Source organism: Plutella xylostella, chromosome 7 (genome assembly GCF_932276165.1).
Source record: "Plutella xylostella chromosome 7, ilPluXylo3.1, whole genome shotgun sequence".
Taxonomy (NCBI): Eukaryota; Metazoa; Arthropoda; class Insecta; order Lepidoptera; family Plutellidae; genus Plutella; species Plutella xylostella.
Genome location: NC_063987.1, coordinates 8832813 through 9037778, shown reverse-complemented (window position 1 = coordinate 9037778; position 204966 = coordinate 8832813). Strand labels below are relative to the sequence as shown.

Below are 204966 nucleotides of genomic sequence, written 5' to 3'. Positions count from 1 at the left end.
AATATTGGAAGGCTAAAAGGAGACATTCCTTAGTTCCTTATTAAACTACATCCTACTGAAAGATTAGATATATTTTCATATTATATTTCGCAAGGATATTGAAAGATCAGTCAGGACAACACAGACAAAAGGACTTATTTACATAAAACACCTAACCCGAGTTCGATTGTACTCAAACGAACCGGGAACATTTGGGCCGCAGTCAGGAATCAACATTTATATGCATAGAGTCTGGGTATATAACCGTGGTAGGTTTGCTTTATGAAAATCTAGCTTTGGTACACGAGCTTGAAAAGTCGATTCGGTCAATTCTATATACACTCACGAGCAATGAAAAAGTTTCACTTACAAAATGTCGACACCAAATACCTAGTCCATTAAAAAAAAACTATAGTCAGATAGATGATAGATGACGAATAAAATTGTAACTGTCACTGTCTCATGCAAACTTTCAGACGCGACAGCATCAGAATTATTCCCCAGATAACCTTTATGTGGCTTTTGAAAAAACAGGTCTTTAAATTTTAATAAAATAGGTACAGTGCCACAAACTTATCTGTTCCGGTGACAACTCACGTATTTGTCTAATATTTCTTCATTCTATAACTCTATAACAATTTAAGTTTACCTAAGTTGTTTAAATAAACCCATCTAATCCATTTCAATATATAATTTATTAGTAAATAATGAGATATGGATCAATTTAGTTCGCTCTCACCGGAACAGATAAGTTTGTCGCCCTGTAAGTGGGTATTAACGCTTTTAGTTCTTAAGGGAGTAATTAAGCTAGACTTTTCCGTTTAGGAGTAATTTGGAGCAATTTTCACTGAAACTTTTTCATTGATCGCCAGTATAATATTACCTAATTAAAAGTAAATCAAATTATATCCAACAAAATTACGCTTTTACTCATTTTTTTATTGAAAACGTCGTCCTCATCCGTCTTTCCGTTCGATGGTCCACTGAAAGCCTGGGAGGTCACTCTCCGAACGAACAAGAATAGTCACGTAATCACACACAATTGACGGCCGACTGGTGTAGTGGTTAGTGACCCTGACTGCTATGCCGAAGGTCCCGGGTTCGATTCCCGGCTGGGGCAGATATTTGTTAAAAGACAGGTATTTGTACTCGGGTCTTGGGTGTTGATATTTGTATTTAATATGTATCTATCTATGTATTTGTGTAGATATATCAGCTATCCGATACCCATATCACAGGCTCTGCCTAGCTTGGGGTCGGATGGCCGTGTGTGAGATGTCCCCACATATTATTATATTATTATTATTATAATACAACGAGATAGGGCCGTGGTTGGCAGCGCTCCGGAAAAACAAAACTGCGTGGATTTAGAGAGTGACCCCACTGAAGTGCCTCAAGTGTAAACGAATGAACAACTTCAGATCTGAAAAGATTCATAATTTAATGATCATTGTCCTTTTACAGCAATCTTGAGCTTTCTCTTAAGTATTTTATAACTTTTCAAGGTTATTTTTTGTATAAAATCTTTTAATTATACTTACCTACGTTATTTATCGACTTACCTACACATTCTTATAATTATGTACAGACAAGAAAACAGCACATATTATGTAAGTAAGTGCACCACAGCTACGAGTACGAAGGGTGAATCTTAAAAAATTTAACACCCAAAGTCTGTTTTATATTTGTTTGTAAATTTTTGTATTTGTTTCTTTTTTTTTCTAAATAATAAGGATTGTAATTTTATTGTAAGTGCAATATGTGCATTTTTTAGACCACTCAAAGCCCGAACCAAGACTAAAATCTTCAAACAAAGGCATAAGGTGCAGTTCTTTCATGCATGTATGCCTGATGATAAAGTACGCAGTTTCGTAAACCCTGAATCCTCCCGTAACTTGCACCAATTCGGTTGTGGTCCCGCGTCCTACATACACCCCCCCCTCCCCTACATACAGGGTGCTGCCACAACCACACACCCTCATGCCACGCTGAGTCTGTATACACAGGGTGGACTTTTGTCAAGTTTTCAGAAAATTTTCAGTCAGATTCATAAGTAGTTGAATACTTTTGTGAACCGCCTTTTATTCAGACTTGAAACATTGAGGGATGTTAAAAAGCTATTATACAAAAATTGATAATAGCTTTTTTAAGAAGATATTACCTAAATACTGGTTTGTAAAAAAATACGTTTAACAGAAACTTTAATATTTATACTAGCAATAGAAGCATTAGACTTTCATTACTACTTAAATACGGCTCGAAGGACCATGAAAAGGCTTGGTAGCCTTATGATCGGATCGCTAGTAGTAGAAGCAATATTTATTTGTACAGATTCCGGCATAGTGACATCTATTGATACCTATTTGACAACTGAAGACGAGTGAAAATCTACGGGTTTTCTTCACTCCACTGATCGGAGGGTAATGTTTTTTCCACGTAACAACCTGTATATGCACACATCACTCTAAAACTAGTCCAAACTTGCCTCGATGAAAATAGACGGGAAGCGAAGCCGAAGCCATTTCGAAGAAACATACAATATTTCTGCAGACTGGCTGCTTTAGACGGAACATCGAGAACGATTTACCTAGTTACTAGGAAAAAAATCGGCCAAGTGCACAAGGACCTGGATTTGTATGTAAGTTGTTGTTAAGTAGTATTTAGTTTTTTAAGCATAATTTATATTTAATGTAGTTTTTCAAAGAATATGTATGAAAAACTAAGTTACATGGAAGTTACTAAGAATTTAATTACAAAATATGTATACAATAAGTGCTTACAGATTTTTCTTTGAATAAGTGCCTACTTAATTAAGTAGTATGAGACCCAAACAACTGAACAGATTTTCGTTCAGTTTTTTTTCGAATCATGCGGTCTGATTCTCAACTGGATTGATTTTCAGGTGAGTGTTTGTTTTGTTTGTTTGTTTTTTCTGAACTTAAGTTTCATGATATCAAATAAGCAACTGAGAATTAGTCTCACAGATAGATAGTACGAGGTCTTCCATTTAACGATACACGGGCGTTCCTCACTTTCCTTATTTAAAGTTAGTCCTTGTTCCGAGTTTTACATAAAGAGTATACACGTGTGCCCGTCTGAATATGAAGGGTTTGACCTTTACTTTGTTGGAAGTATGTAACAATCATTACAAGTTTGTCAAATGCCAACCTGGTGGAACTGAGACCTATAGTTCTCGGTCAAAAGCTGTTAGAATTACAATTTACGTAACAACAAGTTAAACAACAAAGTAACGAATTTAGCAGTCCACCTGTACCTGCGTATTCCTAAACAGTACCTACAATCTATTATGCATATTTATACGTTTGATAGATCACGACTCATCAATTAGTAAAACTATCTAAGAGTAAAACCAGTAAAGTGATTAATTTAATATAAAATTAGGGTTTTGAATAAAATACCTCTAAAAATTTGCGAAAAGTAACGTAGATGCCAATTACCCAATTAGTTTTTAGTCTATATGAATGTGTAGGAGTGTATGTAGTACACTTATATACCAAGTAATACTTAAATATTTAACTAAGTACTTATGAGCACAATAGCTATCGTATATAGATTATTTGGGAAAACCCAGCGGCATACATGCAACTGTTAAATTTTTTATTCAAGTGGCTCAGATTGAGTATTGATTCAGAGACCTCTGTCCGAATGACACGCAACGCAACGCTTTTAAACTTAAGTGTTTCCAGTTACTATATAGTACATTATACCGTTTCAAATAAGGTAAATAATAACTAGTAGGTACCCTTACCCATCACTAACATCTAGACGTGAATTCCTTCAGTGAAAATCATTGATTATTTTGCCCACTTATGTTTATTTCAGCTTGTTACCAATAAGTATTTATGGAATAAAGACGACCGAATGGCGTAGTGGTTAGCGACCCTGACTACTGAGCCGATGGTCCCGGGTTCGATTCCCGGCTGGGGCAGATATTTGTTTAAACACAGATATTTGTTCTCAGGTCTTGGATGTGCCCGTAAAATGGCAATAGGCCCGCCCCCTATTACATTGGGACTAACATAACACTCTGGCGAAAAGTGGGTGCAGCAATGCACCTCTGCCTACCCCGCAAGGGAGTACATTAGTACAAGGCGTGAGTGCGTGTGTGTGTGTTTTTTTTTTATGGAAGATTCAAAATTTGTGACCTAACGTAGTGGTGGATGCCCACTGGCTAGTAGTTAGTGCTACGGACTATAAAAGTATGTTGTTTAATACACTCAAGTGCAAAGAAACAGTTCCACTAACCCCAATTATTTAAACATTTAATTACTTTGATCAAATTATAGTATATAATATCCCTTTATAGTAGGTAATATTGTCATGCGTTAAATATTGCAAAAGGCCTCATTAACTTAATTTAATCCGCTTAAAATTACTTCTTCTTTGGTGATTTTCTGAATGGAACTTTTTCATTGCCCGTGAGTGTATTTCAGATCATGTAATTTTAAGTGAATCTTGTCTGTGACCAGCACGCAAAGAATCATGGCCTGAAGCATACATGTTTTGCTTATTAAATTATAATCATATAATTTATTAAATAATAATCTAAATAAACTAATAAATAAACCGTAGACCCGACGATGACTAAGTAAAAAAAAAATACTTTAGCTAGCCGTTAAACTGACACTAACAATCGATAAAAAACACATAACACACCGACAATCTATTTCTGTCTCATTTGCGTACGTTCGGGTTTGTTTGTCGAACAGTTCAGAGCATGTTCAGAGGGATTTTGGCGGGAATCGTGCGTAATTACACAGAGCAATATGTTGACAGCGTGCTGCCAGCCAGAGTAAAATATCAGGCACCGCCATGCAAACATTTTTTAAAGAGTATTTTTACTTTTGTAAAATAAGCCGTTGTTTTTTAGCTCCAATTTCACAATAGTCGGTTAAATCGATTGAACCAGGGAAAGGTTGATCAATTATACGTCATCTCCATATAAAATTCTTGACTGATGTGTCAAAAGTCAACCACTATAATACCTGGTTATGCTCTAACCGACTATGGAGAAATTGGCACATAGGGTTTGCCAGCGACTCAGTTAACGTCGTATTGGTTTAGTGTGCAGAGTTTTCACAATTTACTACTTTTACGCTCAACTACGCGTTACGCGCGCCTTGTAACGAACAGTTTGCCTACTGGGAATGCAGTCGTAAGCTCACTCAAGCCCATGGAAGTAATCTCAAGCCCGTCAATTATAATAGGAAGGTAGGTTAGGCACTTACAGTCCAACAAAAGTAGGAAAATAATAGTTTCAGTAAATGTAAGTAGCTACGCAAGTCGAGTAGGTAGTAAAATGTTATGGAGGCAAACGGCAGCGCAACTAGGTGTGCAGCTCAGAATATACGATTATTTTTATGAAATGGAGAATTAAATTTTCCTCTACGGGTACGGAATAAAACTTGGCCCATATTGCCTGAAATTTATTTTTAAATTAAATTCTAAGTGCGCGCTTGTGTTTTATATCACGCGCGCATTTTATTTCAAGAGGCAATTAGTAAACGTGACATGAAAAATAATTTGTGCTTAAATATTTATTTTACAATATGGAATGCAGTTCAGCCACAAGCCAATGTTAACAAAATACATTATAATCGAATCGAAAAGCATTAAAAATATTAAAATGTGAATCCTGTATTCACAAATATTTTAAATTCAGAACGTTGACATAGAGATTCAGAACGAACCTCAATACTTTTTAATATCCCGCGAAAATTTCCTTCACTCGCCGGAAGCGGCAATAGGCTGTTTCCCGCGCATTGTCCAGGCTTTTCACCTCATGAAAGGACTGGGGTGGAGTGCCATTGTGCCACCGCACGCCATATTGGCTCACTCATATTGTGCTACCGTTTTTGAAAATTATGAAATATTTGCCTCGTTCTTACGTGCATTGAAATAGATGTAGGTAGGTATCTCTGAATGTGTGTTAACTAACTATCTATAGGTACTTTTCCAAAACTTTACTTGTCACTACCGGTAATTTCTATCTGTTACCCTAGAACAGAACGAAATCACCATAACCCTATGATGATTTCGGGGTAGCATTTTACTATGACTTCATGTCAAAAGTGCAGAGTTTGAAGAGTATGAGTGGAAGGAGAATTTCAATGAGCGATCTAAAGAAAAGGGTATATGGTACAAAGCCATTCAGTCCGAACCTCCTCGCATCCCCTGGTTTGTTGATAATAGGATAAGTAGATAAGTAAGTAAGTCACATTATGTTTTATAAGCGCTGTTTAAGTCACATATGTTTTATAAGTGCTGTTAGTTTCCTGAATAAACATAAACAAAAAAAAATAGATCTGAAGTTTTACTAGCTCACAGACTTCGGTCGGGACACATTCCGCTTAATCGCTTCGCCTATCTCATGAAAAAAGTCGACTCACCTAACTGTGACTTATGTGGAGTTCTTGAAGATGCCCAACACCTTTTGGCGGAGTGTGTCCGAAGTGAAGCTCATAGGGAGTCTTTTCTAAGTTACATTGGCCATTCAAGTACTGATGTAGGTGTGTACAATAGCATCCTAGCGATGCCATGGTCGGAGAGAGCTAGGAGATTTTATAAAATTGTTAATATTTATCTAGACCTAAGGAATAATTTACCTAATACTAGTATTTAAAATATGTTTATTTAGTGTGTAAAATTTAAATTTAGGTTACGATGAGGCTGACATATTCTCATATGAGAATAAAGCCTCTATAAATAAATAAGATTAAAAAAAGCGTCGCTTCGTCATAAATCGCCATAAAATAATCATTATCATCAGCCTGTAAACGTCTAACTGCTAGAGTATTTTAACTGACTTCGAAAAAAGAAGGGATTCTCAATTCTTCTGTATAAATGTATGTTCTTATTCTGTTAAAACTGTAACTACTGAATAACAAAAAACCACTGTATGAAAAAATATGAGGAAAAATATATTATATTTCATATTGAATTCATTACACTTGATTCATAAAGCTCTCGTAAAAACCCTTGCACAATATGCTGTGGTCATTCAGTTCGCAGGATGTTTCAAAACCATTTCTTCTTAAAGTGAACTAACGTACCTACTTACTTTTTAATATTGTGTACAGAACACGTATACAGAAGATCTCTATATAGAGAGTCTAGAGAGAAGATATCTACAATCATTATAATTACTTACTTATATATAAATAAAAAACTAGAATCTGCTCACATTTACTAAAAAGTAGGGTACCTACCTATTGAGTATTCTGTTTTCCCAACTTCTCGTATTGCGCTGCTTGTCATACTTATTCTGCATCCTGAAGTTACAAAATAGCAATAATGGCTAGGTAATTCACTATTGTGATTAATTATAAGTAATACATACGCATTATTCAAAAGCATAATAAGACAGCTCCTATATTGTGGCTTAGAAGACTCCGACAGTTTTTACATGCAAGAATGAGAAAATGTTGCAGAAACATTCTAAACCTCATATTGCCGCCATGCCAGCCGCCTCACAATGGTGAAATTTCCGCTGGCACATACATGGCATCTACCCATCTTGGGTTACGATCTCAATTTTGAATAGGATTCCCCAAAACTTTGTCCAGGGACAATAGCCCCCCCTCGCATCCGTGGAGTGAGAAAGTAAAAGCCCGGCGTACGCGCCGCGCGACGCATTGCCGCTGCCGAAAGTGAACGCAGCGGTCGATTTTTTTCCCAAACTTCCCTCCAAAAGTTTTCGACCGCCATCTTTGGCTGCGTTCCGAAATTTTCGTTTCTTTTTCTTATATTTTTTTTCTTAATTAAAAAAGTGCATCGAACTCGAAAATGCAGCCATAAGTGTAATTTCATGAGTGATTACAGCGTATTATCGTATCGCTCGGCGTGCAGTGAAAGTGTTTGCGTAACTCGTCGCTTCATACGAGCCATTACATTAGACGTGACGGAAATGGACCTCCTCCGAAAGACATGTCTTGCTCTTGGTATGTTTTGATTTTTTTCTAGGCCGCTTGAGGAAAATATTTGAATATTTATGAGGTAGACAGTGGGTAGATGCACACGTCTCTCTACATCTGATCGAAACATTGTAGCGTGAAAACTCACATTTAATAATCGAGACATTACAGTTGAATGAACGTTTGACAAGGTGTAAACATAATCTTATGAATTTTATGAATATTTTATGTGATTTGCTTTTTGTTCTTAGAATGTGTTAAACCAATAAATAAATTATAGAGAATGTGGTAATTAGGTTCACACAAAAATACTCTCACACGATTAATGGTACCGTACCATTTTAAAAAGTAGGTTCACCACTCATATCTGAGTTTCTCTGATCTCTCATAATATTAGGTAAGTAATTAATTTTAATTTACTTCTGTGATCACCATAACATAAGTAATATAATGTTATATTTATTTATTTAAACACTTTATTGTATACAAAATATATAGGTATACCAATAAAAGATAGAGATAATTAAACTAGACTATTATACCTAATGTAATCACCAAATTACCTAAGTACATACGTTATTATTATATTTATAAAAAAACATAAAACTACCATAGACAGCCGAGCGAGCATTATAGTAATTAACCACGGTATCCATGTGTGCTACGGAACCCTATAACGCTTCTTACGCTAACAATTAAAACTTTAAAAAAGCTCTAAGTTTTCTTTATTATTCGTCGACTATAACAATCCATAGAAAGATAAACCCCCTTATTCATAGAGAAGTTACAAAACGTTTTAACTAATAAACTGTTTTGTCCCTCTCCAACAAAGAACAATTTGTTCTTTGACAGAGAGGGACAAAACAGTTTATTAGTTAAAACGTATTGTAACTTTTCTATGAATAAGGGGGAAAATCTCTACCAGCATTTCTTAACTAAGTAAGTACTTATATCTCGTTACAACGATCGTTTTTTTTTCGCCAAAACAATAAAACTTTAGTAGTGAAAGTAAAGGTGATTTCCCGTACTCTTACCGTTTAACAAGCGGCCACCGCGCGGCATGGCTAATCTTTAATCACTTGAACTCTAAGTATCAATGATTCGCGAAACGTACAAGAAATTAGCTTAGGTACAGTCATGTATAGTATAAGGTTCGTTCAAACTTTAACTCTACACAAATGTTTAGGAGAATAAGAACCTTATCATAACGCAATGTTATTATAGGGAGAATCTGAAGTGATACTTATTTATTTATTTTATTTAAGAAACCAACAGCTTTTTACATTGTTTACGTAACATAACATATCTCCTCCAATATAGGATAGTGAAGTTATTAGGTATTAATGGTGATGATGAGTATATTGAGTATAGGATGATTGTATAATCTGATGCTATTATTTGATATTAATGCTATCTTCCCTACCAACTATTTATTTTTATTTATTATCACATGAAGAATATATACCTATCCTTACCTTTCATTGGTCATCAATTTAAGTAAAATAAATAGGTAAATCGTTACTTTTTTCTGCAACTGGAGTTGTCTGTAAGATATCGCTCTTAGTGATAAGGCTGCCTATTGTTAATCGTTTTAGTATATATATAAGCCTTTTTCTTCTGTTATTTTGGAAACTAATACATATTAACATATTATTTTCTATTCTTTACATTAAACTCGTATGAAGATTTTTGAGCTGCTCGCAGCGTAGCGTAGTTTTTACCGATTTAAGTAATTCAAGTAATTATAACTTTTCCCACCAACTTCGCGTTGCTTTGTCAAATCGATCAAGCTCCCATCTGTTAAGTAATTTGATCCTTGGTTAATAGGTACATTTATTTACTGCCAGTTTCAATAACTCTATCTACCGATGACTTGTAGTTACTTTGATACGATTTTGACAGGTTGTAACCACGTTGTAACTATTATGGTCTTCGCACAGTATAACAACTCAACGGCGACTCGACTCTATGCTAGACATTGATATTTAAGCCCTGTGTCATATGTTCAAGGTTTAATTTCAAAAATGATTAAAAAGTAGTGTACAACGAGTGGCCTACGCATCGTACACTGAGGGCCAGTTTTTTGATCCCTAGTTAACTCAACCATTGGTCAAAAATGGCTACCATTGGTTAAAAACCAACGAAATTCGTATGCAGATGTCATGCTTGACACGTGATTTGACTAATGGTAAAGTTGACCACGGATCAAAAAACTGGGCCTAAGGGTGGGTTGCACCATTTAACTTTAACTATTACAAACGTCAAATCTTTTGGCGAGACAGATCAATCTTCAAGAGATTTGACGTCTACGTCTGTAATAGTTAAAGTTAAATGGTGCAACCCACCCTAAATGTCATTTTTTGAAATTAAACCTTGAAGATATGACACAGGGCTTAAATATCAATGTCTAGCATAGAGTCGCCGTTGAGTTGTTATAATGTGCGAAGACCATTAATGTGGCAAAATAGTATGAAAGTAACTACCAGTCATCGGTAGATAGAGTTATTGAAACTGGCAGTTAATAGCTATAATATGTAAAGTTGTGTAAAAATTCTCAGCTGAAATATTCCCGCAGAGCATTATAAACAAATTGGGCAACAAACCTCCTTGGCTGAACCTCAGTAAATATGTAAAGCGCTTGTCGCATTCTGTATGTAAAGCGGTACTTCCCCTGTATTTCCCGGGGGGGGTGGGGGGGTGATAAATACACTAAACGCAGAGCACGACCTTTAGAATGCCAATTGGCCGATGACGACATTAGTTTCTAGCAGATAAGGGGTCGCAATGTCACTACGGGTTTTTAACCCCGACGGAAAGAGAGGTGTTATAAAATTAACGTGTCTGTGTTGCTGTGTATCTGTATGTGGTAGTGTAGCTCCCAAACGGCAGAACCAATTTGCGTTTAGTTTTTTTCGGATCGTACATCCGCGAGTGTTCTTAGCTATATTTGATCAAAATCGGCAGAGGCGTTCAAAAGTTAAGCGACTTTTAGTGTTAAATGACGGACGTTTTTAACGTAAGTTATCAAGTTATCATGTTATTCTATGGACGTGAGGTCGAGCGTTATGTCGCCAAATAAATTAGTGAAGTTGCGACACGTCTTTATCAGCAACTACAAGCCTTCCACGGCCAATTGCTACCTTTAAAATTCCTGTTAGGCCGAAACAAAGAAGGAACGGTTACATATTTCGTTTTGGCGGCAATGGCTGCGGGGTTCGGCAAGTTATTGCTGTTTTACGAGTTCTCAAAGTGAAGTGCTGTTACTGTTGCTTATTTTAGGACCGACTTTTTAAATAATTCAGGGCGTTGAATTTGTAATTAATATGTAGACTGTCATTTATCTGGTGTCGCTTACTGAAAAAAAAACCCATCCTGCATCCTGCATGTCTTCTACAGCTACAGCGTAGTGAAATAACGGTTATGTTACGTAATATACTTCATTTAGTTTTAATATCCTAATACTAACTATCCTAACTAATATTATAAATGGGAAAGTAACTGAGTCGGTCTGTCTATCTGTCTGTCTGTATGTTACTCTTTCACGCCAAAACTACTGAACGGATTTGAATGAAATTTGGTATAAACATGGTCTAGACCCTGGGTAAGAACATAGCCTACTTTTATCAAGGAATTTCCACGGGAAAACTTTTAAAGGCGAATCAGCTAGTTAGTACTTTATAAATATAAATTCTTATTATAAAGCCCAGTCAATAAATTGTAATCTCTAATTACAAAATCAAAGTATTCGCTCCAAACCTGTATCATGCATCATGCCATGGTGTAAAGATATCCCAAATGTTTAAAAAAGCTAAGCACATCCATAAAATTTTGTTTCGAAGGCATTAAGTTTAAGACCTTGATAAGAAAATTACAGCTTTTGTAACCCAAACTTACATCGCTGAGGTCAAAGAACCCAAGATCTGGCTGCATCTGCATATTACATATTCAAACATTCGTAGGTTTACAATTTATTATGAATACAATTTGTCGCTTACAAATGTTACAATACTTGCACGATGCACGTCAACTAAAAACGTAAACACAAAATCTGTATTACCACAAAAAAAAGTTTAGACAACGTTTTATATATTATGTTGTTTAGAATGGTATTTGAATGATTCATATAGGGCATTATATACCACTCTAAACATCACTTGAACAAGAAGTTTATTTTTTATAGGCCCTGTATTTTAAACAAAAAATTGTTTTGCAAGTTTAAAACAGCGGAAAAGTCCTGTTCGTAAAAATGAATTTGGTGATTATAACTTTATAATCGCACATCACACACTCATAACTTGTCCGAAGATTAATGATCGACATGTTGCGTGAAACATTATGCGTGCGAGATAATGTCTGATGTAAGTAATTTTATAATTTTTGTTTCGGCCCGTGATTAAGTGTTTTGTGATGTTATTAGTTGACGGCATTTTAAACGGGACTCGTTTGAGAAACTTTGTTTAATATGAAACTGATTATCTTAACCATATAGTAAAGGTATTATGTACCTACTTATTATAACAAACAATAACGTACAATCTCACAAACTTAGGTGTATCAATCGAGTAGTATCACTTACATCTATGTGTACTAAACTCAAGTGTAGATTCTAGGTACCTACCTCATCATCACGATCCATCACTGCTGGGGCACGGGTCTCCTTCCAATGAAGGAAGGGTTTTAGGCCTAGTCCACCTCTCACCAGTCTCTCACCACATGCAAGCTTGTGCTGAGAGAGTTGTCGGGTAAGTGGGCAACCCGACTGTCAGATGTTTTCAAGCCGCCCGAAGGCCTCTGACTAGGCTTAACGACTGCTGCCGAAACAGCAACCGGGACCCACGGCTTAACGTGCCGTCCGAAGCACGGAAGCGTCCAGAAAAGAACCACTTGAAATCGGTCACCCATCCAATGGCTGACCGTGTCAGTTGTTGCTTCAGTAATCAGTTACGATCACTGAAGCCCGCTCGACTACGGACGCTTCTTGGTACCTACCTATTACCTTATAGGTAATTGGCACGTGCTCTTTAGAAAAATAAGCTGCACTAAGTAGTTGCTCATAGACAATGATGCCTCGGTATCCATGTCTCCCGGCACGTGTGTTCCGGGCTGACCCAGTGCCGGCTGTTTAACTTTCAGCGCCATAGCCGACGCGCGCCATGTGTCGACACCGCCATTAGCTGACTAGACTGTTGTAGAGTAAGCTTGATGGGCTTACAGTGGGGTTTTTCTCTTCTTTATTAATTAAGGGCTGATTTTTTAATAGTTTGATAAAAGTTATCTGAGGAATAATTATTCTGATGCTGTCGCGTTTGGATGTTTATATTAGACAGAGACAGCAATTATTTTTGTCTGACGATTGAAAAATTTGCCCAAAGTACCTATATTATTTATTTTAATAACCTTACTTTATGTGTGAATCCTTATACACTCATGTGCAATGACAATGTTCTACCTACCATTGACGTTCCATATGTTGCAGGAACAGTTTTAATTGCTCGTGAGTGTAATAGTAAGATGGGGTTTGTTTGCTTTGCCCAGTCTGTTTTGACCCATTTGGTAGAGATTTCTACGTTTTCTGAAATACTATATTTTTTTATCGATTAATGCTTTTCAATATGTGACATCAAGTCTCTATGCAGTGCTTGTCAAGCAGCAAGAGTGTCTACTCGTCTAATGTAGTCTGCTATTTAGTTCAAACGAATCAATTTGATAAAATAGAGACGCAGCTCAGATCTGTAGTATTTTGTAGACTTATCATGATGACATACACGCACACAACTTAAAGATAATAACAACAAAGCTCCCACTACATCCCAGCTAGTCTCTCCCCAAGTGACTTGTTATTAAAGGTAAGTGCGTTTATGACGCATTGTCTAAATACCGCGATGGCCGCCCACCGCGACTCTCTACACGGTGAAAGATATAATTATTATTGCACATCGTTGCTGTTTCTCCTTAATACAGTGTATAAAAATGTGATGCCTTATTAGCAGATTTTATATAGGTACCTACTATTCCCACTTGAGAGATAGTGATATTACAAAAGACGGAAAGGCCTGCGGCTCTATTGTGAAATCACAAAGAAATAATATTTACGAAGTAATTAGTGTCAAATTCAATTTGAATCCGAAAATAGTTGTCAAAACAAGTTCGCAATAGAGGGGGCCGGTCGCACAGTGGATGTGGCGGTTCACAAATTAACTATGTCAGTTATTAAAAAAATTATGGATATAATATAGGTATTTGCAGTAAATTCACATAAATTGATATAACCTATTGCATTGTACTATATCACAAGCCAGCTCACGTACTCTAATGAAAACTACTTGGAATTAGAATGCTTGTTGAACTACACACAAAATTCATGGAATAAGTTCTGAAATAGAAAATACGAGGCTGAATATTTCCGATCGATCTTGTACGTTCGGAAACACAAAACTCGTGTTTGTTGGACGAATAGAACAAACAAACCATTTGCTAAATAAACAAAACATATAGGTACTAGCGACCGAATTTTTTCGTGCAGCTTTTAAAAACCTACGCTGGTAAAAGTTTTGTTGTTGACATGTATATGGTATTATACGAGTATCTGTATGCACCCATCATCACGACCCATTACGTCCCCACTGCTGGGGCACGGGTCTCCTTCCAATGAAGGAAGGGTTTAGGCCTAGTCCACCACGCTGGCCAAGTGCGGGTTGGTGGACTGGACGAATGCACCCAAGTAGCTTCCAAATGGATGATGGGAAAGAAAATAGGGAATAAACAACTGGATAGCCACAGTCACGTTTATTTTCGTTATCATAATCAGATCGCTATCATTCTCGGCTGGACAAGTGGACAATCTGGAGATAGGCCTCTCACAACTATCGCTATAACGCTTTGCCCTGTCATTTGTAGTGGAAAATGGACATGTGTATAATTAATTAAATATGCTAACACAGAAATGGTAAAAAATATTATTTAATAACAATCAAGATCAATCACTTTTGTACGAATCGATACGTTCTTATATTCAATGTTATAAACAAAAAAAACGGTGAAACAATTCACTATAATCCACTTACACTACCTCTTAACTCGACTGAAACAAAAAAAACAATAACAGACACCAAACCCAACTACACACTACAGTCAAAACTCACTCTTAACACTTTGCAATACGAGTCGAAAGATTCGCCGAACAGCTGATTGGCGGATAGTGAAAGCCGGTGGTGACGTCACCTGCGCAGGCGCATTACATAACGCGGATCTATACCGAGCGATCATGACGTTATCGAGGTAACGCGAGTATTGTAGAGGCTTTCTTCTCAACAATAAGCCTGATTTGCATTATTATCTGGCAGTTTTTTATTTATTTGATAGAGTATTTTTAGATCTGGTTAGGTAACCTACATTGCTGAATAAACGATTGGTTTGTAGGCGGCTGTTGTAAATTGTTACGTTCTAAACTTAGTAGTATTAGTAATAAATACATAAGCATGTATAAACAAACTATACATTGCACATAATATATTATGTATTAAAGTAATGTCCTCAACGGCTCGACTATTTTTCATTCGCTCACTAACCTGTTGTTTGTATTTTAATAGATAGGATGCCAAGATTTCTGTATTTTGAGTGGCATACTTAATATAAAATACTACGAAAGTGCTACGAGCCTATTTCTTCTGTCAATACAAAAGAGTTCAACGCGGAGCCAGAACTTATTTTCTTGCGCAAGCGCATTAAGCTGTCCCTCTTCATAATGATCATGCCCGTGATTATTAGAACTATTCTTGGGTGATCATTGACTGATGATGGCGGGTATAAAACTCGAAATAAGATTAATAATTTACAGCCACATAAAATAAACCCATCTGTGTAGTCACAACGAAAAAACGTGGAAAGGTTTTTAGGGTATAATGAGGTGGATGACTATGGGGTTGATGGTTAATTTTGTATCAGTATTGAAATGTAATTTTGCGATTTCTGTTTTGTTTGATATTGTATGTTTCAAGTTTAAAGCTCCGTAAGAGAGGCTTTTGTAACATAGGTAGGTATTACGTATTGTAGCGACACATGTTATAGTCACGTTTTGCAATGTCAGCTTTCTAGTAACTTCCAGTAGCGAACAATGCGCAGACGCTAGTCGTCTCGCGCCCGTCACTTAGAACACACTTAAGAAAATGTAATTTGGTTCAGTAAATAGTTTGGCCTCAAGAAATCCTGCATTCGTCATTTATCATGGATCCCATAGTCACCCTCTTAATACCCTAAACTGGTGACCTCCGACAATCTGAACACGCAACCTTCGGAAGAAATTATGGAGTCAGCACGGCGATGACGCGGCATGTAACGGCGCAGCATGGAACGGCGTGGACGAGACGGCTCCCCCAGCAAGGCCATGGGGTAACAACGACAACATCAGGAACATCATCTACTGGAAGTGCACCACCCCTTCACAAATTTTGGTAACGCATCAAAGAAGAAATTAGCGTATCGAAGCATCTCAAGTCAGGACCTGGACGAGCGGAACACATAGAAGGTGCGATTGCGCGTTCACGACGGAAGGTCAACGGGCGGTAATCGGCGCTTCTGAAGTTAGCGAGTTTGGGCGGTTTCCTCGCTGCGAGGCTGCCGAGCTGGAGCATAGTGGACTGGTCACCCACGCGGAGGCTCACTCGAGGGTCCTCATGGAAGTTCCCGCCAGGGTGGACGAGAGGTGCAACGAGAGAAGCTATTTAGATCGGAAATTCACATGGTTCAATCACACACGAGGTCGGATTCGCAGAACCGAGGTAGCCGCGTTCATCTTGCACGGTCAGCGGAATGTGATAAGCGCGTCGCGAGTGAACAGAGTGCTACGTAGTTTTACCAAGTGGTTTATTGTGTGAGATTTATAAGTTTGATTTGTTAATTTTGTATCAGTATTGAAATGTAATTTTGCGATTTCTGTTTTGTTTGATATTGTATGTTTCAAGTTTAAAGCTCCGTAAGAGAGGCTTTTGTAACATAGGTAGGTATTACGTATTGTACTTGAAAATTTTTGAGAAAAATTTTGAAAAACGGGGGAAGTGATGTAGCGACACATGTTATAGTCACGTTTTGCAATGTCAGCTTTCTAGTAACTTCCAGTAGCGAACAATGCGCAGACGCTAGTCGTCTCGCGCCCGTCACTTAGAACACACTTAAGAAAATGTAATTTGGTTCAGTAAATAGTTTGGCCTCAAGAAATCCTGCATTCGTCATTTATCATGGATCCCATAGTCACCCTCTTAATACCCTAAAGGTTATTTTCCACTCTATCTATGTTGCATTTACTTTATTATCACATAAGTATGCGTTTATTATTTTTGTTTCACATTGTTTCAATATTAGAATTTAAAATGAATACAGAGTTGGCCAGATCCCACGTTCATGAAATTCTCAACTATTTGTGTCGCTTTATTGTTTCTAATTTCCAAATAAAGTGAAACAGGATATTTAACAACTCCACTAATATTGCGCAAACATTAGTTTGAACTCAGCATTTGTTGCGAAACAGAAATTTCCCGACACAAACATATTTGCACGTAAATTTTGCAATAATACGCACGAGTATGTAGGAGGAAAACAATAAACAAAATCGTCATAATATGTACGATTATTTCCATCGGTTATTGGTTCTTTGAAATACATGGCCCATTGCTTCAGCTTGCTTTTGAATTGATTGAATCCGGACTTCACAATATTCCCTAGGTATCATTGATATAATTGCCACTCAATAGTTTAAGAGCTTGGTAAAGTTTGTTTTCTTACTAATTATCCTATTTCTAATGCTATGTTTTAGCGATAATGACGACTATTAGGTAAAGTTTTTCCATAGCTCGCTTTGCTTATGAATGTAATGTGGCGTTGTGCCGTTCAACACAAAATTACGAGTAGAGCCCAAAAATAGTTAAATATAGATTGGGACGCCCTCCAGGCCGCTCTTACCAACGAGGTAAATTAGTAGTGGTTTGATGAGCTTAGACGACCAACATCACCAATCAAGTTATAAAACCGGTAAAAAACGGAAGAACCTCATATATTTTAAACTCATTTCTTTCACAATGGCATCACTAACCCGGATTAGTCACTTTGGGACATCGAGTCAGTAATGATGTAACATTTTTGCGTAAACACCCACTTTCTCTATCCTTGACCGCTTATGGTGCATCCTATTATACAAGGTTTGTTTTGAATTCATTCATGATTCATTTGTTACTCTATTTACGTGTCATGGTCATACAATCGTCTTCTTCAGCTCACTGGTCCTCAGGTATCCTCAGCCTTCCTCATCCACCCTGGTCTAACCTCTACAACTCTCCATACCTGGTACATAAAACATTGTACGATGAAACAAAAGTATTAAAGCATTAAAGTATTAAAAAGTATATGCTTAATATATTTAAAAACAATGGCCATTCCAAATGGGTTAAGAAATCCAAAATACCGTAAATGTATTTGCAAAAACTCTCAAACATAAGTTTCACTTTTAGACATGAATACTGTAGGTAGTTTACGGGACTAATGACTGCCCACTGAGGACCAACATGGACTGGGAAATTTCACTGGACATTTTATATTTGGTGATATTTGTTTTCATTTTCTGTTAATACATTCATTTCAAATTTGGTTCAGAATGGATTATTATGAGTGTAAAAACTTGTTGTATCTACCGTTTGTGTAACCCATAGCCATTTAAATCAATTCATGGGGAATATAATATTGCTATTGAATAAGTTTACAGTGGTATTGAATCGAAGTCGAAGGTTGACTTTTTTTTGTGATGGATAGTAGTGAGAGTGACGGAAATTTTAGTTGCTTTAGCTAAAAACTTATAAAATGTATCTATTGTTCCAGGTATCCTCCAAGTGTTGCCACAAGTGAGAGGTCAAATGCTCACTGCCAACCGACCGGGTAGGTACGCATCACTCAACTTTACTACTTACCATTTAGTACTTAAATGATCTAATATCGTTTATTAGTTAAGAAAACGAAGCTACCTATTCTATTCTGAGAGGAGGTAAAGTTCCTGTACGTGGCTCTCTCGAGTGGAACCTTTGTACATAATCTCCTTGATTTCTCAGTCAGCCTAGCTCCCGAGTAAACTGGAGTAGCAAGCCTGGGTGTTGCAATAACTGAGATAACGAAGCTACCATTTAAGTTTAGAATATACATCTTGAGTACACGTGAATCGACAAACATAGCGTTGGTGACCCTCCAGCCCACTTTACCGACAACGTTATGCAGGTAACGTCAAGTATTTGGATGAGGAAAGCCGAGGCCTGAAGGTCTTGGCCCTGCTTAGGAGAGGCCTATTTCCAGCAGTGGACGAATACGAGCTGACGATAACAGCTTTTCAAGTGGATTCTCTCTTTCCAGCAAACTTATTATTCCATTAACAAATAAATTATATTATTAGCAAATAAAAATTCCATTCCTTCCAGCCCACTTTCAGACCACGGGTGAGTGGCAGAACCAGCAGCGCCACCCGGGACACCCGCCCTGGCACCGGTTCACCTCGCCCCGGAAGAGATCCCCCGCCCCGGACGCCTACTTCAGCGGAGGACCCCACCAGCCCTACATGCAGGACCAGGGGGGTCCCGGACCACAGTATGGACCTGATCAAATGTCTTCGCTGTCCAATCAGCAATTCGCCTTCCAAAATCAAAATCAAGAGTTCTTCAGTCAAAAGCCAGATCCTCAGTACTCACAGAACTTTGGCAGTCAAGGACAGTTTGGAGCCAACCAAAATCCGGCTTCGTCAAATCAACAGTTCGCGTTCCAAAATTCAAACCCTCAATTCTCGTTCAATCAACAGTCCGATCCTAATCAGCAGTTATATAACCAAAGCCCAGTAGACCCGTCACAGTATCAAGCCAGTGAGAACCAATATGCGTTCCAAAACCCAGAGAATCCATCCAACCAGCAGTTCTCATTGAAGCAAAGTCCCTTCGGTCCTCAGCACATGCAGAACTCACAATACCTAAACCAGAATTATGACGGTAGATCTACTGGCAATCAGATTAGATCCGATTCATACAATCCAAATGATGGGCGGTTGTTATCTGACTCAGCTTTCACGAGAATATCGGAAACCCTCGGAGCCATCAACACTGTAGGCCATTATCTAGTGGACGTGGTCAATGACAACGAGAGAAACGAATCGAACCCCAATCTACAACAGCTACCGCAAGCCATCTACACTCTGACCAAAAACGTCTTGGGCAGAAATGTCACTGACACAATCGCCCCAATTGTCAAGAAGGCATTACCGAGAGTCTTACCTGATGCACCAATCACGAAGATTGCAACTGGTGATAAAGAGAACGATGGCAAATACTGTACAACTCCTGAAGGGAAGAAAGGAGTTTGCGAGGATTTGAGCAACTGCCCTCAGTTGCTTCTAAACCTAGTGAATCTTCGAGAATCCTTGTGCTTCAAAGACCTCTTCGTGCCGGGCGTCTGCTGTCCAGCCGACGCCGTAGTCACGACACCAGCTTACGAGAAACCCGTAGTGACTACCACCAGCAAACCCACTTTCCTGGTGCCGGTGACGACATCTAAACCGCTGATTAAGACGACGACCACTAAGAAGCCCTCGGCGGTGCTCACGTTGACTACCAAACGTCCGAAGCCGGTGACGACGACGACTCGGCCGACGACGACACGGCCCGCTACGGCGGCGACCGTGACCACGCTGCGGCCCGTGTCGTCCACGTACTACACCGTGCCGCCGCCCGTCATCGCTAACTTCTCCAACATCGTCGATGTCAGTGGTAAGTTCTGGCACAGATTACTAAATACATAGTTACAATGTAGTATGTCAAGTTCTGCTCCTTCTAAGTCCGACTCTCCAGACTTCAGATCTAAAAGAGAGCAGAGCAAACTAAAAGCTACGTATTATACCTATAAGTCTAATTAGTGTAATCATAGCTACTCTGCTTTTCAACAGTTTTTCTACTTAGGCATAGTACTCAAAGCATGCTTTATGAAAATCATCTCATTGCGTAAAATCATTAAATTTACGTAAATATAGACCAATTAAGTCTGCATTAATATAATTAATTGGGCAATTCAGATACTTATAAATCGACTGTAGCAATTAACAATGTCGTAACTGACTTTTGGCCATTTTTCAGTTTATTGCACTAGAAGGTCATAATATCAATAAGGAAGGTGTTAGGAAAGTTTCAGCTCTTAATTATGAATATTTCCCGATTTTTCTTGTGGAAAAAAGTCGGATCTGTTCATGGCGACCGCTTAACACTGTCGGCAAGTATGTTGCGACACTGTTCCCGGGGCGGGCGAGCGGGGCGGCCGGTCGTATCTACCACTTCCCGCCATGTTAGCGGGAGGAGCCCAAGTTGCGTTATACAATTTTATTATGTGGTCTTTAAGATCAATTAATTTATAAAAATAATGAAACTATAATGTCTTGCTCTAAATAATGGTAGACTTAGTGTATCAAGGAACGGGTAAAGATCTCAAGACAATGTATGACAGAAATTGAAGATTTGTGTACAAACATGTTCCATTAAAACGGATACAATTAAACAAATATATATTTTTATAGCATCTCACATTAATATGCTTGCTTAATACAATGTATTTTTTTTAACAATTAATATTTTATTAAATTTTCGTATGGAAGTTGTATAAACAGTACTGAACAGGTAACATTGTAGCAAACGGCACATCCAACAGTATTAACTGCGGATCATTTTAATTTTGAGTCGGATGTACCACATCCCACATTATTACTTGCTTGCGTTTCAAGTACTACTGTTGTATATGGTATTACCGACTTTATTATTTGTTCTTCTTTCCCTTGTGATTGTCGGATATGGAAGAACCAACCTTGTTATTTGTACATAATGTTAAACTATTGAGTTGGATGTGGTACAATGTTCCATTATTTTCTGTTAACGTTGTAAAATCTCGACCGGCTCTCTATAAAAGTTAGAGCCCAGCCTCACTAAAACCTCATTGACCGCGTTACCAGCAACGTGTCCAAGCTGTAAGTATTGAAATGTATGGTACCTAACTCACTTGGCGACGGTGTGGCATCGTCGCTAATACCATATATTATATATTATATATCAATATACCTACTGCTTGGATACGTAGTTGCTGATGTGACCATGGCCTAGTAAGGAAGGCCTCTTACTGTAAATTTATTAAGGGCAGATTTTTCAAAAACAGTTAAAAGCTCTGGTATCTGCAAAAATAGTTTACTTTAATTTAACACTCACATCTTTAGAAATCCCATACATACTCGTAATATTCCAGAGTAGGTAATTCTGTATGGTAAACTGAAAAAAATTATAATTTGCGTAGGTATGTCCCTTAGACTTTTTTAGTTGGACTGAAGGAGCACGTGGTTCATGATTTCAGGAGCATTGCTTTTACATTCTGTATGTTTATAGGTACCGATATTTTATTATTTATTTGTTGTTTTTTGGATAATAACCGTCAGTAAAATTCCTATTGGATTTGAAGATGAACTAGTGCAGTCACGTGCACTGTAACCTGCAGGTTTCTCGGCCTCTTACTGTACAGCTGCAAGGATACGAGTATGCTAGATCTTTAGTGATAACAATAATAAATGGCATCAGCGTAGGGAACACCACTCTCATGAACATCCAAACGAGCTTTTTGAGACAATTTCTGACTCCTCATTACAGAGTTCCAGGCTCCAATAAATTTATCTGATTTCCCACTTTCACTTTCAATAACCCCCTCTCGTTAACAGGATACCCAAACAATACAAACTCATTCTCTTGCTGTAATCTTTAATTCTCTATCGTGATCTTACACTCAGTCACTGTTTCATCTCTTTGAAACATCATTACTTTCGCCTTTCATTCCCTTCATTTTTAAACATCATACCGGAAAGTTACTTATTTTTGCAGCTGTTCTACCGACGATGATAGTAACACTTCATTGTCAGCGTACAACATGTACTTAAGAAGTAACTTTTCGATTCGCAATCCTCTTAATCATCTTTTATATCCCTAACATAACTTTCTTTAAATAAATGAAACACCCAAGGCGAAGCACACATTAAACAGGGCTTAACACCCCTGTGGATGCTAAACCAGTCAGTGTAGGCTCTATTTATCCTAACGCAAACCAAAGTCCCTAAATGGATCCCAGTGGTCGCGTCAATTGGCTGTCCACTCCATAAACGGACATTGTGTCCCACAAATCATTCCTCCTTACTATAAAAGCATTTCCTAAATCTAAGAAGGCACAGAACTCTGTTAAGCCAGGACCTATCTGTGACATTTTACGTAGTGATAAGATCGTAATCCACAAATCCCATTCCCTTTCTTCAAATACCATGCCCACACATCCAAGATTTTTTATTCTCTGTCTCCCTATCTACCCTTTCAATCAATATTTTTGCATACAGAATCAACGATACTTAAGAGGCTGATGCCACGGTGAATGTTGCGGACCTGGAGAGAGCCTTTGTCTTTATGCAAAGGAACTATGACCGCTCCGTTCCAGTTACCTGGCACTGTACCGCAACACCAGCACTCATTGAGGAGTTGGTAAATCTCAGTTGCAGCCTCTCCCAATGAGCGCCACAACACTCGGTTCTCGGACTTCCTCCTCCAACCGGCTACCCGCCTACGGTCCAGCGGGCAGGAGGGCGTCCCACCCTGCGTCTGTCTGTTCGTGGTCTCCACTCGAGAACACGCCTACCCCAACTGTTATCGATTCTTCGGCAGATATGACCAGCCCACTGCCACTTCAGCTTGCATATTTTGACAGCTATGTCGGTAACCGTAATCCTCTGACGGATAACCTAATTTCTGATACGATCTATCAAAGAAACCTCAAGCATAGCTCTCTCCATAGCACGCTGAGCGTTTTGAAATCGGTGGACCAGTCCTACCGTCAGTGTCCAGGTCTCTGCAACATACGTCCTCACTGGCAGGACTCACTGGCTGAAGACTTTTGTCTTCAGGCTCTGAGGAATGGCCGAGGAGAATATGTGACGAAGTTTCCCCAATTTCCCGTTCTTAGCATGCCTTAAGAAACTGCGACATTCAGTTTTGTGTCTAGAACTATAAGCAGATTATCGTTGCATTATTATAATTGATAACTAAAATTTATCTTAGAAAATAGAAACAAAATAATGGAAAACTACAATTTTCATGGAAAAATTTATTCAGGAAAGCATAAATCCGACATCGTAAAGAATATAAAGTCCACTTAAAATAGCAGGATTTCCCACTTCCGACAAAATTTTGAGTACTAAGTTCAGTGAACATTGTTGAATCTCCCACTACCAACAAAATTTATAATACCAAGTCCAGTTAACATTGTTGGATCTAACTCTTCCGACAAAGTTAATCTGGGATTTGACGGTTAATAATGTCACATGTGCCTTTTTTCACCTTTCCTATCAAAAATACTAACTTTTTATCTTACTACCTTGTAGCACATTTAAAACTTAGTCACCATGCCGAATTTGGTTAAGATAGATAGAGTAATGTAAATTTTAGAACTATTTTAGTCATATTTAAAACTTAAAACGGCTCTACTGAAAAGTAGCGGTTTTTCACTTACGACATTGTTAATTGCTACAGTCGAAATATTCTCTTTAAAATAATAAACATCACAGATATAATTAATTGTCTGTTTAATGTTCCACTGGGCAGGCAGTTAGCTTTTCACACGGCTATTCATGCGACACATTAAAAATTATTTGGTAAATTCATTTGGAAATTTATAATTTAACCTACTTTGCCAAAAATGTCTGTAATAAATGCGAATTGTTGTAATAAAAATAATAATAAAGATACCTAGAGAGAATACAAGACTTGTTTTTATTAATTCAGATTGCACCCAACATAGAGAGAGTTACATACATATACTAGGTACATCTAATATTTATAAACGTGAATATGCGTCTATGGATGTTTCGCACTGGACGGATTTACTAGTCTTTCAAACTCAAATAAACTATTTAAACATACACACTACCCTACTCCACTCTTCACCATAATCATAACCTAAAACCACTCCCCCCAAATCCTCAGAATGCGGACAACGCGAGGACGAAGGCGGTCGCATAGTGGGCGGCACGGAGGCGGCGGCGGGCGCCTGGCCGTGGATGGCGGCCATCTACCTGCACGGCACCAAGCGCAAGGAGTTCTGGTGTGGAGGCACGCTGGTGGGGCCCCGCCAGGTGTTGACGGCCGCGCATTGCACCCGGGACTCGAAGCAGAGGCCGTATGTTTTGGATTTATTGGCTTTGGCTTTTGTTTTTCCGTTTTATAAAGTCTGTTTTTTCATCTCAGATACTAAATTGACCGGCAATTAAGTGATGTATTGTTCTATTGGCGCGACAATCGACTGTTGATCAACCGTTCAGCATCTATCAATTTATTATCTGAGATTACAAAACTGACTTTAGTAAGTAGTATGTAAGTGGTAACTTACAATATTGAGTAAGGAGTATTATGACCATCACGAAAAGAGCCTCCTGACGTGTCGCCGGATACGTACGGTACACCCTGAGGCAGTCAGCAACTGACGCCAAAATCTGACTGAAAATGAAAAATTTCTTTATTATACAATTGTTACAAATTTTATGATGCACTGCTTCTACATTAGGTTGCCCTGTGTCGTAGAAGACAGGCTCCTCATTAATGTGACAACTATTAAGTATAACAAAGAGAAGAAAAAAAAACTTAATATGAACTTAAGTTAGTTTACAACTATTCATGCATGTGTAGTGAGTAGTGAGTGAGAAGTGTGTATGTATGTGTGTGTTTGTGAGAGAGAATGTATGTGTGTGTGTGTGTGTGTGTATATGGGCGAAGGTTGAATGTGGCGTCTATAAATAGAAAAAAATCAAAAAAATAATAAAAAAATAATAAATGAAATACTTAGTATACAATATGTAACTTAAACTTGGATATAAAATAAGTCCTCAGTTGATTCGTAATCAAATTGTCTCAGCCAGTTTATAATGAAATTTTTGAAATTGAAGTTCTTGAAATTGACAAGTTGATTGTCCTCAAGCAAGACCATGTTATATAGTTTAGGGGCAATGTAATTAAAATGTCGTTGGCCTATGGCTGATTTTACAGAAGGAATATAAAATCTAGGCACTCTTCTAAGCATAAGTGGACTGGTCAATAATTTCACCATGATGACACTATTGTCTAGATTTAGTAAATTAGTGTTTCTATGGGAATCTACGACTCGGTCGCGCGCCCCGCACTGCTTTACGTAGAACACAGATTTTAGTACATTATTCTTCAATGGCGCATTACCACTCTCCTCTTTATCTACCCCCAGGTTCCCCGCCCGTCAGTTCAGCGTCCGCCTAGGCGACGTGGACCTGGCTCGAGACGACGAGCCCTCGCGCCCCGTCACTGTGCGAGTCACCGCTGTGCGCGCTCACGAACAGTTCTCGAGGGTCGGGTATTACAATGATATCGCTGTGCTGGTGTTGGCTGGTGAGTTGAATTTTACCACATCGTTTTATCATCAGCCCGTAATAATATATAACACTACTAGACCTAGGGCTCCAAAGACTGCCATCGTCGTCGGTCCAGTGAGCTGGAGGGCATCCCACAATACTAGCTAGCAAATATTAAGAACTATGACGGTTACTTTAGTTCCCTCATTGCTGATGTGATCCTACCCTGAAACCCAGAGCCTAACTCTGTCTATTCCCCACTGGGTGAACTGGGCAGTGTTTACATTTCTTAACCATACATCATCACCGACAGGGCGCACTGATTGAAGACCATTGCCTTCATCCTTTGTCCTTATATTACCAGTACTAAACCCAAATCATGTTCATTCATTCCAGAGGACGTCCAAAAGTCCAAGTACGTGATCCCGATCTGCCTGCCGGCTGCGGACCTGAGCAACGAGCTGTTTGAGGGGGCCGTAGCCACCGTCGTGGGCTGGGGGACCACCAGGTAATATAGGGATCATGATCATCATCATCATCAGCCTTCTATCGCCCACTGTTGGGTATAGGCCTCCTTATTTGTACGCCAATTCATCCGGTCCTGTGCCGCTCTGCTTCCCTGCAACCTTGCAGATGTCATCGGACCATCTAGCAGATGGTCTGCCAACCGCTCTTCGAAGGATAAAAGGCTTTATTGCTATTGTACCTAATAAAAAGCAGCATACTCCTGGTGTGCTATCAGAGGGATTGATCATCTTAAGATGGTTAGCGACGGTTATGAGAGCCCCAGCCAAGTCTCGAGCAAAACGGGCATGACCGGTACGGTCATATTAATTATCATATTAATTATTACTATACTGTAATAAGGTGCACTGATTGGACGAGCCACGCGCTAGGAAAAGCTCAAAAAGGGAGTAGGTTGATTGCTGTAATTTCGAATGCATCGTCATTTAGAAACAAACTCAAGTCGTTCGTCAAGTCACTCGCCTTAGACTCGCGCGACACGCGCGAGTTGCCCCTCCCGTATTTCCTACTTTTTTTGTCGTCAACTCGCTCGACTGTGAAAATATGTAGAGTCAGCCACAAAAGTCATAATTTATTATGCTTAAGGTAACTATTTTTGTATTTTGTAACTACTTAAAATGTATAGGTTATTTTATAGGACTTTACTTTAAAATAAAATCAGTAATTAATCTCGCTTGGCAAACTGTTCTCATCGAACACCTCCAAACACAGGAACGATTTTTATTTGTTCGGTCTTTGTTATATTTATAACGTGCACGAAGCAGTACCGACTTTCCTCGCTGGGATGTTATGATTTCATGTGCAGTTTTATTACTAGATGGACTTGCTTGCGATGAACTTCCTGAAAGTGATTGTTACAGTTAGGTATCTGTCTCTTTGACCAATGAAATAAACGAAATTTGTTTTAAATTTTAGTGTTAATTCGATATTTAAAATAACGGTAACACAACGAAAACGTAACGTAACGTTTGTATATTGTGCAATGAAGAATAAATAAATAAATAGTAAAGTTAATTTATTATAGGCTTACTGGGGGTAAGCCTATAATAAATTAACTTTACTATTATACAATACAATACATCATAATCAGTAAAAACTGACACATTTTAATATTTTTGCACTGTACCGTAGACTGTAAATAATGCACCGTACATCTCTGCTTAGCATTAGGAGTATCCACAAAGCAAATACAAACATGTTTTTGCTTTGTGGGAGTATCACTAAAACGACGTCACTAAAACAATGACGTTTTAACCCTTGAAACCGGTTTTTGCAACAAAAATATGTAAAATTTGCGCATGGGATGAGAGAGATAGCAAACTTGGGTATCATGCGTCATAGGTCACATCCCCTTTTGCCTCATTCCGCACTTCCAACATAGGTTTTATTGTATCTTTATCCTGACATCAAAGCATCTACTTTAATGGCGACTGTCTAGTCTGTACCTTCTTATGCTAATCAGCCAGGGAGACAATATTTAATTATTTTTTTTAGTTTCAATTCGTTTGCATCTGACTGTACTTTACATGGGCACGCGAGTTGACGATGTAAAAAAACAGAAGATGCCAACTGGCGTGGCGCGCGAGTCTAAGGCGCGCGACTTGACGAACGACTCAACTTTTCTGCATAAGTATATTTTCATAAGTACCTACAATGTTTACGACCACACTCTCACTCTGGTGAAGGGAATCGTGGTCGAACAATGTAACAGATTTCCAAGAAATGGCCTTTCCTAATTAACTTCAGGCCATATGGGAAGTTTAAACATTGAAGGGATAGAATCATCTGAATCATCATCATTGTTAGCACTACAGTACTTGCTATCTTCCGTCTTCCTCATCCAACCACTATCGGCTACTGGTCTTCGTTGAGGATATCTTCATATCAAAGGTTTTTCAACACAATCGTAATCAGCAGCCCCTAAATCTGGCTATAAGTAACTCTATAATGTACCTAATCCAGCACTCCTTGTTGTTAGAATGTCGCTTTTATTTCATTTAATTATTTATTTATTAGTAGATACCTACATACGCTGTGTGGTACCCATTGCATTGCTTGCAGCTTGGTACCGACTGTACAGCCCCACTTGCTTGTCTTTAACCATTCTATCCTATCCCTAGCCCTTCAGATGCGGCGGCTCGCGGCAGCTCGAGACTCGGCCTAGTTTGAGGTTGGATGGCCGTGTGTAAGATATGCCCACATCATCGAAGTCGATGGCCCACATATAAGTATTATATTTATTTTATTAATGTATCCCTGCCCCCCAGATACGGCGGCTCCGAGAGCTCCCGGCAGCTGGAGGCGCGGCTGCCGGTGTGGCGCAACGAGGAGTGCGATCGCGCGTACTTCCAGCCCATCACGGACGCCTTCCTGTGCGCCGGGTACGCAAGAGGGGGGGTCGACGCTTGTCAGGTAACTATACCTCTAGAATTATCTCTATAGATAGAGTTATCTCAAGAAGGACCTGGGGAACAGTGGAACTCGGAGCTTCCATGTACTGAGGCAGTAGAGGTGTATTCGTTAAGGGCATACCCCGAAATGTATATCTACTAAATTCGTATAATCACTCGCACTAAACAATGTGTGCCTTTACATAGCTTTTTGAATAATTTATCTATCTACCTACATACAGTCAGTAAATATGGAGAACATCAGAAATGCAACTTGTGTAGTTCTAATTTTAAATAAGATACAAAATATACTGTCAAAAAGTAAAGTCTATTCTATTCTATTCTTGTTTTGTGTGGTACTTCTTGTTTTGTATGGCACTTGTACTGTGCTGTGCAAGTATAGTCTAGATGGTGCTATCATTTAGGTATCTATGTCACTTACTTTAAATCTTTATCCAGCCAACATGGCACTTGGTTGGTTTTGACTCAAAATATGCACTGACTGAATGTGTACTGAACCCTCTAAATCGTTTCCACCAGTCAAGAAAAGCTACAAGACCTAGGCCAGAGGTTCTCAACTGTTTCCCAACCTATATACCATTCTTCCACACCTACTCATCCACCCCTCCCCTCACCTCTTCCAGGGCGACAGCGGCGGGCCGCTCATGCTGCAGCACAGCGGGCGCTGGACGCAGATCGGGGTGGTCTCCTTCGGGAACAAGTGCGGGGAGCCCGGCTACCCCGGGGTTTATACTAGACTGACGCACTATGCACGGTGGCTGCGGCAGCATCTGGTTTAGGAGAACTGTGGGGAGAACATCATCGTACATTAGCAATCCAAGTCGCTCGCCTGTTAAATCTGACGTAACCTGACCTGAAATGTGATGGTCTGACCATGGAAGTAATAGGTAGGTACTTATTACTTCCATGGGTCTGACTGATGTTTGACAGGCGAGCGACAATGTTTGTGGATTTGGAATAATTTGCTAATATGTAGGTGATGGTACGATAGCTGAAGAGCAAAAATGAAACATTAAGCAACCTTAACCTTAATAAGTTGGTGATTCGTTTATAAGAAGGTTGGCCATAGTCGTTTGGATCTTTTTTCTCATATCAGATGTTGTCCACCTATACAGCTATAATAATATCTTATATATAATAATAAAGACTAACTAATTATCTTCTCTAGAAATAGCTTGGTTACCAAATAAATAGTAAGTATATACTTATTCCTCCGCAATAAATGTCGGTAAAACTCATTATATGGATTGGAAACATAATTTATTCATATTTTTATATACTTGACAAGATAATGATATAAAATGAAGAAAGCCATAATTTATCTTAAATAAAACTTATGAAATTATATAAGGGATATAACTATGGCTCACATTAACTTAATTTTGCTTCTATATATGTTGCTCTCATTCGTAGGTACATTTGTAAGTTAAATTAAATAGTTTTAGATATGTGATAATTTTATAAAATGACTGTCTTTTAAGATAATATTGTATAGTATTTAAAATATTGTGGAAATAAAATATTTGGAAAAAATATAATTTCTCTTTAAGTTACAAATATTAACTAATGCCATCTATTATCAAGTAGCAGTTTAGTAGTAGCAGTACTAAACGAGGAACCATTTTAACGGAAACGGTTCTAGATAACCGGAAGTCTGTACTGTGACCATAAACAAATGAGAGCATAACGGGAGGAGAAGAGGCGGGAAGAAACATAGGAGTAAGGCTGCCTACGCACTGGCGACCATAGACGCGGCCAGGCCGCCGCGTCTATGGTCGCCAGTACATGTCCGCTGGCCGCTAAGTGCGTAGGGGCTATAGCGATTGCCATATAAAGTCCAGAATTCACTGGCCGCCGCGGCCAGGTCGCGGCGACCATGGTCGCCAGTGCGTAGGAGCTCTAAGGATGAAGCTAGAGCTGATGCCTGAAATAAGGGTTTATTATTATTATTATTATATTATAGACTAGTAGTAATAAAAAACGCTGAATCACACATCCAGTGAGCGGTAGTATTTTAAACTGTTCTACTCGACTCAAGTAACACACACATAATAGTAAAAAAACAAGATAAGATAAGTTAAAAAAAGTAACACACTTGCTCTAACACTTCGCTAGTGTATAGGACTTTAATACTCTGTGTGTATCTGCTACTGTCAGTGACAGTCTGACAATCAAAATTCAAAACTGTCAAATGTCAGTCAAGCTGTGCGTGACGTGATACTGGACGTGATGAAATTGTTATGAATTTTCAATCCTCGAAAATATCTGCTAAAACACAAAATAACGTTAAATTCAGAATCAAACCGCATCCAAATGAAATAGTCCCCCAACCGAGACACCCCACGTGAACTCAGCATCCCTGTTACGCCGCAAACAAGGCAGTAACCATGAAATACTCCACATCACCGACACCGAGTGTCTCCAACTATGCCAGGACCTCCTCCCCGCTGCCTGGGCCTGCCAACTACCAGCCCAGCGCCGTCAGCGCCTCCGTGAAGAGATACAAGTACTTGCGGAGACTGTTCCAGTTCAATCAGATGGACTTCGAGTTCGCCGCCTGGCAGATGTTGTATTTGTTTATTGCGCCACAGAAAGTGTTTAGGAATTTTAATTATAGGAAGCGTAAGTATGATTATACTTTGGAATATCCAGATAGACTGTCTGTAGATGGTTCTGTAAGGATAAATAATTATAAACACCAAAGAAAGTTAGTAACTATTGAATGAAAATTGTTTAATATAATATAAAGATAAAAGTTATGCTTTCTTAGATGATGACAGCCAGTGGCTGGCCTGTCATAGGAAAAAATATTCTTTAGAGGCCCTAAACTGACAACCTCAGATGGCTAGACTGTGCGGGTAAACATTTTATGAAGTGAGGACACAGTGTTAACAGCTCTGAACGTGTTGATTGTTGAAGATTATGTTAAGAAGAAAATCAGACACACAACTTTAATTAGCTATCAGTTTTATTATACTACATATTTGTTCTATAATTCCAGATACAAAGTCACAGTTTGCTAGAGATGATCCAGCATTCCTTGTATTGTTGATGCTATGGCTATTTGGTGAGTCTTCTGCATTTAACTATATTATTTCATTAAATTTATAGCAAATATGTTCATTATTAATCAAACCCACAAATATGTACCTTTCTTATAACATTATTTAAGCTTTTTTAAGGTCTGAAATAATTTAAGCACTTTTTAAAAGTATCAATTATTTCTGTGTTCCAGTGTCATCGTTCTGCTTCGCGTACAGCCTGGGGCTTGGCTGGACCAAGATGCTGCTCTTCATCATATTTGTGGTGTTTGTGGACCTCATTGGGTGCGGCGTCATAGTCTCAACTATATTCTGGTAATTTGTTTTAATTCTTTTTTGCTAAATTGGCACTTTAAACTAAGTTTCACCTTAGCTTATTCATATTTTTTCTGTCAAATACTGTAAAAACTAGTCAGTATTAGATTTCAGGCTGATGTTAGGTTAAAGTTAATTTATGTAACTCAGAGTGCATTTAAATTCTTAAGATGAAGGTAAAACCCCTATTGTAGGTATATTAATGTACTTACTTCTGTTTCTGCTAAGTTTCAGTTACCTTCATAAATATTTAAGTTTTTTAACTAATCCGTTTTTTGACAATCCTTCCAGGCACGTGAGCAACCGCTACCTGCGGCGCGACCCGGGGGCCGGGGACGTGGAGTGGGCGTACTGCTTCGACGTGCACCTCAACGCGTTCTTCCCGCCGCTGCTGCTGCTGCACTGCTTTCAGATTGTGCTGTTTAACAGTACGTATTGTTTATTGTACCACAGATAATATAATAGTTGTACTATGTACAGTCAACGGAAGAGATAAGTACCTAAACTACTTTAACTACTTTTATAATCTGAAACACAGGAAAAACTCTGTTATTTCCTAGTTCAGAGCAGTATTTCACCTACCTTTAGATTTAAGAGTTGACCTATTTTTAAAATATGTATTACCTATAGTTATCTGAATAAATTTATTCTTATTCTAAAGAAATTGCCTCGCTTATGTCTTTGTAAGTATCCATCTTCAGCAAAATGTAAAGATGAATTAGATTGATAGAGCGCACTGGGAGTCAATGTGTAGCTCTCTTGTGAACCGTACATTGTGAGCTCTACACTGATTAGATAATCCTTTCACCATATGGTGACAAACCCTAATATACACGAAAACACTCATTCTAACCATTCCTCTTTCAAAGATTTGCACCTAGCTTTAATTCTATGATTAACAACATTGAAATCTCTTAAGATTCTTGTCAATTAGTAGGTATTAGATAGGTCAGCCTTGTAGCTTCCCACATTTCATTTTACCTCAAACTCCACAAATCTATACCAGCACATTTCACACCCTTCCAGACCTGCTGATCCACGGCGGCTTCCTGTCGTGCGTGGTCGCCAACACGTTCTGGCTCGCCTCCGTCGCCTACTACCTGTACATCACCTTCCTGGGATACAGCAGTGAGTGCCCATTTATAATATAATTATGTATGGTGCTGATAGACTTAGTGCCATTTTCGCCATAGAGTGGGTTAGAGCATAAACAGGGATTTGTAGACTTCTGACACATCTGCCAAGAATGTAATATAGATATGACGTATAATTGATGAACTCCCTGGTTACGTTCTACCCGACTATAGCGAAATTAGAGCTTAGCAATTCTATTGAATCAAATTCACAAAAGATTGAAGATTCTATTGTTTACAAGGCTGATCTAATATGGATTCTGTAAAGGTGCTGATATACTTGGCAGTCACTTGTAATAAAATAGAATATCATTTTGTTTCAGTATTAAATATAATTATATTCATGTGAATGTTACATTACAGAAAAATACAGCAGTGTTTGAGAGCATTCTAACTCTCATTCACATAAATAAAATTATTTTACATTCTGAAATAAAAATGTATTCTATTCTATTACAAATGAATGCTCAAGACTGTCAGCACCTTTACAGAATCGATATAACATCAGCCTTGTAATCAATGCTATGGTCTTATATGAATTGGATTCTAAAATGTAATAAGTACCTACTAACATAATAATATTGTACAGTTGTTCAATGAATATAAACTTTCAGATTACGGTAAAATTCTTAACAGTGGTGAGTCAATAAGTAACGTACTGTCTGCGACTTCTTGAGTCTACCTACTTCGACTATGGATATTTAAGCACCCCTTTTTATATTTATTTGAACTTCGCTTCTTTGATATACTTATTGCTGAAGGCATGATCTAAGATTCTTGGTAGAAGTATTACTTATATGTATTTTTATTGTCGGTAGTTTTCTTGGTATATTTAAAGCTCTGTAAATTAAATATTTTTTAGGTGTAACTTTATACTTATCATATTTACTCCGACATACATAAAGCTAAAGCATGCTTTTCTTTAAATAGATGTAGAGTAGGTAGATGCGTAAATAGCATTACCTTAGTATGCTTATGACATTCCATAGTCCCTATTTTTATATACCCTATTCTAATCTATACACCTATCATACTATAATACCTACCTATATTTTCATCGTTTTACATTTCTTATCCTGATAGCTGTATTACCATACATACCTTCTTATACACCCATATGCACGTTGTTTATTACACTTCATCCTCGCAAGATACATAATCAATAGACCATATTATGTAGTACATGGCTACCCATGAAGCATTGCCATAGGCGTGAGTGCTTGACCCAAAAATATTAGTTACATTTTTACACTAACTTGCCAGTACTTAAATCTTAATACAAACCTTTCCTTATTTCCAGATTTGCCGACGCTCCATAATACGAGGCTGTTCCTGTTACCTCTCCCTGCCACCTTCCTAGGTTACATAGTCACGATAGTACTAGGCTGGAACCTAAGTCTAATGCTCATGGACTTTTATCACTATAGAGTACTATAGCCTCTACGGAACCCTAGCCTAGATACATAGTAAGATACTTATCGAAAAATAACTTTATAGGGTAACATTGTTAATCCTGAGCAATATAATATTATTTAATTAATATTGTAAATAATATTATTATCATTAACTGTAGTTATAAACAATAAAATTGTAATGATTAAAAATGTCTCGTTTGAATTAAAAAACGAAGTATTCATCAAATTATTTTTAATTGAGAATTAAAATCTATTATACAAATCATTCACAGTCTTATTAAAATCATACAATACAAAAATGTTACAAGAGCCAGCTCTAACATATACCTACTTATTATAAATGGGAAATACATAATAATATAATATGATAAGATTTAGGCACTTTCAGCCTTCAATCATCATCATCAAGAACAATCACCTCGTCTGATGTTATGAGCGGTTTTGGCCTTTCACTTTCAAAGTTCAGAGATTTTTTAGTTTCAGATTTCTTTCCTTGGACCATCGGCGGTTTCGATAAGCCAGATTTAGTTATAGTTAAAGATGACGGCAGACGTCCAATAGAGGCGCTTAAATCATGGGAGTTCTTTTGACGCTCCGCTAGTTTTTCTTGAAGGGTCTTTCCTGGACTGACTTGTTGGTGTGGTAAGGGAGGTTTGGTATGTATAGCAGCGTTTACTGTAGATGAGCTGGTTATATGCGCTGGCATTGAGATGTGAGCACTGGAGTGGGGGATCGATGAAGTGGCCATGGCTGATTGCATCGCGGCTGTCAAAGATGCAGGTAGGTTTTGGAGAACTGTACCCATACTTGGGGCTAGTGTCGACGAATTGGGCTTGTGAGTGCTAGTGAGCACTGAGGGTTTACTGTGTCCAGTTAATGATGACTTTGAGCCGTAGCTTGACTTCGCCATCGAGGGCACTGCCATGGAATGTGTCACCGCCGTTTTAGTTGACCCATACGCTCCTGTGGAAACTGACTTCGTTATCGTAGGTAACGCCATGGATGAAACTGCCATGGTAATCGCAGGCAAAGCCATGGAAGTTGGTTTGTTGACTGAGTTTGAAGACATTGATTTTGGCACAGAGGTTATGGTCGTTGAAGACGGCTTGCTCTTGGAGCTTACACCGGTAGAAGCTGATTTGGTGATAGTAGCGACACTGGTAGGAGTTTTGTTATAAGAGCTGTGTCCGGAAGTGTATGACTTCGAGGTTCCTTTCATTTGCGGGTTCAGAGGAGTCACTGTGGTAGCACCGTGCGTCACTGTCTTTGGCATTTCTGTGCGCGGTTTGGGGCCCCGTTTCTGTTGCTTCTTCGGCGGGGGCAGGAACGAAGAGAAGTTTTGTCCAAGAAACTGGCGATAGAATTCCGCTTGGAAGGAATTCTGTAGCGAGGTTTGTAAAGACGATTGCAATGTGTTCTGCAGGGCTGAGTAGCCGGCGTACGCACTCATATTGCTCAAGTATGACAGCGAAAGCGCCGCTGCCGCTTGCTGAGACAACACTGGGTCCGACAACATCGGGAGACAACTTTGGAATGCTTTGGTCATGTCCTGAGTAGACATTTTCGGTAGAGCACTAGCCGATGAAGTAGCCTTAGCGTAATCTACCTTGGGGATTTGTGGTTGCGCTACAGACGCCGTCGAAACTTTCGCACTTTCTACGGACTTTGTTGCTTGTTTCTTCTGCGCGTTTTGTGTCTTATCCAGACTAGCCAGGGTCGCTTGCTGCTTCAACGCCTGAATCAACGACTGGCAGTACTTCATACTCAGGTCCACCAAGTTCGTGGTTTCCGTAATCGTTATTGTCGTGATCAATTTATAGCCATCAACTAGCAAGTTTACAAATTGTTTCGAGTTCGGCTGCTTTTGGGCTTTTTGGTAGGCTCTATAGATGTCCAGCATGAGGCTGTTGAAAGCCTTCTTTTCGATTTCATTGCTCTTCAAGTCTGTTTGCTGACTGAATTTCTGGAGTTGTCCTTTCAGAGACTGCACGCATAAGGAGAAGGCTTGTTGAGCGAGTTCCTCTCTGTCGGAATCTCTTAAATACTTCTTGTCCGGTTCTGGGATCCTCTGCAGTTGCATACTCATCTCTTGCAACGTCTTGTGGTCATCTATCTCTTTCAGTATCTCCATAGTGAGCAGGACGCAGCGGTTCATGTGATTGGCGAATCCCCCCGGCCTGTCTATTTCACTCAGCGGTATTCTCCAGATGTTGTTGAAGAAGTTGGTGGTTTTGCGTTCTCCGAACAGTCCCGTCACTTTGTTGCCGAGTTTTGACGTGAAACTGGTCAACATGATGTCTCTGCATCTCTCAATGTCTTTCCCTTTTTTGTAGTAAAAATGGTAGTGAGCTATTCTGTAGAGAGCTTTGTAGTGGAGCGGGAAGCGACTGACGCAGTCTTCGAGGGCGTCTAGACAGGCTGAAATGATATTCATGATTTCGTCGTCTGTCAGTGGTCGGTTGTCATTGGAAGACTTGCTGGAAGTGTCACTGTCTCTGCTCGAGTCACTGGTGCTGTCGGAGCTGGAGTCACTGGAGCTACTTGACGAGGAAGAAGAGGAGGTGCTGCTAGAACTTTCTCCCTTTTTCTCAGTTTCAGCGGGTTGCACCTTTGCCTCGGTTTCAGCGATTAGTTCAAGTGGTTTAGAGTTAACTTCAGTAGTAGTTGGTGCCGCGTGGCCGTTTGTGTATGGTTCTGTGGGTGTCGTCTGATCTTTGATACCATCTGTCGTTTGCTCTTGTTTTTTCTCCTCTGTTGGTGTTGTTGCCGCATCTTTTTCAGGAGGGTTTTCAGTTTCTATGGTTTGTTCTTTGATTGTTTCAATAGTTTGACCTTTGTCCTGTGCCATAGGTTCTTTAGCTGCTAATCTTTCAGTATCGTACGATGCCGATCGCCGTATTTTGGCCGCGGCCGAGTCTAGTTTCAGTCTCTTTGCTTCAGCTGTATCTTCTTCGCCCACATCACTGATGGATCTCTTCAATATGTTAGCTGCCTGAGGCGCTGGCGTCTCAAAAGATTTCATTTCAACATCTGTTGAATTTGTGGTTGTTTCTGTTGAATTTACTTTCTTGGGCTTTTTAGTAAACGGCCCACTTTTCCACTCTTCTATCCGACTGAGGAATACTTTCCCGATAGAAGCAGGGATAGGCTTGTTCTCATGTTGCTCTATGTACTTCAGGATGGAAGCGTGGATGCGGTAGTGTAACTCCAGAACTTCAATCGCATAATTCTGTGGTGAGTTGTAGTTAATTTTGGACGGGTAAGTGGCTTCAGCCTCGTGCAAACATTTGACGGACTTTAGGTATAATTCCGTATAAACGGCGGGCGGTTTGTTGCGTTTTTCCGCTACTTTACCCAGTAAATAGTATGACAGCCACATTCCTTCGTGAACTTTGTCAGGGTCTGGATTGTGCGGGAGATCATTAGAGACTGTGCCAAAGCATTTCTGTGTTGTTTCTAACATCTCATCTTTCTGATTTTCAAGAGATTCGAAATCCTCCATGCTCAGGGACTCGCTGGCTTGCTTCAACAATCTCGAGCAGAACGAGTGGACAGCGTAAGAGAACACGCCATATTCAACCCACACGTCACAGTTTGACTCCAAGTCTAGGGTTCGTTTGAAACATCGAATGATTGTCTTTGCGGGTCTCATGAAATCCTTCTCGTTATTGATATTATTACATGAGTTAAGCATCCTCTCCAGATTTATAGCTTTCGCCAATGTGATTTCAGCCCACGATTCGAATCTGCTGTTGTTGATAATGACATCGAACATGTTGTATTTTATGGACATTTTGCCCTCCTCCTTCTTGAAATAGTAGTCTCCTAATAAGAAGTAAATGTCTCTCATTTTGTAGGGTAAAAGAGGAGGCACGCTTGGCATCTTACTTTCTTTTCCTGTCATGAACTTTTCCAAGTCCGGTACGTATTTCTGTAGCTCGTATTCCGGCGGCAGAAGACCCAATATGCGATGGAACAGATGTTCGGTATCAGCGGTTAGAGCAGTGACTTTGCCATGTAGTTCTGGTAATGCTATAGGTCGGAATATTTCATAGATTTGTTGCGCTCTCGGCCAATCGAGCGAGTGTGGCGTGGCGTTATGATCTTCGAGGTATTTCACTTTATTCTTCTTGCCAGGATGACCGAAGAGGCAATAGACACATTGCTCCAAGTATTGGAGGATTTGCTCCAGGGATCTTGCCAACAATGGCGAGCGGAGACGCGGCACAAGAGTATCTAATATGAAATAGAGTAATTTAGCGTCACTTTTACAGCACCATCCGCGACTACCGAGTTTTTCGTGTCCTAAGAACAGTACCATCAAAGGATTCGGCACATCATCACTGGCATCCATATCTTTATCAACCAGAGTTCTCCCCCTTCCCTGGTCTTCTTCCCTTTGTAATATATAATACATAATGATCCATGGCACAACAGTACCAAATGGCATCTCAGTCGTACTTGTTTCCACTTGGTGGCCAATAATTCTTATTAGATTGTCGAGGCCTTGACTCAGATCTTTGCGGGAGACGTTATCTAATACATAAAGACCTTCAGTGCTTAAAACATGCTCCATGCAACACAGTATTTTAACGACAGCCAGAGCCCATTTCTCGTAATCCTGACAGCCAGATGTATAATGGAAGAAATGCTTTAGTGCCTCGTGAAGGCATATAAGGGACCACTTAAAACAGTCATCCACTTTATCCAAAGCCCAATAAGCATCCAGTATGATTGACAGCTGAACAGCAAAATCAAGGGACATTTCCTCTTCCTGCTTTCTAGCTATATCTTTGCAGTGCTCAAATGAGTCTATCACAATGGATAGAACCTCGTCATACTTTCCACATTCATACAGCTCCATAACAGTTGACAGTCTTTTGTTTCTCTCTAGGAACTTTATGTAAGCAGCTATTTCGTTTTCATTTATATTGGGCTTGAATGAGAAATTTTCCAGTTTCAAAGTGAAAGTCTCATGGTGCTCTCCCATTGCTTCGAATTCATGAGACAGTTGGTACAAGCAGTCTAATGCAAACTCATCGTTTTTGTTTATCAAATGGGAATGTAACTTTACCCACAGATATCTAAGCATAGTTTCTAAGCAATCTGAACCAAATATGTGAGGTTTGAAAGCCAATGTCAGTCCTAAAGTCTCTATCACATTTAGTTCATGGAGCTGTTTGTCTTCAGGTATTGCATTCAGTTTTCTATTCACTGTAAACTCTTCAGTTAAGATATTGACATGGACATAGTGTAGCAACTCTTCTATATTATCATCTGTACAAGTTGGCACATCTATGTGGTTTCCATAGCATTTATTAGCTTCAACAAAAATATTAGGAAGTCTTTCAGGCCATTTCACTTTCCACTTGCTGCTTAGAATCTGAAGGAATTCTTTCAGAATCTCTATTATATCTCTTTTGTTTTCTGTATATTTGTTTATAAAACTTTCCACATCTTTTTGCTCATTGTCTGTACCAAAATATTCTTCACTATTCATATCCTTCTTTTCTTTATCTTGACTATCATCACTCTTTACCACTTTAGGATCTTTCTCTTCAAAAAGCTTTTCAATGTCTGTGACATCTGGGGATGATTCTCTTTCCTTCTGGCTTTCTTTTTTGGCCACAATCTCTGGGACTAGACTTGTAGGAACCATTTTCCTGAGTGTATCATAAATATTATCATTAGTATCCTTCACAACTTGCTTCTTACGGCCAGACTTTCTTTTGTTACACCACTCCCACTGTTGAAGGAAACTCAAATCACTTCCTCTTCTTCTAACTGGTGGTTTCTTCAGTTCTTTACTATCCCCAGACTGGGGCTGGGGGTCAGCTGAAGTGGCCTCTGTTGGTGATGCATCATTATCTCCATCTTCTTTTTCAGTATCAGTTGTTACTTTTTCTTTATCAGATAAATCATTATTATCATTCTCAGACCCATTTTCCCCATTCTTTTCTAAGTCTATAATCATTTCTTCAGACTTGCTTTCGGAAGACTCAATTTTCTTTGGTTCCTCACACACTTCCATAATTTCCTCTTTTTCTTCCTTTTTGAATGCCATTTCTATGAAGCAAGCGTGGCTGAAGTATTTCTCTGTCATGTAATTGTGCATGTGGACAATGGACTCTCCAACTGCGGACCAGGTGAGGCTTGTGATTGGTTTCTGTAGCTTCAAGTCGGGAAGAACACATTTGATTGCCTCCTCAGCTCTCTGTTGCTCTTGAAATTTATCAAATATGACTTGTGCCTCTTTCAACAACTGTGCAGCTTTTATCTCATCTATTTCATCATCTTCTTTTTCATTCCACTTATATTTTTTATTAGTATATTCCATGAAGTCATGTATGTAAGGATAACTGGTATAAATATGTTTCCTGTAAGCTAGCCCTCGCAGGTAGCCTGGATCTAGCTGGAGTGCATCATATATAGCCACAATGCAGTCTTCATAGTAGCCAAGACCTAGTAATAGTGTTACAATTTTGTCTAGGCACGGCCAGTGGCGAGGGTTACAAGTGGCTCCGCGTTGGAAAGCATTTAGGGCCATGTCGTAGCGCTCAGTCCGCAGGCAGAGCTGTCCGAAGCGGTGCCACAGCGTCACGTCGGTGTCGTCCAGTTCAGCGGCCGCGCAGTAGCTCTCCACAGCGGCATCAGTCTCTTCCAGTGAGCTTTGAATAGCAGCGACATTTTTATAACACAAGTACTTCAAATTGAATAATGGCTCAGTTGCCTGCTCACCGGGCGCTGGCTTCTTAACTTCGTACAAAAGCTCCGTGTCCAGTAAGTCCTTGAGTAATTGTAGTGCATCCTTAACGTTGCCTTTCCTTTGCAAATCCAAAGCTTTAGCGTACTGTTGTAATGCGATTTGTTCTAGGGCCTCTCGGGTCACTTCCTCCTCAGAATCACTTTCTTCATCAGATTCTTCATTTAAAGCGGCAATTTTAATCATTTTGGAGGATAATTTTGTGTTTTTGTTGGAAAATAAACAAAAAATTGCCGGGGTTCACGGCCTCTAGACAGACACAGACTATCGAAAAGTGACAGGCGGACAGCCATAGTCACAGACACAAATTACCTTACCACAGAACAGATGCGCAATGAAGGAAACATTATTCTGAGTTTTGCTTTGTTAGATTCATCACAGAGTAGGTACACTAAATACATATACAAATGTGAAAATTTGACATTTTGTGATTGAAATTGAATATTGTGAGGTTATAATTATATTTTGGTAATTTGGTTTGGTTGTAAAATGAACATTTTGTAGATCTAAACCGATCTTTATTCCTCAGCTATGATTTCCCAGAACCAGCTCCTTAAACGGGCTCTGCCATTAATCGTTCAAAGCGCCTCCGCCCACCGCAAGCCGCGATGGCTGCCCGTAGCCAAAAGTCGAATGTTCCGCATCCCCAAACGCCCGGAAATACCTGAAGAAGAGAAGAAAGAGTTGCTGCGACTGCACAACAACTACAAGACGCAGATGCGGGCTATAAAAAGGTTCTACTTCGAGGAGAAGATAAAGGAGAACTCTTCGCTTCAAAGTGCCAGTTCGGAAATGAGTCAGAAACTGGAGGCTGAGGATTGGGAGCGCTGCGTGGCGCTGAACGAGCAGTGGAACGCGCAGGTGGCGACCGAGCGTGAGGAGCGGCGCCGCGCCGAGCTGGAGAAGATGGAGGCGCATGCGCTGCAGCGGATGGAGGCCAAAGACCGGGAGCTAGAGAAACGGATAGAAAGGGCTTCTGAAGAGATTAGGAAGCAGAAGGTGAGTTAAACATTATGCAGTGGCTTTAACTTTAGAAGAAGGAAGAGAAGATAGCTTCAAAAATGTAAATATGTGAAGTAGAGAACTTAAATTAACCAATTTATTTAATTTTTCAGGAGCTCAGTGCAACATTCATCACACCGGAGACACTGGACGCAGCCATTGACAAAGCCCTAGACAACCCCATAGACTACAACTTTGCTATAGACCTGAGAGGCAACAAAATTGAAGGGAGGGACACACCACCATACAAGAACACTGAGGACAAACGAGAGGCAGCCAGTAACTGATCAATGAAATATTCAGATTAGCCTCATGGTAGGCATAAGAATAATGTATGATAAATATTAGGGTTCCTTACTGCAGATTTTAGGATTACAACCAGCTGTTTGTTAATTTAGTTGAATATAAAACTGAAAACCTATCTCCTCTTTTCTTGCTATAATACTTCAAAATTAATCATCACCACTGACCAGAGATCTTGCATTAAACTGCCTTCTGCTTTAGCTCAACTAACATAAAATTACAAAGCTAGGGTGTGCATCAGACTCTTGCAAGATGCAAAAAAACAACAAAGCAACATTTCAGTCGGTTACATTTATTGCTTACAAACTAGACAACGATCCTAGTACAATGCCATGTCTGCCAGCAGAGCCTCCCAGTTAGGCAGTATGTTGAGCTTGTGAGGCAGCGCCCCAAGGGACACCAGGTTGGCGGATCTGGAGTCCTCGTCCACGGCCACGGAGACTGCTTCTTGTCTGAACGAGCATGGAGTGCCTGCTGCCACCTGGAAATGAATTGTTATGGGTTATTATACAATGGGTAGGTACTCACAATTATACAGAAGAGGCCATAGGCAGGCGTTAGTGGCGCACTCTGATTGGATTATGTTCATAATCCTACTATATTATACATGCAAAAGTTTACAAGTGTGGACTGATGTTAGTTACTTTTACACGCAAATAGTAACAAGTTTAAAAAAATTTGGAGGTACAGCTGAACACAAAAGAGTAGAGATTAATGTTTTTGGAACTAAACAGATTTAAACCTGGCAATAAAAAAAACTTGTGATTTGTGGTCTGTTTCTATGGTTTGAATGTCAAACTCGCCCTGTTCCTGTATAAACAAATCGAATTTTGCTTAATTTTGGAGTTTTGTGGATTGTTGAGTTTGTTCACGAAGTGAAAATGAATAAAACCATTCGCAGCGAAGCTAGACAGATGATTTACAGCGTTTACCTACGATGTTTGGCGGAGAATGAGGCTGGAGAAGTATTAGTCAATATATACGATGTTTATGAAAGAGCAGCGTTTTATACTGGTGAGTAGGTACTTAATTTCTAACCATTAACATACATTGCTTATATTTCTTGTAAAAAAGTACTATTTTGATGTAATAGAATGCCTTTCAATGTGTATTTGTTATTCTTATAGAGGTTAGAAAATACTAGTGTCAAACGTTACATGACATCAGGGTCTGGATGCTAATGTTGTCAAAACATCAGGTCTAGATACTTTTTTACTAACCCCCGACTCAAAAAGGGTATCGATAAGTTTTACAGCTGTAGGTGTCTATGTGTGTCGGTCTCTCCGTGTAGAGTACCTATTGTAAAAATATGTGTAAGAATATGTAATGCCGAGTTGCAGCAAGGGACTTTAAGCTAATGTGGACATTAAATCTATGTCTGTCTCTTTCTGTCCGTATACTGTCAAAGCAAGGCAACAATACATTTAATGCCGACATTAACTTAAAGATCCTTTCTGCAACTCAGTGTAAGAGTCGGTATAAATTCTCCAGACATAATAATTTGCAAGTCACTGCTTTTCTGACCAATTAAATAATTTGTTGCAGGAAAATCGGTAAACACAGTTTTAGAAGAATTGCCGGGGCACATTTGAACTTTTTCCTGAGCAAGAAAAAACTGTAATAAAATATCGATGTGTGATACTATCACTTTTCTCCTATAGTAATTACATAATGGGATAACCAACACATGTTTCAGTGCAAAAAAACATTATGAAATACACAATGAAATAAAAGTTACAGTTGATTTGATTTAATGAAATTCATTCAAGACTGCCCCCCTCTCCCCTACTAATTTCTTCTCTTAACATAAACCTCCCCAAAAAGTCGCATTTTATAATTAGTAAATATTTGAAACATTTCTCGTTTTGATTTTTTCTGCTAAAGTATCGTGATACTTTTGTCCGTTTTCTATACTATAATAGTGTGGCCACTTTCTTAGATTGCAACGCCCTCAATTATTCTCTACTCTTTTATGTTCCATTGTAACCTGACAAACTGCTGCCTTTTTCAAAGCACAAAAATTAGCTCGTTTTGGTATTGTTACGATCTAACTAAGATATAGCGATTGGTGACACTTGTCGGTTATCTTACGAAGGTATTTTTAAATTTTTTGAGATATCGAGTGAAATAGTGGAATGTAACATGTACGCCACTTTTTACCCCGGAATTTCCACCAGAACCTTTTTAAAACCAACAGCTAAATACAAAGTCATAAGTTTATACACAAGAAAGCTAGGAGCACACTAACATCAAACATGGTGTCCCCGAGCTGTATCTCAACCCTGCCGGAGCGGTGGATCAGCAGCTTGCCCATGCGGCCCTCCTGCAGGTCCGCCAGCCGACACCGGTCCGGGTCCTGAGGAATAACATATTGTTTATTAGTATAAAAAACATGGACACCTTACAGAACACATATAGTAAGGTGGGGTTAAGTCACCGGGGGAAGACCATTCATGTGTAAAAACAAGTTAGAAGCAGCTTGATTCTCTAGTTTGACACCATGGTAAAGTGGTCCACTGGTGGTGGTTAGGTGGTTACCACTTTACCAGCGTGACAAACTAGACTAACTACTACCTACTAATTAGCCATGTCCCTCCAAGAGCACTAGGAGACTATAAACTCACAGGTTTCTCCTCACTATCCTCAGTGGCGGGCTCCGTGCTGCTGCTCGGCTGCGAATTGTCTCTCCGCTTGGGCGCGTCATCTTCTGGGGCGGCCGCGCGCCCGGGGAGCGTGTCTGGGAACTGTGGAGGAAAAATATTTATATTATAGAAGAGAAAGTTTGTGCGTGTGTCTGTTTATTAGTTAACTCTTGCACGGGAAAACTGCCCCATTTTATATCAAATCTGACATGTAGTAAACCTTGAATTCCTACTGGAAAACCTTTTCAGGCAAAGCGAAGCTGTCGGTTTTTTGTTGTAAAATAATAGTGTAATCAAATCAAACTTATTGTAATCGTTCTTGTAACTCACTAAAGACTAGGTAAGTCATAAAATTAAAATACGTTTCACGTAAAGGTGTTTAAACTTACCTGTAACATAATAAGTGTGGGTTTATCACTGCGCAGCAAGCTCACGATGTCTGTTTCTTCACTGACGTCCTTCTTCACATCGGGAATGGCTTTCTTCTCCTCAACAGATGGCACTGTTAGATAAGAACAATAGTTATTCAATGTTTAAGTATATGAGAAAAGATTACCAGGCAATCCAGTTCCTGAAATGAGTTGTTATGATGTAAGTATTAAACCCAAAGCATAGACTTTTTGGCTTGGGAGGCAAGTCGCCCACAAAATATTTAGTGTATCCCAAAAGGTAATTGCATATACCAAGGTAATTCATGCTGAACAATATTGGATACCTTCGTGGCCATCTAAGAACAAACTAAGTACATCGCTTACACCAAGTTTTCATAAGCATTGAGGCTGATTACATTTAAAGCTGAATTATAATTATGTAGTGCAAAATAATCCCAAGCTATAAAATGCCTAAGTTTGAATCCAGATACACAATTAATGCACTGGAGCTCAGCAATCCTCTACTTAAGATACAAGAAAGTCAAAGGAACTCTCTTTTATCTGTGATCAGAGATTGCTACATAATAATCTGTGGTTAAATATGGCCGCCCCTACAGCCAATATAAAATTATTTATTCAGCTGTTTGGGGCTGCGTTTCAAAGTGAAACTTGCAAGGTCTTACTGCTGCAATCTTCTGTTGGTTCTTCCTTGATAATAACTTCTTGTTTAACCTTGATTGACGCCTTAGGTTTGCTGTGCAACCAGCCTAGAAGTAAATTTTTAGGTTAGGGTAGGGTAGGGACGAAAATGTATACTTTCTGAATAAGGAACTGTTGGGTAAATATAATTATAATGTATCCAGATCAAAACAGTTTTTTAGTTCTGTTCGATGAAAAGTAAACTTGTATACTTATTTTAAATAGCAGTAACTAAATACCTACAACGTACAAGTTATAGAAAGAGTATTTCTACATACATGATTGATTGATGAAAGTATATTTAAAAGACATAAGATATTCCAGTCCCGGAAAAGTCAAAAAGGATAAACCTGCAGTGGATTACTACTGACTGAGTTTCATCTTGTTTCTTTGTACACAGTAAACAGCCTATTTCGAGTAAGTATAATCAATTTGGTGACCCCCTTGCTACATACATACTATTTCGTCGAAATACGAACGAATGGCTGTCGTGCAATCGGCACGTTTAATACACCTAAACGGAGTTGTGGCTCGCGCAGCTTCGTATTATAGAGTGAGCCCCCTGTATTCGAACCCGGTACCTCCATCACTCAGTGGCAGGCGCACGGGCGCGTCGCTGTCGGCCAGCGCTGTCCTGAGTGCTTTTTGTCTATCTGAGTGGAGATTCTCGCAATAACCCCAGTAACCTCTGAGTCGTGTCACTCTAATCAATTTGGTGACCCCCACCCTAGACTATACAGTAAATTGGCCCAAGGTGTCTGTCCCGCTGGTAATGGGATTCGATTCCAGTCGCTGAGCCTGTCACCCGATAGTCAATCTATGAGTCTTATCACGCAGGGGTCACCACTATTCTAAAATGGTGACCCCCACCCTACACAGTATTCGAACCCGGTACCTCCGTCGCTGAGCCTGTCACCCGATAGTCAATCTAGAGTCATATCACGCAGGGGTCACCACTATTCTAGTCCATATTGGAACCCGGTACCTCCGTCACTGAGCGGCAGGCGCACGGGCGCGTCGCTGTCGGCGAGCGCGTCGGGCGCCTCCTCGTCGCTCGCCTCCTCCGCCGCCGCGCCCAGCGCAGACCTGATCTTCTGCTCTTCCAGCTCTTTGTCTATCTGAGGGTTTAGAGGACATCAGCTATAGTAGTAGTGCAATCATTCAATAGGGTTCAAATACCAGCATGTAATTAATTTATTATTATCCTAGCACCCTACTTGGTTATTGGTAATTGCTATTTTCCAAAAGAGCCATGTGTGGTCAGTATATTTGCCAAACTTATTGCTGTTTTTGCCTACTGTTTTGGTATTTGACAAATACAGGAAACATCTGACTACAATTTCACAAATACAAGTAGCTAAGTGTGGTATCATTAAATAACAAAGTTACTTAAAGTATATCAGATGGTCTTTAGGTGAAAGAACATATTGTTATGAAATGTGCACATCTAAATGTGTGAACCCACCAACCCATCTAAATGTGGGAAGTGGTCCAAGCTTAGGAATGAAATTAAGACCTTAAGCACCAAGGTTCTATTTGAGAGAAACAGGTGCAGGCCCTAACACCCAAATAAAAGAGCAGGTGGACTAAACACTAAAATAATTCTCAACCAGCAAGCATTACCTTGTAGACATCTTTGACTCTGATGAATGGTTTCTGTAGAACAGGAGCAGCATCACTGTCTCTGCTCCCACCAACATAGGCTCGGGAAGACCTGATCTCTGACGCTGCCACACCTGAAATCATGAAAGAAATATATTGCATATGGTGTGTGTGTGAAGTTACATAATTCATAACAATAGTCAAATAAGCTGTAATAATGTTCAGTGTATACTAATATAAAATTTGACTGTGTCTCTTGATAAAATTAGAAAGTTGTAAAATATATTTTTTTTGTGGCAGCCAGACAGGACTTTACAGTATGTCCATCAGTTATCAGCAACAAAGGAAAGCCTAGCGCAGCTCACTCAATAGTACAGTGCCACAAACGGTTCTACCTTTTTTGGCATAAGATTTTTTTGCCTAATCTCGTATTAATAATAATAATAATAATAAACCTTTATTTCAGGCATCAGTGGCCCAACTAAACACATACATTCTAAATCATACAAAATAATAAATAAAATAACATAATCATAAAATTTAACTGACTTAAACTCTAGCACTATTAATAGCAGGGGATTTAATAGTCTTTTTCGCCTCCCTGTAGCGACGGAAAACGATTCCCGCAGGCCAGAAGTCCTTGTTCAATAGAACCTTCTGCTGGTCGGCGGGAACCCGAAGACGGAAGGACTTGAAGTCCGTCTGCTTGGCGGACTGCAGTCTTTCAATCGCCAGCACCTGGACTGGCTGTTCGGTGCGGCCGACACTCCTCTCCTTGATATAGCGCATGATGTTATCATGCGCCATATTCGCATGGATGCGGGAGACGTAGATGTCGACCGTGGGCGTGGCGGCCTTCAGCGAGCAGGCGGCCGGGGCGGTGCCGCGCTTGTTGCGGTTGCGGCGACGGGGGCTCCTCTTCTCCACCAAGATGAAGCCATCCTTGTCGACGACCGCGTTGCGCGGGGCGCGGGGGGGCGCCGCCGGAGCTCCTGCAGCCGCTAGCGTCACCTGGGGTGCAGCTTGCGTGTAGTTGATCTTGCTGCGCTTGCAGTTGACGCGCCGGTGAAGGCGGTGTCGCGTGGATCGCAGCGTCAGCATTCCGCAGCGATAACAACTCACGTTGCATCGCCGCGCTGGCGACTTCCGAGGCTTCCAACTTGCCTCGAATTTCGGTGATCTCGGACTTCAACAGGACGATGTCCTTAAGCAGCCGGGTCACATCGACGTGGTCAAATGTAACCGGCGGCAGCTTGTAGAGGTCCCGAGCCACGTACGTCGGGACATTATCCGGATCGGTCTCCTGGAACACCCGGATGATGTCCTGCAGGTCTCTCTTCATGGAGCCATCACCGCGGCGCGGCACGAGGCGCACGGCGGTGGTGGCGGTGTCGGCGAGCAGCTTCTTGGCGGCGGCAAGCTCAGCCTCCTTGAAGCTGGTCAGACAGATCTGCTCGAGGCTGATCACGTCCATTGTATCCAGCTTGTTCTGTATGAAGGCGAGCACCTCGCTCACCATGAGGGTGTCCGAGCGTTTAGTGACGGTGGCCATGTTGCGGTCGTACTCAGTAGTGAGTCACACGTATTGGCTACAGACGGCGCCGCTAGAAAGCGACCGTCCGCGCCGATGACAGAATTGCAACTCATTACTCGTATTGCATAGTAACGTTTGGTCAAAGTCTCGTTACGCCGAAAATCGTATGGCATAAATCTCGTTTAGTAAAAAGTTATTTCGCATAACATTGTTTAGCCTAATAATGGTTTGGCCAAAACTTGAATAGCCTAATAATGCTATGGCATAGGTTTATACAAAGTAATAATATTCGTTTGGCTTTAACTTTGACGGAGCGTCTCCCTACATACCGCATACTATTGCCTTGTATTGTTTCCGCTGTTTGGAAAACGCTCCGCTCCGCTTCGCTGCGCTCCTCTTTGGTTTTGATGAACATGTGCACCTAACACGCTCCTCCTCGCTTTGCTCGTCGTCGCACCTATTTTTAGGTTTCGATCTCATGGGGTTTGTAATAATTATATTGGTCGTTAACTTTCGATTTTTTGATCATACAATATCGTGATTTTCGGGATGTAGGAGAAAAATACCACAATTTGTACATTTACTACATACTTAATATATTATTTATTGATTATACATAGGTATAGACGAACATAAATTTGAGCAAACGAAACTTAGGTGTTTAAAGATTGTGCCTAAAGAGTTTTAGACGAAACGAGCCTTATGCCACATAAGTCTTGGCAAAGTGATGGTTCGGCCAAAAAAGTTTAGACCATACGAGTTATGCGAAATGAGTTTTGGTCAATAAAGATTATGCCAGATGAGCGGAACCCGCCACAAACTTATCTGTTCCGGTGAGAGCTTACATAAATGTCTAATATTTCTTCACTCTATACGATTTTAAATTTGTCCCTAGTGGTAATTCACTCTTGCTTAGCTTGTTTTAACTAACCCATCATATTTATATCAATATAGAATTCATTAGTTAGTAATGATATATGAATCAATTTAGTTCACTCTCACCGGAACAGATAAGTTAGTTGCACTGTACTTGTTTAGTTCTGAAAGTTTCAGACTATTCATTATGTCATTTACATGACTAGAAGACTTTGTAGCGACACATGTTATAGTCACGTTTTGCAATGTCAGCTTTCTAGTAACTTCCAGTAGCGAACAATGCGCAGACGCTAGTCGTCTCGCGCCCGTCACTTAGAACACACTTAAGAAAATGTAATTTGGTTCAGTAAATAGTTTGGCCTCAAGAATCCTGCATTCGTCATTTACCATCAACCCCATAGACTCCTTTCTCAAACCCTACATTGGTGACCTCCGACAAACTGGTCATGCAACCTTCGGAAGAAATTATGGAGTCAGCACGGCGATGACGCGGCGCAGCATGGAACGGCGTGGACGAGACGGCTCCCCCAGCAAGGCCATGGGGTAACAACGACAACATCAGGAACATCATCTACTGGAAGTGCACCACCCCTTCACAAATTTTGGTAACGCATCAAAGAAGAAATTAGCGTATCGAAGCATCTCAAGTCAGGACCTGGACGAGCGGAACACATAGAAGGTGCGATTGCGCGTCCACGACGGCAGGTCAACGGGCGGTAATCGGCGCTTCTGAAGTTAGCGAGTTTGGGCGGTTTCCTCGCTGCGAGGCTGCCGAGATGGAGCATAGTGGACTGGTCACCCACGCGGAGGCTCACTCGAGGGTCCTCATGGAAGTTCCCGCCAGGGTGGACGAGAGGTGCAACGAGAGAAGCTATTTAGATCGGAAATTCACATGGTTCAATCACACACGAGGTCGTATTCGCGGAACCGAGGTAGCAGCGTTCATCTTGCACGGTCAGCGGAATGTGATAAGCGCGTCGCGAGTGAACAGAGTGCTACGTAGTTTTACCAAGTGGTTTATTGTGTGAGATTTATAAGTTTGATTTCTTAATGTGGTAAATTGAAATGTAATTTTGTAATTTCTGTTTTGTTTGATATTGTATGTTTCAAGTTTAAAGCTCCGTAAGAGAGGCTTTTGTAACATAGGTATTACGTATTGTACTTGAAAATTTTTGACAAAAATTTTGAAAAACGGGGGAAGTGATGTAGCGACACATGTTATAGTCACGTTTTGCAATGTCAGCTTTCTAGTAACTTCCAGTAGCGAACAATGCGCAGACGCTAGTCGTCTCGCGCCCGTCACTTAGAACACACTTAAGAAAATGTAATTTGGTTCAGTAAATAGTTTGGCCTCAAGAATCCTGCATTCGTCATTTACCGCAACCCCATAGTCACCCACTTGTATCCCAACAACTTAATGAAATAACAATATTTTAGTTTGTTATCCTGTTATGTATGTTATCTACATGTATTAGTCAAATATAGGGATCAGTTAAAAAAAAAAAAAATATACTTAATATCTATACATAATTTAAGTATTAAAAAGTGTACATACCCTCAGAGAAGACTCCACTAGATTTGATAATGTTAGGGCCATTTTTAATGTTTCTATTTCGGTCACTCTTTCTATCTTTTTTGCCTTTATCATGACTTTTATCCCTGGTGACTGTTGGTAGATTAGGTCTGAAATGAAATATTTAAGTTAGAATTGAATAGTTTTTGTGTGTAAAACACATGTTTTTTCCAAAAATATCTTGATAATGAAGTTAATGGGAAACATAAGAAAAAGTTTAATGTAAATAAATTTATGTAGAAATGCAACTGGACCAATAGAAGCACAAAGAGTCAATTTACAGCAGAAAAAAAGGTGGAGTTTGGAAGCTTCCAATGAAGTATACTGCACCAATTTGTGTACACTAACACCTATTCGTAAATTGAATAAAGTATAAGTGGCTTAAGCTTGTTCAGATCTTACCCTTTCTTGTTCCTAGAAATATTTAAATTAGGAGTGAACACTTTTTTACTTGGTTTAGCTCCACCCAAAGATAAATCCCTGGGTGTTTTGAATGAAGACAGCCTCTGTAAAGGGTCTGTTACAGAGCTGCTGGTGCCATTTGTGGCAGATTGTTTTTCCCTTGAATCTGACATGGCTTTTCCAGCCGTTCCAGTAAGGAAAACTACTTTTAGTTTGAAAATAAACACACACAACACGTTTTTCTAATTTTCATCCACTGAATTTTGACATATTATGACATTACAAGAGTGTAATTTTGACAGCAGTTGAGTAACTATTTGCTTTGATCTGTGATTGTTTCCAATGCTCAGAATTAAGGTGCCGACACACTAGCGGACGCGACTTACGGAATTAGGAGGTTTTCTTTTGACGTTTAAAAGTTCCAAAATCGACCAATAGATGGCATCCAGCCTGTCGTTTTTATGAGCTGCATTCTTCTGAGGGGACGGAAGATGTCATAAATGGTACAAAGATGCGGTGCGGCGGCAGCGACGGGCCGGATGCAAAACGTATATACAAGGAAATTGTGACACGGCTCATCGACGCCTCCGGCGACCAAAGGGCTGGCACATACCTTGGACAAAGGATAAGCCTCGCCATCTCGCCATTCAGCGGGGCAATGCGGCCAGCCTCTTGGGAACCTTGCCAAACGACGGCGGTGACCTAGAAAATATTTTTTACCTATTAAGGTAAGTAGTTACGTAGTTTTATAATATTTTAATATTTATAGGTACTATTTTAGTTTAGGTTTATTAGTCATATCACATTTTATTCTTTTTTATTTAATAAATACTGTACGTTGTAAAAAAAACTGTCTTAAACTAGTTAACACTTAATATTATGCATAATATAACAGCTAGTTATTGCATATAGTTGAATTCACATCCATTGGTTTTTTGTATTGGCTGAAAGGACTGGAATGCATGCCGGCTAAAAAAATATATGCAGTGCTGTTGAGTAAGAAGTTTTACTAGCGCCATCTATAATCGGTCTTTGTCCATGGTTGTTGTCTATGGTTGAAAATCTCCCATTAACCCCCTTATTCATAATTACTATACGTTTTAACCATGTTTTAACTAATAAACTGTTTTGTCCCTTTCTGTCAAAGAACAAATAGTTCTGGGGTAATAAAGGGTAAGAATTTTGTTACCGCGTCCGCTAATGTGTCGGCGCCTTCAGCCGCGTCCGCTAGTGTGTCGGCTCCTTAAGCCACGTCCGCTAGTGTGGGGCGCCCTGACTGTGGCTGATAGCTGAAAGTTACTCTGTGATTTCAAATACTTCTCAATTTTTCAACGATCTTTTTCTATTTCATTGTTTAATTTATTTGCTTTCAATAACTACTAAGGTTTAATTCAATTAATTACTATGGGAGACTCGCTGTTTGATATCTTCGGTGACCATATCACGAGGCAAACTGTGAAAAATGTCTCGCGCCAACCGTTATCGAACGTCGGTATGTATTCAACACCAAAAATATTATCTCAGACATTCTACCTCTATGTTATTTACCTGTAAATAGTTATGAATAATACTTATTTCTTGCAGAGAACATGGGCAAAACGAGTTCGAGCGGTCCCTACAAGCCTAACGAGCCAGCGAAACCGTCACAAAAGAAAGGAGAAGTGAAAAAGTCGTTTCTTTCAAACACTGGCAAAGCCTTTCAGAGCACCCCTCTGCGCCAGGCGTTCACCCCGCGCGCGGTCAACGTCGGGTCCATGATCTACAGCGACGCCGGCGAACAGGAAACCCAAGATATCAACCTTGAGGAGCTGGAGTTCACAAAACCTTCATATAAATTAGGTATTCTACATCTACCCTCTTTTTGTTTAGATTAGTGATTGAACTTGATATTTTCATTCTGCCTGCAACTTCTAGTTATATCTACAAATTATCTTTATTGCTAATATTTAGCAACACATCCACTTTCTAAGACTATAGCAATTGTTTGTTTTCTAGATAACTACCACACTGATATATTTGACTACTGGGCGGCCCCACTGCCCCCACAGCTGGAGTCTCCGGCACCGAGGACCCCGAGCCCAGCGGGCAGGAGACACAGCCTGGAGTTCAACTGCTCATACCAGGATGAGTTCTTCACAGGTTTGTCTCATTCTGGCCTTCAGATAATCTAAAGTTCTTTTCTAAACTGAAAAGTATAATTAGATAGGAATCAATTTCCAAAGACTAAATCTATCTATTAGTGCTATAAATACATATTTTATCTGAAAATTCCCATTGGCTGCTCGTAGAATACAATCTGAACCTTATGTTTGCATTATGGTACCTGATTTTACCCTGATAATGTAAATTCTAATGTAAATCAGAAAAGGAGCCGAGAGCAAAGCGAGCATTGCCTTCGAATGGAAACCGCCTGGCGGCCACCGCAGACGCGGTCGCCCCGTGCACACATGGCGGCGCACAGTGGACGGCGAGCTGCGAGCGCAAGGCCTGAGCTGGACGGAAGCCAGAGCGGTTGCTGAGGACAGAACGGCGTGGCGCACGCTTGTAAAGGCCCTCTGTACCACCGGGGTACCATAGGACAGCAACAATGTAAATTATGTTCTCTGCATCATAGCATCCCTTTGATTTGTTTCAGATGAGTTTTCCAATGATGCTTTTCCTGATTCTGAAGATGACCTGCCACCATTGTACTGAAGTCATAGGACGCGATTTCTGACTGACATAGTTTGTAAGAGTTGTGTGAAAGTTGGTTCATACAATGTTATGTGATAAACCCATAATCTTTCATGCTGTATATATGGAGGGTCGGCAGACTAAAGTACATAAGTCATAATTCATTTTCACTTTAGTTTTTACAGGAACAACAAAAAACATACTTAAAAATCAATGTATTTGGAATTTAATAATTTATTTATTACACTTTCATTGTTAAACATGAAATACATTAGATGAACATAAAAAACTATAAAAAATAAGTCAAAAGCGGACTTTGAGTGACTTATGTGATACGTATTATTTACTAAGTACACCTTAGATATGACTTAAGTGATTAGGCCTAGTGAAGTGTTGCTTTTATTTCAGATAATATTAATCATACACTCACAGAAGAGATGTGTGTGTGTATGATTAATATGTAATTATCTAATTATTGAACTCTTATTCACTACTGAAAACATCTGGGAGTGTGTTCCGAGCTGTTTCAGAAGAAGGCAAATTATTGTAAAACTAAGAAATATCATCTTTTTTCTCTTTGAATATAGGTTTGTTGGACATCAATGGTATAGCATCGGGCACTATCATCCTTCAGATTCATAGTCTGGAAATCACTATTTCGGTCTAAGGTATTCTAGAACAAAATAATCATCATCAGCCTATAGCAGTCCACTGCTGGACGTAGGCCTCTCCCAAAGCACGCCACTGGATGCGAAGTTGTCACCCCATCTAGCCGGTAGACTTCCCACACTACGTCCAGAACACGTTTACCCCATCAGTCATCGGTTCTTCGACAGATGCGACTAGCCCACTGCCAGTTAAGCTTACTAACTCGGTGTGCTAAGTCGGTGACTTTAGTTCTCTGTCGGATTACTTACGTTCCGGATGCAATCTTTCAGAGAGACTTCAAGCATCTCTCTCTCTCGCATTAGCTCTTTCCATAGCTCGCTGAGTGACCTTCAGTTTGTGAACCAGTTCCACTGTAAGTGTCCACGTATCAGCCCCATAGGTCATAACCGGTAGGACACACTAATCAAAGACGTTTTCGTCTTGAGACTTTGTGGTATGGGCGACGAGAAGACTTGACGAAGTTTGCCAAATGCTGCCCAGCCCAACTGTATTCTTCTATTGACCTCTGATTGGAAGTTGTTTCTACCCAGCTGCATATTGTTGAACAACTTCTAGGGTCATGCCATCAACGATTATTGGACACGGTAAAACGTGGTTATTATACATCCTTAGTTTTATCCAGGTTCATCTCGAGGCCAACCGGGCGTGGAGCTTTGAATAGGCTGTTCAGCATTTGTTGAAGTTCCTGCAGATTCGGCTATAATGACGATGACGTCGGCAAATCGAAGGTGCAAGATTTTTTCGCCGTTGATGTTTATGCCTTGTCCTTTCAAGTCCAGCGTTTTAAAGACATCGACCAAAGCATTGCTGAACAGCTTCGGGGAAATTTCGTCTTGTCTGCTGTTTTATTTTCTTTTCTTACATTGCATTCTACATGCTCAGAAGCCTGCAACCTTCTTTCAGGAATCTCTTTGCATTTTAATGTTTTTTAACTTTGGCCTGTACTACGCATTTTTTTTCTGTTGTTTCAACACACGCAAGCCTAATCCAGCAACGGCAGGTGGTTCATTTGTAATTTCTAAGTCTGAAGTCGTTGAAGAAGTATCATTTGTAACATTTTCAGTTCTATGTGTTCCTGTTTTCTACGACTAGACCGGTTTGTTGACAAATAAAAAGTCGGGGTCAGCTATAGAATCAACTGAATCTTGTTGTGTATGGTACTGGCTCCATGTATGGGTCATTGGTTGATCCCATTGCTTGAGAAGTCATCACCACACTTATGGTGCCTTCGTTTTCCTTTTGATTTTTACCGTGTATAAAGTATAAGACAAACTAAGCATAATGAATTTCAATTAATAAGTATTTATGAAAATATGCATGAGTTTATACTTTATACATATTGCAGTTAAACACTTACTTGCTGTGGGACTTTAATCCTAGCTGAGCTAGCTGAGCTGCGCAAGTTCCACTAGCTTTTTTCTTCTTCATAAATTAATTTTTAACAATAATTCACTTCACACAATATGAACGATTAAACGTACTGTTTAAAATGGAATCAAAGTTAAGACTGAAGCAAAATAACACTTATATCCCACAGGATTGTAATAAAAAGTATCGTGTAGGTACCTAACCACTTGTAGACCACCCGTAGTTGACTGTTGTTCAACAAAATTCTTTGAAGATATATTTTTTATTTAGTGGGTAGTAAGACACTTGAGAAATGGTGTTAAAATTATTAGGTACCTTATAACATAAGTCGTTCCTTATCGGCACAACGTGACTGTGGAGTGTTTGTTCCTTTTCACATAAGTTCACTTATGTTGTTTAGCCTGATTACAAATTGGTAGCTTTCAAAATGTTCATAAGGAACAATTTGAGACTTAGCTACTTATAATAGTGATTTGACATGTGTGTTTTAGTCCAGCTATGAGTCGAGCCAAAATAATGCCCCTGGCGATTAACAAAAAATATAGGGAAAAATGACTTATGTGCTTTAGTCTGCGGGCCCTTCATATGTATGAAATGTTTTAAATTTTATGATATTTAGATTTGTGCATTCTCTTTAAAATGATTATGATAAATAAATAACTTGATTTTTAATATGCATGTTTGTTCTGATTTGAATATACAAACAAATATTATAAATAGGCTTTATTATTTACTTACATAATACAATTATTTACACATTCCAAACCACTCCCCATCCATACTATCAAACTATTACAATAACACCACTTATGTTAGATATTTCTTTCCATAGAACTGTACTTTTTTCTCAAACGCCGGAGATGTTATTTGGGTATCCTCCTTGTAGAATGGATTTAGCATGAGTTTGATGTAGGCTTCATAGACATCCGTGAAGAATCCCTTGATGCCGTCCTCATTCCTTGAGTCGTGGACCATTATGAACCTCATCTGGAAAAAGCAGATAATAATTTGAACACTAAAGATACTCAGACCAACAAGATGAATAGAATTACATTTGATGTGGTTCAAATAACTGAAACTTTTGATTGATTTGATGGTATAGTTTGGCAAACTGTTAATCAGCAGAAATGCTCTCAATATTTACATAACTAACATGGAACTAAACAGTAGACAGGCCTCCACAGATATTGCTCTCAACATGATTGTTAAAAATTATGATGTCTCAGCTTAAAACTACAACATACTTAAAATATCACACTATTCCATGTCATCTATCATTCTATTCCATGCCAATTTTTTTAAACTTTCCATTCAATTAGCTCTTTTAAATGTAAGATACTCATGGATTTTACCTAAGCTTGTGTACTCTGTTGGAGTCTAGGGCTACAGCTACCTATGAGAGCAAAGGCCAACAAGGAGACTTAGCAGACTCAAGAATGCTTACCTGGCTGGCAGTGACGAAGGCGGACACAAACCACTGGTTGAACTTGTCCACAGACTTGAGGTACATGTTGGTGACCTTCCACATGTGCTCGTCCACCAGGTCCAGTGCAGCATGAGCGATAAACTGATTCAGGTGTCTGTTGTCCTCTTTCTGTAAGGAAAAGGTGGTAAGACAAAAATGGGTGGAGTAGTGGATTTAGAATTAAGTTTTGAGTTAATATATCTACAGGTGAAGGTCCCGATCCATAATGACGGTATTAACGATAGATTAGGAAGATTCACGATAGAATTTGGCAGTAACTAGGGCGGTTTACCTTTACTTCTTTGGTAACTGGAATAAAATCGAGTTCGAATATGGGATTATCGGAGTGGCCCACAATGACGAAGTAGTATGTCCCGGCCATCTTCACGGGTTGTTTTTAAGTATAGTCTAGATTCTGGGCCAAATGCTTTGTGATTTTAATATTTAATTAAAAGTTTTATTTCACTAAAATAAACCACCATCACCATCATCAAAACACGAGCTGTTCAGAAAAAAATATCAAAATGTTTGTATTATTATTGGTATGGACATAAATATATATATTTTTTCATGAAAAAAAATAAAATCACGGTAAAGTTTAATATTTTTTTCTTTGGAAGTGGTTGATGTTAAGTTAAAATGTGAAAATGGTTATTAACATTAATAAAATTTGAATATCTGCTCATTATTTGGTTTCCGAATGCACCAATCTAGGACGATATTGACAGAATGACAGATTAAACGACATAAGAATGCACGTTTACAAATTTTGCTTAATAAATTTTATGATTAACCAGTAAAGTTTAAACTTATTATTATATACTTGTTAAATCAATTTAAAACAGCCTTTTATGTTTTCTTTCTGTGATGTATAAAATCGTAAATAGTGGTGATGGAAAAGCACTTAATCAACGAACTCTGCACACGCTCTCTAGAAATGTAGACAAAGCAAAATTGGCGGGAAAGGGAAATTGGAAGTGGAAGGAAAGGAAGGAAAAGAAAAGCTATACTGTGGCAAGTTACTTGGCGACCCTCCTTGCGGGGTGAAAGAAGTGGCGGGGGCGAGGTAGCACGACATGCAGTGCACGCGTTGCCCTTCACCGCTGCCCCTCCCGCTACCCGCTGTCGTCTTGGGTACCTCGTCCGCTGAAACTTGCCAATCTATAGTACCAAATAGGTATCGCTTCCCTGTAAAAAATAAATTAATTGATATGGCCAATTCGTGTAAAGAAGGTAGGTTGTAAGGCATAATGTTATTATTGTTTTTAAGTATATTTAGATAACTTTCATAGAAATATGTAACATTTGTACATAAGTGTTAAGTATTATTTATGATTAATTTCCAGATTTTCTATCGATACCAATTGATAAACTAATGCAATGGAGAGGAGGAAGCTGGGTAAAATACAGTGGCAATGGCAATGAAATACATGTGACGGTACATTTTGATCAATTACTAATAAGAAGCAATGACAAAGTATTAGAATCCATTAATTTGACGGAAAAAGCTAAGGGTTTTTTTAAAAGAGGTGTTTTAATACTTGTTGTTAACAGTCCGTCCCAAGGGGTAAGCATGACCTTAACTATCATAATTATTAAAAGTCTTATTACCTACTTAAGTATACATCTTCCTACGAGGCATCTATCTACTCTTACTCTAAATTATTATACACAATATAACTAGTTACTTAAATATAAAATACGAAAGCGTTAGTAACAAGGTATATCTACCTATATGTTTATATTAACTAGCTCATTTAACTACTGTTTATATTCAAATTTTAACCAACGTTTCAGATACGGAAAATCAAATTTAATATAAAGAATAATGCAAAACTTTATCTGGATAAACTGGGTAAATATTTACCTGTTTGGAGTCACAATCTAAATGATCCAAGTACTTTACGGTTTGTTAAGATTGAAGAAGTCATGAAACGAGCGCTCAGTGAACAAGGCAGGTACTTACAACATACTCTAAGGTCTAGAGCTTAGTTCAGCTTAATATAAGTAATGTCCTAAAATAGGGACAAAAGTGGTAAGTAGTTAGAATATAGAAAGGCGAAAGAGACCCCCTCGTCAGCTCTATAAAGTCACGTCATGAATAACTGAATAGGTACTTTATAGCCCTATATTAATTATATACAGGGTTATTGGTAAGTAAACCGGATCCAAAAAATTTTCATATGACATTCTTTTTTAATTTAACTTAGGTAGTTATTTGTTTTTAAGTTTTGAATTTTTTTTTTAATGTTTAACTATTTTGAGGTATTATGTCTAATTTAAGTCGAATAATGCACATTTGATTATTTTAATTAGTTTATTAAGGTGTTACTTAGGCAAAACAATAACAAAAGTTATTGAAATATGTCATTTTTTTTTCGGTTTCAAGCATAAAATTTTGGCAAAAAATTAGAAAAACCTTAAATCTTAAATATCTTAGAAATCGTTAAGTTTCGGATAATGCATTATATTATAGGGTTCAATCGACTGGAAATGCCTTCTTCTATCACCTCCTGAAAGGATCCGGTCTACTTACCAATAACCCTGTATTTTATTTGTTGCAGATCATAAAAACACGTCTACGATGCCAACAGATTTTACCAACTTTGTGAAATTGTGTCTTTTGGATCCCAAATTTCCTCAAATAGTAATGGACACTGAAAAAGTTCTCGATTCTCTGAAATAGTTTGAATAGCTCAATACCAAGCTCAATACATTTTTTTTTTAAATAATTACTTATAAGGTTTATTGTTAAATAAAACAGAATAAAATGTGATCTTCGACTAATAAACCTAAACTAAAATAGTACCTATAAATATTAAGATATTATAAAACTACCTACCTTAATACATAAAAAATATTTTCTAGGTCACCGCCGTCGTGGCTATATGGAATGCGGCAATATAGGTACAATGCGGGTTAGCAAATGGCTGTAAGTATAGTATATGGTAAGTATACAGAAAGAAAGCTGGAAACTTATAAGCGCTTACTTTGCTATGGATATTTTGTCCGCGCTTATTTAGAGCTGTTTCGGCAAAGTATGAAAAAGAAAACGCTTATTAGTTTCCAGCTTTATTTCTCTATACGGTTTAGTTATGTTCAGCGCTGTAGCGGCGCACAATGAATGGACTGTGGCAGTAGTGCAATGCGGGTTAGCGAAAGGCTGTATACAGAAAAATAACTGGAAACTTATAAGCGCTTTCTTAACTATAGATTGGCCGCGCTTATCAGCGCTGGTTCGGCTAATTATGAAAAACCAAGCGGCAAAGTTTCCAGTTATCTTTCTATATACGGCTTAGTAACATATATGCAGCGCTGCAGCAGCCCACAGCTTGTGGCGTGGCGGCTGCACGCGCTGGCGGCGGCGGCGAGGAGTGCGGGGAGTGGGGGGCCGAGCTGCAGGCGGCACCGGGAGGAACTGGGAGTGGGACATGTGTCCATGTGAATTGTCTTTCCATGGATAGTTACATTCAGCGCTGCAACGGGTGGAGACTGAGCTAGAGTGGAAAATGCAGGATCAGGTGCGTAATGTGTCCATTAATATTGACGTTCTATGCATTGAATGCGGCAATATACGATGCGGGTTAGTAAAATGCCGTATACGGAAAGAAAGTTGCCAACATGTAATGTAAACGCCTTCTTTAGTATGGATATTTATCAGCGCTGTGCGGAAACGCATGAAAAAGTAAGCGGTGATAAGTTTCCAGCTTTGTTTCTGTATACGGCTAAGTTATATTGAGCGCTGCAGAGGCTCACAGTTAGCGTGAAATGGATGGCCGCAGTCCACTATAAAATACGGGTTTGTGAAATACCGTATACAGAAAGAAAGCTGTCTACTTGTAAAAATAATAATAATAATAATAACTGCTGCTGACATAATTCAGAAACCAAAATAATAATAATAAAGCCTTTATTCAATAGAAATTTTTAACATGCAATTGACATTATTAAATTAAATTCACTTTATAATTATTCATGCATTTTTTAAGAATTATATAAATTTATATTTTTTGCTGACATTAAATTACAATAAAATTAAACAAAAATCAATAAAATTCCTACAATTCATTTAGTTATACAATAACATAAAATTTACATTATAAGTACTTATAGAATTGATGTCAGAAATAATAATTTAATTTTCAAAATAAATAAAAAATAATAATAATGTCAGACCAAGCAACACAAAGCAAAAAAATGATGTTTAATTTATATTCCAAATGTCATCTTATTAAAAGTCCTTATAAGGACAGGTGAGGCCTCTCACTTACTCAAAAATTTCAGTGAGGTCTACTTGTAAGCGCTTTCTTAACTATGGACATTTATCAGCGCTGTGCGGCAAAGGCTGGAATGTAAACTAGCGTTCTATGTTTACATGTTCTCAAATCAAAAACATGTTTGACCAAATCGTAATCGTTAACTGAGGGACTTACCTTACATAATAAATACAATATCCATTTATTAACCCTCCTCTTTCTCAAATCCCCAGATGGACCACAAAACTATCCTCCCTCTATTTATTTTAGAATGTTACCGATTTTGATTTATTATCTATATCTTTAAGCATGTCTACGTTTGTCTATGTACTTTCGATATTGTAATGCACGGTTTTAAAAGATGCAAGTATAGTAGTAGTACCTATAATACTGATTTTAATATTTATAGGCTAAGTTATTAAGTATGATAGGTACATCATTTAAACTACAAATAGCTATAATCTAAAATTAACCATGAAAAGAGTACAAAATAAAACCCACACAAATAACTTGTCAACGTTTTATTCTTATCCAAACCCTAACTACACCCAACATCACCGCATCTTTCTCTTCTTAGCTGGAGCTTCTTTGAACTCGATTGTATTCGGGACAGCTTCTTCAACCGCTAGACAATGTTCTTTGAAGGAGGGTTGCGTCCAGGTGTGTGTGTAGGCCAGTCTCTTCGGAGCGACCTTCTTGGGAGGTGGAACGGCAGGTTTGAACGTCATTTGGGAACCGTCGTACTGGTTGTACACTTGGATTGGTGTTCTGGAATGGAAGAATGGAGATTTTTAGTGATATTTACGCATTAACTGTAACAGAAAAGTTTAAATATCTCATAGGGTTTGGACCTTATCTAACTATGGCGACCATATTTCGACCACTGTTTGAAAAGGGTTAAAATATTAAAGGGGCGTATATCTGCTTGGCCATGCAGGACCCTAACCCTGGATTGTTATACGCTACCCTATAGTATTATTGAAAGGAGTTCGTTTGTTAAATATTTAGTGTCATCATCATCATTATCAGCCCGTATCTGCCCACTGCTGGGTATAAGCCTCTTCCCTATCACGCCACCTCTTCCGGTCCTGTGCGAGTCTAGTCCAGTGTCTACCGGCCACCTTAACAATGTCATCAGACCATCGGGCCGGCGGTCTGCCTATTCCTCGTTTGCCAGTTCTTGGCCACCACTCTGTGACTGCCCTAGTCCACCTGCCGTCGTCCCTCCTAACCAAGTGTCCTGCCCATCTCCACTTTAATCTTGTGATTCGGCTACCCACGTCATCCACACGAGTTTTACGTCGGATTTCGACATTGGGCACACGATCCACAAGAGAGATGCCGAGCATGGCGCGCTCCATAGCCCTTTGTGCGACTTTTATTTTGTGCATGTTGGCTTTAGTGAGCGTCCATGTTTCTTCGGGAGAGCCTCACTCCTAGGAGACGCGTCCCCAGGTGGCGGATAGGGGCACGCCCGTCTACTTCTGTAGCAGGGTAGGAATGAAATAAAATAGTTCCCGCGGACCAACAGGCCGGAGAGGGACACTCCGTATGAAACCACTCAGGCTGCCAGAAGCCTTGGGGTACCCCCTAAACATACTGGCTCTGCGGGCACGGACGCACAGATGGCAGCCCCATCGTCGTGATCGGGGTGCTGTGGGCTAATCACCTGCACACCTTTAAACATGAATTGATTATGAAACCTGAAACGAGAAGTGAAGATAACCGGACTCCCTTAACGACGACTTTTGGCATGAAACAACGGACACGGATTGGATGTTGGAATGTCAGAACCATGACACGCCCTGAAGCACTACCACAAGTGGTCAAAGTTATGAGGGACTACAACATCCAAATCTTAGGTTTAAGCGAAACGAGATGGAACGGCTTCGGAGAAGAGTCTGCAGACAATGGAACTACACTTCTCTACAGCGGCAAGGAAGACGAGGGCGCGAGCAAGGAGTATGGAGTTGGTCTACTCCTGAGCCGCAGTGCGAGGAACAGTCTACTTGATTGGAAACCCGTTTCTGAAAGGATAATACTGGCAAGATTTGCCTCACGGGTGCGCAAGGTAACTGTAGTCCAGTGTTATGCTCCGACGAACGCAGCGTCAAGCGAAACCAAATTAGAGTTCTATGACCTACTGGAAGCAATTCTGAAATGTGTGCGTAAGCAGGACATCGTCGTTGTCATGGGCGACCTCAACGCGAAAATGGGCTCAAACTGTGTTGATCGCACACACTATATGGGCCCTTTCGGAGCCATCGGAGAAATAAACGAAAACGGAGAACTCTTCGGTGAGCTATGTTCAAACCACGGTCTTGTTATCGGCGGAACGCTGTTCCAACACAAGGAGTGTCACAAAGTCACCTGGATATCCCCAGACGGTGTAACACGCAATCAGATTGATCACATTGCGATCAGCCGCACCTGGAGATCATCTCTGTTGGATGTTCGTAACCGCCGAGGAGCTGACATCGACAGCGACCACCATCTTGTTCTGGGCGAGGTGCGACTCAAGCTGGCTACTCCGTGTCGCAAGTCTGAAAAAGCCTCCAGACGTTTCGAAGTAGAAAAACTGAGAAATCCTGTACACAGAGAGCAGTTTCGGATATCTCTTCGAAACCAATTTGAGCTACTGGAAGAACTCGAAGACGAACAGATGGAGGAGTCCTGGAGTCGTATCCGCACGGCGTTCACAAAAGCTGGCGAGGAAGTGCTTGGGTACTCAAATCGGAGGAGAGAAGAGTGGATGTCTGCAGAACTGTGGCAAGCCATCGAAAGCAGACAGCTCACAAAAGCCGAGATGTTGTCCCGTCCTGGAGCATGTTCTACAGAGCTGCAGGAACGTTACCGAACACTCCGTTCGACCATACGGAAGCTGGCACGACGCGACCGTAGAAGAGCAGTCGATGAACTAGCCGACCGTGCGAACTCTGCTGCAAATCGGAAGGACATGCGAGAACTGTACGAAATTACAAAACGCATCAACGGACAAGGCACCCGTAAGTCAAAAAGGCCGCTTAAGGACAGTAATGGCAGACTCCTATGCACATCTGAAGAGCAATTGGGGCGATGGACGGAGCACTTCAAAGCAGTGTTGGACCGCACCCAAGCAGAACCTACACCTACTGGAGATGTCAGTGGAAGCGACAAACTGCTGGATATTGAGACGACTCCGCCTAGCTTTGCTGAAATAGTCACTGCAGTTAAACAGCTGAAGAACGGTAAAGCTCCTGGTATAGATAATATCCATGTGGACATGCTAAAAGCTGACGCCCCAACAACTGCCACCTTACTTTATCCCCTTCTTACCCGAATTTGGGAAACTGGACTGGTGCCTGCCGAGTGGAAGCAAGGCCTTCTAGTGAAAGTCCCTAAAAAAGGGGATCTATCTCAGTGCGATAACTGGCGCGGCATAACTCTACTCCCGTCTGCCGCCAAAGTTTTAGCAAAGCTATTGCTCAACCGCATACTGAATAAAGTAGCACCCACTCTTCGAGAAGAGCAAGCCGGATTCCGACCCGGCCGCTCCTGCGCCGACCACACCAACACCCTGCGCATCCTGATAGAACAGTGTGTCGAATGGCAATCCGAACTTTATCTCGCGTTCGTAGATTTTGAGAAAGCCTTCGACACCGTGAAGTGGAGCGCGCTGTGGTCCAGCCTGTACCGCAGAGGAATACCGAGCGCCATAGTCAGGATAATCCAGTCGCTATACGAGGGTAGCACTTGTAGGGTTATCCACGATAAAGAGCTTGGCGCACCTATAAATATTACCGCTGGCGTAAAACAGGGTTGCCTTCTTTCTCCACTACTGTTTATAATTGTGCTGGATGATGTTATGCGGGATGTGACCACCAATGTCCAAGGAATCAGTTGGGGAGCAAGTGTTCTGGAGGACCTCGATTACGCGGATGACATAGTGTTGATATCGCCAACACTAGCCCAGTTGGAAGGAAAGCTAGAGAAACTACAAACTGCTGCTGGCCAGATGGGCTTGCGAATCAACCGACAAAAAACTGTGGACATGCGCGTAAACCCGACCGAGACCGATCCACTTGTACTGGATAACGAGAGCCTGCAGTCTGTCCCTCGCTTTGTGTACCTTGGCAGCACGATCACAAGCCAGGGTGGGGCAGACGAAGATGTCGCAGCTAGAATAAATAAGGCGAAAGCTGCCTTCGCACAATTAAGATCGGTGTGGGACTCCAACGTACTCAAGCGTCGCGTGAAAATCTCCCTCTTCAACTCCGTGGTGAAGTCGGTTCTGCTGTTCGGTTGTGAAACGTGGAGAGTGACTAAGGGATTGATGAACCAAATACAAGTGTTCGTCAACAAATCCCTGAGGTCGATCCTCCGCATCTTCTGGCCGAACACAATCCGCAACGCTGACCTGTGGAAAGTGTGCAAACAGTCGCCCATAGAGCAAGAAATCGCATTGCGAAAATGGAGATGGATCGGTCACACTATAAGAAGGGGAGCCGATAACATGGCAAGCATCGCTTTCGAGTGGAAACCGCTAGGAGGCCATCGGAGACGCGGTCGCCCCGTGCACACATGGCGGCGCACAGTGGACGGCGAGCTGCGAGCGCAAGGCCTGAGCTGGACGGAGGCCAGAGCGGTTGCTGAGGACAGGACGGCGTGGCGCACTCTCGTGAAGGCCCTCTGTACCACTGGGGTACCTTAGGACGACAACAACATGTTTCGGCTCCGTAAGTGAGGATAGGCAGAACACACTGATTGAACACCTTAGTCTTCAGGCATTGAGGGATTTGGGACTTAAGGACGTCTTCAAGTTTACTGAAGGCAGCCCATCCCAGCTGAATTCGTCTAGCGATCTCCTTTACCTGAGAACTTTGTCCAAAGGATAAACTATGTCCAAGATAGACGTACTCATCCACTGCCTCGATGTGGCAGTTACCTACAATTATGTTAGGCTGCACGTTTGCAGGAAGATTGGTCATGATCTTAGTCTTGGACATGTTCATCCTTAGTCCAACCTTCAGGGATGCTTCGTGCAGTTCTACGAGCATGCATTGGAGATCTGTGACGTTCTCAGCTAGGATGATCAGATCATCAGCAAAACGCAGGTGTGACATGCGAGCACCGTTTATATTGAGACCTCTGTCACTCCAGTCTATGGTCTTCATGATGTCCTCCAAGAGTAGTTGTATGTAATAATCTGTAAATATCGGACGACTCCTATCACGCTATTTTATATTGTTTTTTTCCCGGATGGCTTATACTTATAACCGTCGAGCATACATTGTGACAAAACATCGACATGACACAAGACCACGTCTACCAATCGCCATTTCCCTACTGTTTCTTTATATTCACCCTTACAACATTAACCAAAACCACCCATAAACTACTCACAGTTTATCCAATCCACTTTTCGCCTCCCCCTTCAGCACGCCCGCCGCCACCTCCCTGACGGTGGGGTGGAAGTGTCTGCTTAAAGCTGTAAGCTCGTACAAGATGGCGGCGTGCGCGTTGCAGTGTTCTGGCGACGGTATGTACGGGTCGTAGCGGCCGGACCCGGTGGATTCTGATGTGTCGAGCAGCGAGGAGACCGCTTTGTTTTGCTGTGGATTGGAGGAGTCATTGTTAGTTTATTGCTACAACTGATATTTATTTTGGCCTGAACATGAATCTCAAGGACGTCAAAGACTCAGGGGGTCATCGGTAAAAAATAATAATTTAGTTCTCCATAGAAGCTTTGTTGGTCACAAGACCACCTTTCACTTCAGTCAACCCCTTTCGGCTTAGTATACCACTTTTACAACCCCTGTATAGTACGTCTGTCTGACGAGTGGACCCATAACCACGTCTATGGTTAAACATGCCTTGTGGGCTTGTACCCAAAACTGCTGCGGTGCAAAAATCTGCGGCAGTAATTAAGCATTTGTATGAGAAAACTTCTAAAATAGTCGCAGATTTTTGCGTTTTCTGTAGACACTTACCATAAGCACGTGTAGCTGCAGTAGCCCGGCCACGCGGGCGCGGAGCCCCACTAGCGAGAGCGACGAGAGGAGCAAGCCAAGGAGGACTTTAGTGCCGTTGTTATTGCGCTTCGTGCTTCTGGATTAACCTATAGATAACCTGGACAATAAGCCTCAAAAAAATTGTGGGATAGACTAGTTTGACCTCCAAGGAGACGATAGAATCCCGTAATGCCCACGGCAATATACTTGACTCACCATAAGCGCATGCAGCTGCACCATCCCCGCCAGCGTCTGATGCGGCGGCGAGTGCAGGGCGGCGGCGGCGGCGCGCTTGCTCAGAGCCGCCAGCGCGGGCGCCGACACGGAGCGCGCGCGAGCGGTCACGAGGGAGAGGGATTCCAGGAGAGCGCGGGAGGTGTCCGGGTCGGAGGTGCCTGGGGGGGGGGGGAAATGTAGAGTAAGTATGGAGCGACAAAGGTTAGACATAAAAACACACGAATATAAGACAATATTAAAATAGCAGCTGTTACATAAGTCTGTCCGACATTTTCATACAGTTTCTTCAACTGAGGGCGTTGAGTGTGCGATAGTAAGTTACAATGCAATTTGCAATTCGGCTATAACGTCAATACCTTGATGTGCGCACTTCCGGCTAAAATTGCTCATGCATATCGTCAATTTGTGTTGTTTATGTGTGCGTGAAATAAAATGACAATTCGTTAAGAACAAGAGGCGTGATGAGACTTGTGAAAGGACCGCAAAATTTAATCCGTATTATCAATCTGAAGGGCTCATCATAATATTAGCTTATCGTCCACACTATCCCATATGCCATATCTCACCGGCAGCCTCCATTATCTGCTGGTACAGAGCGGCGCACAGGCCGGCGGGGTCCACACTGACAGCGCGCGCCGCCCGCCCAGCAGCGCGAGGGCGCAGTCACACGAGTGTAGTGTAGTTACAGTGAGTGAAACTAGATGGCGCTGGCACAGGTTTCTACATCGCGGTATTAAGAGTTTTTACATGTTTTATATGTAGGTACACGTGATTATTAAGAATGAAGCGTTTTAGAACGTAAGCGGTCATTTGTGAATATGAAGCGATGATGAAATGTTTCGAATGTTGGCCTAAATATCGCTGATAGGGTCTCATAGGTAGTGTTGCCCAAATTCAGTCTTGGTCTTGCAGTCTTGGTCTTGTTCTTGCGTTTTTGCAAGACCAAGATCAAGAACAAGACCGCGTATTTTTAGCAAGACCAAGACCAAGACTGACCGTGCAAGACTTGAGCAAGAACAAGACATAGCCTGCAAGACTCTTGCGTCTTGCAGCTAGGACTTAGCGCTATTTCACTGAGTAGTTAGGTGTAACAGTTCGGTGTATAGGTAAGTACGCTTAGGAATTCTATGAGATGCAAAAAACTGTATCAAAGAAAATGAAAAACTGGACCTATGCGCATTACGACTAATACCATAAACATAGCGAATAAAAAAATATCTATTAAAATCAAAAAGTAAACTTTAATAAATAGTAATAGACTAATAGGTAATTGCAAGACTTGCAAGACTCTTGCTGCAAGACCAAGACCAAGACCAAGACTGGGAGCGCAAGACCAAGACCAAGACCAAGACCAGGTGTATTGGCGCAAGACCAAGACCAAGACCAAGACCAGGTGTATTGGCGCAAGACCAAGACCAAGACTGGCTAAGTCTCGTCTTGTTCTTGCATTTGGGCAACACTACTCATAGGTCGTGTTAGTTACTTATCGACTCGCTATAAGGTCCTACTGGCTAGCTGGCTACTAGTTACCTGCAGCCTCCATCATCTGCTGATAAAGAGCAGCACACAACCCGGCGGGGTCCACACTGACAGCGCGCGCCGCCCCGCCCAGCAGCGCGAGGGCGCAGCGCACGCATTGAACACGCATGCGCAGCGTCAGCAGCTCTGACGACATGAGCCGGGTCAGGATAGAGACGAGTTCGGAGTAGAAGTCCAGGTTTATGACGTGGGTGAATCTGGGGGAGGGAAAAATGGTTGGTTTGGTAAATAATTATGATGCGAGGGGGTTCGCCGCAAAGATAGGCTATATAAGTCATCTTAGGGCGCACGCGCGCCAACAGAACTAGGGGTCGAAGTGGTCGCCATGGCCGAAATCGGTCGGACCAATCATCATCATCATCATCAATTATGATAGAAATTTGGTCTGCGTTTGGGTTTCTCTCTTTCTTTGGGGCTTCAGAAATTAGGAAATAAACAGTTAGCTAAGGTTACCAACACAGAACTTAAAAGCTGCTAGCTAGATTGGTAGTAAGCCTTTATAAGTTGAATTATCAGTGGAACGGCCATGTCTGCTATAAAACCAATAGGCTAACCGATTTTATGATTTAATGAGTAGATTTTATAATTCTCATGTCTTGTGCATCGCAACAGATGTAGTGTAATTTTACATTAACATTTTGTATCACCCCTTTTCACTTTATAATAATTTTTGCATCGTTATTTATTAATCACAGAATTTGACTAACCTGGCCAGCCCAGTCAGCACGGCAGACAACAGCTTGGAATTGGGAGAGTTCTTCAGAATACGGAAGTAGATGTGGAATACTATTTGCGTCACTTCCGTCATCTGTTTCTTGCGCGCGAGGTCATTCTCCTGAGCTTCAGTCTCGAGCAACTCTTGCTCCACTTCCTTTAGCTTCTTGGCTCGCTGTGGATAAGTAAATGGAGTAAATGAAGTTAGTTTTAAATTTTAAGCTAACACATTGAGTTTTGAATATCTTAAAGGCTAGCACGGGGCACAATTTAGACGTGACAAAAGTTTTGCATCGCGCTCACTTACATCGCGCAGCCTCAATAACGAGCACGACGGAGAACTTTAGTCATGTCTTGCGCCCTGTGCTGGCCGTTTAGGTGTACTTAATTGGTTCATTAGAAGCATGCTTGCTGAAGGCCTACAAAAACGTATCTAGTTTCACAGTTAAAAGCCTAGGCTATGTGAAAAGTGAAATGGAGAAAATATTCGCTTTTGTCCCCGCTGCACGGTATCCTAGTTATATAAAATCCACGACTTACCAATGCAATCCTGATATTTAACACCAATTGCTATATCGTGACGATTATCTACATCGATAAAGATGCCTTGCAGACACCAGAGACAAATCTCTCTCTACCTACAATAACCTCCTACCTTCTTCTACAACACGACTAGAACGCGACATAAAGCGACACAACTCGACAAAAACCGACGCGAAGCGACACGACTAGAAAGAGAGCGTCAAAAAACGACACGACGCGACAGAAACTCCCAACCACATACCTTCTCCTCCTTCTTGGACAGGTTAATAATCCGCTTCTTCTTCTTGTGCGGCACTAGCCACGCGACAGGAGGCGACACAAAGAGACACGACGCAACAGAAAGAGACACGACGCGACAAAAAGCGACGCGAAACGAAGCAACATGACGCGACACCAAGCGACACGATTAGAAAGAACGCGACAACAAGCGACAAAAAGGGACACGATGCGATACCAAGCGACGCGATTAGAAAGAACGCGACAACAAGCGACACGTCGCGATAAAAAGCGACACGACGCGACAGAATAAAACACGCCTAGACAGAAAGAACGCGACAAAAAGCGACACGACGCGAGAATAAGCGACAAAAACCTCCAACCACGTACCTTCTTCTCCTTCTTAGACAGGTTAATTATCCGCTTCTTCTTCCTGTTGTCTGTTGCCTGCTTGGCCTTGAGCGTGGCCTGTTCATCCAGGTCCACGTCGCGGATGCGGAGCGCCAGCAGACAGTCCAGCGCGGAGGCGACACGACGCGAGAGATAGCGACAAAAGGCGACGCGACAGGATACGACACCACGCGACACGACGCGACAATAAGCGACACGTCGCGATAAAAAGCGACACGACGCGACAGAACGACAAAAGCGACGCTACAGATAGCGACACGACGCGACAGAATACGACACTACTATAAAGAAAGAACGCGACAAAAAGCGACACGACGCGACAAACAGCGACACGATGCGACAAAAATCGTCCGAATTCAAAACTTCTAGAAAGAAAGAACGCAACAAAAAGCGACATAGGCGCGGCAAAAAGCGACACGACGCGACAACAAGCAATATAAATCGCAACCACGCACCTTCTTCTCCTTCTTAGACAGGTTAATAATCCTCTTCTTCTTCTTATTGTCGAGCGCCTGCTTGGCCTTGAGCGTGGCCTGTTCATCCAGGTCCACGTCGCGGATGCGGAGCGCCAGCAGACAGTCCAGCGCGGAGGGGGGGAGGCGCTCCCCCCGTTTTTTGACTAGCTGGTTTATGAGGCGGACTATCTGGAATGGGAGAGGAGTGGGGGTTATTGGGGGTTTTTGTAAAGAGTTATGGACTGCATAAAGGCTTATGGTGTTGTTTTTATTACCATTTTCATAATTTAAATTAGTTTTATAATATTGCTCTTGTATTTTCAATAATCTGATGAATGGTAGGTAACTGCTATTACTGTCTTTGTCTAAATGTTTGTAGGGCAAAACACCCAGTAACTGACCATGTGCCAGTAACTGACCACCTTCCTCTTCAACTCCAAAAAATAAGAAATGTAGCCAAGCAGGGCCATCTAGTGAACATCCAGTCTATTTTGTGGTTCATTGAGAGCATTACTCATACAAAAGATTTTGCCAGCCGCCAACAGATGGATAGTGAGCGATCGAAAAAGTTCAGTTGGCGCGCGAACCGAGTAAATTGCAGTTGTGACTAACGTATTTGTTAAGGTAAGTGAATTTTTTAATCGTAAATTTTACCATGAAAAATATTGAAATCAATAAAAGAAAAAATTATACCATATAGATTTAATTATAAAGATTACGTTTTTGATAAGATTCAGCTTGTTATTTCCCGTTTGATTGTATTTAATGGGGTTGACAGTTACTGGACGACAAAACAGCGATTTTCCAATAACTGACCACCTATGTCGGTTATTGGGATTTTTGCTTGAAGCTGAATTTAGGCAAAATAAGTACGTAATATTATAGCTCATATGTGCCATTTTCTTGTGTCAAAATATGAGCATTCTATCTTTACTCCTTCCATTTACTGACATAGGTGGTCAGTTATTGGGTAAATTGGTGGTCAGTTACTGGTATTATTATATATGACATATTTTTACAGCTTTCAGCGAGATGAAGAAGCGCCAAGATAGCAAAAAAAGTATAGAAAAGGCAATTTCACTTGTCTGAGACAAACTAGGATCAACAAGACATTCCAAAACAATTCAGGGTGACATGCAAGCACCTTTTAAAAGAAAAGGAATTCAAACACATAGTCCAAGTTTGTTCCAGAATCGGTATTAGCTGATGATGAAGATAAAAACGCTAGTGGAGCATACTATCAGCCTAGGATAATGTGGATTCTCCAGGATAAAGACAGATGTCACCATTTTTCCTTAAAGATAATCCTTGGAGCAGCCCCTTCAAGAATGCAAGACCAGGAGACAAATGGCTTTCACCATCTCACTCTATGAAAAGATACTCAAATGCTATCTTCAGAACAGCTGAAGGCATACCTAACCAATGCCAGCTCTTGTGAACCAGATGAAATTGTTTCCCCAAAGCACAAAATCACTAGGCGAACAAGACCTCAATAACGCTAATAATGACCCAACCCGAATATACGTTACCGACGAAACGCGCCGACACATTTGTCCAAAGACAGGCAGAGCCACTTTTAGAAAAATAGGAAAAAGAAAGCATCACTACAATGCTAGCACCCTCAGCTGGTGCACCAACACGCCCTTCAATGGCATTATGAACGGCCAACGGATTTCAAACAGAACGGTAAAATTGGCACACAAGAAATGGGGCATTCTTCTATAAGTTGTTACCACGACCAACACCCCAGCCATTTGGAACCGATACCACAACTATCCGGAATCCACTGGCAACGTTATAGCATCATTGGCGGACACATTAGACCAGCAGCGGAAAATGCAGAAAGTACAGCGATGTTCTGCTTCAGTGACGCCTCTTCAACGAGGCAAAGATTCCCTGTCCCCCTTGCAGATATGACTACTCATGTCTTTGGCAAAATACTTACCTACGAAAGCACGTTTCAACAGCATCATAAATATTCCAGTTGAATAGTCAACAAAGTCATTGAAATCCCGTTCGTCAAGGCATCCATCTTTGTATCCTGAAAAACTAACCCCCAATATCTGATTCAGTCATAATTACAATGGCTAGCCTCAATGACTCTTTTAGCCGCATTGAAAGTCTCTGGGTGGGGTTTCAGCAATAATGAAAACCATCTGTCTCTGGTCCTACATCCCTGAAAGGACCGGCGGGTACCTTTCCGGCGGGGAATTTATATTTTCCCAGGTCGACAATACAATCCGCCACGATTCCTCCTCGTCATCATTTGATACCGAATATGGAAAAGACCCGCTTTAGCGCTTGGATTCGCTACTTTATATTTAAGAAAATGCTCGTTTTTTTCACCAAGAATGCTTCATGGGCCTGTCCCACTGATCCTGGCTTGTTCCGGACAAACAAAATCGCCCTTTCTATGACTTATCTGAAGGTACTACATTGGGGCCTCTTAATATCCCTGAAAGCTGTAAATTTAAAATGCGTGCTCACTATGTGCATGTGTGTTTACTTCTTTGTTTTTAGTATTTAACAAAAATGCATAAACTTGTGTTTTTAATAAATAAATGGTTGATTATTAGGATATAATATCATTTGAATTATGCATTAAGCTGATGAATTAATTTAATGCACTTTTCAGTTAAGAAACCTAGAGCAAAAGTGATGTGTCACACATTAAAAGAGACCAGAGGATCGGTACTATTACATGAAGTAATCAAATAAATAAATAATGATAAGATTTAATGATAATTCCATTTTTAAACCATTTTAAATTGGTGGTCAGTTACTGGCATCGAGTGTGGTCAGTAACTAGATTTTAGTGGTCAGTTACTGGGAAAATCACTTCTTTTTGTTTGCAAAAATATATAAAAAAATGAGTAATTTCTACATGTTTGCTATTTACTCAGGAATGTAGGTCTGTTATTCTAGTTTTTAAAACAAAAATCGGATTTAATAAGCGATAAGAATTGAGCCCGCTACAGACAAATTACTGGAACAACTCCCTTAAGGTGGTCAGTTACTGGGTGTTTTGCCCTAATTAAATTTAGACAAAGATAACTATTTTTTTTCTATGGAAAATCTGTCTAAATAAAACATAAAAGGCTATAAAAATATACAACACATACAGTTATAGAATAATATAACATAAAAAAGAATTGCATCGGCCGGGAATCGAACCCGGGCCGCCCGCGTGGCAGGCGAGCATTCTACCACTGAACCACCGATGCTTCTGTAATGAGGTCGAAATGTAGCTTCAAATCTAGTTATTGACCTAAATACAATGGAGCTTCATAGATCCGCAGTTGTACAAATAAAATATGACAAATAAACAGACCTATTAGGTACTCAACTGTGCTAGTACTACAATATGTCAAGTCAGTGGTCGACTCTGCCATAACGTTTGACACAGAGACAAAACATTACAAACAACACTATCGTTATTCCACTTACAACAAGAGTGATATCTCCTTTCTTATCCTCCTTCAATAGCTCCACAAGTCCATCATTCACTGTTTTCCTGGCCACCGGGTCTCGACAGCCCAGTAGCGGGACTACACTCTGCACTATGTTGAGTGCATAGAGGTACATGCCTACGCTACTCCAACACTTGACATTGGCAGAATTGACAGCATTACATTACAATAACACCAAATTTAAATTAAGTCGTTTTTCCACTTACAACAAGAGTGATATCTCCTTTCTTATCCTCCTTCAGTAGCTCCACAAGTCCATCATTCACTGTCTTCCTTGCCACCGGGTCGCGACAGCCCAGTAGCGGGACTACACTCTGCGCTATGTTGAGAGCGTAGTTGAAGTTTGGTTTAGCCGTGAGCATATCACACATGCAGCTTAGCGCCACATGGGCTAGGGACGTGGCGGATGGGTCGATCTTTCTGGAGGAGGGAAAGGTAAAATACATTAAAGCAAAGAACATCAAATCATGTTAAGAGCGTAGGTATAGACATATGTAACTCGAGCCAAAAACAGCCCCGATTTAACGCTCATTTATAATTTTATTTTCTCATACTATTACCTAAGTACCTACAGTTCCGATTCACTTTAGTTTACCACCAGAAGATAATTTAGGCCTCTTTGAAAATGCGGGGTTGTCATAAAGCTATCATACGCGCTCCGAACGCTGTCTTATCAATCTGAGTCATTGATTAACCAAGTCTACGTTACCCGAGACCGCGGTGTTCTATGATCTGAGTAAATAAAGTCTGTTTTTTTATCTCAGATACTAAATTGTCAAATTCGGAACGGTTCATCAACAGTCGATCGTCCCGCGATTTAGTGACGAATCATTCTATTGGCGGGACCATCGACTGTTGATGAGTTGATGTCAATTTAGTATCTGAGATTAAAAAACAGACTTTAGTAGTGTACTGACCGGTGGTCACCCCTCCTCTGCCTCAGCACCGCGGTGGCCTTCTCGAGCCGCTGCAGGAAGCGCTTGTAGAACTCCAGTAGCTCCTTCTCGTACTTGTACAGCGCGAGCGTGTCTTTCTTCACTGAAATATATAAGAATAGTCGGGTTATAAATAGGTTAGTTTTGGCGGCAGTCAAATAACTCTTCTCCTCAGTGACTGAGTCTTTGTGAAATGGTGGTAGACTCATAATCTTGACAATCAACGAACAATTATTGTAAAATTTTACTTTAAAAAAGTGATATTCTATCCTATTTTTTTATTTACTTTAATTTTAAAGGTAAAAGTGTTTACCACCTATTTTTAACCGACTTCAAAAAAAGGAGGAGGTTCTCAATTTGTCGGGATCATTTTTTTTTAATCTTTTTTTTTATGTATGTTCACCGATTACTCCGCCGTTTATGAACCGATTTTGAAAATTCTTTTTTTGTTGTATTGGGTTGAGCTCCCAGGTGGTCCCATTTTTTTTTTCAGAATTTTATCTCACCCCCAAGGGTGGGTAAAGGGGTAAAAACAGGGTATGAATTTCCATTTTGGGCACATATTAACCGATTCTAATGAAATTAAGAACGTAAATATAGTTCTTATAACAAAAAAATATGATGCTTGAGCTGATCTGATGATGGAAACGGAAGGCAGTCAAGGGAACTCCTCAACGGTATATAGCAACTACTTCGTGTTTAGGCTTGAATGATTCGTATTGATTAGTAGGACTTTTTGGTATCATTTGCACCTTAGGACTTTTGATTGAAAATTATTACAAATAAACTAAAAACTATTAAATAAAATAATAATTAAAAAAATTAAAAAAACCGACTTCAAAAAACCACTAAAATGTAAGAAATAATTTAAGGTTTACACAAATTCTACTCGTATGAGACAGTACAAATATACCTAAGCAGGAACTGTTCTTTTTTGAAGTTGGTGCCATATTTCTTCAGATTACTTTGTCACCGCACCAACATCAAAAAAGAACAGTTCCTGCTTAGGTATATTTGTACTGTCTCATACGAGTAGAATTTGTGTAAACCTTAAATTATTTCTTACATTTTAGTGGTTTTTTGAAGTCGGTTTTTTAATTTTTTTAATTATTATAATACTAATATAGTTTTCGTTAGATGACCTTACTTCTATTATGGCAGGTGTATTCATACTCATAGACAAGTCCGCAGACTTTAGCCAGTAATCGGTTTTGCTATTCAAATTATATGAGCTGCTTTCATATTATTGTTAGGCTTTTTCAACATCGCTCTGATTCCTCTCGCAGCTAGTCCGTAATATTAACTCACGTTTGACAGTGGAGTAGTCCTGGTGTCGTATCTGGTAGTCGGGCAGGATGTCCTTGAACACCTCGCGCGCCGACAACGCGGCCAGCTTGCGCACCGAGACGAGGTTGCGAGTGCCGTCCTTGAGAGACTCTTCCATGAGGTACAGGATCGGGTATAGGTTCTTTAGCTGGAAGGGGGAGAAGAGTTGGGGGTTACTTATTAATTATGTTCAAAATATAACGTTTGCAGTCTCATCCATAAGGTATTCGTAAAGATTGGATACAGGTTTTTGAGGAGGAAGAAGTAAGAGCAGTTGTGGTCACTTTACAATGGTTTTTAAATTACAGCTTCTATCTGGAGGTGGTATGTATTTCACGGATGATGGTCACTGAGGAAGTCAGACAGGACATTTTTCAATATCATTACTTTACTAAGCTGTGCTGTACCCAAGGTACACGAAAGAAGCCTCCTCCAATCTTCTGATCACAATGGCAAACCCTAGTCTAGCTCTAACTGTTCAGGGTGTACTGCACTGCACTGGACTAAACATATAGATAACAGTTGATACCTAACTCAGGTAGGCTCTGTTGCCTTCACCAATAGTAAAAATCTATAAAAAAGCTAACCTTTTTCTCTGGAGCCTCCAGTAAAGACGAACACAGCGACCCTATCCTCAACTTCTCCTTGTTCAGGGTATCTCTCCTTGCTGCCATGAGCTGCACAGCCCCTATCACCCCCCCTTCTTCATCAGCTCGGGGTGGGTCCTCACCCTCCTCCCCGGTGCCTTCTAGACCAGAGTCTGACTCTGAGTGTTGTTCTCCCGGTTGAGATGGCGGTGGAAGCTCTTCCTCTTCACTTTCTGATTCTGGAGAGGGTAGATGGGATGATGTTGAGCTTTTCATAGGTTAATGATAAATTATAATGGTCAAGTTAATGATATTCATCAATCCTCTATGAAATTTACTTGCAATAATACAGTATATTTACACATAACACAATTTTATTTATGTTGTGTGTTTTTCAATAAAGTTATATTGTATTGTATTGTACAGTCATGTCTAGTTATTTAGTAGTTAGTTGACTGTGTATGTATTTTTAAAACTATTGTAGATATGATTTAAATGTATAATATCCTTACCAGCACACTCCTCAGCCCTCTCCACCACTCCCTCCTTAGTTTTAATGGGCAGCAGCGGCCGCAACTTCTTGGGGGGTTGTGCGGCCACCTTCGCCTCATACGCCTCCTCAATGTCGCTGGTGTCCGAGACAGAGCTGTCGGAGTCTGCACCACTGTCTTGCTCTGTTGGCTGTGGTTTTTTCGGCTTGTCTCGGCTGCGCTTGCGTTTCTTTGTTTCTCTGTAGGAGGTGTTGGTAGGTTAGTTTTTTATGGCTCTAAAATTAATGCTAGTCATTATTACAAAAAAATTATATTTAAAAGTGTGTCTCCTTATTCTCTTATCACCAATTCACAAGATATCATCAAACTTTGAATCACTTTGAAATGAAAATCACTTACTTAGCATCATCTTCTTTATCAGGCACCGAGGACAGTAATGACGAGTCTTTAGCGAGGCGGCTCATGATGTACTTCTGTTCATCCTCGTCCAGCATGTCCGCCCACTCCTCGCCCTCCGCCGAGTCACTGTCGCTGCTGTACTCCACCTGGGGAACCGCCGGAGCCCGCTGCTTCTGGACCTTAGTCCGATGCCTCTGCAGCCTTAATGTACCCTGCTTCTTCATCTTGTTCGTGGTCTGGTTGTTCCGCTTCACCTTGCTGATCTTCGCTTTGCCCTTTTTCTGCAAGTGTATGGTGTTTTTGGTTGTAGTAAAGTTAGTAAACAATGGGTTTAGAGGTTATGTTTAGGGGAATTTGTAAAAGAATTGTACTTACAGCCATTTTGGTGGTTGGTGTTTGTCCGTTTTGTTAGAAATAGGTTTATGCGTGCTGTTTTCACACTATTTTAAGTATAAATTGATTCAATTAGCTACAATAATAAAAAGATAACCACAAACGCAACAGCGCACACGTTTTTGACACATCTATTTAGTCTGTGAACAACACACAGACTACTGCTGTCATTCATTATGTCAACGTATTTTGTGAGCGCATCATTTTCAAAAGGGTAGCAATAAAACGAGTGACTGTAAATTACAGTTCTAAGTGTCAAAATTAATTAATTTGGGTTATAGAATTACTAAGTGAGCGACTGACTGCGAGTGACGAGAAATCAACAGAACAGCAACTTACAAACATTAATTTGAGTTACTTAAAATACAAAATGAGCAGCTTCATAATATTTGAGCGACCTAATATTTGTTTGAGTGTCAACGTTACGTCCTGCATTTTTTTCAATTTTTAGCAAATGTATTTTTTTATACTGAGCGGCATTTTATCTTAAATGAAGTGTTTCGAATACAAAAACCACTTTGAAAAATACACTAATGAGCAGATGATACTCTGCGTATAATGAGCTCACATTTAAAATATAAAAATAATATGAAATAACTATTTGAAGAAACACTATTCTATTAGTTGAGAAATTTTATTATTGAAATATAAGGGTAATTAAATAAAACAATGTACTCCGTAAAATTAAAGTAATATGCATGCATTTATTTCAATCAAATGAACAAAAAATAAAATAAGACGCTTCAGTCAACTAAAAAAAACTTCTTATTAATAGTAAGAATCATTGATAGGTATGAGGAGCCCTACTACAACTCACCTGACTGCAACGATTCGTCGCCCGCCCCCATTCGAATTCGCGCGCATTTAAAAATCTGTAGTTTTCATTAAAAAAGCGTATCAAAATAAAAAACATAAGCCCTCAAATAGAATATCAGTAACCAATAATCATTAATAAAGCAGCATACAAAACTTTGCTCAAAGTGAACTTTTTAGTAGTTCGATAAGTATAACTTCACTTAGAAAAATCGAATCTATCTTAATATTGAAGTTGCCCTCTCTGTATTTCCAGTCGCTCACTTAGTAATTCCAGTCGCTCACTTAGTAATTAAGTCGCTCGGATAAAATTTTAATATCTGAAATGGATATATCACAATCCACTTTTTGTAAGCTCGTTCTGGATTTTATTATAAATCAATATTCGTTGTCAGTTTAGTTAATTTTTCGTTTACTCAAATTCATACCGCTCAAGTTATTAAAACAATATGGCATCATCAGTCGCAAAGTTTTTTTTTGTTCGCTCGTTTTATAATTCCCCTTTTCAAAAGGGCAACTAATTTGTTATTCTGAGCTTTCAAATCAAACTTTCTAACTAAACGTCAAACGGAGCAACTTTGAAAGTTTCTTGTGATCTTGTTTTCTTTCCAGTTTCTGCATCTAATTTGTATTGAAGCTCGTAAATCATCATTCACAAGTTGCCCTACATACCGTTCTGCATCTAACCAGTGCATCATGTGTGTGAAATAGCTTCGTTTAGCTTGTATCTAGTGTTGAGTGTCTTGTGCGATGGTGCCTCAGCAGCAGCGTCGTCGTCGGCGCAGGGCGGCGCTGCCGCGGGCGGCGGAGCGGCGGGTGGTGGTTGCGCGCGGCGCGGGTGGCTTCGGGTTCACCATCGCGGGGCAGCGGCCGTGCGTGGTGTCGTGCGTGGCGGCGGGCGGGCCGGCGGAGCGCGCGGGGCTGCGCGCGGGGGATGCCCTGCTCGCCGTGGACGGGGCCAGCGTGCGGCGCGCGGGGCACGCGGCGGTGGCGCGCCTGGTGGCCGCGGCGCCCCGGGACATCGCGCTGAGCGTGGCGCGCGAGCCACCTACAGACACTGAGGACACGGAGCCCGAGGAACGAGCAGCTAGGCGAAGACACCCACCGCCGAGGCGACGGCCGCACCATCATGCAGGTAATTACTGCTGCTGTGATTCTGAATACATACTAACATCTGCAACTGTGTGTATATTTTGAACTCGGGCCACTTCTAAATAGATGGCCGAATTCGGCACAGAGATCAGACAAGATATCCTTTTAAGGCATATAATGTGGCTACAAGCTATGAACAGTGGCTACAAGCATTGATAGAGATTGGTTAAACCTGCAAGACAACTTTTAACCCTAGCATTCCAACAAGAAAACCTTTTAAGGCAAATAGTGAATGGATAACAGCTATTATGATTTGAAATACGCCAAACAATTGTGGTTTACTAAACTATACCAAAGGGGAAACTATAAATAAATAAATAAAATATGTGGGGACATCTCACACACGGCCATCCAACCCCAAGCTAGGCAGAACCTGTGTTATGGGTGTCGGATAGCTGATATATCTACACAAATACATAGATAGATAGATACTAAATATAAATATCAACACCCAAGACCCGAGTACAAATATCTGTCTTTAAACAAATATCTGCCCCAGCCGGGAATCGAACCCGGGACCTTCGGCTCAGTAGTCAGGGTCACTAACCACTGCGCCATTCGGTCGTCAATATATAGAATCTGTTTATCTTGTTTTTGATCTTTGAGGCATTATAGGATCAGGCTAAATATATTATTAAATGTAAATCTCTCAAACATCATTTTACTAAAAAAGATACACATATCACATATTCCTAAATACATATTTGGTTTTCAATGATTTCTTCTCTTGCAGATTATTATCTCAGATGGTCAGTCAAGTAACAAGGTATGTGGTACTTTATGTACCTGCATACATAATCACAAGTTGCACATAATTTGCTATGTTTTGTTACTTCACCCTCGCACTATAGTTCACTCTTTAACTCCACCGGGTATTAGCATAGAATAATGAGTACTATTATTCTATGGTATTACTGTTGTACTTTCTAAAATGAAAATCCTCTGGAGTTAACTAGTTGTTCTATAGCTTTCAAGGTTTTGTTTGTAAATAACACTGTGTGGTAGTGTTTTATATAATTAATTGTTTTGTTTGTACATGTTACAAGATTCATAGTATTCACCATTGGTATTCCAAATCATTATGGACATCACCAGAATGAAATACATTAAGTGGTATTTTGCTATTATTTTATTCTTTTGAGCATGTACATTAGGAGATTTATAGAGAGTAGCAGTATAATATTCTTTATTATCTTGCATATCCACATGCAGAAAATGCTGCATTCACAGTTCACACCATTTGCATCTGAATTTGTGATGTGTTATTAAATTGTTCAATGCTTTTGCAATTTAATGTCTTCAACACCTTCTTTCACTAGGCTTTGTCTGTAAAATTATTATACCAGGCTATGTTAGATTGCAAAAGCATCAAGACAAATCCTGTAGCATGCGATGCAAAATCTTGACTGTTCACTATTTGTGTTTGTTCTGCACCATTTTGCATTTGAATGTTTTTTCAGACACTCATATCCATCCATTCATGTATTGTGACCATCAATGTTTGTAAAAGATTGTCTCATTTCATACTGGTCTCCAATACTCATCCTTAGATATTACTCATTGTTGAGAATTGGCTACCTGTTACACCATCCACTTACTATACACATGGGTGCAAATTTTCTTATCCATCACCTGACTAATCAACCCTCTCCCACATTCCAGCCTGCCACGCGGCGCCCAGCACATCCACCGTGAACGAGCTCCTCCACAACCTGAGCCGCTCCCAGCTGAGCGCGGCCGGGCACCTGGCGCGCCTCGAGTGTCGCGCCGTCGTGGGCTACCTCGGCACCATCGAGACCCCGCGAGCCGCCTCAGAAACACCCCCAGGAAGCGTCAGGACCGCCGTCAGGAGGCTACGGCAGGAGAGACGACCTGCCGCTAATGTGCTGCTGTCTGTACTGCCAAATGTGCTGATTTTGAGACGGCCGACTGGCCAGGTTTTAGCTCAATATCCAAGGGAAAGAATAGTGTTTGCTGGAAGCAGCTCAGATGCAGAAAGGAGGTATTTTGGGCTGGTTACCGCGGCGGAGTTAGCGGAGAATGAAACAGAAGTATCGTACAGTTGTCACGTGTTTGCTGTGGATTCCCGGTTAGCAGAGCACGAAGCTCATATTAACAGAGCCAGGGAGTTTCAAATCGCGTGCACTCGCGACCCGGTCGCTGAGCGGTGCCTGGAGTTTCCTCCATCAGCAGAATATGTCGTTGGAGTGATTAAAGGCATGTATTCTCTGCCGGCTGACGACTGCTCCAGCCCTGCGCTGCAGCAGCTGTCTAAACTAGCCATAAAGGGTGACAGCCCCGCGGCAGGGAACTTCTCTAGATGTAATAGAGCGGCGCTGCGAATGCCCAGGAACCTTAGACGGCCGAACTGCAGACATGACGACAACCGCATGGACGGCCAGCTAGTCGCCAACTCTCCTCAACCGAGCAACCACAGCGAAGTCACCACCACATCTAGCAACAGTGACTCGGGAATCGGCTTCCATAATGATGGGAGGAATGTAGCTGATCGGATCCTAGTGGTGGACTTCGCTGGACAACCACCGATAAACAGATATCGACCGGAAGCCCCAAGAAGACCTATAGGGCTAGTCGGCTGCAATTTCGAAGATGGCTCCTTTCTGTCTAATACTACGCCTGTAGTCGACGGCTTCGGAGGCCAGGGCCGCCCGCTGAACCATCTAGAAGACGTCATGCTCAACCCTAACGACTTACATCAGTTGCAAAGATACCCAGTCAACCCAGTCAGGAGCGAAGAACGACCGTGCGATACTTACAACTACAATAACGTTAGCTACAACGGCCCTTCAACATCCAAAGCGTCAAACGGTGCGGTCTACGACCCCGTATACACAGAGGGAGAGTGCCACTACGAGTTGATACCTCCTCAAATAGACGATTTGGAAATAGACCGAGTGACGGAAGCTTTTAACTCTGTGGAGATATACGAAGAAAGACAAGAGCCAGAATCCTATCAGTCGAATGAGGCAGAATCAGTGGAGAATATGACAGTGGTCTCCGGGACGGCTAGCAAGGCCAGTATGGACTCGGTGTCGGTGTATTCCACGAGGAGCCACGAGGAGGCCCGTCCCTCCAGACACAGGTACCTGCAGGCCTCGCTGGATGACATGCTGGTGATGATGAGGGATGATGAGGCGAAGCGGGATGATGATAACTTTGTGCATCCGGGGAGTGTTAAATGCAAGGTGAGTGGTGGTTGTTGGATTTAGTTTTTTTATAAACATTGTTGCAAAATGGTATACTAAGCCGAAACCTACGTGAGCAGCATGTAAGTTATATCTAAAATAAAATCTGAATATAAAAATTCGTGAAACACACGTAAGTTTCGGCTTAGTATACCTTTTTTGCAACATCCTGTACCTACATCATTGATTTCTATATAAAACCCTCTTTCCATTACACGCACTCACGCCTTGTACTAATGTACTCCCTTGCGGGGTAGGCAGAGGTGCATTGCTGCACCCACTTTTCGCCAGAGTGTTATGTTAGTCCCAATGTAATAGGGGGCGGGCCTATTGCCATTACTGTACTTTATTATAAATTTTATGAGATTGGTGGTAAACAGTTGATTGTTTCAGGTCCGGAAGAGCAAGCCAATGAATCTCCTATCAAGAACGAAGCATATTCTAACAGGTAATTATATTTCATACTCTACTTTCATACAGTTGCTTAGCCAAGTAACTAATGCATGCGCAATGCATCCAAGACGGAAGAAAATAGTATAAAGTTTTGATAATTTTAATTCATGCAAGTGTAAATGTAGGCCCACTGCAAAATAACGTAAGTCAAGCACTTTTCTGCAGATATTGCTCTATGTGTCGGATGCTTGTATTCATCATCACGACCCGTCACGTCCCCACTGCTAGGGCACGGGTCTCCTTCCAGTGAAGGAAGGGGTTTAGGCCTAGTCCACTTGCTCTATGTTGGTTTGTTGACCTGGCATTATTATGATTATTTTCAACGTGTCAGACAAACACTAGAGCTGCTCCGACTTGTAATAATTTTCTTTAGAGGTATATTTAAACTAATGGCTATATTTCCGCCCAGGCAAGGACAAGTCCCGACGCATCTCCCTGAGCGCGAGCGCGGGCGACGTGTGCGCCGCCAGCGAGCCGCCCGCCATCGCCGCCGCCGCCAGCGAGCCTCGTCTGCATGAGGTATGTGTCTCATTGATATACAGTGGAGCTTCGTCAATCCGAAACACCAAAACATAACCCTTGTTTGGACTCATGGAGCGTTCGGATTATAGTACGATAAAAGATGCAGATATATTTTGTTAGAATAACTGTATTGAGGTTTACTAAGATACATATTTAAAGCATTTTTTACACAAGTTACTTATTAATAAAGTGGCCGTTTCTATACATTCACCGAACAATAATTTTGTCCCTCAAATTATTCACCATCGTTTTTTGGGGTAAGGACAATTCGTTATTATCAGTCAAACCCAGTTCGGATTACAGCGGCGTTCGGATATGTATATATAGCATAGGTACGGATTATCGAGGCTCTACTGTACAGGGTGTTGCAAAAATAGTATACTAAGCCAAAACCTACGTGTGCGCTGTGCAGCATTTCATATCCGATATCAGAATTTCAAAATTCGCGAAAAATACGTCATTCTTACCCTGTACAGGCTATTGCAAAAAATTGTATCATCAAATAAATCGCGTTGACCTACATTTTTTCCTCACAAAAGAACAAAGTTAAAAAAAATGTTAGCTTTTCTCATGTCAAAAGTTTCATGATAGTTTCCGCTAGAGGCGCCACTTTGTATGCCAGTAAGCGGCATGTTAAACCTGCACTACTATTATCATTATACCCCATCCACACGCTCGGCGAACAATGGCAAACAGCAAACAGCAAACAGCAAACACTGACGTGTGGATGGGTGTTTGTCGTTGTTTGCCTGTTTGTGTTTGTGTTCGCCAGTGTTCGGCATCGGTGTCGGTTTTTCTTGCCAGATCAAAGGATGTTCGGCAAACAGTTCGCTACGTATCCACACGTCTGGCAGCGATCAGTATGCGCGCTAGCATTGGGGGAGGCGGACGTATCAACTTGCTACACTTTTTCATTGGCGCGCATTTTTTTTTATGTATGTTCACCGATTACTCCGCCGTTTATGAACCGATTTTGAAAATTCTTTTTTTTTTGTATTGGGTTGAGCTCCCAGGTGGTCCCATTTTTTTTTCAGAATTTTATCTCACCCCTAAGGGTGGGTAAAGGGGTAAAAACAGGGTATGAATTTCCATTTTGGACACATATTAACCGATTCTAATGAAATTAAAAACATAAATATAGTTCTTGTAACAAAAAAATATGATGGTGACCTTGAGCTGATCTGATGATGGAAACGGAAGGCAGTCAAGGGAACTCCTCAACGGTATATAGCAACTACCTCGTGTTTAGGCTTGAATGATTCGTATTGATTAGTAGGACTTTTTGGTATCATTGGCATCTTACTTTTGATAAAAAATTATTGCAAATAAACTAAAAACTATAAAATAAAATAATAATTAAAAAGAAGAAGTCAGTTTTTTTTTTAAATTATTATTATTATCCCACCATCGTCTTTGCTTTCTTCTTATTTTCCTTTTTTCTTTCTCTTGCTTTAATTTATATAATAAAAATATGTCAACCCGAAAGTAATAGCTCGTCGTCCGCCGTGTTTGCCGGTTCGGAATGTTATGAGCGTTCGCCGAGCATGTGGATGGCTGTTTGTGTTCGGTGATTGTGGTTGGTGTTTGCGACTTTGTTTGCTGTTTGCCGTGTTTGTGACAAACAGCAAGCGTATGGATGGGGCTTTAAAATTACAGCGAGGCAGTTTTTGTAAACTATCAAATCCGTACTCGTGTAAAAGTTTAGTAGGTACCTACCTAGAAATTGCTTGTATGAAGATTATTCAACTACAGTGTCTTACGTACAAAATCCCAGTTTTTCAGTTTTTTTCGCTCGGTTGGATATTTTAATTACCTACAATTTCATCTTTCTTCACAAACTTTACTGATTTCGGAAATCATATATTATTTTTCTTTTTATCTATCTTTCGAAAGTGGGGGGTTATATCAATATTTATATAGTAATATCTATGTAGGTCCCAAAATAGGATGTTATCACAAATTATAACAATGATACAAAGATGGCCGATAGTGTAGCTTTATCAAGTACATAATATACTAAACAGTGGTTTGATCTTGCCGCTGATACAGCCTGCATCCCAAGATTGATGTGATAACAAACAAGATAAGATAACAACAAGGATAATTTCCATACTTATGTTTGGCTGTTTTTGTTCATGCATTTATAATTTTCGTCTCACGAGCTGCTCAAAGTCAATGTGAAATCTTTTATTTAAAATTAGGGTTAAAAATCTATTTATGAATGAAAAGAGGAGTGTTATAAGTTTAGCTCCTAAAAGGCTGTAGGCATTTTCGTTTAGTTTTTTTGAAATAATATTACTCCGAGTGTTCTTTGCCATAGTTTATGAAAATCGAATTAGTCTTTCAAAAGGTCTGCTACTTTTACGGTGGATTTCACCAAACGATAAACGCATTTAGTCACCGATCAAACGTCTCGTATTTAAATCAAATTTTAAATACATTTTGAACTAACTGACAGACGTTTGACAAGGGACGGAAGGAAGGTGAAATTCCACATTAGTGTTTAATGACGGGGGTTTTAACGTTGATGAATATAGGAACCTAGTTGAATCGCAGTTACCTCGACATTGCGCCGAGTGCAGCCGACGGAAGCAGCTAGTCTCGCACCACATTGCCGCTCAATGAATCCAACGCGCGTCTGTCTGTCTGTTTGTGGATTAGGGTTGTCAATTTATTTTGTCATACCTAAATAAGCCGTAATAATTTAATGCCATTAATTTTACAGGTATTTTTTATTATTGAATTTGGTTTTCTAACTCTTGTAGTATGCAGCAGTATATTATGTTCGCTCGGTCTGTCCCGACTCTGCGCCACGCTATACACTGTATGCGCTTTATATCTCATATGGAAGGAGTATTAGCTTTCTGCTAGTATTGTTTTTTTCATGGCTAATTCTATTAAAACGTGGTCAACCACTTCACGTCTCAGCCAAAAACATTCCGGCATCAGTACATCTGTTGCGACAGACACACGGACACTTTCAACCATATAACACCCCTTATCTTTAGATTCAGTTACCCACTATTTGTGGCAACCCTACACCGCAGAATGCAGGGCCCGCACCCGCACGGTTCATTTAGATCTAATTGACGAATGTCAGCTACAGTGCGCGCTTCACATTGGCATACCTCTGTTATTCCGTCTCTTTCTTCATCTTGTATGTAATTTATTGAAATTTATAGTTTTTTCAAATATTTGGAAGAATAATCGCCTTTGAATTTGAATGTCACTGTTTTGACTCTCGAAGGGAGTGTATGCTCCTTTAATACATTCTGTGTGTGGACTTCATGAAGTTTTATTTCACTATTTAGTTATAAATGTTCGTTCAGTTCTTCTATTCGTGCCCTCCCCTCCTTTAATATTTTATAAAATATATTGTTCCTGTTATCCTCAAGCTTTGCGTCTCTTCTGACGTACTTATGTAGTAGCTGTTTCGTTCGATGGGTTTTATTTTAGGTACAATCGTTAAGTAGTTCTTTATTTATTGGTGATTAATCTTCAAAATAAGACACAATGAAATATCATATTGCGCCTCATATTCTACTAGACAGTAAAGATTAGTTTACTTTGAATATACTTACCCCATTAGACCAATACAACGTACTCTGACTACACCAGTGGAGCCAGCTTCAGTCAATATTGAGATGCAGCGTGCGCGGTGCGTCCTGAACAGTTTTGTAAACGCGTGTTTTGAACGTTATTTTCAGAGATTTCGTACAGTTTTTCAATGTGTTTTTTGTGTTACATGTGTGTTAGAGATGTGGTTCTATAGGTCGGCCATGTGGATACAGCAATACGCGTGTTTTTGATCAAATTATAGTGATTAAAAATCTGTTTATAAGTATTTCATGAGTATTTCTTTACTTGGTTCGTAAATTCATTCAATCATAGTAATTAATCCAGACTTAAGTCAGTTATGTACCAATGATATAATGATAAATTTGTGAATTATTGATGTTATTAGTTATTACGCGTCGTAATATTTTGACTGTTGATTGACAGTGTAATTGAACATAATCGTGAATTAAACATGATTCCATGTGTGAAAATCGGTCACTGTATTATAATGATTAAACCAGCCTAGCAATCATAATTACTATCATAATCAACAGGTAAAGTTTAAAAAAGTTACGGTTTGGACAGGACCGTCGTATAATAATCAGTAATATCGTTTCGTATAATAAGTGTGATTATTAATTATGATTGATTATCATTTTTCATTTTCTTTACTGATACTGTTTCTTTACTGGTACTGATGCATCATGATGTAGTCCCTTGCGGAGTCTGTTCATCTTTCGGGCATCTTCCAAGACCCGAGAACAAATACATAAGTGTAATATTATGTAAAAGAAATGTTCCCCAGCCTGGATCCGAACCACATCATTCGAATTTTCAACCGTTTTTAAGTTATGCTCTTATGTCCGTTAGGGTTTTAAACTTCGGCTGGTTATTCTTAGTATAATCGTAAAAACCACAACTTCATGTAGGTACATACTTAGTAGACCGGTCATAGAGGAATTCCTAGAAAATGACACTTCCGTAATGTTTATAAACCCAGTTTCACACTTAAGTAAAGTTACTTGAGCATAAACAAACTTAACGACAATTTCAGCCAATCCCAGAGCCGCATTCCATAGCCAAGTTCTGTTTAACTGACTGACGTTTTCTCATATGTTAAACTATCTGATAGTGTACTTATTGTACTCCCTTGCGGGGTAGGTAGAGGTGCATAGCTGCACCGACTTTTTACTTTGCGCCAGTGTTATGTTACTCCCAATGTGATAGGGGGCGGGCCTATAGCAATTTTACTATCTGTGTATCTACATTAATATCTGTGTTTAAACAAATATTTGCCCCAGCCGGTAATCAAACCCGGGACTTTCGGCTCAGTAGTCAGGGTCACTAACCACTACGCCATTCGGTCGTCTAAGTAATAATATTCTATCGTTATCATCTACGGGATATATTTTAGAATTCCGCCCACGCTTCACCGAGGGAGGGCTAAGAATAGACTCTGTGATTCATTCACACAACGGCAGCCGGTATTTTAATTACTCATTATTATTTGTTCTGATGCCCGGCTGTATTATCCACTGTTGGTGTTATTGACGAGATTAGCCACACCTTTATTTTTATTTATTTATACATACTTTATTGGATACAAAACATAGTTACAAAATACGAAGTTAGAAATAGTAAGAACTTACACAAAGGGGGGCTCTTTTTAAAGGTTGCGAGCGAAGGTGATAGTCGCACGCTTAAAGGCAAGGTGTTCCATAGTCACCTTTTTAAGAAATCTACCTGTACTGATGTACTGCCTTGCGGGGTAGACAGAAGTATATTGATGCACCGTCAGTTTTTATGTTAGGTAACCATGTATATAGGAAGCGGGTCTATAAGTACATATACTAACATCCTTCGGGCTTATCCAAAACCCGAGAACATTGTAAGTTTCTCAATAGTTATTATCCATTTTTTACCAAAGAGTCATAAGAAAAAATACAGTAGGTAGGTATTTCTTCAATAATGATTAATGACGAATCAATACCATTTAAGTCGTAAATAAATGAGCAATGTTAACATAGTTTATAAGGATGTTATAATAAGCGACACAGTTACATAGCACATAACATTATAAATAGCACTAGAATAGAAACAATAGTATTATGAAACTGTGCATGATACAATAGGTTTATGTTCTAGGTCGCCTGTCGGGACGCTTCCTTTATCTAGAAAGATGTCTAGATATAGGGTGGATAATTATCAGTGCTCGTCCGCAGGCATGTCGTTGAATCAGACATTCTGAATCATAGCGAGCATCTGAGTAAAAGAAATATGTAATTTTATAAGTTACTTTTCACGCTCAACTTTACTATTTTGTAATTTTAGTTGAAAGGGCATTACTTTCAAATTCCGGATCTTCTAAATTATAATTATACCTAAGTACATAATTATTAATATAATAATTATTAAGAAAAAAAAAACATAACTATTTAGCAGTATGTTAGGTTTTCTTCAAATTCAATTAAAAATATGTTTTTAAATAATATGTTTTCAGAGAAAAAGCCTTTAAAGATCATAAACACACATTAAAAGTGGTGTTGAAACGTTCCTTCAATCGAGTTCAGAAACTAAGAGTGAATCAAGGCGATCTGATTCATGTGAGCGATTGAGTGATTGATTCACTCGACGATGCATCGCGTGAAGCCACCGAGATCTAAACTGGAATGACCCAATTTTCCAATATCAGACAGTCAGTTTACATTGAAAGTATTGGGTTACTTGATCTAATTGATTATGCTATGTTTTTTTTGTTAACTTCCGATGAAAAATCAAATTCAACGTTTGTTTTAGTTCAGTATTTCTGTTGTTGTTTAAACACTTTAAACACTTTTGATTGTCAGCCCTAATTTGGGTAGTTATTGTTGTCGATTCTGAAGGCAGAAATTCTAAATTTAGAGCTGTCAAAACCATAATTTCTCTGTTTAAAATTCGACTCTATGATTGTTTCAGTAAATGTCATTTTATGCTAGCATTTTTTTTAGTTTGACAGCGTTAAAATTAGAATTTCTGCCTTCAGAATCGACATCATTATTTATTTTAAGCTTAAATATATGATATTAGTAATACATAGGTACATAATCCCTTGCTGGCAGTTAGAGGTGACTCTTAAGTCACTAATAAAGTTTCTTTGGACTTTTTGTTCCAATCCAACTCATATTTTAGGTAAAAATAAAAACAGTCCGGTTCCTAAATGATTAATGAACTTAATATTGCATCATTTGCCAGACATAATTTAGGCATGATATAGATTATGAACATTAAATTTCTTTATACAGGTCAGTAGATATGACAAAATTATAGAGGTTATCACCGAAGACTAATATTAGCAAAATAGCTGCCAAGAATTTATCTGAGTCGAAAATGTCTTGAGTTGCCGAAAATATGTAAATTTATTTATGTGTTTCTGCTAGAAAAGTAAAGAATTTTGTAATGTTTAGTTACGGTGTAATTCTGACATAATCTTTAAATAGAAGTAATCAATATTCTACCTAGTCAATAGCATAGGTACTTATAATAACAATAACTAAGCAACTATAAGTAATAACTAAATATGCACGAGAAGATAATTTTAGTACATTTGTAAGCTAATTCCCAATTTTTTATACTAAGAGCCACCATTTCATGAAATTTTCATATTTTCCGTTTCATGTCCTTACCTTACTTATGAATATCAACTCTCTGTACCCACAACCAGATTCTTCATCTCAGAAATGTTAGTTGAACGTAGTAAATATTATTTACCTACATGTATGTATTTCGTTAACACCATGCAGTACCTACACACATTATGTATACATAACGCGTGCGAATGTGGATGGAAACAGTCGCTATCGTAATCAGTCTATCACGAGCGGTCCACCGTTGCGGACTGACAGACGCCTTTTATTGCCTTATTTACCGCACCCGCCATTTTGAAAACGTTACCGAACTCATTTTGAAAATGGAACGGCCTATGGAACACGTTCAGAATGCCAAGATTTAAATCGAAATTAAATCAGCTGTTTTTTGTTTAGTTCGCGTGTTACAGTGTTGTTGTATTCAGTGTTCTAATGCAAAGCAATAGTGGTGGTTTCGGTTCGTGTGCTCGCTTTTATTGTTATGGTAGTGTGTGAAAATTGTGAGAAATAACCGTCTTAAGGGAATTAAGTGATAAGTGTCGGCTTGTTTTCATGATTCTCCTTCAAGATGGCGAATCGTGTGATGGGATACATGATCTGTGGATACAACTCCGTCGATAATTTATTGGTAAGTTTTATTATTAGGTTCAAATATAACACTGAAACTTCAGAGTTCAGTTTCAGAGCTTTAAAGTTATTTTTGCGGTAGATTTTCCGCAGTTCGAGCTTCGCATCGCCTTTAAAAGGTTCCCGGAGGAATTCGACGTAAAAAGTAAGCTATGGAGATCTGGGATAGAGTAACTGTAAAGGTAAAATAATTTGCGATAGAGGATAATTGTAATTATATTATTATCCTCGCTACTCGCTCTGTAGATGTAAGTGGGTATTCCATAATTATTGAAAACAAGGGTTTTCAAAAGTTATTAAAAAAATACCTGTAGGTATAGAATTTTTTACCAAATTTGAGTGATAATGATAATGATAACCTGTTTTAGTCAACTACTATCACAGAACTGTTATAGGGGTAGTAAAATTAATCTAATCCGCATCCGTGTCGCCGTCAATGAACCTAAAATAGCCGCAAGGATGAAACACTTAAACTACATACGTCGCATTCCTTTATGCATATTTGTGGATTTTTATTAGTAGCGGTACCAATTTTTTTTTTATAAACCTTGTAATATACCGATACAGTTTTTATAAACCGTGTCTTCTCTAATTTGTCACTTTGTTTCCGCAATATATAAGGTTGCCAGTAAGAGATCGCTCTCAGCGATAAGGCCGCCAATTGTACATTAGTTCTAGTCTATATGTATGTTTTTTTGTATGTCTGATTTATGTGCTTTCAATAAAGCAATATTCTATTCTATTCTATTCTTCTTAAGAATAGATGGATAGACTAGTGCATAAAGACCTACGACACTGCCAAGTCTCTGAAGACGACGTTGGAGACAGGGCGAAGTGGAGAGAGAAAACGAGGAAGGCAGACCCCACCACCATATGGGACACATAGCCTGAAAGAGAGAGAGATTCTATTCTTCTTAATATACGCGAAATAAAATATTAGCAGTACCTACTGGGATGGAACTTTCTGATTTAATTTTGGTGAAGTTCAAGTATCTGCGGTAATTTCAAGATTAACGAAATCAAACGCCCAATTTTAGATTCCAGTGTTCAATGGAAGACCTTCTGTGTGCCAATTTCATTCAAATCTGGTAAATATTGTACTCGTACAATCCAATTCCGACTGACATTTATTTGGTCCGATAACCCACATAAGGGTGACACGACAAATCTGGTTCATATTATCAAATATATTGGGCATTTCATCGTATTAACTATCCGCTATCACGTTTCTTATCTTCATATATTGTTTTAATATAGCAGTAAGTAGTTTATTGAGTACTAGCCGTTCCCGCGCGCTTCGCTTCGCCTTAAAAAGTTTTCCCGTGGGAATTCCGCGATAAAAAGTAGCCTATATTCTTTCCCAGGGTCTAGATCTAGACCGTATGTATACCAAATTTCATTCAAATCCGTTCAGTCGTTTTGGCGTGAAATAGTAACACACAGACAGACACAGTTGCTTTCGCATTTATAATAGTAGTTAGTGTAGGTACTCATAATGAATGGATGGTTTAAAAAACACTATTGATTTGATTAAATACCCTGTCTAATGCCAGAGCTAAAGAGAATCGTAATTGAAACATTGAAACATATTTATTGGTAAGTTTTTACATTACACATAAAAAAATTACAAATATTATATTTATTATAAAGTAACTATAATATTCATTATGTCAACAATAATATTAAATTGTTAACAATAATCGTATATACGTAGCGTCGCAACAAATGAACTAATTTTAATGCCTTTTTATGTAACTACAAATAATCAACGGTGTAGGTAGTTATTAAACATTTAAACATGTATTTATAAAAACCAATTACAGATGTACATATTTTCATGAGCACTGTCCTCTGAACTAGAAAACTCTGTTTTTCAGAGGATAGTTCTCTTCCAGTGATGGTCATTATAGGTGTAAAATTATTTCTAACATGCAGAAAAAGAAAATATTATTATCTATACATGTGTATTGTGTATATGTATAGTCTAAATGTTTCATCAGAATCGGTTTACCCCATTAAACCTTTGGAAGCTTTCATCATAATTAATTATTTTGGGTGTAATTTATCTGAAGTGCTTAATCTTTCTGCAACTCAGTTGATGCAGTTTCAACTGAAATAATTTAGGATTCCAATAATTTAGTGAATGAAGGCGGCCAATCAAACGGTCTGGAGTCTTGATAGATTAATTGTGCGGTGGCGACCTGTTTATTTAGTCGGGTTATGCGACGATATCGAGTGTAGAGTAAGTGAAATGTAGTAGGTTTAATATTCCGCATAAGTACACATATTTAGAAGTAACAGTTTGGCAGTTTCCTAATTTACTTATTAGATATTTAATTTTTTTTCCCTCTAGTCTTGCATAATCGAGGCAAGAGGTGCTGTTTGTTTTTTTTTGCAAAAATGCATTATAACTACTCTATATTTATATTTTAAGACCCATTGACATCTCCAGGTGGCCTTATTCTGAAAATAGGACAATTATTTTATCAGTCACGTAAGTCTAAGAATCGAGAAGTATCTTCTTATCTTACAAGTAATACAGGGTGTAAATAATATTAATGTTATGCTTCACTTATTTTAACTAAAATGACAGGTTGTTTCTAACTATGAATGGAAGGTCGAAAAAAGAACTTTTTCGTTGACGCTTCGTATGTTTCTTTGAGAAAGTCATGCAGTTAGTAGATCAAGTGGCTTAATTTACACGGATATTTACACCCTGTAGGTATAGGTACATATCATAATCGTAATGATTTCGAGTGCCTTTTTTAAGATCGATAAATGCTGTAACGTTAAAAAACCGTAAACCAAGCAAGCCAAAATAAAATTATCAAAAGAAAAAAAACTTTTGAAAATCGATAGCCGAAAACTTTTGAAAATCGATAGCACGTGCTATAGTACAGTTAGGGAATCGCTGTGATACACTTTATGCTATTTCTCTTAAATCGTGAGCCAAGACAATTTGAACTTCGAGTGTTGCATTAAAAGTAACCTAGAAAGTTTCGTTTTCTTTGTACCTTCAAGTCGAACTATCACGTCCGCCGTATTTGTACCGCAACGTCTTTCAGCTACTTAGATTAAATATACGATCAAGGTGTATCACATACAAAAACAAAGCAAAAAATCTGTTCGCATTTTGTTTTAAGTTCAACCTAATAACAACCATTGTACAATATAGTAACACATCTTTTAACAGAACTAATCCAAAGTGCTCAGTGGTAGAAGTAAGGTATTAGGTATTTGACGAGACGTTTCTTTTGCACTGACACTCCATCTAGTTCGTATATTGTGAATCTAAGATTGTTACCGAGCTAGGTCGATCGTGTTACTAGGATGTGCGTTGTGTTCAGTGCCTCTATTCGTGTAACAGAGAGGTTGGCAACTGATTAGAGTAGAATGCAGATGCGCCAGGCAGCGGTGATGTGATAAAGAATCAGAAACAGATGTATTGTGATTGGTTGGTTTGTTATGAAGGCGTTTTACTCGTAAAACTAAGCAGTCAACTCTATAGCTGTCGAAGATCCGTCTGTTATTATCACTATCATTACCGGTGGTTATAATATAATTGTTTTTCAATGGAATTCATTAATACTTTTTTTTCCGGAATTAACCAGAAACTTTCGATTCTAAAAACCTGATATCTATCTCTGCAGGACGATCACGAAAAATATAGAATCGAATTCGAGGGCGACTAGTGTCAACTTGACAGCACTTTCGAACACTTTTTACCTATCAAATTGACAGTTGTCGCACTCGCATTCGATTCTATACGTTAGCTCTGTTTTTCGTGATTCCAGAAACAAGTAAACATTATCATTTTCTGTATTTAGGGCGTCTTGCATAACAAAGTTAAATAAAATTAAATAGTTTGTCTCTTGCTCTGACAGTATAATGTCAGAGCAAGAGGTCATAGATTTAATTTTATTTAACTTTGTTGTGCAAGACGCCCTAAATAACTTACTGAAAATCAGCACGGCCGAAACAATTCAATAAACACTCGCCTTTCAACATCCATCTTTACCGTTATAAAGGTGAGATAATAGCACTAATAGTAGACACCTCTACTCTAATCTATGGCATGCACTAGTTGCCGACTAACATGACAGAGGGCGTGTCACCACACCATAGAGCACGTGAGGTCACCGACCCGCTGCACCCAACGGTGGTTCATTGTCACGAGGTGACGTGGCGTCGACGACGAGAAAAGAAAAGGTTGCGTTAAATTTTGCTTTCTGTAAAACATACATACTTACATAACTCAGAGTGTAGGTAGTCCCCAAAGTAGTAGTTAGAGAATTTTTTAAATTTAAGTATTTCTTTAAAGTTATAAACTATTAATACAGGCTTAAACTAATGCGATTTTATAATTCATATTATTATGTGAATCGTCCAAGCGCTGGATGAAAGTCTGGTTGTTGTAACTATTATCGGATAGGTTGGTTACTTAGCTAGCACCGGGCACAGATTAGTTCATACATTTACAAGCAATGAAAAAGTTCCACTTACAAAATACCGACATAAATACCATCAATTTTTAAAACATTTAATTTAATAAAAACCGACTTCAAAAGACCACTAAAATGTAAGAAATAATTTACATCATTTTTATGTGACATTACAAATATACCTAAGCAGGAACTGATCTTTTTTGAAGTTGGTGCCATATTTCTTCATATTACTTTGTCACCGCACCATCTTTACCTTTATTGTTTTTAGTTAATTTTCAATAATATTCAATCAAAAGTAAGATGCAAATGATACCAATAAGTCCTACTAGTCAATACGAATCATTCAAGCCTAAACACGAGGTAGTTGCTATATACCGTTGAGGAGTTCCTTTGACTGCCTTCCGTTTCCATCATCAGATCAGCTCAAGGTCACCATCATATTTTTTGTTATAAGAACTATATTTACGTTCTAAATTTCATTAGAATCGGTTAATAGGTGCCCAAAATGGAAATTAATACCCTATTTTTACCCCTTTACCCACCCTTGGGGGTGAGATAAAATTCTGAAAAAAAATGGGACCACCTGGAAGCTCAACACAATACAACAACAAAAAGAATTTTCAAAATCGGTCCATAAACGGCGGAATAATCGGTGAACATACATAAAAAAATATTTTAAAAAAAAGATCCCGACGAATTGAGAACCTCCTCCTTTTTTTGAAGTCGGTTAAAAAAGGTACGTTTTTAATTGATAATATTTAGATGCGCTGTTAAATGAACTTCAATATTGCTGACGGAGCTGAAAAGCTGGCCTTTTCCGTTTATGAGTAACTAGCTGTTCCCGCGAGCTTCGCTTCGCCTTAAAAGTTTTCCCGTGGGAATTCCGGGATAAAAAGTAGCCTATGTTCTTTCTCAGGGTCTAGACCATATGTATACCAAATTTCATTCAAATCCGTTCAGTAGTTTTGGCGTGAAAGATTAACAGACAGACAGACACAGTTACTTTCGCATTTATAATATTAGTTAGCATTAGGATTAGGTGCTTTTCTGACTGGAACTTTTTCATTGCTCGCTCATTCATTGTATAATCTAATTGTCCTGAACACCCGAGACGGATGGTTTAGTGCCGCTCCTGTCGCCTCATGTTCTGACCTCACTCACTTCCTCATTCGTGTTAATTAGCTAATTTTCAGCGACACGCTGAATAGACTCGGCCTAGAGACAAGGAACTGTAGTATCTCCTTGTGTGAGATGTAAGTAGGTACTGTAAATACATTGTAAAATAACTATAACAGTGGTTTGTTGATCTTATTCTTTCGTGTCGATGCTATACGAATTTTCCCTGAACTTGCAGTGCCCCCCGCTATCTTAGGAGCTCATCATCACGACCCATCATGTCCCCACTGCTGGGGCACGGGTCTCCTTCCAATGAATGAAGTCCGCCACGCCGCTGTGGACCCCAACACAAGCAAGCTTGTGCTGAGAGAGTTGTTATCAAATGGTTGTCAAACTTAGCATTGCTCATGAACAACTTTTTACTCGCAAATCTAATTTTAATAACGTTTGCTTTGTTTGTTTTTGACTAATTGAACAATATTTCATTGCTTTGATAACTTTGTCATTAAGATTTGTGTTGTTTGTTTAAAGTATTTAAAGATAAAGATAAAAGATAAAATACGCTTTATTGCACACAAAAAGAAACATTATTACAAACATGAACAGAAAATAAATAATGAACTTGATGGCATTACTTCATATTAGAAACTAGACTCACGGGCATTGAAAAAGTTCCAGTGGGAAAAACACCTCATTACTCCTTAACGAAAAAAAATAAGAATATTATCAACTAAAAACGTAAATATTTTGTTTAAATATCCTATTAATTGTTTAAAAATTTTGGGGTCATTTGGTGTCTGCATTTCGAAAGTGGAACTGTTTCTTTGCACGTGAGTGCACTTATAAATATCTATCTCTAATCTTCCCGATCTGCCGTGCAAATATAACTTCACTTTCTGCCTGAGCACTGTAAATACTTGAAGAAAACTTTCACACGAGAATTAAAGATACTTATCACTTTGAAAGATAATAAAAACAAACGTAACGTAAATAAATATGTAGTATGATACGAGTGTGAGCTAATAAGGCCCGTCTGCGAAACTCGTAATGTTATAAGTACATTATATATTATATCACGAGGGTTACTCTAGCTTTACAAAGTAAAGTAAAGTAATTCTTTATTTCAATACCAAAATTACACTAAGTACATACAAAATAATAAATAAACAAACTGTGTAGATTTTCCTCAAGGAGTGCAAAAAAAATTATATTAATAATTTTATTTTATTAATAATATAGGTATATAAAAGATAAAATATAAATATAATAAGCTTCCACGTTGAGTAGTGAATAGTTAAAAGATGAAGATAAAAAAACAACCAAACCCTCACAATATATTGATCTCTCAAAAAGGAACGGACATAAAGACTGTGAAGTGATAGTAAAATCTTAAAAAAAACAACAAACTGGTACTTATAAAAAAAGATATTCAGCTCAACTTTACATGCTGCAGCAAAATATTTTTTACTGAGCGCTGATATTCTGCTGAATTCTGTCTAGAAATCATGCGGACGCGAGCTGCCATGCCATCAGTAAGCAAGATAAAGTCTTGGTTAGCGCAGCGATTCGAAACTTAGTTTTTCGTAAGCCAGAGTAACCCTATTTACTGAGTAAAGTCGTTGTAGTGTTGGTAAACGTAATAATATTAGTTGAACGTACCTAGGTATACTGTGTACAAAGTAGATATAATATTTGTAAAGTTTAATTCAAAGCTTGTCATTATGGCATTGAAATTTACTTAGGAAATTTAGAAGAAATCTTATTTTTTTTCAGTCGCTGATATTGTTGGTCACAAACTTAGTCTCAAAACGGATGCGCTATCCTCGGACTTTTTCTGCAGTGATTTTGTATTATTCTGGGTGTATGTAAAGCACATCGACATACCTGGCTCCTCTATGTATACCCACTTATTGATAAAATTCCATTCATGATATCATCTACATTGATACTGATGAAGAATATGCAATGAAGGGGCACTGTCCAGTACAGAGTTCAAGATCATTATACCTCTAGCTTAGTATGTTGTTTAACACAATTATGTAAAATCTATTTTAGTTCGACCCCGATGAGTCAATGTTCCCACGCCACGGTTGTGGGTGAATTGCACTCAAGAATTCTTATGAAATTTTATGTAAACATTTAAAGTAGATTGTAGTAAGAGCTGCTTGTAATGATTTTGCAGGAGGAGGTGGTAGCTCAGTCGGGTTAGCTCCCGCTTCTCAGGCAAGAGATGCGGGTTCGAATTCCGGCGCTGACATGTACAAATGAGTTCTTTTAACTTAAGTACAATGTATACCATCGCTCTTACGGTGAAGGAAAACATCGTGAGGAAACCTGCATATCTAGATTTAGCACATCTAGATATGTGAACCCACCAACCCGCAGTAGACCAGCGTGGTGGGAAATGGTCCAAGCTTAGGAACGCAGTTTAGACCTTGGAGATATGCACAAAAGTGCCACTCGAGATAGCCATTCGCAGGTACTGGTACCCCCACAGAGAATATAATAGAAACCTGCTTGTAATGCTTTAAGATAGATTTTGCAGTAAGTATTTATTTTGATCTTTACTTATTGTTTTAAAATATGAAGGATTTCAAAGAAATAAGAAAAATAATAAATTTCCGACTTGAAATCATGTTTCCACACACACCGTTTCTCAACAAATCAGGAATCACTTTCGGTGAAAGTAATCAACTGTTTTAATGAATCATTAATCTAGTATCGGAAGCTTTAGCGAGCGCTATTTGCGTGGAACAGACGATGACAGTATATTTACTGTTTAGCTTTCTGTGCTGTACTATGTAGAGTATGGAGTAACTATTGACTTAACATTCCTTAGGCCAAATGTTAGTCATTTACTGGACTGTAGGAAATGACTGAGTATTTCCAAGCAATTTTGATTTTAATATGTAGAGTATGCAGTTACTATTATTGTTTCTTAACATTCCATAGGCCAAATGTTAGTCATTTACTTAGGGCGTCTTGCACAACCAAGTTAAATAAAATTAAATAGTTTGTCTCTTGCTCTGACAGTATAATGTCAGAGCAAGAGGTCATAGATTTAATTTTATTTAACTTTGTTGTGCAAGACGCCCTTAGAATAGAATAGAATACTACTTTATTGACTTAAAAACTATTTACACAAATAACAATTTACAATACAACGCAATAGGCGGCCTTATCGCTAAAAGCGATCTCTTCCAGGCAACCTTTGGGTGGAGAGTACTTAGAGAGTAGGAAATAACTACTGTATCAAGCAATTATGTTGTTTTTACGAAAGCTTCTAGGTAAGTGATGTATTTATTCGTCTTGTGTTTGGTCAATGATTTTGTCCTTCATTCATCATCCTGATTGTCTAAGAAGTGGGCGGGCTAATGCGATCTGTGGACCACAACCTAGACCCGGCAACTACACTCACGAGCAATGAAAAAGTTCCAGTGATATATGAAACGGCAATGGCCGATGGAACTTTTTAATTGCTTGCGACTGTAATATCTGCCTATAAACATATATCTATCCTCTTCTGGACTAGTAACTCGCACTATCTGTACAATAGTAAATGTTTCTAACTACAAAACCATCCAGTATATTTAAAATTATAACAACTATAGTTATAAAAGGGTAAAACGGGCCACTTGTAAAACCGAATAAATTCCCCGCTTCCTTCGCCGTTAAACTTAATTGTAAGATTAAAGTTACGATTCAACACAATATATCACTCGATTAAGGTCTCCTTTTATAGGACATAAATGCAATCTAGAACTCCCATTTAGGTTTAAACGTAACGGTAGCGTATTGCGCCATGTCGCGGCATAGGTCAATCCTTTTAGGTTTAACTAAGTTATTGCACTAGTTTATTTTCAAAGTTCATTTGCTACTCTTTATTTGTAGGTAGCAAAAGCAAAGAACAAAGTTATTTGTACAGTGGGGTTATCACCGCCGAACCAATGCATATTCCCTATTAACAATCCATACTTATTTTTCATTAGGCTATTCTATTCTATTCTCTGTGGGGGTGTAAGTACCTGCACCTGGCTCTCTCGAGTGGAACCTTTGTGCATATCTCCAAGGTCTAAACTGCCTTCCTAAGCTTGGACCATTTCCCTACAACGCTGGTCCACTGCGGGTTTTTCAGGCTATGTCTAAAATATTTTTTTTCTCGAGCAAAAATTGAGTCATTCGTTTTACCTTTGTTCTTTGAAATGCGTTTACGGTAAGGTATGTTGGACTAAATACAGAGGCTGTACTGTCGAATTGTAGAGCTTCTTCTGAAACGGTAGTTGTGAAATGCAGTGGAACTTCTGTATTTGGTCTACTTACCTACTATAAGCACTTGGCTGTAAAGTAGACTTGCTATTTTGTTACTAATTGTAGTTTTAATTGCTTCTTATTTGTAGTACGTTTTACGTTTTAAGTTTATTTCTTTTGTCGATATTTTTTTTATGCGCGTCTCTTTTCACAGCCGATATCACCGAATGAAACGTTTATCTACGTCTATACCTAACTCGTGTAGCGGCAACTGGTACTTATCTGTATTTGAGCCACTATAAAACAATACTCTAACTCACGTCCACTCTGTACGGACTCTACCGTCCATACATTACAGTGAACCGTTCCCACGACAAACCCACTATCAGTTCACTTTATCGTGACCCCAGAATTCCCTTCACAAAACGCACCTCCTAGCTCTTGCCTCTTTAAAAACAGAGGCTTAATTTCAGTGACAATACGCGGTGACAAATGCAGCGGCAAAGGACAACTCTGTTTAGGTTATCGACCCTCTTATAAACAAGGATTCCTTTGAAATATTCTTTAATAAAACCGACTATGTTGTCATAGTCATATCTGCATGGATCTGTTTGTCCGAACGGATCATTACTGATGTTTTTAGTGTTGTCTGATCTTATATTTTGTAACATAACGGTGTATACTCCGTCATAGTTTTTTGTTATGGTTAGGAATTATTCTGATCACGCTTTAGTATTTAGTTAATCGTATCGTGTTACATACTTAACAATATTACATTTTGATTCTGTCGACACGTGAGCTTTGCTCTAAGAATCAGAGATCCCGGGTTCGACCACAGGATATTTTACTGCAGTGGTTTTTCCAAATGGGAGATTTTCAACCATAGACAAAAACCGATTATAGATGGCGCTAGTAAAACTTCACACTCAACAGCACTGCATTTTTTTTGTCAGCCGCCATGAATTCCATTCCTTTTAGCCAATACAAAAACCCAATGGATGTGAATTCAACCATATGCAATAACTAGCTGTTACATAGTGTTAACTAGTTTAAGACAGCTTTGTAAGTACCATTTATGACATCTTCCGTCCCCTCAGAAGAATGCAGCTCATAAAAAACGACAGGCCGGATGCCATCTATTGGTCGATTTTTGAACTTTTAAACGTCAAAAGAAAATCTCCTATTCTACGAGGTCTCACTTTATGCATGCAAAATGCAAAATATAAACAAATCCACAACTTAACACAGTCATGCACCCTATAATATTAATTCAATCAAACTGGTGATGATTGGTCGAAAATCGAATTTATGCCAGAACATTATTGGTCATGATCAGTCGCGCCCGTCTGATTATAATATCATTTCATGCGGTTCAGTGATCAGACGGGACACACTGGTGATTCAATGAGTTCAATTGAACAATTCAAGTTGATTTCGTCAGCACCCTCTTCCGGCCAGCTAATGACGTGTTTGTCATCAAATCATCTCTGTCTCACCAACATCAAGTGGCATTGTTTTTGATATGGTTAAAAACAGAAAGAAACAAAAGTTTTGCGTCATACTGTCTTTTGTTTTTGATGGCGCTAATCATCGTCCAGTATTTGATTTGGTTATTCCCTGATTGGAGTTAAATTTTGATAACTACTAACACTTTTATACACTTTTATTTATAATCTATCAGTTTCTGAATCGTGTACATCTAGCTAAACAAGGAACTTAAGTTTTGCTCAACTATATTGCTGAATCACTGCATTCTACATGGTACATACTTATACCACCTTCTCTAATGAGAATTCGGCCTGACTACCATCTAGGTATTTATGGATGAAATTCCGGGTATCTGTCTATAATTTCACAGCTTTAATTAGGTACATTGCAACTTGCAACTACATCGCATCTCCTAGCTGATTGCGCAGATTCCTACCATCTCCGCTGAAACCCCGAGTTAACCCAGTCACGCGGATTAAACAGAGAGTGCTCCCAATTGCGCACATCGAGCAGTTTAACGAGGATTAATTGGTTGAGAGTGGGACGCCCTCCCGGGATATTAGCTCCAATTTCACTGGAAATGGAGCAAGATTTGGTCTGTTTTCGTTTGGAAATCTAGTTCATGTGGTTGCATGACGGAAGAGAGAAGTCTTGTACTGTTTGCGTGTGTGTCTGTCGTATTATTTTGGATGGAGAGGTGGTTTGAGACAGCCTTGTAAACAGTCTTTTAAAAGTACGTTTTATTTTGTTACTATGCATAGTTTCTAAATTATAACCAGATAGTGGACATACAACGTGGATTTTTATGTTATTTTAGTTACACACTAAAAGCAGGAAAAGGTGTCTCCCCATTCCATTGTGCCACACGAAGACGTAACTAATTCCCCGCGGAGCTAATAGATGGCGTGACCAGAAATAAATAAAGAGCTAGTGGTCGCATTGCAATTGCACATCATACATAATAGGTGTTCATTAATATTCCTCTCCGACAATGTTGAGTCATATTGTGGTCTGGGAATATTAGAATACAATACTTATGACTTTATTGGTCACCACAAATATAAAATATATAAAAATACTCATAAAATAGGAACAATGAACAATATGCGGCCTTATCGCTAAGAGCGATGTATTACAGGCAACCTTACAGTTACCTTTTATCACCTTTGGAAAAGGGCACAATTTATATTTGTATTTGACTGCAGGTGAGACTTCTAAAGCTGGACCGGTAGATAATACTTGTATCATTAAGTCCACCGCCCACCATACGCCATCCTCTTAAGCACCACACAAGCATCTGCTCTCATACGCCTATCTGTTAAACCTGTCATAACTTATAAGGATTTGACTGATAGACAGCGCCAATCGGAACCTCTTAAATGTAAATGCACTACCTACAGGTCCTACAGCTTAACATATTTTGAACTTTTTCCACAAAGCAAATAAACAGTAAAATGTAAATGTGATACCCTCAACGATTCAAACCGCACACACATACACAAAACGCAATAGACCGTGTCAGACTCCCCCTGCACAATACGTTCAATGGGGATCCAAAAATAGTGCGCGGGAGTGGCACAGCCTTACGACCAGTATCGTCTGCGCCGGCGCCAAACGCACATGTGTGCTCGCCTTTAAATTAGTGTATTTTTTTATAAAGTGCAGTATACATTATACACTGTGTGTTGTGAACAATGCTGTGTGGGACGGCCGGAGCGGTGGCCGCAATGGACCGCGCCTACATGTCTTTGAGGGCACGCAAGCCGAATAAAACTACGGTTAGTCATTTGTGTTTAATCGCGTTTGGGTTTGCGTTTGTTTTCCGCGGAGTCATACGTTTTATTGCCTTTGTTTTGGGATTTATTCGGTCGTTCGCGATCGGTGTCGTTCGTTCCAGTGTTTTTTCAACAACTTGTACCGTTGGTATTTCCTATAATGTTTCGACATCAGCGTCAGAAAATAAATGTCTCCTGATGGACAGTGCAACAATTCTCTACCCTCGGCCTTCCTCATCCAAACCTTTAGATGACTATGCGAACCGACATGTGCAGAGCGCAATCATTAAAATTCTATGTAGTATAAATTAAGTCTTAAGTATTTCCGTTACATTCCTAAGTAATTGCTAATCCGTACTAATGACGAATCGGCTGCAGTTAAATCTAGCTCACATGGCGGTACATGTTGCAACTATATAAATGTAGAAAGAAAAACAGATTAGCAATTAAACTTGTTTTGGTAGAAGCTAAGAAATGTTGGCGCCAAACCGGAACCTTGTGGTACGTGTAGCTGAAACGATAGCTCCTTCGGGGTTTTCGGGTTGGCCACACAGCAATTAATGGACGGGAATAGAATCCGAATTACCCGTTTCCCGGAAGCTGTCAGCTCGCGAATCTGGAGCTCGACTTCGCTGAATCGCAGCGTCCAGCCGTGTCGCATGCATTGCTGGAAGAGTTATTGCATACGACATAAAACGAGGAATTGACGACCGGTGGCGCCCAGGTTCCAAGGTTCTGGTACCTAGATGTTTGTTTGATATTTATTTACTCTACAGGTGGTTCCACGCTAAAGTGCACAGCTGAAGTATAGTGATAAAACACATTATTCTATAAACAACTTTTTTTATAGGTATATACAGGATAAGTTGCGAACGAATATTTACCTAAACTGATCTGTTAACACAATATTAAGTCACTTTCTATTAAATTTACTCAATTCAGTTATTTTATACTTAATAAACATTTCATTTAATTTCATCAAACATTACACTTGATTTGTATACTGTATAGGGCCGATACAGTAAATAACAGTTAGCCTTATCGCAAATAGCGATCGCTTCGTAACTGGAACATAGTTCCTGTAATAGCTTGCGCATTTTAATGGCATTTATGTGGACATAAAAAGTTATAGTTTCTCACAAGGTTCATAGTGTCCAACTGATTTCTGTAGGAAACTCGGTGTTACTTACAACCGTCGTGTTACCATGTTGAATAATTGAGGCCGCTTGAGCGTGATAATATAATAAAGTTATAATAAACACGCACACACAATGTAGTAGTATTTATCTACTAAAGGTAAATGTGAAATGAACCACCTTTTGGCATCGTACGCAACGGACGCATCGCATTCAGTTTACCCCCCAAAAGAGGGTGAAAAGTCGTGTAACAAAACTTCAGATTGTCGAGCTGAGATTTATCCTGTTTCGGCTTGATAAAGCACTTTTGAAAAATTCTGTAATCTCCGTAAACAAATAGAAATCGTGGCTAAACTGTTTTCTACTCATCTTCCCAAGTCATAAGATTATAATACCGATAGCGATGAAAATGAATGGAACCAAAAGATCATGTTTATTCAATAGACTCGTAATAGTTTGTTATTGTAATGATAATGATTCTAACAACTTTTTTCCTCAATAGTTATGAATAAACCCGCCCGCGATGTCACATGGCGTGCTTAGTTGTCATTAATGGCAACACTGACAGCCGGTTTCTGAAAACTTGTTGATAGTTAATCTACGTTTAATAAGCTTAACTTTCCGATAGTAAGAAAATTTTAGGTTTAATTTATGCCGATAGTAAAGTTAAGATTTAAATTATGCAGTGGATATGATGAGCTTCTGCTTAATTGTTAGTCAATTTCCCTTTTAATTAATTATTATTTGAATTTTAATAGCATTTCTAAACTGCGTTAGAGTTAAATAGGTTTCTTGACTTATATCTTCTACCATATTATCACTTTATTTAATTTTATCTGCCTCTGTGGTCTAGTGGTAGAAGCTTCGCTTCATGGCCCAGAGGTCCCGGGTTCGATTCCCGGGTGGAACCATCAATTTGTGTTTCTAAATTGTGGTTCTAAGTTTGGTTAGGACATAGAAGGCTGATCACCTGATGTCCGAAACAGTGAAACGATCCATGCTGTCGGATGGGCATGTAAAGCAGTCGGTCTTGCGCCTAGCTCTCTCCAGTCGTGTCTGTCAATCCAATTGGGTTATGAGAGTGATGGAATAGAGAGTGCTCCTGTGTACTGCGCACACACTTGGGCACTATAATCTACTCCTGCGTAGATGGCTGATCTCAAATGAGATTGGCCGCCGTAGTCGAAATTCGGCTAGGAGGACATTATTATTAATTTTATGCACTCTTGAGTAATTTAATCTAAGTTTGCGGTGCGCTGTGGTGTCTTACACTGAAATGTGAAAGTGCCTTATCTTTCGGTAGATACAATACACGTCTTACCTTTTAAGAAAACTTAATTTCGGTGGAATGTCCAGTATAATTATAAAAATAACTCAAGTTAAATAAGTACCCGTACTTACAGAGAAAATGGAACGATGACCTTAGGCGGTCAGGGGAGTACTCTATATGACGAAAAACTAATTTTCCGTGCGCTTCTGCGCGAGCAACGACCCACGATTGCACGACAGCTCTTGTTCGATCGTATTTTGTCAGTATGGAGTAACCCTCCAGGTCATAGTCGGGTTGCTGGTGGGTTCCTTACCTGGGAGAGGCCTATGTCCACCTGTAACTGATAATAATGATATAGATCTATTTAATAAAGCTTTACTAGGTATAAGCAACACAATAAAATAATTCTCACCACTGTAATTCCCGGAATGGTTTGAGGTGACACGCAATATGCGCCACCCGTATCAACCACCTGTTCGCTATACATCGGTATCGGCATTTAGAATTGAGTAGGTACAATGCATATAAATACCTAACAGTCTAGACCTGCAGGTTTCCTAACTACGTATGTTTTCCTTCAGATCAGTATGACAGTAAACAGATTTAGATAGGTATATGTATATTACATCTGTACACAGGATCCGTCGATAGTTAGCGGCTATCCGCCGTCTACTCGCAGCATAAATTACAACTTCCCCGCGTTTACTACTGCCGTGTGTTTGGATGATTTATTTATGTGGCGGCGAATATTTTATTGCCGATTCTGCATTTCTTCGTGTTATTTTGGATGCTTGCGAAGGTTATGGATGAATGCTTTACGGTGTAGGTTTAAACCATTGTTTAAACCATTATCAGTTTAAATCCCCCGGGCACGATGGGCTGAGTGTGGAGCACATTCTTTATGCGGGGGACCGTATCTATAGTGTACTGTCTAACATGTTTAATTTATTTGTTAGGTATAATTATATACCAGATGAAATGATGAGGACCTCTGTAGTTCCAATTATTAAGAATAAGACCGGCGACCTGGCGAGTCTCAGCAACTATAGGCCAATATCTCTCGGTACCATCATGGGTAAAATCTTGGAGAGGCTCCTGCAGCCCGAGTTGACGAGCTGTATTGAGTTGGATGACGCACAGTTTGGTTTTCGGGCCGGTGTCTCGACAGAGTCTGCTATATTCAGTCTGAAACATGCAGTAAGTTATTATAAAAGTAGAGATACTTCAGTTTATGCATGTTTTCTAGACCTGAGTCGCGCCTTCGATCTCGTCAATTATGACATTTTGTGGCATAAGTTGAGGAGATCGAAGGTACCGACTCAAGTAGTGGATCTGTTGGGATACTGGTACGAAAACCAAATTAATAATGTAAGATGGGGCGACGCACAGTCTAATGACTTTAGATTAGACTGTGGCGTTCGTCAAGGAGGTTTGACATCCCCCGACCTTTTCAACCATTATTTTAATGATCTGATTGTGGAGCTGAGAAGCACCAATATCGGTTGCCATATTGGTAACGTATGTGTTAACAATCTGAGCTACGCTGACGATATGGTGCTTCTCAGCCCCTCGATCAATGGCCTTAGAAGGCTGATAGCTATCTGTGAAAGGTTTTCTAAGGCCCACGGTTTGAAATATAATGTGTTGAAAACGGAAATGGTGGTATTTAGAGCAGGGAAGGGGCCGGATGTGGTGCCCCCTGTATACTTGTACGGCTCGTCTATTCGGGTTGTGAAGACATTTAAATATCTGGGCCACGTGCTGACAGAGACACTCTGTGACGACGCGGACATCGAGCGGGAGCGGCGGCCTCTGGCAGTGCGGTGTAACATGCTCGCACGCAGGTTCGCGCACTGTACTCGAGAGGTGAAGTTAACCCTATTCAACGCCTTCTGTCAGACTTTCTATACTTGTCCTTTATGGGTTAACTTCACGAAAAAAGCGTATAATACTCTGAGAGTACAGTATAATGATGCTTTTAGAATATTATTCAGGCTGCCGAGATACTGTAGCGCAAAGGGCATGTTCGCCGACGCCGGAGTCCGCGACTTCTACGCGGTGATGCGGACGCGGATAGCATCCCTTTGGGGTCGACTGAGAGAGAGTCAAAATAGTATTTTGCGTGGTATCATGGAGCAGCACGCGTGCGCGGGGCCCTTCTTCAGGCACTGGCTGCGCGTGCACCTGAGCGAGAACGGGAAACTCTAGTTAAGAGTTTTAAATGTTTTAGCTAGTTTTTAATTAAAAATAATTGACTTGTAGGTACCTATATTGTACCTACCTACTTAATTTTATTGTAATTTATATTTTACTGTATTTATATTATGATGTACATTTAAATTGTAATTATTATTTTTTATGGGTAATGCCTGAAATAAAGAACATTTATTATTTATTATTATTTATTATTATTAAACCACCCAGTTGGTCAATCAACGCTGTTTTGGTGGTCTATATGAAGCAATAAGTTCAGACATAACTTGAAAAATACTCTCGATGGTTCAACAACGAATCATTAAAAACGGATATGAGATCATTCTTTCCGTGTTTTTCATTGATAGTGTCTAGAGTTTTCTAACTATGTAGTATAGTTAACCTGACCTTGTGGAAATTCCTCGGCCTATTACACATTTTTGCCCAGCATTCATGATAAATAATCTTTGCGATGAATACTCAGAAAGTGATTTGTAGTGATGTTTATTGCTGTTGTTATTGATTAATTTTTCTTTTTTTATGATAAAATATATAAGTATCTATCAATATTATCAACAAAATAATTAGCTGACTTTTTAAGCTTGCTTCTATTCTGAATGTTACAAATTTTGTCGTGTAAATCTCTCTTCAATTATTTATTTTTAGTTCTAAAGATTAATTATCCTATTAAATTATAAATAAAACTCGGAATATAGTACGGCGTGGGTGTCTTTCTAAATACATGTGTGGCTTCAGCTTAGGCGTTAAAATATCAGGAACGTTGTGGCTCTTAAACTATAACAAGTTTTTTTTAAGTCGCACTCCGATGTTCTTAACCGTTCAACAGAAAAGTGTTACGTTAGAAATGATGTGCCTTTCTTTAAAATCCCCGCTTAAGTTATTAACAGATGAAGACACATGTAGTAATTTAATAATATAAAATACTAATACGGCATTGTTTATTAGCGTTAAAACATATAGTATTTTGTCCAGATACCCTTTTAAGTGCCTATGACAGGAAATACTGTAAGTACAGAAAATTTACACCCTCATACCACTCATATAATAATGATCGAACTTCGCTTTAGAAGTTCGTTTGATCATCTATTAAAGTCGCTTACCTAAATACCCTCAAAAATACTAATACACAACATAATACTATTACGTTATATTATGAAAACTATGTGCTTCCAGTCGGTATTACTACTTATTTACATCTCTCCCAATTTCGGCGCCATAAATCGTAAGCTCTCTATTTTTTTGTTTACATTGGGTGCGTTTTCACACTGAATCTGTTGACTCACGTGTTTGTTATTATATTAGGTACTATTAACAGTAGCACGAGATTCCTCTTGTCTAGGATTTTTCCTATCGTTATTTTTTCGTTCTTTTACTCTAAACAAACGCAATTTTGCATACTCCTCGTTTTTCTGACTGTTTTTGTTGTAAAGTTATTTTTGTGTTTCCTTATCAATCGCATGCATAATATCTTTCTATGTCTCATGGCACATTACAATACAATAATATTTACATAATATTCTTTCTAAGACTCATGAGTCTCATGACACAGTGCATAATGCACAGACCCCGTCGTGGAATGCAATGCACATTGCACTCAACTCACTTACCATGTATGACTCACGTCTATAACTGGGGAAGTCATCTTATCGCTAACAATGCACTTTTGGTTTAATTAATATGTTTTTTTACATGGTACTAAGCACTAAGTCATTGCAATCTTCGTGATACCCTGATTTCATTGTGAATAAATATGTTTGATATGTTCATGTTAAAATATCCAACTCATCAATTTGTTTGAACTTATTTGCCCTACAGGCTGTAGTCAGTGTAGGTGTATTCTTCATATAGTTATTGATTTATCATGTATCATCTGAAAGTAATGGCAAGGTGCTTTTGTGATCATTAATATCTTTATATGCAGATGCGATTCATAGCATTTAATGCGTTTCTGTATCTACATAAACATACTGTCCTCAGAGTTTTATTTTGTTGTACATTTACGCTTACTTCTTTATCTTGTTTCAACCAAACTACCTACCTACAAACGCAGAATCTGCTACAATTTTAAAACCATTTTCGATAATTTATACAAAAACTTATCCAAGCCGCTATCCGTAAAGTATGCATTCGTACGTCAGGTGTGTCCCCACCTGTCGTCACGGCAGGTGATCACCCTCGAGCCTTGCCCCAACCTGGCGGAGCCACCAGGGGCAATCGAGGTATTAACGGCTTTTTTAGTTAACTGGAGTAAAAGTTGTACGCGGATGTAGTTTTCGGTTTAGATTTTACTTCGTAACAATTTTTTAACTCTCTCTGTCATCCAAAGGTTGTCAGGTAGAGATTGCTATCCTAACTAATATTATAAATGCGAAAGTAACTGTGTCTGTCTGTCTGTCTGTCTGTCTGTCTGTCTGTTACTCTTTCACGCCAAAACTACTGAACGGATTTGAATGAAATTTGGTATACATACGGTCTAGACCCTGGGAAAGAACATAGGCTACTTTTTATCCCGGAATTTCCACGGGAAAACTTTTTAAGGCGAAGCGAAGCGCGCGGGTACAGCTAGTAAGCAATAAGGCCGAATGGTTAAGTGATTAAGTGGTTACTCTGGCTTTTGTGGCTAGAGTGGGTTCGATTGCAAGCCGCATGGCCACCACCGGCACAGTAGCAATCAACGATCCTAAACAGCATCGTTTATCTGTCAAGATCCATAGAAATCATGTCAGTTTTGACGGATTTAATGTTGACTGCTAAGCTAAATGGTTGTAGTATGTAATCTAGGCTAAGCTTTAAACGAAATAAAAGTTATTTATTATTATTATTAAATGGTGGTAGTATGGCTGGTTGAAAACATTTTTATATAAATTTGCTTCTGGATCTTATTGCCCAAAGGATTATAAATAAGAACGGCCCCGTTACGAAAAAAAATATCCAAGTTCATGGTTTATGAGCACGGTGTGAAAATAAGGATATATTCATACACAAGTCATACAGACCGAATGGCGTAGTGGTTAGTGACCTGACTACTGAGCCGATGGTCCCGGGTTCGATTCCCGGCTGGGGCAGATATTTGTTTAAACACAGATATTTGTTCTCGGGTCTTGGATGTGCCCGTAAAATGGCAATAGGCCCGCCCCCTATTACATTGGGACTAACATAACACTCTGGCGAAAAGTGGGTGCAGCAATGCACCTCTGCCTACCCCGCAAGGGAGTACATTAGTACAAGGCGTGAGTGCGTGTTTTTTTTTTTTTTTTTTTCATACACAAGTATAGTTCAACTGTTCGGAAAAATACGTTGATTATAACGGTTTTAGTGTTGCCCTCGTGCTCAACAAAAATAACCATGGTCCCATAAAATTTTATTAAATTTTTCGATTTTGGTGTAACCATTTCTTGAACCTACATAAGAATTTAAAATAATAACAGGTAGCCAATTACAAGTTTTTACACATAATTATGCTTATTGATTTCTGTATTCATAGTTTATTACACACACACACACATTGTAACATAACAGGAACACAATAGTTAGGTACATTACAGTATAAGGATAAAGTATATACACTCGCGAGCAACCAAATCGACTCAAGCCTTGACGGCGCAAACATACATTAATACAAGTAAAATTATGAATAGAAATAATAAAAATGATATGTCATTTAAAAGCTTAAGATGTCAGCTTTAATTTGATATCATTATTATTGAAATCCATTCATCATTTTTGAAATAAATGATGTCTGAACGCAATTGTAGGAAAAACGGGAATTTAGGAAAAAAGGGTATGGGTATCGTATTATACAAATTAAACAAAAAATGTTAAGATAAAAATTTATTTATTTAAATCAATACTTTGTATTGCCCCCTCTTGCCCTAATTACAGCCTGCAGCCTGTTTCTCATAGACCTTATCAACTTTTTGACAGTTTCCTGAGGAATGCCGTCCCACTCCTCTAATAAAGCTGTCTTCAGCTCGTCCACGCTTGCAGGGACTGGATTCCTGGCCCGAACTCTTCTTTTGAGCTCGTCCCATAAGTGTTCGATGGGATTCAGGTCAGGACTGAGCGCAGGCCAGTCCATCGTGCGCAATTCCTTCTCTCTCAGAAACTGCCGACTGACTCGTGCCGTGTGGCAGCGGGCATTGTCGTGCATTAGCACGAAGTCTTCACCGACAAATTCTGCATAGGGCACAACATGACCGAGTAGAATGTCGGTGATGTACCGATCAGCTGTTAACCCGCCTCCTCGGCCGCCTCCAGGCACGAAAACAAGTGCGGTTTTTCCCTCTAGAGAAATACCAGCCCACATCATGCAGGAACCGCCGCCATATGCTACTGTTTCAGCGAAACAACATTGGGCAAATCGTTCCCCCGGACGCCGGTAGACCCGGCCTCTCCTGTCACTGCCATGCAGACACACTCTGCACTCATCAGTAAACAGGACCGACCGCCATTGCGCAATGCTCCAATCGAGATGCTCTCGAGCAAACTGAAGACGCGCTTGTCGGTGGCCTGCAGTCAATTTGGGGCCTGATGCAGGTCTTTTTGGTGTCAAGTTGGCTTCCTTCAAGCGTCTTCTCACTGTCCACTCGCTGACAGCCACTTGTCGTACACGTCTCAGTTCTTGCTGCACATCAACGCCCGTAAGGTGTCGATTGCGCAGCGAGGTTGAGACAATGAAGCGGTCGTCTCTCTCTGAAGTGCAGCGGTGGCGGCCCGTTCTTGGTCTTCGATTGAAGGCACCAGTCTCTTGGAACCGTCTGTATACTCGGGATACAGCAGACTGGCTCAAGTGGAGCTGGGCAGCGACTGCTCGCTGACTTAACCCTTGTTGCAGCAAGGCAACAACTTGAGCAGCTTCTTCTGGTGTGGTATCCATGGGTTTGCGAAAACAAGGAATACAATGCAACGAGATGTGTACCGGTCAACTTGCAACAAGCGACTGATAAGGTACACCGGATGTGGAAAGGTTTTATAGCGGGATCAGGTAGCGCAAGGCGTGGATTCCTAATGAGGTAATTAACACTGACGGGCAATTAAAATGCGTCATTAAATCTGCGCTTAGTTTTTTTTTATGGTATTGATCTTAATTGAAAGCCTAATTCTTCAGCTTTCGAATGACATATCACTTTTATATTTACCATTTATCGTTTTAGGAAAATCAATGTATATGTGCGCCGTGAAGGCTTGAGTCGATTTGGTTGCTCGCGAGTGTAGTTGATTCAACTATTGTACGGTGTTACCGCACACTTAAGTTTGTAGGTTGGTAGAAGATGAAAGATCCGTGATATTATCCAGGTTTTATTATAATCACCACAACACAAACACGTAAGTTATAACTATAGAAAGATTCGATAAGTTTCTCTCGATAAGTTAAGTAATATGAACTGCTCAGTAGTTAGTTATTATTGCAATTGATTTAATATGTAAAGAATGCAGCTATAAATAGAATTAAGGTATTTGCGTCATCGTAGCAATGAACTGCAGTTATGTACCTAGTCAGCGAATTTATGTACGACACCGTACAACTATCACTACCTATCCTAACAGCAATCACTACTTATCCTAAAATTACAGGGCCATTCCTATTAGGGAGTAGGGTCTCATAATTGTTTTGTGTGCAATAACGTGTAGCTAATAAATTGTAACTTACCTACCCCTACAAGGAAGTGACTCCACCCGAGCTTTTCTGTCATTGCAAAGCAGTGGCAGCTCGATTAAATAGACAGTTCGAAACAGTTCCTACGTCCATCTGTAGATGGCGTTGGTTAACAAGTTTTTTTTTGTCAGCGATACTGGTAGGTTTATAAGTTTAATGTTATGATTATTACCAATTTTATTATGAATTGAAATATTAATATTGACATAGAACCTATTTATTAATACATCAATAGGATGTAAGTATTAGCTATAACGAGGCCTCCTACGCTCCCCCTCTTTATTTACCGAATGTAGACGTCACAAACACACACACACATACCTAAACACATGTATATGTATAGGTACATAAACATAATTACCTCGATATCTCACCACTCTCGGTCCTACGTCATAATCGGGCAAATAGTGAAATAACGAAGCCTTATCTCTGCTTGGGGAATAGTGAAACAATTAATCGAACTAAACCAAAGCCGCCGCGTTAAGTATAACTATTTAAAAAAAATATTTTACAATAAATAATATGCTTTGTTTTTTATTGACCATATGTTATCTCTAAAAGATGGCTGTAAGCAACAAGAAGGTTTTGCCGAATTCGTAACAATCTAGCTTTTTAAAATTAACTATTACTAAATTATCTGAGGCACTGATAATTTTATTTACAATAATTATGAAAGTACATCCGGATCCGGGCTTTGCATCAATCGATATAAGATAGAGTAGGTATTATAATTATTTCTTAATAAGAGTGTGGCTTGCGTGTTTAATTATCTGCTAACTGCTGTCAATTAATTATTTATCTTTAGCCATCACGTTTCCTCAACATCTTTCTCGTAATTGTACTTTTATCTGTTGCAGTTCTGGTATACAGTATTATACGTAGGTGGTCGGAAAAGTTTCCGACCTCAACGTGAAGATGGCAACACACATCAATTAAAGTCAGGGAATGTAACTGTGCATCTTTTGACAGCAACACTTCAAAGTTTCAGCCATTTTTGACGCGTGGTTTTTATTTTACAGTCGTTTGAGTGAGTAGATGTGAGCATTTCTGTGAATATTGAAAAAATCGAGGATCGAGCTGTCTTAAAATATTGGTTTTTGAAAGGGAATACCCCTACGCAAATCAAAGATGAGTTAGATTCTGTGTACGGGGACTCTTTACCGTCATTTACCACTGTAAAATTTTGGGCAGCCGAATTTAAACGTGGCCGTAAGAGCTTCGGAGATGGTGAACGTTCGGGACCTCCAAAAACTGTAACCACTGACGATAACATCGCTAAAGTTCTCCAAATGGTGTTAGACGACCGCCGAATTAAAGTGAGAGAGATAGCAGAGGCAATGAAAATGTCCAGAGAACGTGTTTGTCACATATTAAATCAAGATTTAGGCATGAGAAGGCTGTCCGCGCGTTGGCTGCCGCGTTTACTAACGTCATACCAACGACGTGTTCGAATGAACATTTCCAATGCTCTGTTGGCGCAGTTTAGGCGCAATAAATCCGTGTTTTGGCGCCGCCTAATTACTGTTTGACAGGCTATATAGAAGAATAAAAATAAATTTTAAGAAAAAAAAAATGGTATCTATGTTAGGTCGGAAACTTTTCAGACCACCCACGTATACTCTGGAACTATAGAAAAAGTAGTCCTGATTCTAAATAACTAAAAAACCCACTATGTGTATCAAGTTGTAAGTACTATTTTATTTTAAGATCATTAATGTACACTTGATGGCAATAAAATGTTCGATTTGATTTGATTTGAAGCCCATCACGGCATGTCAAGTTATCAATATACATAGTGTATAAAAAAATCTTCATAGAAACCCATACCCATCTTTTCCATTCACCCCTTTTTAACTTACTATACCACTTTGACAACACCCTGTAGTTATCTATTCCTGTACGGGGTTTTCCATTTGTTAAACAGCCTTCGATTGATACACTTTGGTCTCGTTTAATTATTTATAGTCTACTCTGTGCCTTAGTTTCTAGTTGCCCCATGGCGATAGGACGTGTCTAAAAAGTACTAAAACGAATTATACTTACCTGATATTATAAAGGTAAGATTTATTTGTTTTCACCCCCAACCCTATGGTCCTGATTATGGGTTGAATAGCTTTTCCTGCTAGCATCGCTTCGCCTTAATAAGTTCTGGTACGCGGTAACTGGATGCAACATATTTAAATTGATACGCGAGTGGACACGCGCGTAAAACGGTTCATCTTGAGAGGCTGTTGTTCGTCTTCTAGCGTTTATTCATTACGAAAACATAATTCATCTACTTACCTAGTAAATGGAACTTTTTCATTGATCTAGAGTGTCTTACATTAGTGTAGATCACTTGGTCTTGCGTATTATGTAGTTGTAGACATAGTGAAGAAACCTGCACAACTATATTCATTGCATTGTACTCTTAACAAAGCAGAGACAATGCGCTACCCACCCATCACATGATTGAAATAAATAAACCTCAATGAAGGGTTATAAAATAATGCTATTGAACCATAAAAGAAAACCACAATTGAAATATAAACCCAAAAAAGATAACCTGCCATACATTGGTTTCCGGTATTTTTAAAAATCCTAAATTATAAAAAACGTTTATTGAAGACGTTGATGTTAAACCGACAAATAATAGGATTAAATTGCTTTTTAACTGTCAGCTAAAAGGGATGGTATTAAGAAAGCTTAAATGGATCCTACAGACATTCATACTCAGCAGCCGGTTTTATTGAAAGAGGATTAAAAGGTGAATGAATTACACCAATAATTTCGAATATTATTTCGTTTGGACTTGGCGATAGCCCCCCTGTATGCACTACCACCATGCTCCACAGACTCGCTACCAAGAATCTTACCCTTTGACGCACGAAATTAGACCTCAAATTCATAGACTGTATTGTAAATTTACAACAAACTTAAAATTGACTTTGTCACACACAAGTTTCGTCTTTTTACATCAGACAGAAAGTTGGAATTCGTATATCACAACGTCAATTCAAACTTATTGTAAAGTGTCAAAAAGCTCTATGAATTTGTGGGAAGATCTCTACCAAAGTGGTATTCGTAGTGTGGCCGACACTGTAGCAATTAAACAGCCTTTAGGTCAGCATTATGATGATAAAAATAACATATAATTCAAGTTGATAGCGTGACAAATGAGTGCCGATACAGAAGCTAATAGCAACCAGCGGTCAGGCAACAATCAACTCATAACACATCAATCAATCCATACATTTTTTGCCCAATCACTTGCTCTTTATCTTATTCCTGGACCTAATTATTGGCAGTGGCCGTGGGAACAAATAAATTGCCACTTGTGGACATGAAAATCATATCTTTTAGCATTCAGTCCCTCGGGTTAGGGCGAAGTCGCGTGGTGCGAGCAATTTGTCGTCAGTTTAATGACATCATTACCATTAGCCGACTCTTCCTATAATCTTTTCTCTTTAATCGATGTCTATTTTAGTCCATTCTCAGACAATTTTATTAAGTCTGTATTTTTTTTGTGGTTCAGGTCAACATTGTTATTCATTTCTGTAAGCATTCTCATTTAATATTTTGTTGCAATAATTATTGCTGCTAGTTTTATCAATAGGTTATTTTCCGTTACATTGAAAATACTTATCAGGTCGCACTCATCGAATGCCTTTGTGATAAAAATATATGTTTTATTTGTATTTGAAATCACTTGAACTACGCAGAATGCGAGGTTATACTCGCACAAGTGAATATGCGCTCTTCGGTCTATTTATGTTTATACAGTGTGTTGCAAAAATGGTATACTAAGCCGAAACCTTCATGTGCAGCATGTTACATCTAAGCCCAAAAATGATATTAGAATTTCAAAATTCGTGAATATTATATAACATGCTGCACATGTAGGTTTCGTCTTAGTACCTATACCCTTTTTGCAACCCCCTGTATTATGAAAGCAGTAAAGTTATGCCCAGTTATGCCCTTCCGAACTTCTATATTCTTTTTTTTTATTTTCTTGAACCGCTTACTTTTGACATGCTTTCTGTATTTGTACCATTTGTATTCAAAGTCGCTCAATTTAAGACAAAATGAGTTTAAAAAAATGTTTCTTAACGAAATCACCATTTAATATTTTATTTCGACACATTTATGTTTATGACCTAACTTTACTATTAGTTTTTGTAGAACTTGTTCATTAATATATTTATAAAAAGATGTGACATTTTTAATACAATTATTGATCTAAGTAACTGGTTTGCTAAATATCATGTTTTTTGTTTCAGGTAAGTCACCAAGCAACTTCATTATGTGTGCCACTAAATATTGAATGTACAGACAGGTAAGTTTTAAATATGTTTAATGGTATGTTATGCGTTCATTTGAATTTCATTTCACTATTTACATAGAGCTGTCTGGTTCCTTCAGAGTTCTGACCCTCTAGTACGGGTTTTGCTATTTTTGAATACGAAAAAAGTTTACCACTTAGTATGCGAGAAAACGTAAACTTTTATAGTTTTCGATAAACTATCAAACCTGCACTAGACCTGCTGTTTCTGAATCCACTAGCCAGGTAAGGTCCGTCAGCATTTACGTCAATCTGTGGTGACAATGGCTCGTTTACACTCTCGTTTGGACAAGCCAGCTGTCACATGTCACGTACACCATAGACCATAGACAACGACAGTATTGTTTCGTTTCTGTGCAGCCAGTTCCAGCCAGTTCTGTTCGCAATTTGAAATTGGTTATAGTCATACATGATGTTATCTGACACGCATTCTCGTGGTCAATGTTTGCAGCGCAAGCAAATTAACTCTGCATTTATGATTAGTCTATGAAATTGTAACTGCTATTGTATGACCAAAACTTGGTATCTTTATTTTACTGCCTAAATTGGTACGATATTAGTTTAATTTAAGGAACACTTACTGCTCTTTATTACGTACGACTACGTACGTATGTAGCAACCAAAATCCCGCACGCCGTTCAACGTGACCGGATTATTACAGCATAAGGTAGAGACGACACTTGACTAAACTTTTAATACGACGAGATAAAGTCGTGGCTCGCGCAACAGCACTCCGACAATTCGTTTTTCGTCATATAGTGACCTCCTGTACCTCAAAACTATTTAAGTTACTACAGACCCTATACACTGTACCCCTCTACAATCTCAAGATTGGAAGACGCAACAGGTATTGTCGCCCAAGCCGCGTCCTAAATGTTGGTCTCATCCGGTGCCACGATTTATCTGACCGGATGTGTACGCGGGCGAGTCACAGATGGTGCAATTTGTCTGGCCGCCATTGTACGGTTGCAGGTGTTATTTACCACTTTAACGTGTTTTCTTCGTGGTTCAATTGTTTTGTTATTGTACTGCCCCCTAGCTGTTTTTTTCTATTGGTAGTTTTTTTGTTGATGGAAGTTAGAGATGGATATCTGCAGTTTAAAGTTCAGAACTGGTCAAGGATGTGAATATCATGACTGCCAATCAGGCACGAGGCAACAATACAAACATGATTAAAACTAATGTGATTTCGGAAAAAAATGTCGCACAACACGTCAAAGTGGACAATGTGTGGTGTTTAGTGGGGCTGTGTCAATTTTAAAGTCACTCTTGCTGGTCACGACTTCGCTTACTTACAGGCGCGGATCCAGACCTCAAAATAGGTGATGGGCAAGTCCAAAAATCTGATTTTGCGTCGCCTTGAGGTACTGATAGCTGTTTTTTGTTGTTGTTGTGATGATAATATGATCGTGTGCACAGTGCATTTTTTAAATAAGTACCTAATTCAAAACTGTAAGTAAGTAAGTAACATAAATACTTCAGTTTTTGAAAATTTTTACAGGCTTGTGCTTTAAATTGTGTACGTTGTATTGTAAATTATACAATACAACGTAAACAACATACATTTTAATGTGGCTTACTTTATAGGCAAAATAGTTTTTAAGATAGCTACAGCTATTTAAACGAAAGGCATTTTTTTGATAAAACCTTCCAGTTTCCTCAATTTTGACCCAAATACCTACAGAAGGCAAAATTTATATAAGTTTGGATGGATTTGTAAATCTTTTACGAAAAAACCGATGTAGGTAGATAACTGACATCCTGAACTCAAATTCAGGCTACTTTTGATTGCGGAATTCCCAAGAGAAAACTTTTTTAGACATCATCACGACACGTCCCCACTGCTGGGGCACGAGTCTCCTTGCATTGAAGGAAGGTTTTTGGGCCTAGTCCACGGGTTGGTGGACCCCAACCACATAGCGAATACATTTCGCTCGCTGGTTCTGGCAGAATTACCTACCAGCGCTGTATACATTTTTGTACAGCATATGCTGAGTCAGAGCCATTTTACTGACATAATACACACCACAATTATTGTGATTCTTCATGTCACTGTACCTATTGATGTTGTTTTGTATTTGTGATGTGTATGTTTTAGTAAATAAACGATGTGTCTATGTCTATGTCTACATTTGAAGTATTTGCTTTGTGACCCCAACACAAGCAAGCTTGTGCTGAGAGAGTTGTCGGGTCAGTGGGCAACCCGATTGTCAGATGTTTTCAAGCCGCCCATAGGCCTCTGACCAGGTTTAACGACTGCTGCCGAAACAGCAACCGGGACTCATGGCTTGACGTCCGAAGCACGAAAGCGTCAAGAAAAGAACCACTTGAAATTGGTCACCCATCCAATGGCTGACTGTCCAGTTGTTGCTTAACCTCAGTGATCAGTTACGATCACTGAAGCCCGCTCGAATACGGACGCTTTTGTTACAAATTTAAGATAAGTTCACTATATATTTTTTTAGGGTTCCGTAGTCTACTTAGAGTCGTTATAGTTTCGTCGTGTCTGTCCGTCTGTCCTGGCTCGTTCTCCGCCGTTTCTGCACCGATTGCGACGAAAATTGGTCGAGATATTTATATTGATAATGCAAAAATTGGTTTTTAAAATTATCGAAAAATAATAATTTTTTCCTCTCCTTCCCATACAACGAAAAGTTAATTCGAGAAAAAATTCGACATACCCCATCGTGTATCGTTAAAAAGGTTTCTTTAAATACAACAAAAATTGCCTTGAAACCATGTGGATCAAACCCGCCCTCAAGATATATTCATACAAAGTGAAAATTAGAGCGTCCCCTCCCTTAACTTTTGAAATACTATTAAAATTATTCTGAAAATAAATGTGCTGTACCTCCTAGTAAGTACTTTCAAAGAAAACTATTAGCGGACTCTGTATCATACATGTTATTTTTATATAACTCGACCAACTTAATTTTGACGTGCAGTAGCCCTAACTAAATTAATTAAATTAATTAATATATACCTATACTTTATTTAGTTCAATTAATTTGTGATTATTTCGTATTTTTTAATATATATTTTTTTTAATTATTCTTTTTGGTATATTGTGTACTAAATTAATCAGGCTGTATACACATAAGTTTGGTGCTAATACTGGAACTAAGCTGTAACCCTGTCATTATTGTATTGCCTTGTATATCAATATCTGTTTTGTGTATCAATAAATAAATAAATAAATAAAATAAATGTAATGTATGGATTTTTTTGTGTCAAGCGGTCTAAGAATGAAATGGGTGTTTTAGGGCTACGGAATCCTTTCATGTGCGTGACCGACACGCTCTTGGCCGGTTTTTTAAAATACTTATATTGTTTGGAATCCTTCACATATTACGTAAAACGTGCAAAATTTCAACTATGTATGGCTTATTTCCTACTATGGCTAACATTTTAGCAAAAAGTCCTTGCATTTTAGATAAAAAAAGTTTTTTTTATTCTGGTTTATCAGCCATAACTAAAAACGCGTTCATTTAAAAAAAAGTGCCGCATTTTTTAAATTATAATTATGTGAAGGGTCCTAACTACTTACGAGTAGGTATAAATTGTTAATAAGTACCCCAACAAATTTACACAACTCGTATAATTGTGTTATTATTTCTTCCACAAACCCACTCAAAATTGGGAAAATATTAAAAAACTGAAATTCTAGCCGTTTTTCCAAAAAAGGCTGTCTTTTAAGTAACGAAACTACCTATTGACTAATCGAGATCAAACTAGTATCGTTGTGCCCATACTTAAACAGACACTTTGGCCGTAATCCGTAACACAGACTCTCGAAGACATGACCATTCCAGGAAATTATCTCATCATAACTATAAAAAAGCGATTTCATAAAATAACTAAATTATAAAATCCCGTGGTTTGGTATGGCAAGTAATTTAGGTGATGGGCATGCCCACCTTGCCCATATGGGTGGATCCGCGCCTGCTTACTTAGCACTCCGCACAAAGATCGGAGACCGGAGCTACTGGAGTAAAATTAGAACTTTATCATAACTATTCCATAAAAAAATGTTGCGTGTTAAATGTAAGTGTGTACTTAGGTATAGAGAAGACGTAGCCTGGTTGCACTTTCAAAAAGTTAAGTTAAATATATTTCAGTTGAAATAAATGATTAAAAATTGCAAAAATTTATAAGGTTTAATATTTTCTATTTTTATAGTTACATAATATTAGTTTTATTCAGATAAATTAAGTATTTTTAGTTAAAATTCCAAGTATCTGCCTCATTAGCTTCATTGTAGTTTGTATTGGCATCCTTTAATTAAAATTGCTATCCTCCATGTAACCTATAAAACAATACAAGGAAAATGCTATAAATACTATACTAACAAGCCCCAATTAATATTTGTATCTTACTATGTCAGTTTGCCTTCGTTTGAATTTGGTTTTGTGAAAATACTTCATTTTGTTTTTAAGAAAGTACAATAATCGTTAAAAGCAGGCAATATTTAAGAACCTTGTTCAGGTTTTTACGTTTGCGTCTACTCGAGCTAGTAAATACCAGGTTCGCTTTTTATTACTAATATTTTTTTTGATAAACTGAGCAGCTGGCCATTATTCTATCATAAAAAAACTAAAAGAATCTTTGTATTTGAAAAAAAAAGTAAATTTTGTTTGCGGTCATCGAGACAGAAATTACAATTTGAAACCAAATTGTATTATGATTATGAAAGAAATCCAATGCCGTTTGGGTATAATATAATGTAACCCTGTAGATAAGATATCGTTTGTTTGTCTGTGACTGTCTATTGGCACTCACTCTGACCACCTTGGTCCGGTATGGACCTTGCGATCACATCCTCATTACAGATAAACTAGGGATAAACCTATATTTTTCTTCAGTAGGTAAATATCATCACGTGCTTTTGTTTTGTAGCAATGTCCTTTCTTTTTGGGATGTTGTGATTCATTTTGTGTGTTTGCATAATCTGATAATAATACTTCCGAAAATTCATGAGGAAGCTGAAAACAAATAAACACACATGAAGGTAATGCAATGACCTGTGTTGGGAAATGTTTTAGTTTAAATTTGCCGCAAGGGCAGGAGTTTCATCTTGCTTCATTTCTACTTAATAATTTTATAAAGAGGAAAGAAAATTATGTGTGGAATTGTGTTAGTAACGATTAAATTTAAAAAACATTTTCAAAATTGATTTTACTTTTATAATACTACGTTATCTATGGGTGCTTTCATCCTGAGATTCTCAAAAGATGCCAGTAAAAAGCGATTCGGAGCTTGCGCGAAAAGCCAGTTTAACATCTCCTGCAAAAGTTTACCTCCACATAAAAGTGGTCTAAGGCATGGTCCTAAGTTATTGTTTTAAGGAACATTAGGATGGGAATTTAAAAAGTAGACTTCAAGAAGATGTAACGTTACAAAAAAACAATATTATGTTTCTACATATAATTTAGCTGTTATTTAAAGGCCAAAGCGAAGACATACTAATACATAAACAGTATACTATCAACGCAGATATTGTTCAAAATAGAGCTATGTGATATAATAGCAACGAACCACAATTTTCCAAGAATAAGGTAAATACATAATTATGCACCGCGCAGGTAAAACGCTCCCAATCCGTTCAGCATTTCTTCACAGTCGTGATAGCGTTATCAGGCTATTGTTAAATGGCAATTTGCATGTTGGATGCGGCGCGCCGGTAGACCAAGCCTCAGTGCGCTGTATTCATCGCCGCATATAGCACGTTCGCGCGCGAACCGATTCAAATATCTAACAACCGTGCGTTTTTTGTCTGTGGTCGCCTGATTTAAGAAAAAGTTTTTTGACGTTTTACTTTTTAAATTTTGTGCAGAGTGTGTGGGTGCTTTAAAAAGGATTGACAATAATGTGTTTGGTTTGAGCAGAAAGGATATTAGAAGTGTTATGATGTCGCGATTGATGGCCACCAGTGCTGCTCACATTTGCCAGCGGCTTCAAGAGATGTATCCGCACAAGTTGCAGCAATTGACGCATCATGAGCAGGTTTGCTTTTTTTTCAACTTTCTACCGTTGTCTATTGACGTTACCAACCATAGACGCCATAAACTTTTTTGTGAGTTTATAGCTAGGTCCTTCAGTGATTTCGGTGATTGTGATTGGATTAAGTACCTGCTGCGTCATATTATTATTGCTTAATCAATTTCATAGGTATGCAAAATAACAATGTAAAAAATGGGCTTTGGTATCCATCGTATAATATAACAAAGCAGCTACAGATCGTATGCTTTTGGGTTTGAATTCTGGCTGACTTACAAAGTGTGGACATGTCCAGCAGAAGTTTGGGCATCAGGAGAATCTAAGTATCTGACTTCAATCATATATCAATCAAGGAAGGCTCAAAATCTCTATGCAACACACGTCAAGGGTAGAAGAGTGAAATCTCTGAGCAGTCACGTCTTTTCTCAAGTAAACGCCTGATCGTGTCCATAATTCTCAGGCCACTTCGGTAATCACTTCCTCGATCTCCACTTCACTTCCAACTGCCATTACCGTGGACGACATGACTTTAAATGCGCCATTATAAGAATCAATTTAGGGACAATCAAAATCAACTTTGTGTTCTTAGTTGACTTACGTAGGTAGCTAAGTACTGCAAAATACCTCACAATGAGCAAGATGAAAATTTTCTGGAAAATAATAAAAAAAGTGACATTCTGCTCAGTTTGCCTGCCTCTCCACTGATGACGTTAACTTTTGGGACATCCTATATATCATCATCATCTCAGCCATAGGACGTCCACTGCTGAATATAGGCCTCCCCTAATGTTTTCCACCTGGTCCGATCGGAGGCGGCCCGCATCCAGCGCTTCCCAGCGGACTTGTCTGGATCGTCCGTCCATCTCGCGGGGGGGCGCAATGCCTATATACCTACCTACATTTCTAAAGTAAATTGTCATACATATCTAACGCTATGTAGACATGTATGTTTGTGTATCACGGTACTATGCAGCTAGAACAATCGTATGCGTATGACACAAGACACAAACATGTTTGTACTCAAACAATCTAATTGTTATTTTGATTAGATTGCGCTGTGTTGTTTGTTTATATTTTTGATTATGCCGTTACTATATTCTATATATAAATTTTACAATCCCGTTTTAATGAATGAATTATTTTTATATGTTTTTTTTTTTGTTTTTTGTTGTGTTTGTTTTCGTTATTAGACTAGTACTAGGCTATTTAACGATCTTATGCCAGTTATCAATATGTACCAGCAATGTCTTATTATGGGACCTGTTATCACCTGTGGCTGAAATAAAATGATTTTATTATATCCATGCAATTAAGCCTATCATGAAGCTTACTATTGCTTTCACAACTGAGTGCATTGTCTAGAAGATCTGATTGAGAAACCCAAGATAGCTTATCGCCTTTCTAGATATAAAGCTAATCGACTAATTGGAAATAGGCATTACTTTCATTTCCTAACTAAAACGCAAGAGATAAGACATGGTAAATAAACTCAGGAGTATTGAGAGCACTACAGTTATGATCTTTTACCACTTTTCAAAACCCTGTGTACATATTGATGGACATATATTATGCCTTTATAATTGCTTATATTTTGAATTATACAGTGAAACCTGGATAAATAGGACCTGGATAAGTGAGCAACCTCCATATCTGGGTCTCGTGCTAAGGTCCCGGCACTTAAGCACTTGATTACTTCTATTAGTGAGACAAAGCAAACCTCTTTAAATGGTACATACTTAACTACATATTATTGCGAATATCCATAAATACGATTGTAATACCTGCGCCGAAAGATAAACCTTAGGCAACCTTGATCTCATTTTCTTTTCACATACGCTTTCAAACATCCGACGTTTACTTCTAAGATTGATTGAAATGCAAAACTTGTCTCCGCATAACGCAACATGAAGGAGAAAACTGCTTCAAATCAACACCAAATACAGACAGACAGTTTATTTATAGATATTTATGTATATGTGGTGAGAACTGTCGTGATACACGCTCGTGATCGCGCGTGATTCCATTTTGTTTATTAACATGGAGAGTGTGTTCATGTCATATTGTTTAATTAATTAATAAGTTGGCTGCGGGGCCTGCGGGTCACATTTTTAAATGATAAATTCCTGTGTGATAATTATGTAAAGTCTGATGTTCACATAAGTACATAAATATGTCGTTTTGGTACCCACAAGTAGGATCTTTAGGATTTGCACCAAAGTGTCTTGCAACTGCTAAATTAGTACATAATAGTAGGTATCTAAGATTCTTACATTACTATATTTAACTTCTTACGATTATTCATATACCTATACCTATGTTCATAGTTTTCTGTCTTTAGTTATAATGATTTGGATCTATTTTTAACAATTTTTTCAGATTAAATAATTAAATGAGAATTTAGCAAAGCAACCATAAATGATTGTTAAAAATATTCTTTTGTTTGTATTTTTCATTGATCTCAGATTTCGAACGTCATTAACCTCTCACGAATCCATCTTATTTTGGTCCGTTTGTTACTCAATTTTTAACACGTGCATTTTTCACAAAACTGCCGATTCATTCTCTTTCGTCGATGGCAACTGTACCTGCTAATTGGATTAGCATGTGAATGCATGCTCGTTGTGTTTGAGGCACAACGACCGGACGATATCCGATAAACAGCGCCGGCACATGCGATGAGACTAGCGCTTTTGTGAAATAAACTTTATACACACACATACATAGGTATCTTCTTCGTCCCAAGCCTATGACAGCCCGCTGCGGGTTATAATAAACCGAATCTATGTAAAGACAAGTTTCTTAAAAATAAACAGTAAAAAGAGGCGGCCTTATGGCTTAAAGCAATCTCTACCAGACAACCTTTAGATGGATGAGAGGTATATTAAAAATTATTGTGTATATCATAATAAAATGTATATCCTTGCACCACAACTAGGGGGTAAGGGTTTTCGGCTTACTGTATCACTCCTTTTTTAAAGCTGAAATAGTACAATAGACGGCCTTATCGCCAGCAATTTCTCCCAGGCAATAATCGGTCTAGTCACCGTGCACAATCAGTCACTGTATCACGGTACTAGATCAATATGCCACAGTTGTATGATAAAGGTAATCCCTAAATCCTCTACGCGTGAGTTGCCCCATCATGGTCAGACAACTTAGATTAAGAATATACGAACAAATGGAGTGTCACATTCAAAAACAATGCAATAAAACTGTCCGTATTTTGTTTACTGTCAAACCGTTTTAATTTTACCCTAATGATAACCATTGAATGAAGCCACAATTATTCCAACCGAATTCATCCTAACTAATATTATAAATGCGAAAGTAACTGTGTCTGTCTGTCTGTCTGTCTGTTACTCTTTCACGCCAAAACTACTGAACGGATTTGAATGAAATTTGGTATACATACGGTCTAGACCCTGGGAAAGAACATAGGCTACTTTTTATCCCGGAATTCCCACGGGAAAACTTTTTAAGGCGAAGCGGAGCGCGCGGGAACAGCTAGTTCGAAATAAAAGTCCGCAGTGGTAGAAGTGGGGTGTTATTTGCCGAGACGTTTCTTTTGCACTGATACTCCATCTTGCTCGTACACTGTTAGTCTAAGTCAGACAGATAATAAGTGTGTGTCGAGCAGTCTGGGTGCCTGTTTAGTGATTGCTTTGGTTGTAGCTCTACAGGTTGTTATGAAAAATGTATTTTAAGCCGAAAGGGGGTGACTCAGCTTGTCATTTTAAACCACGTTTACTCTACGACTTTTGAAAATTTGAGTTTTTTAAATTATGTTCATAGTTATTTTTTTTCATCAATTTTCATAATTCCTACAACAAAACTTGTTTAGAATGACTTTCTAAATTAACCCCCTTTGGCTTACTGTACCTACCACTTTAGCAACACCCTGTATAAACTTATAAAAAACTTGATATCTTCGGTTTACTACAACTACATTAAACAACAACGGTATCCCATTTAGTACGCCGGTACTTAAAACCTACGGAACCTTTATGTGAAATACAGTTGAAGCTAACACTCGGCATTCTAACTTCTAACAGTTGTAAACTAGTAAACGGGATAGGTGTTAACTGACAGCATACGGTACTGCCAACACAACGGTGTGTGTTCCCGGAAACTGGCGCCGGGATTCGTGCCGTTATGTTGGTAGCGGCTCTATGGACTGTTTGTCAACTTTTGTCAAGAGTAATTGCAATGGAAACCTTACTTCTTCCGGACAATTTTCAGTCTAGGTTTCTGGTAGATAACATAGAATCAGTGGTAATCACGTTGATTTTCTTTTCATACATGTGATCCTTGGATTGTGATGGTCCGTGGTCAGAAGTTTCAATTTCAATTGTTTTCAGTCTTTATTTTTGATTCAGAACTTTTTGCTTCAAAACCATATTTTTGATTAAAAATCGCTCCTGTTTTGTCTATAGTATCTTGGTAACAAGGCATCAGCCAAGCAACAGGCTGTGGTAAATACAGTAGTTGATTGTCTCTCTCGTATTGACCCAACTGTGTGTACATCTGATATGGCGCGTGCTCAAACACTTCCTTACGTTTCACAATTGTGCAACCTGAAAATAAATTAATTTAGGTTAACAAATTAATGCTTTGATATTATAACAGCTGTTGAATTGAGTTTGAGCGGATTTTTCCAAATTCACGAAGCAAATAATTCTGTATTACAATATCATGTTCTTGTGTTTTTTCTGTAGTTTTCAAACTATTCTCTACAGATGTTTTTAGAGGTAGCCACTGTTATTTTTCGATAAAAAAAAATCAAATTTTTTCAGGAAATTGTAGCGATTCTACTGACATCTAGTGATGTTTTTTTTTTGCTGCTAGTAAAATGCACAGGGAAACAAGTGTTATTTATTAGATATTACTGTAATTGTTTTATCTATGTCCATTCAGAATGTTTACTACTCGTTACAACAATATACGTTATGTATGTGGAGTATATTTATTGTCACAATTTATTTACGCGCTTTGTACAATCTCTGAACTATTATTTTGCGTTTTACCCAGTAGGTTTGTTGTGCTTCGTACGAGCTAAGTCCATAAACATGAGTAGGCAAAATGTTATTATGTATACCAATTTGTAAAGATAAATGTGGCTAGATTCGTCGTTCACGCTTTCAACATGTTTTTGCGAATAATTTCCATAATTTTCGTGAATTGGTAAACATTTGTTACAATGTCTGGTACATTGTTACCAGTCCTCCACCTGTTAGGTAAGTGACTGAGTATTTGCTTCCTTATATTCTGCCATGTATTGTATTATCCGGAAATTTAATTAAACTTGAAATATTCAAAAACCTCGGGATGGTCCTCTCAACTATAGGTACTTTATATTTATGAAAGTCCGGCGTCCCCTGGGTCTTACCAGTCGGCCATTGACTCAAATCAGACCCTGTGATGATTCCTATATATCCAGGAGTGTTACTCTGTACTGACGAAAAACGAACGAACGAGAGCTGTCGTGCAATCGGCACATTTAGGTAATACAACAAGATAGAGTCGTGGCTCGCAAAGTCTTCACCGCACCGGTATCGTGTATGGTTGTGTATGCGGCTATGACTGTCGCACCTTCCGCGCGCGAGGGCTATTCTCGTTCTTGTAATAATGAGTGAAATAAATACTAATAAGAAAACCATCATTGACGAATTCTTAACATTTGTTCAGAATAAAATTGACATAATCGACGATGTGAGCCTTATACAAATATGTGCTACGAACTTCTCTGACGCCGAAATAGATACGGGTAAATCGGTACTATTTCAAGAAATTTCCGGTGCACGCTGTGTTAATAGAAAAGGTGAAGACAAGAAGAAAAAGAATATTAAAGATGTTATAGTACTCCTTAAAGCAACTGATCCTGACGTTCAGCCCACGTTTGTGGCGAAGAACCTTGACCGACTTCCTCCTGTGACCTTCGACCATGTCGACGTAACGCGACTACTGAAAGACCTGACTTTACTTAAGTCGGAAATGCTTGACTTAAAAACTAACTCTGTCTCAAAATCAGAGTTCATAACGCTTCAGGACGAATTATCTCGGCTTAGATCGAGGTGGACACCAGACCAGACCAGGGTGGCAGTACAGAAGAAACCCTTCAACAAAAAACAACCATCTCAATTTAACAACTCAAACGGTTTATCTGGGCGGTCATCTATCTCGATGCAGAATAGCCCGGTGACTACGTCACGCGCGTGTGTTAAGGGCGACATTCGCGCGCCGATGTTGACGAGCTGTGAACAAGATAGCGGACCGGTTTCCGAGCCGGCCGCGGCCCGTCCACCGTCGCCCGAGTCGGCGATGCCTACGGATGACGAATTTGTTGATGCCGAGATTTCGCACACGCCTACCTACCGTGATATTTTGCGTAGCGAGGGAGGGACTGTCGACCGTATGCCCAATGACAACAAGGGTGTAAATGACAATGGATTTACTACGGTGTCGCATAAGAAGCGTAGTAAGAATAAAAATATGAGAGGCACCTTGCAATCGAGTAATAGACTGCAGGTCGTGGAGCCCGCCTGTGCTATCTATGTGTCTCGATTAATGAAACACATTACCGAGAAAGACATTCAGGAACACTTTGACGACATGAATGAAAAATGCCTAAGTGTCGAACTTTTAATGCCGCAGCGGGAAACTAGTTTTAATTCGTTTAAAGTTATGATCCCTGGTAGTAAAGTAGGTACTATACTAAATAATAACTTTTGGCCCGCTGGCTTGGTCTACAGGCGATACAGAGAGCGTACTTCGCGCCTTACACGACCCAATAGTACCAATAATGGATAAACACCTAACTAACCACTTATTAATGGCCTCTTTCAATTGTAAATCATTGAAAAGGTCCATTGTTCATGTGCGCGATATTTGTAAAACAGCTGACATCGTAGCGCTTCAGGAAACTTGGCTTTTACCGCATGATCTTAATTTCGTAAATGAAATCGATAATGACTTTGCCTGCTTATCTACGTCATCGGTGGACACCGGGGCTGGAGTGCTGCGAGGTCGGCCCTACGGGGGACTGGCGCTGTTGTGGCGGAAGTCAGTGTTTACTAATGTAACCATTATTGACTGTAAATCTGATAGAATAGCGGCCATTAAAATAAGTTTATGTAATAGAGTGTTTCTGGTCTTTACTATTTATATGCCGTGCGACATAGCAGATAATCTAACGGATTTTACGAACTGTTTAGCGTGTATTGGTGCCGTTGTTGATGACAACAACGTTGAGGCTGCATTTGCCCTCGGCGACTTCAACGCGCACCCGAGCGCACCGTTTGGGCGTGAGCTGATGAGCTATTGCTCGGAAAACAATTGGGTATGTGCGGATATAAATTACTTAGGAGTTGAGTCCGGTACATTTACTTTTATGTGTGAATCTAGTGGCTCCCGTAGGTGGCTTGACCATTGTTTGTCAACTGAAGCCGCTTGGGACTCAGTTACCAAAGTTTGGGTAGATAATGATGTTAGTTGGTCTGATCATTACCCTATTTTTATACAAGCTGACATTAAGATTTTTAATATTAAGAATGTACATATTTACAATAAGACTGATATCAATAACGTGCTTTGGAAGTGTAGAAATATAGATCAAATTAATAACTATGCCAAGTATTGTCATGATAAATTTATAGCGATAAAAACGTCTAGTCAATGTAATAACTGTGATAATAATGAAAATGAAAATAAATGTTGTGATTGTCATAAGGTTAGCATAAGTGATTTGTACAAGTCTATTGTTACAACGTTACAGGAGGCCGCTATTCATAGTTGTCACTCTCAGCGCGGTGCACGGGGTCGGGCTCGACAGGTCGCCGGCTGGAACCACCACGTCAGGGAATGGCACGCTAAGGCCAGATTATACCACAAGTGGTGGATGGATTGTGGTAGCCCCGCGAGCGGCTATATTTACAAACTAATGCTAGAGAGTCGAAAAACATTTAAAAATAAACTTAAATGGGTGCAGAATAATGAGGATTCGATTAAAATGAATATTTTGGCAGTTAATAAAGTAAACAAAAATTTTGTAAAATTTTGGAAAAATGTAAAGAGTTTGAGCGGTAAGCAAGAGCTGCCTGTCAGTGTTAATAATGAAACATGCAAAAAATCCATAGCGGATATGTTTGCTCGTCACTTTAGAGTGGAGCCATTAGAAGTTAGGGGTGTGCCCGGGGCTGCGGCCGGCTTGGACGGCGGCGGCGGCGGCGGTGGCGGCGCGGAGCGGCTGGAGTTCAGCGCGGGGGACGTGGCCCGCGCCGTGCGCGCCATGACGCGCGGCAAGTCGCCCGGCCACGACGGCCTCAGTCTTGAGCACATCCTGTATGCTGGGGATGGGGTGTTCAGACTTCTGAGCATCCTATACAATCAGTGCATCCGTTTTTGTTTCATGCCGAGCGACATGATGAAGACGGTGGTGGTACCGATTGTCAAGAACAAAACTGGTGACCTCTCGAGCCCGAACAACTATAGGCCTATTTCGCTAGGTACGGTTATAGGAAAAATCTTCGAGAGGCTCCTGCAGCCCGAACTGGTGAACAATATAAAGATTGATGACGCGCAGTTTGGGTTTCGTGCCGGTCTCTCGACGGATTCAGCAATAGTCGCGCTCAAACATACTGTAAAATACTACCTCAATCGTAACACTTCTGTCTATGCATGTTTCTTAGATCTTAGCCGCGCCTTCGATCTAGTAAACTATAAGACTCTTTGGCAGAAGCTTACTGATTCCAACGTACCGACTATTGTTGTGAACCTGTTGAGATATTGGTACGAGAACCAGACTAACAATGTGAAATGGGGCGACGCACTATCTAATGATTTTAGATTAGACTGTGGCGTACGACAGGGGGGGCTCACCTCTCCGGACCTCTTCAACTTGTATGTTAACGATCTAATCGTGGAGCTGAGAAGCACCAGGATCGGTTGCCATGTTGATAACGTGTGTGTTAACAACTTGAGCTACGCGGACGATATGGTGCTTCTCAGCCCCTCGATTAACGGATTACGGAAGCTGCTTTCAGTCTGTGAAGCCTTTGCTGAAAGACACGGCTTAAAGTATAATGTGGCGAAAACCGAGATGCTCGTATTTCGTGCAGGTGGGGGTCCGGAGACGGTGCCGCCGGTTTACTTGCTGGGTTCACCAGTTCGGGTAGTGAGGAGCTTCAAGTACTTGGGTCACCTCCTGAACGAGCAGCTGAACGACGAACAGGACATGGAGCGGGAGCGGCGCGCGCTGGCCGTGCGCTGCAACATGCTCGCCAGGCGATTCGCGCGCTGCTCCCGTGAAGTCAAAATAACATTGTTCAAAGCGTACTGCCAAACTTTTTATACCTGTCAGCTCTGGGTTAACTTCACCAAACGCTTTTACAATGTCTTAAGAGTGCAATACAATGACGCCTTCCGTATTATAATGAAGCTACCCAGGTACTGCAGCGCGAGTGGCATGTTCGCGGACGCCAGGGTCCCGGACTTCTATGCTGTCCTTCGGTTTCGTTCAGCTGCTTTTTGGGAGAGGATTAGGAACTCTAACAACCGGATCCTAGAAACGATTAGTTCCAACCTTGATAACGGATTTGTTAGACACTGGTTGGCCGTGCACCGTGCTGAGAATGGCAAATTTTAACTAATCTTAACTTTATAGATTAGTTATCATAGGCAACATATTATGTATAATTTAATTTAATTTTACTATTGTATTTGTATTCTAATGGGTCTTACCTGTAAATAAAGAACTTTATTATTATTATTATTATTATTATTATAAAGCACGCACGCGCGCTCCGAAACTTAGTTTTTGTCTCTGACCCCCAGGTCTAGTGTGCATCGGACACGGAAAGAAGAAGAAAATAAAACCAAATAAAACCTTCCTACATTTGTCAATCTCTTCAGGCAATAAGTCCGCGTGATAACCGATTACCAGCCCGCCGTCCGTGCCACCCGCTCGGTCAAAGACTCGTTCATTGGGCTCCCTCGATCACCCACTGACCTCCATCGCTCATTCCAGTTTGGGCGTCTGCCGTGGCCTCGTTGATATGGTAAATTATGCGTTAACAGGCGCCGAGCCATCTCGCTTCTTGATACCTTTTTTTACCGGTTGGTTACTGAAATCTATGGAAACTTCTTTGTAAAATATAGCATGAGTGTGACAGCTGTCAAACACATACATTTTATATGTCATTTGCTATTTTTTTCAAGGAAAAACTTACTTTATTTCCTAGATTCATGCTATAGTTTTCAAAGTGTAGCTATTAATAGCTCAAATAACGCCGATTATCAAAAGCAATCACAGCCCTATTCGAAAAAAAAAACACTTTTCCGACGATCGAGAAAATTGCTCCCATTTTTCTTTCACGTGAATCCCATAACAATTAGCGTAACTAGGGGCTAGGAACGTGCATTTAATGAATACCTAGTTGTTGTATTGTCTATGCGATTGTCTAGTACATAACGACAGTGTGGGAACGCTCTGGCGTGTACCTCGGCCGCGGGATAGGCAACAGTCAGCGCCGGCCCGCTAGGCACTGTAGCCGGCTTCGCAAACGCGCGCGGATTAAAAGAAACAAAAATATTCGTCTGTGGTCTCTGGAGTGATTCGAAATTTGAATTTTGTGCACTGGCAGCTTTAATTTATAGGGAAAAAGGAGGAAGTTCTTCTACTATCGTTGTTTTTAATATTATTTTTTTGAACTTGTGTGTGTTTACAACTTGTTCATTGCGGGGACGTCTTTTTTAATTTGTAAGTACTTTTTATCCTTGTTATGATAGCGTTAGTCATAGACTACACCTCATCATGAGACCACTGACCATTTAGGTATTGACTTCACGAAATGCATAACATCATCAATATTAGTTTGGTGTCAAGGCTTGTAGGAGGTATGACTAAAATTAAAGAGGTTTACATCGAAGTTAAGACGCATCAAGCTTCAGATGTCATCCAGTGTGATCAATTATCGTCCATTGAAAGCAGATTTGAAGCTCCTACTGCTGGCTAATGGACACCAGTTGAACCCGCTAATACCTAAGACAATCTATGAGTACTTCTCATTTTTGAACTCAATAAAACATCATGCAATTGCGTAATTTCAAACTCAATTAAGTCTGAATTTCTACAAAATACAATAATGTGATAATTAAGTACAAATTCATAAGAAATTCGAAAACAAAAGAAGGCTCGTGCGTTCGGAATCGTAAACACAAGTGTCGGACGAAGTTCCCGCGTGCGTAAGCCGCGTAGATTAGTTTGTGTTGTGCCGGTGAAAGTTGAGGTTTCCGGACGGAGCCGGCCTCCACAGACAAGGTGAACAATTTGCATCAGCTAGAGACGTTTAAAAAGAAAGCAGTGCCGCCTTTTTGGTATTGTCTATGGGAGACGTTTTTGTTTTTTCGCTGGACCGTAGAAGGCCAGTTTTAAATCGGGAATGCCGGGGACTTTCTTCGATGTTTATGTCAAGATTGGACGTTGTTGGAAAGAAAATGTTGATTATGAAAAGCATAAGTACCGTAGGATACTGTTTAAATTAATAGCCTTTAAATAAATAATAAAATAAATACGGCCATTAAACGTAGTTTTCGATTTTATCTTCTCGTAAGCAACTAGAAATCTTTAGACTTTATAGGATCTGCGTAAAATATTCAATACCGTCTCGATTAGCATTTTAATCACTTTTAGATGAGCTTCGTCTGACATCGTTCTGATCTTCATCTTGGTTTCATATTGAAAATTGAATTCTAACTATCGTTAGATAAATAAGTTATTTTACTTTTACATAGTATCGCTATGCCTATGCATACACAGAAATGCATGGCACAATTTATATGTTCACTTATTGAATGAAATGTTAATTAAGAACCGAATTGAAAAAAAAACCTCTAATATTAATTCCTTGAATACCGTCGTCTATTTCTTTATATTCTCAGGTAGATAATAATAACTTCGTTAAAAGTTTTATCTGCTCCGGTGACAGCTGACGTAAACATAAGTACTATACATATTTACTACTTACTACATTTTGATAAATCTTCTAAGAGTTCTTATTTCATAGCGATCGTTAGTCGATAGTGGGTCAGATAAGTTAGTTTCGCTATAACTTTATCAAACCATAAACAAAAACAAATGATTTGCTATACTCGCACATACTTCTTGGAAAACTCATTACCAAAGAGGATTACTACTTACTAGAAGAAGTAGCCTATCCTCCTTTGATTTCCGGGAAGGGTCGTGGGAGCGATGTCATAAAGCTCAGTTGTCTGTGGTCACTCGGGCGGCCATTAGCTAATCTGTGACGTCTGGATTAACTCTATGGTCAAATTATTCTTTAATCTCAGTTCTCTATTAAGAAAAATTATCTTTCTAGGAATAAAATATACGAAGACGATTATTATTCCTGTTGGTGATTAGTATACATACTTAATAAAATGATGATAATGTAACTGTTCGACTGCTTTCCAACATAAAATTAGTATGAATGTAAAATAATCGCATACCTAAGTTATTATCTATTGAGCTGGAAATTTCTAGAGACCAATAGCCAATGCCAAGACAATGCCAGTTTCTTTATTTTGCGGTTGTTGTTACATATGTAGACTTTGCGGTGACCGGATCAGCTTGCGACCACGAGTTGTGCTTAGCCATCAGTCAAGTAGAGCAGAAAATACTTCAATCACTTTTTTATACTGGCAATATGCACGACATATTCTATCATCTATATGTAGATATATTATATTCTGACGTGTAATGTACAGCAATATTTCAAGCAAAATTTTAGTTTTGGCGTGCACACTGTTCTACGCAAGATCCAAAAAAACGTAAATTCATAAAAAAAAAATATATATAGGTCGGTAAACATGCCTGATGTAATATAAATAAAAATTTCTTATAACCCAAATAGTGTATTCAAGATATAAATAGCTGCGCTACTTTATCTCCTCTTTTAATAGCACACAATCGGAACATGTAAAGAAACTTACAAAAATACACACAACAAAAGCCTTATCCAAGGTGAAATATAAGTATTTTCTCACCGTGTTCTATAAATAGAACAAGCCCTTGACACATTTGTCTATTTACACACCGAATTAGTGCCCAGCAGGTACTAGTCTTGTACCCACTATGTACTTAATTTATCCATGTGCACGCACACGCATGGGTGCAAAGTTTGAAAAAATTAATCTTGGTCCTGCAAATTTAATGATGGTGGCTCCTTACTCACTAAGACATAATAAAGTATTATTAGAGGGACATTTATTATTTCTGCATGTGTTTCATGATTCACACTGTAGCATATTTTGATAAATGCTTATTTGTCACACATTAACATAATTATTTTTAAAAAAAGTTGGTCGAGCAGTTGCGAAACTTCGATATGAATAGATCCTTTTTTGCTATCAATTTCAACACATTGTATGCAAATTTGTAATAATTTGAATAGTCGATCAGTGTTACGAAAAAAGTGCGTGTTCGTTTTCTGTTGCGTATTTTTTCAACAGTCGGTATGTATGTAGGTAACCTACCTACAATACAATCTTCATTCAATTTAAAATTATTTGAAAAACAGCTAAAAGCGCAGTAAGCGAGAAAAGTACCGACATACATACATACCGAGGATTCACCATTTTGTAATCACTTGTAACTCTTGCAAGCCTCTAATCATAAAAATATAACTAATTAAGTTAATAATAAATAAATAAATAAATTAATAAGTAATTTTCCTTGACAACAAACTGTACAATGAATGACGCAATATATGTACAAAATAAATAAGAAAATAAACATTCGAAATTGTTTAATATCACCTTAATCTCTTCAGATACAATAAAAAATATAAGTACATATAATGTAAAATTGTTATTGTTATCTGGCCGTGGGCTAATTCTGTATGTTTGTTTGTCACTTCTATTTCTGTGAATGTATTTTTATCTGTATTTCATTTGTTTTCCTGCAAATCCCTTTTATCACCCGCTGCAACTAGTAGCACGGACACAGATTAGTAATGTATTTAGTAATGCTCTGTGAATCATTCCGTTTGCCTCAATAATGTTGCATAACGGATATTTTCCCCTCAGACGATCTTAATTTTGCGTAAGTATAAAGCTAGATATTAAAAGTTTTTTTTAACTTTATGCAAAAAATGGCCCAGCAATGCCTATAAGGGCGGTGGAACACTTTCCATTTACGAAAAGACTTTCAAAATCTGCCAATTTTGTTTAACATACATAGGTACTTATTAATAAAAGGTTTAATAGAATAGAAATAGATAATCCTGTCTTCTGTAATCAATCAGTGATGAAAGCATGTGACTGCAGAGCGTCTCAACTCATGTGATTTACTTATCTCTCCATCTATAAATAAATAAATAGGAAAACCATGTTTCTGTTTTGTACTTTAGATTACACAAAAAAATGGGCTATTTACCCGAAATATCTTTCGAGCTGCTTGTTCTTCAGCAGCTAAATAAAGAGTACCTATGTACAGTTGTAAGGAGTATATATGTATTGATGCAATAGAAAATAAAGCGTCAGAGCGAAAAACTTTGTTCAAAGAATATTATGCAGTTCTATTTTTAGATCTTTATTTAATATTATAATAATGCAAATAATTGTCTTATCATTATCATGCAAAGTCTATTGTCTTTTATTAATTGTTCTTACAATACTTTTTGCTTTAAGTATGTCTATAATATTTGATGACATTAGGGATGTCGAAATAATATCGATGTATCGATATATTTTTATAAATCTATGGATATTTTCCGACGATATATTGTAAACCGATATATCGATGTATCGATATAAATAATCAAGTATCGAAAACATATCAAAATCGATATATTTTTCATTAACAATACCCTTTTGTTTGCGTCACAACGCAATGCGGCGATGCTAGCTCGCAACCGTGTACCGAGCGAGAGTGTAAAGGGGTCATCACACATGTCAATACACAACACTGGCACAAAGTGAAAATAGTATTTTTTAATATTAAAGGAATTTGATTTCGCAAGGATTTATTCCTATTAAGCTACCGATATATCGATATTTTTTATTCGATATATCGATTTCAGTAACGATATAAAAGAAAATATCGATATATCGAAATATCGATATTTTTTTGCACTTTCGACATCCCTAGATGACATATCCCTTAGACGCACTAAAAATAACTTACCCGATATAAAGTTAGTTATTTAAAAAAAAAACTAAAGTGATACAAGGCCTTTCGGCCTGTTGTAATTTTTGCCACCAATATAGCAACCTATTCGACATGCATGCTACAGCAGGAGACTGATGATTAAAAAAACAGTACATAAATATACTAGTAGGTAGATAGATACTAAAATAAAACCAAAATAAGTCTGTTTAAGATAAACTGGTCACACTGACAAATATCTTTGATAAGTCATTGCTCTTTGTATTTTTTCAGTGTGACCAGTTTATATCTTATGAAGAAGTATCCGGGGCATTCCTGGGTTTACTATAAATGTATAAACACATTATGTATTGCTCATCAACATGCAAGCAATAATCTTATCATTTAAGGTAGGTATGGTATGCGGATGTACCTAATCCAATAGCCTATAGATCTAGATTTTCGATATCTTATAATTTTATTATGATTTCGCTTTGATGTGATTATTATGACACAGTCAATAAGTGTTATTGTGTGTTCACTATCGGATCATTATTGACTTTAGTGCAAGTTAATCCTTTGTAGTGGACTTTACCTTTAAGCGAAATAGACAGACAATGTTTACAATGAGTATTGTTTTCTCACTTTTTCTTGTAAATACTCGTGTTTCTTTCAGTAATGCTTTGTTTTGGTTGTACTTTTCTTGACGTCATGAGTTATGTTACTCTCGGATAAGCTCGTTACACGGTAAATTTTGGCGGTATAACATTTTATTCTTGGGATAAGCTACTTATCTTGGTTTCAGGTTTGGTAGAATACAAAATCTGCTTACTCGCGAGTAACTGTTAGTTTACTCTCGAGTAAAAAGTTACTCGACGTTGGTCGAATCCGCCCTTATTCGGTGAGAAATCTCAACTGACCGTTACAATCTTATGTCTTACACGCAGTACGCTAAATTTCGAAATGAAGCAATAACTAAGATTTCATATGTACTAATGTACTTAACGTTTTTACGCGTGGAATTCTAAGATTAATCATTTTATTAATAATTAAGTCACGGTATCCCTATTGAGCAAATCCTGTTGAAGCGAATTGAATGATGCATTTCATAATACTCAAATTTAGCTTTAATTAAGTTAGATTCTGAAATTACAATGCAACGCACTGTCTCTCTAAAAAATATTACTTAAAAAAACCAACTACAAGATAGCAATTTCTACTTCCTAATAATTTTACAGTTTATCTAAATCCCGACGGAAGCAGGAAATCCGAATATTACGTGTACGCGTACGACAGATGTCTTTCCAAGTATTCGCATTATCTATAACTAAGTAAGTAGGCCTGTCTATTAGAGCTAAAAGAAATCTGTAAACAAATTTATCACATTTAAATGTCAAGTGAAATGTGACATATACTGCAGCATCATGTGGTTTTACATTTTTATTGTTTTTGCGACTTTTTAATAACAGACATACACATTTGATCTATAAGTTAATTATTTTTTGCCTCCGAACTGGATTTTAATTTATGGATTGTCAATCAGTAACTTATAAGTTGTACTCACGTATTTCTTACTATAATGAATTTTGCAAGTCATACAAACTAGTAAATTTACCTGCTGTTTAACTGGTTACAAAGACATATCGTGTTCATCCTGTCAAAACAGATGAAGATAAAGCGACTAAACAATATTATACGTGTTTCTCCTCTATATCACCCGTATTACACCTCGTATATAGTACTTAGTTACTTAAGTACGCGCACTAAACTGCGATTATAAAATAATCCATGGCGAAAGGACAAAGTGACCTTAGCTTAATCACTAGAACGATAGCAATACTTGGGACATGTCAAGAGCATAATATAGGAAGAAAACGGATTTTAAAAGGTTGGTGATATAAATGAACAATCTCATAAATGCTTATTCCTTCTTTAGGGTTGCTTATCTTGTTATCTCTTTAGACACATTATGACCTGTCTTCAACCTGAAGCCTATATTAAATCTCTCCCCTTGTCTTACACCAGACATTCCAAACCCATCTTAAGTACCTATGTTAGAATTCTAAAATGAATTGAATTGATGAATTGTTTTTTTTTATTTGGGATATTTGTTATAATTTCCGCAATATGGATTATATTCTATCCGCTATCCCCCAAGTGGCTTCCCGCGCACGAGTCGCTCGCATGCCACAGATAACAGATTGGTTGATAAACCGATAGTGTACAGACTAATTTGCTTAGCGCGCGGCGGCCAGCCAGTACTGTTCAAGCCTCTTTGCGTGACGCACGCCGCTCGTAAAACCTCCTTTGTATATGACAATCTGTAACTAAACGAGCAAAGAGGCTTCAGTGCGCGCGAACTTCTTGTGTTTTTGTTGAGGAACTGACTTTCAAGTGTTTTTTTTTCTTACTGAATTTTGTTTTTATAAAGTGCCAGTGTTTTTTGGATTTTTAAACATGCCATCTGTCAAATTTGAAAAGCTGTTGCGAATTCTGTCGCGGGCTGTAAGTTTTTCAATAATTACTTACCTAATTAGGTTTTGTTTTGTCCTTATACCGTTTTTCACGGGGAAGACATCTGACAGGACCCTTATTGCATTCGAATAAGGGTAGTTTTTGATTGTATCAGATGTCTTTCCTCGTGAAACAAGGTATAGAGTAACGATATGTTTTGTCCTTTGGATTCTTTTAGTTTTTTTTTCCTGTAAGTATCTATAAATGTAAAATTTGGAACTTTCCTAGAATGAAATTTTCCTGTCGATAGTATCGGTGCACCGAAGAGATGTTATCGACGCGGCTTTATCAGTTGCGTCGTTGCTATGCCATATATTAGTGTCTCTTATGTTATAGATATATTTTATGGAACCTACTATTTATTTCATGTATGAAACTGTGAGCTTTATGTAGTAACGCTTATTTACAAAATCATTTAAAATTACTGTAAAAATTTGTTCCTCTTCTTTTATATTTGTATGTTGATATATTAAATTTAAATGTTAAACATGCCATGAGTTGACTGTTACGTATTGCAAATAAGAAGGTAGGTAGATTTTTCACGTAGGTACCTACATACACAAAAAAAAAGTTTAGTCATTCTTATGTAGTTATCATACATAATATTATAATATACTATGGTATCTGATGTAATAATTGTAAGAGATAATATAAATATAATTTGTTTCTGTTATCTAATGACACTTAATTAATAAAATGATTATCAATAGACTTAAAACATGTTAACTGCCTGAAAACATTATAATGAGTAAACTCCCGTCCATTGTTTAAATCTAGCTTATCTTTTTTATAAGCTTATTCGTCTTTCTTCACGTAGCATATTGCTAAAACATTCTATTCTATTCTGATGGGTGGGATGAACTTCCTGTACGTGTGTCTCTCGAGTGGAACCATTGTACATATCCCCCGAATTTCAGCTCAGCCAGCCTAGCTCCCGAGTCAACTGGAGCCGCAAGCCTGGGTGCTGTAAAGTCTGAATTAGGCGCTCTGTAGGTCCAAAGACAGATACTTACAATAATTGAACTGTCAAAGAACAAAAAACTTTGAAAAACTTTGTCACTCTCTGTCAAAGAACAAATTGTTCTCTTTCAGAGAGTGACAGAACAGTTCAATAGCTAAAGCGTCCGCTAACTTTTTTATGAATAAGAGGGTATATCTCTTTTCTGTAGTATATGAACATTATTACAATTCATTATATTATTATCTTTATGTAAATATATTATAATTCAAAGCAATAATTTATTGTATACTTATACCATTTTGCGCTATGGCTATATACCTCTAGATTGATACAGTAGGTAACATAAATATCTATAATGTTAATTGATTAATTAACTTGTCATTTATATCAATAAACGTTTAAACAATAATGATAAAACCAGTGACCGATTTAAGTGAATCACGTTGCTAAATTGTTTTATTCACGACTTGCTGCATGATTTATGCTTTGAATAATTACTTACTTATAAAAAAAAAATTCTGCACTAGGTATTTTATGTAATAAATTTATTGGACCATGACAGTATACGAATGCGTATTTTCGCTTGCCCTTATTACGTGCATAATATTGTTTTTATCATCTTAAGTACCATAATGCACACCAGAAATACGTCACAGCTACGCGAGCCATAAGTTATCAGTTTATCACTTATCTATCATTATCACTATCATTAAGCTATCATATTATTATCTCCCATTCTTGACATTCCTGTCATAAATTGACCGATTGATAAATGATATCTGAGCACCCACATTGATAGCAAAAAGCCTACGTACTATGTAGCTATGAATGAAAACAACACAGGTCTTGGATGAATCGACAAAAATATTGTCAAGGTTTGTTGCATTACGGGGTAGAAAGACCCATTGCTTAAAATATGTATTAATTTTATATTTAAATATATTGAATAAAACATTGTATTTACAGCCGAAACCGCGATATCGCGAGTGACATAATATTTTTATTGAGTCAGATTTTTCGGTATTCAACCGATTAATTCTCTCGAAACCAAAGTCTAGTCTAGCTCATAACTACTTTCTAAATTCAAAATCTTATCGATTAAGGAAAAAAAACTTGTCAACTGTCATTCATTCTCTCTGGCAGCTCGCCGGAAGCACGTCCGCTTATCTGTCTGGCCGGGGCTATTGTTATTTCAATTATTCACATTGTTGAACTCGTTTCGGCGAGTGCGGCTGGGACACTGGCTGCATTATGTCACGTCAGTACGCAGAATGCCGCAATACTGCAGCAAGCTACACGAACGCAGCATGTGTTTTTGGAATTTATTTTTCCTCTAGTGCCGTTTTGAGTTTGTGCGGTGTTGTCTATGGTGTTACCTCTTGTTCTTATTTTAAGGAGTTGTCAGAGAATCTGCCATTAGTGATCCATAGTCTGACTATGTGAAATGGTGATTTTATGTTGGTGTTGGTAGTGATACCACAGAGTCAAGAGAAGTGAAGTGATAGTAAACACTAAAGCGTAGCGCGTGATATGATATCTGATACGTCATCAATGGTCATCTGGTATATCAGTTGGGATTCTGACGACTCTGAGGATGAGGTGTGTTTCATTTGATATGCTTAAATATACAGCTTTAACCACAAGTCCTAAATCTATAGGTACTTCTAGATTTACCTATTTATGTATTTCTTACTTATGTATCTAAAATTATGTGACCAGTAACGCCGACTACTGTCGCCTCGACTGTGGGTTACATTGTACTGCAAATGCACTGTCACCAACCCGTATTTCTTAACATAAAAATATATATATTTATATTACCTACAAAGTTGAAGAATTTTCCAGTTTTTTTTTTTCGTTTATAAATGGAAATGTCCCACATCATTTAACGCGATAGCCTAAAAATGTATAGTAATGTTTATACTCCCCGAGTTTACTCACGCATGACAGTACTGACAGTAGGTACCTAGTGCTGTCAGTTCGCAACACAGTCATATACTTACCTACTTTTACACTCATTTATTTATTTACCTTCCGATTAAACACTGAAAACGTTTTTTTTATTCCGTTTATTAACTTATCTCTGTATCTCGTGTATCTTGATTCTTGATCCACAAGTTTATTTATAGTAATGTCTCCGTTATCTTTGTGTGAATGTTCTTAATTTTATTGACAGATCGTTGCCACACCCCTATCACACCTCTGTGGTGTATGTTTATGACTGAATGTGACAAGCGCGTGGAAATTTAGTGATCTGTTGTCAGATGTCAATTTTATTACATCATGCCAATTTTTTTAAACTTTTGCGACAGATTTTTGTTTGTTTTTGCGAATATTCTATATCTTTGCTACAGTTTGTTGGCCGCATATTTTTACCCTATTGAGTTTGATTTTTTTAACTAAAATAACAATTTTTTTTAACAACTGTATCATCTACCTATTGATGTTTATACGATTGATATTATAACAAGTACCTATAGTTACTGGAATTAAAGAGGGCTAGAAATACCTACCTAATATTTTAAGGTAGTTTTCCATTTTAGGGATTTCCCCACATGTATCTACAACATGTTGTGTATTAAACAGATAATTTTAATTATAACAATATAATTATCTTGATTAAAATGTACATCACTCAGAATTAGTGTTAGTGGGGGGGCTCAGGTTTTCCCTGAAATGTTATTATTTACTTATGTAATTTAATTTTAGCAAAATAAACATCCTATAGTTTGTTGAAACATTTTACTGTGTTATATTGTTTCATAAACATATATTACAAACAGTAAGGAGATCTCTCTATCTCTATCATATTTTTTTTGATAAAGTATACAAATTTTACTTTTTATAGTACTTTAATTCATACCAGTAATATTTGCTTGAAATAAAACTAAAAGTGCTTTTACCATAACATAATAAACAAATTGAATACAATTTTCCCACGCGTCTTTGTCTGAACCGAGATACGATCAGACAGACAGACATACTGCCAGAAAAAAAACGTGTTTTTATGAACTCTGTTCATTCATTTACTTCAACTTAGTATTTACTCTTGCAATTTGACTTTTTATCTGCTTACTATAGAGCTGAATTATTAACGGCGGCTATAAAACCGTGAAGCGGTATTTCAGCGTCGGAAAATTTGCTTTAATTTAAATAAGTTTAAAGTTCAAATTGGATTGTTTTGGCAAGTTATTCGTACTTTTACTTTCACTATAGGCGCAGTTGCTTACACGGATTCATCAATGTCGCTAGAAATAATAAACATTAAAAATGTATTTTTATTAATATCTCACCAAGTTCATTCAACCACGGTAAACTCTTAAATACGTGCCTATTATTAAAATTCCACCTTGTGTGGGTTCAAATTATATTTAAACGCCTAGGTTATGTATGACTGTGACGTTGGCAAAATACGTGACGTTTGACTATCGTTAACGAAAACCATACTCTATACCTATACATAATTATTTTATTACTTAAAATGAAGACACAAAACGGCAATTTATTATCATAAAACAAATGACAGCTAGACGATGCCGTTCAAACTTTGTCATAAACCATGAAAAACTACGAACATTTCATCACACACACACACCCCATAAACCGCCTTCACAACGCCACGCAACATATTTCCGAAACTATCGCATAGCACCATTGACTTATATATTACTAGATAGCGTAAGGACAGGGTCAACCGCTCAAGAAAATGGCACCCTCGTGCTGACCCTAAAATCTCATATATCTGTCATAATTTGTTTGAATTAGGGCCAGCGCGCCGGTGTCATTTTCTTCGCGCATCCTTCCTTTTGAAATAATTGCATTGCACGCTATCCACTGCTGCGTTCCGTCTAACACTTGCGTCTGTTTGTCCACAGAGCGAGCAGTCGTCTCCGTTCCGCCGGTGGACGACGGGCAGCGGCGCGGGCAGCTCGTACCGGCATCACGACCACAGGACTAATATTTATAACAAGGTGAGACATTTACACTGCTGCATAAAAAACCAATGGACAGCCAGGGACTGTCAGTAACTGGCCTCGGAGACAACCCTAGGACAGCTCTGGTGTTTGTCACTGAGACTCTAGGACAGAGGTTTCTCTGTGGTTGAAAAGCGCCACAACACTCTTTGGTCGAGATTCCTCATGCAGAACTCATGGTGATGAGTCAAGTAGGTAATTGCTTATTGCCATGTTGCTAATATAATAACACTAGTAAAAACCATTGGTGCTCTAAATTTACCTCCCTGAGGCCAACTGAAAAGCAGTTGTCATGGATTTCAACGGACTCCTTACGTAATGTGTGGCCTATAGGACATAATGGTTAAAGTTAACAATACATAGTTTCTGGCGGTCTAGACGATAATATGAATCCTAAACTAAACCATACTAAACCAACACCAACTGCCCAACAATACTTCTCAATAATTATAGCTAATTACTCATTTGACGTCACAATGTTCATTAGCATTACCAACGTACGCCATTGCTCACCTCACGCCCATAAACGTTAGTTGACCCTTCGCTTCATGTAACAATGGATGCCGAATCAGAAGGTATGAGAGGTAACTCCATAACTGGCTGCAATAGCCCCCGGGTATGGCTTTGACACAATTCTGTTATGGCGCTTGGACGTCAATGGTAGCCAGAGGAAAAAGCTTATGTAGCTAGGTTATGTAGTTTGGTTCTTTAGCTTGGTAGATTGTAATGTAATATGGTAACCATTTTTAGTTGGGAACGAGTAAAAACGTAGTTATTTTACTTATATTTTTATTATAATATAGGGACACTAATGATGGAAGCATAACTATAATTAATGATGAGAGTGAGACACAAATAAATAAATATTTTTAGAATTTCAGTACCTACCTAGGTAGCTGAAGGATTAAAGATAAACACAGCGTTTCACAATGCACGTAAGCAAGTTCTCAAGATAAGTAAGTACTTATTTATTTTGTAGATTTGGTAAATTTCGTACACGAGCGTGACCGTTTTCAATATGTAAATAATACTAATACATAATACCTACCTATGAGCTACTTACAATATTATAATTACCCACTGTAATAATTTAAATGCGACCGTATTTAATGGTTAGTAAATGGTTCTTTTTGTATTCCTACTTGTAGAATATTTTCTATTGTTCTACAGAAAAGTAGTGGTTCAAAAATGTATTATTAGTACAAGTGATTATTACAAGAATCGGAGAATAGGAATAAATTTACATTATATTATTAAATCCTCTTTCTTTCGTTCTAGCTAGACAGACTACACTTGTGTGCTAAATTCAGTAAACTCTCTTCAACACAGATACGTCTTCTGACCGCATTTCTAGCCCTCTAGTTCACCTATCTCCCTCTCTCTTTCCAGCTATTATGCGAAGGCTTACCGGCCGGCCATCCGTAGTCACACTAGGAACCACACAGCACTATACTTCTGTCCACTCCCTCGATCCACCACCGCATTGCTAGCATTTTCCAAGTCACAGCAATATACATATCCTCCTCTCTTTCCAGCAAATATTGGAAGGATCTCCACTTCACTCTATACCGTAGTACAGCCATCTCTTTCCACCAAATATCATTCTACATCTCTCCCTCTCTTTCCAGCAAATGTCCGAAGGCTAACCCTTACCATCGTACTTACACTAGGAACCAAAGTTTTAGGTCTCCTTGAAAGAGTCAACGCCGCTTGCCCTCCATTCTTATTCAGAAGCAATCATCTCTTTTCATCGCAAATCTTTCTATATCTCACTCTCTCTTTCCAGCAAATGTCCGAAGGCTCCCCAGCAGCGGGCGGCGGCGTGGCGCGCTGGTCTCTAGGGCTGGAGCAGCTGCTGGCGGACCCCGCCGGCGCCGCCGCCTTCAAGCACTTCCTGCATAATGAGTTCGCGGATGAGAACATCAGGTATGACAGGTCATGCTTAAAGCGCAACATCTTCTGGAATCATATGCCTCCCATGCCCTATATACATCGCAGTATGCGTCCAATCCAGTAGCAAAAATCTTTTGCAGACCTATTTTAATGATTTGTTCAAAACTGATATTTGTGAAAGATAATCCCCAGATTTGTTTATTGCGCTGTCTTAAAAACAAAAAAAAACCGGTACATAAAAAATATGACTGAAATTGGTGCATACTACCCCAGTTTTTACCGGACATATATTTTAATGTAATTGTGCGCAGTTTCTATGTAAATGCCTATGTAACAGGTAAGTAGGATAGAAATCTGCTCCTCAAGAGATTATCTGAGCAGATTTTAATGGTTTATCAGCGTTTTATCGCGTCTCATGCCACGAACCCCCTCAAACTAGATACTAATAACACTTGAACAAGTAATTGACGAGGTGTCTGCCTGTCTGGCTATCTTGGCGCTAAATGATTTATCGATACAACATTCTTCAGTTACACATACTAAATAGGTTCAAAATCTCAAACTCATCTTGTTTATTTACGAAATCTGCATCTAGGTATTTACAAGCTTTCTTTCTCTCGCATGAGCATGACATAAAGCATAATTAAATAAATAAATAATTATGTATAGGTATAGTGTAAATTTTGCGATGAATTTTAACACAATACCGAAACGCCTGCGGCTGAAAATTACGGCGCCGCCATAACATACTTAACTATACATTCTAGTACCTATTCGGTGGTTTTCTTACTAATTTATATCTATACCTTGCTTCACATAAGGAGTCTCCCAACCCTTTTTAGGACAACTAGAATTAATAGGTATAAATATACCTTGTTCCATTTCTCAAGTTCCATATCACAGTACCTAACCCCCATTCCCACCACCCCCAGATTCTGGTTCTCATGCGAGCAGTACCGCCAGTGCGGGGACGCCGCGGCGCGCGCCCGCCTCGCGCAGCAGATCTGGGCGCGGCACCTGGCGGGCGGCGCGCCCGAGCCCGTCAACGTGGACGCCCAGGCTAGGGCGGCCGCTACTCCGAGAGATGAGGCTGAGCCTGATTTGTTCCTGCCTGTGAGTCACTGTCTTATCTCTGGTCAGCGGTCGCGGCACGGGTCTGTTTTCGACGTCGATAAACTCGTCTAAAGCGTGTTCCTCCAATCACAGCGTCGTATTTATGGCGAATCGCGATAGGTATAGTGAGTTTATCTACGTCAATAACGAACCCGTGAAGCAGGCGACATAGGGCTTTCAGTATCTTCCTCCATCGGCATTGGTTTGGCGCTCGTCTGTATTTATGGCGAATCGTGATATAGTGTCGTCGATAAAGAACCTGTCTAGTGGCAACAGAGGACATAGGACTCGCAGTATCTGCCTGTACCGTGTCGCCTCGCGCAGCAGATCTGGGCGCGGCACCTGGCGGGCGGCGCACCCGAGGCCGTCAACGTGGACGCCCAGGCTAGGGCGGCCGCCGCGCCCAGGGATGTGGCTGAGCCGGAGTTGTCTCTACCTGTGAGTAGCGTCTGTCTTCTTATCCCTGCGGCATGGGTTTGTTATTACGTCTATAAACTCGTCTAAAGCGCGTTCCTCCAATCACAGCTCTGTATTTATGGCAGCAGGAGTCATAGGGCCTCTAATCACAGCGCCAAATTTATGGCGAATCGCGATAGGTATAGTCACGTTTATCTTCGTCCATAAACTTGTCTAAAGCGCGTTTCTCCAATCACAGCGCTCTATTTATGTCGAATTGCGATATAGTACGTTTATCTACGTCGATAACGAACCTGCGAAGCAGGGGACATAAGACTCACAGTATCTGCCTCCACTGGGATTATTAAGCGCGGCAGATCTGGGCGCGCCTTTCTTTCTTATGACCTGCATTTTCATTCACCTATTCCACCTTGACTAACCCCCCTTCTCCCCCCGCAGGCGCAGAAGCAGATCTTCAACGTGATGAAGTTCGACAGCTACCCGCGCTTCCTGCGCTCCGCTGTGCACGCCGAATGCGCACGCGCAGAATTACGAGGCTTACCATTGCCGTATGCCCCTCAGGAGACGGCTAATAATACGCCTACTAAGGTATGAAATATTCATTCATGTACGGTCAGGTGCAGAGAAACCTGACCCCCCTCACATACTAACAATGCTTCTGAGGGTTTATCTTCCTTCCTTCATTCGTTTCTGCTGTGTTATGAGTTGCCGGAGACTGCTAATACATCTACTATATGGTACCTATGTAAGTAGTTGATTCATCCGGCCACTATACACTCGGCTAGTGATGCAGTTCGACAGCTCCCCGCTCCCTGCGCTCCGCCGATTTACATAAGACCTAAGTCCTTAATTCTTTGCCGAAACAAACGTACCATACATTCCAATAGGGAAGAAAACCAAGTGAAACTTTGACAGCACAATCGAGTGTGCCTTTCAGGTTCTGACCAATTGCATTATTGGGTAGAAAAAATGGCGACTGAACCAACCAATTAACTGGGGAATCGCGCACAGTCGCCATCTGTAATTAGCTTTTACTTTTTCTCCCCATTAACCCTATTACCTCATTCATCCCCAGCTGAAGAAATCTGCCAGCAACGCCTCCGAGCGTCGTCGCAGCGGAGGCGTGAACCTGCTGCCGTGGCGCCTGCGGGCCGGCTCGAAGGACCGCGCCGCGGGGGCCGAGGCGCGGGGGGAGGAGCCGCCCACTGATGTGAGTATATTTACAATACACAGATCCAGAATAGGGCTACCAAAAATGATTCTCAGAGAGTGACTAAATCGTTTAATAAATAGAGATAGAGGCCAAAGAGTGAGTGTTATAGCCTGGGAATCTTGCTTTGCAAAATTATTTTTGAGCTAACAAAACAGCTTTTTGTTGAACGGCAAAGAACAACTTGTTTTAAAAATGCATGCCGATTCTGATCAAAATCAGTTATTAGGTTTATGTTTTGTACAAGCGCTAATCCCTATAGTTGCTAATAAAAGCCTGTCATCATCTACAACAATAAGAAATGTACTTCATACCCCTTATTATAAAACGCATTTAGGCTACACAGTACACATGGTTTGGTAGACTTTAAACTACTGTTATATATGAATTTTCTAGAGTAAAACCGGTTCTAAACCAGAACTATATTTACTCTTCGTTTTATAATTAGGAGGCATATTATGTCTAAGCAAACATCTAAAAATATCCTTAGGTACTTTCCTATTTGAGATCCAGTTTTACTTTTAGCGGAGCGGAAATTGCACAGCTATTGCACAAAGATAAACTACACAGGTTTATACTAGATAGGCCGGTGCTAGCTAATATTGACCCAATGAAGTGAATTTCCACTACACGTATTGTTTAGAACTATAGGATCGGTTGGAGAGACGTTTATTCAGTGTTTAGAAAGCCATTGTCTTCGTTAAGACTATTTTTAGATTTATTATCGAGTAATGACTTCATTTGTCGTGTATTGTTCTGGCCTAGTAATATGAAATAGACTTTTGTAGACATGTACTTAGGTAAGATTTGTTCCACTATGCTTTACAACAGACATTTCAGTCGTTATACTTCTATTTAGGTCTTAATTTATGTTAAACATTATTAACATAAAGTATACTGATTAATCATGGCTTTAGTTAATGTTCGTGAGCCGTCCTGCATTATAGCGTCCATAAATAAAATAAAACTAAATGAAATGGCGGACTGACTGATTATATTTCGCTCTTATCTACCGCACAAATTATTGAAAATTCTCAAAATTCCTTCCTACTCCCACTAATCTAATGTTGGAAAATAAATTAAATGTTTTATCGATTAATGGATTTTAACAGCTATACTTAGCTAGAGAGCTAATCTTTGACTCTCACGCACCCATTGATCCTATAACCCCGATTACACCTACCGAGTAGATCCTCGATCAATTAACGGTTAGTAATTGACCGAGTGCTTGGCCAAGGATACTGTTTCTGCCACTATACTATATAGGTGTAATCAGGGTATTAGGACCGCACTCGTCACTTGTAGGTACAAAGGTAAACTAACAAAATTCTCCCCCCCTATTCCAGGTAGTAAAATCCTCAACCTCCACCGTCCCGCCCTGCGCCCTCTGCCGAGTAGTCTTACCCGACGGCGCAACATCAGTAGTGGGGGTGTGCGGCGCCACGCCCGTCGCGCGCCTAGTGGAGCGCCTGCTGCAGCGCCGCCAGCTGGCCTGCAGCTGCTATGATGTGCTGCTCACCGATCATGTCACTGTAAGTGTCTATGGTAGCTAGAGTGTCTAAAATGGCGGAAAGTACCCCTGATCGAAAGCAAAAACGAAGAGTTTTCCGCGAAATTAGCGCAATAAAAGATGATGGAGCTTACTGGCTTAATACAGTTACCTATGGAGCAAATGCTGCGCCATATTTCGGATTCCTTTAGTGTGCTAAATGTAGCTAAATCGCATTGATATTAGGAAGCCATAGGACAGAATATCATAGCCCTACATTAGCAAGCCATAGCACACAGTCCAGTAGCCCCCTCCCCGACGGCGCGACATCAGTAGTGGGGGTGTGCGGCGCCACGCCCGTCGCGCACCCTAGTGGAGCGCCTGCTGCAGCGCCGCCAGCTGGCCTGCAGCTGCTATGATGTGCTGCTCACCGATCATGTCACTGTAAGTGTCTATGGTAGCTAGAGTGTCTGAAATGCAAGCTGAAATTTCGGAAACCGACCATATATCTGGTCTAGAAAGATGAAAAAGTGACGATTTTTTGTAAAATTGGCGCTTTGAAAGACGTAGAACTAGTTAATGAATACTGTTACCTATGGAATCATTCGGCGCCACATTTCTGCTTTGTGTGGTGTGCTACCAGATGTTTGAGACCTTTCACCATAGTCTGTTAGATCATTAACACACCTGTTACATTGTAATGTCATCCCCATATTAAATTCTTGACAGATGTGTGTCAAAAGTCAACAACTATTCCCTTGTTATACCAAATTGACGACCGAATGGCGTAGTGGTTAGTGACCCTGACTACTGATCCGAAGGTCCGGGGTTCGATTCCCGGCTGGGGCAGATATTTGTTTAAAGACAGATATTTGTACTCGGGTCTTGGGTGTTGATATTTATATTTAGTATCTATCTATCTATGCATTTGTGTAGATATATCAGCTGTCCGACACCCATAACACAGTTTCTGCCTAGCTTGGGATCGGATGGCCGTGTGTGAGATGTCCCTACATATTTATTTATTTAAATACCAAACTCTAACGCCACATTTCTCTTCCCCCACAGGGTGAATCCCGAGTAGTGGACCCCTCAGCCCCCTCCACAGTGCTGGGCGGGCGCTCCGCGGCCGTGGAGCGGCGCTGCCTCGTGCGGCTCGAGCTGCCCCCGCGCTGCGTCGCCGTGCGGTGCCGCCCCGAACGGTAAGTGTATTACTAGTGTGATATTAGGCATTACAGAAGAAGAAAAGGCGATTATCCTGCCCTATTGTCATGAAACAAGCTAGTGTGATATGAGGCATGAGTCATGACAGAAGAAGGAGCGGTGATATACCTGCCCTATTGTCATGAAACAAGCACCAAGTGGCGATAACCGTGGAGCGGCGCTGCCTCGTGCGGCTCGAGCTGCCCCCGCGGTGTGTGGCCGTGCGGTGCCGCCCTGAGCGGTAAGTGATCTAGTGTGATATTAGGCATTACAGATGAAGAAAAGATTATACTACTCTAGTCATGGAAGTAGAAAAGATGTCGGAAGGAAGCTCACTAACTAAAAATTGAAGCACCCTAATTACTTAGGGTGCTTCAATTTTTCAAGCTCACTATCTAAAAATGGAAGCACCCTAAGTACCTAAGTCGATTTCATTGTTACGATGAGCCCGACACACATTCACACTCAAAGTAAGTCAGTGAGCCGCCATTAACCAATTACATCGCACCTACGCACCCACACACTCTCATGTCGCCGCTATTGTTAGTTAGCCCTAGGGGTCACTACTAGGGTCACAGTGGAGCGGCGCTGCCTCGTGCGGCTCGAGCTGCCCCCGCGGTGTGTCGCCGTGCGGTGTCGCCCCGAGCGGTAAGTCTACCACTATACCATTTTCCAGGTTCAAAGACATGGGTGACACTTTAAAATTTTCCATTTAACGCATGAATACTATTGCAAAATCTGTCATTTTATTGACAATGACCACAGATAATATATATTTCTAGAGTACGCACTTTGGTAAAATGGAACGTACTAGAGATGCGACACATCAAAGTCGACATTCTGAAATCGATTAAAATTTATACAATATTAGAATTTTTATAACATTGTATTATACAGGTTGTCCAAAAAGTCAACGTTATCCCTTAAATGAAATAATTAACTATCAAGAGAGGTATTTTATTTGAAAAAAAACATAACTTTTCCTTACATATTCCTATTCGAGATATCTTTATTTTAATGACACTACACTAACTATACAGGTTCGGAACAACTTCTGCTATATGACTTTAAGAAATTCTAAGTCAAGTGACCAACAAATTTTATATGGAGAACCATTTTTAGGATACATCAGATTCTGAGAGCAATAGCAGTAGTAGCATATGCTGAAAGCGGCAATTATTATGTGTTTTCCGAAAATACGAATAAGTTCATATTTATATTAAGTTATGGAGTATATACAAATCGATAGGTACAAGTCGATAGGATTTTACTCTCGGACATCTCTAGAACTGTCAAACTCAAAACGTCCCACATATCATTGGCTCTGAAAAATGGTATAGTGTCTCGATAGAGAAACAAAATGGCGGCCATCCAAAATGGCGATCGCAGTCGTAGCAAGATGCAGTTTTGATTGATGAGGAAGGGCGTAATTCTCCACTGCTCTGTTCAACATAGGCTTAAATCAATGAGTACCACAGCACTACCGGCTATCTGTCTAGGTATCGAAGGTCGGGTGTGGTCTCAAGTCTCGTTTACTCCCAACGATCAAGCAAAATTTGATTATTGGTCTTTGAAAATTCTCTCAGCCATTTATATGTATAACTTGCAGCATCTATGCTATAAATTATGTAATAATAATGTCCTCCTAGCCGAATTTCGACTACGGCGGCCAATCTCAATTGAGATCAGCCAACTACGCAGGAGTAGATTATAGTGCCCAAGTGTGTGCGCAGTACACAGGAGCACTCTCTGTTCCATCACTCTCATAGCCCAATGGGACGGATTGACCGACACGACTGGAGAGAGCTAGGCGCAGGACCGACTGCTTTACATGCCCATCCGACAGCATGGATCGTTTCACTGTTTCGGACATCAGGTGATCAGCCTTCTATGTCCTAACCAAACTTAGAACCACAATTTAGAAACACAAATTGATGGTCCCACCCGGGAATCGAACCCGGGACCTCTGGGTCGTGAAGCGAAGCTTCTACCACTAGACCACAGAGGCAGTTAAATTATGTAAATGTAGGTAGTCAATATCCCCAACTGAGGCACCAAATCTTCGTGACAACTTATTTAACTGTTACTTCTTTTTCTCCTACTTTTAGTGCCTCTCCTCTACTGGAGGTTGGCGGTCAGCTCTGCATACTCCTCTCTATTCTTCGGCAAGCGCATCAGCTGTTCTACGCTGGCCACTCCTATCCATTATCTTATATTACGAAGCCTATTACTTAATAATAATATATTGTTTCTCTTGTCCGCAGCAAGTTGAAGCACGCCCTCAGGCCACTGGTGCAGCGCTACTGTCCCGGCGCCGACGTGGCCGTGTTCCGCGCCGGCAGCCGCGTGCCCGTTGATACGCTCATGGAGGTACACATTCTATTAGAATTACTTCATTTTTCTATAAGCATAAGTGTAAGGGCTGATTTTTCAATGGTCAGATAAACGTTATCTGAGGAATAAATTTGTTGCTGTCAAATACAAACATTCAGACGCGACAGCATCAGAATTATTCCTCAGATAGTCCTTATCTGACCATTGAAAAATCAGTCCTAAGTGTCGCCGTCTTATGGGGCCACCGGGCACAGCCACAAACGCCGCGAGAAGCTTGTAGAGAAGCGATTTGTAGCGTGTGGCGCCACCGGCGACAACCGTGTGCGGCGAGTCCGTATAAAATGTACGAAAATTCTAGGAAATATACCAGTAGCGGCGATGTGGGCGGTGGCCCGTGTGCGGTAGCCCTAAACTATAGTACCCACAACACAGGGTATCCTAGTGGGGGTATAGACTAGGGGTTAATCTAGTTTGGGGTTGGATGGCTTTGTGAGAGGTGATCCATGTACTTAGTTATTATTGTTACTCACACCGCAAGAACTTAAATGACTAATAAAGCCACTGCAGTGCACTGATTACTCCTACTACATCTTTAGGAAAGGTAGACAAAACGCACAGTACAACACGATAAACAATCTTACGCACACGCAAAAAAACGAAACTCACATCATACAGTCTCCATTATAGACAAAACCAAGGCCACTTCTTAAGGACCCTTTCAGAATAACATTTCACAATATTTTCACTCCCTAATCTTTCCTTACAGGAGCTAGATGGCGCGCGTTTAAAAGTGTTGCTAGCCGACGACCCGTCGTGCGAGCAGTCGTGTGAGAAGTCGGCCGACCAGTCGCCCGAGCGCGAGCTGGATGTCGACTCGCTCAACGGACTCGCTGTCAGACTGAATGATGAGACTAATGCACAGGTAAGATTATAAGACTAATATTTTATAAGAATGTAAAACCATTTATTTAGCCAAATGTTTAACAAAAATGTTTGAACCAGCTTAAACGAGTTATTGACAGCCCTAAACGCCAGTTTATCACATTATTTATAATGTGATGACTCCATAAACGTCGATAAACACAAAGTTTTACTCGTCCAATAACAAGCTCAATAATGCACAAAAATACGGTCCTAATCTATTTCATTTTGTATAATTTTCACGATTCCATTTGAAACATTATTACTGATATGGAATACGAGTTCTTCATATTCGACGTCTGCGCGATTTATTCATAAGCCCAATGTTCAGCCGAGCGTCCACTGCCCTCTAAACTAAGTTAGCTCGCGTAGTTGTTGACTTTCATACATAGTGCATAGTTTGCGGTGGACGGACATTTATGAAAAACTGGCTTAACTATGCGAACTAACTTAGTTTAGCTGGCAGTGGACGCTCGGCTTTCTACTAGTCCAAAACCATTCAACATTTCATTTTCCACTTCCAGAGCTCAACAAGCAGCGATGCGTCGCTCCATTATCCAAAATTCTACTACTCCTCAACATTCAACACATTAAGCCCAAAGTTCTGTTAGTCCAAATATCATTCCATATTTCCTCTTCCACTTCCAGAGCTCAACAAGCAGCGTGAACCGCAGCGAGTGTTCGTCCACGCTCGGCGCGGGCGCGGGCGGGGCGCGCGTGCGGGCGGCGCTGCGGCCCGGCGCTCCCGTGCACCATCATCCACCGGGTTAGTGTGTTTTTGTGTTGAAGAACCGATAACCAAGGGAGTAAACGTGCTCTGAAGGGGGGTAGCACGGCGCGCATTTAAGACATGACAAAAGTTCTCCGTCGCGCTCGCTCTTGAGGCTGCGCGATGTGAGTGCCCGCGATGTAAAACTCTTGTCACTTCTTAATAGCGCCCCGTACTAGCCCTTCAGGAGTGGAGACCACGTTTAGGAATTTACATATTACTCACTAGCTGATCCGGCGAGCTTCGCTTCGCCTTAAAAACTTTCATCGCCTATTTTACCCGTTTAGGGGTGTAGTTTCTGAAAATCCTTTCTAGTACGTGCCAAGTTTCATGATTGTAGCTTGAGCCGTTTGGGCTGTGCGTTCATGCCCAATCAGACACATCGGTCGAAGAACCGATAACCGATGGAGTAAACGTGTGCTTAAGTGGAGACCACGATTAGGCTTTTACATTTACTGTCATTACTCATCTGTCTGCGCACGTTTTACCGCTCGCAGTAGGTGGCTAACATGAATGAATGAATGCAGATTTATGTAAATACGGCCTTAATTTATCCCTGAGTAAAATAGGCTACTTTTATTTCAGCGCTACTTTAGGTACTAAGCCAAAACTCAATTTTAATAAAAATAATGTTGTATTTCCAGATTTCCTCGACAACCTCCGTGAGACCCAGCGCATGCGCCTACAACACAGGGAAGGCGAGCCGCGCGCGCCGCCGCCGCCGCTGCCGCCGAAACCGCGCGCCGTACAACCTCCCGCCATCGTGTGACCACAGACTAGCCCGGCCACTCGTGGCATACAGAGCAACAGAACACCGGACTCTATGGTCCCGGCTGAAGACATAGAATAAGGAGTTGAACGCTCCGAATAATAATAATGGGATCCTGTACAGAATGGATAATGGAACTGTTCTGTTCTGATTGACTGATTGTTCAGCAGTTTTTGGAGAGTAAAGTACCTACAGTTGTATGTAGATATATTGTTGAAGACTAAATTACTAATATCGATGATTGAATATAATGAAAGCAACATCAGGGTAGGACTATTGGAAAGTTTGTAAGCTAGTCTTAAAATTGTAGCTAAACATTTTAAAATGTATTATACATTCACATCACAAACTAAACAGTTGCATGTAAGACAAAGAGCTCGAGTATAAATAAAATTGTATATAATTATTGTAATATGCTCGATTCTAATCAGTCCATTTGCCATTTTAAATTGTAAAAAATATAGATTGTGAGAGCTTGGTGCCTTCCAATAGATATAAGAGTGCACTTTTTGGGTACAATGGGGTTGTAGCTAGTGGCACTTGGGGTTTAATTAATTTAATATACTTACTTAAGGGAAATTTCAAATTCATTGTATAAAATCATGGCCATCTATGTATATTTAATTAACCCAATTTTGAGCTTTACTACTACACATACAATCTAAGTACCTTCTTTCACAACCACTAATACACCAGAATCTATTAATTGTAAGTGGAAATGTTGGTTAGCAAATTAATAATTTATTACAAAATATAGATCTTATTTGTATGAAAATGAGTGATGTTTGACTTGTTCTAGAAAATATAACTCCTTTGAGTACACTGTAAAAAGTAATAAAATTATAATTAAAATTATGAATTTGTATTATTTTCCATGCAAGTTTTTAATCCTACCTATAATAATTAGGACATAAAAAAATAGCTCCCCTAGTAGGCATGGCAATAGACTAGACTTTTATTTCCTAGCCAAATTTTTAATCCTTGTAGGCCATTATTTTTTTTTATTGGTGACTGTAGGCATGACAATAGGAATAATAGGATTGAATCATTCCTAGACCAAATGTGGAAAATACAGTGGATTTCAATAAAAGCCATTCTTTTATAACTATCTACAACAACACTTTATTCCTCTAATAACTTATTCTGCCTTAGCTGGCACTTCCGCCTTTACTTCTTTATCTGCTATCAGGCCCACATCCGTTGGCTCCTCAGGTTGCACCCTGGTCAAGCGGCTAGGGTCTCTAGGAGGCGTCCAATCCGGTATGATCTTATCATGGATTCTCCATACTCCATAGATGTTGGACAGGTGTTTCTCAAAGACTACATATTCGAGGACATCTTTGGCTAGGATTTCGCTGCCGTGCAGAAGGCGTCCAAAGCGGTCGTACACCGCTAGTTGCTGCCTGGTGTGGAACCGCACTGTCACCTGAAGATTTAATAAGAGGTTTTATAAGATAGAGAGAATAACCAGTAATTTAAATGGAAAGTATTAAAAATTATTGTCAAGCAGCTGTAATTATTTATTTTATAGGCTAGAATTTCATAACATTATTACTAAGCAGGTTTACAATTTACCTGTCCATAAATATTCTCTTTGCTGATGACATCTGTGCAGCGAGCATGCACAACCCTTGGGGGCTCCAGCGAGTCTAGGAACTTCCAGTGTATGGTTTTACCATACGAGTTATGACGAAACTCCGGATATGCCTTCTCAGTGACGTGCAAACGCAACTCTCTCTTGTCGTTGTTTGCTAAACTTTCATGAGCTTTGATGTAGATCTGCTGTGCCGCAAGAGCAAACTCTTTTGTGTCGAAATCCTCATCAAATGATTTTATTTTGCGTACGGCCATCATTGACTTGGACTTTTTCTCCAATAGCTGCACAGTCTGTTTGGCTCGAGTGGTTGATGCTAGTGACGCTTTGCCATCACCCTCTGGGGGCACATAAGGTTCAAATGTCCCGCCGGTAGCGGAGATGGAGAATGGGCGCTCCGCCCACGGCCGCGGAGGCAAGAACCCGCGCTCCTTCATCTTCTGACGGATCTTTTCAGGTGGAACAGTGCTGTTGTCTTCATTGTAATCAGGTATTTCGAATTTCATAAACTTATTTTTGCGTTCCTTTTTAAACTTAGGGTTCCAGTGCTTACTTGTAGTTGTGCGGCATGGTAAGGTTAATGATAAGGCAGGTACTAGCCTTAGGGAGGCAAACTGTGGGAAGATAAAATTAAATTCAGTTTCAAGCAAAAGTATACAAAAGTTAGCTACGATGATTATTAAAGTGAACTTTACAAACCTTTGTCAAGACACTATTGGCCATGTTCGGTTATGGTTTAAAGACAATGTAAGTCGAAGAACATTGGATATAAACGAGTATTTTTTTGTATGTTTATTTAGGAAAAATTTAATAAATTCAAGAACATAACCTATCTTTTATTTTATGACATTTGTTTTGTTTTTAATAATAAGAACCACAGACAAAAAATATATTTGGTATTAATTATTTTGAGTTCAGAATAATATTGTTATTATTAACAGAATGCACACTGCAGAGTCGTTAGAAAAGTATTATGTTCCTTGCTGCACAGCAATGCAAAAGCGCTTGGATAGAATACACACGACGCGACCCAGTCGACCCACTCACTTTAGTTCCTCGTTCACACAGCCCAGACAATTTATTTATAGTTAGAGCGCTGCAAAGAGCTTACTGCCAACCACCAATGATGGAGAGGCACTATAAGAAGAAGCCAATTTATTCTATTTAGTCTTAGCCTAAGCCTATTCAGTGTTCTAATTCCCCTCACACTCTACTTAGACTCGAACGCCGACACCTACGCCACTGCAACACAAAAATAGAAAGAAAGAAAAAAAGAAACATTTATTTGACACATTGAACAATAAACACAGAAACAAAAAAGAAAGAAGAAAGAAAGAAAGAAAAGAATACTACAAAATATATATATGAAAAAAAAAACCTGAAAACAATACAAACCTCAGAATACAAACAAACAAGGTTGCTGTCAAAAGGCACCAGCTCAGCGTGTGCTGTGGCCAGAGAGGCCACAGCGCAGGTTTTCAGCTGGCCCTTAGTGTTATGACCTCAGTCACGAACTAAATAAAACGCAGCATTTAAAATTTCTTTTTTTTATGAATGCTTGGAATAAACACTTCATTCCTAATTTATAGTCTGATAGTCTGTGTCCTTGCTAGAGTTTAAAAAACATATTCAAAAATGTCTATGGTAGGCAATTCATTTTGCTGCCATTTTTTAGTCAAATAGATTTTATTTCAATTTGTATTTTTTAATATTGTTATCAAAATTACATAAAATTCAGTGTGTAGTTTTTTGAAAATATTCGCATTTATTTTTAAACTGCGATTGTAATAATTTACTGTATTTACATTTTTTTATTATATTTTCTTACTATTTTTTTTACCTATTTGTGCAGTTATTTCCTATACCATTGTGATATTTATTATAGTTTCATAGTTTTGTGATTTGTTAATCGTTTTCATACGCATAAATTTTGGTAAAAAACATCTTCCCGGGTCAATTTTAAATTTTCCATCGTGACCTGCGTCGCCGGATATCCGGCGCCTCCATACACGTCGTTTCTAGCGCTCTAGGGCAGTGTTTTTCAACCTTTTTCATAACGCGACCCCCCTGGAATAAAAAAATATTTCGCGACCCCCTTGACCCTTTCGGTTTTACATCATGTATGTATGTGTATGTTACACTGTTACAGTATTCACAATATTCATTCCATACGACGTATTTATGGTCTCCATGATTAGGATTCCAAGTAGTACGCATACTTATCGGATTTAAAAACACATTATTTTATAATTACACACATCGGATATGTGTGGCCATGTACATAGTTACGTACGATTAATGCCATTGCGCATGGAATTTCTTTTTTTAAATTAGCTTTTTCTTTCCGACTTTTTTGAGCATTTAAATATCTTGAATAAAAGTTTTCAAGGGTGAAATGAAAATAAAAAGACAAAATGGTCGTCGTCTTTGATCCAGGCAGGAAGGCCTCCCACGCTGCGTTTGCCTATTCGTGGTCTATACTCGAGAACTCGTTTACCCAATGGTTATCGGTTCTTCGGCAGATATGACCAGCACATTACCACTACAGCTTGCATATTTTGTCAGCGATGTCGGTAACCTTAGTCCTCTGACGGATAACTTCATTTCTGATACGATCCATCAGAGAAACCCCAAGCATAGCTCTCACCATATCACGCTGAGCGACTTTAAATCGGTGGACTAGTCCTACCGTCGTCAGAATATGTGCTGGCAAAGATTTCCGAATGAATTGTTGTCTCACCAACGATCACCGGCTCCGGTTCGATGTGAGCATTGTACATGACTTTCGTCTTGTCCAAGTTTATACCCCGAAGCCTACACGTTGGGAAGCAGCATTTAGGCCACTTCCATCATCCGGCTGAGTTCCTGCAGAGATTCTGCCATAATAACGATTTCGTCCGCGAAACAGAGAGGTGTGACATGTACTCGCCATTTATACATATGACTTCTCAACTCCTCGATATAGCGCCAGTCGATTTGAAATCTCTGCAACGCTTCCAAAATTGCCCATGTCTCGATGGAGTTGAAGGCGTTTTCATAGTCCACATAGGCTAGATACAGACGTTGATTATACTCTTCGGTCTTCTGTGTAATCTGCCTTACGGTGTGGATGTGGTCTATTGTACTAAAACAGATCCACGATGAGATAATTTAATTAATAAAAAACAAGCTCAGCGCTTCGCATTTAAGAAACTTTTAAGTAAAAGTATTTTTAAAGTAAGAGTCTTTCTTAATAAATTAATACTATGTAATGGTCTTTGTTGTTTTTTTACTAAAGTTCCCAGTTTTTTCGCCCTTTGGCGACCCCCCTACAGAAGCTTCGCGACCCCCCAGGGGGTCGCGACCCACAGGTTGAAAAACACTGCTCTAGGGAATAGAGCTCGCCGTAGCGTTTCTTTCTTTTCTGAACAGGCGCAGTCCGAGCGAACTAGCAAAAGGAGTAAAAGGCTCCTACATAACCTGTCATAACGTAAGTATAAGTGAATATAATACTATACGTGGTAAGAGCTGCGTCCATTATTGTGCAATTGCTATCGGTAAATCGGCGATAATTCGCTGACTCACGGGAAGGTTACGCCGGAGTGACTGGGAAGGTCTTGTGTTATTTGGCGGACGAGTGTCTCTGAGAGTAAGTGGAGCAGGGTTATAATGTCGCCATGAGGTGCAAGGGTCGCCCAGGGCGGGCCTCGTGGCGGGGCGATGACCCTGCTTCTAACGGCGCCTTTTTGCCTCACTGATGGTTTTGTCTCCACCTATGTCCTAATTGCCACGTGTATTTCTTTTCAGCAATATATTGTATGAGTCAGAAGGTAGAAAAACCAATATTATCGGGTCAACGGATCAAGACCAGAAAAAGAGGTGAGTGAAGTGATTTCTTTGGTTATATTTATTCAATAATACGACTATCAACATTTCTGTTCGTCACGAAGCAAGTTCAAGGTTGTAGCTTCCGTGATCACTTTCTAATTTATGATCCAATTGCTTCACTTTGATGTCATTGGACTATTGGTACAACCAGGAACTTGATGTTTCTCATATTTATGAAATTTATCTGTCACTAACTAACCTTAAATTTCCACAATACTGACTTTCCTGTTGTGGTAATTTGTATTCATGGAAATGTTAATGTTTTCCTGGAATCCAAGCCACACAGCATGTGTACCTATCCAATTAAAAGCACCTAATAAATGAATATCCTACATTATATTTTAAATAGACATCACAGAGGATGCACCATTACTGCCCTACACCTTTGTATCTTTTGCTATATCATTAACTTAACAACAAATAGTCTACTGCTGGACTTGACCTTTCCCAAGGAGTGCTTATTTATAAAAGTTCAACTTCAATTAATGTATTGATATATTCACAGTTGGTAGTTGTCTTAATAACAGTAGAACTATAGTACAGTGCAAAAAACTTATCTGTTCCGGTGACAGTTAAATTAAATTGGTTCATATCTCATTATTTACTAATAAATTATATATTGATATAGATTAGATGGGTTTATTAAAAGCGCAAGGTTAAATTACCATTACGGGTAAACTTACATCTTAAAGAATTAATAAATATTAGACATTTACATGAGCTCTCACCGGAACAGATAAGTTTGTGGCACTGTAGCGTTTGTCACAACAGACAATTACCATCAGTGGCTGTCTGTGCCAGGGTGAGCCAAGTGGATGAGGTACAGTTTATACATCACTTAAGGATGCCTCTTTCATGCACCTCAGATTTATTACCGATTCACAATTTTATTTCGTTGTAACTTAACCATTCATGTCTAACCCAACTTGTGAGAAACAAAATGGACAGTAAAAAGTAGTTTCACAAAGCATACACCAGCAATGGCTTATTGTTTGGAGATAGAATGGAGTCATTGTATCACTGAGTCACACAACAGAGAAATTAATTAATAATAACTTGACACCTTCACTATCTACTCTATGTGAATTTAAGTGTATGGTCCCTGTTCCACCTTTATACCATATATTTTAGGAAACATTGGTATTTATTTTGTGTAAAAAACTACGCGTCGCTGGTCACCGCGCTGAAGCGGGGGCAGATTGAGGGCAGGTGAGGTCTTTTCCAAATTATTTTAACTTGCTTGTATAATTTTAGTTTTAACAGACTTGGCAGTGGGAATTGCGAGTTTAAAAATTATGTTATTTGCTTACTACATGCCTTACCATAATGTGAAAGAGCAATAATTGTCCATCTTTAACTTTCACATTCATAATATCGTAGGAATCTATACAGTCTAATAATAGCAACTATTTCGCAATGAATTTAACATTACACTCAATAGGCGAGCGGTTGTCAATTAACATAAACATATCTTTACATATAATTATATAGTGACCCATCTGAAATCCTAAGACTATCCCACAGTTGCTGAATATTAGGTTAACTAAGTATCTAAGTTAAGCTAACGCGACTGTGGGCAGATCAACGCGACATGTACTGGCCCCTCGCTTCTTGGTACAGGGGTCATAAATGTTGCTACATTTACACAGATATAAAATAAACTATTTTTTGCCATTCTCATCAATTCCCTTAATTATGAACTGCCTTCAAAAGCATTTCACACTCCTTGGCTCCCTCTGATTGTAAAAACTACATTACTTAGCATTTCCCACCACGCTGGCTCACTGCTGGGTGGTGGGTTTACACATTTAGTTTAATATCACTCAGCCGAGAGCAAAGTCATTAAGTCATAATGGTTTACAAAAAGTCCATAGTATGTACACGGAAGGAATTTAAACTCTCATCTCCCTCACAAACCCTCTATAGCTCCCGTTAACACGCATCTCTAGCTAGCTGCCTTCCTTTGGGTGGTTCCCTTTATAACCCGTACTGTGTCTCTATTCCGCAGACTGCTGGACTTCCTGCCGCTGAACCGGCGCAGCGAGGAGGCGCTGGCGGCGGCGTTCGGCTCGCGCGGGCTCGGCGAGCTGGTCAAGCTGCACCGCGCGCAGGCCTCGCAGGTGGGTACAGCTGATGACATGCTCAGGTGTCGTAAATACAGGCCATTAGGTGGATAGTCCATACAGACTTGGAGGGTAGAAAAAGACTGTATTGCATTATTACTACATAGTTATCAAGTGTTAGTAATAAGACCGTGACGGCTAGCTTTCTATGAGCTAGGGTCACGCCAGAAATTTACGCATAAGGGCCCACCTTAGAGGGAATGCGGAACATTTTATCTCCACAATAGATAGATGAAAGACCGTGACGGCCTTACTAAGATCCCCGCCACCACTTAAGTCTTATGGCAAGAGCTTGAACTACAATAAATAAATAAAATGTTCTGCCTGTGCAGCATAAGTCTCGTCACAAAATCAATTTATGAATGTAGACACAATAGAACATGATGATACCTGATGACGAGTCCGAGGTGAGTTGCAAGTGAGTCGAGTAGCGGAGCGGACGGAGTCTTTCCGTCTCTCCGCATAGCTCGTCTCACGCGCGCGCGCCCGTGACGATCTGGCAATCTGATTCTATTGCATTAGCTGTAGATGTTTCTATATTATTTTTGAGGATACACATAAGCGTGTTCGCAAGACCCTAGAAGATACGGAAACTTTTCGAATGATAATGATAAAATCCAACTTTTTGTTTTATGGGAAAATACCATAGCTGTTTTTAAATTTTCCTCCCAAGCAAAACGAATGCTTGTGTGTCAACAAATTTGTGTCTGACTTTCGACTTTCTTAAATTAGTTTATCTATTCTTATTCAGATCTTTTGAAACAGCCAACTCCCACACTCACTAACTCCTACCCCCTTTATTCCAACTACAGGAGGCCCGTCGCGAGCTGACCCAAGCCTTGCTCGACGAACTAGCGGACGAGAAGCCGCCGAAGGAGCTGATCCCCGAGCTGCGGGAGCTGGCCGCGCGCACCGCCATCCCCGACCACGAGGTGGTGGCCATTGTGAGTACTTACGGGCGTTGATGTGCAGCAAGAACTGAGACGTGTACGACAAGTGGCTGTCAGCGAGTGGACAGTGAGAAGACGCTTGAAGGAAGCCAACTTGACACCAAAAAGACCTGCATCAGGCCCCAAATTGACTGCAGGCCACCGACAAGCGCGTCTTCAGTTTGCTCGAGAGCATCTCGATTGGAGCATTGCGCAATGGCGGTCGGTCCTGTTTACTGATGAGTGCAGAGTGTGTCTGCATGGCAGTGACAGGAGAGGCCGGGTCTACCGGCGTCCGGGGGAACGATTTGCCCAATGTTGTTTCGCTGAAACAGTAGCATATGGCGGCGGTTCCTGCATGATGTGGGCTGGTATTTCTCTAGAGGGAAAAACCGCACTTGTTTTCGTGCCTGGAGGCGGCCGAGGAGGCGGGTTAACAGCTGATCGGTACATCACCGACATTCTACTCGGTCATGTTGTGCCCTATGCAGAATTTGTCGGTGAAGACTTCGTGCTAATGCACGACAATGCCCGCTGCCACACGGCACGAGTCAGTCGGCAGTTTCTGAGAGAGAAGGAATTGCGCACGATGGACTGGCCTGCGCTCAGTCCTGACCTGAATCCCATCGAACACTTATGGGACGAGCTCAAAAGAAGAGTTCGGGCCAGGAATCCAGTCCCTGCAAGCGTGGACGAGCTGAAGACAGCTTTATTAGAGGAGTGGGACGGCATTCCTCAGGAAACTGTCAAAAAGTTGATAAGGTCTATGAGAAACAGGCTGCAGGCTGTAATTAGGGCAAGAGGGGGCAATACAAAGTATTGATTTAAATAAATAAATTTTTATCTTAACATTTTTTGTTTAATTTGTATAATACGATACCCATACCCTTTTTTCCTAAATTCCCGTTTTTCCTACAATTGCGTTCAGACATCATTTATTTCAAAAATGATGAATGGATTTCAATAATAATGATATCAAATTAAAGCTGACATCTTAAGCTTTTAAATGACATATCATTTTTATTATTTCTATTCATAATTTTACTTGTATTAATGTATGTTTGCGCCGTCAAGGCTTGAGTCGATTTGGTTGCTCGCGAGTGTAGATTGTGAGAGCTTGGTGCCTTCCAATAGATATAAGAGTGCACTTTTTGGGTACAATGGGGTTGTAGCTAGTGGCACTTGGGGTTTAATTAATTTAATATACTTACTTAAGGGAAATTTCAAATTCATTGTATAAAATCATGGCCATCTATGTATATTTAATTAACCCAATTTTGAGCTTTACTACTACACATACAATCTAAGTACCTTCTTTCACAACCACTAATACACCAGAATCTATTAATTGTAAGTGGAAATGTTGGTTAGCAAATTAATAATTTATTACAAAATATAGATCTTATTTGTATGAAAATGAGTGATGTTTGACTTGTTCTAGAAAATATAACTCCTTTGAGTACACTGTAAAAAGTAATAAAATTATAATTAAAATTATGAATTTGTATTATTTTCCATGCAAGTTTTTAATCCTACCTATAATAATTAGGACATAAAAAAATAGCTCCCCTAGTAGGCATGGCAATAGACTAGACTTTTATTTCCTAGCCAAATTTTTAATCCTTGTAGGCCATTATTTTTTTTTATTGGTGACTGTAGGCATGACAATAGGAATAATAGGATTGAATCATTCCTAGACCAAATGTGGAAAATACAGTGGATTTCAATAAAAGCCATTCTTTTATAACTATCTACAACAACACTATTCCTCTAATAACTTATTCTGCCTTAGCTGGCACTTCCGCCTTTACTTCTTTATCTGCTATCAGGCCCACATCCGTTGGCTCCTCAGGTTGCACCCTGGTCAAGCGGCTAGGGTCTCTAGGAGGCGTCCAATCCGGTATGATCTTATCATGGATTCTCCATACTCCATAGATGTTGGACAGGTGTTTCTCAAAGACTACATATTCGAGGACATCTTTGGCTAGGATTTCGCTGCCGTGCAGAAGGCGTCCAAAGCGGTCGTACACCGCTAGTTGCTGCCTGGTGTGGAACCGCACTGTCACCTGAAGATTTAATAAGAGGTTTTATAAGATAGAGAGAATAACCAGTAATTTAAATGGAAAGTATTAAAAATTATTGTCAAGCAGCTGTAATTATTTATTTTATAGGCTAGAATTTCATAACATTATTACTAAGCAGGTTTACAATTTACCTGTCCATAAATATTCTCCTTGCTGATGACATCTGTGCAGCGAGCATGCACAACCCTTGGGGGCTCCAGCGAGTCTAGGAACTTCCAGTGTATGGTTTTACCATACGAGTTATGACGAAACTCCGGATATGCCTTCTCAGTGACGTGCAAACGCAACTCTCTCTTGTCGTTGTTTGCTAAACTTTCATGAGCTTTGATGTAGATCTGCTGTGCCGCAAGAGCAAACTCTTTTGTGTCGAAATCCTCATCAAATGATTTTATTTTGCGTACGGCCATCATTGACTTGGACTTTTTCTCCAATAGCTGCACAGTCTGTTTGGCTCGAGTGGTTGATGCTAGTGACGCTTTGCCATCACCCTCTGGGGGCACATAAGGTTCAAATGTCCCGCCGGTAGCGGAGATGGAGAATGGGCGCTCCGCCCACGGCCGCGGAGGCAAGAACCCGCGCTCCTTCATCTTCTGACGGATCTTTTCAGGTGGAACAGTGCTGTTGTCTTCATTGTAATCAGGTATTTCGAATTTCATAAACTTATTTTTGCGTTCCTTTTTAAACTTAGGGTTCCAGTGCTTACTTGTAGTTGTGCGGCATGGTAAGGTTAATGATAAGGCAGGTACTAGCCTTAGGGAGGCAAACTGTGGGAAGATAAAATTAAATTCAGTTTCAAGCAAAAGTATACAAAAGTTAGCTACGATGATTATTAAAGTGAACTTTACAAACCTTTGTCAAGACACTATTGGCCATGTTCGGTTATGGTTTAAAGACAATGTAAGTCGAAGAACATTGGATATAAACGAGTATTTTTTTGTATGTTTATTTAGGAAAAATTTAATAAATTCAAGAACATAACCTATCTTTTATTTTATGACATTTGTTTTGTTTTTAATAATAAGAACCACAGACAAAAAATATATTTGGTATTAATTATTTTGAGTTCAGAATAATATTGTTATTATTAACAGAATGCACACTGCAGAGTCGTTAGAAAAGTATTATGTTCCTTGCTGCACAGCAATGCAAAAGCGCTTGGATAGAATACACACGACGCGACCCAGTCGACCCACTCACTTTAGTTCCTCGTTCACACAGCCCAGACAATTTATTTATAGTTAGAGCGCTGCAAAGAGCTTACTGCCAACCACCAATGATGGAGAGGCACTATAAGAAGAAGCCAATTTATTCTATTTAGTCTTAGCCTAAGCCTATTCAGTGTTCTAATTCCCCTCACACTCTACTTAGACTCGAACGCCGACACCTACGCCACTGCAACACAAAAATAGAAAGAAAGAAAAAAAGAAACATTTATTTGACACATTGAACAATAAACACAGAAACAAAAAAGAAAGAAGAAAGAAAGAAAGAAAAGAATACTACAAAATATATATATGAAAAAAAAAACCTGAAAACAATACAAACCTCAGAATACAAACAAACAAGGTTGCTGTCAAAAGGCACCAGCTCAGCGTGTGCTGTGGCCAGAGAGGCCACAGCGCAGGTTTTCAGCTGGCCCTTAGTGTTATGACCTCAGTCACGAACTAAATAAAACGCAGCATTTAAAATTTCTTTTTTTTATGAATGCTTGGAATAAACACTTCATTCCTAATTTATAGTCTGATAGTCTGTGTCCTTGCTAGAGTTTAAAAAACATATTCAAAAATGTCTATGGTAGGCAATTCATTTTGCTGCCATTTTTTAGTCAAATAGATTTTATTTCAATTTGTATTTTTTAATATTGTTATCAAAATTACATAAAATTCAGTGTGTAGTTTTTTGAAAATATTCGCATTTATTTTTAAACTGCGATTGTAATAATTTACTGTATTTACATTTTTTTATTATATTTTCTTACTATTTTTTTTACCTATTTGTGCAGTTATTTCCTATACCATTGTGATATTTATTATAGTTTCATAGTTTTGTGATTTGTTAATCGTTTTCATACGCATAAATTTTGGTAAAAAACATCTTCCCGGGTCAATTTTAAATTTTCCATCGTGACCTGCGTCGCCGGATATCCGGCGCCTCCATACACGTCGTTTCTAGCGCTCTAGGGAATAGAGCTCGCCGTAGCGTTTCTTTCTTTTCTGAACAGGCGCAGTCCGAGCGAACTAGCAAAAGGAGTAAAAGGCTCCTACATAACCTGTCATAACGTAAGTATAAGTGAATATAATACTATACGTGGTAAGAGCTGCGTCCATTATTGTGCAATTGCTATCGGTAAATCGGCGATAATTCGCTGACTCACGGGAAGGTTACGCCGGAGTGACTGGGAAGGTCTTGTGTTATTTGGCGGACGAGTGTCTCTGAGAGTAAGTGGAGCAGGGTTATAATGTCGCCATGAGGTGCAAGGGTCGCCCAGGGCGGGCCTCGTGGCGGGGCGATGACCCTGCTTCTAACGGCGCCTTTTTGCCTCACTGATGGTTTTGTCTCCACCTATGTCCTAATTGCCACGTGTATTTCTTTTCAGCAATATATTGTATGAGTCAGAAGGTAGAAAAACCAATATTATCGGGTCAACGGATCAAGACCAGAAAAAGAGGTGAGTGAAGTGATTTCTTTGGTTATATTTATTCAATAATACGACTATCAACATTTCTGTTCGTCACGAAGCAAGTTCAAGGTTGTAGCTTCCGTGATCACTTTCTAATTTATGATCCAATTGCTTCACTTTGATGTCATTGGACTATTGGTACAACCAGGAACTTGATGTTTCTCATATTTATGAAATTTATCTGTCACTAACTAACCTTAAATTTCCACAATACTGACTTTCCTGTTGTGGTAATTTGTATTCATGGAAATGTTAATGTTTTCCTGGAATCCAAGCCACACAGCATGTGTACCTATCCAATTAAAAGCACCTAATAAATGAATATCCTACATTATATTTTAAATAGACATCACAGAGGATGCACCATTACTGCCCTACACCTTTGTATCTTTTGCTATATCATTAACTTAACAACAAATAGTCTACTGCTGGACTTGACCTTTCCCAAGGAGTGCTTATTTATAAAAGTTCAACTTCAATTAATGTATTGATATATTCACAGTTGGTAGTTGTCTTAATAACAGTAGAACTATAGTACAGTGCAAAAAACTTATCTGTTCCGGTGACAGTTAAATTAAATTGGTTCATATCTCATTATTTACTAATAAATTATATATTGATATAGATTAGATGGGTTTATTAAAAGCGCAAGGTTAAATTACCATTACGGGTAAACTTACATCTTAAAGAATTAATAAATATTAGACATTTACATGAGCTCTCACCGGAACAGATAAGTTTGTGGCACTGTAGCGTTTGTCACAACAGACAATTACCATCAGTGGCTGTCTGTGCCAGGGTGAGCCAAGTGGATGAGGTACAGTTTATACATCACTTAAGGATGCCTCTTTCATGCACCTCAGATTTATTACCGATTCACAATTTTATTTCGTTGTAACTTAACCATTCATGTCTAACCCAACTTGTGAGAAACAAAATGGACAGTAAAAAGTAGTTTCACAAAGCATACACCAGCAATGGCTTATTGTTTGGAGATAGAATGGAGTCATTGTATCACTGAGTCACACAACAGAGAAATTAATTAATAATAACTTGACACCTTCACTATCTACTCTATGTGAATTTAAGTGTATGGTCCCTGTTCCACCTTTATACCATATATTTTAGGAAACATTGGTATTTATTTTGTGTAAAAAACTACAGTAGGTACTTATGGAAAAGTCTTTTTTAATTATAATTTGGTAAGAGCCATGTTTCTTCAATTGTAACTAGCATTTGAGCAATAATTTTATTTCAAATTTAATCAAACTGTTAATATCTATGTACACAATACAATCTAAATAACTTATTCTAAACTTAAGAAATAATTTTATTACCTTTTTGTTCATAGTGATAACCTATTTGTTATCTAAGGTAGTTTGGCCTCAATTCAGTTCTGATAAAGAGAGAGGCCACTTCCTTTATAATGGTAATAAAGCTGTAAATTATTACTTACATTACAATGAATTCTGAAGAAAAGTGATTCAGAGTCCTTATTTCTATTTATGATGACATTTCTATGGTGCCATGTGTTTAGAAGGCTTCAGGCAAACTAATCATACAGTAACTTTGTAAGGCTTCAAATTATAGCTTCAATACATAGACTGGGTTGATTCACGGCATCTACTAACATAGAGATGTGAAATTCTAAAACATACAACCCTACAATCAATACATGGGGTAGGCAGATGTTTGTTTGCAACAAAATTTACAATTGTTATGGAACCCTAACTATCTGAAAAACACTTTACTCTACAAGAGTTTATCTATACATGCATCTCTTTCTAACCACCCTTATTCTACCATAGATATAGATAAGAAAAGTCAAATATGACCCGAACAACAGCCTCCGCAATGATCCTAGTCCTACCCATCCATTTATATAAGGAGACTTATATGCATCTTTTTCTAACCACACTGTTTGCCAACAGATTAGACAAGTACGTATGCATATCTGTCCATCGCAACCTTTCCCCCACAGACCCTAAAGATATGTTAGCCTTGGCAATAGTCCAACCATCTGTTTCCCATCCATACTTTAACATTATGAAACTTACATGCATCTCTTTCTAATCTTCCCCATTCACCCACAGATATGAAAGAGAAGTATGATCCGAACTACCCCTGTCAGGCTCCAACCTTTATACATACAAGCATCTCTTTCTAACGCACCCGTTTCCTCACAGATAAGAAGCGTTTGACCCGAACAGCCCCTGTCAGGCTCCAACTTTTACACATATATTTATCTTTTTCTAACTTTCCCCTTTCCCCACAGATGAGAAAGAGAAGTATGACCCGAACGGGTTCCGCGACGCTCTGGTGCAGGGGCTGGAGCGCGCGGCCGGCGACCTGGACGCGGCCTACAAGTTCCTAGACGCGGCCGGCTCCAAGCTGGACTACCGCCGCTATGGGGAGGTCATCTTTGACGTTCTCATCGCGGGAGGTTTGCTCTGTAAGTCGCTGTTTTATAAATATAATCTGTCATAGAATAGGTAGTCTATGGTTAGGAGAGGTTAGTCTGTGAATTGACGTCATTTGGGAAGATCTTTTTAAAACAAAATGGCGGATACTGTAATCTATGGGTAGGATGATGTGGTCTATGGTTTGGCCGCCATTTTGGGCACATATTTTAAGAACAAAATGGCCGATACTGTGTTGACAATAATTCTAGTTCTAGTCGTTTGTCGACGTTTCCGAAGTATTTTCAATTTTTGGTGTGTAACTAGATTTTCATTACAATACGGAGATAACAGTTGGGAGCCATTTTAGTGAATTATTTCAAGATGAAAATGGCCGATCCATCGTTTATATTGGGAATAGTATGACAGCTAGTATCAGATAGTATAATAATGTACTTTATGTACTTAACTACTTCTGCCAACACACCTCGTTCGATACGATCTTGAGGCAGCCTTGTGGACACATGCGGGGTAATTAACATAAATAGATACCAGGATAAATATATCTAATCTGGTTTTAAAATAGAAATAACCAGTCTAATGTAATATATTTTTTGAAAAGAATGTATTAAGAAGAAAAAACCTATCTTGTTGAATTTATTAAATTACACATGTTTTAATCATCAATCTTTCAGCTCATCTTTCTTAGGTACTATTTTTAACTCACGAAATGCCTTACAAAAGCCCGCTTTCGCAGCATTTGGCAGTGAACCATATCCAGCTATGTTCGTAGAGATATCTATAGCCTTCTAAGGTCAGGGCCAGTGAGTTCTAACATGAATGAGTCAACCTTATGTGAACACCCACTTTCCAATGTCCTATTAGGTATAATAATGTTCCAATTTTGATAGTTTGATTTTAAAACGTTCTTAATAAATTTAGACTATCAAAATAAAAAGTATAAGACAAAAAATTGAGAAATGTAAAATACCGCTAAAATCGAGCAAAAAACAAATCTCCATAAAGCCTATTAACTTATTTACAGCTGACGAATAAAACTCTCAATAATCCAACAGTCGGTTCAAGCCACACAAAGTGCACCACTCATCAATACATCGAGGGTCATTTATACCGACTCATCGTCGGAAAGCTAACTACCGTTATTTGGTTGAAATGTGCGCGCTCTCGCATAGTTTTATAACTGTATTCTCCTTGTAAATTGTTTGGTTGATGTCTTTTAAACGATACGGTCAAAGTCCGCTGGTTGAGGACTTTCGTTTTGTGTTGGCATGAGTGTGTCGTTGACATGCGTTTATTGGCGTCGCAGACGTTAATTATATGGCGAATAATTTGATGATTAGCGATTGTAGTTAGATGCATGTCTGCTATCTATTATCTCTTGACTGTTGGAAAAATTCTTCGAATTTGGACATAGAGATAAATTTTAACCTATAATAACATTTTCATGCTATAAGCCTCTTTAGGCGAAGCAGCATAACCTTCATATAGGACGTGTAGGTTGTGTTTTTTTATAAACACTAAATTGTTAACATTATTTACCTTTATTCAACATGATGAAAAAAACGGCTAGAGTACCGAACAACCATGTCGAGAAACCCTTTCTCGTTCACTTACCTCTGACAACATCCCACTCTCTACACACTAACCTAGGTCTCCCTAGCAGCACTAAGTCTAGTCTTTGCCCGCAGTGCCCGGCGGGTCGGTGTCTATGGACGGGGAGAGCCCCAAGACCAACACGTGTGTCTTCACCGCCAATGAAGACATGGAGTCTATGCGCAACTTCGAACAGGTAATATGTTACTCTATGAATATTTTAACGTCAAGCCGATAAAGAGAGCTGTGGTAAGTTCTGTTGATGTGTGTTTGTGCCATGGCAGAGGCAAAATAAATTTCAAATGAAGTCGTCAATCGAGACAGTTTAATTTATGTTCCATAAAAATGGCTCCGTCCTTTAAAATCATTTAGTAGATATTCCCCTGTATAATACTAATAGACTTCGAAATACGACCAAAATAACACCAACGTATCACAATAATGTATCCAAAATGATGAAAAAAACGGCTAGAGTACCGAACAACCATGTGGAGAAAACCTTTCTCGTTCACTTTTTCACTGACTTTTCTTCACCCCAACACCCGACCCTTACCACCCTCGACACAGCTCTAATACCCCCTCAAATTCCAGGTGTTTGTGAAGCTGATGCGGCGGTACAAGTACTTGGAGAAGATGTTCGAGGAGGAGATGAAGAAGGTGCTGGTCTACCTGAAGGGCTTCGAGCCTGCGCAGAGGATCAAGCTGGCCAGGATGACCGCGCTTTGGATCGGTGAGTCCCAAATTTTTGAGGATATTATTAACTTCTCTAGTATTGTTGTGTCGAAGCTATGCGGTTTAGGTTGAACTGTCTTTCAAAGCGATCTTGCAAAGATAGGCTTTGCTTTAATAGTGAAAACTATGATCTGCTGACACATAGATGAAGCTACCATACCCGTGCCATGTATATTAGCAATTGACAACATTTCAAAATTTTATACAGTTGAAATTCGAAAACCATTTAGAGATATGGCTCTAATATTCACAAAAATAAATGTTTCCGATTTTTCTATTGATTTATTTCAGAGAAAAACATAAAAATCTAAATTATCATTCGTGACATCACGATGTGGCATAATAATTAAACGCGCTTTTACTTCTAAAACATGAACAAAAAAAAAACATGTTATGTCACTTTGACAATGACAATGACAAACATCACTCAAATGTCTGTCACTTTTATGTGTCCTTGTCAATGACGGAAGTTCCTGATTGGTCCTTGCCACAAAATAAAGTTGAAGTTGAAGTTGATTGGTCCTTGTTCATGTCAAGTTAATGCATAGTTAATGTCATCCAACTTTTTTTTTTAGGTTAGGCAGGCAACGAAAATATTTTTATCCAAAGCCTCGACGTGACGTCACTCATACTAAAAATATTTTGAACTTTGAAATTAAAAAAATATATTAAAACATAGAAATATTAAGAAATAAAAAAATACGGTTCATCTAAATTTGTGATATCTCGTAAAATTCAAATAAAATCGGTGAGCATTTTATTTGAAATGTTGTCAATTCTGGTGTTTTATTGGTATTGATTCCAACCGATAACAATCAAAACTGCACTAAATTAGAGCCGGCATGGGTTCTTCTCCTCACGCCGGTGTCGAAGTGTGCGACAGTACTGTAATGGCGAGTGAATGGAGAGCAGGTCTACACGGCTACCCTCATCTACTCGCTGTCACTACATTTGCTTTACTATAGATAAATTATTATCCTCATAATATACTGGAGCTCCCAAATAGGGCGGCGTTCCTCCAATCTTAAAGGCATTATCTATAAAAAGTGGAATAGAAAGCCGAAGACTGTTACTCACTTCTGCTACACTACAAATTTGGAATTTTTACAATTATTTCTTTGCTTGGGTGAAACCGACTAAAGCCGTAAGCATAAATTCGGAATTTGCCCCTGAGTCACCCCATTTCGCCTTTCCTGTACCACTTTTTTCAACCTTATAAAACTTAATTTTAACTCTTCTTACCTCAGAACTCGTTTGCAAGTCACTTCTGTCTACTCCTGCGGGATTACAGTCGTTAGAATATGTATGTTTGTCTTGCTAACCTCCACCCCCCTCTCCCGCAGGCAACGGCTGCGTGCCCCCCTCAGTACTCCTGGTGCTGATCAACGAGCACCTGCTGAAGGACAACCTGGCGCTGGAGTTCGTGCTGGAGGTGTTCAGCACCATGAAGGCCGAGCGCGGGAACGCCTCGCTGGTCACTGCGTTGAAGCGGGGGCAGATTGAGGGCAGGTGAGGACGCGATTGTAAACTGTTGACTGTTTTTAGCGACAGTGAAAGCACTACACCTTTCAAACAAAATTTGATCAAGTAATTTTGCGTAATATATGGAAAATATCTCTGAAAATTATGTGAATTTTTGTTGCAAAGGTTCACAGTGGATAAAATAGTGAAGTTTTCTGGCTTACAAATTGCCGCATCTAGCAGAGTTCTATTATTTCTTTTTTTTAATAGAATTTTATGGAGTTGATAAAAAGCCCTGGCAGGCAGTTCAAAACTTCCCGCCTTTATAGCATGTTAGTACCTGATTATATAACCATTTAGCAGTGAAATCTATCACTGGACTTGAATAATAAGAAAAATCTTAGGAGTACCCCACAGCTGTTGACTATTAGGTTAACTAGGTATCTAAGTTAAGCTAACGCGGCTGTGGGCAGAAAATCGCGACATGTACTGGCCCCTCGCTTCTTGGTACAGGGGTCATAAATGTTGCTACATTTATACCAAAATTGAATTCACTTTTTTTGAACCGTCCTCATTGATATCCCACAATTAGAAGGTGATCCATCAGGTCAGTTACCTGACTCCCTTGTTACACATGCCCTGAAGGTCTGAACTGCCTACCTAAGCATTTCTCACGAATTTCTCTACCATGCCACGCTGTCCCACTGCTGGGTGGTGGGTTTACACATCTAGTTTACCATGTTTCACTTCACCATCAGTGAAGCCATATTGGTTTACATAAACTCCATATAACTCATAGTATGTACAGTGTACATGGAAGAAATTTAAATTCTCATCTCCCTCACAAACCCTCCTTTTCCTCTATAGCTCCCGTTAACTCGCATCTCTAGCTAGTAGCTGCCTTCCTTTGGGTGGTTCCCTTTATAACCCGTACTGTGTGTCTATTCGACAGACTGCTGGACTTCCTGCCGCTGAACCGGCGCAGCGAGGAGGCGCTGGCGGCGGCGTTCGGCTCGCGCGGGCTCGGCGAGCTGGTCAAGCTGCACCGCGCGCAGGCCTCGCAGGTGCGTAGAGCTTGCTGTATTGTGTGTCCTAAATACACATAGCCCGTAGATAGGCTCTTGCATACAGGACTCGCAGGTTAAAATTTACACACCAGACACCAGGACACCAGGGTTTAAATTTCGGTCGAAATATGCACTATGTTTAAAAACTGGCCTAACTATGCGAAGTAACTTAGTTTAGCTGGCAGTGGACGCTCGGCTTAAACTTCAACCGAAATTAAAACCATCCGGTCTTTAACCTGCTTGCGCGGAATTAACCTGTGATCGGACATAGAATGCAGAATAAAAAAAAAATGTGGGGATATCTCACACACGGCCATCCAACCCCAAGCTAGGCAGAACCTGTGTTATGGGTGTCGGACAGCTGATATATCTACACAAATACATAGATAGATAGATACTAAATATAAATATCAACACCCTTTTATTGGCTGCTTTCCTTCAGTGAGGAACATCTGTCTTGTCGGCTTAAGTATGTAGGGCACAATAGAACATGATGATACCTGATGACGAGTCCGAGGTGAGTTGCGAGTGAGTCGAGTAGCGGAACAGACGGAGTCTTTTTGTCTCTCCGCATAGCTCTTCTCGCGCGCGCCCACCTGTGACGATCTGGCAATCTGATTCTATTGCATTAGCTATAGATTTTACTATATTATTTTTGAGGCATTGCACATAAGGGTTTCTTGGGGCGAGGAGGTGTACCCCTTTTGAGGTCAATATACCACTTTTGGAGCTTAACATACCTATATATAATGAGAAGTTGTATGCTTCATCACGCATTGCACCAACCAAAATACCATCACTGTTTTGAAATACTCCTCCCTAGCAAAATTTATGCCAACTCGCTCATGTGTAAACAAAAATTGTCTACGTATCTACTGACTTTCTTAAATTAGTTTAACCTATTCCATCTTAGAAACTATACAGCCAATTCCAACAGTAACTAATCCTTCCCATTATTCCACATCCAGGAGGCCCGCCGCGAGCTGACGCAGGCTCTGCTGGACGAACTAGCGGACGAGAAGCCGCCGAAGGAGCTGATCCCCGAGCTGCGGGAGCTGGCGGCGCGCACCGCCATCCCCGACCACGAGGTGGTGGCCATTGTGAGTATCCGCGACTGTCGAGCGACCGAATAGCGGTCTGCACTGCAGATGTTGAGGGACCAAATAGCGGTTGGGGGAGGTCTATGTTCTCACTTCTCTAAGGGCTAGCACGCGGCGCATTTAAGACACGACAAAAGTTTTGCATCGCGCTCACTCACATCACGCAGCCTCAAGAGCGAGCGCGACGGAGAACTTTTGTCACGTCTTAATAGTGCCCGTGCTACAGGGCCAGGAGACTTTAGTGTCTGAAGATGATGATTTGTTGATAAGTTTATTATTAATTAAATCCATGTAACTACAATGTTTATATGGCACAAGATTCATTAAATCATCTTTACAGCCACATGTAGATAAGTAATCCGTGATTAAACCCCTAATAAAACACTCTTAACATGATGATACCTGATGACGAGTCCGAGGCTAGTGGCGCGTGGCGGGAGTGAGGGAGAAGGCAGAGTCTTTCTGTCTCTCTCGAGCCCCCGTCATTGCCGCTAGCCAGTGATGATTCGGCAGGCTGATTATAGATTTGTATGCTAATTCACGTTACAAAACTATTTGAAAAATGTTGTTATTTAGGTGATATCTGCGAATCTGTCTAAAGGTTTTCTTATGGAAATTCCGCGATATAAATTTACTTTAACACTTGACTGTTATAATGTTTCTATTTTTAATACATATTAAAAAATATAAGCAATACTTTCATTTTATATAACGTGTATTGTTACAGATTTTTATAAGACAGGATAACTGTTATTATTAATTTTGTATTTACCCAAGTATTTCTAGTAGTTATACACTCTTTGTACATACGAATTATCCGTATCATTTTGTGTAAGTTACGTAAATTGGCATACACACAACAGCAACCATCCTTACGCCCTTACGGCCTCTTCCATCCCTACCCTTGTAGAATATTCTATTACAATTTAATCTCCATGTTCCAGATCTGGCAGTGCGTGATGTCGCGCGGCGAGTGGAACAAGAAGGAGGAGCTGCTGGCGGAGCAGGCGGCCAAGCACCTGCGCAGCTACACGCCGCTGCTGGCCGCCTTCGCGCAGACCGCGCGCGCCGAGATGGCGCTGCTCTCCAAGGTACGTAGATGATGATTATTATATTGCCAGGAGTAGTAAGTAGGATGTATCCTTGTTACACCTACCGAGTAGAGTGGCGAGACAGTATTTTCAGCCAATGAATGGCTAGCAATTATTGACTGATCGCTCGGCCACTACTCCGTAGGTGTAATCAGGGTTATAGAGGTAGATTCGTGATGGCGTAACCGGTAAAGTCTCTGTAATTCATGAGGTCGTAGATTTGAATCCTGCTATGAATTCTTGAGAAATTATGAATTTTAAGTACATGCCACATACTCTTACGGTGAAAGAAAACATCGCGAGGAAACCTGCAAATAATATAATCTAGATATGTAAGTACTCATTCAAAAACGGCGATACAGCTCGTGACCTATCACGTGACTGCAAACTTACAGCGGCTCTGAATACCCCTTCGCTGATTACAGTCGAGTCGTGAGCATATGTCTCGTAGACGTTGCCCCTAACCAATAGAACATCATGATACCTGATGACGAGTCCGAGGCGGGCGGCGCGCGTCCCGAGTAGCGGAGCAGATGGAGTCTTTCCGTCTCTCCGCACAGCTCGTCTCGTGCCCGCCCGCCCGTGACGATCTGGCAATCTGATTCTATAGACCCTTCATAGCTATACTGTATTTCATGAATAAAAGGCAATGGTAATCGCAGCTACCAGCTTTTTTATGCCTTAGGCCGTATACAGAAAGAAAACTGGAATCTTATAAGCGCTTACTTTACTATTGATATTTTTCGCGCTTGATCTGCACTACTGACGACCGAATGGCGTAGTGGTTAGTGACCCTGACTACTGAGCCGATGGTCCCGGGTTCGATTCCCGGCTGGGGCAGATATTTGTTTAAACACAGATATTTTGTTCTCGGGTCTTGGATGTGCCCGTAAAATGGCAATAGACTCGCCCCCTATTACATTGGGACTAACATAACACTCTGGCGAAAAGTGGGTGCAGCAATGCACCTCTGCCTACCCCGCAAGGGAGTACATTAGTACAAGGCGTGAGTGCGTGTTTTTTTTTTTTTTGATCTGCACTGGTTTACCAAAATTTGGAAAGGTAAGCGCTTATAAGTTACCAACTTCCTTTCTGTATACGACCTTAATCACAGGCGCAATAATAAGATAAGTCTAAAGCCATAAATGAGCCCAACTCACAGTTATTTCTGAACTTACCTTACATTAATTAAATTTCCACACTCCCCAGGTGCAAGAGTACTGCTACGAGAACATGTCGTTCATGAAGGCGTTCAGCAAGCTGGTGCTGATGCTGTACAAGAGCGACGTGCTGTCGGAGGAGGTGATCCTCAAGTGGTACCGCGAGCCCAACTCCAGCAAGGGCAAGCAGACCTTCCTCGACCAGATGAAGAAGTTTGTCGAGTGGCTGCAGAGCGCTGAAGAAGGTGGGTTCTTAATCTGGTCGCCTTATGTTTAGGCTTTTCATCATGCGTTTATTAGGTTTTGCCGCGGGAATTTCGGGGTTATTACCCCGAAATTCCCGCGGCAAAGTAGCCTACATGTTAATCAAGCTCTTCTCTTCTTTTCATCGAAATAGTTTCAGTAACGTTTTGTGAAATAGTAGCAATGGATAGAAAAGGAAATGTCAGGCTCGACGGACCACAATAGCAATACAGATAGCATCTAGGTTTTTTGGTGAAAAAGTCTGCTAGCTGCAGTTTTGTAGTCTCGTAAAGTTAGGTTTGTAACATTGTCCTTACTAACTCGATGGTTTTAATATTAGTATAAACTGCACTAAATTAGAGCCGGCATGAGTTCTCCTCCTCACGCCGGTGTCGAAGTGTGCGACAGTACTGTAATGGCGAGTGAATGGAGAGCAGGTCTATACGGCTACCCTCATCTACTTGTCGTCACTACATTTATGTATAAATTTAAATATAACACGGTTAGATCTACCCGAGGTCGCATAAACATAAGCATCTACTGAAAAAACTGATGAAAAATATACATTAGGATTGTAAAGATATTAATTTATTGCGAATGTACGTAATAAGCCTTGATTATAATCGTTGCTATTCCTTACAGAGTCCGAGAGCGGAGAAGACGAAGATTAGAGTAATAAGAGCAGCAAGTGAGACTGACAACACACCAACGCGTCGCTACCCCTAGCATCCACTAGCATCCACCCGGCATCCAGTAGCATCCACCAGCAACTACTAGCATCCACTAGCGTGCCACACTCGTAGCGGCGCGCAGCTAAGCCGCATCCGTATTATTAAGTGTAAAAAGCTGCATTCCATTCGAATAAAATTAATGTATAACCCTTATTCTGAGGTTCATTTCGGGTTAATCGGAACGTAGCTGTTATAATTAAAAAGGTAATAATAAATAGTAATAATTGTTACGGCGCGACACGGAAGTTTTCTACAAACTGTACTATATTCATTTCTAAAGTAACATGTTGATGGAATACAATATTTTTTATTCAATTTTTTTAGAAAATTCCAATAAATGGTGGTAACACGCAATGTACTTGTCTTTTATTTGTCGTCTCTGTATGAATCCCACTTAAAAAGCCTTATGCACCCTTATGCCATAGTTTCATTTCACCATACTCTGTTAGATCGTTAACTCCCTTTCATATCATAACATGCGATTAGTTGTTGATTTTGGACACATCTGTCAAGAATTCAATATGGATATTGTATTTTAGATGACTCAATGTAACAGGCTAAGTGCCAATTTCACCATTCTCTGTTAGAGCATAACCAGGGAGTAGTGGTTAACTTTTGACACATCTGTCATGAATTTTATATGGAGATGACGTTTAATTTATAAATCAATCCCTGTCGGTTAGATAACCGAGAATGGTAAAATTGGCACTAACAGGGGTGTTAATGATCTGACAGACTATGGTGAAACTAGTCATAAACCTATCTTCCTTTTCGGTGAGGTAGTTTTAATTTTGGCAGTTTCATGCGGCTAGTAACGAACAGTTTGCCTACTGAGAACGCAGCCTTATCCCCGCTAGTTAAAATAACAACATAGTTATCAAACCATAGAATAACGAGACTTGATATTCTATGTTCAAACGAATCATTTAGGAAGTAATGAATCATAAAATTACGACGTACCCTTTTTACTACAAAAACAATATAGTACTTATTTGTAATGACTGACACTAATTACTGTGGTCATAATATTAGTCTATGCTGTGGTCTAGTGGTAGAAGCAGGACTTCATCCTGGATTCAATTCCAGGTGAGATAAGTTGAAAGTATGGTATGTAAATAACTACCTACTATCAAAGAATAACAAAACAAGTACAGTAGTAAGTACTCGTTATTCTATGCCTATGTAAAAAACTGGAAAATTGTTTGGTGACAACACTACACGCTAGATGGCGTTACTAGTACCAATGTAAATATAATCTAAACGTTAGGTACTTTTCTCACCAAATCTGAATGAGAAGTGTGAGAACTCTGCTGATTTATACACTACACTTCCGCACATAAAACCCTCACCAAATTAATTTATTCCGTGGCTTTTATTAGACTAGTCATTATTTACAGCTTCTAAACTACATATAGAAAGTTAAACATCATAGTTAATTATCAATCCAACAATAAAATCACCTATAAAAAAACCTCATCGCATACATAGACATAAAACACGATCATTCATTTATTCATCAAACAGCGCGGCGGCGTGTTCTATTTCATCTAACCCTGAAGTAAAAAATAGACAGAAACCGGCCCAAAAACGGTACCGGACTATAAGAACACAAAAAGGAGAAGTTATAAGGCAGACGTCCTTGGATTCGCCAGTTCGGCTGCAGATAGGTAGGTAGGAATAGCTAACAACGGAATTTGTTGCCAGCCTCGCTTCAATAATGGAACCCCTGGAAAAATGGCGTCTTGGAATTAACAAATGAATAAATAGGAAGTCGTTAGTGACGGTTTGTGTGTGGGGTGGAAACTGGAAACAAGATTTCGGCACGTGGTGATAAAATACGTTTCTTTCTTATAGACTATGGGACAAGATAGAACATAGGTAGATAGTTTTGTAAATAAACTGACTACGGCCACCGGTATGAAAAAATGGCATCTGTTATTTTTTTTCATTAAGTAGTAGGTACCTAACCTAGGTAAATAGTTTTTGTAGATCATTCATACATTTTTCGCGATTTAAGGGTTATTTGAAGATAGTTCAGTAGAGTCGGGTAGGTACTGCAATGTCTGTTTGTTTACAATCAAAACATTAAATAATACCGACTTACTCTTCAGTCGGTATTATACACCTTTCCTTAGCATGACCGTGGTCACCCTATCAACTATACAAAACCTAGGTATACACACTACATAATCTAAGTGCTTATTAAATCAGAGTAGGTACTTAATTCGTTTTCTCCGTACATTTACGAGCAAACCGAATGACCCCGCAGATTCCGCACAAAGCCGTAGGGGCGCCACTTCCGTTGTATTCACTGGAACTAGTTCCAACGTCTGTTGTTCAGCTCTTTGTGTCCTACCCTCGCTGGTCCAAGGTCGCCAGCTGAAGGTCAGGGTGGGGACCTTGAATTTAGGTGATCGACAGTCGCGGATTATTGGATTCATATAGCTTAGAATCGATGTTATTATTATTAATGCCGCATACATTCATAAGATTCAATATGGTCATAAAATTTATATTTTGACTAACAATTTTCGACATGTTTTACTAATTCACTATGGATGTTATATCTGGAAATAAATGTTTAATTAAAAAAAAATTATAAATCGATCGGTAGGTACTTTTCTTTCCACAACATTATAATTATTAAGTTCTAGTCACTACGTAAGGCACAAATTGAATAATATTTAAGTACCTAACTAAGTTGGTACTCAACTACATACTAAGTATGACGTAAACTTAGGTACATTGAAGTATTTCTTCCTACCGTAGCCGCATCTTTCTTTTCAGCCTACAGCAGTTGTAAGCTGGACAGGATTCTGAGTATGCTACCCAGCTCGATCCCCGTCCGGGATAGATATTTTATTTATTTTCACGTTTTGGGTTTTAAACTCCAACCCGCTTGCCAAGCGTGGAGATAATCAAATAACCTAATAACCATCCAGTCTTGGAGAAGACACATAAAATATCCTGCAGTAGGCTATTAGGTAGGTACTTACAGGTTGATTGGTTTTTGATTTATTTCGAAGTACCTACTTATACTTATATCCAACTTTGTATACAGAATGTAACTAGGTAGAATAAGGACAGATTAGATTATGACTAAATTAAGTTACTTATAGTCGCTTGAGCGGATGGCAAGGCGCACGAACAAACAAACAAGTTTATTACCTCCTGTTATGTAACGTGGGGCTCTGAGGGAATGCCAAATTAAAATCAAATTCAATGAGTTTGTTCGTGCTTTGTGCCTCATCCAGGTATAATATCGGTGTCGCGGAGCAGGGCTTAACATGCAGGGGTGCCCAACCTTGCCACGGGAACTTAGATAATGGTTAGATATTCTCACTAATATTGTTAACGCGAAAGTTGGTTTGGTATGTAGGAAACTGATACCCTGGATTAACACAGGCTAATTTTATACCGGAATTTCCAGGCAAATATTTTTAAGCTAGTTGAGTTACAGAAATAACGTACAGTTGTTATATCACCCGAGGTGGCTCCTTGCATGCACCCCCATGATATTCAAGAAGTAAAAACGACGATTATAAATAGTGGACAGTGTACCTAAATAACGTTTGAATTTATTCTTAATTCATGCACAATAATTGGGTAATACGTGGGTTGGGTGCAGAAAAAAACAGTTTTAGCAAGTGACTTCAATAACGGTAGCCATGTCCCTAAGTACAAATTAGTGATCATAATTTTATTGACGAAATACCGTATTAATCACATCACACTCAACAAGTCCACGAAGTAAGTCATTCGTCTCGACTCATTTAAATGGCAATAAACCGTTAACTGATTTGATTACACGCTCAGTATTGAAAACTTTTTCACACCACCATTAAAAATTAAACACTTTTAAACGACCAGTTTCCTTTGCAACAAAAAAAATGTTGGGCACCCCTGCTCTCTCTGCCTCTGCTTATCCGTATTGTGTTCAAAATAAAAATCTTATTGAAATGAAATAAGTACCACGATGCTATTGTCAATGGGTCTTGCATTCAGTTCGAGTCTTTAAGCCGACGGGCGTAGCTTCCATTTTTAAGTGTAATAAATGTAAAAGTAAGTTTGCATGCTAGGCACTCCTGCGCAGGTGTGCCTACATTTCAGGGCCGACGAAATCTTTGAGAGATTTCCTTTGCTCTTACACCACGTGTATGGGGCAGCTGCCTCTGCATGTCCTTTGAGCATAGATCTGTCTGGATCCAAGCGAATGGCATTAATAAATGCTAGTGCGGACTCTATACAAATCTTTGTTCAGCGGAGAGCTTAATTTGAGTATTCTTAGGTAGCTTATAGGTCTATAGTCAGAGCTTCTATTTTACGGTGCTCATTTCGTCAAAGTGAATTCGCAATCCAATAACTAAGGGTGTAGGCACAGGATACTAGAATTATTTTGTGGATTATAATGTACCTACCTACTATTACTTTTATAATAACATTAAAAACCCATGAAAGATAAAGACCACTGTCATGTAGCTGTGCTTATATTTTATGGAAACCTCAAAATCACCACGTGGAATTTCCCAAAACTTAAGAATCTTAAATTAGCACATACACTCTCACGTATTATGTCTTTCAGGGTAGGCTGACGTGTAATTAACTAGGTAGTAATCTACTTAAGTAGGTACTTAACTGGTATTGATTGCTACACCCACTTTATGCCCAGTGAAAGATAAGAGGTCATGTTTTGGAAACAGTAGAACAGCGGGGATTCGAACCCACATATATACAGGGTGTTGCAAAAAGGGTATACTAAGCCGAAACCTACATGTGCAGCATGTTATATCTAAGCCCAAAACTGAAATCAGAATTTGGAAATTCGCGAAAAAAAAAATCCATAGTAAAAGTCACGTGACCAACAAAGTTTCTATAGAAAATGATATTTTTTTTTCGCGAATTTTCATGCGATATAACATGCTGCACATGTAGGTTTCGGCTTAGTATACCAATTTTGCAACACCCTGTATATAAATAATAAATAGGAGTAAATTCAAGAGAGCCCACTTCGCCATTAGCCAAGTATATATAAACCTGACCCCACGATCATTCGTCAACAAACAGAGCGGCCGACTCAAAGATCTAACGCGTCAATAAAAAGTAAATTCGAAACTCAACCTGAAACCCTGAAGCTCGCTATAGCGATAGTTACACCACGAGGTCCATGAGTGACAGACAAACACACGCGATACAATGGTTCTATGTCAGTATAGCACATAAAGTTACATTTAGTTGAGTTGGATATTTTCTCCTATGGTATAGCAGCGCCTTTGTTATGCCGCTCACGATGTAACGATCTAACAATAGCTTAATATGTTGAGTTATGGAAGTTATGGGTCACATTACACATAATAATAAGCTGTCAACAAATCATATCAGTTAGCACCCCCTGGCATCCCCCTAAAACAGTATGATCTGGATCGAGTTAATTAATGGAGCTTTTGTGAATTTTTCTATTTCAATGTAATGGGGTGAATCCATTGACTTATACATATGTGCTTATATTACAAGGGTAAGAAAATGCCCAACCGCTCAAGAAAATGGCACCCTCGCGCTGGCCCTAAAATCTCATACATCTGTCATAAATTCTTTAAATTAGGGACATTTTCTTTAGGCAAAATTTTGTGACATAAAATCATCCTAACTAACGTAAGAACGTAACCTACATAGTTACCTGCAGTGTACCTATCCCGTAAATTCGTTAGGTTTTTGCATCTACACTGTATTTGGTGTAAGTAAATGTATCAATTCATTACATTATGTATGTACCAGTCTGCGGTGACCTCTAGTGAACTGGTTGCAGTATTACATTAACTCTCAGGCTGGGGTTCTGGTTTAACTGGCTGGTATAACGGGTCATTTATACAGTATGTAAGTGTAAGATTCCGATGATTTGATGACGCACTGCATTGCTCCTTTACCAAGTGCGACGAGATTTTGTTATTTTTAAACTGGCAGCGTATAAGTTCTAACTATAAAGGCATTGTTAAGTTACTCCGAACATCAAATGCCCCAATTTTGTTGTCATGTCAGTTTTACATGTCAGAGCCTGGATTCGAACCCGCATCTCTGGCGTGAGAAGCGCGCGCGGGCGCTTATTCGACTGAGCTGAGCAGCTGAGCTACCACCACATGAGTGTACCTACAGTATTATTATGATACCTTCCTACTAGCCTAGGGCCTAGGTGCAAGTAGTTCCCAACCTACTTTAGTTGTGCCTTCGACAGCGGTCCTCCATTTCTGCTGACCTCTGGGCCGCAGGTCGCGGTCCCGCTAGCTCCGTTTTAGGTTAAAACTAACTAAAGTGTTGGCCACTTTTGTTACAGTTTTAGTATTATTGGTAAAATACTTAGCGGTAGTGGATGAGGAAGGCCTAGGACGGAGTGTGGTGGCGCTCCTTGGGAGAGGCCATGTCCAGCAGTGGACATTACGGGTTTTACAAAATATATTTACAGTTGTAAATGTAGATTTAAGCAAAAAATTAGGACCAGAGTATTTACTTAACTACTTTGTGAAGATTTTATAGTACCTACCCTAGCGATCTATTTAAGCAGCTTATCTAGTAGTTGGATCCCCAAACTAGAAACCTAACTGTAATAGTGTACTTTCACGTCCGGATATTGTAACAAAGCACCCTAGGGACACAATGTACCTGGCAAATCGACAATTGGGCATTCTAAGAAAGGCCAGTGCAGCAGGTAAGAAGCTTTTGTAGTAATGTCGCGGTACAGGCGAAGTTTGATTTATGTTACAGTCAAATCGTGGTGTTTAAAAATGACACTGCACGTGATCGAAGAGCGATGAGGTTGAGGTGTTTATTTTTAAATAAAATGCATGTTACAGTTACATTTTATGAATGGCGTGAATATGATACTAGCTTTACAAAAGCTCTTCACTATGTAGGTAGAGGTGTACTAGGTACAGGTACCTGAAGTAACTACCCTGATTGGAATGAAAGCTTTAGTGCCAATTTCACCATTCTCGGTTATCTAACCGACAGGGATTGATTTATAAATTAAACGTCATCTCCATATAAAATTCATGACAGATGTGTCAAAACTTAACCACTACTCCCTGGTTATGCTCTAACAGAGAATGGTGAAATTGGCACTTATGATTTCAAAATTAAAATGCTGTTAGAAGTTCAGATGTCTCAGGTTAATGAAAAAAATCCTAACACCTACTGTTTCAGTTAGATTCTTATAGAATAGGTACCCCTACCCAGATACCAAGTGCTACCTACACGGGTCATTGACAAAGCTTGAATCGGGTTAAATCCATTATTTTGACCTATAATGTATTTCATATTTATGTAAGTACACTCGCGAGCAACCAAATCGACTCAAGCCTTGACGGCGCAAACATACATTAATACAAGTAAAATTATGAATAGAAATAATAAAAATGATATGTCATTTAAAAGCTTAAGATGTCAGCTTTAATTTGATATCATTATTATTGAAATCCATTCATCATTTTTGAAATAAATGATGTCTGAACGCAATTGTAGGAAAAACGGGAATTTAGGAAAAAAGGGTATGGGTATCGTATTATACAAATTAAACAAAAAATGTTAAGATAAAAATTTATTTATTTAAATCAATACTTTGTATTGCCCCCTCTTGCCCTAATTACAGCCTGCAGCCTGTTTCTCATAGACCTTATCAACTTTTTGACAGTTTCCTGAGGAATGCCGTCCCACTCCTCTAATAAAGCTGTCTTCAGCTCGTCCACGCTTGCAGGGACTGGATTCCTGGCCCGAACTCTTCTTTTGAGCTCGTCCCATAAGTGTTCGATGGGATTCAGGTCAGGACTGAGCGCAGGCCAGTCCATCGTGCGCAATTCCTTCTCTCTCAGAAACTGCCGACTGACTCGTGCCGTGTGGCAGCGGGCATTGTCGTGCATTAGCACGAAGTCTTCACCGACAAATTCTGCATAGGGCACAACATGACCGAGTAGAATGTCGGTGATGTACCGATCAGCTGTTAACCCGCCTCCTCGGCCGCCTCCAGGCACGAAAACAAGTGCGGTTTTTCCCTCTAGAGAAATACCAGCCCACATCATGCAGGAACCGCCGCCATATGCTACTGTTTCAGCGAAACAACATTGGGCAAATCGTTCCCCCGGACGCCGGTAGACCCGGCCTCTCCTGTCACTGCCATGCAGACACACTCTGCACTCATCAGTAAACAGGACCGACCGCCATTGCGCAATGCTCCAATCGAGATGCTCTCGAGCAAACTGAAGACGCGCTTGTCGGTGGCCTGCAGTCAATTTGGGGCCTGATGCAGGTCTTTTTGGTGTCAAGTTGGCTTCCTTCAAGCGTCTTCTCACTGTCCACTCGCTGACAGCCACTTGTCGTACACGTCTCAGTTCTTGCTGCACCAGTGGCGGATTTACAAATTTGCCGCCCGTAGGCCATTCAATTTTTGCCGCCCCTACTGACGTCTGAAATTCAATTTGTTAGTTTAATCCCGTTATTAGTATGATTGTGAACTTAAAAAATGTGGATATGTCTATGTCTATCTGTCACCAACTTCAAATGTTTCATCAAATCTTATTTAAGGTTCCGTACCTCAAAAGGAAAAAAGAAACCCTTATACTCTTTGTTGTCCGGCTGTCTTTTTCTCAGAAACGGGTAAAAATATCAAAGCTGACATTTCGCAAAGATATACAAGGTGGGCCAAAAGTAATCACCCTATTGGAAATTGCTCTCATTTGTACAAATGGCCGCTAATTTCAAATTTGTTTTGATATTGGTGGACTAGACAAATGCAGAATACAATTTGACAAGCCATGGAAGCCACACTTCCCAAGAACGCCAAATAATTTTGTATACTTATTCAGTTTTCGGGTCGCCTTTTTTTTCGTTTTATATGTAATTTTTCCCCGCAATATCGCCCGATTTAACCGTTTCAGACAGTTTTTTCAAGACCCGTGTTAATGTGAATAAGCCCGTGTCTCTGGAAGCCCTTAAGGACAACATTCGACACGAGTGCGAGAATCTCTCGCCCGAAGGTCTCGCTGAACTGATGAGAAATGCCATAAAAGGAGCCCATAGGGCAATCAGTTGTGACGGCGCCCATTTGGCCAATATCATCTTCTAGACTTTACCAATAAAATTTTAAATGTTCAAATAAACATAGTTAATAAAAAAAACAGAATCGAAGTTTTTCATTTAGAAAAAAATTAGAGCCAATCAAGATAGGATGACTTCTTTTGATCCACCTTGTACAAATGTACGGCATCGACAAACTGGTAAAATAAATTAATGAAAAAAAAAATGTTACCTTCCATACATGTAAAATGGGGATGATTTTTTTCGTTGGTGTAAGGTATTGTACAGGTCTTTCAAAAATATCAAAGGTCTTCTCAAAACATTTTTTTATTCAGTGACTGGTTTGCAAAATATTAAGCTTGAAACTGCGAATTCTTTGTAGACTCAAGTGACTGTTTGGTCCAAAAATATCACTGATGTACTCAGTACATATGACAAAATTCCACATTATCCACATATAACTAGGTACCATTACAGCCGTTTCCAGTTTCTCCAAATTTGAAAGTATTCCCGCCGCTTCTTGTCGCGTTACAGGCTTTTTAGTAATATCATATTTGAGTGATTTCAAAGAATATGCATGCCAAGAATCTCTTTAACTATTACATGCTTCTTTTCTGGCTGACCATCGTCTCAAATTCACTCTAATCCGGGTTTTGCCTTTCCCGATTTCACTCATTTGTTTCAGCCAGCGTTGTGTCGAGTTTACAAAAAAAAATTCCTGAAGCAGCATGAAAAAGCGTCAATCTTGGCTAGTTTAAGACGTGACATAAGTTATGGATCGCGCTCACTCACATCGCGCAGCCTCAAGAGCGAGCGCGACGACGTAGAACTTTTGTCACGACTTAAATGCGCCCCATACTTAACGTGACCATTTATTTTTTTTGTCAGTGCGGGACACCTGCGGATTTATGTTGCAAAAAAAAACTTGTATGTAGTCTATGCAGGGAATGCAATCTCGTATGAGATTTCCACCTAGCGAGATCTCGCGAGACCTGGCATATTACGGGATCTCGCGAGATTGGAAGAATCGCTATTATAACAAGCTTATTTTTAGTAGGTACTAGTAACTGACATAATGTTGCTTAGTTATAAAAATAAAGTAACTTTTATTAAAAAAATGAATGAAAATATTATTTTGTATCTAACTCCTAAAAATAAAATGTTTATGTCTATAATTAATACATCTTTTACGGCTAATCAAATAAAATTTATGCAATATTGGTAAAAAAAAATATCTAGGTATATTTAGTATTTTGTAAATTTATTGCTTTACTTTCAACAATGAGGAGTAATAGGAACATTAGTTATTGTAAATAAAAACAAAAACTTAACTTCACAAGTTCTTAAATAAATGTTGTGAGATCGTATTAATCAAATAAAAGAGGTTCAAAAGAGAAGTCAGATCAAGTTATGAAGATACGGAAAGGCAAGTTAATTTTTGTGAAAATGATTTCGATTCTGAAGACATAACTAAATTCTAATTTTAGAGCTGTCAAAACCTGATTATATTTGTTTAAAATTCGACTCTAACGTGTGTTTCCGTAATTGTAATTTTTTTCTGCGTTTTAGCAAAATGTATAGTTTGACAGCGTTAAAATTAGAATTTCTGCCTTTCGAATCGACATCATTGGTTTCTCAAAAAACTCATCATGTCGAGAGAATCATCTGATAGACGATTTTGCATGAAATACACGTCGTCACGCTGCATTTTGTCGATCTCGTTATCACGCGAGATCTCGTACGAAATTTAACGAGTTTCAATCTTGTTAAATATGGCCTGGATCTCGCGAGTTCGGGATCTCGGCGGTACGAGATTGCATTCCCTAAGTCTATGTGAGAGGTAAGAAGATATATAGCTGTCTCAAGTGATTAATGCAAAATAAAGGTAATTTAAATTATAGTTTGGCCTGTTTATGAAAGCGGGACATTTTTGCCCTCGCGGGGGACAGCGGGACGGACAGCTTGAAAGCGGGACTGTCCCGCCGAAAGCGGGACGTATGGTCACCTTACCCATACTAGCCCTTCTGAGCCTGATTCAGCAGCCACAGTTGCCACTAAATTCAAAGAATATAGGTACATACTGATTATATGACAGTGCGTTTATTTATATGTAGATTGTGTACACGTAAATTTATATTTAAAAAATCTTGAAAATAAAAAATGCTAAATTTGCCGCCCCTCTAAATCTGCCGCCCTAGGCACTGGCCTTTTTGGCCTATAGGTAAATCCGCCACTGTGCTGCACATCAACGCCCGTAAGGTGTCGATTGCGCAGCGAGGTTGAGACAATGAAGCGGTCGTCTCTCTCTGAAGTGCAGCGGTGGCGGCCCGTTCTTGGTCTTCGATTGAAGGCACCAGTCTCTTGGAACCGTCTGTATACTCGGGATACAGCAGACTGGCTCAAGTGGAGCTGGGCAGCGACTGCTCGCTGACTTAACCCTTGTTGCAGCAAGGCAACAACTTGAGCAGCTTCTTCTGGTGTGGTATCCATGGGTTTGCGAAAACAAGGAATACAATGCAACGAGATGTGTACCGGTCAACTTGCAACAAGCGACTGATAAGGTACACCGGATGTGGAAAGGTTTTATAGCGGGATCAGAAGGGCTAGTACGGGGCGCATTTAAGACGTGACAAGAGTTTTGCATCGCGCTCACTCACAACGCGTAGCCTCAAGAGCGAACGAGACGGGGAACTCTTGTCACGTCTTAATAGCGCCCTGTGCTACCGGGCCAGGTAGCGCAAGGCGTGGATTCCTAATGAGGTAATTAACACTGACGGGCAATTAAAATGCGTCATTAAATCTGCGCTTAGTTTTTTTTTATGGTATTGATCTTAATTGAAAGCCTAATTCTTCAGCTTTCGAATGACATATCACTTTTATATTTACCATTTATCGTTTTAGGAAAATCAATGTATATGTGCGCCGTGAAGGCTTGAGTCGATTTGGTTGCTCGCGAGTGTATTACCCACATAGGTAAGTTCCTTCCTAGCATAGCAACTACATCCACTTGAATCATTGAGTCGATCCACAGTTTGTATAAGTAAGTAGGTATACCTACCTGGTTACCACTACACATACTAAACAAAAACTGAAGTGTGTTGAAGTGGTCGGAATAAATCAATCTATGTGGTGAAAGAAATTTTTCATACAATACAGATAGTATTTTATGAGTAAATGTCGTATCGATATATGCTGAACAAAGTCAAAAATACTTAAATAAGTACTTAGTAACTAAGTATAAGTACAGTAAATAATTTTTATGAATTATATTATAAGTTAACATAACTTAATGATAGGTACTTTTATAAATTATAAAATAAGTACTTAAGTATGTACTTATATGAGCAAGAGTAAAACAAAACAACACACACAAACTTATAACACCATCATTTTATGGTTTCTCCTTGTAAGGATGATTAAACCGTGACTCAATCTCAATGCACGCAACATCAGTAAAGAGATAGGTCGGCGAATATCTTCCTACCCACGAGTTCCGTTAACACGGTTCCTACGAACTCTGCAGGATTCGAACCTAGTACCTATTATACCTACTTCATCAACTGTAGGTACATAAATAACTTGTATACAGTCAAAAACTCATCTAGTGATCACCGAACCGATATGTTTTGTTGACTAATATACAGAAGGTCTAGCACGGGGCGCATTTAAGACATGATAAAAGTTCTCCGTCGCGCTCGCTCTTGAGGCTGCACGATTTGAGTGAGCGCGATGCAAAACTCTTGTCACGTCTTAAATGAGCCCCGTACAAGCCCTTCAGGGTAAGCTAAGTGCAAGAAAGGAGCTTCTCTGAGTGACGTATCAACAATACGGTGTACTTTATACAGGTCAAATAAGGACAAAAGTTGTTTAGAATGACGAGTTATATTACCTCATGCCGGCATCGGCATGATTGATCGGCACGGGACATCCGGTATGTGTCCAGAGTACCCTAGGCTATTCTGACTAGCCAATCCTATGACAAAACCCAGAACAGTTCTCTTGTTTATCACCGACATGGTAATAAGATAAGCCAAGTTTAGCCACGAAGTCTTTTCGTATAAAAGTTTAGGTATGTAAGTAGATAGGTACAAGATCTGCAAGTGAGGTAATTATCTCCTTCTATCCGTAACGAACAAAGAAAACCAAACCTGCGGACTTACAACAAGTTTCTCCCACTCAACGCTTGATCAGCTTTAGTGTTGGGTTCTGTTGCAGCCGGGGATCGAACCTGGGACCGGTTGTCGGGCCGCACCGTTAGCTGCCCACGTGCCGCGGCCATCGACACTAGAGGGTACTCCGGCGCGACCAATCAGAGAGTGGGTGAGCTGCGCAGGAATCGATTTTTGGAAAAAATTGAAATTCGTTTATACGGGTGATTGGTGTTTTATGTTTTGTGTGGAATACTATTGAGTAAGACTCAAAGCTTTTCTCTCTTAAATGAGGCACCTTTCTAGGTACATATTTTCTACCAGTCAATCTTCAGGAGAGGTTCACCAAAAACATTAGGATAGTGTGCAAATAAATGCTTGTTTTGTATTGTAAGTAGTGATTTCCATATTTTATTCAAATCTAGACAACGTAGGTACTTATTGCTAAACATACGGAATTTAAACTTGATATCATAATTATTTTGTCACAAGTGTAGTGCCATCACTGTCCTACCCAATACCTGAAATGCAGTTAAACAAACTTAACATCTACCACCGTCCTCTACAAAAGACCACCTTAACCCGTCGGCATACGGTGCAAACACTCACAGGATTCCGCGTTAAGTTAGCTTAATGTCGATCTGTGTGAGATATTTGGCGATTATGGCCGCTGAACTCGGGTTAAGTTAAACTTAAACTTACCTCCTGATTGCTTCCGGCTGAGGCTGGGAACTGGCCATCTGCTGTAATCTGCACCATTGGCCTAAAGGTGGAAAGTGGGCTTGTGTAATGTTAGTCAGGTATTGTAATATTTTGTTATGTTTGTCGAACGGAAAAGACATCGGTAGAGTAGGGGTCCAAAACAGATATTTTTCTTATAGCTGGTTTTTTTGTAGTCAGATAAATGCTGTCCGAAGAATGTCTAATGTAATACAAAAAACCTACAAGCTTTCAGTTCAGACGCGAATATAGTCGAGTAGGTAGGTGATGAGATGATGATCTCGTAATTAATTCAAGTACCTCCTTACTTACTTACCTATTAAAGCTCATCAAATTATTTAATTATTTCAGTTTTCAGTCTCACCACTTCATTAAACCCAAATAGATAAGCGCTACCTATTTGAATTATGATCTACCTACCTAATTATGCATTAAAAAATGACAAAGACACAGGAAAACTTAAAATTCAAATCACGCAAGTAATAAAGCGACTAAAGCGAGGCTTTCTACATTGAAACCTGGCGGCGGCGGCGGCGGCGGCGGCGGCGGCGGCTTGCGACAGGTCGGCCCACAGCTGCCGCGGCAGATGCGTCGACAGACAACCAATGCAACAGCTATAGGTTGTGTGTATGTAGGTATAATTGGATTGGATGTACACTCTGGAAATGGTGAATGTGTTTATCGATATTTTAACTAGTTTTTACGTAAAAACTGGAAAATATATTTGAGTCAGTCAGAAATACTGAAGTAAAATGTAGGTTTAGTAAGTACTTACTATATTCTGTAGCGTCAATGTAGGAGCGAGAGTAGTGTAGAATCGTAGAATACATAGCAAGTGACGTGAAATAGATCTAAATTTCTTCTTAGATAAATGGCGAAGATCACAAATGGACATGGGCTTACTCCAAGATTGCGCAGAGGAACTCACGTCACAGCAGTCAGAGTAAAAAGTTTGAAATAAAGTTCCATGGCAAGAAAGTTGCTTCTGAAAGATGATACTTACTTTTAGGTTACTTCTAAAAGTCTGAGACAAAACGTAAACTGCATGCAACTCATGCTCGACTCTCAATGGTACAAAATCAAAATTAGTTCATCCGCTTCAAAGCTCCCATGACAAGACGTAAGTAAAGTAATTACCATTAATAATATTAACCCTTTCTATCCATCGTGACAAACGGATTCCTACAACCAACCCCCAATCTACAATTGACATCGAAAGCCTACCCGCGCCTACCCTCAAAGGACGTCAGGCAAAAGAACAACACCCCCTCATGTGCAGGCATACGAGTGAATCTGGACGCGTGCTGAACAGCTGTCGGGCAGCTGCCTACCCCGGTCCGACCGGTGGGTTGCACCCAATAACAAACGATTGTTTAGTAGATTAGAATCGGATCTTGTTTGTCATCCAAATCTAACGAAATGCAGTTTAATGATGAACTGGTGAATGTGACATCATGAAAACATGGGTTGTTTTTGTTGGTACTGTTTACTTTATTATTTTTACTTACTATATAACCTAAATCTGTGTGTGTGGTGTGCTTACCTGATCGTTCCTGAAACAAAACGAAGTTTTTATAGGATAGGCTAGGAATTCAGTGTTATAATATTATAGGTACTTAATGTTACTGTGTTCCTTATGTAAATATTATTGTTGGCTGATGATTATACCTATAAGTACTATTAAGTACCCCTAACCGTTAAATAATTCTCAAAATTCCAGTTTGACCCACTGGGCCCACTGCTGTGGTCCACTCGGTCTCCCCCGACCAAGCAGCTGCCATCCCCACCCCGCACCCCTCTAGGCATGGTCATCTGCCAGTATCTGCTATACCTATTTATACTACTACACACTTTTTGATGTTATTTTTGCATTTTCAACCTGATTAGCCGCACGACCCACTGCGCCCACCTGTGCTTGCCTGATGCGATTTTGTTTATTAACCGAACGTAAATGATAGGTGTTATACGTTTAATGTAAGTAATAGTTAACTATTACGTATGTTATCTGATTGTCAGTCCGAGTTCATATTTTGTATCAATAGGTGTGGGTATAGGTATTAATTTTGTTTTATTTTTCAAAATTATTAACCCTTGATAATTTGGTAAACGACTTCGGGAAACTTTTGTGTTCTGAGTTGATTTTTGACTGTCTTTTTTGCGGATGGTTAAATCTATAAAAGTTAATACGCTTCTCGGTGGGCCAGCAGAAATGTCTCTTATCTGTAAGTCTAAACATCCTGTATGTAATGCCTACCAAGAATACTGATGTGTCGACAAAATTATTACATTGTCGGCAATTATTCTAACTATGTATCCCTATTGTCCAGAGCAAGTGCGTCATATTCAATCATACCTATCGAAACATTGGTAACGATGAACGGAACATATTAAATAACCTTTACCTTTCTATTCTATTCTATTCTCTGTGGGGGTGTAAGTAGCTGCACCTGGCTCTCTCGAGTGGAACCTTTGTGCATATCCCCAAGGTCTAAACTGCCTTCCTAAACTTGGACCATTTCCCATCACGCTGGTCCACTGCGGGTTGGTGGGTTCACATTATCTAGATATGCTAAATCTGGATAAGTATATGCAGGTTTTCTCACGATGTTTTTCTTCACCGTTATTTCTGAAAGTCTGAAAGATATGTAAAGGGAAAGCTAATTTCTACAGTTGCATTCACAATAAAATAACTTCAATAAATCAATAATCAATCAATAAATACTGTCTTCAGA

At 39.4% G+C, this 204966-nt stretch overlaps 13 protein-coding genes, 2 long non-coding RNA genes and 1 other non-coding gene across 21 annotated transcripts; 9 read left to right on the top strand and 7 right to left on the bottom strand.

Annotated features, from left to right (window-relative positions):
• Positions 1–7624: 7624 nt before the first annotated feature.
• Positions 7625–30137, top strand: LOC105386416 (proclotting enzyme). 2 transcript variants are annotated; one of them, XM_038107124.2, is made up of 8 exons: positions 7625–7940; positions 18777–18833; positions 19364–20695; positions 24974–25166; positions 26241–26401; positions 26761–26872; positions 29157–29301; positions 29924–30137. In XM_038107124.2, the coding sequence occupies exons 1-8, from the start codon at positions 7808–7810 to the stop codon at positions 30077–30079; spliced, it is 2289 nt and encodes a 762-aa protein (XP_037963052.2). In that variant the 5' UTR covers positions 7625–7807; the 3' UTR covers positions 30080–30137. The 2 variants fall into 2 exon arrangements, with proteins under 2 accessions (XP_037963052.2, XP_048478075.1); XM_048622118.1 differs by having other exon boundaries at positions 18777–18837.
• LOC125488746 lies at positions 15843–17126 on the top strand. The gene is made up of 2 exons (XR_007266462.1): positions 15843–15945; positions 16909–17126. It is a non-coding gene; the product is annotated as an uncharacterized LOC125488746 (long non-coding RNA).
• Positions 30138–31603: 1466 nt separating the features above from the next.
• LOC105393214 (protein unc-50 homolog) lies at positions 31604–35469 on the top strand. Its single transcript, XM_038106649.2, has 6 exons — positions 31604–31922; positions 32302–32367; positions 32536–32656; positions 32948–33084; positions 33683–33784; positions 35090–35469. The coding sequence occupies exons 1-6, from the start codon at positions 31688–31690 to the stop codon at positions 35224–35226; spliced, it is 798 nt and encodes a 265-aa protein (XP_037962577.2). The 5' UTR covers positions 31604–31687; the 3' UTR covers positions 35227–35469.
• LOC105386381 (calcineurin-binding protein cabin-1) lies at positions 35420–42222 on the bottom strand. Its single transcript, XM_011556923.3, has one exon. It carries the CDS (start codon positions 42151–42153, stop codon positions 35596–35598), a length of 6558 nt encoding a protein of 2185 aa, XP_011555225.3. The 5' UTR covers positions 42154–42222; the 3' UTR covers positions 35420–35595.
• Positions 42223–42418: 196 nt separating this feature from the next.
• On the top strand, positions 42419–43390 carry LOC105386380 (probable 28S ribosomal protein S26, mitochondrial). The gene is made up of 2 exons (XM_011556922.3): positions 42419–42966; positions 43083–43390. The coding sequence occupies exons 1-2, from the start codon at positions 42499–42501 to the stop codon at positions 43254–43256; spliced, it is 642 nt and encodes a 213-aa protein (XP_011555224.3). The 5' UTR covers positions 42419–42498; the 3' UTR covers positions 43257–43390.
• A 154-nt stretch (positions 43391–43544) lies between these two features.
• LOC105386379 (DNA-directed RNA polymerase III subunit RPC4) lies at positions 43545–53256 on the bottom strand. Of its 2 annotated transcripts, XM_048622136.1 has the most exons (9): positions 52972–53256; positions 52552–52679; positions 48608–48720; positions 47970–48102; positions 46969–47052; positions 46304–46416; positions 45897–46016; positions 45521–45628; positions 43545–43753 (listed from the first exon to the last, which is right to left on the bottom strand). In XM_048622136.1, exons 1-9 carry the CDS (start codon positions 53142–53144, stop codon positions 43592–43594), a joined length of 1134 nt encoding a protein of 377 aa, XP_048478093.1. In that variant the 5' UTR covers positions 53145–53256; the 3' UTR covers positions 43545–43591. The 2 variants fall into 2 exon arrangements, with proteins under 2 accessions (XP_048478093.1, XP_048478094.1); XM_048622137.1 differs by lacking the exon at positions 46969–47052.
• Positions 53257–54240: 984 nt separating this feature from the next.
• On the top strand, positions 54241–58355 carry LOC105386378. Its single transcript, XM_048622191.1, has 5 exons — positions 54241–54463; positions 54556–54810; positions 54967–55110; positions 55607–55766; positions 58265–58355. The coding sequence occupies exons 1-4, from the start codon at positions 54376–54378 to the stop codon at positions 55663–55665; spliced, it is 546 nt and encodes a 181-aa protein (XP_048478148.1). The 5' UTR covers positions 54241–54375; the 3' UTR covers positions 55666–55766; positions 58265–58355.
• A 34-nt stretch (positions 58356–58389) lies between these two features.
• On the bottom strand, positions 58390–59658 carry LOC105386377 (trafficking protein particle complex subunit 2). The gene is made up of 3 exons (XM_011556916.3): positions 59439–59658; positions 59126–59275; positions 58390–58668 (listed from the first exon to the last, which is right to left on the bottom strand). The coding sequence occupies exons 1-3, from the start codon at positions 59526–59528 to the stop codon at positions 58489–58491; spliced, it is 420 nt and encodes a 139-aa protein (XP_011555218.3). The 5' UTR covers positions 59529–59658; the 3' UTR covers positions 58390–58488.
• Positions 59659–60316: 658 nt separating this feature from the next.
• Positions 60317–61942, top strand: LOC105386375. Of its 2 annotated transcripts, none has more exons than XM_048622172.1 (4): positions 60317–60379; positions 60493–60713; positions 60944–61100; positions 61711–61942. In XM_048622172.1, the coding sequence occupies exons 1-4, from the start codon at positions 60358–60360 to the stop codon at positions 61830–61832; spliced, it is 522 nt and encodes a 173-aa protein (XP_048478129.1). In that variant the 5' UTR covers positions 60317–60357; the 3' UTR covers positions 61833–61942. The 2 variants fall into 2 exon arrangements, with proteins under 2 accessions (XP_048478129.1, XP_048478130.1); XM_048622173.1 differs by having other exon boundaries at positions 60944–61104.
• A 1966-nt stretch (positions 61943–63908) lies between these two features.
• Positions 63909–81245, bottom strand: LOC105386374 (nucleolar complex protein 3 homolog). The gene is made up of 13 exons (XM_048622086.1): positions 81091–81245; positions 80716–80996; positions 80338–80555; positions 79826–80064; positions 79221–79386; positions 77895–78015; positions 77184–77397; positions 73508–73696; positions 71876–72057; positions 71160–71365; positions 69609–69787; positions 68785–68993; positions 63909–64170 (listed from the first exon to the last, which is right to left on the bottom strand). Exons 1-13 carry the CDS (start codon positions 81094–81096, stop codon positions 63957–63959), a joined length of 2424 nt encoding a protein of 807 aa, XP_048478043.1. The 5' UTR covers positions 81097–81245; the 3' UTR covers positions 63909–63956.
• On the bottom strand, positions 76661–76731 carry Trnag-gcc. Its single transcript has one exon. It is a non-coding gene; the product is annotated as a tRNA-Gly (tRNA).
• A 1220-nt stretch (positions 81246–82465) lies between the features above and the next one.
• On the top strand, positions 82466–164289 carry LOC105386373 (regulator of G-protein signaling loco). 2 transcript variants are annotated; one of them, XM_048622067.1, is made up of 15 exons: positions 82468–83056; positions 84736–86279; positions 86673–86727; positions 87142–87251; positions 151218–151313; positions 153103–153242; positions 154142–154322; positions 155178–155327; positions 155815–155949; positions 157296–157481; positions 158507–158640; positions 160906–161011; positions 161742–161897; positions 162545–162662; positions 163310–164289. In XM_048622067.1, the coding sequence occupies exons 1-15, from the start codon at positions 82672–82674 to the stop codon at positions 163432–163434; spliced, it is 3621 nt and encodes a 1206-aa protein (XP_048478024.1). In that variant the 5' UTR covers positions 82468–82671; the 3' UTR covers positions 163435–164289. The 2 variants fall into 2 exon arrangements, with proteins under 2 accessions (XP_048478025.1, XP_048478024.1); XM_048622068.1 differs by lacking the exon at positions 163310–164289 and having other exon boundaries at positions 82466–83056; positions 162421–162546.
• A 242-nt stretch (positions 164290–164531) lies between these two features.
• LOC105386372 (probable 39S ribosomal protein L45, mitochondrial) lies at positions 164532–165887 on the bottom strand. Its single transcript, XM_011556906.3, has 3 exons — positions 165728–165887; positions 165010–165642; positions 164532–164860 (listed from the first exon to the last, which is right to left on the bottom strand). The coding sequence occupies exons 1-3, from the start codon at positions 165749–165751 to the stop codon at positions 164573–164575; spliced, it is 945 nt and encodes a 314-aa protein (XP_011555208.1). The 5' UTR covers positions 165752–165887; the 3' UTR covers positions 164532–164572.
• A 2511-nt stretch (positions 165888–168398) lies between these two features.
• On the top strand, positions 168399–168891 carry LOC125488736. Its single transcript, XR_007266452.1, has 2 exons — positions 168399–168497; positions 168815–168891. It is a non-coding gene; the product is annotated as an uncharacterized LOC125488736 (long non-coding RNA).
• A 4293-nt stretch (positions 168892–173184) lies between these two features.
• Positions 173185–175040, bottom strand: LOC125488584 (probable 39S ribosomal protein L45, mitochondrial). Its single transcript, XM_048622071.1, has 3 exons — positions 174881–175040; positions 174163–174795; positions 173185–174013 (listed from the first exon to the last, which is right to left on the bottom strand). The coding sequence occupies exons 1-3, from the start codon at positions 174902–174904 to the stop codon at positions 173726–173728; spliced, it is 945 nt and encodes a 314-aa protein (XP_048478028.1). The 5' UTR covers positions 174905–175040; the 3' UTR covers positions 173185–173725.
• An 802-nt stretch (positions 175041–175842) lies between these two features.
• LOC105386413 (protein krasavietz) lies at positions 175843–188663 on the top strand. Of its 2 annotated transcripts, none has more exons than XM_048622069.1 (11): positions 175843–176310; positions 176628–176699; positions 178987–179163; positions 180820–180920; positions 181316–181454; positions 182800–182965; positions 183870–183981; positions 184953–185084; positions 186029–186175; positions 187385–187580; positions 188221–188663. In XM_048622069.1, exons 2-11 carry the CDS (start codon positions 176639–176641, stop codon positions 188247–188249), a joined length of 1260 nt encoding a protein of 419 aa, XP_048478026.1. In that variant the 5' UTR covers positions 175843–176310; positions 176628–176638; the 3' UTR covers positions 188250–188663. The 2 variants fall into 2 exon arrangements, with proteins under 2 accessions (XP_048478026.1, XP_048478027.1); XM_048622070.1 differs by lacking the exon at positions 175843–176310 and adding an exon at positions 176399–176469.
• Positions 188664–204966: the final 16303 nt, after the last annotated feature.

Coding starts and splice junctions, on each gene's coding strand:
- LOC105386380 (XM_011556922.3), top strand. CDS start 42,499: ATGATTTCCCAGAACCAGCTCCTTAAACGGGCTCTGCCATTAATCGTT. Junction 42,967..43,082: donor AAGAGATTAGGAAGCAGAAG/GTGAGTTAAACA, acceptor TTAATTTTTCAG/GAGCTCAGTGCAACATTCAT.
- LOC105386413 (XM_048622069.1), top strand. CDS start 176,639: ATGAGTCAGAAGGTAGAAAAACCAATATTATCGGGTCAACGGATCAAG. Junction 176,700..178,986: donor GATCAAGACCAGAAAAAGAG/GTGAGTGAAGTG, acceptor CTTTCCCCACAG/ATGAGAAAGAGAAGTATGAC. Junction 179,164..180,819: donor CATCGCGGGAGGTTTGCTCT/GTAAGTCGCTGT, acceptor CTTTGCCCGCAG/TGCCCGGCGGGTCGGTGTCT.
- LOC125488584 (XM_048622071.1), bottom strand. CDS start 174,904: ATGGCCAATAGTGTCTTGACAAAG. Junction 174,796..174,880: donor CCAATAGTGTCTTGACAAAG/GTTTGTAAAGTT, acceptor ATCTTCCCACAG/TTTGCCTCCCTAAGGCTAGT. Junction 174,014..174,162: donor AGGAGAATATTTATGGACAG/GTAAATTGTAAA, acceptor TTAAATCTTCAG/GTGACAGTGCGGTTCCACAC.
- LOC105386374 (XM_048622086.1), bottom strand. Junction 80,065..80,337: donor GAGGGCTGAGGAGTGTGCTG/GTAAGGATATTA, acceptor TACCCTCTCCAG/AATCAGAAAGTGAAGAGGAA. Junction 68,994..69,608: donor TGCAGCTGCATGCGCTTATG/GTGAGTCAAGTA, acceptor TCCAATCCACAG/CAAAACAAAGCGGTCTCCTC.
- LOC105386373 (XM_048622067.1), top strand. CDS start 82,672: ATGGTGCCTCAGCAGCAGCGTCGTCGTCGGCGCAGGGCGGCGCTGCCG. Junction 158,641..160,905: donor GTGCGGTGCCGCCCCGAACG/GTAAGTGTATTA, acceptor TCTTGTCCGCAG/CAAGTTGAAGCACGCCCTCA. Junction 161,898..162,544: donor ATGATGAGACTAATGCACAG/GTAAGATTATAA, acceptor TTCCACTTCCAG/AGCTCAACAAGCAGCGTGAA.
- LOC105386379 (XM_048622136.1), bottom strand. CDS start 53,144: ATGTCAGATTCAAGGGAAAAACAATCTGCCACAAATGGCACCAGCAGC. Junction 45,629..45,896: donor AGGATAGTGAGGAGAAACCT/GTGAGTTTATAG, acceptor GTTATTCCTCAG/GACCCGGACCGGTGTCGGCT. Junction 43,754..45,520: donor TCGGGGACACCATGTTTGAT/GTTAGTGTGCTC, acceptor ATTCATTTCCAG/GTGGCAGCAGGCACTCCATG.
- LOC105386375 (XM_048622172.1), top strand. CDS start 60,358: ATGGCCAATTCGTGTAAAGAAG. Junction 60,380..60,492: donor GGCCAATTCGTGTAAAGAAG/GTAGGTTGTAAG, acceptor ATTAATTTCCAG/ATTTTCTATCGATACCAATT. Junction 61,101..61,710: donor ACGAGCGCTCAGTGAACAAG/GCAGGTACTTAC, acceptor TATTTGTTGCAG/ATCATAAAAACACGTCTACG.
- LOC105393214 (XM_038106649.2), top strand. CDS start 31,688: ATGAAATACTCCACATCACCGACACCGAGTGTCTCCAACTATGCCAGG. Junction 32,368..32,535: donor GTTGATGCTATGGCTATTTG/GTGAGTCTTCTG, acceptor TCTGTGTTCCAG/TGTCATCGTTCTGCTTCGCG. Junction 33,785..35,089: donor CACCTTCCTGGGATACAGCA/GTGAGTGCCCAT, acceptor CCTTATTTCCAG/ATTTGCCGACGCTCCATAAT.
- LOC105386377 (XM_011556916.3), bottom strand. CDS start 59,528: ATGGCCGGGACATACTACTTCGTCATTGTGGGCCACTCCGATAATCCC. Junction 59,276..59,438: donor CAGTTACCAAAGAAGTAAAG/GTAAACCGCCCT, acceptor TTTTCCTTACAG/AAAGAGGACAACAGACACCT. Junction 58,669..59,125: donor CCTTCGTCACTGCCAGCCAG/GTAAGCATTCTT, acceptor TGCTTTTTCCAG/ATGAGGTTCATAATGGTCCA.
- LOC105386381 (XM_011556923.3), bottom strand. CDS start 42,153: ATGATTAAAATTGCCGCTTTAAATGAAGAATCTGATGAAGAAAGTGAT.
- LOC105386378 (XM_048622191.1), top strand. CDS start 54,376: ATGGGAGACTCGCTGTTTGATATCTTCGGTGACCATATCACGAGGCAA. Junction 54,811..54,966: donor AAAACCTTCATATAAATTAG/GTATTCTACATC, acceptor TTTGTTTTCTAG/ATAACTACCACACTGATATA. Junction 55,111..55,606: donor CCAGGATGAGTTCTTCACAG/GTTTGTCTCATT, acceptor GATTTGTTTCAG/ATGAGTTTTCCAATGATGCT.
- LOC105386372 (XM_011556906.3), bottom strand. CDS start 165,751: ATGGCCAATAGTGTCTTGACAAAG. Junction 165,643..165,727: donor CCAATAGTGTCTTGACAAAG/GTTTGTAAAGTT, acceptor ATCTTCCCACAG/TTTGCCTCCCTAAGGCTAGT. Junction 164,861..165,009: donor AAGAGAATATTTATGGACAG/GTAAATTGTAAA, acceptor TTAAATCTTCAG/GTGACAGTGCGGTTCCACAC.
- LOC105386416 (XM_038107124.2), top strand. CDS start 7,808: ATGAGTGATTACAGCGTATTATCGTATCGCTCGGCGTGCAGTGAAAGT. Junction 20,696..24,973: donor CAACATCGTCGATGTCAGTG/GTAAGTTCTGGC, acceptor CCAAATCCTCAG/AATGCGGACAACGCGAGGAC. Junction 26,402..26,760: donor CGCTGTGCTGGTGTTGGCTG/GTGAGTTGAATT, acceptor CATTCATTCCAG/AGGACGTCCAAAAGTCCAAG.